Source organism: Dermacentor silvarum, chromosome 3 (genome assembly GCF_013339745.2).
Source record: "Dermacentor silvarum isolate Dsil-2018 chromosome 3, BIME_Dsil_1.4, whole genome shotgun sequence".
Classification (NCBI taxonomy): Eukaryota; Metazoa; Arthropoda; class Arachnida; order Ixodida; family Ixodidae; genus Dermacentor; species Dermacentor silvarum.
In genome coordinates, this window is record NC_051156.1 from 229,834,353 (window position 1) to 230,122,710 (window position 288,358).

At 46.5% G+C, this 288,358-nt stretch overlaps 2 protein-coding genes across 6 annotated transcripts; one reads left to right on the forward strand and one right to left on the reverse strand.

Moving 5' to 3' along the window:
• The first annotated feature begins 485 nt into the window (after nucleotides 1-485).
• LOC119446843 (tyrosine-protein phosphatase non-receptor type 11-like) lies at nucleotides 486-197,691 on the forward strand. 5 transcript variants are annotated; one of them, XR_007466205.1, is made up of 16 exons: nucleotides 487-675; nucleotides 21,845-21,976; nucleotides 28,215-28,409; nucleotides 30,724-30,886; nucleotides 41,676-41,903; nucleotides 47,610-47,706; nucleotides 47,770-47,849; nucleotides 51,782-51,934; nucleotides 64,770-64,901; nucleotides 81,821-81,972; nucleotides 99,617-99,684; nucleotides 131,089-131,240; nucleotides 158,031-158,218; nucleotides 173,851-173,971; nucleotides 190,015-196,417; nucleotides 196,478-197,691. XR_007466205.1 is itself a non-coding variant. In XM_037711407.2 (15 exons), the coding sequence occupies exons 1-14, from the start codon at nucleotides 662-664 to the stop codon at nucleotides 173,966-173,968; spliced, it is 1,872 nt and encodes a 623-aa protein (XP_037567335.1). In that variant the 5' UTR covers nucleotides 487-661; the 3' UTR covers nucleotides 173,969-173,971; nucleotides 190,015-197,691. The 5 variants fall into 5 exon arrangements, 3 of the variants coding, with proteins under 3 accessions (XP_037567336.1, XP_049520913.1, XP_037567335.1); XR_007466204.1 differs by having other exon boundaries at nucleotides 190,015-194,121; nucleotides 194,156-197,691; XM_037711407.2 differs by having other exon boundaries at nucleotides 190,015-197,691.
• A 38,485-nt stretch (nucleotides 197,692-236,176) lies between these two features.
• Nucleotides 236,177-245,317, reverse strand: LOC119446844 (phosphoserine phosphatase). Its single transcript, XM_037711410.2, has 6 exons — nucleotides 245,169-245,317; nucleotides 244,773-245,011; nucleotides 243,398-243,532; nucleotides 239,074-239,219; nucleotides 238,517-238,665; nucleotides 236,177-236,973 (listed from the first exon to the last, which is right to left on the reverse strand). The coding sequence occupies exons 1-6, from the start codon at nucleotides 245,202-245,204 to the stop codon at nucleotides 236,863-236,865; spliced, it is 816 nt and encodes a 271-aa protein (XP_037567338.1). The 5' UTR covers nucleotides 245,205-245,317; the 3' UTR covers nucleotides 236,177-236,862.
• Nucleotides 245,318-288,358: the final 43,041 nt, after the last annotated feature.

Genomic DNA, 288,358 nt, shown 5'->3' on the forward strand with positions numbered 1-288,358 from the left:
CATCAGTTTTCGCAATTTCATAAAAGCTTTGCGATGCATATTTGACGGCCGAACAAACACGTGAACAATCACTCCATCAGTGAGTTTTTTTTTTTTTTTTGTGTGTGGAGCGGCGCGAAATTTCCGCATAATATCAAACCTAGAAAGAATTCGTGTACTATTTTACGCGTTATTACATGCCAATACAATGAGTACACTTAAACAATTTTTACACACTAGCTGTTGTCTTCGTAAGAAATTGTCACATATGCTAGCAGCCCGCTACAGAAGAGCAGGCGCATACGTTCGAACATGGAGGAAGGAAAATGTATTCGAACGCCGCCCAGCCACCCGCCGAGTAGCAGACGAACAGGTTATAAAAGCGCTACCTATGGCCACCGGTTGAACGAAAGTGGGCGCAAGCTGCTCCCATAGAAGCCGGACATCTGTGCAGGTCTGTAGTTCCAGTAGGTCGTGGTTTCACCTCGGTTCGATCACTTTTTCGACACTAGGTGGCGGCAGCGGCGGGATCGGTCTCAGCAGCGCAGAAATGAACGCCATTAACTAGAAGGGGTGCTAATTCTGAATGATGTTACTTCTTATTGACCACATTGACCGCAAGCCGAGAATTACCGCCCATCCGTCAGAAAAGTGTGAATCGCTCTGATTGAGCAGCTCTGCCATGTCGGCGCGAAGGCAAGTACTGTGCGTTCAACCCTTCGCCGGCAGTTGCGTTCTCTCTTTTTCGTTTTAGAATAACTTGCGACGTGCGTTTTCATTCATGCTCACGGAGGTTGCGGGAAATCACTTTGAGGTCGCCCCTTTCTTTTTTTCTGCACTTGGATGCAGATATGTTTTGTCGTGCACGTAGCTTGTGTCAGCGGCAGCATGTTCATGACTGAACGCTGACGCGTTGTGAAGATAAGCATCCTCCCTCTGTTGCCGAGATTCTCTCGTTCTTCGTAACCAGCGGCGTGAGCCAACGATGTGGCCCACTTTTCGCTTTTGTACACAGACACGAGATGTGCGTGCAGAATGGGGTCGCGTTTATTAGCTACCATCTATTGGAACAAAGAGCGAATACGGCGTTCCCGATGCGTTCCCGAAAAAGCTTTAAAGCGAAAGTGTACAAACGGAGGGAAAATTGTTGAAGGACCATCCACCTTCGCGGTGCCGTAATGATTATAAAAAAATAAAACCAGAGGTTTCGTGTCTTGGCTCCGATTTGGTGGTGGTATAAAAGAGGCCTCCAGCAGGTGCTATCGCGTTGTCACTGGTACAGTCGCAGAATGTGCTCGAAACGTTTGCTTGCTGCTGTGAAGGGGATGCTTGACAGCGGGCACGTTTGCCGCGGAGGGGAGAGGCTGAATCTTCGGCTTGCACTGCTTTCATTCGAGCAACTTGACGCAGCAGCAGTGGTCAACTTTTCTGCACGTTCCTTTGGTTGCATCTTAATCGTAATGGTGGTGTCTCACTTTTCTTAGAAACACGTGGTGTTCCCACCTAGTTCTCGCCACTATGTTAAGGACAGAAACAACAAACATACACACATTAAATTGTGCACATTTTAGTGCTGTCCAGCATGTGCTAAACAAATGCACTGGGTAGACGACTTCTGCTCACTAATTTCCTGACATTAAATGAGGATGCATCGCCTTTCGGCCAGCTTACAATTTTTTTTTTTATTCAGAGCGATGTATTACTTGCCACAGTTTATGTAAGACTATTTGGCGTTCCCTTAAAACTACGTACGAGCTGTTGCATTACTTTGCTCCTTCAACATCTGGTGATGTGCTGTTCCTGTGTAGTTTCACTGCTGTCATGGTGTGGTGCCAGATACCTTTTCAGTTGTTTCTCATTTGCAAGTTGTACGTGTATCCGATAATTTGCTATCAGGGCCATGAAATGGTGTAGCACCTGTGATGCCATGAAGGTTGTCATTGATGTTTCTGCAGTGTGCTGGATTAGTGGAAGAGCATCCTTGTGAAATGGGCTGTTGAAGACTTCCAGTGTCATATTGACCCTCGCCACATGCTTGGCAATGTGTTGCGTCAGTCATTTTTGTTTTCAATGTGACCGTGCCCATTATCTTCGATCTGTTGGAATTGCTTTTGAGGTTCACTGGTCCATCTCAAGCTGGTAGCTCTCCCCTTGTGCCTAACCGTGAGTGCTGACATTGGTTACCTTCACGCACAGTTTTTAGACAACTTTGGCAAATGTAACACTCATGCAAATACAGTAACAATCATAAAGCTGATGGCATTCTTTTCCGATCTGATCTTTTGCTTCCACTGCCAACCTGTCAATCTTCATTCAATTGCTTACATTTAACACGAAGTATTTGCAGCAGTGTGGAAAGAAAAATGCATGTAGCTCTGCATTGTGCAGCAGCTGTAGCAATGCCACCCAGTGGCTGTAGCCCTCATGGTATCTGCCCCATGTCTCCGCAATTTGTACACTGTGTGGTTCTCAGTCGAGCCAGCTTGCCTTCCGTCTCCTGTGCGTGCTTGTGTTCTCATATTGGATCTAGCTGACATAACAGGCTTGACTACTGTCAATGTAGTCAATCCATTAAGGCCCAAGAAAGATCTAGCAGTTGCATTTTACTGATTGATAGTTGATACTCGGTGATCTCTTCACATTCTTTTTAACTATGATGGTGCACCTCATAAATAGGGCTCCGTGTTTTCGGTGTTTATTTTCTTGAAAATCGGCGGGTGTTTATCGGAGTTTATATTTCTGGCAGAAATTCGGCGTTTATCGGAGTTTATTTCCCGTAAATCCCAAATTCTCCGAAATTCGGAGTTTTGCATTGTTCTCAAAACCCGAAAATATTAGATGAATTCATATCTGAATACTAAAATATCAAAACACACAAAGCACATTTTATTTTTCCTAGAACGTTTGAATGGACAAAAACGTGTACGCACAAGCGAAATACTTGAACACAGAACACCTTTAATTTTGCGTATAACAACCTTGGCTTAAAGCTTATTGTAAAACATGCAAGCATACTTTGCGAGATTGCTGTCAGTGATTGAAGCACGCTCCTTTCTATTGACGACTCTCAGCTTTGAAAACACCCTTTCATGCTAGAAACAAGAAGCGCCAGAAGACGCAGCACACAGCGAGAAAGCACTGGCCACTCGACATTGTGAAGTCTCCAAAACGACAGGGGTTTAACAATGTTACGTATTTCATAGCACTGATAGTTCGCAAAATCACTTATGAGCTGGCTCAAGTCGTCTGTTTGAAGAAGCACTAATTGAAAAATAGGCGCATAGGTTTCGAACGCGCAGGGAAGCTCATGCTTCACATTTGGGTTCACAATTTGAACACAGTACCAAAACGATTCTTTGGTGTACTGGAGTTGATTGCACAGGTCCCTCTCAGATGTCTGTCTCCACTTTTCGGCGACAGCAGCGTAGTATTCGTTAAAGTCTGCAACAGTCGTTAAGCGTTCATTCTTGTCAAGGAGGTCCAACATATTTGTGACATCTGATGCGAATATCTCGGTTGGATCCCGCCATTGACTGATGAGTGCGTGCAAACGAACCCCCAGTATGGGATAAACTTGGTGTACCAGGGTACTCTCTGCCTCAAGTTCCTTTATTATTGAGATCACGGCACACGCATTGGTCTTCAGAAACCTCATCTTAACGAGCAAGTGGTGCACAGCTTCAGGCGATGAAACAAGAGTCCTGAGCTTCTCACAGTTCGTCCCCTTGTCTTCGTCGCTTCTCAAGAAAGACAAAATGGCGTGCCAGTAGTCCAAAATATCTTCTAGAGCTTCATAAAAAGAGAACCACCTCGACGGACATACGGTTTTCAGCGACTTGATGGTCATACCCATGGCCAAGCAAATCGGATTTTTTTGGATAAAACCGAAAACACTGAAGTCCTACTCATAAAGTACATTGGGCCTTTATTGAAGCAAAACCCGATGCAGGAGGTTCTCAAAGTTATATGCTATATTTCACAACTTTGTAAAACGAGAAGGCTTGCAGCAAAGAGTCAAACATAACTTTATGCAGGCCCACTTAGCTTTCTGGTAGCATAATTGGCGTTTTTGTGGGATTATTTCTTTGTTATGGTGGCGTTTTTACTATTCTAGCATGTGACTAACGGGGAAGGGTTTTAATGTTGCATTCCGAGACGCACATAGTGTTAATATTGTTATGCGCTATTCCCGCTCACGCATCTTGCCGAGCATGGAAGAATGCGCCAGAAAGATGGTGAAGACGACGATCAGAATAGTGCTCGTGTTGTTCTGCCATCTTGCCTGCAGCCGTCTCTCTCTGTATGTATTTTGTAAATATAATTTCCTACCTCTTTTGGCTGCTCTCATCCCTGTGGCATTTTGGTGGGAGGTGCTCGGTACCCACACAATACAACGGAGCTCCGCAGTGGCCGACACTTGGCTTTCTCCACGATGGCGGAAGAGGGGTCGGCGCCCACCGAGGCGGCTGCAACGACAACGGTCGTCTTGGCTCAGCTAAAAGACCCAGGCACATTCTGCCAGACTGACAACGTTGACATTGAGGACTGGCTACCCCTGTTCGAGTGTGCAAGTAAGAACAATCACTGGGATGAGACGATCATGTTGGCAAACATATTATTTTACCTCAAAGGAACAGCGAAGGTGTGGTTTGAGAATAACGAAGATGAAATTGGGAGCTGGGATGCATGCAAGGAAAATATTCGTTCCCTGTTCGGTAAGTCTGCAGGTAAAAATGCAGCAGCAAAGAAGGAGCTGGCATCTCAGGCGCAGACAGTGACAGTCATACCTGACGCATATAAATAACTTTATTGAAGACTGAGGGAGGAGAGCCGGGTTTTACCCCGACCCCCCTGCGGGCCGCTCCCACGTTGGGACAGGCAGGGAGTACCTGCCCGCGGCATCGTGGGCCCCTTGGATTGCATGAAGCTGATGGTGACGATCCGTGCTTTTGATGGCGGAATAAAAGCCTTCTCTTGAGTTGATTTTTGCCTTGAGTTCCTTGGGTATGTGGGGGGCAGTCCCACATCATGTGTTCAAATGCACACACACACCTGCGTGCCCAGACACACCAGTCTGCTTGCCCTTTGCTGCAAAGCCGACGACGGCATGTGTCTGAGAAAGTGTGGCCACGTGTTAAAGGGCATAGCAGATGATGCCTGCAAAGACTGCAACTCCGTCGATGCCATCATTCAAGAGTGCAAGCGCTTTGAGGCCGCCAAAAGTCGACGCATTGCCCATCATTTTGCTCGACTTCCGAACACGGCAGCAACGTGTTCGTGCGAAGACGTACCTGAGCCGTCAGCGCCGCTCACCGTAGAGCACGTGAAGATCACCCGACACGAACTTGACGCTGTGTCTACTGCTTCTATGTGCGGCTGTACCTGTGACCATAGCTCCCAGATGGTGCCACTAGTCCAAGCTATCGTTCATCAGGAACTCCAATGCTGGCCTTGACTCTGTGTGCGCCGCAGCTCCTTCGCAGCCGATCGACTGCCATCCCTCACTTTCGCACGCCCAAGGTCAAATGCTGCCATTCCGTACTCACAATCCAGCCAAGTGGAGGACTGCTGATGACCGTCCCATTTGCTTCAACTGCTGTCATATTGGACACATGGCCCGCCATTGTAACAGCTGGTGGTATTGATATCAAGTGCCCTATGGGTACAACCGTCACCCCGACATGGATCATGGCCGATTTCAGCCCTACCGTGGGCCTCCCCAAAACACCGGTCATGGCGCTCTCTCCATTACGTATTGTCGTTCACCATCCCCACGTGGTCAGCCAGTCCCGTTCGCCGTTGTCTCGTCGCCAATCATCTCGCTTACCCCAATTCCGCCGCCCTAAGTCGCCGATTGAACGACTCTCTTGGGGAAACTAGACGATGCAGCTCCCAGAGGTGATGCTGCATCGACGATTCGCCTGCCAAATCCTCTGACCACACTGCAGACCAAACGGAACCTGATAGACATTAAACTCGATGACACACATGTTGTTGCTCTAGTGAATACTGGGGCTGAGATATCAGTGATGAATTCGCAGCTTCGTCGCCGCCTTAAGAAGGTCCTAACACCACCCAAGTACCGCTCATTCGTGTCGCCGATAACGAAACGTTTCCCGTGCTAGGGATGTGCTCCGCTTGAATAAGTGTTGCTGACTGATTCCACAAGCGTACTACTTGCTGTGCTCGAGAAATGCTCCCATGAACTCATCTTCGGCATGGATTTTCTGTCTGCCCATTATGACCTTATTGACTGTGGAACCGGCTTGCTTCAGCTAGACCTACCATGCTACCATGACGCTCCTACTACACGCCAGCCGTGCTTGTGCTCAGTGGATTACGTTCGTCGACCTCCTCAAGCTGTTATATGAGGTGCTGCCCAAAAGTTTCAGGAATTCAGTCGTAAAAAATAATGCGTTCATCATAACGCCTAATCAGCACTGTCTCATTCAAAGTAGTCCCCTTGAGCATGTATACACCGATCCCAGCGTTTCTGCCATGATTCCATTCATTCGTGGAACTCTCCAGGCGATAGTGTGTTGAGGCTTGCCTGCGATTCCGACTGGATCTCTTCAACAGTGTGAAACCGACGTCCTTTCAGCCTCAACTTTGGGAACAAGAAAAAGTCGCAAGGGGCAAGGTCAGTCGAATAGGGTGGGTGCGGAAGTACTGTGATTTGTTTTGAAGTCAGGAACTGTCGAATGAGCGGGATGTGTAAGCGGGCGCATTGTGATGAAGAAGCCAGTTGTTCTTCCACTTCTCCGGACGTTTGCGACGAATGCTCTCTCTTAAGCGCCTCAAAACGTCACAGTAAAGCTCGCTATTCACGGTTTGTCCAGGAGGTACAAATTCCTTGTGGACAATTCCATGTACAGTGGAATCTCGATGATACGATCACGGCTAATACGAATTTCCGGATGGATACGAATTTTTCTGTGGTCCCGGCCGAGCCCCATTACTTTGCAACGGGCTAGAGAACGGTTGTTACGAATCGATTTTCGACCCGCGTCTGTTGATACGAATAAACGCCGCCCCACCGACGGCCGTGAAAGAGAACAGCGCGCAGTTATGCGCTTTCTCCCTTTCTCTTTTGGTGCGGAGGCGCGGACGCGGCGCCGGACAGCGTGGAGGCCGCGCGAAGAGTTAAAAGCGGTGGCACTTTTGGTGCTTTTGTGCTTTTCCCCACACAGGCGTGGGGAAGTGCGGCCGCCGCAGCGAGTGCAGGTTCGTGCGGTCTATCGCTTGAACGGAAACTGAGCAGCGTAAGCACAGCGCATACAAAGGTCAGAGCCGTGTGGAGATCGCTTTCAATATACGGTGTGCGCGACACCGACAGCCGGCACGGGCGCGAACGCAGAGTAGAATCCGCCCCCCCCCCCCTCCCTCCCTCCTGCGCTGCCTTCCCGCTTTACTCCTTTTTGCGAGGGAGGTTGCGTCGCCAGTTCCGCTTGCTCTGGGTTGCAAGATACGCATTTAGTGCCGCAGCACAGCGTTGCCCCCCCTCCCTCCCTCTTATACCCCACGGCCTTTCACGCGACGTAAGTCGCGTTTTCTCTACGCTGTGCGTTCGCCCTCCGCGAAGGCGCGCGTCCCCCGCGCGTTTTCACTCGCACATATGGCGCGCGGCGACGTATCGCCCTTGGACTGTTGTTCCACGTCTCATGCTCCTCCTCTGCATCGCCCTCGTTTATCTCCTCTTCCATCGGTGGGCGCACCTCGTTGAGAAGCGTGCTCGCTACCACACTTGTCGGCGAGATTTTCCCGCGGAAGCCGCATTATAACCGGTATTTCATCTCACGCGGCTGCAATGTAAGCGGTATGCGTATACATGGAGGTCTATGGGAGGGTAAACGGGAGTCGGAAAAGGCCGCATTTTAGCCAGTTCTGCACTATAAACGGTTGCGTTATAAGTGGTCTATACTGTAAATGCTTTTTACGTAGGTGTGCCTGAGTGAGTTAACGTCCGACTCTTTAATTTAGCTAGTTTCAATAGTGTTTCGATGATACGAATTTCGGCTAATACGAATATTTTTTGTGACCCCGTGAGATTCGTATCATCGAAATTCCACTGTAGGTAAAAAAGAACGATGAGCATGGACTTCACTTTGCCACGAACTTGACGCGCCTTTTTCGGCCGCGAAGAATTTGGCGACTTCCGTTGCGACGACTGCTATTTTGTTTCAGGATCGTAGCCATAAACCCATGTCTCATCCCTGGTTATTACACTCGAGAGGAATGTGAGATTGTCTCTGACTTGTTGCTTCAGTTCCGCACAGACAGAAACACGGTGCTTGTCACGCATTGGCACAAATTTTGCAGAAATGCGCCTCATGTTCAAAACATCCGGCAAAATTCGCTGAACTGTGCCGTACGATTGCCCTACAATGTCGCAGACATCCTTTATAGTTAGCCTGTGATTTCCAAAAATAGCCTTACGAACTTGGCTATTGTTTCTGGGATTGTGCTCGTTGACGGGCGTCCAGAACGTTAATCTCGTCGGCACACATTTGACCCTCTTGGAAGTGTTTATGCCATAAAAACATCCTACTTGGCTCATGGTGTCGAGTCCAAAAGCGTCCTCTAGCATACGATGAGTTTCTGTCGCAGTTTTGCCAAGTTTAACAACAAAACTTGATGCAAATCCTTTGCCCCTTGAAGTCTGCCATAATGGTTGCTAAGAAATGCGCCAAATCAGTGAAACATTGCGTTGCAAAACAACACTTTGCAAAACAGTACTCCTTCTTAGATGCAAGTTTTTGAGCACACTGATCCGCAAGGCATACTGCTAGCTATAGCTAGCGGTGGAAATATGTGCCACACTCAGTTTGTCCGTGCTTTTCAAATTCCCGGAACATTGAGTAGCACCTTGTATATGTGAACTTGCGGTCTTTTTCTCCCATTCCCGATGGAGATTACATCTTGACCCTGATCGGTGACGTCTTATTCGCCAAAAACATCGCTCTTCTCACACCCTTATTAGTTGAGTATAATTGAATGTCTCTACCCTTATTGAACTTTAGCTGGTGCACGCAACTTACCCCAGGCGGCATGACTCTAGCCCACATCTCTTCTATCGATGAGTGTGCCGTTTCTGCATTTGTCACTGACGCTTCTTTGTCCTCTTCCTCGCACAATCTCGTCGACGGTGATATTGACAAGATGATAGCGTCTGACCTCCTTCCTGCACAGACAGCCAATATGTGGCGCGTCTTGAAGTCCTACTGCGACATCTTTGACATTAACAACCGTCCTTTGGGACTGACATCTGTGGTCACTCATCAGATTAATACTGGGGACGCCAGCATATTAGACGATGTCCTTATTGCGTGTTCTATGCCGAGCGAGAAGTGATACAGTGTGAAGTTGACAAGATGCCCACCAAGGATGTCATTGAACCTTTATGCAGTCCATGGGCATCACCGGTCATCCTAGTCAAGAAGAAAGATGGCAGCTTGCGCTTATGCATAGACTACTGCCACTTTAACAAAGTAACGCGCAAGGACATCTACCCTCTGCCACGAATGGACGATGCTTTCGACTGTCTACACGACCCTGCCTACTTCTATCGGCCTGAGGTCAGTATACGAGCAGATATCCATCGATGATCAAGACCGTTAAAAGACCGCATTTGTTACGCCCGATGGACTTTACCAGTTTAAGGTAATGCCCTTTGGACTGTGTAATGCCCCAGCCACATTTGAAAGGATGATGGACTCCCTCCTTCGTAGATACAAATGGTCAACATGCCTGTGTTACCTTGACGATGTCATCGTGTTCTCACCGACATTTGAAAGCCACCTTGCCGGCTTGTCGGCAGTTCTTGAAGTTTTCAGGCGAGCAGGCCTTCAGCTCAACTCTGCCAAATGCCGTTCTGGCCGCCGCGAAATCACTGTGCTTGGCCACCTTGTGAGTGCTGAAGGCGTGCAACCTGACCCAGAAAAAATTCGTGTTGCCAACGACTTCCCTATGCCACGTTCCACTAAAGACGTGCGGAGCTTTGTCAGCTTGTGCTCCTATTTTCGATGTTTTGTCAAGAAATTCGCTGATGTTGCCCGTCCACTCACGCAAGTAATTTTCTTGGGATCCTGAACAGGCCACTGCGTTTCATACGCTCACGACTTTACTTACGTCACCACCCATCTTGTATAATTTTGACCCGTCGGCACCCACTGAACTTCGCACCGACGCCAGTGGACATGGCATCGGCACTGTTCTTGCCCAGCACCAACAAGGACGAGACTGCGTTATCGCTTATGCCAGTCGCCTTCTTTCCTCTTCAGAGTGCAAATTTTCGATAACTGAGCACGAGTGCCTCACACTAGTTTGGGCTGTCGGAAAGTTTCGACCATACTTGTTCGGCCGCACCTTTGCGGTCATCACAGACCACCATGCGCTTTGCTGGTTGTCTTCCCTCAAAGATCCGACTGGACGACTTGGTCAAGTGCGAGAGACATTGCAGTGAAGCCAGGAGCGCGTTTTATTTGTACGCGGCAAAAGCAGTACAAGCTGTTGGCCATTGTTCCAAGTGTGGTTGCCTTGCCGTTATTCTATGACACCATAATACTTTTACACCAGAGGGATCGGCTGACAAGGGAAATTATCGAGGCTTTTCATACCGCCAAATGCACTTAACACTTGTATCGACCAGCCATCGGTCATGCTGCACGAAGGCAAATTAATATTTTTGGAAGTCCACGATAAAAGCCTATAGCTCGGAATAAACAGACAACAATGTTTGTGTACTGTTTATTTTGTGTGTGTTACTGTTATGCAGTTTAATTTTCTGTTAACGCGGCGGTGCGAGGGGGTGCATACTTTTCTAAATAAACTTTGGTTGTGAGCTGCAGTGCTTGTGTGGTCCACTCTCCTCTTTGTGCTGTGTTCTTGTGTGCTGCCATCTTTTTCAGGATGACACATCACTCTTGGCTTACTGCAGCTATAGAACTGGTGACCTTTCCTTGCTCTCCTGAGATGAGGCGAACTGAAAGTGTGTAGCTGCCCTTGCTGCAACAGCAATACGCAGTTTGTGAATAATGTAATATAAAGGAGGTGGGAATGATGTCATTATTTTGTGTACATGTAGCGACTGAATAGTAAGGTTGAGATTACCGCTTGTGGTATGTTCGTTGTTGTGTGGCTATTTTCACCTCTTATTGTGGCTGTCTGGCCGAATGGGACCAGCATTGAGCCTCGGAGAAGTGATTGAAATAGATGGCTGTGCAGAAGTGAAGAAAAGCAAGTGTAGAGAAAGATGTGTAGGGATCAGAATGGGACCAGAGAGAGAGAAATTGCAGAGAGGGGGTCGGCCTGCACCTCTACACAGGGGAAAAGCAATGATGAGATAGGAGAAGGAGGTGCCTATATACACATCTCTAAAGCTGTGTGCATCTAGCCCAGTGGCTTGTTGAAAGGCTGCACTTGTACTCAAGGCTGTGTTATTTGCATCAGCCCAAGGACCCAAAGAAACTAATCTGATAGCTGTCTCTTATCATAAACATGCGCGATGGAAGAGACCAGTTTCTGTTATTCTGCAATGCATTGAGTGAGGAACAATGAGCTACAGAGAAGGGACATTTCAGTAAACAAAGAAAGCTATGCTTGCAGGGTTTGCCCGAAATGTAATGTCGGTGATTATATTTTGAAGCAACTATACGTTGCAGCACGCTAGGACCGGTTGGAATTGATGAAGGGGCAAGTTAGCTTACGTATGCGCGGTCGCTCTATCATCTGCTACCATCTTGAGAGTAAGGACAGGCTTTTCCATGAATCTCATTTTTATTTCCCGTGCAAGCCGCAATGCAGCGCTCATTGGAACAAAGGATTGCCTTCAATATCTGTGTGAAACTAAGTAAGTCGGCAGTGGAAATATTTCCTATGATGAAGATGGCCTTTGGGCAACAATTGTTTGTCGGAACGTCGTCTACCAGTGGTGCTTGAAAACTCCCATGAAAGGACATCATTTCGGGACAGTTTACAAAGTCAGAGGCTTGCACCAAGGCTCTAAAGGACATTCCGGAGGAGGCCTCACGTGACGCCTTTGATGCCTGGAAATCTCGCTGGAAGCGATGTATCGACACAGGAGGAGCCTATTTTGAAACCTTTTAATGTGTTGTACTGATCTGATCAATAAAGTTTTTTTATTCGACCCACTGACATTACTTTTCGGACATACCATGTATAATTGATTCCGTACATGTGTGTAGGATCCGTTAATTAACTCTATTTTGATACAAAATGTGAAGCATATATTGCTGAAAATGTAGCTAAAGAAAGCGTTTTCTAGTGGCACTTTTATTGTAGCTGCAGGGCTGCTCCTTAGATGGTTTGGTGATAGAAAAATGCTTCTTATGCCTTTGCCGGGAGTTTTGTCATGGTCTCACTGGTAGGGGGGGCGTGCAAATATTAAAACATTTCCAATAAAAAAAAACATGTTTTGCTACTCTGTATTCAATAATTCAGTTATTGAAAATTTGTTTTTCTTCATATATGTGGAATGAAAATACATTGGAGTCTACAGGGAGAAAGCCAGATGCAAGTGTTGACGGTCTTGAATGCTGCAGGAAAGCTGCCTTTGCAGTGTAGTGGCACCAGTCGCTGCGAAAATGCTGCAGTCTTTAATGCATTGCACTTAGGCCAACATATGAATTTAATTTCTTGATTCAGGCAGAGCAATTTATTATTTGCCATGCTTGATTTAAAGGGCCCCTGAAACAGTTACCAATTTTCTAATGCATAGGGTACGCTTAAGTGCGCCACAATTTAGTGAAGCATCTCGTATTAAGAAAGCTATAGACGATTACAAGTTACCCTCCTCCCTAGCCATACTTTTTCTCTTGAACTCTTTCGCTGAGTGGTTTGGGCTAAGCTCCACCTTCACTGGCCCTTCATCATGATGCGACGTCGTGACGTCTACTTCTGGTTGTCTTGGAGACGGCGAGACGGCGCGCAAAGCCTCTCCAACCTCTCCACTAGCTGCCTGGTCATCGATCCTCAGCGATAGCTATCCAAGCAGCGTGCCTGTCGCAGTGCCAAGCGTGTTTGGTATTTCGGTAAAAGCAGGCAAGCTAGACGTTATGATGGATAGGCAGAGGCATAAACTAAAGGCCCTCCATACCGCTGTGATGAAGGGGCTTTTGCGTGAGTGTGAGCGGCCTGCATGGTCCAGCAGAGCTTCACCAGCCAAATACAGAGATAATATTGCTGTAGCCAAGTGTAAAACATTCTAAACATTTAAAATAACATGTTCACAGTTACACTCCTGCCGTAAATTTACACCAGCAGCAAAGTAGCATCCACTTGGTTACTGCTATATTAGCTCTGCGTTTGTCTGGTTGCGCTCTGTGCCACCAGGTGGCTGCACTGTGCAGGCAGTTCACGTTTGTGCCTCCACTCATTTCGTAAAATGCCCAGTCCACCTGCGCTTGCATTTGCTAAGCTCTTTTGTGGTAGTAATCTTTCGGCGTGAAGTGACGGCCGCAAACGCGTAGGTGCTGGCGCCGTTTGGATACCGACAGTCCGTTCCGCTGCAGCCACTCAGCTCGTCTGCTGCCTTGCAGAGAGGCACAATGTCGTCGGTTGACATCTCGCCGATTGCTACGTTTGCAGCCCACAATGCAAGGGCGAACCATGGTGCTCGCGAAAAGAACGAGACCAAAACTTACTGCGCAGCTCTCGTCAACACTGAGCACGTTGTAGCACAAGCAGACGACACTTGCTGGTAGCACAAGCAGACACTTGCTGTGTGCCGGAATTGCTTGAGTGTTGTGATAAATTGTCCTTGTGCATTCTCTTCTATTGCCTTTTTTTTTTTAGAAACAAATAAACCAACATCTAAACTATTATGAACAACGTCTGTTCACCATAAAGTTAGAAAACTTATCAACGACACTTCATCGGATAGCTCGCCCTACTGAGGCCATATGGTCACCTTGCGTCACTTGGTCAGGGGCAGCTGAAAACTCCGAGTGGTGTGCTGCGATCGGTAGCGATGTACATTTTTAAAACCTTATAATAAATTACACGCTTCATGCGGAGCACTTAGATGTGTCAACGATCAGGACCTACCCTAACGAATCAGTACGTTTGTACAAGATTGTCAAAATTGTTTCAGGGTCCCTTTAGGGAGAGAAAAATGTAGCTGGGTAGGCCATGTAATTTGTTGGGCAGATACCAGGTGGTGCATTAGTTGGTGCCAATGGAAGGGAAGTGCAGGCGAGGACGGAAATTGTGTGGTGTGATGACATTGGGAAATTGCAGGCATAACTTGGAATCTGCTAGCCTTAGACATGGGTAATCGGCAATTACTGGGAGAGGACTTCATCCTGCATTGGACATAAAGAAAAAGCTGGTAATGATTCTCACGAACACACAGTAGAAAAGAATTGCATGTTTCGCTTAACGTCTGCAATGTTTTCCAAAGTTTTTCATTCATGCATTGCCTGCACATGTGGCTCAACCATGCAGTCATGTGTGTGAATGCATAGGGGCTTGAAATGGTGGCACCAGTGTGGTTTTCAACATGTTGGTAATACACTCTGCTCCACTTAAAATTTGTTTTCTTCAATTGCTTTGGTGGGAGACATGCATTATTGCTGATAAAATGCTTCCCAGCAAAGCAGTTGCATGTAGTAGGGGTGACAGACCTGTGGATCAACTGGAACAAACCCACACAGTGTAAAGTAGCCTTAGTGTTTTGTTTCCTTGGATAAATTTAAATGTGCACTGCGATGGTTTGTTCTGTACACAGCATTACTGCATGCTGATAAGACACATTTCGCTATATTTAAATTAAGGTCATCGCGTGCACCGATAGAATTCTATGGGGAATCCCAAAGGGTGTGTAACAAGGACAGCCTTCTTTGACATCCTGAACTCGTTTGATCGGGTAGTGGCATGACTGTGATGTGATGCCAAAAATGATGGGGTGATGATGGCACTTTGTTTACTGATTCTGAGGAAGGCTGACAATGCCTGCTGCACTGAAAAACATTGCAACAGACTTCACATGGCCAAAGGTATTTGACGACAGTCTATGCTGACCCTTCCATGACTATGCCCTCTTTCCAGTGGCGTCGTAACTTTTTTTTCACTAGGGGAGCGAAAAAAAAAAACCGCTACCAAAATATCATAATTTATACTCCTTGAGTGCCCAACATATAAACACAATCAACACACAGACATAAAGGCAATATTATATAGAAACGAGAGTTTGGTTTACTAACTGCAGCAAATAAAAACAGTGCTGTGCCTGAACTGTATGTTTTGTGCAATGTTTTGTCAAGTTTTGTTACCGATAGTCTATAGATTTCACCAGACTGTTCATGTACATTCATCATTTTGACGCCATTCTGTTTACCCACGGTAAATGAGGTTGTCAAAGCTAGAGGTGAAACATAAGAGAGCTGGCATTGAGAAATATATAAATCAACGACGTAGTACGCCTGTCGTTCAGGTAGCATTGGGAGCGACGGCAAACGAGAGTACTGATACGTGTACGAATGTACGTGTAGAAAAGAGGAAAGTAAACCAGTCCGCCAGCTTTTTACTTGTTCGCTCTTTGGCGGCTCCATAATCTACTTCAGTAGCGACAATAACCTATTCCAAGCTACAGCCAAAACATGGATTATGACACATCAGAAAATAAATTAAATTTCAGCCACATGGGACACTGCAAGCTAGGGGCAATATTGTTAATTTAAGCGCTGACTTCAAAAACGAAAATTGTCTCTTTCTTTCACCAACAAATTTCTGTTAAAGTAGAATAGCAGATATTTTGTGTGCAACCACGGAAATTTTCTGTAGAAGTGTTTGTAATTTTGCCCTTTGACTGGGGCAGCCATTGCTCCCCCTGTTCTGATGCACCCGACCCTCTCTGCCAAATACCCAAGTGTTTCATGGTTCCCTTAGGCATTACAGCTTCGCACAGTAAAAGAATATTGCACCATCGGCCTAGCCCTCTGTCCTCCCTCAGCTTTATAAATGCGATTAGCATGCTTAGCCTACTTCAGCGATTTGGAGCCTGTATATCTATATAGCAGTGGCGGTAATGCTGCTACAATTGCTCCATTCTGCTACATTCTATTATAGCTGTTGCATCCATGCTACAAGTGAGAGAAACTGCTCTAAAGCTGCTCCGAAACGAGCGGAGTCACGCAACCTTGGATGCCACGACAAATAGCAGTTCATGGCTAAGTGTGCTGCCCAGTTTTGTCAAAAGACTGATTGACGAAAGACTGGCAAAAGAAGACAGACAGGGTGATGCATGAAATGACAACTGGTTTATTTTAACGCGATAGCGTTAAGGGCCCCGTGTCGCAGGAAATCTGGCATTGGCGTGGATGTTGGCGTCCATGGCAGAAAAAAATCAGCCTGAATCAGCCCGACCACACAGGCCCTCCACATGGTGCAAGGTTTTGGTGAACAAAAATTGTATTTCTCAGTGAAATCTGTCAGAAAAAATAGTAAAGTATGACTTAACCACAACCTACAGACATGGTGGCGTCGAATTGTAATTTGAATGTATGAGAAAGCATAATTCTCTTACGAGGAAACTCGAACACAAACCCCTTTTCCAGCATTTCTACCTTACGAACAGGGCGCACTCAGGTAGTTTGTAAATGCTATCCAGATGGCGCTCGCATCCCCGGCATGTCAAATTAGACTTTGCCTGCCTAATGCGTTTTGGACAAGCGTGCGCGTCGGGGCAACACCCAGACAATTAATAAATAAAAAGTGCTAGGGCCTTCATTTTAATATAAGACGACTTATATTGCCCCTGGAAAAACATCTCAGCAGTGCATTACTGTTTAAAAGTGAAACCGACTTTAAGGGGATCAGTGTAAGCTTGGTCTTTGTAAGGTGGCTTTCCCACATTCTGTGTTGCAGTGAATGAAGCCCACTGAAAGAAAAATGCAATGCGAACGGGGCCCGATAACGCTCTCGCGTTCCACTCTTAAAGGCGAAGCTTAAGCGTCCTCCAATTTTTTTTCCCGGCATGGTCCTTGTGTACAGAATTTGAAAGACGATTTGCAGAAAACGGGGCCCACAAAATGGAAACAGATTAAAACCACACAGCTCACTTAACGTCAACATGTGTGCTGAAGTCACATGCACTTTTATGGTTTTATTTTATTTACAAATACTGCTGTCTCTATTTCGAGCCATAGCAGGAGTGGGTACAAGATTTTAGCCCAAAGAAGCGAAATGTGCATTTGTGGCTTTCAATAATGTAATTTTTTTTCATACATTCACTCATTCACTACTGACATTTACTTGAAGTGCCTCGTATAGCTCCCTTTCTGTCTTCAACTGTGTGATAACATTTGTGTCATAGAAGTGCGGTTTGTATGTTGCATAGTGCGTGGCTTAATTTCTGGGGTGTGATCTGATTGCCAACATAATTGCGTTCCCGTTTGGCCAATATAACTGCTGCCATAGGATAGCGGTATACAGTATACAACACATTGAAACAATCAACAAACTTGTTTTTGTCTCGCATCACAACGGTTGCTGTCCACCAGATCAGTTTTCTTCCTCACAGAGACATTTAAGTTTTGCCGGCACTCAAAAAACAACGGCTACTTTGTGTTTAGAAGCAATTTTCTTTAGTCTGTGGGAGATATTATGTACACAAGGCAAAAGTACTGGTCTGCTCTTATGCTCCCCATCTTTTGTGCGTTCTTCATTGTTCCTGGCGGTAATAGTTCGAAGGGCCTTTTCTGCTACTGAGCCGATCACTTTATCAGGGAAACTTCTCTTTAACCTGGCTCCCTACCCACACAGGCTCTTCTGAATGTTATGCCTGCAAAAGTTTTTAATAGATATGTGCATGCAGGAAAAGGCAACTGCTCTTTTAACAATTTTTGATTGTCCTGGATCAAATCTGAGCAGTTCTTTTTCTCCCCTTGGCTGATGCATCCAGCATGTACGGTGTTCGGTCATCGCAATTTCTAGGTCAAGGTACTGCATTGTGCCACATTTGGGCATTTCATATGTGAACCCCCAACCCTTCAAAGTGTTGTTGAAGCAAAGGCATAATTTCATCCAAGGGTACACTGCTGCCCTTATTCATCGGAGCAAAAAGCAAGTAATCGTCTACATACGGGAACGTTTCTGTCCGCTGTGGCCAGGAAAATACCGCTGAGGATTGGGGCAACCTGTGAGCCTTGTGTCCTCGTTTCTTGTGCAACGCTGCTATTCCAGGTTCATAGGTTCCCTTGTGCCATGTACAGATCAGACAGTACTGGTGCCATACACGAATATACACAAACACCTTCCTTTTGTAGAAATAGTGTTCCTTCATACTCTATAAAAAGGGAGTCCAAATACAAGTTAAGCAGGTCCAAAAAAAAGTCACTCACTCGAGTTCCTGCTTTTTCGATGAACTGTGCGCATCCAAAGCTGTTTATGCACTCCTCAGCGGCATTGAGCATGGCTTTCGGAGAGACTCTGAAGGTTATGTCCTTGACATCCACTGATACGCACCGAACTAGCACAGATTTTTGAAGGAATATGGTCACCTCCTCAGATCCTTGAATACGGAAAGGGTCGTCCACTGGTAATAGTGACAGTTGCCTTTGCAGGTGCCTTGCAATAAGCCCCTGCCACGCCCTTTACTTCTTAGTCTGTTTCCTTCTTTGTGTCTTCACGGTAAAGAATGGCTACGGTGGCTAGATGTGCTGACCGAGCGTAGTTCACCACTTCTATGACGCAAAAGTGGCGCTGCGGACGGTATAATGGCTGAGCTGTGTAGACGAGCAGCGTGGTTGATAGTATCGCTGCCTCTGCTCTAGCTTTGAAGTACGCATTATTCAATGCCGTTTTGAGCAGTCTAGGCGAAGTCAGAATGGGGATTTTGTTGCTGACGTCTAGTCAGAAGACACAATATGCTGAAGTTAATTTTCTAGCTTGGCGATTGGTCACATTTATTGGTATAAACGCGGCGCTCCAGCCCATTGCATTAATTACATAGATGCATTTTTTCATGCATAAAACAATACTGCAGTGGTTTTATATGGTATATGAAAACGTGTTTACGTGATATTTAGTAAGTTCTAATATTTCAATTTCGAGAAATCCAGCTATTGTGTTCATTGTTGCATCAGTTACAGTATTTAAATTGTTACGAGACGAATTGTGTTGGTAAATGCATATGGTTCACTGTTTGGTTGCAATAAAATAAAGCAATACCTCTTGACGTAGATTCATGAATATATTTAAAATGCAAGAAACGTTCTCGTAACTTGAGTCAGCAGACGCACCAACATAAATAGCCTAGCGCCAGCAAGGCCGCAACGTTGGTCCACCACATCACAACATTATTCACAGCACACGCCTCCGCTTCAGGTGATTCCTCTTCTCCCTGTTGCTTTCGCGTGCCATGTTCTTTCCCTTGACAAGAAAGTAAAGGCCTGTAATTGAATAGAACTTCACAACATCGTTTGTGATCTCTCTCTTGTGCCGCTTACAGCCGATCAAATTCGGAGGATTTAGCTGCAGAAAGGATGCAAATTCGGCGATACTGTTCCTTCGTAACTCATTTAAACTGAAGCACAGCTTGAAGGCGTCTTCGAGCAATGCTACCAGTTTTTTAGTGCTTCAGAAGGGAGCAACAGTCCTGACCTACTCATTCTGTTGAATTCAGTAATGTCCCTGAACCATCGGAGCACTTGGTTCTTTGCAGGAACTTCCTTGCTACATACTGCGCTATATATAATATCGGCCTAGAGCCACTTTTCTTTTCCCTGTAGCAGCGCAGTGGTGCTCGATGACGCAGGCGCTGAGCACCTCGTGTGCGGCTTGCAAATTTCCAATGTCGATTGAGGAGCTCATCGACGTACGCTTTTCGGTGTACCGCTTGCTCATTAACGTCGCCGATACTGAGCAAGCTACTGAGCAGCCCGGGGTGAACATTTCCGCTGTCTTTCTCACAAATTTAGAGCCCGACTTGCAGTTCGGAGTGAAGCAGTAAGTCTTCTTGGTGGTCTTCCTTGATGGAGCAATGCCGCCGCTAATCTCGCCGGTCATTTTTACGACCTGGAACATTGCACATCGCTTAGGAACTTGCGAGCAGTACGAGAGACCCGGAGCTCTTCACCTTTGAAACTGACACGAACAGACGACATACAACTATTCCAATACGGGCTTTATTTTTTATTTTTTGCTCGCCCTCAGCCCCCTGTAGCAGACGACGCGTGCTGCAGAACCGTTCTACTGACCGCAGCGCCAATTTTGCGTCATGACGCGGAAAAGCGGTGAACTACGCTCCAGTCGCACCGGTCGGCACACCTACCCATCTAGCCACCGTAGAATGGCTTTAGACACAGCTGCTTGCAGGACTTCACTTCCCTCTTGACTCTTTCTAGCCTCATCGAAAGGCACCTTTTGCAACGTGCGATATCGGTCATTCCAGCCTTCTGCCGCCATGATCCGTAACATCGACATTCTTGCTTATGGCTTCCAGGGCTTTTTTTCTTCAATACATCTTCGTCAGTAAGCACAAACGACCCAGTCTTATCAGATATCAGAAGCACCAATTTTTCTTCTTTAGAAACGTCGCTGTTTCTCGCATCTTCAGTTGCGTACTTCTAGGTTTTTGAGTGTTTATTCAGAGCCTCCACCGCTTCCAAGATGCATGCTTGTCTTGCTTCTTCTGGTACTCGCCTAATTTCTGCGTGAACCATCGAGAGCAGCGCAGCCGGGGTTGGTGAGGGCTTTACTGCAGATTTTGACCCTTTGCTGAGGGTTCACACAACATATTCTGGGATGTCGTGTCCAGACAGGTATATAACCGTCTTCTGGTCCACTGTTTCCTGTCTTCTCCTCTTTGGGAGGAACTTTTGGAAGTCCCAAGTCCTCTGAGCAGTCGTCTTTGCTACATTGCAGAAATACTTAGCAGCTTGGCGCGATGCTTTGTGCCTGAAGACTGCTTCGCAAGTCACGCCAATGTAAAGCCGAAACATTCTAATCTTCCTCCGGCTTTCCGAGCGTAGTATCTTACAAAGCCTTCTGGCGCTCTTGTCTGATAGCACCATGTTTCCAAGCATCGCTCATAGAACGGGCGTAGCAATGCCTTGAGCCTGGGCAAACATAAGGGTTGCGGGTTTGGACCCTTTCAGCAATCATGTTCATGAAAAAATTTATGCATGGTAATGGTGGAAAAGTATGAACGAAGAAGCCCGATGAACTCGAAATATATGCTAGTAAGGTTGCGACAGGAGCTAGTTGGTGCGATTTCATGGCTGAGTGCGCTGCCAAGTTTTGACGGAAGACGGACAGGGCGATGGGTAAACTGACAACTCTGTTATGTTCAGAGAAAGCGATACTTTCTCTGAACATTCCTTGATAGCTAACCTGAGTGAAGCAGAAGCCAGAGCAATGCATGTGTACTTTATATAGTTTTTTTTTATTCCTCCTTGATAAACTTGGTTCAGTTCAATTCAGTTTATTAAGGCCGTTCTGTTAGGGGTATTGCATGTTGCTGTTGTATTGAAATAAAAGTTCTACTAGCCATTGTAAAAACAAACGGACCACTTATAGATAGAACTTGGTGGGGAGTTGAGGCTGTGCTGAAGAAAAATGAGGCTGGAAAAGTAGTAGTGCATCCACACGTAACCCATTGCCTTGATTGTTGCCCTGAAAACAACTGTGGAAACCACGTGGGAAATGTTTTACGCAAATAATTTGATGTGTGATAAGGATCATTGATATGGAGTGCTTGCATATGGTTGTGTAACCTGCTTGAAAGGTGAAGTTTTATAATGGCTGTCTAACCTTTAAAAAAATTCAAGCCATCTGTAGTTAACTGCAGCACATGCTGGATGCCATAGTTGCTCACGGTGATTGTGGTGCCTGCCATGTTGTGCAGCCATGGGCGATGGTTCCATCCCAACCTGTCAGGCCTTGAAGCGGAGCAGATCCTCCTGGACCAAGGCTGTGATGGGAGCTTCCTCGCACGGCCCAGCAAGTCCAAGAAAGGAGACTTTACACTCTCTGTCAGGTGGTTAACTTTAACATATGTTAATTTACTTTCATGCAACTTTGAGAAATTAGGCGCGAAATGAGTGTGCCTCACTGCAAAGCTGCTGAGTGCATTTGCAGATGCTTGTAGCGCACAGCCTTGTCTGTGAAGTTTTCAGGGGGCACGTCTGGCTGATCACTGGCCATGAAGTAGCCAAGCTGGTTGAGTGGCCACCATATTGTCCATCACATTGTGCTGAGCACTCCGATTGCTGCCAACCACATTGCAACACACAGTTGCAAGCACCACTGCGATACTGCTGTGCCCCACTTTGATTTTTGCCACTGACTATGCAACTAAAAAGGAATGCTGGAATGCATGTTTCATGCGCAGTGCTTTCACCTATGGTAGATGGGGCCCATACGTAATGCATGTGGTTCAACCATAAAATAGTCACCTGGATTGATGGCCCCACTTGACCCTCTAGAACTAGGAAATGCATAAAACATGCATAGCCTTCAGGCACGCCTAGAAGTGCACAGATATGTTAGGGGAGGGAAAGCCATTGAAACAGCAGTGTGTCTCTTTTTATAAGCACACCCCTGCTGCCCAAATGAATGCCGTCGTTTCTTCAATGTGTGGAATCCGCGACGGTCAACAACTTACTTTGAGTCATTTAAATGCACGAGTGGCACCTCCAAGCATAGTTACACTCCACACTGGGTTTGCATTAAAGCCAAATGCTTGTTTCCTGTATTATAGAGACACGTATAGTTGGGAGTTCCAGTTCATGCTATTGTCACATTGTTGTAACCGCAAAAATAACACTTTGTCAAAAGCATGACTTCAAAACGTTAACGCTTTATTAGGCGAACCTGGGCCCAGCAAAACGGAGTGCCACTCAAAGCACAACGATAGTGGTGAGCACAGTTGGCGATTGTCAAAATCTCATTTGCGGGTCAAGCGCATTGTCTTTTTTGCATGACTCGTCAAAGGTTCCAGCATAATTGCTGGTGCCCGCATGCTTTCCAGAAAGTACTATACAATTAGTGTCGTGCATACAGTCTGATTACTGTAATGCGGTTTATTAACAACTCAGAAACGCGACCGTCTCAGTCGAGCGTCAGACACCGAGAGCGCGCGAGCCCCTCTTCATCGGCGGGCCGCTGATGATAGTGCGTCCATAGGGCGCGCCAGTCTTCTTCGCTACATTACGCAAAGTTCGGTGTGAACAGACACAACAGGTAGAATCAATGATAACATTCCAAGTTATGATAAGTTCCAAATTATGCAGGTGCGTCTTGCACTGAACTAGTTGTGCTGAACAACTTTAAGTTGTTAGCGGGTGAAATGCAGTCCATGGAAATAAAATAAATAAGTGCGTGTATCACTATTGTTCATTGTGAAACGGTGATGCCTTTGTAGGACTGACCATATGCTGTGGAGGTGTTTGCTGCTCATGTTGAGCGCAACTGACAGGAAATGTGGATGTCAGGCTAGTGATGCTGCTCGCACTGTGCACCTGCACTTGTGGTCTTTCTCGGGCATTACTCTTGTTGATTCTGCGAAGCACCTGGGACTTGGTAGTAATTCATGGCATTTAGCACTTTCTCCAACAGCTCAGAAAGCAAGACATTGATCCAATCTCTTTTGTGGTGCTCTTAAGAGCCAACTGGAGCAATAAATTGGACTTATGCGAATTGAGGCTTTGCGTAATCAGCATCCTCTGTTTTGCTGCATGGTACCAGTGAAGAACAAGTGTTAGACTAAGTGACTGAAGGGTAAAATTTACCATTCTGTTTCTCCTTGGTTGTTGTAAGCTTTTCCTTCAGCAAAGGAATTTCAATTCTCAAATGAGGAATGTTGCTGTAGTCAACATTGAGACAAGGCGTGTCTTTGCCAGGCCAGCTCACTTCCCCCATGGGGAGAATAAGGCCATCTTTGCCGAAAAAGCTTATTTGTTGCTTTTGGACACAGGTACTTGCATGCACCAAGTTCACAGTCAGGAATAAGGAAAGGTGTTTGCGGATAGGAATGGGAGTGAGTACATGTGAGCATGAGTCTAGTATGAAGTGCACACCACTGTGACTTGAAAGTAAGCGAGTGCGTTTGGTTTGGAGCAATGGTTGTTGAATTGCCTATAAGAAGTGCATGGTCACCAGCTGTGGTGCGTGCAGCGCAGCTCTTGAGCTGGTGGGAAGGATGTGTTCCAACCTGGCCAGGCAGCAGTGGTGGGGCACTTGCTGTCACAGCTTTTGACGACAGAGTAGCCAAGCAAATAAGGATCATTGATACCCCAGCTGGATTTAAACCAGGTGGGTTGAACTTGCAGTCAGACCACCCGAGTTGACTGCAAGTCCTTTGCCTTCCTGGGCACCGAGTAAAGGAGCAGCCCGACCACAATGGCGAAAAAAGGCCAACTGTGCTGCTGATCCTCTGTAGAGTTCAAAAAAAATCTTTTTTTTGAGAGATGCACTAAATCTTAGAAATGCCTTTTTGGTATTCAGCAGCAGGGGAGGGTAGAAAGCACTTTAGTTTTGTCTGTTAGATATGTCTGCTGGGTTGGTTGGGGAGACAGCTATGAAGGGGTTGTTAATGACGAGTTTCTTTCAAAATGAAAGTGATTGCTGAGTAGACTCTGGAAGCAATGGCATTTGTTGTAGAGGAATGCAACATTCTGGGGAGTAGAGCTCTGAATTCTTCTTCGTGGCTGCACGTGCTGTAGAGATGGGTTTGCACGAGGCTTACCCCTACGAGCGACGATCAGGAAAAGGCACGACACTCCTCCACTTCGCAGTGCACAACATCGCTATGGCAGGGTTCGTCAACTCTCCGACACGGCGCAGAGAACACTCCACAATGAAAATGTCAACAAGCACGGGCTTATTAAATAAACCCAAGGTACAACACAGTGCGACAGCCACAGTGCTTACAGGCAATCGCTCACTGCAAGCTGATCGAGTAAGTGCGCTTGCAGCGCTAGGGCTGAACGAAAAGTCACGGGACCAGCGGTGCCATGTAACCGACTCGTGGCAGGGCTGTGAGCGTCTTCTGTGGCCGCGGCTTTGAAGCTCTCGGCAGGAGAGAGCTCAGGTTCAGGAAGCGCCCGGGGGCTGCCACTCGGGTGGCTAATTCAGGCGTGTCCTGGTGACATGTGCTTGTGTGGTGAATCGACGCCGGTTGGGAGAAGGACGGTTTATGCAAAAAATAAGCTCTGACGCGCTAGCTGTGTCCGCCATGTTGCCACTGGGACGGTGGTTCCCAGAGATTGAACTAAGCACCATGATCCCCACAGTGCACAACCAAGTCATTCCTGATGAGTTTTTATCCATGAAATTGATGGACTTCCATGTTAACCATTTATGGGTAACACACCAGAAAAGTATTTTTTACTTGCTGAGTTTCAGTTATGAGTACACAGTTTCTGGCTAAATGTCCTAGTCCAACACTGAACGGCAGGCAGCAGTTGTAGGATTGGAACGGGAACGGAGGATGAGGAAGCTTGGCGCACGACTCGCTTTCTTTTGCACGCACGGTCAGAAGAATGCCTTGGCTGCAGTGGTATACTGCACAGGAAAGCAAATGCACTGTACACTTCCATTTCACTTTCAACAAAGAACTTTCTGCATTTGTTACACACGAAGCCATAGTTGGTTTGGGGAGAAGCTCACTTCCAGTGTACACTTCTCTTTTTCTTCTATGTTTATTCTCTGTACATTTTGCATATTGCAATAAAAAATACTGTATATACTCGACTAAGGGCTGCACTTATGTAAGAGCTGCACCCCCAACTTGGCAGCCCAAAATTGGAAAAATAAAGAAAGTTGTAATGGGGAAAACTGAAGAAAGCGTTGCATCTTGTGTTCGTGCTCTTGAATTCTGAACGCAGGGTGTGTGCAGTGAAAAGTTTTGACATTCCATCTAATATTCATGGAGAGGGCAGTTTACTGTATCATGCAGAGTGTGCTATCCCGAACCGAATCTGAGCAGCGGGGACAGTTGTGAGGGCAGCAGCTGTGTAGTGTGCTGTGTGAACGCGGCATAGAAATGGCAGTGTTCGCTCTTTTTGGACAAAGAAATCAAGAATATTGCACACGGGCAGAAAAATTGTTGCAACGGCCCACCCCTGTGTATGGCTGCACCTTGTCAAGACTGCGACAAAAAGGTGCTGCTCTTACACTGTGGGTAGACATTGCCTTCAGTTATTTGTATGTCTCATTCTGAATGGGTTAACTGGAATTTTCCTACTGAGGCCTCCTTTTGCCCCCTCCTCTGCCAAATCGCAATCTTTTCAAGAACTTACTAACTTAAATACACTGGCATCGTCAAAGAATTTCCCAGCAAGGGTGTGAAATGTCAAGCACAGTGGGATGCATTCCTATTATCACATAATTGCAGAATTTAGTTTAGATTGATCATAAAACACGGTCATAGGCAGCGCATGTTCATTTACTAGGTACATAGTTGGAAGCTTGTGTTTGCAAAGCAAGTTTAAAAACATTCGAGACAGACCTTGTATATATATCTCTGAATTTCTTTGTTGTTCCTGGCATGTTTAAGAGTTGCAGAAAGCTAGAAAATTACATTCTAAGCTTGCCAGAGGTTTGAGCTTGATCAAACAGAAGGGGTACAGAACCACACGAAGGCTCTTTTGCACATCTCTGGTCGGCATAGTACTCGCTTCCACATATCCACAATGGCTTTTAACCAGTTTGAGCAGGAGTCTGGGCAAGTTCTACTGCTACATGCAGGCATTTGGGGGACAAAGCTATCTAAGCCCCGAAGAGCCCAGCTGACAGGGTTCTGAATCACAGACGGTGCAATGGCGTGCCTGCACAAGGCTGTGGTGTGTATACTTTGGGGCAGGCTTGAGTCGTTGGGTGAGCTGTCCGGTGAGCTGTCGGGTTTTGCAATACAATTAAAGCTCGATATATTCAAGTCAGTAAAATAAGCAATTTGCTTCGTTACGTATATCGAAGTTTTGTTTTATTGAAATTTGACCTTTTATGCAAATAAGTACAGTCACCAATTGATTTCTCTTACACGAAAACGGGCTGCAAAATTTTCCAAATTATCGGGCAATCGAAAAAAAAAATTTGAATGAAAATACAATTCATTTGGTTGAATTTGGAAGTTGGTGACGAATCGTACAGTTTCATGCCACATCGACAATATCTTCATATCGGTGGTATGAGTTAAGCGAAGCCAGTCACACTTTCGCGTCCACTCCACCCCCACGGCTGATAGCATTACCTGCACTGGGATGACGATATCATGAAAATGCACCGGCAGCGGGGAGCGAATGCTTCGTCTGCCTCTCGTTTCAACGGGACTTCAAAACTTGAGAGTAAGCAACCTCTAAAGGCTCATTCACACTAGGCTGATACGACACCGATTTTGGTCTGCCGACTGCTGGCGACAGCAGTTTATGGGACGGAAAATGCTGTGACCAACGGTTTAAACGAAGGAAAACGCTGTCGCCAACAGTCGGCAGACCAAAATCGATGTCGTATCGGCCTAGTGTGGATGAGCCTTAATACTAAACGTGCCGGAAGGCAGCTTACATGAGCCCACTCGTACATTACGCGGCAGATTACCTCTAAGCAGGGTGCGTGGCTGCGTATGCCGCGCTCACACCCATGCACAGCCGCGGCCTAGACGCATGCCAGCTTATGTACCCTCTCGCGCGCACTTGATCACATTACTGCGAGCTCGCTCCCCTCCCCCTCTTTGATCGCGTGGGAAGGCGGCACTCGCGAAGCCGCCATCTGTCTTGTCTCACCCTCGCATGCTTTCACTCGCACCTTATGCTCACAGTGCGCGGGGCTCGATAGGATCTTATTCCACTTGGACTTTATACGCAACTTCGGCGGTCACTCTAGTCACGCGGCATGCGATTTGAGAGGTGCGTTCGGAAGCAGCCACTTGTAATTCAATCATTTGACCATCTGCGTCCGCAGAAGTTTCCATTTATTGTCTCGGTATTCCTTTGCGGCGGCAGTAAAATTTCGTTACATTGGAATTGCATACAAACACACTTCGTTGTATTGATGTTCTAAATACATGGTGTTCTATGGACAAAAGGTTATGAAAAGTTAAATACTTTTATCAAGAATTTCGTTATATTGAAGTTTGTTATATCGAGGTTATGTTGCAAGGAGGCAAGCCTGCCATGTGCCAGCACCTCGGAGTGTCAGTGCCGAGCCACTAATTGCCAACGCATATTCTCACGAAAAAAGCTGAAACATTAAAGGCTTGGCCCCATTGTTCTGTGCAGGAGGAATGGTGTGGTCACCCACATAAAGATTCGCAACACGGGTGACTACTATGACCTGTATGGTGGTGAGAACTTTGCCACCTTGGCTGAACTGGTCCAGTACTACATGGAGAACCAGGACCAACTCAAGGAACGCAATGGCGAAATAATTGAGCTCAAGTACCCTCTCATCTGTGCTGACCCAACCACTGAGAGGTGTGTGTGGTTGCTGTATGGCCCCTTGGTGTGCGAAATCCATAGGAAAGGCGTACCGATTGTTCTTGCACATTTCACTCACACTTGTTACTTTCGGTGTGCTACCTTTCTCTTGTGCCAACCATTTGCTGGAAAGTGCCCAACATTATTGCTCTGTAGTAGTGAAATATAAATTCAGCTTGCCTGCATGGATATGTTTCTGAACCTCCTTTGAACATTTTTTGTTTGCTCATTTTCATATCAAACAAGGTGGAACCATTGTGAAATTTGTTTACATGCTATGTTTAATTCTTTTGCCTTACCTTGTGCTTCCGCAGTGACAAATTTTGATCAAAATTTTCCTGCACTAGAGCAAGGACACGGTAAAAGCCCATTTTTTCCCACTCATAGAAGATGCCCAGGCACCATTACAACTCAGTGCTTTTATAATTTTGGTCAGATTAGGCATTTCAATTAGTCACCTGCCAAAATAGATTATCCAATTCACAGCTTCACTCGCACATCAAAGTGCTGTGAGAGATTTATAGCCTTTGAGGCTTTCCAAAAAGCATCTGCACACCTGCTAACTCTCAAATTTTTCCTATTGTTTACGAATTTAAGCTACTCCTACAATTTTACGAAAAGTGCGTCAAGTTTTACAAAAAACAAGTTCTGTTTGCAAAAAGGATGTGGTTTGGGTGGTGCAATGTTGTGAAAGAGAAAACAAAACCCCATGCAATACAGAAATTGTGATGATACCTGCACTTCCCTGTTGTGCCATTGCAAGACGCCATATAATACTACAAGCATAGCATAGCCTGGACCACAAGTTCGACCTTGTGGTCATAGTGTGGATATGAAGGAGGCTTTTGTAAACATTCATGCTTTGGTAAACAAACCAAACATTAATATTGAGGTTCAGCTGCTGGTAATGATGTGCGTGGTGCTGTTCATCGATTTGTGCACACGTAGCATACAAAATGACAGGCAGTGTGGTTTATCACTAAAGTATTTTGTTTTTTATGTTTACTGACAAATTTTGCCACCCGAATTGGGTTATTTCTGGTTTTCTGTAACCTAGGAGGCTTGCTTTAAAAAAAGTTCAGATGGAAGTTCTCACTTAATTTGACATGTTTGACTCTGGTTGCTTATGGCATGCATTTGATTTTCACAAGCCAGGTATCACATTGGAACCTGGAGAAAGCGGGCACTTTGCTGGGCATTTCAGCTTACTTGTGCCATGCCTTTAGATAAGTAGGTGTTGCGGTAAGGCAACCAGTTTAGTACTGTTAGCACTAGCAGCTTAAAGCATCTTTATTAATGAGACTACTTGCCTAACAGGGAGTATGTAAAGGTACTGAAAGTTGGTCGAGTTGGTAGCTATTCATTATGAAACTGCAGTGTACATGCAAGAAACAAGGACACAAGGCAAAGGTAACACACAAGCGCTGACTCGCAACTCAGTTTATTTTTGGAAGGAAGTTGCATATATACACACATGCGCACACGCACATACTCAGGCTGACTAAAGGGAACATGTGCAAGAGCATGCGGAATAACAATTAAGGTATTTAAGAAATAAGAAATATACACAGAGCTTCTACGTCTGTTAACAAAATCAGGTAGCACTCGAAAAGGCAAATTCCTTGTCAGTTAGTGCCACAGATGGCTCACTTACGCACATATCAGCAGGCTTTTTGATATGGAAGGCCTTGGTTATCTCGCGTGTTTGTTTGTTTTTACGAGTAAACAAAATCTGATACTTTTCTGATACCATGATTTTGTTTACTCGTAAAAATGCAATTTGTGGGAGCAAAGCACTTGCATTGCTCCCATAAATTGCATGGCCCTATCCCCGTTCTTTAAAAGAAATTATGAAAAAGTAGTATTGATTGAAAAAAACAAAACAAAATGCTATGGAGTGCTTCTCACTGCTCCATGCAACTTTATGTTGAAAACTTTGCATTTTATGTTGATATTTGTAGAGGCAGTAAATTGATATTGTGTTGTATTCATATCATTTTGTGATTGGCATTTGTTAATGGTGATAAAAGTCACTGCCTGAGGTGTGTATTTTATAATTTGTATTCACTGCATATTAACCAGCTCTGCAATGACCTTCGGGTCAACAGTACCTGAAAATAATTTGTTCAGCCGCTGACTAGGCCCACTAAAAAAAAAAAATCTGAATTGCTCAAGAGACTGTGAACAACTAAACAATGTTGGTTGCATTTGCGTTGCACTTGCCTTTTTTTTTATGATGACTGGCTTGAGTTATCTGCAACATGCCTCGTAGTGTTCTAAAATAACCATGTTAATGTGCATTCCTGTGCAGATGGTTTCATGGCCCACTAGTGGCCAAGGAAGCCGAGAAGCTCCTTCTGGAGAAAGGCAAAAATGGCAGCTTCTTGGTTCGTGAGAGTCGGAGCAAGCCAGGTGACTACGTTCTGTCTGTGCGTACCGAGGACAAGGTGACGCACTTCATTGTCCGCTGCCAGGTGAGGCTGCTGCCCATGACAGTGAGTGACTGATGTAGGTCTCGGGAGTCGTGGTCTGGCGTCACACAGAGGGTCGCTCTCTAGCCTACGCCTCGAAACGGGTAGCTGGCCTGCGCTACTGGAGCGTCGCACGGAGGCTTAGCGGGCCCATGCCGTCGTCCGAGCCGACTTGACGAGGGTTGCTTCCTTTGTGATGAGTACGAGGTCGAGAGGTAGGGAAAACGGAGCAGGGGGTTTATTTACATGGAAGAGGCAAACTTATTTACATAACAAGGTATACATGTACTGGCCGGAATATGGAGCACAGTACAGTGTAGCATGTCAGCGCTACTACATCTGAGCAGACTACATCGTTCTGGGAGAGCACAATCTAAATCTTTCTGGGAGAGCACTCTAGATGAGCCGCAAATGTCCGCTTAAAAGCCTCCTGGCCTCCCTAGATCTCTAGGCCTGGGAAACCTGCGGGCACACCTTCCTCCAACCGGAGCATCCAAAGTTGCCGAAGGCTCTGCCTTGAGGACGAGGGTGCACATAAACACTCCGGCGCCTTTGTTCCCCGAACACACTTGGAAAAGTAGCCTCGGGCGCACCCGGCTCACTGTCACATAGAGCGGAGGGGAGGCTCGTAGACGGGAGGTGTCACGCTTGACCCAATCTGGCGCGTCTCGGCTCCTAGGATGGCCCAGCAATTAGCTGCTTAGTCTGTCGAACAGCTATGGCGGCTAGCAGCGGTCATAACGAAACGACGTAGAACGCACTTTCCCAAGAGTTTCTCAGTCCCAGCGCCAAGGTTGGCGACGAAGTGGCATCCAGTAACCACGTATTTGTCGAAACGTTCTTGCCATGGTGTCGCTGCTGGTCTTTCTGGTGGGACGTATTTTTAGCTTAACGAAGCAATTCATCATAGGAAATCAGAAGTGGCTTGAAGTTCGCCATCCCCGCTGACTGATCGTAACACTGATGAACTTGCAGCAGGGCCTCTGACACTGCTACTATTCCATCGTTGGAGAGGGCACTATGGAGTGATATCAATGAGTATGCAGTGTCACGTTTTGATGAAACTGTTGCTGTGAACAGCTTGAAGCCTTCTGGCCTGGCCGTATAGCATGTTATTGTGAGAGCTTTGTCCTCATTTCCCCATACTGTCCTCCTTTTCTTCGCCTACTGGTCTACGCACCAGCTGCTCAATCCTGGAAGTAGGCTCTGTAGAGGTTCACACAGGCCAGGCAAGATGATGAAAGCCAAAGAAAGACTGAAGAAAATAAACTATACAAAATGACAGGAAGGATAAGAGCACTTTCACTCTGGCTTGAAATGCAAGCCGCCCTGATAAGAGGCTTGAGGGAACTTATAGGAGGTGGTAAGCACAGGTGCATTGTGAACGGACCACGCCATGCGAACGGACCACGCCATGCGAACGGTCCACGCCACTTGACCAAGAGCAGCTGCAGCGGCGAATCCAACGCTTTCTTGGCTCGGTTTCTCCATGGCTGCGCGTTTGTGTTTTGCACAGGAAACCATAGCGCCATCTGTTGGGTGCCGTGCCTAAGGCAAAATTACAGAGAGGGGCGCCACTAGCACGTCGCCGTGAGAGGATGGCTTCCCGTGACACGCCGCTAGGACTAGGAAAAGTCTGCGCGGCTATACTGCTTGCTCTTGCAATAACCAATGGGTCCACTCGCGAGAGCTCGGGCAATCTCAGTCGGCTTGGGCCTCCATAAGTCTGGCTCGGCATAGTATGACCAGGCATGAGCACTATGCACCGCTCTTCAGTTTAGAGTCCGCAAAGGATCAACACAAGGTATGTGCTCGCCATATGTGCGAAGGCGCCGTCCGCGAACTCAAGTTCGAGACCATACCAAAGGGGCTGGCGGATGAGTGGAAAACGTGTACGTACCCAGTGCTGTCCAGGACAGATCTCCCCACTTTTCTGACAGCGGTGAGGCACTGCTAGCAACTCTGCAACCCCCACTGCGAACCACCACGAGTGGAGCGCCACCGCCTTGTGAGTGGAAGAAGGGAGGCGTAGGGACAACAGAACCGGTGAATATCCACACAAAGGGACCAGGGCATACTCGCTCCCTACAGTACTGTGTGTAAAGCGTGTAATTCATTGCAAGGTTTTAAAAATGTGCATCGCTACCGATTGCAGCAGTGCTGCTCCCCTAGACGTTTCAGTCGCCCCCTCGTACTTAGCCCAATTGATGTCAGTTAGGCGGGCTATCCGATTGGCTACACGGGTTGCGTCATCGATAATATTTTCAGCTTTATGGTGAAAAAAATGTTCATGATACGGGTGCTGTTCCCGGGTACTGCGTTATCCTGGCTGTTACGTCGTTTTTGATCGGTCCCGGCATAGCTCCCATAGGATCTAATGCATTGGTAACCCCACTGTTGTCGCAACTCCGGGACCGTTACCACATCATGCGTTGCAAACTGCCACCCCGCGCTGGCCCAAACGGCCATGTTGACTTTTTATGTCGTTTGGCTTGGTGGCTTGACCAAAGTGCCGGGGGCGACACCTATGACATATTTTCGGTTTCCGCCAGCAAAAGCATGGCCTTTGAGATCCATATTTTCTATCTAAAGATGGTGTCTATGACGCGTTAGGGCCATAAAATTGGTTTTAGCGCATAGATGGTGCGTAAATGTTCCTCTGGCATCAACTGCGGGAGCAGTATCTTGAAAGCATTGGGAGTCTAGGCAGTGTAGGTGCGTCGGCGGCTTGTAGCTTTGTGCCAGCTGTGTGTTCTCGGCGCTTAATTTGCGTTGGTGATAGACGGCACAAAGGCCACATCGCTCGCTGCTGCTGCCGTGCTTCCTCACGCCAGCGTTTTGACTGCGAGTGTCCGCACTCGTTGAGTGTGATGTGTTCATGTTTGCCTGTACATGGTGACACAATGCTTATTAATATAGTTAATAAGTTTATATGGGCGATAAAGCTACTATCCTTACCTTTGTTTAGCTGTCTACTAATTTCGTATCGCAATCGATGCTTCGGCTTTTTGGCGAAACTGTAGCTTTTTTTTGAAATGTAAGAATTAAGATAAAATTGTGTGCAGTTCATCACTAGTACTCTCGTTTCTCAATTTTACCTGTTTCTCGGCTCTTGTGTTTCCCGGCTCTTACGTTTTTTTGTTTTTTTTTACGGTCTCGTGAAAAACGTATCAGTGGGGTTCTACTGTAGTTTGAATGTGGGTTAATTTGTTTTTATAAAGAAAAAGTAACAAAGAGAATACACAACAATTTATAACTACACTCAAGCACTTTCGACACTTTAAATGTCTGCTTGTGTGCCAACTTGCTCTGGGTTCACGCGAGCTGTGCGGTCGGTGTTGGTCGCGAGGTTTCTTTTCACAAGGACCATTTCATGCCCTTGTGTTGTGGGCTGCAAATCTAGTGATTGGCGATATGCCAAGCTGCGATGCATCAGTTTCTCTGCAAGGCAACATGCGAGCGGAGTGGGTGCAGTGCATCAGGCTGTCAGTATCCAATTGGCGGCAGGATCTAAGCATTTGCAGTCGTCACTTCATGCCGGAGGTGGACTGGGCATTTTGCCAGCTAGGCAGAGTCGCAAATGTGAGCGGCCTGCAATGTGCAGCCGCCTGTTGGCACACAGCCCAACCAGACAAACAAGGAGCTAATATAAGCATTAACCAAGTGTATTCTACTTTTCTGCTGGTGTATATCTTTGGCAGCAGTGTAATCGTGAACACATTATATTGTTAAATGTTTCAAATGTTTTGCACTTGGATACAGGAATATTAGCTCGGTGTTTGGCTGTATAAGCTCTGCACCACCAAGTAGCTGTACCATGCAGGCTGCTCAGCATAGAGTTAGTATACTAACTCTAGAGGAAAATCTGAGTGAAAAAACTGGCAGCCACAAAGAGTGTGCCATATTGCTATGGCTCATTTTTGTAATGCTAAATATATTCAAAGTATCATGCAAAAACAAGCATTAGCACGTAGCACATACATATGGACAACATGTAAAGTTCATTGCATATATTTTTCTTAAGATTGGATGGCTATTCAGAAAATCTTTATCTAAATTTCGCGGTGCGTGAAAGACGTTTTTGAAGGTGCCTTAACTAGATGGCGCCACCATACCGAAGGAGGCTTGGGTTCGCGTTTATTGTGTGTGTTGTCTGAAGCTCATCTCGGCGTCTGTGCCTGGACGGAGTAGCAACATGGTGATGCCCTTGTGGTTGCCGATTTAAATACATGGGCACTATGGGGAATTTTTCCTCTCGAGTTGTTCATATCTATCTCATGCTTACGCTAAAGCCCCTTTATCACAGCGGAAGTAGTATGGAGGGCCATTAGTTTACGCCTCCGACCATTCGTCAAAACGCTCAGCTAGCATGCGTTTACTGGAATGCCTGACATACTCGGCACGGCGACAGAACGCTTGCAACTCCTGCTGCTTAGATAGCTCTTGCTAGGGATCGACGGTCAGGTGGATAGGGGAGAGGCTTTGCACGCTGACACTGGAAGTAGACGACATGACGTCACATCACACAGAGCCAGTGAAGGCGAAGCTTAGCCCCTTATCTTAACCTCGGCAAATGTGTGCAGGAGAAAAAGCATGGCTAGGGTGGAGGATAACTTGTAATCGTCCGTAGCTATCTTAATATGAAATGCATCACTTAATTTGTGACGTGGATGTTTTGCTGGAGCTGTACCTTACACATCTACACAATTTGACCAAACCATTTCAGGGGCCCTTTAAGCTTGTGTGTAATTGGAAAGCAAAGAGCCTAAACTGCCAACGCTGTGCAGTTGGTGCAGTCAAGGTTGTATGCGACATCTGCACTTAGCGGAATCCCGGCGATGCGCAACACTCATTGAGCTGCCCGACGTGCATACATGAAATGCCGCCATATGCACCGCCGTCACAAAATTCAAGTACTATACTGAATCACAACGCTAAGCAAAAGTCTGTAAATAAATTTTCTGTGCTGCTGGCCACACTACTGGTATCGTAAAGAAGTGTTGAACTTGAGTTTTTACATGAAAATATTGCCATGCGTGTTTTACATATTCATTCCACAATCATCATCAGATCGGGCGCCCATTGCCACGCCTGTTTTGCATGTTCATTCCATAACAATCATCACATTGGGCGCCCATTTTCGGAATGGTTGTAAGTAGAAGACGAGGTGGAATATGTTGATTGTTGTGGCCGCTTCTGTAAAGGTGCCATTGGCTCCCAGTGGTCTTCTCTTGCCTTTCCTCTTGCGACAAACTGGTGGAGGTGCGGGGTAGACCTAGGCGACACCCTATACAAACTGGACCCAAAGCTGCAGACGTTACTAGCTTTCTCACCCCAAATCGCTCAAAGAAGCCGTCGCCTGTAAGGACTACCACTCAAGAAAAATGTCCACCACTATGGCAGGCTAGACGCAAGAGACCCTAACTGCTCCTGTCCCTTGGATTGCTTATGGGCCACACACACCATGATCTTTCCACGGCAACGCATTCGAGGACGTTAGATTGATTGGATGACTTCGAACGTGTTGCCAGCTTCAACGATTGGGACGACACCTAGAACATACGGTACATCTACTTCGCACTCGAAGATTCAGCACACATATCGTATGTGAAACACGAATCTTCTCTGACAAGTTGGCAACTGCTTCGCGAGACCTACAGCAGCGCTGAACTGAAAGAAGCCGAACAAGCCCTTGTGTCACGAAACCAGAGGCCAAACGAGAGCGTTGCTAAGTTTGTTGAAGAAATGTCTCGGCTGTTTCGGCGAGTGGATCCCTACATGTCCGAGACGACAAAAGTGCGCTTCTTGACGCGCGGAATCAAAGCGCAACTCTTTGCCGGCCTTGTGCGTTATCCTCCTGCCCCTGTAGCGGAATTCCTTCGTGAGGCAACAACCATGGAGTGGATGCTTCGGCAGCGGTCATCGCAATATGAGTGTCTCACAGCCACAGCCTGCTCCATCGCGACAGGAAACAAAAATGACTCTCACAGACCTCGTACCGCGCGTGGTGAGGGAAGAACTCCAAAAGGTGCAAGCTGCGGGACCCCAACCGAATGTGACTGCAATTATAGGTGTGGTTTGTGACGAGGTTCGGCAGGTTATGCAAGCTTTCGCACCCCCCTTGATCACTTATGCTGAAGCGGTGCGCGCGCCAGCACCAGTGCCAACTACAGTCCGTTTCTCGTCTCGGACGGGACAGACAGCACCGCGGTTTCCAAGCGCTGCAAGTCTGCATACGGCTATATACAGTGACCCACGACTGAACATGAGGAAGCCAAATGTTTGGCACACAGCCAACAATCGTCCACTGTGTTACTACTGTGGGGAAGCTGGTCATTTTTACCGTGACTGTACATTCCGCCAGATGGGTCTCCACTTCTTTCACCCGGACGCGCGTTGCCCGCGCCACAACGCGCGCCCTCAGGAAATCGAAGCATATCTTGCAGGACATCATCAAGTTGCGGCTCCACAACGACGGCAGTCTCGATCAGTCTCCCTAGGCGCTTTGCGCCCCCTAGCCGCAATACTTCGATTTCGTCGGCCGCATTGACTCCAGCCCATCTCGGGGAAACTTAAGAGCAGCGACCTGCGGGGGTAAGGCCGCTGTCCGTGAAACTGTCAAATTTCCTCCCTCGACACAGCTTGTGACAAAATAGCAACCTACAAGCGACCGATCGATTCCCAACATCCCACCTGATACCAAAGTTTCCGCTGTCATTATCGTTTCTGTTGATGACCATCCAGTCACTGCTCTTGTCGACACTGATGCTCTGTTCTCAGTGGTACTTTTGCAGCTGCACTGTGGAAGGTTACGACGCCTTGGGAAGGTCCGCAGTTGCACACAACCGCTTGTCGTCTTGTAACAGGGCGATGCACAGCCAGAATTCAAATCCGCAGTTCTACCTTTATTGGCTGTTTCATCGTACTGCCTCATTGTTCGCGGGAAATAATCTTGGGGATGGATTTCCTTCGGGAATATGAAGCCGTCATTAATCTGCGGGACCTACTCGTCATTCTCTAGCTAAAGTGCCATACCACTGGATGAATGCCCCCCAGAGCTAACAGTATTGTGCGTCGTTGATTGCACAGTTACACTACCACCACGTAAGCATGCTCATTGTTGAGTGCGAGTCCGATGAAAATGTCCCCGGAATCGCCGAAGGTTCCGAGCAGAGTATAACTCTGCTTCGCAAGAGATGTTGTTCAACTCTACTGCAAGGAAACGGCAACCATGCTCACAAATTTTAGTGGAGAGTTCCATCATTTGGTTCAGCACAGTGCTATACCGCACTTCGAACACCTCGACGCATCACAAGACTGTGCGTCTTCGACAGAACTGTCGGTGAGCAGTACCCATAATGCAAATGCCGTCAATGCCATTGATGTGAGCTGGCACCTGGCGCCAGTGCAGAAAGAGAGCCTCCTCAGCCTTCTGCACTTGTTCAAAGACTGTTTTGCTTCAACTTCCTGAGTAAAACAGACCCCACTCAAGAAACACCGCATCATCACTGAGTCGACTGTGAGACCCGTGCACCAACATGCCTACCGGGTTTCCCAGAGGGAGCATGATGCTATTCGTAGCCAAGTCCAGCAGATGCTCGAAGACGACATTTTACAACCTTCCACTAGTTCGTGGGCATCACCGGTTGTGTTGGTAAAAAAGAAAGGCGGCAGCGTACGGTTCTGCGTGGATTACTGCAAACTCAACAACACTACAAAAAAAAACGACGTTTATCCATTGCCGTGCTTCGAAGACTCCTTAGAGTGCCTCTGGCATGCTTGCTATTTTTTATCCATGGATTTGCGCAGGGGATACTGGCAGGATACTGGCAGATTGAAGTGGATGAGCGCAGCCGTGAAAAGACTGCCTTTATTACACTGGATGGCCTGTATGAGTTTAAGGTCCTCTCATTCTGGATGTGTTCTGCACCCACAACCTTTCAACGAATGATGGACACTGTCTCATCTGGCCTAAAGTGGCAATCTTGTCTCGTGTATTTAAATGACGTCGTAGTCTTCTCTACGACGTTTGAACAACACATGGAGCAACTTAAAACCGTCCTTCAGGCCATCCGTACCGCTGGTCTCTCCCTTAAAGGGACACTAAAGAGAAACCGGAAATTCAGCTTTAATGGTAGATTATCCTATCACGATCACAGCCATACCATTCTTACTGCGAACAGAGGTTTAATAAGCGAGAAAATAGCAAAAAACTGAAGGATAGGTACTGATGCCCCTTTAAATTTCCCGCACTGCACGTTCGTGACGTCGGAGATCACAAACGCAGCCCAGCCACGATTGGTCCGAGAGCGATTTATCGCTGTTAATAAAACGCAAAATGAAATACACCTTAAACGCACATAAACAGCATTTGCCAATTTTTTAAGCCGTTTCAAGCGTGGACGGACAAGTTTAGCGCAAAATTAAATAAGGAATAAGAAAAAATGGCGTGGCGCTACATGCGGTCGTGATAGTTTTGTAGTTTCGTTTTTGCTGCTTGCATCATCGCCCGCGCCTGTTCCGCTCTACAGTGTTGCAGTGTTTGGTTGCGTGTTGCGTGGCTCGAAAAACGTTGACTTCGCGGGAAACAGCCAGAAAATGCCTCGTTTATGTAGTGTTGAGGGCTGTATCAACGGCGCAAGGAGCTTGCTCAGGGGCAGCGGCAGTGTCGACCCGACAGTGTCCTTTCATGTGGTGCCGCACAATGAGCCTCGGCGTTCGCAATGGCTCAGTGATCTGCCAATGATAAAACGGCAAAAGAGCCGGAGAAACCGATGGTGTGCTCTCTGCATTTCTCGCCTTCAGATTATGTATACAATCCTGCCCTCAGAAAGTATCTTGGCGTGCCCCAGAGGCCAGTCCTTTCTCGAGCAACTGTCCCCATCAGTGTCGCCTTTATCGAATCCCATACTGATGCCCCTGCAGCAGCAAACTGGCGGCTCAGTGATTGCTGAACGTCATTAAAAAAAGACATGAAAAAACCACACCGAGTACACGCGCAACTTTCTACGCTTGTTCTGTCGGGAACATCATCGCCTGGCGGACCGGCCGCCTCGCCTTCCGTCGACGAAAACGAGGCTTGGCTGTCCGTCGGCGCGGCCGGCTGCTCACCGCCATCGTACGTGGAAACACCTACTGCGCGAGCACGGAGGATCATATCGTGCTCCATTTCACTGAAGTCGCTCAAATGCAGTCCTGCTTCCCTGGTGAGCTCTTTGTTGCAAGGTTCAGCATCAGCAACGGTATCCATCGCGGCCACAAATCACCTTAGCAAAAGTCGCAGCAAACGCAAATGCAGCGGCCATGCAGCCTATGATGGAGCGAGCGCCTCGGCCGTTTACGCAAGCGGTGACGTATCATGGCGCCCTCTGATTCGCTGACAGCAATGGAATCCGTGACGACACTGCTTCAATGCCGAATCTGGGGTGAGAGAAATTGAGGAAGAGATATATGGTCTTCGTTTACGAATTTCTCCGCTAATAACTCATATTTTTGCACCCAACAAAATCTACATGCATTCCTGAAGGTCCCTCTTCGAGTACAGCCAAAGCTGAGGACACACCATTGATGTAGAGCTGTGGAACTACCTGCATGACTTGTTCGACAGGGCTGTGCGAATGGTAGGGCCACAGCTGCGAACGCCAAGGGTTGTTGAGCTTGGGAGGTTGCCATTCTTTTTCAGCTGGCTGGTCCATGGCTATAGGCGAGGCTCGGTGGCTGGCCGTGCAGAGGCGGTTCATGTTGGTAAGCTTGTTCAGATGCCTGTAGTCGCCACTGTAAGGAATGCCGTAATGGTGGCGATGTGATTAATTACTTATCTCCACCTAGCGGATTTCCGCTGAACTATTACGTCATGGTGGCGATGTGGCATGCTGCCGTCCTTACATTTATTAGGGAAGGAAGGGTGAAGGCTGTGGGAATTATGAAGGTTCATATTTTTCGCGCCCTTAAGCGCTCCACTGAAGTGAAGAGAGCAGACGCCTTTTCCCCTCTTCCCGTTCGGGGAGCCAAACGGCTTTTCGCGCGGTGGCGCGACCCTCTTGGAAACCGGTTGCAAACGTAGTGATGACGTGTACGCGGAGCCTCGTGCTCATTGGACCGAGCCAAGAACAAGATGGGGCGGTCGAGATTGGCATGGCCGGCGAACACTGGTAAGAGGAGAAGACTGCGAGCCACGATGAAGGAAGGAGCTCAGGTAAACATCTTGTTCCCATCCTTTGTCGCGCCCTGCTTTTGTTCGACCACTATCGACCCCGGCAAACGTCGCGGTCGAACCTAGCCTGCTTCCACGCGAATCCCTTGGAGCAATAAAGGTTGTTGTGCTTGTTATTCTATCGTGTGTTGTCGTGTTTCTGCTTGCCCTGGTACCGCCGAAGCCCGGCCGTACGGCAAGCACAAGGGAGTCGACCGTCAAGCCTAAGCCCAAAGGCGGCGGCTTGAGAGAACCCGGAGACTACAAGGCGAAGTGAAGAGTAGAGGGGCGGCTGCTCTGGCCAGCCTGACTGAGAATGAGAATTCATGTATCTCATTGCTCGAGCCATATGCACACGTGTGGTGCTGATGATTATGGTGGATGAGGACTCTGGGTGATGAAGAGAAGCCTACGATATTGTTACGGAGTTGTATACCCATCATAATATAGATTGCTAATGGCATTAATGTCGACAATCATCGCCAAAGGATGGATGTTCCACCAATTTTTTTTAATAGTGAGTTTTGCACATGTGCTCCGTAATCTTCTGAAACAAATGCTCTTTGGCATTAAATAGCCCATGCTCTCTTTTGCTGACAGGAAGGGAAATTTGATGCCTGTGGTGGAGAGAAGTTTGACAGCCTCAGTGAACTGGTGGACTTCTATCGCAAGAACCCAATGGTGGAGACAACGGGCACTGTGGTGCATCTCAAGCAGCCGTTCAATGCGACCCGCATCAAGGCATCCACCATTGAGAACCGCGTCAAGCAGCTCTCCAAGGAGAATGGCCAGAACAGCGGCAAGGCTGGCTTCTGGGAGGAGTTTGAGGTGGGTGTGTTGCTGCTACAGAGGCAATGTACATGTCGCAGTACGAGTCTTAATGCTCGGGCTCCAAGCCTCATGAGGTCTTGTCGCATGGGATGCAGAGCGAATTCTGCACCACTGCAACAAAACCCAGGGCCCGTCTCTAGTGCGAGTGTTGAAGTCAGTCGATGCTGAAAGTATGTCAAGGTTGCACAGTCATTACGTTAGTATGTATCTTGCAGGTCAGTTCCATAAATGTGTGATTATTCATACATTTTGTGGCCTATCTGGGGTTGAAAAGTAAGTCGGTAATTGAGCGAGACCTTCTCGCTTGTAGGGTAAATTTGACTAAATGCATTTTGTTGCGTTAAAACAACTTTGGTACCCTGGCGATAATTTCAGGTGATGCGAACAGGGGCGGATCTAGGTTTTTTCTGAGGGGGGAGTCAGCTTCTGTCAGTGATGATGATTATGAAAGTAGTTTTTCTTATTTACTAAAATTCACCGTTTCTGCTCACGATAAACCCGCCTCTTATAGCTTGCTGTAGACTTTTAGCGAAGCCAGGTATCGGTTTCTCCAAACTTATAAGAAAAGAATGTTTCCCAACACAGCCATGTGCTTGTCGGCTGTGCCTTATAATTCATCTAAGTCTCAAAGTCTAGTTGGTTCATGTTCCTGAGTCTAAGACTCGGGAACAACATGTGAAGGTTTTTTTGTTTTTCCATAGACTCAATGCAAAAAAAAAAAGTCCGCTTAAGACGCCTCAGACGTACTCTTCGGTTAAGACGAATTTTCGGAGTGATCACCACCGCTACCGATCTGGAAGACTAGTGTGCCTCGATGCGCCGCGCCCCCGGGCGCGCGCATCGAGGCACCGTATCGGAGGCCTGCGGCGCACATTGTTGGTGGACAGAGGCGAAAACAAGAAGAGGAAACAAAAAAAAAAGAAAAAAAAAAAACGCTGGGCGATCGTAGCCCACCATTTTCCGTAAGTGCGCGCAAACTTTTTATCTTATTACAGTGAAACCTCGATGATACGATCACGGCTAATAAGAATTTCCGTATGATACGAATTTTTCTGTGGTCCCGGCCGAGCCCCATTACTTTGCAACGTGCTAGAAAACGGTTGTTACGAATCTATTTTCGACCCGCGTCGGTTGATACGAATAAATGCCGCCCCACCGACGGCCGCGAAAGAGAACAGCGCGCAGTCACGCGCTTTCTGCCTTTCTCTTTTGGTGCGGAGGCGCGGACGCGACGCCGGACAGCGCGGAGGCCGCGAATGAGCGCGAAGAGTTCGAAGCGGTGGCGCTTTTGTTGCTTTTGTGCTTTTCCGCGTGCCATCGGGCGGAGTGGCTGCCGTGCTTCGGGCCGCGTTCTTTTTTGCGCCATTTTGCCTAGTCGCAGCGAGCTATGTCTACCGAGATACGATCTCAGCTGATTCGCGCGGCCGTACGCCGAGGCGCAGGAGCCTCCGTTGGCACGTCTTTCGTCGGCTGCGTTATCGGTGCCGATGGCACAGGGCGATTGTGGGTTTCGCTGCTGGAGTCGCACGGTGCAAGGTTGCGCTCGTTCAGTCGGGTGCTCCTCCGCTTGTCCCGCTAATCGCCGTATTTTTCATGCCGTAGGAGCGCTTCCGTATTCCGAAGGCGTGCTTCGTCCAAAGTTTATTCGCCAACGAGCGACGATCCATCACTAACCTGGGAGTTCTCAGTAATCCGAATTCTGTGTGTCAAGTGAAGACGCTGGCGTGGTTTACGAAGCAGACAACTGCGGTTGCCATCTTGCCCCTGCCACAGCAACAACCAATGGAGAGACGCCTTTCAGCACAGGCAGCCAATCGGAGGCCTGCTTTTATCAGAGGGCCTGTGTGACTACCTATCGCAGACCCACGCTTCTTTGGTGTTTGTGCGTTTGTTACAAGTTGGCGACGACGGACGAATTGAGAAGCGGAACGGCGGAACTTTGAGCTTTCGAACGATACCAAGATGGCGGCGCTCGGTGGCGGGAAATACGAGATATGGCTCCGTGAACTGTGGTGATTTTGCGCGATTTAAAGCTGTTTTCTCATCCTGCGCACTGACGAATTAAACTTTTTCGGGCAATTTCAGTTTCAGCCAAACCATTTTGATGCAGCGTAGATTAGGCGTTGCAGATACCCAAACGCGTGGTTTTCAAAAATAGATTTTTCTTGCGATTTTCGCGATCTGATCCCCGCGTCCCCCCTTAATTTAGCTAGTTTTAATTGTGTTTCGATGATACGAATTTCGACTAATACGAATATTTTTAGTGACCCCGTGAGATTCGTATCATCGAGATTCCACTGTACTCATAATGATGATGAAATATTTTTTTTACGCATGTCTCGGACTTACGGCCGTCACTGCACGTTGCATAGCACAGCTTGCAACACTGACACCGCGTTGCAATGCCGATAACGCGTTCCAGCAGACCCGCTCTATGAATGCGTCCCTCTCTCTCTCTCTCACATCGCGCAAAACCTCTTCTTCACCTCGCAGAGCACGAGCGTGCGAACGCGCTAGCTGTGGACGAAGACGATGATGCTCGAACGCAATCATACGGTTCGAATAAATTCATGTTTTGCAAGTGTGGCTGTATAGCTGAGTGGTTACGACGCTCGTGTTGGGACTGTGGATACGCGGGCTCGAATCGCGCCTCGGCAAGAACGTTTACTTTTTTCTATTTCTTGATAGTTTCTTGATACGAACCACAAATTACGGCTGGCTTAAACAGCTTCGCTGTTAAAATAAAAAAAGTGGAGGAACTCTCCTGGCCAGTGCCGTTTCTCAGAGGGGGCATGTGACCTCGCGTCATCATACGGGTCCTACAGGCTATGACTTGTGAGGCAGGCGGAAGATGCCTGCTCGAACTGCATAGTGAACTTTTTCCAGCAGCACGAAAGCACGGAAGGATTTTTAAGGTCATTAGGTGAGATGACGTCATTTGTGGCTGCTCGCCAATTTGCACAGAAGCGACAAATATCCATCAATGACTGCCATCATCCGTCAATCCGATAAGATAAGAATCTATCAATCCGATAAGATGAACAAATTTTCATGGTCCCTTCAAATTCGTCTTAAGGGAGTTTACTGTACTTTATAAAGAGCTATCACTCGAGCTATGGTTGAATCATTGGAATCGACGAGCACAGTAAAAAATTTTGAAGCAGGCAAATCTTTATGAAACGAGAAGGCGAACAAAAGGTGGCAGCAGCATCAATATTGCTGATGTTTAGGGCATTTGTCTGATAAATCAATCCAATCACTTTCCTTCCAGCTGGAAGGAAAGTGGCGACTTTTAAATACGAATTACGCGAGCGACGATCCGAAGCACGGAAGCAGAAGGTAGCAGACGACGTAAAAGCACCACCCACAGTACTCGCTGCGCCTGCGCGACAATCGTTGCAGCCGCCGGCTGGCGGTGGCGCCGAGCAGACGCCACGCGCTCCGGTGTTCCCTTTAACAGTGGACCGATCTTTACGTCGCCAACAGCTGTACTCCGAGGTGAAAGACCCAGATATTCCCTCTCCTTTTGCTACTAACTCCTCTCCAAATAGATTTTTTATTAAGCGCATTTCTGCCATCGGTGTCGCCGTTGCCGTGAGGTTCCGTATAAAGTCCCACGGCGATAACATCGTCGCTGTGAGCCGTACGCTATGTGTGCGATTGAAATCGTATGAGGGGTGCCGGCAATCGCGGCCTAATGTAGTGAACGCGAGGGACGAAGGCAGGTCGGAAGCGTGCGGTTCGTCATGGGGCCGAGGCGACTGGGAGGGGGGGCGTGCGTTCTGCTCTGTTGGCTGCTGCTGACAGCGTGGCCGCACCCTATCTTGAAAGCGATCTGCGATGATGGCGAAGTGCGCGCCCGCGCGGTCCTCATATTCAAAGCGATCTGCGATGGGGACAATGTGCATGCGCCGAGTGCCGGTAACTTCGTATGCGCTTTGCTTTCGACATTTAGTTCGTGTTGAAGCGAGACGAGAGACAGCGCATTTTGCGAGCTGCTGCTGGCGCGCTTTCTCACCCCGGCGTTTTCACAGCGAGTTTCCGCGGTCATCGAACGAGATGTGTTGATGTTGACCTGTGCACGCGTAACACCGTGCTATACACGTTTTACAGCGACGCTGTATATGCCTAGGCGAAACGTCCATCCATGCCCAGGGGACGTTTCGCCTATGCATATACAGCGTCGCTTTAAAGCATGTAAGAAAAGTGATTGGATTGATTTATAATCAGATAAATGCCCTAAACGTCAGCAATATTGACGCTGCCGTCTTTTGTTCGCCTTCTCGTTTCATAAAGATTTGCCTGCTTCAAAATTTTTTACTGTGCTCGTTGATTCCAATGATTCAACCGTAGCTTGAGTGATAACTCTTCATAAAGTACAGTAAACTCCCTTAAGTAAGCGAATCTTTACAACTTTAAATGGCCAATTAAACTACTATCCTTGTTTCGTATAGCTCTCTACTAATTTTCTATCGCAATCGATCCTTCACCTTTCGGGCGAAACTGTGACTTTTTATTTTTTGCGCATGCGCGCTGGTTCCTGCGGAGGGCCGTCCTGGGTAGGGACAGACGTTTTGCCTAGGCATATACAGCGTCGCTGTAAAACATGTATAGCATACCTGATTAAATCAAGCAGGCTAGGTGACTATTTGTCACCGCCCCGTTTGCAATGAAATCATCATCATTATCACCTGAAGTTTCTCTGGCGTGATCGACAGACGGTGACGTTCTTCCTCGGACTCATGGTCCTGTGATGCATTCTCCGCTTTTGCACAGTCCCGCTTTCGCTGCCTGTGTTCACATTGTCTGTATTTACGTTGCTGCTGTCGACGCCTCTTCGCTTTGTTAGCTTTTTCCTCCGGCCTGAACGCGCTACGCCACACCCCTGGCTTTTTGAGGTAACGATAAGAGTCAACTAATGACACCCTGAGGGGGAACTAAGTTAATCAGGTCCGAAGGTGCTCGCACGGACATGGGCATGCTTGACACAAGAGACGTGGCCTCATTCGCTCGATGTCGCCGACGGGACGAGTAGGGCACGGCCGGCGTCAGGAGGTCCAAGTCGTTCATGAGAAAAAATAACTATGGCAACTTCGCGACACCACACCCCTACAGAAAACAGCTAACTTTAATTACTTTAATTACAGCTAACTTTAACAGCTACAGAGCCAGCTAGCTTTAATTCTACACGGCTGCTACCACTCATATTTGCGAAAAATACTTTTGACGAATGCTGGTGGCCGTATTTTTTGCAACAGGACCATCGCCCTGTCAGCGAGGGGTGATGCAGAAATCTGAGGGGGGAGGGGGGGTCAGGACATCCGGACATCCCCCTGATCCGCGCCTGGATGCGAATGTATCGTGCAGTGCTTTGATATTTTTAAAGAGGTTCTACTGTGTTGTAAATGAAAGAGATGGTCAAATTTGGTATGACAGAAAAATATGTGGTGGCCTTTGTGAACTGCCGTCGTAGAATGTTGAAAGGACAAACTGAATGAATACTTTTTTTTTGCACTGACAGGCGGTGTTGGCCTGTTCGTGTGAGATGATTGAATAAAATGGGTAAATCAACTAGGGTTAAAAATTTACCGTAGATTGACAGTGTCATTTGATAGGAAAGGCTATTGTTGTATGTTTATTAAGGCATTAACAATATTGCATTCATGGCAACTGTTAACAAGATTTTTGGTCATTTTTGAACAGCATTTGCAACAGCAGGAGTGCAAAAATCTCTACAGTAGGAAAGATGGACAGAGGCCTGAGAACCGGGCTAAGAACCGCTACAAGAACATACTGCCATGTAAGTGCACAGGTCTCCTTGGCTTTGCACTGGCTTTGCATGAATTCCTTTTCCCTCATGCAGTTGATGCAACAAGAGTGCACCTGCAAGATGTGGACCCTGACACCCCGTACTCAGACTACATCAATGCAAACTACATAAAGGTTGGTGCCCACAAGGAGCGTTATTGTGCGAATGCATTCTTGATGGCCTTTCCACTTTGTGCTACTTGCAGCAGAATGAAATGCTTGGCAATGCATAACCCTACACAGAAGACATTGGGAGTAAGAGCATGTGGGGTGCTTGCATACACTGCGAGTTCGAGCTTAGATGAAAAGCTGCAGTCCGGTGGCACCATCAAAATAATGAGTGAATGGCCACCAGTGAAAGCGACCTTTCAACTTTTGTTTTGCAGTTCAGTAGTACCTTGATCATACGTTTTGGAAATAAATGTGGGAAAATACACACTCGAACCTCGTTATAACGAAGTTCAGGGGGGAGGCGAAATAACTTGGTTATATTCATTATTTCGTTATATCAATTACAACCGTTTACTGCACTGTATGCCCAGTGGGATGCTAAGCATGCTAAGAAAAATACCACCTTGCAGCCCGTCATACCGTTTTGCGACCACTTATGCGACGAAAATCGAATGCAAGACAAATATTTGGCTCATTCAGAGCCTGTATTCTGTACTAGCCCTTGCCATGCTCCTTTGTTCTAGGCGTTGCAAGCAAAATAGTTCCTTTTCAGCGGTGGCGGCTGTGTTGATGCCATTTTCGCTGATTTCATGAGCATCGAAGAAACGACGCAGTAGGACAACCACGTCAAGTGCCTGTGACGACGTTGGCATGTTGAACGTGTGCGTATTGGAGCCCATGTCGTCTTAGTCGTCACTTGTGTCGGTTCATCTGGTGACATCTGCCATAGTACCGTCGTCGGTTGGTTGCTCTGTAGTCGCCGCATCAGCGTTGACGTAATCGCAGAACAATTCATCGGCTGCGACAACACCGGCATCGATGAGCGCCTTCCACAACACTTCAACTTCCTTAGCCACGTTTTCTTCTGCATCAGATTCAGCACTAGCGGAGTAACGCGCGCAGCAGAGTAACTTCGCACAAGGCATGCCGGAGGCTGTTGGCTATCGTGCTTGCAGAAACGCTCATACACAAGGCTTGCAGCATCTCATAGCCTTGTACTAGTTGATTTTCGTTTCGCACTGCAAACTCATATTAAGAAGTACGCGATCAATTAAGCTCTTGTGGTAGCCTGCCTTGAAGGACATAATGACGCCTTGGTCAAGAGGCTGTATAAGTGACATGCAGTTCGGTGGCAAATAACTAAGTTTAATGTTGCGTAGCGCAGCACTTGTGTGGTGGGCTGTGCAGTTGTCAAGAAGCAAACAGACCTTGTGTTTCTGCTTCTTGAGTTGGTCGTCCCAATTTTGCAGCCATACCGCAAAGATGTTGTGTGTCATCCATGCTTTTCGATTGGACATATACTGGACTTCCAGCTGTCGCTTCCCCTTAAAACATTGCGGCGATGAGCTGTACTAACAAGTGCAGGCACCTTTCAGAGTTGTCCATGTTCGCGCAAAGAAGAGCAGTAATTCTTTGTTTGCTGTGCTTCGCGCCATGGCACAGCTGACCTCTTAGGGCTAGAGTATTGTTTAGCAACATTTGAAAAAAGAGCCCAGTTTCATCAGCATTAAAAATATTCTTAACGGAGTACTTTTCCCGCAAGAGTCAAAATTTTCTTTCAGAGAGCAGAAAGCATATTTAGCGCCAGCGGACAAGGACAGGAGGAAGACAACACAATGAGCGAACTTCAAGAACTTTATTTCCATGAAACAGCTGCCTATTTAACTCATGCATAGTGGCGCCACATCATCCCGATTCAGCCATTCGAAAAGGCAGTCTCCTTATCTAACGAGGCGCCACTGTGCATGGGTTAAATGGGCAGCTGTTTCAAGGAAATAAATTTGTTGAAGTTAGCTCATTGTGTTGTCGTCTTCCTCATGTCCTTGTCTGCTGGCGCTAAATATGCTTTCAGTTTACCAACACGCCCAACATATGGAAATGCAAAATTTTCTTTCATCCATGCCCCTGCTGACTCCACATCGACAGATCAAGATTTGTCCACTACCGTTCCTCCAACGACGTCATGCCGTTCCTTAAAGCACTGCAGCCAGTCAGCACTGTCGATGAAACCGTCATACCTCATAATACAAGCAAAGTCTCTTGCCTTTCTTTGCAAAATGTCTCCACATACTGTCAGGTTCAAAGCTCTGGCATTTAAAAACCATTTGAATACATCATCCTCGACTGGTCTGAACGCAGCAGTTTGCTTCCTTTTACACCACAGGTCACATCATTGGTTATCACTTCCTGTCTGGCCAATATGGTGGACAACATGCTGGCCGCGATTCCAGAGTCTTGTACAACCTGAGACTTCTTCGTACTGGACTTGACAGCCTTTATAATCGCTTCCTTCTCTTCCAATGAGATAGTCCTGCGAAGCGCTTCCGCTTCCTAAATTCCTCATCCATAGTGTTGTGAAATTGGCGACGCGTCCGTACAAAGGCTGAGAGAGCACGGTGCTAGCAGTGCGCAGCGACCGAAGTTCGTTGTTGTTGAATAGTATGTGGCGCACAAGGCAGATGTGAATGCTACACACTGACTACTCCTCACCGACCGCCGACTGCGCAGTTGCTATTCAATGAGGGCTATCCGTCGCCTTGCCCCGCCTCCCCCGCTGCGTGAGTGAGTGAGGAGGTTGATCGTGTGATCACGAGGAGATTGAACGCGTGGCCGTGTGATCAAAAGCGTGTCCGATGCGGAAGTTTTGAACAGCCGTGCCGAACGAGTGTCGAACTCTGCGTAAAGCGATATACTTCGTGCACCACAGTCCGTTATTTTTTGTCTGGTAGACAAATATAGTTTGTTATTCATTGACAGGTAAATTTACTTTGTTACGAGGTTTTAAATGCATGGATCTGTACGGAGATTTCAGGGGGAGTTACATTTACTTCAGTATATCCAATATTTCGCTATATCCCGTTGCGTTATAATGAGGTTCAAGTGCACTAACTGGGAGAACGGACAATCCGAAATCACTTTGTAAGACTCGGCTGTATTTGACATTTAAGAAATACAAAGTTTTGCATAGATTGTTGCGCTACAAGACGCTTGTACCCCACCTCGAGCTGGTGGGGCCCGCGCAACCCAAGATGCACATTGTTTTCCTTTTGCATAGTGTTATAACATGGTGACAGGAAACCGAAGCGAAATCCAGCTGCTGAGTGGACGCCGCAATATGATGCCGTCAGAGCAAAACATGATTCTAACTTCGTGCCGCTATTCATGCCTATTAAACTGGGCAGTATGCTTCCGAGGCATTATGCCACTTGCACTGTGAAACAAGATAGGTGAAGATGCTTATCACAATAGGTTTGGCGGCGATAGCTGTGAACGCAGTGTGCGACGACCTGCAAGAAAAGTTGCTGGTATCGGAAGAGGTACGAGCAAATTTAACTGAGTGCATGCCAGCATTTTTATGTGATGCAAGCTGGTGTGTATTGCAGGGAAGCTGCTGAGGTGGGTGCCTACTGCTCTCGATTGTGCTTGCTTCGCGTCTTTTTTTGTTCACGTGGGATTTGGTGGCCGGAAAACGTATCATACAATCGCACTTTGGCAATGCACTGAACGTTGGTGCCGAAAAATCATGTTTTCAGGGAACGTATATTAACCGGTAAAAAGAAGCATGACTGCATTGGGTTATATATATATATTTTTTGTTCTCCATCGTGAATGTTGACGCTGGGAAGTCATACAGAACGGGGTTGTATCAATGTGATGCATACTGAACTTGAGATGGGCATGGATAAAATTGCCTGGCATTGGGTGGAGGTAGACAATACGTGCCAACATGCATGCACTAGGAGCTCCTGGTGCCACATTTAATTTTGAGAAAGTGGTACTAAGGTGAAGTAATACCCATGTTGTGCACAAGTCATTCTTTGTTTCACTCAGACCCCTGATGAATGACGTCTCTGCCTGGTGCTCACATTGTGACTATTGCAGTGCTCTTTCTGCAGGTAGATGACGATTCCATTTTTGATGGCCATAGCAAAGTGTACATAGCAACACAGGGCTGCCTACAGAACACCATTGGCGACTTCTGGTCCATGGTCTGGCAAGGAAACACCAGGGTTATTGTAATGACTACAAAGGAAGTTGAAAGGGGAAAGGTGAGTTTCCATTGAAGCGAGTCTGTAGATGTATCAAAAGGATGGCATGCCCGTGGGTGCATACCACAAGAAAAATTTATTAGTCGCTGGACTACTTGTCCTTGCTAGTGCTGCTGTCGTCATCGCTGCTGTGGTCCCACAGTACATCATTGTCCAGTGAAATCCTGCACTTCATGAACAACTGCATCATGACATCGTGTGCAATAGAGACCCATGCTGAAAGCACCCAGCCGCCATCGGGGAGACTCTTTTCACTCGCATGGTTGGCATAAGTTTGCGGCCTTCCGTCACCAGCCACTCGTAGTACTCGCGGCAAATGGTGAAATGTTGAACTTGCAACCCGTCATGCTGACAAGGGCCTTATATGCGTTTCATAATCGCCTGTTCTCTTTAGTCAGCTTCGCTGCAATAATAGCTCTGTGAAGCATATGAAGAGTGCAAAGGGGCACCGCCGTCTTTTTTCTTTCTGTGGATTGTTCACCGCGGCTCGTCTTGTATTTCCTCAACAAGCCTTCTGCCACAGAAACAAGCACATCTTTGGGATAACCAGCCGCAGTAAGCCGACTGGCTTGCTCGCTCAGGCTGACGGGTATCATGACAGGACATGATTTTTTCATGGAATTGGTGAAGCCCATGTTCACAATTGCCCGTTTGACAAGCTTCAAGTGGGAGGAAGAATACGAAAGGAGTGGTTTGTTAGCCCTAGGATGGTAATACCAGCTTATGTGGGTTTCTGCAAAAATTAACTTCAAATCTAAAAACTGCAATTTGTTGAGATTTAAAGTTAACACAGGGCCGCGCCATACGCAGCAGCCGCCGAAATGACCCCCCCTCCACTTCCCTCCTCCGGTGCCTTCCGCCCGACGGAAGACGGCCTGTTTTCTCTGCGCTTTCCTCTCTTGTGCGTGCGAGATTGAGCCACCATCGTCCGCCCTCGCACGCTCTCACTCGCACAATCAGTTTGTGGCACGCGGCAACGTTGTTATCGCCCTTGGACTTTCTGTGGAACATCACAGCGACGCCGAAGGCGACAGCGACTGCAGAAATGCGCCTGGAGTTTTCGTATACTTGCTATTGCAATAAAAGCTGATTAGAATAGCTCTATGCTATACCAGCCCAGGGTTGATTGTGGCTTTCTGGGTCTGCAGGGCCATCTGGTGACCCAGAAATTATGTTACCGCGACGATTGGACCGCATAATTTGAGAGCATTTTCAACTATTATTGTGAGTGCCAGCGCAGGAATGTATAGTGCGATCGTAGTGCCATCGATGTTTTCGGCTTTACAGGAACCCACTCTAATCTACCCACGCTATATCTACAAAGCACGCTTCTACTACGTGCTTCGTGTTGGTTTATTCTGTGTTTCGTCGTGGTGTCGAAGTGCGCTGCCATATTCCATTATTCCATGAAAATTCAGAATGGCCTGCTCCGAAGTGCTCAAAAACACAATTTTACTTGCTCCGAAAATCCTCCAAAATGACTTTGGGCAGTCCCACCCCTGGATAACCGCGCACCTCCTCAGCAGCTGCGCACCGAGGCGAAGGTGCAGAAAAAAAAAATGGTGAAATCGACAGTAATGCAGTTCCACTCAACGTGAAAGCTGGGGAAGTGCAGAGCAGTGATTCACCATTGTTTCCTATGTGTTTTCCTTGTGTTTATCTTCTTTTATGCTGTTTATCTTGTGTTTAGCTATTCTTTTCACGATGTTGGGATTAGCTTGCCTGCGCTAGAGAGCAACGTCAGCTTCTTGGGTGCGCACCGCTTGATGAGCCCTGCGTTGGCGCTTTCGCTCCAAGCATGCTTGCTGCTTGGCGTCCATGGCGGGAAGGAGCATCCCGGAGCGCGAGAACGGCTCTTTCAGCGCGCCCTTGTGGAATCTTTCTACTTGTGAGGCTGTGGCGCCCTCTCTTGACTATCATCAGGATTAGCTTGTTGTTTTCGATCGAGTTTTTATTAATTTGGGTTAATGAATGCATTAAATCATGATGTTTTCCTTGTTTTATATTTTATATTTATTTGGTTTAGTTTTATCCGTTTTTAGGGGAATTTTATGGGAATTTTAGTTCTTAACGTTGACCTTGTGTTGTGCATGACACCCACCAACGAGGGACGACATCCCCGGCCCCTAAAGTGCGGCGCACTTAAAAAATTTGTAGCCTTTCCTCTGTCGAGGAAATGGTAATAAGCGAAGCTTGTCGTGGTGTTTCTTCGGTGTTCCTCGGAACGAATTTCACTGACGAGAACCACGTTGTACTCGAACCACAACCGGTGCCACGCACTGCAGCTGGCTCCCAATTTCCGGTTGAGAAACTCGCGTTGAAACCTGGCCGTCGCGCCGGGGAAGTTGGCGCTAGCTTGCCGATGCGTGCAACACCTTTGTAGGATTCCTGGAGGGCTACACAACGCTGACATGTGGCTTCAGTATCGCGTTCCCTTAACTCGGGGTCGGCAGCTCTTCGCATGACGTTTGGCCTCTATCGCGCTCCCTCAACTCGGGGATGACGTTTCGCCTAGGCTTCGAAAGCCCTCACGCTAGAATCGGCATGTCGACGACGAGGCCTTTCCCGAGCACGTACATTCTGGATGGATTTCCATGAAATTTTTTCCTAAAAAATCTGTCCATTACATAAGACATTGAATGGCTCATACCCCCGTAAATGCGGCCTCTCAATTACGACGACAGAAGAGAAGTTAAATTCTATGCTGGAATGATTAGCTCCAACACAGCCAGCTGTGGAAGCAGATGACAACGACAAACGCGGGAGCAGTGGCACGAGCGCGTGCCGACCACCTGTGCATATAAAACCCCACTTGTAAGGAAGCGTATGATGAACCGACGGTGGCGTGGAGCAGAGGTAGAATACCTGGCTTCAAATCTGAAGGTCGTAAGTTCGAATACTACTCCAGTCCACTACATTTTCAGGCATGGAGTGGTGCCTGACACCGGCAAGAAAAAAAAATATATTGCCGAGAGCTGCTGGGGCTATACTAGTTCAGGTGCAACCAAACTGGGAAGGCCCACTAAGCTTCATCAAAGTCACTCCCTCACCAGAACAGGAATTGGCCTCCTTGGTGCAGTATTCGGCCACTACCCCCCTCATGACTCCGACAATTAACCCATGGCCCTCAGTCCCCAGCGGCTGTGGAGCACCTGACCAAGGTGGCGATCAGACCTGCTATGCGGCAGACGGTGCTAAGAATCTCTGGGTCCGGACAGGCCGCCAATGGAAACTGAACCTGGCAATGTTCAACATGCGTACCCTCTCGAGTGTGGCTAGCTTAGCAGGACTATTTGAAGAATTATCAGGCATTGCCTGTGATATTATTGACCTTAGTGAGGTTAGAAGAACTGTTGAGGCTTACACAGTGCTGACTAACGGCCACGTCCTCTGCTACAGAGGTATTCCAGATAAGAGAGAATCCGGGGTAGGATTTCTAGTCCATAACAACATAGCGGGCAACATTGACGAATTCTACAGCATTAATGAGAGGGTAGCAGTCGTCGTAATAAAGCTGAATAGGAGGTACAAAATGAAGGTAGTACAACCACTAGTTACGATGATGAAGAAATAGAACAGTTTTATGAAGATGTTGAATTAGCAATGAGAAAGGTGCAAACTCAGTTTACTGTAGTCATGGGCGACTTCAATACAAAAGTGGGGAAAAGGCTGGTTGGTGAGCAAGCAATTGGCAACTACGGCATCGATTCTAGGAATGCATGAGGTGAGATGTTAGTAGAATTCGCGGAAAGGAATAGGCTCCGAATAATGAATGCCTTCTTCAGGAAGTGCAGCAACACGAAGTGGACCTGGAAAAGCCCTAATAGAGAAACAAGGAATGGAATAGATTCCTTGTTTAGACTCTCTGCCGATCCAAGCATAGTGCAGGATGTTGAAGTGTTAGGTAAGGTAAAGTGCAGTGACCATAGGTTAGTGAGGTCTAGGATTTCTCTCAATTTGAAGAGAGAAAGAGTGAAATTAGTCAAGAGGAAACAGGCCAACCTAGACGTAGTAAGGTTAAAAGACCAATTCAGGCTGGTGCTCGCAAACAAATATGCAGGTTTAGAAAAGGAAGATAAAGACAACATAGAGGTAATGAATGAAACCGTAACTAGGTTGATCTCAGAAGCAGCAATTGAAGTGGGAGGTAAGGCACCAAGGCAACCAGTAGGTAAGCTCTCCCAAGAAACAAAGGACCTAATAAACAACAAAGCATGAAAGTGTCCAACTCGAGAGATCAGATAGAATTCGCTGAACTGTCAAAACTGATCAACAAGAAGAAAGTGAGGGATATGCGAAATTTTAATGTGGGGAAGATTGAGGAAGCCGTAAAATATGGATGCAGCATTAAATCAGTAAGAAGAAAGCTTTCATAGGACAAGGCAAGATGTGTGCACTGAAAGATAAGCATGGTAATATCATCAGCAATTTTGATGACATGGTAAAAGCAGCGGAAGAATTCTATACTGACCTGTACAGTGCCCAAAACAGCCAAGCTACTTTTATTCAAAATAGTGATGAACCGAATACAGAGGCTCCTTCTATAACTAGCGATGAAGTTGGGAGGGTCTTGAAAGACATAGCCAGGGGAAAAGCTGCTGGAGAAGATAGAATAACAGTAGATTTAATCAAAGATGGAGGAGATATCATGCTTGAAAAGCTTGCGGCCCTTTATACGCGATGTACCAGAGAGCTGGAAGAACGCCAACATTATACTAATCCATAAGAAGGGAGATGTTAAAGAATTGAAGAATTATAGACCCATTAGCTTGCTTTCAGTATTGTATAAAATATTCACCAATATAATTTCCAATAGAATCAGGGCAACACTTGACTTCAGCCAACCAAGAGAACAGGCTGGCTTCAGGAAGGGATATTCTACGATGGATCATATTCATGTCATCAATCAGGTAATCGAGAAATCTGCGGAGTACAATCAACCTCTCTATATGGCTGTCATAGATTATGAAAAGGCATTTGATTCAGTAGAGATACCAGCAGTAATAGAGGCATTGCATAATCAAGGAGTACATGAGGCATACGTGAATATCTTAGCAAATATCTACAAGGATTCGACAGCTACCTTGGTTCTCCACAAGAAAAGTAGAAAGTTACCTATCAAGAAAAGGGTAAGGCAAGGAGACAATCTCTCCAATGCTATTCACTGCATTCTTAGAAGAAGTATTCAAGCTCTTAGACTGGGAAAGCTTAGGAGTTAGGCTCTTAGACTGGGAAAGCTTAGGAGTTAGGATCAACGGCCAATATCTCAGCAACCACATGACATTGTCCTATTCAGCAACAATGGAGACGAATTACAGCAAATGATTGAGGACCTTAATCGAGAAAATTGGGAAATTGAGAATTGGGTTGAAGATTAATGTGCAAAAGACGAAGGTAATGTTCAGTTGCTTGGCAAGAGACCAAGAATTCATGATTGCCAGTCAGCCTCTAGAGTCTGTAAACGAGCAGGTCTATCTAGGTCAATTACTCGCAGGGGACCCTGATCACGAGAAATAAATTTATAGAAGAATAAAATTGGGCTGGAGTGCATACGGCAGGCATTACCAAATCCTGAGTGAGATTATCACTGTCGTTGAAAAGAAAAGTGTACAATCATTGCATTCTACCGGTGCTAATATATGGGGCAGAAACTTGGAGGTTAACAAAGAAGCTCGAGAACAAGTTGAGGACCGCACAAAGAGCGATGGAACGAAAAATCTTAGGACTAACGTTAAGAGACGGGAAGAGAGCGGTGTGGATCAGAGAACAAACGGGGATAGCCGATATTCTAGTTGACATTAAGCGGAAGAAATGGAGCTGGGCAGGCCATGTAATGCGTAGGATGGATAACTGGTGGACCATTAGGGTTACAGAATGGATACCAAGAGAAGGGAAGCGCAGTCGAGGTCGGCAGAAAACCAGATGGGGTGATGAAGTTAGGAAATTTGCAGGCTCAAGTTCGAATACACTAGCGCAAGACAGGGGTAATTGGAGATCGCAGGGAGAGGCCTTTGTCCTGCAGTGGACATAAAATATAGGCTGATGATGATGATGATGAACCGACAGTGGCTGAATTGGTTAGCGTGGTGGTCTCACAACCCGGAGGTTGGTGGTTCGAATCCGCAGCCCGAAGAGAAATTTTATTTTCGCGCGGCTTAAGAGTGAGGGTTTTTTGCGGTCACACCTTGTGTTGGGCGTTACACCCACCGATGAGAGATGACATCCTGGGCTCCTAAAGTGCTTCCCACTTAAATGAAAGCTGCAGTTGCTGGGAAGCCTGACGAACAGTCGGGGATCTTTGAATGGTATTGCGTTCTACTCTTAAAGGCGAAGCTTAAGCGTCCTCCAAATTTTTGGGTGAAATTAAGAGACACGTTATGGGTTATGTGTAGGCAAAATTCAAAGTGTTGGGTCATTCACAGCTTTAGCAATGAATTACATATGAAAGTGCTCCAAAGTGTTACGAGTGCGTTTTATGAATGGTGCAAAATTTAGCCTGCTGCCCTGAGATAGTACAATTTCCACCCCAGTCAAATTCAGCAAACAGGGGAACTCTATGGCACAGTTGTGTGCAAAGTTAAGTGCATTTGGCTGAAATACAGGCTTCCTGAAAAATTCATTTACGAAGTGGTCAAAAGCGCTCTATGGCATAACCACAAATGCTGGCATAACAAATTTATAGCAGAACCACAAATGCCAGCAAGATCAAACTTAAAAAATAAATAAATGAATAAATAAATGGGCAGATCACTATTGCAAATCTTGTGTGTGAAGGTAAAGGCATGTGTGTCAAATAAAGCTTTTGCTAAAAAAAATTTTGCAAGTGTTAGAAAGTGTCGCACTACCATAATCATCTAGGTTTCTCTATGTCCCGAGAGGATTCTGTGTTAGACAAAAATTATATTCACGAGAAGTGGTAGAAATCTTCAGTGCTATAGTCTTGAAATTTTCACATTTTTGCCTTATGAGTGCTACAAAAATTAGAAATCTTGATTTTTTTATTTTTCTGTGTTTTATATGAGGTTCACCCGGTGGTCCTTGGTGAACTACACGAGGCACCTTGTTTGTGTTTTGTGAAAACAAGTCACATTATGGGTAATGCGCAGGCAAAGTTAAAGGTGGGTCGGGTATGTACAGCCTTTGCAATAAATTGCATATGCAACTGCTCCAGTGCATTAAGCGTTTGGTGAACATACAGAATTTAGCCTGCTTCCCTGGCAGAACTACAACTAACACAGCAATCAAACTTAGTGAAAAGGAGGGAAGGTTATGGCAAGTCTGTGTGCGAAGTTAAATGCGCATGAAATAACATGGTACCTTTGCAAAATATTTCTGAAGCAAGAACTCGAAATTGTCGTACGGCTGTTATCAGCTATGCTTTACAGTGTTCCGAGATAAGTAAACTTTTGTGGAAATGGGGGTCATATCAAGTGCAGTGTTTGATGAAACTCTACCATTCCTTGCCTAATTACAACTGTTGCAAATAATTACTAAACCTTAATTATCTTTTTTGATTTATGCAAGGTTTTTAGTAGGTTGGGAGGCATTGCGTGCAAAGGGCCACAAGCTTTCCAATCATGATATCTCCTCCGTCTTTCAATAAATCGACTGTTATTCCATCTTCTCCAGCAGCTTTTCCCATTGTCATGTCTTGCAAGGCCCTTCTAACTTCATCGCTAGTTATAGAAGGAGCCCCTATATCCTGTTCATCACTACTTCGAATGAAAGTAGGTTGGCTGCTCTTCGTACTGTACAGGTCAGCGTAGAATACTTCTGCTGCTTTTACTATGTCATCGAAATTGTTTATGACATTACCCTGCTTATCTTTCAGTGCATACATTTTGCCTTGTCTTATGCCAAGTTCTCTTCTCACGGATTTCATGCTGTGTCCGTATTTTACGGCTTCCTTCAAGTGTACCAGAGAACTGGAAGAATGCCAACATTATACTAATCCATAAGAAGGGAGACGTTAGAGAACTGCAAAAAATTATAGGCCCGTTAGCTTGCTTTCAGTATTGTATAAAATATTCACCAAGGTAATTTCCAATAAAATTTGGAAGATGCTTGAGCTTCGCTTTTAAGAGTGGAACGCGATAGCATTCAAAGATCCCTGACAGCTACTCATGGTTCCCGACGACTGCAGCTTATGCAACCATTTTTTGACTGGCAAACACTGGCGGCGAATGCTATGCACGTAGGCGAGCTTTCTGGTGGAAACGCGGCCTCTTGCGTGGGCCGATCCTGGAGATAGTGCACAACCGCGACAAATAAATTACATAATTTTCAGGTTTCCGTATTTGTTTCGCACTTTTAATATTTCAGTCTGAGAAGATTTAACATAAAAGGCATGCGCTGTGGGTATTTTGTTTCATGACATTTGTTTGTGGATGGTCATTTTCAAAATTCCGAGGAATAGCTTTGTCAAGAATGCAAGACAAGGCATAAGCAACATTAATGATAGAATGGTGTGGCATACCTAAACGTGGTTGGGGATGATTTTCGTGGCTGCGGGCACCGACGCCTACGCCAGATTTTCTGCGACACGGGGCCCTAAATGCTGTCGCGTTAAAATCACAGCAACACTTGACTTCAATACACCAAGAGAACAGGCTGGCTTGAGGAACGGATATTCTACAACGGATCATATTGTCACATGCCTTGAGAGGGAACGAGCGACGGGACGTTTATTGAGGGTAGTGGGCTCCTGAAAAGCACGGAGCTGAGAGCTGGTTATCGAGCGGGCGGAGAAGCACAAGCCCTTCTTTCTTCTTGTCCATGCCTGCCTCTTAGCGCTGTACCCACTACTGCTGGTTGCATTTCCCCCCTTCCTTGGAAAGAGCATTGGCTCGATGCTCAAGAAGTGGTGTAAGAAAAGGAGGGGGAAAAAACATGGTCAAGGCAGATGCTCGTGCAAAGGACACAGTGGCAGCTACAGGAAAAACAAAAGCACAGCAGCTGTGAAGCGCTGGTAATCAAGGAATCGAGAAATCTGTGGAGTACAACAAACCTCTCTATATGGCTTTCTTAGATTATGAAGAGGCAGTTGATTTAGTAGAGATGCTACCAGCAGTAATAGAGGCATTGCGTAAGCAAATAGTTCAGGAGGCATACGCGAATATTTTGGAAAATTTGTACTAAGATTCCACAGCAACCAACCTTAGTTCTCAAGAAAAGTAGAAAGTTACCTATCAAGAAAGCGGTCAAGCAAGGAGACACAATCTCTCCAAGGCTATTCACTGCATGTTTAGAAGTATTCAAGCTCTTAGACTGGGAAGGCTTAGGAGTGAGGATCAATGGCAAATATCTCGGCAACCTTCGGCTTGCAGATGACATTGTCCTATTCAGCAACAATGGGGACGAATTACAGCAAATGATTGAGGACCTTAACAGAGAAAGTTTAAGAGTGGTGTTAAAGATTAATATGCAGAAGACAAAGGTAATGTTCAATAGTCTGGTAAGGGAACAAAAATTCAGGATCGCCAGTCAGCCTCTAGAGTATGTTTATCTAGGTCAATTACTCACAGGGGACCCTGATCAGGAGAAGGAAAATTACAGAAGAATAAATTGGGTTGGAGTGCATACGGCAGGCACTACGAAATCCTGACTGGGAGCTTACCACTGTCGTTGAAAAGAAAAGTGTACAATCATTGCATTCTACCTGTGCTAACATATTGGGCAGGAACTTGGAGGTTAACAAAGAAGCTCTAGAACAAGTTAAGGACTGCACAAAGAGCGATGGAATGAAAAATGTTAGGCCTAACATTAAGAGACAGGAAGGGAGCGATGTGGATCAAGAGAGCAAACTGGGATATGCAATATTCTGAGTGACATTAAGAGAAAAAAAAATGTAGCTGGGCAGGCCATGTAATGCGTAGGATGGATAACCGGTGGAGCATTAGAGTTACAGGATGGATACCAAGAGAAGGGAAGCGCAGTTGAGGACGGCAGAAAACTTGGTGGGGTGATTGAAGTTACGAAATTTGCAGATGCAAGTTGGAATCAGCTAGTGCAAGACAGGGGAGGGGGTACTTGGAGATCGCAGTGGACATAAATATATGCTGATCATGATGATGTAGTAGGTTTCCCGGGTGTCCTCAGTGAACTAAAAAAGGCACCTTATTTATATTTGTTAAATATTAGGGGCAGGTTATGGATAATGTGTAGACAGATTTCAAAGTGTGTGGACAAATTACAGCCCTAGCTGAAAATTACACATTTATGGAAGCTCATCATCATTATCAGCCTATATTTTCTGTCCACTGCAGGTCGAAGGCCTCTCCCTGCTATCTCCAATTACCCCTGTCTTGCGCTAGCATATTCCAACTTGCGCCTGCAAATTTCCTAACTTAATCACCCCATCTGGTTTTCTGCCGACCTCTGCCGACGAATATGGAAGCTATTCGCACCGTAATAAGTGTTTTTGTAACAATGCAGAATTTACCCTGTTGTAGCCCTGGGGGAACTTCTACAGGTCACCAAGATGACATTTTGTGAAAATGGGGAGAACATTAGGGCCAACGCTCTCGTGAAGTACAATGTGTGTAAATGAATTGCTGCTTTTATAAAATTCCTTAAAGGGGTCCTGAACCCCCCGGTTTTGGTACGAAAACATAGCCCGCGGATAGCATGCACTGCTGTGAACTTGTCAGCCAAATTTTGCAGTATTGCACGGTGCGTGGAGCTCTCAAGTGTATTGCGAAGTCACCTTTCTCTAAAATACTCTTTTCAACAGTAGCCCGATCCTCACTCTTTTCTGGACACTTTATTTCATAATATAGCGGATTCCGATACGCCGCTGCTTTTATCCAATAGCAGACAACAATGAAGGAGGGTGTTTAGATTAGTAAGCTTCTTTCTGTTGTTACTGTGTATATTTATTGACTTAGTTATTTAAATAGGCTGAAGGAAGTGCAAATTTGCTTTCGAATTTGAATAATTACTTTTTTCTGGAAGAAGCTGACTGTCGTTCGCTCACGCTCGGCTGCGGTCGCCCGCATACTTTCTTCCGGAAGAAGCTGGCTGTCGTCTGGTCATGCTCGGCTGCGGCCGCCCACGTAGGAATTAAACTTTGGCCAACCTGCTTATGGGTGTCGTAGCCATCAGGTCTCGCCAATTTCGATTTGTTTCGGACACTCAATTAGCCTCGAACCACGCGAAACCTAAGGTCATCGTGCGCTGACTCCTGGCCGCTCCTGGTTAGACGCCTTGGCAGACATCGCTACGTAATGAGCTTTTGATAGCGCTTCAAAATGTGCAAGTTGGATGTGGCTACTTTCCGTCATTAAAGCTGGTGAAGGACAAAGCCAGTCTTCACCATGTAGCACGGCCAGACTGGAGCATATGTGGGCGAGCATGCACATGCACGCTAGAGTTGTGTGCAGCTGTGGTCTGCTACGTAGCGTAGCTGCCGCAGCCTCCACGACGAATCCACTCGCTCAGCGCACTGCGGCTCGCTGAGGACAGCCACGTTAAACATTTGGTGTATCGTAGGTACCGAAATCAAAAATAGTGGCGTCTACATTAACATCCAAAATCAAATTTCAACTGCACGCCACCGTAACATTTAGAAGACATTTAGTTATGGCCTTCCCCACTCCGCCGTAGCCTTGGCAGTGCAAGTCATTGAAGGAGCGGAAGCACCGCGAATGGCGTGTTTGATTGCCAATAACTCTGCTTCTGCTGAACACATTAAAATACTTTTTGTGGTGAAGTATTTCTGAAGTAGCCTATTTTAACTTCATATGCATTTCTCCACTTCAATAAAAGTGTTTCAGGGCCCCTTTAACAAGTGCTCGAAAGCATGATGTGCGGGCAAGGTTTCAAGGAGACCAATCATATGGGGGCAACGTTGCATATGTGATTTATTTACAGGCAGCTGAAATTCTTATTGCAACTGCTTGAAAAAACAGCTTCGCTGGAAATTGAGTTCGGATTCTGCAAGGTTGCGCAAGTCTGCTGTCTTTCTTACATAAGAAATGTTAGTTATGTAGGGTTTAATGGCACAAAAGTGACTACGGCTATGATGCGCCAGCCACAATAAGAACCATTTTATATATACGTGCCTTGATGTCTCATCATGGCACATTTCTAAACAAAAATATTGCTCTTTCTGCTCGACTAGGTGGCCAAATCACCAGGCGATTGTGCTGGAACAGTCAGAATTATCCACACTGTAAGATGGGTGAAATTTCTGTAGTCGTACATTGAATATGTTGCTAATGGCGGTGCATCAAAGCTGTCCGAATACTTGAGCATGTCTGAATTATTGGTGTCAAATTATCGGTCAGTTACTCTATCTGTACTTACTAGAGAAAAATGCACTTTTTTAAATTAACAGATGGCTTGGAAATTTTGCCAATAAATATTTTTGTCTGCAGTTCACATGTTAAAAGAAACGTTACTACTAAATGAAATTTTCTTGAAGAATCACTGGATTCAATTGTACTTGAATCTTCGGAAAACTCTGGTATCAAAGGTTCATTTGTCATTTGGTAATTATTATTTGTCACCATGTTGTTTGCCTCGCCTTGTAAATTGCATTGTCTACCACAAAGTGATTTCTCAGAAACATCTACTTGTGTCTGAAACCATATGTAGACATCTTGTATGATTGGTCTATTCTGTTTGGCTGAAACCTGAAGGAAAGCAAATAAACCTAGAAGCTGAGGATAAAGGAAGCAATAGGGAGGTAAATGATCGGCAGCATGGATTAGGTATTGAATGAGTGATAGTCTCATTGAGATGAGGCCATGTAGTGTCTCATTTACCCAGTGCTTAGGTGTGGCTCGTCATGACTGGTTCAAGGGAGCTCCATCTCTGTTTCTGGATTTTGCAGCCCAAGTGTGTGCGGTACTGGCCAGATGAAGGTCAGATGAAAGAGTATGGGAAATACTGCCTGCAGCATATCGCCGAGTCATCCAATGCAGACTACACATTAAGAGAGTTTGCCATGTCAAAAAATGGTGAGGTGAGTTGTTTGTGGTGGTTTTTTTTAGCTTGAAAGGGCTGTGCGGCCGCTGAAATTGAATGACAGGTGTGGCTGCTTTGCAAGTACAGCATCCTTCCAGGAGGTATCTGGAGGCACGTACCATTCTTTCCTTTATTTGCTTACTGTCTGTGAAACCATGCACGCTTGTCTGCTTACTTTCACGTTCTGCTGCCCTTATACAGTGCAGCCCACTTTTAACGATATCAAGAAGAACGAAAACTTCATTCGTTGTAGCCGATTATAACTATACAGTAAAACCTCGTTAATTATGATTTCACCCGACCGAAAAAATTGATTGAATTAACCGAATGTTGAATTACCAAGGGTATCAAGAAAACAAGAAACAAATGCCTACTACGTCAAGAGGCTTTTATTTAATGAATGAATGAGCAAATCCTGTTTCTATTTTGCACAAAAGCAGTGCAGAAGCTGCAATTGTCGTCATCTCGTGGCTGATTAGCGCTCGCAGCGGTGCAGGTCTCACGACTTCCTTCACAGCATGGCCGCAGCATGCGTCTTCATTTGAGACATGCTTTTCATTACCGCACGCACATCCCGATTATTTTTTCGCCAGTGAGCTGGTCAGTGTCCATCGCGATGCAGCGGGTGCTGTTCATCCTCTACAGCTTTGCACTTAGTGAAAACGAAACTGCTGTTTATGGCAGCAACTGTGCACGAAATTGCAGCCACTATAGACGTGATCAGGGATGGCGACTTCGCAGTCATGAAGGCACACGGCCAATGCGGGGCTATGTGAGCCGTGGCCCAACCCGAGAATAAAGACTTTAAAAGCACAAATAGGCACGAAGCGTTCTGGCGTTACCGTCATTCACGTACGATTTCCACTGATGACTATGGCGACGTGCACCGTTTTGGTGGACACTGACTTGGAACCGATGTACGGCCAAATTCTGAATTCACGAGAGTTTCATTGCATACGCCTGCAGGAACCAATGTATGAGTCCGAATTATCCAGTTTTCCGAATTAACGAGGTTTTACTGTATCTGGACTGGCGTAAAAAAACGCTGCCTAACATACCTTTGTAGCTCCGAAACCAAATTTGCTACATGCGATAAAACATCAACGTTGAAGAAAGGCTGTGAAATAAAAATGTTGATTTACACCTCTAAACAGCGTGTTAAGCGTTAGGTGCGCTGAATCTGCAGTTGCTTAGCGGAAGTTACAAGTTCACAATCGCGGTGTGCATCGCATCCAGCTGCTGCAAAACACTGGCGGCTATACTTTAGCGTGCATGAAATCAATGAGTGACTTGATCGATGACATTGCACTTTGAATGAACATTGGTGTCGGTGTCAAAGACATCGCACTGTTAAAGATCACCGCATTGTCAATCTCGTCACTGCCGCTGCTGTCGTCGCCTTCGTTGCACAATGCCACCATCTGTCACGACAACGATCGCCCCATCAGAGATCTCTTTGCAGAACAAGGCAGCACTATCTGCGCACTGAAACTACTCCATTGAAGCACCACCTATTTCGTCGCCACTAGCGACATGCTAATGCAGTGTTGGTTTCAAATTGAGTGTTTCGCCCTGGCGCACAAAGCTCGCCATTTCCATTGATCTACATGGCCACTGGTTCTAGCTTTCATGATTGTGGCGCTCCCAGTTTTCATAATTGCTGATATCGTCGACTGCGCAAGCTCATACTTCTTTGAGTCTTGCAAAATTTGCAGCTTCATCTCAAGTGACAGCTTGTCGGCGCACCTACCGGTGCTTCCGCGGAGCATTTCTGCGCTCGCTGAGAATCTGTTCGCTGAGGGCCTTTCTCATCTTGCGTTTTTAAAAATTTTCTTACAATTTTTCTCTTTTTTCTCTCAGCAGCTGGCGCCATCTTGTAGCACGCTGCACCAACTTACGATGCTCTCCGTGGGTTTTGCAATCGGCATGCGGATGGGACGCGCTGTGTGGTAATGGCAGCTGATATGAACTCGCGTGGGAAACTTTCCGCCTCGTCTCGGTTAAGGGGAACTTAACAACGAAATTTCATGATTAATCTGCAGTCTGCATGGAAAATGCCTCCCGAAGGCAAAATTTTATCATTATATTTGATATGCTGTGAATACTACATTGTTATATGTTTTTTTTTTCCACCCTAATGCATAAGTTGGTACTCTTGAATCAACTCATTGTTATAACTGATATATTGTTATATGTGGTATCGTTATAAATAGACTGCACTGTAACTGCACAAGCAGCAAAGTACTCGTGTAGAGTCAAACCCTATATATATAAAATTATTATCTATATCGAGCACACAAGTGAATCTCTTGAAGATCCTGCGTTAAAGTATAGAAAGTCGTACGCTTGTATCAAACTTCCATTCACTACCTCATTCCATGTATCGAATGCTGCGACATGCCTCTTCGCAAAGGGCAGCACATGCCACAGATACAAAATGAGCAGGGTGCATGACTCAGTTTTGCTTGCTGTGCAGATGAATGGCTCATGCAAACTGCAGCCATCGCCCAGCTGCTTCAAGAAAGCAAAAAGCCTCCTGATCTGATATGCATTTCACAGGAAAGCGTGGCTGACATACATGCATGGGATGCTAAACTGGGGATGTCTGCGTTGCTGGGTTTTGTCTTGTAGTAGACAAAGGCATTCTGTGAACGGCATTTAAGGGTTTTGCAACTCAACCTAACAAAACTGCTGGGTTGACCAGTTGCCAATGTTGCAACTACACAAAGTAAGGTTTGTAGTTTTATCGCCCATATAAATTTCTGCAAACATTTGCTTACTAATTAAATGAGCGAACATAGTGTCATGCATTCATAGGCATACATGATCAGATCTCTCTTGATGACCATGAACACTTGCTGTCACAACGGTGGCATGAGGAAGATAGCAAAGGAAAGTAAATGCCTTCAAAGCATCTCCCAAACTTGAGATTACGGGACCTCCAGCACTTGGCATACAGAAAGACAATGCACATGTTAGCCACCGGCCATCTCGGCTTGAGACAGTTTTTGGCCCTTTTGGAGGCTACCTTCAGTGCCAAAACCACTGCTTGAAAAGCATTTGCCAACTTGGCTGAATTTTGGTGGGGACAGTAAAATCTCGTTAATATGTGCCCGCTTTTTGAGTAATTACGGTTTAAATATACAGTAAAACCTCGGTAATTCGAAGGTCGCCGGACCGCGAAAATTCTTCGAATTAAGCGGATTTTCGAATTAACCGAAATGAATAATAAAAAAAAGAAAACAAGCAAGAACTTGCCACAAAGAGAAATCACCTTCATTTTCCATGTCCGAGAAAAATTACTCAAAGTAATCACCGATGCGGGATTACTTGGCGCGCTGGTTCGCCGCCCCTAGTGCCATGCTCTCCAGCTGGCTCAAAGAACGTAGCATACAAATATCACCCGCACTGCACTCAACAAAGTTGCGGACGATGTTCACGGAATCAATAACTGCCGCGAAAGCGGGCGTGGTGGTGCTTGACTCCAAAAATTTGGACTTGCTGGATATTCCGGACTTCAAAAATGCGCCATCAGGGTTCCCATTAAGTTCATGCATTTTCGCACCAATTTTTCGGACGAATTGAGACCCCAAAGTTCGATTTTGCGGACTAAATCGCTCTTTCCGAGCCGCGCTACCCAATCTTGGAGGCCGCCATGTTGGATTTTGCACTGGCTTGAATTCCAGTGGCTCGCTGTATAGCCTCCAAGATTGGAACGCGCGCTATCAATAGAGAGCTCGCGCAATCTTCCAGTCTCGGAGGCCATGCCCGCTCTTCCTTGGCTGACAAAACGCTCCAGAGTACTGCACTTTTTCTTTTTTTCTTAGTAATATGCGCTCAGCACTATCGTTGTAACCATTTATTGTGGGATTTTTTTTATTGCGACAGCAATTATATGGACACTTCAAGCGGATTTTCGCCGTCAGCGTCGCCGCCCTGAGGATCCATACAAAGTCCAAGGGCGATAAAATCATCGCCGCGCGCCCGCCGTCTGTGCGAGTGACAGCGCGCGGGGGACGCGAACGCACGGCGAAGCGTAAACGCGACTTCCTCCCTCGTGCGAAACGCCGTGGGGGTATGGGAGGGGGGGGGGGGGGGCTACTCTTTCCGTGTACTCTTCTAACAACTGCGTACTTAGCGCCGGAGCGGTTTCTTGCGCGCACCGTATCTTGAAAGCGATCTCCAGACGGCTCTGACCTTTTGTATGCGCCGTGCTCACGCCGCTCAGTTTCCGTTGAAGCGATAGACCGCACGAACCTTCGCTCGCTGCGGGCTGCGGCGGCCGCGCTCGCTCGTGCGCGCTGACACCACGCGCGTTAATTCAGTGATTTTTTTTTTCTCTCTCAAGTTTCGGTTGCTATTTTGAACGTGGCGTGTACACTGAGCAGGTGTCTCGGAGACCCACGTCTCAGTGATCGGCGCTACCTCCTGTGCCTTCGCGAGAGCTAAGCGGTGCGAAGCTCGTTTCTTGGATCTCCATGGCGAACTCCGTTGGCGGAGATCGCCAACGCGGTGACGTTCGTGTCGACTGTACACGGCGACGACGTCATTGCTGCGCAAATCCAAGCAAGTCGATCCCCTCCAAGCGTAGTATGAGGCAGGGCATTATCAGAGATTTTTTTTTTAAGCCGCACTATATCTTTTTTTTTTTTGGCCGAACGAGTTTTCCGGACTACTTTTCAGTCCCCACGAGCTTGTAAAATCGGTTGGCGACTGTAAGGAGCGCCCTAACCTAACCGCTGCACGTTGCTACTAGCCGGAAACTTCGAATTATCCGAATAGAGCCGCGCGGGCCATTCAAATTATCCAGTAGAATTTGCATTGAGAATGACGGGACCGCTCAAATTCTTCGAATTAACCGAAATTTCGAATTAACCGAGTTCGAATTATCGAGGTTTTACTGTACAGTTAAACCTGGATATAACGAAACTGACAAATTCCCGAAAAACTTCGTTATAAAGAGGATTTCGTTATATGCAGGTTCGGCACGAAAATTCGAAAAATAAACGTTTACCGTATTTACTCGATTCTAACGCGCCCTCAATTGTAACGCGCACCCGTTCTCCGTTTTCGTCGAAGCACTCATCCTCGGAATGTCACACCAGGTACCGGATGCGTGGACGCGTGTCGTTTCGCACAAGCGCGAGGCATCGGAAACGAAGAGCGAGCGTCACGATGGCGTCGTAGCGTCATATAGTGTTACATTAGAACCTCGCTGTTACGTTCCCGGGGGCTGCGTTTTCCCGGCTGTTACGTCGTTTTCGACCGGTCCCGGCACAGCTCCCATAGAACTCAATGCATTGGTAACCCCGCTGTTGCGTCGCAACTGTGGGACCGTTCCCGCATCATACGTGGCGAACTGCCACCCCGCGCCGGCCCGGTCCTGATGCGCACTCTGTTTCTCTCTCGTCCGTAGCTCTGGTTTACCCGAATGATCCCCCGGTGCTTCGCCCACTCATCATCATTCACTTCGTGGATATGCGGTGATTTTTTTTTAGCACTTGTTGACGGAGTTCAGCAATAATATTTTGACATACTTTGGACTATAAAGACTTCGAAATTGGGATTTTCTTGTGATTTCTTGTTATTTTGAGACCCGCGTCCCCTCTTAATTAGTACATTCTTTAGTGCGTACCTGTTAGTGCGGACATTGTCCAAGTTCCCCACCAACTACATATTAATGAGGTTTTACTGTACAAGTTTTCCTTCGTGCAACATTATGTTGACCGAACAGTAAATCCATTTTGGCACGAGCACAGCATGACCAGAAGCGCTGAGAAACAATGTCATTCTTGGCATAAAGGCTGGAGCACTGCATGGACAACATGATTATGAGTTCCGAAAACAAGTGAAGCGTGTACTTGAATGCTTGAGAGATGACATCATCAGTCGTTGTAATAGCTTGCAACTCTTTCGTAGGCAGTGCGGAAAGTGTCCTGTTGGTCTAAGGCCAGGACGAGCGTGATGTCCTCCGACTCCGCTGCATGTCGCATGGGTATAGGTAAACGGCTTAATGCATCAGCATTGCACTACATTTTTTTACCCGGTCTATGCTGCAGCCAGTATTTGTACGCGCCCTGCGTTATAGCCCATCTCTGTGCACACGTGTGGCCATGGTAGGTGTTTGCTGGTCCACCCTTAGAAGACCCAGCAACGGGGGATGGTCTGTAATTAGAGTGAACTCTCTGTCAAGCCATGGAACTGCGTGATGACGTAAACCAGAGCCAACGCCTATCACTCAATCTGGGAGTAATTTTTCTCTGAAGCGGTCAGCATTCGCGACCTAAATCCTACTGGTCGATACTGCCCATCAATTCGATGACTAAGTGCAGCTCCTACGCCGTAGGGTGATGCATCACTTTCCAAGAATAGCTCCTTCATTGGATTGAAGTAGGTCAGTACTGGTGCAGCACACAAAGCTTCTTTAGCCTTCGCGAAAGCATCTTCCTGTATTGCGCCCCACAACCATCTGGTTGCTTTTTCTAGAAGTTGGTACAAAGGGGCCAGTAGTGTCGAAAGATTCAGTAAAAATTTGATGTAAAATGTCAGCATACCAGACATGATTGTAACTCGGAAACATTCTGAGGGGCTGGGGCCAGCCTGATGCTCTCGACGGTCTTCTCCGTTGGGTGCAATCCTGCTTGGTTGATTTGGTGGCCTAGATACGTCAGTGCGGCCGCGTTTATCCAGCACTTGACAGTGCGCAATTTAATGCCGTGTTCTTTAAATCTCTGCAACTCCGCTCGTAGGTTTGCGTTCGGCTGATCAGCAGTCTCTGCTATCAAGACGTCGTCCAGGTATGCTTTTACCCCCGGTATTTCTTACAATATTGACTCGATCGTTCTCTGGAGTATCACCGGTGCTTGTTGTAGGCGTCTCGCAAATCCGGAATACTGAATTGCTGTCCCCCACTCAAATTTGCAAAGATGTCCTCTAAGACAGGCAGAGGGTACCTTTCCAATTCACACACAGGGTTTAATGTCACTTAAGTCTCCACAAATGTGCACTGCGTCGGTGCCTTTCAGTACCGGTACTATCGGTGTAGCCCATTCCACATAATGGACTGGCGATATTATGCCGCTGTCCACTAGTCTATCAAGCTCAGCAGAAACCTTATCTGTTAGCGCAAAGGGAATCTTTCTTGCCTTGCAAAATCTTAGTGTTGCTGTGTCCTTGATGTACAGCCTAGCGGGCGGTCCCATAAAGAGTCTCAGGTCTTCCGTGAACACGTCAGCATATTCTTCCATTATGGCACTGGCACCTGCCGGTTCCCGCTGGCTTGTCCCGCTTGGTAGTGTCATCACGTGCAGGACCAGGGTCTCTTCTGCTGCAAGCTTTTGCAATAAGTCCTCGCCGCACAGGATGGGGCCTTCACTATCCAATACCGTCAGCAAGCAATCAACTTCCACCGACATGTAAGAAGCTTTCATTGCCAAAACGCCCAGTACTGGTAGTTTTCATAGATAGCACGAAAGCTTTAACTTTGCGCTTTGCAGCCAGGGCCAACGGCTGCGATGTGTTTCGTACGCTGCTCTCGGAACGAGACAAACAGGTGAGCCAGTATCAAGGTCCATCCGTATGGCGACGCCATCCAACGCGATAAACTTCCGAATGGGCGGTACCAAAGGCTCAGTCTCCGTGACTGACCAGATTTGCAACGTGCTGCTGCCGTCACTCTGCCTTGAGTTTTCTGCTTTTTGCGCTAGCATTCTGTTTGCACCCCTTGTTTGCACTGCTTGTGCTCGTACACATACAAGCCAAAGGCTCCTGCTGCCCACATTTGAAGCATCGGCGGCTTTTTAGAAAGCATATCAAAGCTTTGTGACCATGCTGGCCTTAGCACTTGCATTGTTGCGGCTGGTTCCTTTGCTCGTTCCTTGCGGTAGTTGGCGTGTACCATTGTCTAATCTTTAGGACATTCAGAGCATCATTCTGCTTATCTATCTGTTGCCAACTGTGTTCTACGGTTTCCGCAGCCAGGGCTAGGGCTTCTGCTTGTTTGAGTCTCCTTTTTCACCAATAGCTGCTTTTGCAAATTTTTCCGACGGACACTGCATACAATAAATACGATTGCAGTTCTGGACAATCCTCCTTATCTCGACAATGAATGTCTGCACGGACTCCTCTTTTTGTTGATTGCGATGGAAAAACTTAAAGCTCTCTGAGATTTCATTAGGCCTTGGGTCATAAAGCTCATTTAACGTACCTACAGCTTCCTTGTAGCTGAGCAAGTTCGGCTGAGGCGGTGCTGCTCTTCCACACAAGACTTCTATCGTCTTAGACCCCAGCGCTGCGACCAACAAATCTCTCTTCTTGGCGTCATCGGTGACTTCGCTTGCTTCATAATACGCCTCAACCTTTACCAGATAAGCGTGCCACTTATCTGTTTCTTGGTCGAAATCCAGTAGCCTATGTGCCATGGCTGTAGATGGGTTTGTCGCACAGCTGCTGCTTCTCGGCACTAGCGTCTTGTCGCTGTCTTCCGTGGGCAGCTGCGGGTTTCCTAGGTTTCTTGTCGCCACTGCTGCGTTGGTGGCGGTCACGCCGCCTCTGACGAGAAGTGGTTGGCGTGACCATGCAGAACAGCAGCGTTTATTTTCCGCAGCGAATATATACCAAAGACAAGAGTGAAAGGGCATGGGAAAAACGGAAGGGAGAGAATGGCGCATGTGCGGTCCACGCTCGCACTTATCACTGGGAGTGCGTGCGCTGTAACAGCAGCAGTGATATCTTTTTATAAATAAATTGTGTATAAACACACTTCATTATATTGAGGTTCAAAGTGCAGTCGCCGACGGATAAATCGGACACCGATTCTGCCACCATTATCTCCTCTGGCAACCTCAACGAGACCTGAAGTATGGCCTCGCTAGAGGGTAATCCCCGAGGCCTTGCCTTGATCGCAGCACTGTGCGTCAGAAATATAACTACAAATGCCGATATGGAAGCTTTGCCTGAATTGTGAGGTCGCATCACATCCTCTTCCGGCACCCCCGCACATGGCCCGCTCGTGCCATTCTGATTTAGTTTGCGTTCCAGACAGTGCACTGATGGCTCCAAGAATTCTTGCTCGTGAAGTTATCGACAAGTCGCGTCAAATGGCATGAACGGTGCCCTTGTAGTCGAACTCCAAATGACTCTTGAGTTGCAGTCTGAGTCAGCCTGATTCCACAACTGAAGAGCCTGAACTGCCTCTTACCACAACGACCTCAAATGCGGACATCACTGATCACCTGCTAGGCTACGGTGTGCCGATTCCTGCCGCCGTTACATGTGAAGACTTTGCAGATGTCGATAGTGTGGTGTTGTCGTGTGCCAAACAGAACAATGACGAAATAATTGAGCAAGTTCTCCCACCGTCAAACAGCGACTAACTTGGATGATGAGGATGATGATCAGCCTCCACATGCAGATCTGACTCGAGCCTTTGCAGTCCTTGAATCGGCGCACAGTGACAACACGAAACTGGCAGAAAATTTTGGAGGACGCTTAAGCTTCACCTTTAGAGTAGAACACGATAGCATTCGAAGATCCCTGAATGCTTGTCACGCTTCCCGGCCACAGCAACTTTCTTTTTTCTCCACCTTCGCCTCTGTGCGCTGCTGCCGTTTTACACTGCTGAGGAAGTGAACGTCATCTGGATGGTATTTTTGCAAGTAACCTTGGGCACGCTGCTTATGGTATGGTAGAAATGCTGTAAAAAGGGTTTGTGTTTAAGTTTTATCATAAAAGAATTATGTTTTCTCGTACATTCACATTGCAATTCGACGCTATCATGTCTGTAGGTTGTGATTAAGTCGTACTTTAAGATTTTTCTGACGAAGTTTACTTTGAGAAATTCAATTTTGTTCACTAATGCCTCTGCGCCACGTGGAGGGCCTGCGTGGTCTGGGTGGTTGGGGATAATTTTTTCAGCCACGGACGCTGACGTACCTACGCTGACGCCGGATTTTCTGCGACATGGGGCCTTAATGCTATTGCTTTAATGCAGGCGTACTTGGTTGCATGTAAGCTGAAGTGAGTGCAGCAACGAATCCACCACTTCTACCTTGCACAGGGGCCTTAAAACGTACATAAAATGATCTTTTTTCGATTCATTAGTTTTTGCGGGCATTCGATAGTTCGGACTTATTTATGTTCCCCGTGGACTCTCGTCGACTACACGTGGCATTCTATGGCCAAGAAGTCATAATTTTAATACTTTGTCATATTGAGAATTTCATTATAATAAAGTTTGTTATATTGAATTTTCACTGTACTTTTTTAGCACTATCAATAATTTGCCTTTCAGGTGAAACCGTGAATCTTTTGTATGTTACGATGAATACAGTCGAACCCACAATATTCAAGTGCCGTGAAAATTCCATTGTTATAACCGGGTTGCATGCCAAAAAAAAAGCGAAATAGGGGGATGGCCGAGCTGTTGGGAGAAAACTATTGGCAACTCCAGAATCCGCTACTTGAGCTGGGAACACTGTGCAAACAAACAAAGATGACTATGACATCCAGGTTCACGCTGGCTCTCGCTTGGTGCTATTGTCACTTTTCTCTTTTGTGGCATCGTATCGAGGTGTTTCACGGAAGCCGAAAGGGTCCTTGTTGCCGATCACCTTTTGATCTGTCTCAAGAATCTGAGCAACGAAATAGCGGAAATAGTTACGATGTGCATGCAAACATCCGGCCTGCTTAGTAGCCGCATCAGATTGATTTAAAGACAGCCTATCAAATGAGCCGGAGAATAAAAAAAAGAAGTGTTTGTGCTAGCGGGCCTCCGAAAATTGCAAGCACTTGTTGCGGAATTGCTACATTGCTAAAGGTACGATACTTGATTGTTTTCGACCTCCACTCCATAGGCAACTCCACACTGCAACTCGTGTTGCAGTAGTTCACATATAGCATCTCAAAATGTATAGGCAGTAGCATCTATGGTGCTTTCAGAAGCTATATATGAATTTCTGCACTGATAGAACGAGACTAAAGACTGTAAAGTTACCTTGTCAGTGTGCTTTGGTATAAAAACAAATGAGAGTTCCGTTTGTCAGTCGGGGTGCACTTTCTTTTCATATTTAGCTCACACGTCTGATAAGCTCGTCTGCGTCCAATGACTGGAGCTTGGTCGTGCTTGCAGTATGCTGTGTTGAGGTAGGGCCCAGGCTTGGGAACTCAGCAGATACTCCCCGCCCGTAGAAATTCTCAAATCCGGTGAAATGAGAAAAGTGAATAACAGCCAATCAGACCAAGTTGAGTTTCTTCTAACAGGTTTCCAAAATTTAGCAAGGGTTTTGTTTTGGCAAGGTCAGTTGTATTAGTGGAAATGCATGGCTTGGGTACGAATTTAACCAGTTGTAATGGAATTTAACCATGTCCACAGTGTCAGAAAGCAAACTAGAGATGCTGTGCGTAGGTTGAACGCTCCAAAGCTGGAACAAGCGCTGTTTGCAGTTGCTTCTAAATTTCTTGTGAGCAACTAAACTGACACCTCACCGCATTGTATGAGAAAACAGCATCTTCTGCTTGCACCGCTAAACTAAAGCATGCTATGAAAACAATATGTTGCCTCGTGGCATAACATGTGTCATGATCAACTTCAGACTTTCTGAGGCAGTTATTGTTCCTGTTATCGTGTCTACAGACATAAATACATTAGCGAGAGTTCCTGTTATCGTGTCTACAGACATAAATACATTAGCGAGAATATTCCTGCTGCTTAAAGCATTAGTAACACTAATGCTGGACTAGAAGACTATAAAAGAACAAAAACCAAATGAAGCTTAAGTGTACATTGCTACAATTTATCAAAGCACCTGCCTGAAGAAAGTATACTCCAGGATTAAAAACGCCAATAAGATATTTAATAACAAAAAGAAAACAATGGTCTACTTGCCAGGAATAAAGTGGACCCGAGCGAAGTGTTTCTAACAAACCGGTATAATATTAGTTACCTTTTCCCAGTGTGGAAGTTTCTTATCCAAGTCGCTCTCCGATGTGCATCGTCTGCTTCTTTCTAGAAACGATGAAATCATACATTGCAATCTTTCCACCGTGATGACATGCATAACAGAAGTCTTTCGGCATCCGTCTTCTTTCATTTTCGGACTTCTGTACGGCAGCATCACGATGATTTGAGAACTATGAGACGTTCGGCGCATGCCGTGATAAGACACCCTCTTTCTTTTCAAACCTGAAACTGGATCGGCTGTTTCTCGGTGCGGTCGCTAGGTCGCGAGCATTTACTTGGAGTTGCGAATAATGGCGGGGAGGCCAGTGCCTCACCCCACCACCTTCTTCTATCCAGTTGCTGATTGTGTTGACTCGTTTAACTGTTTAACTCTGCTTCCTGCGCTCCGATCACGTGTAACACGACGCGGCTGTCGCGTTCAAGAATGGCACTACTAAAACAACTGCAAAGAGGGGTGACGGGCGGCAAATGACATGTGAGCTCTGCCGAGGCATTGCTTTGGTGGCCCAAAAGGGGCCTTTTAAAGAATGTGAGATGGTTGCTGCGGCATCCTTGCAGCTTGGGAAATACAGTAGAAATGCTGGGGCAAGATCGCCACAAGCATCTCGCCACGTACTTCTCACTGGCTTGCACAAGAAACCCCCATGTCCATCAGCCTTGCTTGCTTTACACAAAGCTTGCCGACATCCTTCTCCAAGGCATCCAGGTGCTCCACGTAGTGCAGCGGAAGGTCCCTCACTTAAATGAAGCTCCGGAGGAACTCATCATTTGCAGGTCCTGCAGCCTGCCGTACTGCGTCATCGCCGCCGCTGTCGCTGTCACTGTCGTCGTGGCTATCTGATGCACGATCGCCTCATTGGTTAGAAGTTCTGATGTTCCTGATGCATCGTCCGCATGTAAAAACTCTTCGAGTCCTCGAGCATCCTTGTTGACTACAGATCAAAGTTCAGGCATCACTTCATCGGTGGGAGCTTCACAGGCTTCGTATAAGTCACTGCTGCCTCGGACAAAACACGCTTTGCTAAAGCAGTTCCACATTGTAGAAGCGCTTACTTCATACCGCACACCAAAGCTAAGCTGCATGGCCATCAATAGATATTCAATTGTGGTTGCTCCCTGGTTATCTGTGTGGCCATGTCCATCAACAAGGCTAACTTGTTCAGAATGCGGCGACGATACATGACCTTAAAATTGGCGATCACGCCGGCATCCATGGCCCACTTCTGCTTCGCCTCCACGTCAAGTGAAACTCCCTCACCGGTGACGGCTTTGTAAACAGTGCCGTGCCTCTCTTTGAAGCGCTGTACCCAGCCGTCATCCACGTTGTTGATGAGTAGGGCAAACTGCTTCACCTTTGTGGCCAGATTTTGCCCAGTGATGGGCAAGTTCATGGCATGGGCACCAAGAAACCACTCGTAGAGGGCCTCTTTCACCTCCTTAGAGGCACCTGGTCGAACGCGTTTACACCCGTTTTCTACCAAGAAGTTTTCTTTGTCAAACTTTTCTGCCGAGCGGATGATTGTCAATGCTGTCGGTTGCGATAGTCCGTACTTCTTCACCAAGTCGCACTTTCTTACCGTCATTGTAGTCCTTCACGATACTGCACCTTGTTTCCAAATCTATAGCAGTCCGCTATCCTTTCACCGGCAAAGTCGTTCATTGACGATGATCAGCGGGTGGGTCAGCCATCTTGCGTTTCGGCAGTGAGTCAAACGAGCTGGAGAAACCATGTGACCAGAAACGACGCAACCAACAAAGACTAGCTGAACTGAGGGGCGAGTGAGCAATCTGGGAGCAACTCTGTCAGATTGCAGGTGAGGTTGTTTCGTGATGTGTTTTGCTGGGTGGTGCGTGTTTGGAGGGGGTGGTAGAGCGACGGGAGAGTGGCGCGCAAGGCTGGCTATGCAGAGAAGGCTGGAAAGCAGGTTGTATTACATGAGTGCGCGGCAGTTGTTGGGGCGGCAGGCGAGGGTGCAGCGGCTTGAGTTTCTCTTTTTCAATGATTTTGCATTCCATTACCTTTTGGCATGGACACCCAGCAGTCAAACTTGTTCGTTATAACCAATAATGCGGCATGGGGGCATTGTAGTAAGCGGGTTATTTCATCATAGAAAACATACAAAAGTTGATGGTGCAGCAGCTTCTCATTGTTGTAACCGATATATTGTTGAAACCGGTATCGTTATAACTGGGTTCACTGTATTGTGATGATTATGATGCTGCAATTAAGACAGAGTTGTGACATGTACCAGTGCAGTCTGTTTATTAAGGAGCCTCATGTGCTCTCTATCTTTCATTACATACATGCCCAGTGGCACATGCCCACTGCAATGCCTCCTTTATTGAATGCATTTGGAAAAGCCAAGAATAAGTACTTGAGGTCATACACGACTGAGTTTCTGTGCTTTGTCACTTCGCATAGTCGTGACAAGTATGAACTATGTACCTCGTGCGCTGTTTCGCACGCAGGCAAAATTTTTTTTAGGGAGGGCCCCCCCCCCCTCTCTCACGCAGCGGTCAGCCGAATTTTCATGTTGCTAGGTTGGCAGGTATGCAAAGCTCGCATGTTTGTTAAGGTCTACATATATTAGGTATGGTCAAGGCACACTGTTTTAAGAGAGCTTTATGGCAAACTTTCTGTTGTAGGCTGAAAGAGTAGTGCAATCCATGACTAGCAGGAGATGGTCCTTGAAAAATGCCATTTCTCATGCAACTGCCACTTAAAAAGGCCGTGAACCACTTTTTATCGAAGTCGAAAAATGCATTTGAAGTTTAGTTTAACTTGTTCCTGACTATTTCAGAAATACTTTGCCGTAAAAAGTACTTCGATGTGCTCAGCAAAAGCGGAGTTATTGGTACCCCAAAGCAGTGCTTCCGCTCCTCTAATGACTTGCACTGCTTAGGCTATGGTGGAGCGGGGTGTGCCCACAACGCTTTGCCTACTGAACGTCACCATGGCACGCAGTTCAAATTTTATTTTGGATGTTCATGTAGAATCCACTACTCCTCATTTTGACGCCTACGACGCGCCAAATGTTTAAATGCCGTTGTCCTCGGCAAGCCGCAGTGCGCTTAGCCAGTAGACTTGTTGCAGCGGCCTTGGTATCTATGCTACGTAGCAGACCGCAGCTACATGCAACTGTAGTGCGTATGTGCAATGTTTGCTTTGTGCATGACAGGGCTTGAGTGCGTGCTTGCACTAATATGCTCCAATCTGGCTGTGCTACATGGTGTGGACCAGCTTTGTCCTTCACCAGCTTGACCGACGGATAATAGCCACATCCAGCTTGCGTATTTTGAAACGCTATCAATAGCTCACTACAAAGTGGTCTGCCAAGGCGTCTAACCAGGAGCAGCCAGGAATGAGCGTGCCCTAGCAAGCGTGCATGTGGTCTGAACCTAAGTTTTACGTGGTTCAAGGCTAGTTGAGTGTTCAAAACTAGTCGAAATTAGTGAGGCCTGACAGCTACGACACTGTTAAGTAGAGTGGCCAAAGTTTAATTCCTATGCGGGCAGCTGCAGCCGAGCCGTGAGCAGACGAGTCTGCTTTTCATAAAGTACGCAATTCTTATCGAAATTCGAAGGCAGATTTTAGCTCACCTCAGCTTGTTCTTAAGCTGTGTCAATGAATATACAGTTAAACCTGCTTATAACGAATTCCTGGATATAACGAAGTTTCTCTATTCTCCGCCGTTACTCCATAGAAGCACGTCTATTTGAGACCTCTACGTAATGAAGTGGCAGCGGGAGACCTCCTCGAAATACCGAATTTTCCCCACCGACAACCTAGAGATATCGCCCCAAATTTTGTCATTTTTGCGCGAGCAGCAACCGGAAGCACCTTCTCTGCCGCGACGGAATGCGAAGCAGTGGCGTCGCGCTTGGCGCGCTCAAATTCATGGCGACTGCGAGCGCACGTGTGCGTGCTTGTGAGCGTGCGCGAGGCGGGCCTGCATCCCTCGACCCGGCGATCTTGCCGCCACGGGCGTGACCTTTCCCCCTTCCTTCATTCAAAGCTGATCTTGCTGCAGCTGGCCTAGCCTGCCAAGCCGGCACTTTCCTTTTCCAGTTGATGTTGCCAAAGGAAAAAAAAGCATTTTTTTTTTCAACGCGCTGGCAGTGCCACTCTTTGGTTACTGCGCAAGTCTCTGCACTTCACTTCACTCACCTGACACTATACGACGCCATCGTGTCGCTCGCTCTTCGTTTCCGATGCCTCGCGCTTGTGCGAAACGACATGCGTCCACGCATCCAGTACCTGGTGTGACATTGCAAGGATGAGGGCTTTGACGAAAACGGAAAACGGGTGTGCGTTGAAATCGAGGGCGCGTTAGAATAGAGTAAATGCGGTAAGCGTTTCTTTTTTGAATTTTCGTGCCGAACCTGAATATAACGAAATCCTCTTTATAACGAAGCTTTTCGGGAATTTGTCAATTTCGTTATATCCAGGTTTAACTGTACACAGTAACAGTAGGATGAAGCGCACTGATCCAAACACCCTTCTTGATTGATGTCAGCTATTGGCCAATAGCAGCTGCATATGAGAGTCTGCTATATTGTGAAATAAGGTGTCCATAAAAGAGTGAGGAGCAGGCTTCTGTTGAAAAGAGAGCGTTTGAAAAAAAAAAGGTAACTTTGTGCTCTGCTTGCGAGCTCCATGCACCGTGCATGGCTGCAAAATTTGCCTGAGATGTTCACAGTAGCGTATGCTATCTGCGGACTGTGTTCTTTCACCAAGTTCGAAGGGTGGTTGAGAACTCCTTTGAACACTAGGCAGAGTGCCACTGTGCCACAGGAAGTGTGCTATTAGTAATCATATGGTGGGCGCATTTCCTGAGCGCTCTTGAAATGATGCCAATTCTATGGTCATTACCTAATCACTGTTGATTGTTTAGTGATGTCTGGAAACGCAATTCCAACAATTGAGTGCTTTATTAATGAGTGCAATTGTTGCGCAGTCCGAGACGAGGAGTGTCTTCCACTACCACTTCACTGCCTGGCCGGACCATGGAGTGCCGTCTGACCCTGGCTGTGTGCTGAACTTTCTCCATGATGTGAACCAGCGACAAGAATCCATGCCTGATGCTGGACCAATTGTGGTGCACTGCAGGTGGGCAGGATATGCACCATTCTCCGCAGAAGTTCGATAGACTGTAATGAACTGCATGATTTAGGCTTAGCACATTTATTTTCTTGGAAAAGGACAAAGTCAATCACTAAAGCATTCTTGCAAGGCTTTTTAAGCATTGACTTAATGGGGAAGGTTGGTTACCAATGAAGCTAAAATGTCGATACATCAGTGTGAAGCTTGGATTCGTAAGTGTTTTCACAGGTTTTTTAGGACGTTTTTGTGCAAGAGTTACAGTGGTGCATCAATTGCACTATTTAATACACAATTTTGCTACAATTCTACTTGTTTGTTCCTTGCTGCACCAACTTAAGTGCCACACGTCACCAGTTCTCGTGGCGCTCCCTCAGTCTGCTGTTGGGATTTTTGGTTGGTTGCATTTGCTCCATTCGCTGTTGCCCATGCAATCGCTGCTCCGTCTGTGCTGTCAATGTCGTGTGAATGCTAGCTGCGAGGAGATCCGATTCACGTCACATATCACATGACTGATTTGTCTGCGCTTATGTCCGGCGTGTGAATCCAGCTTTATCAGCATCGCCAAAGAATGGGGGAACAAAACTGCTGGCCAAAGATACGACGTGTACGAGTTGAGCATCTGTGAAAGGAGACTGTTTTTGCTAAGTTTCGTGCGTTGTATGCAGTTATTTCCACGGATTACACTCGCAGATATATTTTTTTCTTTCAGGGCTGTTGTAATTGGGGGTGCGGGTTAATAGCAGTGGTCTGTTATCTCTGGTAGTTGTTGCTTACCTGTGAAGTTCACCACGAGGCCTGCCACGGAGGGCTCTTGCCAAGGGGAGTGAAGCGACCTGGTTCGAAGTGCAGCAGTGGTAGCTTAGGTATATGCTGCTTTAGTGTTCGCAGACCAATTAATAATGACAGGTCAGTACTGCGAATTAGTTGTATTGTATGCTTCACATTATGGACTCTGTATCGGCCGCTATGATCCTGTTTGGACGGAAGTTAAGCACCGGTTCTCGCATTGTGTGCCTTGCCATTGGCTAGGGAATAAACGAAGCAAAGCTTGTCTTCCTCCCTAGTACCTAGGCGTGGTCTCCACATTTTTCTCTTGCAGCTCATACATGTGCACAAGGGTCGGGCAAAGGTGGCGCAGCTCTCATGTATCTGTGCCTTTGACAAAACTGAAATAAGGTTATCTGGAGTTGCCGCAGGCGTCTGGTCTCACATCATTACAGCCTCCATTACGGTGCATTCTAGTGCAATCATATAAGTGCACTCATGGCAGCGTGTTTGTGTTTTGTTGAAGACCGATGCCTTGCATGTAGTAGACTTCCTTGTTGTGTCGCTCAATTTTTCGGACTGATCCGCATGCGTGTAATGTCGTAAAGGTAGCTGCCGCAAATAATCTCACTGCCCCTCATTCTGTCGTTTGTGCCCACACTTTTGTTGTGAAGGCGATTCCTCAGCCTTTCGAATGAGTACGGCCCATACGGCTGCTGCGAAAAGTTTTGTTGACTTGGCACCAAACTGCAACATTTAGTCGCTAACTCCTGATAAAGTGGTGGTGGTTAGGCCTACCTTGCAGCGGAGCCATCACAGTAATGTAACCCTTAATATGCTTGTACTGTAGGCTACATTGGAGATCAAGCGTGAGGTGCACACAGGCCAGACTGACAGCCGCATACATCGAATGGAGTTTGGTTCGATGGGCAATAAGCCAGCTGGCATACTGCTGAGAACGTGTGTGTGCTGGTAGGAACGACATAAGTTCAGGTTTGGACATGAAGCCATAAAGATTGAAACTGATTTTAAGCAGCACAGCCTAATCTGGCACTGTTCACGGCGTAAAGGTCTCGTGAGCGCCAGCTGCATTTCACGACGATGTGCGAGTTTGCGCCTACTGGTCTTAAGCACGCTTTCCAATGCTGTGATGCTCTCAATGAACGAGGGCAATAAAAGTGCAGTGAAAGACACTTAAGTAATGCATGCATTCCATGCCGTAATTACTGGAAATGTGCTCGTTGCTCGCTTACTTGAGGTGAAAAAATGCTAGTGCGAGCGGGCTTGCCTGCGAGGACCGATGCGGGCAATGTTGCATCATCGTGCATATAGCACGACTTCGTGCAAAGTTGGACACTATAGCTCAACGTGCACTGCAAGATGCAGAGAGCATTGAAGCCCTACGTAGGCAGTCAAGTCCTCCTTGACTTATTGTGAAGCTCCTTGGAATCTCCAAAACTTTTTTAACCTTGTCTCTTCTCGCTGCAATGTTGCGCGATCACCAATTGTTTAATTATTGTTCAGCTTCCTTCGTGCTAGTAGCTTCGGCGCTACTAGCGTCAGATGAGAAGTGCAAACGTGCACCCGCCTACGAAATGTTGGTGACTGAAAACGACGGGTGTAGATGCTGTTCCGTGTAGACACAGTGGCGCTGCCGCGCCTTCGTGCTCGCGGCCAACCACTCTGAGCAACAACGAACAGAAATGGCATGAAACACGCAGCAGGTGAAGCCGCGGCGGCCTTTGTAGACGTGGCGCAGTGGACTTCACTTGGGATGCACACTGCAGACAGATCGTGCACGCTGAAGCTTCTACAATGAGTATCACGGTGTTGCAGAAAGCAGTGATGTGATGGCTGCTCCAAACTGCTCCAAAAGGCGAATCCTGCTACATTTTCGATAATGTGCTCCAAAGCTGCTCCAAAAAGTGTTTTCTGCTACTTTAAAGAACAGACTTATCTAACAAGCGACATTATTTATCACATGCACTCATCATGTGTTGTGGGGATCGAGGTGCCTTCCCGTGCCTCGCGCGTGGCGCTTAGCTCGATCCCCAGGAAACGCCGCCGTAACGGCAACATGGCGGACACGGCTAGCGCGCCGGACTTACTTTCCCACGCAAACCGTGCTTCTTCCCCCCGGAATTGGACTTGCCCCGCGAGACACGTCACCGGGACTGTTTGGCCTCCCGCGTGGCAGCCCCCGGGCACCCTCTCCACCCGAGCTCTCGTCCGCTGAGCGCTTCCTCGCCGCGGTAGAGGCACACAGGCTCGCAACGAGGTGGTTACATGAGACCTTTGTTCTCGCGACTCCTCGTTATCGCGCTTGGTGGACCGCTACCCGGTTAGCCCTAGCGCAGCGGGCGCGCGTACTCGATCGGTCTTGCGGCGAGCCTTGGCCCGTAAGCGCCGTGACTGTAGCACTGAGCTGTACCTTGGGTGAATAAACCCGTGTTGGTTGGCGATCTGACTCCGGAGCCTTCTCTGCGCCGTGTCGGAGAGTCGACGAACCCTGCCGTAGCGCCTTTGTGCGTTGCGGAGTTTAGGAGCGTCGTGCCCTTTCCTGACCGTCGCTCGTAGGGTAAGCCTTGTGCAAACCCATCTCCACATAACTGGCGCCCAACGTGGTTTCGGCATGGCATCAGAGCAGGCCCCTTCGCGGCCCTCGTTCCTGCCTGACCCCCTGGCTGCAGACTTATCGTCCTTCGGAGCGAACGACACCGATAGCACGAGGTAGGTTCGCCTTCGCGACCCTATGCTTTCGGCCACCGGGAGCGATCCCTTCCTTGGAGCGCCCTAGGTGATGTCGACAGCTCGGATGTGTACGCTAGTCCCATATAGCCACGCCAGTTACGGGTTTTATCAACTGTTTGAGACGCGCGGGGAGCAGGTGCCTACTAGCCCCTCCGGCGTGCTGTCTCCGCTCGCTGGCCTTTGTCCCGAGCTCAGTTGTGCCCAACGTGCCGCATCGGAGCCACCCCGCTTAGATGCTCGCACGAATATGCTCGCCGGCCTCCCTTTGTCCCGAGCGTCGTTCGCTGCGCCATGTGCCGCATCGGAGCCACCCTGCTTAGATGCTCCCACGAATACGCTCGCCGGCCTCCCTTTGTCCCGAGCGTCGTTCGCTGCGCCATGTGCCGCATCGGAGTCACCCTGCTTAGATGCTCGCACGAATACGCTCGCCGGCCTCCCTTTGTCCCGAGCGTCGTTCACTGCGCCATGTGCCGCATCGGAGCCACCCTGCTTAGATGCGCGCACGCATACGCTCGCTGGCCCACCGTTTTCCTGAGCGCATTTCTCGGACGGATACGCCGCGGTGCAGCCTTCCCGCTACGCCGTAGGCGCGAGCTCGCTCGCTGGCCTGCCTTAGTCCCGAGCGCAGTTCGGTGTCCCGTGCGCCGCAGCTGAGCCTCCCTGCCTCGCTGTTGGTGCAAATTGCTCGCTGGCCTCTCCTTGTCCCGAGCGCAGCTGGGAAGCAATGTCGAGCGCGAGCCACCCCGCTCAGCCGACAAAGTCGCCGCGTTTTCCGCCTGCCGCTTGTCTCACGCGCATCCGAGCGACATTTTCGACGTGCGTGAGTCACCCCGCTCCACTGTCGATCCGTCTGCCGGTCATGTGAGGCCTCATGCGCCTGTCGGAGCGGCAGCCCAGCTCTTCTCTTTGCCGTTTACTGGCCCCATGCGGTCGGTCGTGCATTGAGCGGACCACCTGTCCGTTGGTCCTTTTTGCTCTCCAGAAGTTGGCGTTAGCGTACGTGCTGTTTGCCGTGGAGACGTACAATCCGGCTTAAGCGCTTGTGCGAGCCATCGGGCCGCCTCGTGCGCTGGACGTTGACATGGCAGTGATACCTTGTTCTGCGCTACCGGAAAGGGAGTTCAAACGTGGTGGCGGACGCCTTGTCGCGAGCCCCCGTTTCGGCGTTTGATCCTTTGGTCCGCCACTCCCGTGAGCATTCGCACCAAGTAGAAGCCGGAGCCTCAGTCTCCAATGGCTCAAAAGGCACGAACCTCATGCACTTAGTAGAGACCGGAGCCTGTGTCTCCAATGGCTCGAAAGGCGCGACCCCCGACGGCGAAGCGATCCTCGGATTGCCAGCCCCGGGAGAGGACGTTTACCTGGTGGATCCCGTTACCTCATCGGGTATTGTCTTCAGCAGGCAAGAGCTGCTAAAGGCTCAGCAGAGCGATCCATTTTGTAAATAGCAATCGTTGACGGGCTCAAAGAGCCGAGCTCCCAAGAGGAGCGGGGCGGCAAAGCCGCCGGGCGCACCCGGACAGCTGGTATTGCTGTTGGCGCCGAGTGCCACGCAGCTTGTATTGTTGCGGGCACGTGGGATCCGTATCTGCTTAAGCAGAACGACCCGTTTTGTAAATAGAAATCGTTGACAGGCTCCAAGAGCCGAGCTCCCAAGAGGAGTGGGGCGGCCAAGCCGCCGGGCGTACCCGGACAGCTAGTATTGCTGCGGGCACGTTGGATACGTATCTGCTTTACGCCGATAAAGCTCTCCTGCGCTATATCCTATCTGAGGAGGCTCCCCAGGAGTCTTTCAAGGTGGTGATACCCCGCAGTCTAAGGAAAGCCACCCTGAGCTATTTCCACGACTCGCGGGTGGCCGGACATGCGAGTGGCCTTAAGACTTTCCAAAAGTTGTGCCGCTCTGCTACCTGGCCAAGCATGAAGCGTGACACTCTTCACTACGCCCGCTCATGCCGCGTGTGCCAATGTGTGAAGCCTCGCGCGGGCAAACCCTCCGGGCTCATGCAGCCAATCGACAGCCAGCTACCCTGGCAAGTCGCGGCCTGTGACATTATGGGACCCTTTCCCAGAAGCCGGCGAGGCTACGTTTTTCTCCTGGCTGTCACAGATCACTTCACGAAATGGGTTGAACTTTTTCCCCTTCGGAAGTTAACGGCACGCGCAATTTGGGACAAGTTGACCGAGGTCTTTAGCCGCTTTGGCTTTCCGGCGGAGCTGATAACGGACAACGCGTCCTACTTCACGGCCAAGGTGTTCGTGGATGCGTGTGCCGCCTTTGGCATTAAGCACCGCAAGACAACCACGTATCACCCACAGGCCAAACCAACAGAGCGGATTAACCGGAACCTCAAGCCCTTGCTCGCGGCCTTTGCCGAGCAACATAGGGATTGGGATGTCTGTCTTAACGAGATGGGCTTCTCCTTGCGGTCCACGGTGAACCATTCGACTGGGCACACGCCCGCTTTCCTCAACTTCGGGAGAGAGCTGCCAAACCCCATGGACCGCGTTCGGCGGACCGGCAGCAGGGCGTGCGCCACGAAAGCCGGCCTTTCCGGCTATGCGGCGGAACTGCGCTCACGGATGGACGCGGCCCTTGACCTGGCCCGTTCCAACCTGGCAAAAGCGCGAACTGGACAAAAAGCCCAGTACGACCGGTCACATAGGGACGTGCACTGTGGTGTCGGCGATCTCGTCCTCAGACGCAACCATGTCTTGAGTGACGCCGCCAAAGGCATCTCTGCCTCCCTGTCGGCCAAATGGTTGGGCCCGTACCGAGTGGAGACCAAAATGTCCCCTCTGGTATACAAGCTGGCTGAGTCCCAAGGAAGACCAGTCGGCGGTCCAGTTCACGTCTCGGACCTCAAACCACGTCGTTGCCCGTAGCAACGACTGGGGAGAGGGGGAGGCGGTCAACGAACCGCAGGCAAACCGTGATACGGCTGGCCCCAGGCCACGCCACCGGTACAACCTACGGAAACCCACCTAGGCAGGTTTTCTCCCACCAGCTGGTAGCCGGACTTTATTCCATACCACGCCGATGAACGGAGAGACACAGCTACGGTGCGAAGGCGCACGTTGAAGTGGTGACAGACCCTTTTGGGCCTAATATACCCTCTCGTGCTCACCCGCCTCCTGGCGCGCCTAGTCAGCTTTCTCCCCCTACCAGGTAGCTGGACTTCATTCCCTACCATGCCGGTGAATGGAGAAATGTAGCTACGGTGCAAGGGCGCACATCGAAGCGGTGACAGGCCCATGTGGCCTAATATACCCTCTTATGTGTTGCCCAAGCCTCAGCCTGGCAAACGCCCCTTTTTAGGCTGTCAGCCAGGCGGGCAACTTCCTTGGCACGCCGGCTATGCCGGGGGGCGTTCCTGTCCTTCACCTTGTGTCGTCCAGTCGGCTCCCTGCGCCTGGCTCCACTGTGCCACCAGTCTTGCTGACCACGAAGCCGGCTGTCCCTGGTCTTACCATGCCAGCCTGTTGCTGACCTCAAGGCCTGCTGCTCCTGGTCCTTCCGCCATGAATGACTCCTGCCTCTGGGGGCCACGAACCCGTGCCAGCCTTGCCTAGGCTGCCGCTAATTGTGGCTGGTCCCCAATCAGGCGCTGACCTCTGGCCGGGGAGGGTCACTCTGGCTGCTGCTGCTGACCTGGCTGCCGGTCATCCCGGCCGGCTGTTCCTGCTAGCGTGCAATTCGGGGAGCCCAGTGACTTCTGTGGTGGCGGCTGCGCCAAAATGGCAGCCACGCCTCGCGCGTTCCTGGCTGCTCCAGTCCGGCGGACCTCGAGTGTTGCTGGCTGAACCATGGTGCTGCCCTGCCCCGTCCTGCCTGGGCTGCTGACTTTTCCACCTGGCAGGGGGTCCTTCCAGTGTGCGGAACTTTGGTGGCCAAGGCAAACCCCTGGCTTGGTGTCAAGAGAAGCGACGTCTTCGCCTTTCGGACTGCTGGCGCCCCTTTCACCCTGTCGTGGTCCTGAGGAAGACGACGACACCCTCTTGGACTTTGCCCCGTTGGCTTAGCCCTCTTTGGCTGAGTCAACCTTGCCACTTGGCCTCGGTCAGCCACTTAGGAGGCTGGCCTCGGTCTTTAGGAGGGGGGAATGTGGGGATCGAGGTGCCTTCCCGCGCCTCGTCCCCCAGCTCGCGCGTGGCGCTTAGCTCGATCCCCGGGAACCGCCGCCGTAACGGCAACATGGCGGACACGGCTAGCGCGCCGGACTTACTTTCCCGCGCAAACCGTGCTTCCCCCCCGGAATTGGACTTGCCCCGCGAGACACGTCACCGGGACGCGCCCTGTTTGGCCTCCCGCGCGGCGGCCCCCGGGCACCCTCACCACCCGAGCTCTCGTCCGCTGAGCGCTTCCTCGCCGCGGTAGAGGCACACAGGCTCGCAACGAGGTGGTTACATGAGACCTTTGTTCTCTCGACTCCTCGTTATCGCGCTTGGTGGACCGCTACCCGGTTAGCCCTAGCGCAGCGGGCGCGCGTACTCGATCGGTCTTGCGGAGAGCCTTGCCCCGTAAGCGCCGTGACTGTAGCACTGAGCTGTACCTTGGGTGAATAAACCCGTGTTGGTTGGCGATCTGACTCCGGAGCCTTCTCTGTGCCGTGTCGGAGAGTCGACGAACCCTGCCGTAGCGCCTTTGTGCGTTGCGGAGTTTAGGAGCGTCATGCCCTTTCCTGACCGTGGCTCGTAGGGTAAGCCTTGTGCAAACCCATCTCCACAGTGTGCACATGGAGGAAGTAAAACATGGGTGCAAGAGTCGGGCTACTACGTGCCTAGAATGTGCTGTCTCCCGCCATTGCTGAAACGCCGCTTAGAAGGTGAGAGCACACAACTTTCTTAATAACGCTTTATGGAAAAGCGTTCTGATACAGTAAAGCCTTTTTGCGATGCGACTTTCTTGTGGTTTCGTCAAGTAGGTAAATGACAACGGGGGCAACTTGTCGCACGTGCTACTGAGCTTGTTTCTCTTCCTTGCACTGCTGCCATTTTGCTCTTTTCTGCTGGTGTAGCTTAGCAAGCGAGCATTGCATACTCCTAAAGCTCTTCCATAGTCGAGTTCCCCTAATTCCCATCTCCATGTGCACTTCTACAGCTCCCGCCATTTTATCGCTCAGCCTCCTGCAAACTGGGAAGCTAAAGCAGAGATTAGAGTGGTTTGTGGTCATACTATCATCGTGATGCTGTAGTGGTTGTATTATCGTCATCCCAGCTTCATCATCTAATTTTCGTCACACCATCGTCTTCATACAGTTGTCATTTCATTGCCATGATGCTGTTGTCATCACACCGCCATCGTCATTACTTTGTCATCATGCATGGGATTCGCATGTTTTAGTGCCACAACTTTATGTTGAGCTAAATGTGCTCGTTTCCCGTTAAATTTGGCTTGCTCCTTCTGTAAGCTCTCTTGCTTCTCTCAAAGGCAATTTTTGCATTCGGAGTAAGCATTGAGATGCTCCAAAACGCACTTTTGGTTGCTCCAAGAAGCTGCTCAAAAATGGCCTCGGCCAATCACATCACTGAGAAAGCGTTGGTGAACGTTGCTTTTTTAAATCAGCCGGTTCTCCCAGTGATTTAATCTATCAATAATGTGATAACGTGCTTGGAAACTGACAATTTCTCGACCCTAAGGTTTTTTAATTAATAATCCTAGTAACATAATATACAGGGTGTTTCAGCGAACACTTTCAAAATTTATTTTATGTTGCCTGTGGCAGATAGCCCAAATCTAGTTAATGAGCTGGTCTACTCGAAGAGGCGGACATTACTTGCACAAAAAATTGAAATGCATAATTGACAAATTAACAAAAATTCACTAATTAAGTTTTTAACTAATTACCTGACGACCCATATTGCAATTTACCACTTGTATCCGTGGAGTTCGCAAGGCGGGTCCACTTAGAATTAATTCTCAGGATGACACCAGTTTCGAGATATTAATTCCCGAACTTTGCAGAGAAATGCATTGGCGTTCCAGTTAATTTTGTGCTTCAATGCATAAAGCGACGTTTTGTTAAGAACTTAACTGGAACGCCATTGCATTTCTCCGCAATGTTCAGGAATTAATATCTCGAAACTGGTGTCATCCCGAGAATTCGTTCCAAGTGGATCCGCCTGGTGAACTCCACGGTTACAATTTGTAAATTGCGATATGGGCCATCAGGTAATTAGTTAAAAACTTAATTAGCGAATTTCTGTTCATTATTCGATTACGCACTTCAATTTCTTGTGCAAGTTATGTCCGCCTCTTCGAGTAGACCAGCTCATGAACTAGGATTGTGCTATCTGCCACAGGCAACCTTTAAGAATTTTTGAAAGTGTCCGCTGAAACTCCCTGTATATATATTGTTTTGGGAAAACAGTAAATACTGTCTTTGCTTAGTCGTACATGCTAATAAAGGATTAATATTGTAATGAGGAAGAAGAAACATATGTGCTTGATCGTGAACATATCCAAAAGATATTCGTTTCAAACGTGGTTCATTTTGCAATGGGGGGCGTTAGTCACCATATAGTTCTTACAACCAATCTGTATCCGGCGAGTGAGTGAGTGAGTGAACTTTATTGGGTCCACAATAGACGCGAGTAAACTCGACGTCACCTGGCTACCTGTATCCGGCGAAATAAAGAAATAAAACAATCAAATAAACAAGGAATAAACGACGCATCTGAAGTCACGCTGCAAACGTAAATCCGTGCGAAAAGTCCGTTTTAAGCGACAGTAACTATTGAGTGTTATTGAAGACCTCTCTGGTGTACGGCACTACGACGCCAAACTCTTTCTGAAAAGTAAGAGATGTAAAAATACAGCTTGAATGCTCGTGACGCCTGCCGGCTATACGTACTTTCAAGTACGGCGAAGAAGTGAAATGAGCTCAGACTACCCCTGCTGCCGCCTTACGAAAAGCGGCGGCAACTCGAGAGCCGTCACGTCATGCGCGGTGCATAGGCGGAGCGGCGTCATTTGGCCACCTCTCCTATTCTACCACCATGGTTTCGGGACGCCAATTAGAGCCGCGCGTGTCCCCACCTACCCCGCGCCTCAGCGTCGGCCTTAGATAACCTGCGCCTTGCCGGTGGAGGGTGCAGGAGTTGAAAAGGGAGGAGGAGGAGTACGGGCTAGGAGAAATAGGTTACGCCAGCGAGGAATTTACCCAAATACCTACCCCAACCATCACTACCCCTATCACTACCAGTACCCGGACTAATATCCTAATACGTGTTATCGTTGTAATCAAACAGCAGATCAATTCCACATTATGTGGTCGTGTCCAGCGGAAGATCATACGAATCATAAAATAAGTAATACTGAGTAGTGGGAGGCCATGTTTCTCAGCTCCGACGCTGACCTGCAGGCCAAGGTCATCAAGAGAGCTGAAGAAGATGCCTAGGCCCAGGGGCTCGTGGCCGCCTAACCACAAGGTCACCCGTCAATGCCTTGTTTTTCAATGAAGTCTTTGTTCACTCACTCACACTTTTTGTCAACATGGAGGATGTCCAGAGGGGTCTGGACAAATCATTATTTGTGGCATATGCAATTAAGTATTTGCTTTGCATCTACAATGTAACCGGGACATGCTTACATGGTGCATGTAGGCACTTCTGAGTGCCTAATTTGTTCACACTTGTGAGGGGACTGTACAACATGCACATACAGTTCAAACCCGCAAAAGCAATATCAGCAGGACAGCAGACAGGGAATGGGCTGCAAAACGAACTTTCATTGGCCTACTTTGGTGAGCCCTACTCGAGGCTATGAAACTGCATTGCCAGTGTCGCAAAGTGTGCCTAATGCATTGCCGAAAAGTTTCAGGGGTGTGATTACTTTTAAAAGATTTCGCATAACTCTTCACAGGCCGCGTCGACGTCTACGGGTGACAGTGTTGATGCAATCTCTATTGGGAGATTTCGCCCTACTGGATGCATTTGGCATCTACGAACAATGTTTCTCCAGTGCACACTGTCGCCTGTAGATGGCAACGCGTGCGGTGCGGACTTTTGCGAAATCTCGCAAAGGTGATCATATTCCTGGAAGCAGTTGACCAAGGATACGTCCCTCTTAAGCAAATCTACATTCGGCGATGCTGAGTCCGAATGCAATGTGTTAGTAGTACTGAAACCAGCATTTCTGAAGCAGGGGATGCATATTTTAGGGGCGAAGCTCCTTATAGCGGCACCCGTTCGTCCCCGTCGTAGTAGGTAGCCACGTCTAGTTTTATGAATTGCTCAATAGATGGCGTTGTGTGTCCGTATATGTATGTATACCCATATATACATATATATGTATACGTATAGTATAACCGGAAGCCGACTTCCGCTTCCGGTTCCACTTCCGCTTCCGGTTCCGCTTCCGGTTCCACTTCCGGTTCCACTTCCGGTTCCGCTTCCGGTTCCGGAAGCCAGCTTCCGGAGAACGCTTCCGGCGTTTTATGGGGAAAAAAAAAATCCGAAAGTTGTGTCCGTAGCGCGGAATCGAACCAGGGACCCCTCGCTTCCGAACGCGCGGCGCTAACCACTACGCCACGAAGCGCACATAGACACACGCACCACGATGGCAATAAATACCCAACATTAACGAAAGGCCGCGTTTCTAGCGCGTTTCTAATGCGTTTGTGCTAGCGCGTTACGGCCTGTGTAAGAAGCTGGTGTAAGACGCTGTGGCCTCTCCGCCTTACCTTCAACGCGTTTCGAACGTGCTGCCCAAGCCGGTGGCAAGTCAAGTTCAAGTCGAGGAGCGTTTATGAATACGGGGGGTATACTCTCTCAGCAGTCATGTGATGGCGTCGGCAAACGCGGTGCACGTTCTGGCATGTGTAAATGGCTGCGTAAGACGCTGTGGCCGCTCCCCCTTACTAGAGAGTACTGCACGTTTCTAACGCGTTTGTGCTAGCGTCCCCTTAAGCGGGAGATCCGATGATTCCCTCCGGAGCTTCGCCCACTCATCATCATTCACCCCGTGAATATGCTGTGATTTTTTTTAAACAATCACTGCCCGGGTCACAATGTGGCCCCAATTCTCAACCACGGCCGGAGGCATGGCAGCACATGCTGTAGCCTCCATTACAAAATCCATAAACAAGTTCATGTCTGACAAACATGGATTTGTTTGTTTCATCTGCACTTAAATTGTTTTCTTACCGAGCCACTAATTACGCATGGGGCATAATACGCAAAGCCGTTGTTGGTCATAGATGCTCTCTGATGTCATTTGCCAGTAGAGGTCATTTGCTATGTTAGCGATGTGGCCATGCCATTGGAACACTGTGCGATTTGAAACCGGCAGACAAAAAACAAGATGGCAGCCATGACATGTTTCCGGCCCCAGTGATGGATTTTGGTGCTTTACTGTTTTGTGAACAAAAATATGCAGATCCAACATACATGTTCAAATATACGGTATTTTTCTATGTATAACCCGCCACCATGTATAACCTGCACCCCCACTTACAACAGCCCCCCCCCCCCCCCCTTTCCCTTGGAAGAAAAAAAAAATCGGAATGTATAACCCACAGAAATAATTGCATGCAATAATGCTCATATCTTAGCAATAACAGTCTCCATTCGTAGATACACGACTCGTCCATGTCGTATCTTGAGCCAGCTACTCTGTTCCCCTCCTCTTCAGCGATGCTAATAATCTTCAGCTTCTAGATGGCCGTTGAAAGCTCATTGTGATCTGAGTTCTAATTTGCTAGCGCAGCATGGGCACTCGTTACTAAATACTGAATGCAAAATGGAGACCTATAAAGACGAGGAGAATGGATGACCACGACGGAGGGGAGAAGGTGGATTTCCTTAGGACAGAGGTTCTCACGCATGTTGGTCCCAGGGAACCCTGCTAACCTTCATCAACTGCCAAAAAAACCTCCTCCTCTCCCCCCCCCCCCCCCCAATTAAAGATACTTGGCGTAGCATGCAACATGTTTGAAGCCAATGGTGGTGGTAGATAGGCTATTTTGATGGCAACGTGCAACGCACGGGGTGCAAACTGGGTGCAATCGTCGTGAGCCAAGACAAGACAGCATCGCAACCAAGGAATGCCGAGAAATAATGAGTTTTCAGTGCATATCGCACGGGGAGACGTATAACCTTTCATCACAAGACGTCTCAGAATTTGTGCCGACTCTACTTTGCGTACTGTAAAACCTCGTTAATTCGGATTTCACGGGACCGAAAAAAAAATGACCGAATTTGAATTAACCGAATGTTGAATTATCGCGAGTATAAAGAAAACAAACAAATGCCTACTATGTCAACCCGCTTTTATTTGCTGAATGAATCGACACAAACTGTTTCTATTTTGCACAAAAGCAGTGCGGAAACTACAATTCTCTTCATCTTATCGGATTAGTGCTCGCAGCGGCGAAGGCCTGCGACTTCCTTAGCAGCGCGGCCGTGACGCGCGCCTTCACCTGAAGCACACATGCTTTTCACTACCACGCACACATTATTTTTAAATGCGTAAACATTTCTGTGCTTTCCCAACGAGAAAACTGCCTGTGCGTCCGTCCGTCCCTCACGTAAGACGAGCGCGCAGCAGCGAGCAACTTCACCTTCGTGCCGCCTGGCGCTTCAACGCAAATGAAGCGACGAAAAAACAGCGCGCGGAGTTATCAGCAGTCGACACTCCCTGTCCGTTTCGCAGATTGCTTTCGAGATATGGTTCGTGCCGCCGCCGGAGTCCTTTGATCACGGTTTATAATGGTTCGGCACGGATGGACAAGGAGCTAAAGAGCGATAACGGCTTACGATGATCGGAACCTCATCATCGCATGTGGTGTACGTGCCGCAACCGCTGCAGACGAAACCGTGGTGGGTATCGACGCGATCATGGATGACGACTTCGCAGTTATGAAGGCACGTGGCCAGTTGCCAACGCGGTGTTATGCGCGGCGATAATTGCAATAATAAAACCTTTAAAGGCACAATTAGGCACAAAGCGTTTCGGCGTTGCTATCACGTACGATTACCGCTGATGACTTTGGCGAGCGCGGAACCAGGGAATATTTATCCGTGGCTCGCGGAAACCCCAAGGAGGGGCCTGCGGAACCCGTGGGTTCCACGGAACGCACTTTGAAAACCCATGCCTTAGGAGATAACAAAACTTTGAATCATGGAGAACCTTGCCTGGAGGTGTGGCGTCACGGTGGGCACTGCCGTGAAGCCTTATCTCAAGGTGGAATTCGCATTTAACTCTCACCCCGACTTTACTGTTAAATTAAAAAAATTTTGTGCAGGTTATATGCGCAAAAAATACAGTATGTGAAGCGAAGCTTTAGAATTGGGAAAGTAAATGCTTTACAACTAGTGCCGATATGTGCAATTTTGCTTGTTTTCATGCTATGCAACCTGTAATCTTATAAAATCTTTGTTTATCCGCGACAAAGGCAAAAATTTTGTCATGTCTTGGCACTAAGTCGCTCGTGAGCTGTGCTGAAGTGCATGCATCAAAGCACACGAATGCATAGACACGGTGACGTCGCAAGGACGAAGGGGAAGTATGATGCTTCTCGAGGGAAGATTGGTGGGGACAGGTGTTTGTATGCACAGAAAAGTATGACACGTATTGAGCATCATTTAGGGATTCTGTACCTCTTGTGCCATAGTGGGAAAAGCTCATTCTTGAGGATTGGACAACCACCCAGGGATACACGTCTAGAGGCTAAATCAAGCAAAGTAAAACAAATCAAGGAATGTGTTAAATATAATTCACCATTCCAGTAACTGATTGGTGTGCTTTAGAGATGCTTGTGAGCTGACATTTTATGTTCAGGTTTTATGTAACAAGTTATTTTGTTATGCAGGGCAGAGGTGGGCACACTTGGTCAGCGTACAAGGCCACTTTGCGAGTACTTTCATATAACCTTTGTGTATACAGTTAAGCCTGCTTACAACGAACCTCCATATAACGAATTCCTGGATATAACGGAAGTTTTTCTATTCCCCGCCGTTGCTCCATAGAAGCACATGTATTTAAGACCTCTACGTAACGAAGTGGCAGCGAGAGACCCCCTCGAAATAACGAATTTTCCCTGCCGACAACTTCAGATTTCGTGCCACATTTTGTCATTTCTGCGCGAGCAGCAACCGGAAGCACCTTCTCCCCTGCAACGGAATGCGAACTGGCGGCGGCGCGTTTGAATTCATGGTGACTGCAAGGCGAGAGTGAGCGCACGTGTGCGGGCTTGTGAGCGTGCGTGAGGCGGGCCTGCATCCCTCGACCCGGCGATCTTGCCGTCACGGGCGTGACCTTTCCCCCTCCCTTCATTCAAACCTGATCCCACTGCTTGCTGCAGCTGGCCTAGCCCGCCAAGCCGGCACTTTCCTTTTCCAGTCTATGTTGCTGCTAAAAAACTTTTTTATTTTTTTCAACGCACTGGCAGTGCCACTCTTTGGTTACTGCGCAAGTCTCTGCGCTTCACTTCACTAACCTGCCACTAGGTGACACTATACGACGCTACGACGCCATTGTGTCACTCGCTCTTCGTTTCCGACGCCTCGCGCTTGTGTGAAATGACACGCGTCCGTGCATCCAGTACGTGTGCTTAGGCATTAGTCTACCAATATAGTTAAACAGCGAATGTTTACAAGTTTATACGGCCAATAAAACTACTATCCTTACTTCGTATAGCTGTCTGCTAATTTGCTGTCGCAATCGATGCTTCACCTTTCGGCCGAAACTGGGACTTTTTTGTTCATCGCAACTTTAGTGTATTGGGAGTAAATCTTGAGTGATAGTTGTATTTCTGTATGAAAGCATGAGGTGTGCGGTACTGTAAAGGATTTTTTTTTTGTCTCTTTTGGTCACGGAAAGCGAATGCGCATTAGAATCGAGTAAATACGGTAAGCATTTCTTTTTCGAATTTTCGCCGAACTTGCATATAACAAAATCCTCTTTTTAACAAAGTTTTTCAGGAATTTGTCAATTTTGTTATATCCACGTTTAACAGTATATATGTACTTACACGGTGTCCACATGAAACCTCCCCAATTTCTAAATGAAAAAAAAAATTATGACACATTGATACCTGGAGTTTATGGCATCATTTTAAACAACTAAAAAAAGCCTTTTAAAAAGTAATACTAATCCTTAATTAGTAATAATAACTATAATATTAAAATATTCATCCTTAATTATTAAGCCTTAATCGTCTTAACGTGTGGTGGTTTCCGTAGAAATTCACGTGAAAAATTTCATTGGACAGCAACGGGTGACTTTGTTTCCGCGTACCACGTATAACAAACACCTCAGGAGACAGCCCACACATTGGGCTCTCTCCTGAGGTGTTGTCATTTTTGGTATTTATTCAGCACCTGAAACAAAACAAGAGGAATCGTTTAGAAAAAGAAAATCAACAAAAATCTTTTTGAATTGCTTTACATGATGCTTCAAACTGCAGGTTTCTATGTATCATTGTTTTATTTGTTTTTTAATTGGAGAGGTTTCATGGGGACACCCATTGTACATATGTTATCTACGAGTATGTCCAGTGAGGATACAGCCACACAAAAGCCGCGAAAGTAGGCAAAGGAAGTTTCACTTTAAAATTGCTTTGACGGTGTTTTATGCAATTCAAGGGGGGAGAAAATGCATCACTGCACATTTTGTACTCTGTTAGCATTACAAGGGTAGATTATATGTGTTCTAATGTTCTGACAAATTTCATTATGTGGGGTTGCAGTTTTGCGACGTTTTGTTGTCATAAAATGTCATTAAACACCGACCATGCTGAATCACGGTATGTTTGAATTAACTGTCACAAACACTTATGTGTTCGAATTACTGAGCATTTTCACACATTGAAATAAACATAATTTTGACAGGACCGCAGAATCAATTTGAATAAACTACAAGTTCAAATTAAGCGGATTACAATTAACAAGATTCCACTATATTTTTTGCGGGAGAGTATTTCGTTGTCCCGGGCTTTCGTAATTGCAGAGTTCAACGGTACTCACTTTTTATCTCTGTAGCTTAAGTTGGCATTTAGCATATTAAAAAATATTTGTTGACTTTAATGTTGGTTTCATTAAGGTGCAAAAATAAGCTGAAACTGGCAGTGTTGAAGTTGTTAGATTTGATGACTAAATTTGCTGTTTCGATAATTTATAATTTATGTTGCAGTGCTGGGATTGGCCGTACGGGCACATTTATTGTCATCGACATGATCGTGGACCTAATCAAGAAACAAGGTGAGGTGCTCAGAAAGGGTCCCATTTATTCAGCAAAATGCCTTTATGTGGGAATGGTCAGCTGCTGCTGCTGTGTGTATGCCCAGGGGCTTGCAGAGGTAGGCTGCCTTTGTTGAGCATTGCCAGTGTCTGTCAGATACCCATCAATTTTCAGGCACAGAAGAATGTCAATGATTAGTGGCACGTGACAGACCTGAAAAACCAAATGTGTGCACCTGAGTAACACTTGTTGACACTGCTCCATTGCAGGTTCGAGTAGCATTGTTAATCCTTTAACCCCAAGCTGTACTCGTCATGGGAGGTTGTACCAATATCGCCAATGACGGATTGCACATCAGACTCGTTCAGCCCGATATTGGGCTGCTCCCACTGCCAAGTTATGGTCAGTAATTGGCTTTGGTTTCAATTTTCAGCACTACAGGGCTGTCCGGAAAAAAAAATTGTGTTGTGCACCTTTACCATATGTTTTGCCTGGAGATGCTGATTTAAAAATGGTGGCGGTGGTGTCTCTAGAAAAAGAGCTCATTCTAGGAGTAGTTCCGAGAGCAATGTTGCTGAGGGCCTGGAGTTTGTCTCACAGAGTGACTCTGTCTTTGTTTGCGAGTGCGTTTAGGTGACGCTGAGAGTGATGATGATGTGGTGGGTAATGCTTTTGAGTGGCAGCGCGTGAACACCCAAAACCCGTCGCCTGCATGGTTTCCCTGTTGTTCAGTGCCCGGGATCATTTATGGTTATTCTATTGGTTATTCTATTATATGGCATGCATTGGGGGAAAGGGCAGCTTTTTTATTCCTGTGGTAATTCTAACCAGAAACCAATCAAGTAATATATTTTCAGAATCAGAATGACAGAAAATATAAGTACATTAAAAAAAATGTAGGAAACTTTGGTGTTTTTCAGGAAATAATTTGGGGGTTAAAGGGTTGAAGTGGCCTTTCACCCCAAATTGGGCATGTTGTTTTTATTCCACGTTTGTGTACTAACACGTCTTCGTAATGAAACATTTGTTTTATTTCTAAGCTGTACAAAACGTGGTGTTTGCCGGTTGGCAACTCGCAATAGAATGTTCAGGCTCCAGAAAGCATCGGCCAAGGGGAAGCCGCTCCCTGCTTTGGAGTAACGTGATACGCCGCCTGTGCTGGTCGGCAAGGCTCCCACTCCCATGCAACAGGCAGGCCCCAACTGGGTAGTGCATCTTCTTGGACCCAGGATGGTGTTGTTTGGTTCTTTTTGTTTGAACTCCTCATTTATATATATCGCTAACCATAGGACTTCTTGATGCCTCCAGCATAAGGGACCTGGTGGGGCCGTCTGCAGGCGTTTATTGCGAAATCACGGACCCGAGCAGATAAGGGTTGGACCCTCCTATATTTAACCATGCACTGCTTAATCGTGTCCGGAGGAAAAGGGGACCCTGTGGGTTGAGCCAATGCCAGGTGTTTGGACCTTTAAAGCCCCTCGGTGGAGGCGACACACCCCTTTGGCCTTGGCTTCATGTAGACGGCACCCCCGGGCTGCCTGAGGGGAATGGGTAGTTGCCTTTTTCCTCTCCAAGCTTCGCCTTTCTCTCTCACTTTCACTCTCTCCTGTCTGCCGATTTTCCAGGCAACGAGGGCTAACCTTGTGTGACATAACCAATCCTAGGTTATTCTTTCTTTTCTTTATTCATATACAATACCTACAGCGCCCTCCAGGGCATTATTGTAGGGGGGAACATCAGAAAGAAATAACAAGAGACGTATACAATAAGTTAGCAAATGATCCAGTATATAAAGCATCTACCTATGCACTATGGGAGTAAAAAGCAAAAACAAAAACTATTATACAGAGATGAACAGGCATGTCACGCACACACAAAATAAGAACATCTCAATATAGTGATCTGGGCTAACATCGTTGGGAATAATCAACAAAGTGTGTAAAACATACAAGGACAAGCAATATTGAACTCATATTAACACGTGGTTCTGTAACACCGTTAGAAAAGATGTGGGAGGGGCAGTAGCAATTAGCGGTAAACCGTTCCAGTCATGCACTGTTCGTGGAAAAAAGCTATATTTGAATGTGTTTATTCGGCTACTGTATTCGCCTGCCTTTAGTGGGTGGCCAGTGCAGGCGGAAATGTAGCTGGGCTCTTTTATGTACTTCTCTTTTTGAATGCCAGTGTTATTGTTAAGAACATTATAAAAGAAAGAGTGAGATATTTTCACCTGTTTTTAAGTAAAAGCCATCCCAACTTCTCGTTATTGGGTTATAGTGGGAATGTACCATTGGCGTATGCAGATTAGAATATTTCTAATCTTGCGATGTCCCCTAGTTGGACTCCAAAGTGGGCGGCAGACATTCCTGCCGAATATAGCAATAGAAATTGTGGCTTCGTTTCCCTGATTGCTGCCTGAAGAGGGCGAGCACCGATGAAATATTAAACTTTTTCATGAACCCAAAAGAAACATTTCCCAAGTACCACGTAATACACAGCCAACATGAAGCCAAGACTGTCCATACAATATCTGCATTTGTTGTCGCAAAATGTTTTACAGAATCAGTCGGCTCAACATACAAAGTAACTTTAGATGGGAAGCTGCGACCTTCTTGTGGAAGTGCGTGACAAGGTAAAATACAACAGTATCAAAACTCGTTGCGTTTGGGGACATTCCTGTGTCAGTGGGCCCGCACAGGTAAACAAATATTGCGCGCGGTGTCATCTCATGACGACCTCTTTGAACTTAGTGAAAGTGATCTGTTAGATGGATGGCAAGACCAGAGTGTGGTAAAGGTCCAAAGAATTAAGATAAGGCACGACAATAAAGAAATTCCAACCAAGCATATAATCAGTACCATTGGAAATAGCGACCTCCCCGAGTCAATCGAAACTGGACATTGTAAGCTCCATGTAGGACTGTGCAATCCCAATCCGCGCTGATGCCTCAAGCGTCAGCGCTTTGGGCATGGGTCTCAATGCTGCCGAAGGCGCGCTTCTTGTGCAAAATGTGCATCTAATGACCATTCCTCAGACATTTGCACTTCTGCAGCCCATTGTGTCAACTATGATGGAGACCACGCCGCCTATTTGGCATTGTGCCCATCATGGAAGAAAGAGAAATAAATTATAGAACTCTAGGTGAAACTAAACGTTTCCTTTCAAGAAGCGTGCAAACGTTTTTCTGTCCATCACAATCAGTCCAATCCGTCCTACACTGATTGACGTGCCGAGGGGCAGCGCCACATCCATTGGCGGTCGCCCTAGTCTCATGGAGTGTGGCAGCAGTTACGCCATCAGCCCCCCTGGCAGGATCAGCCACTGCTGTTCCACCCGCTGCCACGAAGGGCCAGCAGACTTCCAGGCCGGCAGGACCAATCACCACTGCCTGTGCAGATAGGCTCGAAAACCACTCGAGTATGCCCGCTCTGCAGGGAGCATCCAGCACCTCTGAAGAGGTGATGGACACTACCACAAGTACTCCATCATCTCCAGCGCCTAAGGAATGGTGCACCTCCCTGGTGTGCGCTACCAATAAAGAAAAATCCCATATCACGAGGCCCATATCTCGTGATCTAAGTTAATCTATCTCTTAGACAAACAGCACAAAACATGTCTATTGTAGATACACAGATATTACAGTGGAATGTCAGAGGCTTTCTCCACAATTTTGATGACGTTAAGAAACTCTTACGTAAGTTTAATCAAAGGATGCTGTGTGTTCAAGAAACGCACCTCAATCCTTCACGTGCAAAATTTCGCTGGCAATATGCCATTTACCACAAAGACCACAGTGACGCGCTCGGCCCGTCAGGCAGTGTGGCCATAATAGTAGATAAGGGCGTCACCTGGCAGCATTTACAGCTGCAAACACCCATTGGGGCAGTTGCAATCAGAGCGGTGCTGTTTGATAAGCAAGTCGTAATTAGTTCTTCATGCGTCCCTCCCACCTGTAAACTTTCCAGAACAGAATGCTAGAGCTTTATCGCATAACTTCCCAAGCCTTAAATTGTAGTAAGAGATTTAAATGCACAAAACACCCTTTGGGGGAGATTCTTGTTGTGATGCGAGTGGGCACTTAGTAGAAAACTTCCTGTTCTCCACATGCTTACTAAATAACAAAGATTCCACATTCTTCAGTGTGGCAAGCAGAACATTCTCCCTAAACAGAATGCACAGCGTTGGCCTGTGTTTCTTTTTCTTGTGCTCGCGTCTCTAATTGCTGGAACCCCCCTATACTATCATTTAAACATTGTCATCTATAGATATAAGCATTGCATCAAGTACACTCATGCTGTACCTGGAGTGGAACGTGATTAAGAATCCATATGAGAGTGACCATTTCCCCGTTGTCATAAAATAAAACAAAAGGGGATGAGTGCTCTCCGCATGTGCCCCTGTGGAAAGTCGACTGTGCTGATGGAAACGACTGACAGAGAGCTAACATATTTGACCTGGGATCCTGTACCTGTCGATAATGCAGTGGCATATTTGACGCCGTTTATAGTTGATGTGGCGTCAATACGTGCCCCCAAACAAATGGATTGCTCTCTAAACGACCTGTTCCCTGGTGGAACGATGAGTGTAAGGACGCACGCAGAAATAACATTTGGCTTGGAGTCACCTTTGCAACTCTCCAATTACAGAGAACTTGATCATCCAAGAAAATAGTCTGATGGTAGAAGAATGCATTGCCATGCCAAAAGTGAAAGCCAACAAATATATGTATTGGGCATAAACTATTATGCAGACGAAACAAAATCTTGGAACAAAGTTAATGAATAAAAAGGCCAGCTAACTCATCCTCTTCTGTTAGTAAACCTCAGGCAGGTACTCTGGAAGACCAGGCCAATTTTCTAGGGTCCGACTTTGAGCATATTTCCAGTTCATCCCATTATCCAGATACATTCCTTTATTTATTTATTTATTTATTTATTTATTTATTTATTTATTTATTTATTTATTTATTTATTTATTTATTTATTTATTTATTTATTTATACTGTCAGGGCTTACAAGAAGCATTATAGAGGAAAGGGGCTTTAGTACATCAGTACATATAAAAAAAAATACAAGGAGAAGTGAAGAACATACTTATATCGGTAAGAAAATGGAGCAACTACAGGTAAATGAGCATAGTAGTAACAAAGCAGAAAACACTTTAAAATCAAGTAACAAGAAGAGAAAAGTAACACAGAATTAAAAACAAAGAAACGACGGCAATATGGGGTAGTGACGCAGTTTTGATGTAGGTTTATAATGCGCTTGTTAGTGTTGTACGTGTGAAAACGGTCTGCGTCTGTGATAGCGACTAGTGATGCAGGCAGCCGGTTCCACTTGTGACATGTTCTCAGCAAGAATGAGTACGAGTAGGTGACTGTGCTCTGCAAAGGTACATGAACTTTAAAGCGATGATCAACAAGTGGGGAGATATAAGATGCTGGTGTAATGTACCGGGACTTGAGCTCGTAGTTATGATTTTGTGAAAGAGGGAGAGATGAGATAATTTTCATCAGGAAGAAAGAAGGTAGAATGCCAAGTGCAAGTTTCATGTTAGTGACGCTAGCAGTACAGGGACTATTGTTAAGAATGAATCGGACCGATCGATTTTGCACACTTTCAGGGATGTTTATTAGAGTAGCATAGCCAGGGTCCCATATCAAGCATGCGTATTCGAGGTTAGGGCTGACATAAGTGATGTAGATTTGTCGTTTTAGTTTCACTGGAGCTAAAGGAATGTTACTTCTGTGATTTCCAAGCATGCGGTTAGCTTTCGACGTAATGTATTCGATGTGTCTTTTCCATGAAAGATTGCTAGTAATATGAACACCGAGGTATTTGTAAAAAACTTCTTTGTCAAGGGGAGTATTATTAAGCATGTAAGCGGGGCAAGCTGATTGATTACGAGAAATTCTTATTGTTTTGCATTTAGAAGTGTTAGTTCCATTAGCCAAAGCGTGCACCATGCAGTAGTGTTAAGGAGATCATGCTGGAGTGTTAACGTATAGTTACTACTTTCAATCTTGAGCTATATATTTATATAACACAATCGTCAGCAAATAGGCAAATGGAACTTGCGATTTAGGTTAGGAAGATCATTGATGTAAATAAAGAAAAGTAAGGGGCGGAGTGTTAAAACAGAACCTTGAGGTGTACCCCTGGACCGACCGGTACTTCAGGAGAGTCATTATCATTAGTGCTCAGATATTATGTACGATTAGAAATTCTCAAATCCAGTTGAAGACCAAGGGATGAGTGTTTAGCTGGCCAAGGTTTAGTTGGAGTAATCATAGGCGTATTTACCGGGTGGGGGGGGGGGGGCAAAGCATGCCATTTGCCCCCCCCCCCCCCCCACACACACACTTTTGAAGGCGGACACTTTCGGCTGCACGCTGGAAAGTCCAACAAAACTACAGCGGAAGCTAAATTTTCTGTCTTAATAGAGTGACAACCTAAGTTATGCTTTTATTTACTATATCTCTCCTGCTTGGGCAGCCAGGATTGTCTTTTGTGCCTCCTTGGGGTGCGCTGTAACGGTCGACGCGCGGGATTCGCCATATGTGCTCATGCTGCGGAGAAGGCCTGGTTCTGGGCAATACTCGTCCCTCACAAATGCCAGCTTGCACTGCTTGCATCATGCCCACTTTTTTGGGACCGCTATATCTGTATATGTAAACACAATCGGCTTGCTATATTAAACCTGCGGGCGAGGGGAAGTCCGGATAAAGTATAATTATCCACGCCCAACGACTGGTGTGCCTTACGGCATGAACTGGTTGGATTATCAAATGCTGGAACTGTTCAATATCCGTCCAGAGATGGCCGACATAGCATTGCAGTCTTAGTATCTTATCACCATCAAAAATTTAATCAAACCTCTTACAGGTACAACTGTCGAATTTCATTGTGTAATCATGGCTTATCATACATACGTTTGTTAAAATGACCTAGCTTGTTTGAACGTGCAGATCCATTTAAATACCAATAGAACACTGACCTGAATTTTTTTTAAAGACATGTGTCACTTCTGACTTTGTCGATTCCATTTTCAGGCAGCTTATAAATAAGAGCTACACTATTACTTGTTTCCTGGCAGGAGCAAAAACAGCAGATATTTTACATTTTGAAGAAATGAGGGACACTTTTTGGTAATGTGTACCGAAAATTACAACTGTGTAGGTTATTTGTGTGCTCTGAAAGCAGTTATTGAATACTCTCTTTCTCCCAATTTTTATGCGTTAAACACTGTATTTAGTTATTTTCCCCCGGTATCTTCGATAAACTATGCGGGGAAGGGTGTTTATATTTTTTCAAAGTGCGAAGTAATGTTTGGAGTGACGAGAAATAAATGTTTATTCTGTGTAGGTTCATTACAGCCTTTGTAGAAAGTTACTCATTGATGCATTCCAGTATGTCATACGGCTGATAATCGAAATGTTTAGTCCTGGACTCCCAACACAACAGCACAAGATACGGACTTGAAATTACGTTAAAATAGCAAGAATTTTTAGCGCAATCTGTTGCGACATTTTCACTTTCCTGTTTCAAATGCAAGTATTGCAGATTACTAAACCCTCATTTTCCCTGTTTTTTTTCGTGCATCATACGAGATTCGGAGTTTGTTTCTCCAGTGTCCTCGGTGAGCTAAGCAAGGCATCTTATATCTCGGTAAAAATAGGGGCATGGCTTTGGTAATGTGTAGGCAATGTCCCAAATGGGTGGGTTAAATCCGCCTTCTCCCATAGCAAGTGGTCCATAGCGTTATTAGTCTGTTTCGATGTAAAACTTATACGTCTGCGCTGGCATAATTACAACTACAACTGAGGTCAAATTTTGCAGACAAAAGGGGACCAATATGTGAAGATGTGCGATGGTAAATGGGTATTGATCAAATACAGCTTTAAGAAATTGTAAGCAAGTATTCGAAAGTATTGCGCTGCTGTTGTTATCTAGGTTTCCCAATGTTCCAAGAAAAGTCAGCGTTTCAGATATTTTATGCTTTGAAGGAATAGACAGCATTACAAGTGCAATGTCTCGCGTAGTTTTAAAGTTTATGGCTTATTTAGAAGCGTTACAAATAAATATTGAACCCTGATCTTATTCTTTTTACTTTTTCATGTGTGATATATTAAGTATGGTATAATTGTAAATGCTGGGGCGAAGTAAGATGTGTGGTGATGAATTACTGTCTTTTTAAAAATTCCCCACAAGAAGTGCTCCAGAACATTACACGCGGGGAAAACTTCAAACGGAAGTCATATGAAGGCAACTCTTTAAAGTATGCGATATAGTTAGGGAAAGTTAGTAAACTGAACATTTTATTACGATGGTTCAAAAGAAACAGTTTTGGTGGAAATTGGGTTGCAATTCTCCAATGTCGCACACATCTACTGTCTTCTTTTCTAGTGAATATTGCAAGTCATTGATGCAGATAGCACATCGTTGTGTATAACCTCGACAATGCTATTGTCTAAGCTAGGGATACATTTATAACACCAAGTACAATGATTTTTTTAAATATTAAAATTGTCTGTAGCAAATGCGCATTTTTTATGTGCGCTGTACTGCTGCTACTGGGCGGGGCCTCTGTCAGGCACTCATTGCCTTTCTTTTCCAGCATCATTTGCAAGAAATAAATGCAAATTATTTTTCGCACCTCTGTGGTTCACTATGTGCGATTCATAAGTAGGTACAGTCGAATCTCCTTAATTCGAACTTCTGGTTTATTCGAACTGATGCTGTGGTCCTGTCAAAGTTATGTGTATTCCTATGGGCGAAAACGCCCTGTAATTCGAATGCGAAAGCATTTGCGACGGTTAATTCGAACATATGGCACACCGACAATGCCCTCCACAGCGCGCCAAATTACGCGGCGCTCTGACCGGAATTTATCTGACACCGCCATAGAGCAAAAGCTTAGAAGAGACCCCTCAACGCCGCACGGCGAAAAAGAAAAAAGAAAATAAATGTGGCGGAAATTTCACTCTCAAATGACAAGGTCGCTGTTTGTCCGTTGCACCGGAACACGTGTGTGCGTGCGTCTCAGCCAACGCTGTGTCTGTAGTGCAGAAGGAAGCAGCGGCGGAGGCCCAGTCCGGCCAACTTCCCGATAACTGCAGAACACGAAACTTCAGGGAGCGGGCTAAGCTGGCGCCAGGCCGGCGGGTGGGGGAGCTACGAGGGAGTTGAAAGGGAGGGCGAGGGGAGCCACCGAAGCCACTGCCACCGAAGCGACGGCGATTGCCAAGGCCAAATCCGCTTTCCTGCCGCCCTCCTCCCTCACCTTCGACGGCACACGTCGCCGTGCCTGCGCCGCCTGCTCCCTGAAGTTTCATTTTCTGCCGTTATGGGGAAGCTAGCGTTGGCCGGCGTGGGCAGTTTCGTGGCCCTCACTCGTTACGTGCTTGCGCGCCACATTTCACGACTCACATCGTTCGTACATCGTGCTATGGTGCACGAATACTACAAAAATAAGTCTTTCTTTTAATTCGAACAAATTTTCGGGCCCCTTCTAGTTTGAATTATCGAAATTCGACTGTATATGTCTGTTAAATACAAAAATCTTTTACTTAATGTAATAGCAATTCGCAATATATATATATATGCCTTTCGCCCTGTGCAACGTGCCTGCAACGTTCGAACGGTTCATGGACACTATACTGCGTGGCTTGAAATAGGAAGTGTGCATGTGCTACATGGACGACATTGTGATCTTCGGACGAACATTTAGTGAGCATAACAAGCGTCTGTAGTTGGTGCTGAACTGCTTGGAGAAGGCTGGCCTGGTCCTCAATTCTAAGAAGTGTCTTTTTGGGGAGCGACAAGCTCTTGTGCTGGGACATCAGGGCGATAAAGAAGGCATCCGACCAGATCCACAAAAGGCTGCGGCTATAGAGGCATTTAGGGAACCTCACAGTGTCAAGCACTTGCGAAGTTCTTTAGGCTTATGCTCCTATTTTCGCCGATTCATTCCCGGATTTGCTGACGTGGCCCATCCTCTCACGCGCCTTCTCCAGAAAGGCGTTCCTTTTGAGTAGACCACAGAGTGCGACTCATCGTTTCGTCAATTAAAGTTCCTTGACGTTGCAGCCTATTCTTCGCCACTTCGATCCCTCAGCACCAACAGAGGTTCACACCGATGCGAGTGGTGTTGGCATTGGTGAAAGTGAGCATGTGATCTCGTACGCTAGCCGTTCCTTGAGTCGCTCCGAGTGCAATTATACAGTTACCAAGCAAAAGTGCTTGGCGGTCATCTTCGTGGTGCAACGGTTTCGTTCATACCTCTACGGGCGCCCCTTCACAGTGGTCACGGATGATCATTCACTGTGCTGGTTCGTGAATCTGCGGGACCCAGTAGCGCACCCAGGATCTCTGCCAGGGGGGGGTTGACAGTTTGCCAATACCATCTAAAAAGCACTAATTTCGATTTCTTCACGGGAAATTGTCAAAAAAGATGCGCTTTTTGCGAGTGTGCAGACGATTGCGCGTCTTACATCTTAGTTGTAGCACTCAAATGCGTAAGGAAAGAAAGGGGTAAACAAAAGGGGGGGTTAAGTCGGCCTCAGGGGGGGGGGGGGTTACAACCCCCAAATCCCCCCCCGTCGGTGCGCCACTGGCGGGACCCTTCTGGTCGACTTGCGCGTTGGGCTCTCCGCCTACAGGAGTACAATTTGTTGTTTCCTACTATAGTGGTCGACGACACGCTGATGCTGACTGCCTTTCTCGGATGCCACTGCCGACGACTGAATGCGACGCTGACAACTTCGACCAATACATCGCTTTTGTATCTCCGGAATTTCCTGATAGGGTACCTTAATATCCGAACAGCAGAAGGACAAGAGCTTGCAGCCACTCTTCGCGGCCGCTCACGAGCCTTTAGAACATAGCCGTTTTCGCCTATGTGACAGGCGTCCTGTACAAGAAGAGCTACTCGACCACTACTCGACCACGTCGCCAGTTGCACCGAATTCCAGCGTTACAAACGACCTACAAACACAACACATGGTCGACTTCCGCCAGTTCCGCCTTCCAGCGTCCCTTTTGAACAAGTTTGCATAGATCTCCTGGGCCCTTTCCCGCGATCCTCCAATGGCAATCGTTGGGTTATTGTGTGTGTAGACCACCTCACCCGTTATTGTGAGACGGCAGCGCTGACATCGGTAACAACAGCAGAAGTTTCTCTTTTCTTGTTATATTCCGTTTTTCTCCGACATGGGCCTCCTCTCATTATAATTAGCGATCGTGGGAGACAATTTACTGCAGACGTTGTCAAAGAGACCCTTCATCTGTTTTCATCTAGCTTCCGCCATTCGACGCCATGCCATCCACAAACTAATAGTCTGGTTGAACGTACAAACGGAACGCTTGCCAACATGCTGTCGATGTGTGTCGATTCTGCACATAAGAACTCGGACAGTATCCTACCTTTTGTCACCTATGCCTTCAACACCACGAGGCACGAGACCACCAGTTACTCACCGTTCTTCCTTCTTTATGCTCGTCCGCCTCGTTACACTCTCGACATCATGTTTCCCTACTTCGCTCATGACAGTGACTCTATTACCAAAGTCCTCTGTCGAGCAGAAGAAGCGCGATGCCTTGGCCTCGCAGGACCGGTCAAAAATCCGTTACGACGGTCGTCGCCTACATGTATATTTCGATCCTGGTGACCTTATGTGGCTCTGGACGCCTTTACGAAAGCGCTGCTTGTGCCAGAAGTTCTTAGCCCAGTATGTTGGGCCCTACGTTATACTTTAACGCCTCAGCGAGCTCAACTATCGCATTACACACCTCACGAACACTGGACGACACTCGGCCAAAACCGAAGTCACGCACATTGCCTGCCTGAAGCCTTGCAATCCACGAACGACTGACTGACTTGCCCGGCGTGCTTCGTCTGCCAACGGGGAAATGTCACGAGCTCTCGTAACAGAGGACAGAAAGAGCGTGAATGACCACGGGGACTATAAGTAGAGAAAGTAGACTACGTTCGGCTGGCTGCTTTTGTACCAGGCCCGAAACACGCCAGCCGTTCCGATTTATCTGCCCTGCATCGTTAAATAAACGCTTCGCACGTAACATTATATATTATGGCGGAACTTTGTTGACTCGAAATTAGTATGTATATACTAATACTTTTTGCAGACCATGTACCGCTGCTGTGAAATGGTTTGAATTATGACAAAGTCAGCAAGCTTGGCAAGCTTACGCTTATCGAAAGTTTAATTTTCAGAAGTCAGTCAGCCTGGATTTCTTAGGCTTCACGGCAAGCAAAGGCATTACGCGAGTCTCACAGTCCGTTAGAAGAACCATCGCAGTGTCATTGTCATGGGCTCTCATAACTTTTCTGATGAGGTCAAAAGGATCCATTACTTTCAAAGCAGTCACCGGAGTCAGTGTGTCTTCCGGATTGTCATTTCCCCCAGACGACAAGACGTTGGGATCATGCAGACAACAGCGGCTGCTGCCTACGGCACGGCCAAGGTATATGCAAGGTCGATCCACATAGGTCACGAAGCTTCGGGCGAAAAGCGGTTCAGAACCAATTGTCACCGACATCAGCAAGGGTGGTTATGGGAAGCAGTGATTGAAGCGCGACTATGTTTGGTGGGAATCAACACTGGGAAAGAAAAAAGCATTTTTCAATTGAAGTGAGACGCAATTAGATTCATTCAACGAAAATAAAATTCCTGATCAATTTTATATACGCATGGCGAAAGGTACAACTCTATTTTACTTGATCATTGTTAATAAATACCTTTTTTCAGCACCCACCATGAGAGCACCCATCGATAGCGGCGGGCGTGGCAATGCAATGCAGCTCTTGGACCAGTGCATGGAAAGGCGCACCCATAAAGTTCACCTGTTAAATACGCCCCCCTCACATGTTGTGTTGTTTTGCATGTTGACATTTGTCTGAATTAGGTGATGCGGGTACTTTTATTGTTTCTTCCCCTGTGTTGCGACCATCAGATACTTGTTTACTTTAGCTGTTTTCGTGTGACAGCGCTGGCCGACGGGCTTGGCGTCCCACGAAATAAATGACGAGCACTCTATGCAATCTACGCCTAAAGCGTTCGTTGGCCTCCAAAGAAAGTATGTTCTGTGCAGCGATGCGATTTTGACACCCGTACGGCTGACCTTTTCCTGCATCACTTTCCGCGCTGAAAGCTCGGAACGCCCATCAATTCGAATAGTGGGGCATTTGAATATACAGCTCTAATGGCAGGCCTCCGAAAACAAATTTCGCACCTATGAGAACAAAATGACGTCACTTCTGTTTTTAACGGATATGATGTCAAATTATTTTTTGTTCCGCCGGAAGTGTTCCCTCCTCACACAGATGGCACTAAACCCCATGAACCGCCGATAAGCCGCCATGTTTTGAATGTATGGGCTTCTATGGAAGCTTCGCTATCAGGTGTATTTACCTTGGTACAGTACAACCTCGTTCATACGTTTTCAAAAAATAAGCGAAAAATAAACGTACAAACCGGGAAAATGTACGATCCGAATCCAGTAAAAATTGAAGCTGACAAGCCCATATTGAGGTGCAAGGGCAGAAAACATTTATTTCTTGCAAAACATAGTTACAGTCGAATGTCGTTAATTCGAACTGAAGCTGTGGTTCCGTCAAAGTTAGGTGTATTCCAATGGGCGAGAACGCTCGGTAATTCGAACTTGAAAGCATTTGCAACGGTTAATTCGAACATTACCGCGCACCAACAATGCTCTCAGCAGCTCTGCAGCACACCAAGGCCTTCCATCTCGGCCTGATACGTGCCGCCTATGCCTGCCGGTTTTGCTTCGCCCAGCCATGGCGTCTCCACCCTATCCCTTCTTTCGCTCCCACTTACCCCTCCCCGTTGGCGCTGAGCCGTGCTCCCTCAAGGGCTGCAGAAGATAGCGCCAACCTTTCCCTTTCCCTCAAGAACCACTTACCTACCTACCTACTTAGCGCTTCACAAGCACGTGAGAGCGGCCTTTTTGCACACCCAAATGATAATTTTTCGCTGCAGAACGTATCATACGACTGCAGTTTTCCGCAATGCTGAACGTTGCTGCCGTATAATCGTATTTTCCAGGAACGTATTTACCGGAACGTATTAACATGTTCCTCTATGGTGTTATACTTATTTTTCGCGATTGCGAACGTAGGAGCCGAGAAATCGTATTAAGCGGGAACGTATCAGCGAGGTTCTACTGTATATGTACGCATAGTAGTGAAGGTGCCATAGAAGCCCATATGTCCTGCAATGGTGGCTTGTGGAGGCACGGCAATGCCATCTATATTTCGTGGGGCCAACTTCTCGGCGGAAAAACTACATCTGCTGTTCGAGGCTTCGCATATCGCATATAGACCTTTTCATCGGGCGAGGAGGAAAGGGCACGCGACGAGCCTTTCCTCCTCTCTGGCTTGTGCGAGCCGGTGCGGCACGGCTTGAATGTGTTGCCAGTCGCGCACTGCGGAACGATTCGGAGGTGTTTTAGCTAGTTCTGAGTGCAATTTATGGTATGTGAGTTCTTACGAGGTCGTCGGACAACCACTGTGTAGCCTTTACGCACAGCAGTAGCTACGTATCTGGAAATTTCTCTTGGATGTGCAAAAATGCGACACACATTGCACATCTCTTGGATGCACGTGTGTGTATATGTTGTGAACTATGTTGGATGTATCGGTTTTCACTCGACGAAGAGTTGTTGTGAAACATTTCCATCAGCCACCGGCATCGTTCTCACACATTTGAAGTCTAGTAGACTTCAAATCACTGTGTCTACGTTAGCCTCCTGCAAGAGGCCGAAGGCTTTGCTCAACACAGTGCGCACAGCGGTTGGCAAACCAACATGATACACACAATTGCTTTGTGCTTAGATTGGCATTGCCTTTCTTGCCCTTTAAGGCAAAATATACAAAGGGGATCGCATAAAGAGAATCCAACAGCTTTTTGTAAGTACTATTATGAGCAATATGAAAGGGAACACAGGAACGCGTGGCAAACAGCCTCGAAACAGACTCGAAGCGATATGCGGATGGCGCTGTGAAAACAAAGGGGGAAAGGAGGGCGCTCTTCCACTAACTGTTGTCACTCCCATCACGCTGGCATTTCTACAAAGCAGCAGCTTACGTCATTTCGCTTATAATATGGTACCGTCCGACAGCCGATAAGACGGTAATTGTCGCAGTGACTTACACCGATTCATTTTCTTTTCTTTCATTCATTCTTTTTTTCTTCGCGCAACCGCTTGATAGTACTCTGAGACCAAGCTTGCCCTGTATTTCAAACCGCTCCTTTATTTGAATCGACGCACCCAGTTGTCAGGGACGTAATATCTGACAGTGTTATCACTGTCTGCTGGCGATGTGAAGTTCCGCACTTTGCAGAAGCACGGCGCGAGTGCGAACAGTATTGTTAGAACAGCGTCCTCCTTTCCACTTTGTTTCCGACGGCGGCCACTGCGTATCACCCATAGCTGGGTCTGAGGGTGTTTTCTACGCGTACCTGTGTTCCCTTTCATATTGCTTATAATAGTACACAATCTCCGTAACATGGGAGAATGCGTCGTAAATGACTGAACTTAGGAGACTGAAAAAAAAAAAAAAAAGAGTTCATATGTCCTTCTTTTGCGGCAAAATAAAACAGAACACGGGATAACGATGCAGTAAGACTCCGCATGGTCGTGCTGCATGCTTAGACCACTTGGACCATACGCTATATAGAACAAACAGATCTATAACACAGCATTTAGTACTGTCTCGGGTGCTCGCACAGTTTGCAGCTGGTCGTTCGACCACTCGAAAAGTGTGATTGACACTGTACGGTATGCGGTTATTATTAACCAAACTATTTTATTTGTAGGCGGAAACCTTGCCCAGCAAACAAGGCAATTGCCCATTGTATCTACACATAACATCTTGAACGCTTGTTAAAGTAAACAGCATAATGGTACCCTTACTGTTAGGATCGTCAAATGTTTCATAACTACTCATTGCAGCTAAACCAGAGCTTGGAATTACAGTGCTGAGAATGCTGCAGTAAGGTAACATTCGTAAAACGAATTTTCAGAAATACCTAACTGATATCCGAGGCTGATTGCAAGCTCAAACAAACGCGCGCACCTCACGCTGGGTGCTCCGTCCGCCCTAACACCAGCAGTTACGCCAGCCGCTTAATTACTTCAGATTTAAATTCTTTCATTACGCCTCACAGGACCGTTCCCCACGTAGAAGATGCCATTTCATGCTAAATAGACGGCGCGAGTGAGAAAAAATCCACCAGAAACTGCCGCCGAGTGTATATGACAGCATACAACACGGTCGTTTGCCCAAGCCAGCATGCCAACTGCCCATAGATGGCGCCACGGCCTTCGCAATGGCGGCACCCATGAAAAAACGGTCTATATGACATCGCATATACTGAGCACACAACAATGCAAATGAAGGGTAGTGAGAACATTCGCCACAACACCGCGTCACAGTCTAACGTGAGTACACCCATCTATATTTCTAGACCTCATTCTATAACGGCACACATTACACTGGTGAGCCTTGAGAGCTTTGCATGAATTCAGAGCAATGGTTTACCCACATTTTGAACGAAGTCTATCCATGTGTCATTAGTACCAACGCACATCTGTTAAATTGATGTTAAAATAATATCAACATTACATTGAAATGATTCAGAAAAACCACACTTTAATCTTCACTAACACAGCACGCGTGCTACCTGTAGGTTTTCTCTGGTACTGAAGTCATAGCCAAAACATAAGATTTAGTGAAAAGGCAGTTCAAAATTAAAGTTACTGATCAAATCTTTTAAGGCTAACACTATATATATATATATATATATATATATCGGAACTCTTCAATGACGCACACTAAACAAACTGGTTTATTGTGGGCGAACTTGTTCCCAGAAACTCGAGACTAAAACATATTCACACAATTCGCAAGCAGAGTTCACCGGATCCTGTTCCACAGTCAACCATGTCCCTAGAACGAACACACGCGCAGTCGCGTGCACGTGTACGAGAGACGCACTTGTCTTTCCATGTGCAAGGCATTGCTGGTGCTCTTCTAATGGCGGTGCGATGAGACGCTTGGAAGGAAACCTCACAAAAGTGTTTGTAACTGGCATGTGGAGGGATCTCTGTGGCAATATAGCCATTACTTTTTATGGCTATGCACAAGAGTGTTTGGATGACATTACAATGTTAAATGCAGTAATACAATCTCGACATATCTCAGCACGCATCGCCACGAGCAAACTTCAGAAAGGCTGCACAGTTTTGCATTCATAGCTATTCGTGGATGGACGCAAACAGCCTGCGACTTCACATTTTCCTATTGCAATGGAATTCTCTGTACTTTTCCAAATTTTTCCATTGGAGACGTATTGGATGCATAATTTTTAACTAGTGTTTTGCCCCACGAGATGTAGTCACACTTCAATCGCACGACCATAATTTATGTCGCTGCTTATTGGCTTGGAACCGTATTTCAGCCTCGCCTTCACGACCATGTGAATTAACCTTGGCGCGTCCACGCGAGCGCCGTATGTTGTAAGCCATCTGCAACATGCACAAAGTGCGTCCATACGGGCCTTATCTTCAAAGCGATTTGGGACGTGAACAAAGTGCGACTTGTGCCGGTAGAGTCGTGTGCGCTGTGCTTTCGATGTTCGCATTGACGCGAGAGGCGGCACGAAGGTCAATTCGCTTGCTGCTGCTGCCGCGCCTCCTCTCTCCAGCGTTCTGACAGTGAGTTTCCGCAGTCATCGAGCGAGATGTGTTCATGTTTACCTGTGCGCGCGTGACACCGTGCTTGGTAATTTAGTTAGTAAGCGAATGTTGACAAGTTTATACAGTCGATAGAACTACTGTCCTTAGTTCGTATAGCTGTTCAGTCCCAGTTTTGTTCTCAAAGTTTGTTGAAGCGGAAATACCGAATAAAACACCTGCGTTATGGAGATACTTTTTTTGTATTACTTTCTATGGGCAGCTGACGGGGAATCGGAAAATCTTCATTGTGACGGAAGTTTTGTTGTAGTGGCGTTCGTTGTAGTGGGGTTCGACTGTACATGTAGTCAAGCTTCGTTGCGCTCAATTCCAGTAGGGAAAACATTTGCTTATGAGGCAAGCTTTCATTTAGTACAGCGCTAGAAAGATAGGACTGTGATCTGTGCCAAACTGCCAAAAATGCACATGCACCACAGAAGCAAAAGCGTGAGTGCACCGCATGCATAGACATATTTTTTAAAGATCCCTTTTGCGCATTTTATCTTTAGGTGAAATGAATCTAGCACTGCCGAGGTCGAGCGTCATGGTTATTTGGTTCTTACAAGACATTGTGATGAACAAGAAGTAAGGAAATTTCTTGTATAGTAATGATTCTTGTGCATACTTTTTTTTCTAAATTAGCGTTTATCCATCTGCATTCCCTATATATTAGCCTGGTATGAAGGCATTTTTGCCATTGATATGTTGAATTCAAGAGAAAGTCCGAGTTCTGTGGGCAGAGACCTTTCTGGGTCTTCTTGAGTGTTTCTGAGTGAGCCCGGCCGAGTAGTATTTTCATGAGTGAGTCCGAGTGAGCCCAGCTGAGTATTATTTATTTATTTATTTATTTACACAATACTGCAGGCAGCAATGCTGCCCAAGCAGGAGAGGGTTTACAAAAGAACATTATTTAGTAGTTTTTCAAATGAAACATAAGATGTGCATTCAACAACAAATTCCGGTAAATGATTCCATTCTTCGCTCGTAAGTGGAAAAAATGATTTCTGAAAGATATTAGTGCGGGCAAAGTACGACTGGACTACTTTAGAATGAAAAATACGTGCCGACCTGTGTGGAGCAGGGGTAATATATGTGGCATTTGCTAAACCAGTTTGATTATGAAACAATGAGTAAAAAAATTTCAGCCTGGCGATTTTACGGCGCACATGGAGCGGATCCAGTCCAAGTTCGCCTAACATACCAGAAACTGACGACGAAGTTTTGTAGTCAGAGCAAATAAACCGTGCAGCCAGGCGCTGAATTCTTTCAAGTTTATCAATTTCCTTATTATAGTATGGGTCCCACACTATGGAAGCATACTCTAGGACTGGGCGAACGAGGGAAAGATAAGCTTGCAGCTTGACAGATGAAGGTGACTTCTTTAGCTTTCTACGTAGAAAGCAAAGTTTTTTGAATGCTTTGTTGCATATGATGTCAATATGGGTGTCCCATTTGAGGTTACTGTTAATTGTTATGCCTAAGTATTTCACAGAGGTAATAGATTCGAGGTTCCGATTGCCAATGTGGTAAGTATAAAGTAGCGGTTTTCGTTTCAATGTTATTGTCATTGACACTGTTTTGGAAAAGTTTATTTGCATTCCTCTGTCGTCGCACCAGTCCGCGAGTTTACAAAGATTACGGTTAAGTGTATCCTGGCATGAAGAACTCCTGACAGAAGAATAAATGACACAATCATCAGCAAACAATTTCACCTTGACATTAGGATCCACATTTTTAGCAATATCATTTACATAGATAAGAAACAGCAGGGGTCCCAGCACTGACCCCTGTGGTACACCGGATAAGACAGGCAGGCTATTAGATTTCACACCATCAATTTCCACAAACTGAACACGATTTTCTAAGTAAACCTGAATCCAATGAACTATGTTTTCTGGTAGTCCGAGTGAATTAAGAATTTCAATTAAATTTGCATGTGGCACACGGTCAAATGCCTTTGACAAGTCTAGAAATATTGCGTCAATCTGCAGGCGGTCATCTATGGCACTGGCAAAGTCGTGTACGATAGATAACAATTGAGTTGAGGTTGAGAACTTCCTACGAAAGCCATGCTGAAAATCTACAAAAAAGTTATTCGCTTCCAAGTGGTTGGATATGTGATTAGCGATAATATGCTCCAAGAGCTTACAACATGTGCTTATGAGGGATATAGGTCTGTAGTTGTTAGGAATAAGATTATCACCTGATTTAAACACCGGTATTACTTTGGCCGTGAGCCAGTCTTTTGGTACTGAGCTCTGTTTAAGGGATGCATTAAAAATAATGTATAAGAATTCAGAAGTCAGTTCGGAGTAGCGACGAAGAAAGTTGTTAGGCAAACCATCCGCTCCAGGCGATTTTTTTACGTCAATATCAAGCAGCATGGAAAGAATGCCTTCGCGACTAATTGAAATGTCAGGAATTGATTGAGATGCAGATGGTGTATTTGATTTATCATGGGCGCTGAGAACTGAAGGTATAGTGAATGCTTTATAAAATGTGTCATTTAATTCATTGACGATATCATTAAGATTAGAATTCACGCTATTGTTTATTCTTAGCTGCTGAACACTTCGATTAGAGTCGGACAAGAAACGCCAAAACTTGTCTGGGGAGTTTTTTAAGAATGTAATCATAGTCTGGTTATGGAATTTGTCACGGGCGTTACGTAGTTTGATGAGTAAAGCATCTCTTAAGGAGCGGAGTTCGGTATTCTGAGCTAGCTTATACTTGCGTTTGCGCTTTATTCTACGTTTGAGATGAATGATTTCACGGGTGATCCAAGGGTTATGACGTTTAGTTTTCTTTCTACGCTTTGGTACGAATTTATCAATACAATACTTAACAACAGAGTTAAACTTGTCCCAGAGAGGCGTGACGTCGTCATCGCGTTTCAATTCATCAAGGGAAAGATGTAAGCAATCCAAGATGGATTCGTCATCAGCCGATGAAAAATCCAAAAAGGACTGCGTGATAGGTGTAACTTGGAAGCATTTATGTATTTCCAAGTCCACATGTACAAGCTTGTGGTCAGCTATACCTTCAGTCAGGATAACAATAGGATTTTCCGACAAGCCTTTCATAAATACAAGATCAAGAATCGATTGGGTCATGTTTGTGACACGTGTGGGATGTAGTACAACCTGTTTAAGATCATGAGAGAACATAGAATCAAGAAGGACGTGTGCACTGTCAGCATCTTGAGAGCCAGAGATTGATAGCTGTTCCCAATCAACACTAGGTAGATTGAAGTCACCGGCCATCAAAAATTTATGATTAGGTCGGAGCATGCGCTCTAGGTAGACGGCAAGAGATTCCACGAATGACACTGGGCTTTTGGGAGGCCTGTACACGACACCGACTAAAATTGGAAACTCATGATATTTAACTTCACACCAGATGCTTTCGTGCTGGGGTATGTTTGGAAGCTGGACACAATTTATTTCCCTTTTTACGATCAAGGCAACGCCCCCTCCTCGCCCAGTGCGGTCGCGTCTAATTATCTTGTGGGATGGGGGAATTATTTCGGAATCATTTATCTCTGGTGTCAGCCAAGTTTCTGTGACTGCCAAAATGTGTGGGTCATAGAGGATGAGGATATCTTCTAATTCGTTTGACTTATTGGCAAGACTTCTTGCATTAAGCAAGGATAAAACGGAGCGTATCTCTTTGCAATCAAGGACCAGCTCTAGGCAAGTTGGTCCGATGTAGCATAACAGGCTGCGAGGTGGCCTCATCCCAAACGTAAAGGGTATCATCTACCCGAAGCCGCTCATAGTCAAGGGAAACTTTATGGCCTTTGGCTTTAAACTGTTTGCCATGTTGCCATAGTTTAGAACGTTTCTTTAAAGTAGCCGCACAAAAGTCGTGGCTAATAGAAATAGTTGAGCCTTTCAGTTTGAATGAATTATGAAGGACACGCAATTTCTCATTGTAATCAAAGAAGTTCATTATGACTGGTCTAGGTTTATCAGGCCGTTTTTTTCCTATTCGATGCACCCTTTCAACGGTACTGACCGATAATCCCAGCTTTACGCGGATTAGGTCTTCAGTAATTGCGTGCTTTAAGCTGATAGGACTCTCGCGATCAGACTCAGGAAGGCCAAAAACAACTAAATTGCGGCGCCGACTTCTGTCTTCGAAATCGTCTAATTTCTTTTGTTGCGCAGTGATCACTTTCTTTAGAGAAGTAACCTCAGTTTTCAATTGGCTGATTGCTTCGGTATGCTGCGCGAGCACTTTTAGCGTATCATTTAGTTCCGTGAAACGGGCGCTCATCGATTTTTCGAGAGCAAAATGCGACGTAGCTAGTTTATCAATAGATGCTTGTAAGGATGAGGACATATCGGAAAGAAGAAGCTTAATCTCATCCCTAGAAGGTCCGGGATTTCGTTCAATATCACCAGCAAGCAACAGCAAAAGCACACCCCATGCGTCATCAAGTAAAGAAAGGCACTGTTCAGGGCACGGCAGTATGATAATACACCTATTATCACTACGAAAGCAGCGATAGGAATAATAAGAACGAACCTGTACAAAGAACATAAGGCGGTTCATGGCTGCATCTGCGGTGGTCCCGCCGTGCCCTCTGAAGGTGTGCTTGAGTTGCCCAGGTATTTGTACTGTGAGCGGTGGCGCTGAAGGTCGGGGCTGATGAGCGGATTGCGTCACCAAGCCTCGGTTGATATCAGCAGCCACGTGGTCGACGAGAAGAATTCTGTCATCGGAACTGCAGGATGAATTGAGCGATGGTGCGCACAGGATTGAAGTGGACAGCGTGACCTGTACAAAGAACATAAGGCGGTTCATGGCTGCATCTGCGGTGGTCCCGCCGTGCCCTCTGAAGGTGTGCTTGAGTTGCCCAGGTATTTGTACTGTGAGCGCTGGCGCTGAAGGTCGGGGCTGATGAGCGGATTGCGTCACCAAGCCTCGGTTGATATCAGCAGCCACGTGGTCGACGAGAAGAATTCTGTCATCGGAACTGCAGGATGAATTGAGCGATGGTGCGCACAGGATTGAAGTGGACAGCGTGACCTGTACAAAGAACATAAGGCGGTTCATGGCTGCATCTGCGGTGGTCCCGCCGTGCCCTCTGAAGGTGTGCTTGAGTTGCCCAGGTATTTGTACTGTGAGCGGTGGCGCTGAAGGTCGGGGCTGATGAGCGGATTGCGTCACCAAGCCTCGGTTGATATCAGCAGCCACGTGGTCGACGAGAAGAATTCTGTCATCGGAACTGCAGGATGAATTGAGCGATGGTGCGCACAGGATTGAAGTGGACAGCGTGACCTGTACAAAGAACATAAGGCGGTTCATGGCTGCATCTGCGGTGGTCCCGCCGTGCCCTCAAGCTCACCAGTATAGATCGCAAGCTCACCAGTATAGATCTGGTGAGCTTGCATCCGAGTGAGCCTGGCTGTGTATAGTTCTGATGAGCTTGAGTCCAAGTGATCCCGGCTGAGTAGAATTTTGGATGGTAGCGTTTTCAGCGTGAGGGAGGGTGGATAATTTTTTTATGGACGAGTCCGGGTGAGCCTGGCTGGTGTAGAATTTTCCTCAATCTTCCAAGTGAACCTGACCGATTATAGTTCTGGTGAGTCTGAGTGAAGCCGGCTGAGTAGAATTTTGGTGAGGTCTCGGACCAAGTGAAGCCCCCCAGACTAAGTGAGCCCAGCTGAGTATAGGTCTGGTGAGTTTGAATCCGAGTGAGCTCTAAGCTAAAATATAATTTGTAAGTGAGTCTAAGTGAGCTCCGTTGATTTTGCCTACCTATGGTCAAGTGCCTAAATGCGAAGCAGTGTGCATACCTGCCAACTCTCCCTAATTGTTGTCGCATCTCCCAATTGTACGGACGCGGCCTCAAATCTCTCGAAAAGTAGCCGTCACCGCGTTTTTTTTTTTTTTTTTTTTTTACGCCCTGGATTTTCCGGATTGGCTCATCTCAGGCTGGGTCGTGCATTTTTAGCAATCCAGTCGTTATATGACCGTGAGTGCGTTAGGCTTCAATTGGCTTTGTCAGGTTGTCGAGTGAAGTGCGAATGCCGAACTACTCTTTGTTTCCCCCCGAGTTTACCGTATTTCCCGGTTTATAACTTGCACCTTTGTATAAGATGCACCACCCTCAAAACGGCAGTTTAAAAAAACGTATATAAGTCGCACCGGTGTATAAGATGTACCTGTTTGTTTGGTAAGCGATCTAAAGAAAATTACAGTGACGTTTCACTCCTTGAATATTTCCACTGCAGGCGCATTTCTGCCGTCGTGGTTGCCGTGATGTTCCGTATAAAGTCCAAGGGCGATAACATTGTCCCTGCGTGCCGTATGCTGTATGTGCGAGTGAAAGCGTCCGACAATGAGCTGAATCGCGCACAAAGGACGAAAGTGGGAAGGCAGCGCAGGGGAGGGAGGTGGGGGCTTGTACTCTGGTAGCAACTGCGTAATTTGTGCAGCGGCGCATGCCTTATCTTGACAGCGATCTGCAAATGCGATGAATTCGGGGTTGTCCGACTTGCAGTCGGCCTGCCGCCACTTGCGTTGCTGCTCCGTTCTTCTCGCACGGCACTCGGGAACCCGATCACGAGAAGAACGTACCTGGCACCTCGATAGCGGGCACAGAGCTCGTAGCAATTAAGTCAACCAGCGCGCTTCGCGTGGCCATAACATAGAATCCGATTTTGACGGCAGCTTTTCCGGAAAAAGAACTTGCATAAGTCGCACCGCTCCAAGTCGCTCCAATTCCACGCAACGTTCATCCCGAACACAACGTGGGTCGGAGACGAGCTAGGGCCAAAGCTCGCCTGGACAAGGCTCGGGAACACACTCAGGATTGCTGTTTTGTTGATGCTGCCCGGTACCCCGACGGGACGGCGTTCATAGCAGTGGGCATCGATCACGATGGGAAAATCTCGAACGCTGTGACTGTTCGAACGAAGTCGGCCGAGGTGGCGGAGCAGGTGGCCATAGCCCTGACCCTGCTGGACGACAGAAGGACCACGATCTACAACGACTTGCGGACGGCTGTCCAAGCTTTCGCCAAGGGCACTGTTTCGGAGGAGGTTCTGCGCATTCTGCGAGACAAGGACATCAGGTCGCACACGATCATCTGGTTCCCCGCGCACGTGGGGCAGATCGAGGGCGCCCCGCCCAACCTCAACGAGTCGGCCCACTGAGCTGCGCGAGGAGTCGTTGACCCCGTAGCTACTGGGTGGTGCGGCGCTGAGGTTATGGACAATCAGGACCCTCCCTCCTCATATAACGAACTTACCAAACATTTTAACATGGGACGAAGACGATATCCTCCGCCACATAGGAAACTAGGCTGACCACAGGCGTTAACACTCAGATTATTCCAGGTCGGGGCATACCCTAACTCCGCACTGTTACACAGAATCTATCCAGAGATATAATTGATTAGTGTTTGCGAGCTATGCTCAGACTTAGCTGACTTGGAACATATGTTCTGGTGGTGCCCCGCGTTACGCAACGCCGACGATGTGGGATCAAATCCCGGCTGCATCGGCCGCATTTCAGTGGAAGCGAAATGCGAACAAACGCTTGTGTGCTTGCGTTGTAGTGCACGTTAAAGAACCCCAGGTGGTCAAAATTAATCCGGAGCCCTCTACTACAGCGTGCCTCATAATCGGAACTGGTTTTGCACGTAAAACCCAATAAAGAAGAAGATGAGAACATTGTTTTGTATTAATTGTGATAATGGCTGTTAATTATTCGAAAAGTATTCAATATTCAATTTGATTCGCTTCTAACACTTTTCGATTCTTATTCGTACACCCCTAGAAATTGTGTTACCACGTCTATTGGACCGCATAATTTGAGAACATTTCCCGCTATCATCATAAGCATTAGCGCAGGAATACGTACTTTGATCGTAGTTCCACAAATGTTTTCGGGTTTACAGGAAAACATGCGCCATGCCGCCGCTCGACCCACTCTCTATATATGCTTTAGTACGCTCTAGTCGGTTTCCGTGTGGTTCAGCTTGAGATATGGGGTGGCGTACAGAATGCGGCTAAGTGTAAAAGCATGTATAACTTTCATGTTGACTGCTTCGTCTAAACCCGTGTGCAGGGAAGATTTGCGGTGTAGAAGCTGCAACACTGATTGCGTGGAGGTCTTGAGTGTTTTAAGGGTATGGTCATTGCGTCCGGAATCCTGCAGGTAGAGGCCAAGGATGCGCAGAGTGGGAGTGAGGGGGATAGGGGATCCGTGTAAAGTGATTTGGATGGGCGAGTTAGCAGCAGATTTTGGTCTAATTAGGAGGTGTGCTGACTCAGAGGGGGAACACTCAAGCCCAATAGATAATGCGTGAGCGCAGATGGTGTTGGCTGCTAATTGTAGAGTTTACTCAATTTCCCCGTCAGAGCCATGAGTGGTCCATGTGGTAATATCATCAGCATGCAGGGTATGCTTTAGGTGTGGGATGACATTGAGTTTCTGGGCTAAGGGGATGAGAGCAATGCTAAATAGAAGTGGGGAGAGAACCGTGCCTTGAGGGGTTCCGAACTCGCCAATTGTATAAGGGGGTGTGCAGAGCTGATCAATGTGCAAGGAGGCAGTGCGGCTAGAGAGGAAGGCGCGAACGTAGTTGTAGGTTTTAGGGCCTACGTATAGTGCCTGCAGTTCCTGTAAGATGGCAGCGTGTCGAATTCTGTCAAATGCCTTAGTGAGGTCAACTGCCAGGATAGCTTTAGTAAGATGGGGGATGGTATCATCAAGCACGTTGTGCGTAATTTGGAGTAGGGCATCCTGCGCAGATAGATGCGCACGAAAGCCCACCATACTGTGGGGGAAAAGGTGATTCTCGTCCATGTACGTTGTTAGTCGGGCAAGGATTATGTGTTGAAGGCCTTGCCGAGACAGGATGTAAGAGAAATGGGGTGGATGTTCTCAAGGGTGATGGGCTTGTGGGGTTTTGGGATAAATATGACTTTTCCATGCTTCCAGGAGGCAGGGAGGGTACCTGCTTCCCAGCACTGGTTAAAGCAAGTGACTAGGTGAGATATGGAGGCATCATCAAGATTTCGGATGGCAGCATCGTAATTTGATCTTCCCCGGGTGCAGTATTGCGCAATTTCAAAAGGGCTGCGCGAAATTCTTATTCTGTAATAGGGGCGTCAAGCTGTGGTTGGAGTAAGCCCGTGTACTCGGGATGTTTTCAAGGAAGACTTGAGGTGGTATAAGTGCATTTCACCTGCGCGAGGAAGGCGCCGGTGTCCTGCCGATGGTTATGTGTGAGGCGGTGAATGCTAAGACGCGTCTGAGTTTTAGATTGCGTGAGATCTAGCATGTGGTGTAATAGGTGCCAAGTGCGGGTTGTGGAGAGATTGCAGCAGAGGCCGTCACAAACCTGAGCCCAGTTAGCTTTGCAGAGAGTGGCACTATGGTGTTCTATTTGGGATTGAAGCTGGGTGAGCTTGAGTTTTAGTTTCCTGTTGTGCTTTTGAGTTTTCCAATTTTGCGTTATATTTTCTTGAGCTTCAAAGAGGTGGGCCAGCTTACTGTCGATAACAGGGTTGTCCGGAGTAGTATTGAGCGTTTGGGTATGTTGGCGAATGTCCTTCTGTAACTGAGTAGTCCAGGTGTCTAGGTCGAAGGGGGCCTGTGCTGGCTGCGCTTTTCTAAATTTACGTTGCTGGTCCCAGTTAATGTGCCTAGTGGTAAATCTTCGCTCAGGTCGGCGATAGTTTACTGCTATGCAAATTAGGTGATGGTCGCTACCTAGTGTGGCTTGCGTTCTTTCCCACTGTAGATGGGCCAAGTTTCTACTAAGCGTGAGGTCTGGGCTAGTATCGGCAGTAACGCTGTTACCAACCCACGTAGGTAGGCTGAAATCATTAAAGATGGTTAGGTGGAGCACCAGCGTTTCATTGTATAAAACTGTGCCTCTGTGGTTGGTGCGTCGATAGCCCCAGTCCACGTGAGCGCAATTAAAATCGCCGGCAACCAGGATGGGGTTTGATCCGGCTATTTGGGTTACGGATTTGAGGAGTGGACGGGAGTAGGTGAATAGGCTGTCGCGGGAGAAGATAGCAGTTAAGAATGAACAGGGGAGAATGTGCAGGGGTGGGGGGTAAAATTTCGGTGAAGGTGTGAGCCATAGGGGAGGTAATGTCATGCACCGCGTAATGCAAGGAGTTAGACGTATGTAACCACCCGAGGAAAATCAGTGGAGTCCGAGGGGATAACAGCGTATCCTGGCAGTTGCCTGCAAACATTGGCGTCCTGGATAGCAATAGTGTCTGGTGGAGACAAAGAATTGGCGATAATCTGTTGCAGAGGGTCACGCTTTCGCCGAAAGCCCCTGCAATTTCATTGAATAATTTGTAAAAAATTATGGCCCCTCAGATGAGCCATGCTGAAGGGTGGCAGGACGAAGGAGAGGTGTGGAAGGTGGGACTGCCAGAGGAGAGGCCGTTGAGAGTCCAGGTATAAGGTGAGCTAAATGCTCCTCTACTTTGGTCATGATGCTAGATATGACCCTATCCATTATACGGGTAATGGTAGCTTCAATCATAGTCTGGCACTGTGCAGTGACCTGCGCAGTAATGCGCTCTGTGAATTTGGCTTCTAGGTTTTGGGCGAGATCCTGAAATTTGGCTTCGAGGTCTATAGGTTGGGCTGAGCTCTCATCAGGCCTCCTCTTTTTCTGAGGAGGTTGGTCGGACGGGGTGGATGAAGAAGATGGGGGTGGTGGAGTGGGGGTAGAGCAGGGGTGGATGTAGAGAGGGCTGCCCTGAGCTGCTTTACCTCTTCCCGCAGAGCCTTCACTTCCGGGTCCTGGGAGGTCGTGATGTTTGTCTTGGCAGCCTTGGAAGCCCGTGTAGAGGTAGACGGGAGGGTCGTGCTAAGCGGGGGAAAGTCCTTCTTGGTAGGGCACTTTGTCTTCTGAGGCGGTGGGCTGCGTCTTTTCGCGGTGGCATTTCTTGCCTTACACGAGCCGGTGCTCGTGAGATGCTGCCCCCCACAGAGATTGCAGATCTGGATGCAGGAGGGAAGATCTTGCGGTTCATGCTTGTCCCCGCACCGCGGGCAGAGACCACTCTTGGGGTGGGGGAACACGTCATATCTGTGGCCCAGTCGACGACAGTTTGTGCACGCGTCTGGACTTCCTTGTACGGCGTGCATCTATACACTACACTCATGTAACGTATGGTGTGAGGGACTGGCCCGTGCGCAAATGTGATCAATATGGAGAGGGTCCTACCCATTCTGTGGGCTGCGATGATATCAGCTTCCGGGTTGCGGGTCTGGAGGTCCCGTAGCATCTGTTCCGGTGTTTCTGCCCAGTAGGCTTGCGAGATGACTCCGCGCGCAGCAGCGGGCGGCGGTGCGATGTAGGCGGCAACAGGGTAGCTGGTCTCTTGGAGGACCACTTCCTTGAGTTGGACTAGGTGAAGGGCCATTGACTCATGAGGTGTAGCGACTGTGAAAGTGTTGTTCGTAGGGTGGATCCGGAGGTGAAACTCTCCCAGGTCCCGGTCAGCGGCCGTGACTTGTAGAGCTTGCATGAGTGGCTGCGCCATGGCTCTGTTCAAAGCGAGGCCTCCTCTTGGTCGGAAAACTACCCTTACAGTGTCGGGAGGGAGTGAAGCAAGTTGCTGACTTCACAGTGCGACTGTGTGCGTCACGCGCAGCTGTTGTTGTTGAGCGCGGTATGTCGGCTTGAAGGTCGCAGGGGTAGCGTCGGCTAGAGTACCGACGGCGGACGCGGGAGACTTAGCTCGAACAGAAGCTCCATGAGGAGGTACAACCAGCGTTTCTGGGCTTGGTTTTCCACCCTTGTATGCACGGAGTATCGTGGTCCACTCACTCGCTCTGAACGTTGTCTCTTCACCCTGCGATTGCACATCCATGGCTGTTGGGGATGGGTGCCCGTCCGGTGATAGGCCTAGCCTCTAGCGAGGCAAGACCCAGTGCGGCGGCTGGCAAGGATCAGACTTTCCAACGTCGATACGGTCCGAAAAAAGGTTGAAATGCAACAGTGGCTGTAACAGTTGAAAGGTACTCACCTTTAGGAAGCGTTTGGCATATGAGGTGAGGCACTAGGGCGTGTGGTTCGCACGAAAAGAAGATTTCGCCCGGAGCCGATGCGGGGCATGTCTTGCTTCTCGAACGCGACACACGTTCCCCCTCCTTGTCCTCGTTTACAATGGATGTGTGTGTCGCCGGTGCAGCTTAGCAAACCTCAGTTTCGGGTGATATTGTACACGGTGACTGGGTGGATGATGTGAAGCTTTAGCCACAGCTTCAGAGAACATGCAAAAGTGCTTTCCGAGCTGATGACGCTACGGCCAAACGGCGAAAGCAGCGTATATGCTGCTAATATAATATATATTGTTCTAAAAGCGGGGCTAAATATGTATCCCAAGCTATCCAAACTTCCCGCTCATGAATTGAATCAGGATTAGCGTGTTTCACTCTTCGTTCTTTATTTGGCAATTATTTTGAAACAGTGGCTTGTGATGTTTCTGACTCAGTAAAGTTCCTTGGTACGGTCACTATCTGATTATTTTCTGCCTAATCGCTCAAGGGTGTGCTCAATTCCGATAGATTTGTTCTTGCTGCGCACAAGGCTTGAAACGTAGCTGTTCTGCAACACCTTGTAGCAAAGACGTATTATCGCTAACTCGATTACTATTGTGGACCATCACGAAACATTCAGCTTCGACCATGCGTGCGCTATCGGTGTAGTACCATCATTTATTGTGTGTATATAGTGCGCATATATTCAAGTGTGTGCCTGTTCACTTGACACGTTGGCAAAAGAGTGGCCGTAAGTTTCCGTGCCAGTCTGTGTAGATGTGTGTAGATACTGTGCGCGAAACGTACTATGACAGGAAGCGGCGGTACTCCCTTTGTCATTGTTTAACGAGCGGCACTCACTCTTGCCAACGTTCCGGGGTTCCTTTCTTTGAAGGCTAGCGATACAACGCTGGCGGATGAGCAAATTTTTGTATCCTCGAGGAAAGCCGTACATCTCGGAAGTTCCTGAAACATGTACGGACAGTTGCATCAGCGGTCCGCGAACTTGGCCACACATATTCATTGCATTCATTAATATGCCAGTCACTATTTTTGCAGCGAACTTATGCACATGTCTTCAATCCACATGATTCAATCCAGCATGATTTGAGCACTGTGCGTTAGCGAAAACTCAGTTGCATTTCCGACAGCTGATCGCACAGAAGCAAGGACGGTAATGGTTTCGTATTCGTGCGCGGTTGCTGAGGCAACATTCGGTGCGCCGCCGAAAATTTCTCTAGAACCAACTGCTCTGCGAAAAGGGTCCATAGTGCTGTGAGGGTGGGTGCAACATGGGAAAGTCACCTTGGTCATGCACTTACACCAGTGCAATTGACCACAGGTAGTGACACTGCTTGGAGCCCTAGTGTACGACAGAGGACCTACCAGTGTGCTTCATTTTTGTCAAACGCTTTTCTGCGTTTTCTCTTTAGCCACTGAGTGCGGTGTTGTGAGAGCTTGTGTGCTAAGCTGCACATGGCGAGGTTGTAATACCCACCAAGAATCGGAGCAGAGTTGGGATTGAAGTGTTGCTGCTGTATTTTTGATGGTGTTCAGGCTGATTGGGCACTCACGTGGGTTGTCACTGCAAGCGTTTTTTCTCCTTATTTGCAGGGCTGAGTTGTGAGATTGACATCCAGCGGACAATTCAGATGGTGCGCATGCAGAGGTCTGGCATGGTGCAGACTGAGGCCCAGTACAAGTTTGTGTACTTGGCTGTGGAACACTACATTGAGACACTGCAGCAGCGAATGCAGGCTGAACAGGTACTGCTGCTTTCGTGAGGTTCAGTTCTGTGGCTGCATTTTGCATAGTGGCGGAACACATGTACCGTGCTTTGGGTGCACATTAAAGAAGCCCAGGTGGCCAAAATTGATCCGGAGCCTTCCACTGCATCTCACATGGCCCCATTGCATCGCTTTGGGACATCAAAGGGGCCCTGCAACAGTTTTAAAGCTTTCTTTGGCTCTTTCATCTATTTTTGTGCTCAGTGGTTGGGCGCTGCCAATGCAAAGGGTGCATGCTCCTCATGCAGCAAAGTTGCGAGGCAAGTTCAGTGACCCTGAATCTAATGCGCACCCAACAAGCTTAAACTATGAAAATAAAAGTGCACCTGAATGTAACACGCCGCCGATTCATTTAAAGTCGATATATCATGCCCCCCTGTTCACAATCAGAAAAAATAAGACGGGCAGAATTTACCTGCAAAGACGGATGTTAGTTTTAAATAAGCTTTTTTAATGAAAGTGGTGCATTGGTGTCGACATTTTCGCTTAATTGGCCACAGAAACATAGCACACAAGTGGTGTTCTAGAGTCATCACTTTTAGAGATACTGTTAAACCTCGCTATAATGATGTAGGTATATATGGCAATTTGCTTCGTTATATCAAAAGTTCGTTATAATAAAATTAGATCTTTTATGCAAATAAGTACAGTCGCCGGTAGTCTTCTTTCACATGGAAGAGCAGCAAGATTTTCTGAGTTACCGGGCAATCGGAAAAGGCAAATTTGAATAAGAAAAAAATTCATTTTGTTAAAATTGAGAGTGTGCGATAAAAGACATGGTTTCATGCCATTTCAAAGATATCTTCTCTGGCGGTACGAAGCAAAGCCAGCCATGCTTTCGCATCCACTCTGCCCCTTCGGCTAATAGTGTCGCCTGCAGTGGGGCGACGCTATCTTGAAATGTGCCGGCAGCTATAGTGAATGTGTGTTCTGCCTCTCGCTCACTATTAACGCATCTCTGAAAGTCAAGATTACGCAACCTCCAGTATTAAATGGGCATGATGCCACACTCTCTGGTTACGCCCACTTATTGGACATGCAGCAGGTTACCTCTAAAACAGGGTGCACGGGCTGCGTATGCACTTTGCTGAGCTGACAGCCATGCGAAGCCAGGCTGCACTAGAAAGACATGCGTGGCAACCTGCCCCCCCCCCCCCCCCCCCCCCCGCATGCTTGATCACGTTACCGCGAGTGCACTCCCTTTCCAATTTCCTTTTGCTCGCATGGGAGACAGCGCTTATCAAGCCAACATCATTCTCAGCTCACCCTCGCATGCTTTCACTCGTACCCAAAGCAAACTGCATGCGGTGCACGATAGGATCTTTTGCACCTGGACTTTATATGGAACATGACGCTTTAATGGTCGCTCTTGGTCGCGCGATGTGCAATTTGAGAGGGGCATTTACAGGTTGCCGCTTGTAATTAACCATTTGATCATCTGCATCCTCAAAAGTGTTTGTTTATTGTCTTGGTATCCCTTCGTAGTGCCAGTGAAGTTTCTTTATATTGAAATCTTGTACAAACACACTTCGTTATACTGAGGTTTTAAATATAGTCGAACCCCCTTATAACAATATTTAAGTGCCACAAAAATTCCATTGTTATAACCGATGATTGTTCTAACCAGGGGGTTGCATAAAAAAAATCAAAATAGGGGGATGGCAAAGCTGTTGAGAGAAAACCATAATGGAGGGGAGGCCAGTGCCCCTCCCCACCACCCTCCTCCGTCCAGCTGCTCATTGTGTTAACTTGTTTAACTGTTTAACTCTGCTTCCTGTGCGCTCCGATAGTGTGTGACATGCCGCGGCTGTTGGCATTCAAGAATGGCATTGCTATAACAACTTTAAAGCGGGGTCATGGGCGGGAAGTGACGTATGCGGTCTCTGCCTTGGCAACTCTTTGGTGGCATCAAGAGGGGCTTTTTAAAAAATGCTGTGGCAGCCTCTCGGCCTCTCAGCAAGATCGCCACAAGCATCTGGCTTGCACGAGAAGCTTAAGAGAAGTCCGTAAGCTTAGCTTGATTTACGCGAAGCTTCCTGACCTCCTTCTCTCACGAATGTCCCTCACAAAGCCCGAGAGGGACTGAATCATCTGCAGGGCCTCCTGCGAGGAGAATGTTAAGGCAGCCCGCTCTACCACGTCATCACTCCTGCCGTCGCCGTCACTATCTGATGCAAGCACGTTTGCGCCGATCACTACATAGGTTAGAAGCACTTCATTTCCAAATCTATAGCAATGTGCCGTCTGTTCATTGGCCTCGTGCATTGCCGATGATCCACAGGCGGATCAGCCATCTTTCGTTCCAACGGCGAGTCAAACGAGGCTGAGAAACCACGTGGCTCGAAACAACTTATACCAGTATCACACGGTGCACTTTTAATCGCGATCAAGCCCGATCAGGATCGAAATTTTCGACTACGATTGGCTCCCTCGCACAGCTTGCACAAAGGCGTCAATTACGACCGAGAAATTTAATCCAGATCAGGCTTAATCGCGATCAAAAATGCGCCATGCAACACCCGCATTAATCTGTCGGCAGAACTGCGCAGTATGAGCCGTATGAGCAGCCAACGAGCAATCGCAGCCAGCGCTATCAGCGCAGTTGGTGCGGCATAAAGCTATTGGCACAGCCCATTCGTGTTCAAAGGGATGGAAGGGTGACGGGAGAGAGACGCGTGAGGTTGGCGATGCGGAGAAGGCTGGGAAACAGCACAGGGCAGCATGCAGCGGCTCGAATTATTTTTCTTTTCAAGGATTTCGCATTCCATTCTCTTTAAGCGCGGACACCCAGTAGCCAGACTTCATCGTTATAACCGATAATGCGGCACAGTGCATTGTAGTAAGCGGGTTATTTCACTCTAGAAAACATACAAAAGTCGACGATGCAGGTTGTCAAAATTAATCCGGAGCCCTCCACTACCGCGTGCCTCATAATCAGAACTGGTTTTGGCACGTAAAACCCCAGAAAGAAAAAGCAGCAGCTTCTCACTGTTATAACTGATATAGTATTGTTAAATGCGGTATCGTTGTAAGCAGGTTTTACTCTACATGGTGTGCTATGGATGAGAAGTTATAAAAAGTTAAATACTTCGATATATCGAGAATTTTGTTATATTGGAGTTCGTTATAACGAGGTTTAACTGTACCACTTTCATGAGACTCTGCAATGGACTTGTATGTGTCCGACAGCGTTCCTGGCACTGTGCACAGCTTGGCACTGCACCAATCACGTTGGGGCCAATGATGTGTCCGGTGCTCAGTTGCACGAATCTCGCGAAAGTGATAGAAGGGGTATAGTAGAAAAGGGTAGTCCAAAAGTTATTGGCCGAAAATGCTGTTGAAGATAAAAGTTGAGCACAAAATGAACTGACGGCAACCTTCACAAAATTGTGCTCTGTCACCATTTTGTGATGGTGATGACGGTGCGTCTGATGGCTCTGACAGCAGGCTGTCGCCAAAGCTGCAAATGCAGGTTTGGTTTCGTATCCGATAGTGACATGCAGCAAAATTTTCGGACCGGTATTACAGATTACAGCTCCTGGAAACCAAGTGCTGTCCACTTATACTACCATTACAGATGTGCTTGTTAATGGCGTTGAAAGCCTGTATCATGTACTATAGTGGTAGAGTTGTCTGCTACACTGTGCGGCGCATAGAAGCCGACGAGAAAGAGGTTTCGAGGAGTGTGTGTGGCACGCTGAATTTGGTGTATGGGCACAAAAAGACAAAAAGAAATGAAACCCTGAAGACGAGCTGACATATTGTCTCTTCGTCTCAAGGCTTGTTCGTCCCCGGCGACGGCGCCTGCTCTTTCCTTCGAAAAGGCTCTCGCCTTTACCAATGGCTCTGTTCTGTGCAGATTCACACAATGAAACAACAATTGCACGAAAAGAGATGCCGCTACCGGGCGGAAGGCCGAAAGATCTTCTACCTGGACGAGACATGGGTGACGGCGGGACACACTCGGTCGATCGTTTGGACAGACACCGTGGTGCAGAAGCGTGGATGCCTGTTCGCTCGAGCAAATGGCCTGACGACGGGTTTAAAACAACCTTCTGGGAAAGGTCAGCGCCTGATCGTGACGCACATCAGCAGCGAGGATGGTTTCGTCGACGGCCGCTTGGATGTATTCCAAGGCCAAAAGACAGGCGACTACCACGAGGAAATGGACGGCAATCGCTTTGAAGGCTGGTTCAATGACGTTGTGCAGAAGTTGCCAGCTAGTAGCGTCATTGTTTTAGACAATGCACCTTACCATAGCCGGCGAGAAGAGAAATTGCCGACGACGGCCTGGAAGAAGGAAAAGATACACGAGTGGCTCACAAGCAAGAGCATCACCTACGATGAAAGGATGATAAAGAAGCAGCTGCTTGAGCTGGTGGCATCTGTAAAGTCACGCTTTCTGAGCTACATCGTAGACAACACAGCTGTAAGGGCCAGTTGCATTGTACTCAGGCTCCCGCCGCACCACTACGAATTTAATCCCATTGAGCTTGTGTGGGCCAAGGTCAAAAATGGCATCGCTGCGGTCAACAGAGACTTCAAGCTGTCCAAGGTCGACGTCATGGCTTACAAAAACATTAAAACAGCTTGAAAATAAAAAGAAACGCCTATTCCGGATCGCAAAGCTTAGAGGTCGTCCAAATGCATGGGAGAAATATTACGAAGCAGATAAAAACTACCTTTCTGCTCTGCATCAAGCAAAGCACTCATTTTACCACTTAGAATTGCCCAAGCTACTAAAAACTAATCCCAAACAGTTTTGGAAAACACTAAAAGCCGACGAACCGCGAGAAATCGTACTCACCAGTGATGTGAATGAAGCGATTAGTGACGTGGATTGTGCCAACTTGTTCAACACCACGTTCGCTACAGTATTTTCCGATGAACTGACCGCACCCTCCCGTTTACCTTTACTTCACTTTGATTACGGCATGTCAGCGATCACTTTCTGTGAAAATGGAATTTCATTCATAATAGAAAATATTAAATTGTCATGCTCAGCTGGAATGGACGAAATTAATTCCAAATTCTTGAAAAACACCAAACACAATGTCTCACTTTATCTCACCCTAATTTTTTCACAGTCACTTTCTTCAGGAGTCATTCCAGACGACTGGAGGACAGGGAAGGTCGTTCCGGTCTTCAAGTCAGGTAGCAGAAATTTCCCACTTATTTACCGCCCTATATCTCTAACAAGCGTCCCCTGTAAAATCATGGAGCATGTGATCTACTCCCACATAATTAATTTCCTTGACAGCAATCACTTTTTTCATCCTTCACAACATGGCTTCCGCAGGGGGTTGTCATGTGAAACACAGCTTACCGTTTTTCTACATGACATCCACACTAACCTGGATGGTAACGTACAGACTGACGCGATCTTTCTTGATTATGCGAAAGCGTTTGATAAAGTTCCTCACCAACGATTGCTTGCGAAGCTCTCCCAGCTAAATTTACATCCTATTGTCTTAACATGGATTACAGAATTTCTTACTAATCGATCGCAATATGTTGTTATTGTAGTGGGGAATATGCATGTAGGCGCCGTGGGCATTGCCATCGCTTCGGCGCGAGACCCGAGCACGAGCTACGGATGCCAACAGCTAGGACTGTGCCTAAAAAGCCACTTGCGATCCCTCGGACGAGTCTCAATAAATCCCCCTTTCATTTGGTGGAGGTGCTGGGTAACCTCGAAACCTGGAACTCCGAAGCCGGACGCTACCCACTGCTACGACCATGCCTGACGACACCGCCCAGGAAGATACACCTCAGCCTCCAGCGGTCATCGTTTCTGGTGTGTTGCGCCAGCGTGATCCTGCCGTCTTTAGCGGCACCGATGATCATGACGTGGAGGATTGGTTGTCATCGTACGAGCTGGTAAGCCGGCACAATAAGTGGGACGACGCCACCAAGTTGCATAACGTGTTGTTTTACCTTGCCGGCGTCGTGAACCTGTGGTTCCGAAACCACGAACACGATTTCACCACATGGACTGCATTCAAGAGCAGTTTTGCAGAAGTGTTCGGGCGTCCCGCTGTGCGCAAGCTTCACGCTGAACAACGCCTACGTGGGCGCGCGCAACTTCACGGTGAAACGTTCACCAGCTATATCGAAGATGTCATTGACCTGTGTAGGCGGGTGAATTCGTCAATGGCAGAACAGGACAAGATAAAACACATTATGAAAGGCATTGATGAGGACGCCTTTCAAATGTTGTTAGCGAAGGATCCGCGTACCGTGACTGACGTCATCAACTTCTGCCAAAGTTTTGATGAGCTACGGAAACAACGCATCCTAGCTCGACGCCCACCTCCCACGGAAGATTCGCTAGCAGCATTGGTTATTGGCGACAACCAGACAACTTTGCTGACTCAGATAAAAGAATTTGTGCGGGAGGAGGTTGCGCGACAGCTCTCCATTTTGCCGACCACGGAGAAGCCTTCTCACTCTTTGGCTCCAGCGATCCGGCAGATGGTTCAAGAGCAAGTGACCGAAGCTCTTCCATCTTCCGTCTCAGCCGGCTCCCGTGGCCGCACCTCTGACGTATGCTGAGGCGGCTGCACGGGCTCCTCGCCTACCGGTGTTCTCTCCTCCGCCTTCAGCGCCTCGCCCGCCGCTGTTCTCTCCTGCGCCTTTGCCTCGGCAGCCGGCGGCTCACGTCTTCGGTGCACAACAGCAGGATACAAATCCTTGGCGCACTGCTGATAACCGCCCCATATGCTACGCCTGCGGCACCCCGGGACATGTAGCGCGCTTCTGCCGCCGGCGTTTCCCGGCCTTCATGGGCACCACGCGAGCCCCCAACTACGGATTCCGACCATTTCGTATGCCACAACAGCCGCCACCGGAAGTCTACGTTGCCGATGACGTACCAGCTCCGGAGTACCAGCCCTTTGGTGCTCGTCGCTCGCCTTCCCCACGCCGCCGCTCCCTCTCACCTATGCGTCGTCGGCCCAGCGCCAGTACTGAGGCGGAAAACTGATTTCCGCAGTTCCTGAGGCACGAACTGCGTCGTCGTCGGAAAATCGAAGTCCTCGCTTCTCCCCCGCTAACGTTATTGAAGTGTCAGTGGATGGCATCAAATCCTTTGCGCTCGTGGATACAGGTGCCGCCATATCCGTGATTAGTGAAAAGCTTTGTCGTTTATTACGTAAAGTGACCATGACGCCTTCGGTAATATCGCTTCGAACAGCCACCGCTCAACAAGTTCAGCCCATCGCTATGTGCACTGCCAGGGTGCTGATTCGAGACATTTTGTACTCTATTGAATTCTTTGTGCTAACCTGTTGCTCCCACGATGTGATTCTCGGCTGGGATTTTCTGTCGTGCCATCATGCCGTCATTGACTGTGCACGTGCTGAGGTTCAGTTCTCCGTTCTATGCGATTTGCCAACTCACGACTTGCAAGTTCCTGATGTTAGCAGGATCTGTGTAGCTTCAGATACTGACCTTCCTCCACACAGTGCTGTATTTGTCCCTCTTTCATGCACATCGCTTGCCGACACGACGGTCTTGTTCAAACCCGCTGCCATCTTCAGTCGCCGCCACCCTATATCGTTGCCTTTCGCCCTCCTCACGGTTCACCATGGTGCTGCGGAAATACTGGTTTCTAACCCAAATTCGCACGTTTTGGCTTTGCGCTGTGGCGAGACTATTGGCACCATCCAGACTGTGGACGATGACGTTATTGTGTCTTTCCCTGCTGCCGACGACCAGGCTACAACTAACGTAACAGCACTGACGCCCCATGTGCCATCTGACCGGATCTCACCAGATGTTTTTTGTCGCTCTATTGCCGATGACCTCGACCCGACACAACGTGAGCACCTACTTAACCTTTTAACTGACTTTCACGCCTCTTTTGACTTGAACCAAGCGTCATTAGGCCGCACAAGTACCGTTTCTCACCACATTGATACGGGGCGACACGCACCATTACGCCAGCGACCGTACCGCGTGTCATCCACCGAGCGTCGTGTCATTACTGAGCAAGTTGCGGACATGCTTGAACGTGGCGTTATCAGACCTTCATGTAGTCCTTGGTCGTCTCCCGTGGTACTGGTTAAGAAAAAAGATGGCTCGATTCGTTTCTGTGTGGACTATCGTCGCCTTAACAAGATTACACGAAAATATGTCTACCCTCTACCGCGTATAGATGACGCCCTGGATTGTCTACATGGTGCCGAATTCTTTTCTTCTTTGGACTTGCGATCGGGTTATTGGCAAGTCCCGATGGATGAGTCCGACCGCTCGAAGACAGCTTTCATTACGCCTGACGGCCTGTATGAATTTACGGTGATGCCATTCGGCCTATGCAATGCACCTGCGACATTCGAAAGAATGATGGACAATCTTTTGCGAGACCTCAAATGGAAGACGTGTTTGTGTTACTTAGACGACGTAGTAGTTTTCTCCCCTGATTTCACCACTCACCTCACTCGTCTACGCGAAGTTCTGACTTGCCTTGCCACCGCCGGCCTTCAACTTAACTTGAAAAAGTGCCGCTTCGCAGCCCGCCAGTTGACCATACTTGGTCACGTCGTTTCCAAAGACGGCGTCCGCCCCGACCCTGACAAGCTCCGTGCTGTCGCAGAATTTCCGCGGCCGACTTCAGTGAAAGAGCTCAGAAGTTTTGTCGGTCTCTGCTCTTATTTTCGTCGCTTTGTGCGCAATTTCGCCTGCATCGTCGCACCTCTGACGAAGCTCCTGGCTGGGCCTGGTGACCTTCGTGATTGGACTCCGGCATGTGAACAAGCCTTCATCACTCTGCGTCGTCTACTTACCTCACCGCCCATTCTCCGTCACTACGACCCGAGTGCTCCGACCGAAGTTCACACGGACGCCAGCGGCGTTGGTCTTGGAGCCGTCCTTGCGCAACGCAAGCCTGGCTTCCCGGAATATGTGGTTGCCTACGCTAGTCGTGCCCTCACCAAGGCAGAAACCAATTATTCTGTAACAGAAAAAGAGTGTTTGGCTATAGTTTGGGCTTTAAGCAAATTTCGCCCTTACTTGTATGGCCATCCCTTTGACGTTGTGACAGACCACCACGCGCTGTGCTGGCTTGCGTCACTGAAAGACCCGTCGGGGCGTCTTGGACGTTGGGCTCTTCGACTCCAGGAATATGACATTCGCATCATCTATCGCTCCGGGCGTCAACATTCTGACGCGGATGCCCTCTCCCGGTCACCCATGCGATCCGACGACACGCAACCCGCATCCACGGACTGCCCGGTTGCTGCGCTTACTGTTTCTGACATGCCTTCTGAACAGAGAAAGGATCCGTGGATTGCGTCTCTCATTGACATTCTAACTACTTCTTCAACGGATACATGCCCTCGAGCCCTTCGCCGCCAAGCCACCCATTTTGTGCTGCGGAACGCCATCTTGTACCGCCGGAACTATCAGCCAGACGGTCGCAAATGGCTGCTCGTCATCCCTCGCCATTTGCGTTCCGACATATGCACTTATTTCCACGCCAACCCACAACAAGCACATGCTGGCGTCCTGAAAACGTACGAGCAGCTCCGCCAGCGGTACTACTGGAGAGGCATGTATTCTTATGTGCGCAAATACATTCGGTCATGTGCAGCCTGTCAGCGACACAAGACAACTCCTCATACGACAGGCCCACTGCAACCTTTACCGTGTCCTGCACGTCCTTTTGACCGAGTCGGGATCGACCTTTATGGGCCCCTTCCATGCACTGCTCACGGAAATCGTTGGATAATTGTCGCAGTAGACCACCTAACAAGATACGCCGAAACTGCTGCTCTTGTTTCGGCTGCTGCTCGCGATGTCGCAGCGTTCCTCTTACGGCATTTCATTTTACGGCACGGCGCACCGCGAGAGCTGCTCAGCAACCGAGGCCGCGTCTTCTTGTCGGACGTTATTAATGAGCTACTGGCAGCGTGCCGCACTATTCACCGCACCACTACGGCGTATCACCCACAGACTAATGGTCTAACGGAACGGTTCAACCGCACTCTTGGTGACATGCTCACAATGTACGTTGCGTCGGATCATTCCAATTGGGACGACGTCCTCCCTTTTGTGACTTACGCGTACAATACCGCCACTCAGGCTACCACAGGCTTCTCACCATTTTTTGTTCTTTATGGACGTGAACCATCATCTAACCTTGACACCGTACTTCCGTATCACCCGGACGCCTCTGAATTCACCCCGCTTTCAGAAGTTGCTCGACATGCTGAAGAGTGCCGTCAACTGGCTCGCTCATTCACGTCGGATACCCAAGGCATCCAAAAAGATCGCCGCGACCACGATCAGCCAACACAGTCCTTCGCCGTGGATTCTCACGTTTGGCTTCGGCTGCCATTCCAATCTCCAGGCCTTAGCCCAAAGCTTGCTCCAAAATATCAGGGTCCGTACCGGATCGTCGAATGTACATCGCCTGTCAACTACGTGGTCGAACCGATGACACCGTCTTCGGACAAGCGCCGCCGTGGCCGCGAGACTGTTCACATCAGCCGCCTGAAGCCGTACCACGACCCCCTCATCGTGTCATCACCTTAGGTTGCCAGGATGGCTCACCTTTGCAGCGGGGGCAATTGTAGTGGGGAATATGCATGTAGGCGCCGTGGGCATTGCCATCGCTTCGGCGCGAGACCCGAGCTCGAGCTATGGATGCCAACAGCTAGGACTGTGCCTAAAAAGCCACTTGCGATCCCTCGGACGAGTCTCAATAAATCCCCCTTTCATTATAAATAACCACCTCTCCACTCCGGTTTCAGTAACGTCAGGCGTCCCCCAGGGATCGGTCCTTGGCCCGCTCCTATTCCTAATCTATATCAACGACTTACCTTTGCATGTATCCTGTAATATACGCATGTTCGCCGATGACTGTGTTATCTACCGCGCCGTAATAATAAACACTCCGGATCAGCTAACCCTACAAAGTGACCTTGCTAACATTTCAGAATGGTGTACCACTTGATTAATGACATTAAACGTTAACAAATGCAAAAGCATGTCGTTCACCCGCAGCCATAACCCTCGGAGGTTTGCGTACACAATTAATAATTTGGTTCTAGAATCAACTAACACTTATAAATACCTCGGTGTCACTGTGTCAAACGATCTGATTTGGCGTACGCATGTGCATAACATCATTTCAGCTTCTAACAAAACTTTAGGTTTTTTAAAACGTCATTTGCGGAACGCTCCAAATCACATAAGATTACTTGCTTATACATCACTTGTGCGACCGAAACTTGATTATGCCTCCGCAGTCTGGAATCCGCATCAAGCATATCTCATCGATGCTCTTGAAGCTGTACAAAACCGCGCCGCTCGATTCATCCATTCTTCATATTCATATGACATCAGCGTCACGTCACTGAAATTACTATCTGGGCTTCCAGACCTCGCTTTACGTCGGCGCATCGCTTCCCTCTGTCTTTACCACAAATTCTTTTACAGTCCTACCCTTCACCAAGCACCTTATATCACGTCCGCATCGCGCATATCATACCGAACCAGCCACTCGAAACAGGTTTCACGACCATGTTCACCAACATCAACATTTTTAGCGTCGTTTTTTCTCCGCATGGCGGCAGACTGGAACGGCCTCCCTCGTGCCATTGTCGAAATAATCTGCCCATCCGTATTTTTACAAGAGGTCACTGACCATCTGCAACTACGTTGTACTTGAATTTTCATTATATATGTTGTTTGTATTTACATGCGTGTATGTATATGTACATATATAAGCGTTAATATGTGTATACATGTGTGCATGTACTTGAATATGTATATGTGTACACATTTGTGTGTGCATATGTTACTTGAACAAGTGTAAAGTCAAATGTTGTACCCACCCCTTAGTGTAATACCCCTGAAGTCAGGGGTCTTTAAGGTAAATAAACTGAACTGAACTGAACATCTTGAGGGAGAAAATCAAGCAGTTAACGGCGGAAGACTGGAGGAAGAGTATTCAGCATGTGATGGACTTGGAGGCAAAGTTCAGACTTGACATGTCTGGGAGTGAGCACATTCAACCCATCATCATCCAGCTGGGTGAAGATGACACTGAAGAAAGCGACTCTGACTGCGAGCTGTGTGGCATTGAGCCACTCGGCGAAGCATAAAGGCTTCTTATTAACGAAAGAACAGCCCTTATTAGGGCTACCATAATTTTGCCGGTGGGTTCGCAACAGCCAACCATCCATTCCGTGACCTCTCAAATAAATAATCAGTTCCATTTATGGCATATTCCTTATAATCGAAGCTCAATTCTGATAAACAACGTCCTGCAAACATTGTTCGCGATTTAAGAAGTGACATAGAAACACATTTAAATGCTGGCATATCTGAATTGAAACACCATTGTTAACCCCGATTATCGTTGGCGGGCTCAAAATGTTCATTCTGGCAGCCACCCTTGGGTTTGACGTGCCTCGTAGTGAAATAGCAGTAGTCAGAGCACGCTTTATGGTTCTGTTAGCAGGCTGCACTGGAAGTCACAGTCATGTCATAGCGAGTGCTGGTGAAATAGCAGCTCACAAGACGAAACTGACAGCCACTGTCAGCAGCTTGCATGCCAAAGCACATTCATGTGGTTGCATTGTTTATTTTGTTATCTGGCTCACACAAGTAATGCGAATAAGAGAACGAATATAAAACTTCATTAGCTTAGTGAGGCCCAAAATGGTCATTCAGGCAGCCACCGTCCAGTTTGACGCGCCCCATAATGAAAAAGCAGTAGTCGGAGCACGCTTTATGGCTCCGTTAGCAGTCTGCACTGAAAATTGAAGTGTTGTCATAGCCAATTTTCAATTTATTAATCTGACTGGAGCAAGTAATGCGAATGCAGGCACAATTATTAACGTGATTAACTTTGCTAGCATTTTTTTGTCATATTTACGTACCGGAAGAATGCTCAGTAAAGTTAACGTGCTTTAGTGAGTCACTTTGTTCATTACAAGCCGTAGGCAAAGTGACGGACAGATTCAGACAGTGATATTGGGGAAGTAATAAATGGTGAAAGTTGCAAAAGCTCTCACAGCACTGCTTTGCTGGACTCCATTCACTAGAAAACTGCATTTGTAATGATGAAAGCGTCAAGACAGGAAATGATACCCCACTGCACAATGTTATGTGTACCACCACATGTGACGGGCAGCAAAACCATCTGTTTATTAAGACTGAATGCAACAACATAGCAAGATGCTCTTTCACAATATGGCACCTTTTCATGTGCACTTCTGGCAAGCTACCGTATGCACTGATGCATAAACACATTAACAGGGGTAAGAGACGAAGTAACTGTGCAAGCCACGTGATGCTTTTAACATTTTGTATCTGTCAATGTTTCTGTTGGCACAGCTGATCGAACTTTCTTTGGTGCAAGTTGGTTAATCACGTTGCGGCAACAGTACAAGAAGCAAGGTCAGAATAGTAGGAGAAAACAAAGCAAGGTGGCAGACTGAGGAGGCAAGGTAGACAAGAGAGAATGGCTTTAATGACATCGAAGAGGCCAGCGCTGCTATTCACAGGACTTGGTGCTTTGAATGAGACGAGTTAATGGAACTGTAAAGAAAGTCGTGGCTGCAGCATGCTTACAAGAACAAATGCAAAAATAAAAGGATAGAAATAGGAATAAATACATACACGCACGGAAGAACTCACATATTCACACACATGAACACAAACGCGAGCGCAAAAACTAAGATCTAAAATACAAAAAAGGGCAAAATAACAAATATACACAAACACACAAGAAAACACGCACACACATTTAACGCAGACACGAGTAGAACTATTAGGAGTCAGTTCACAAGCAGCTGTGCCTACTTTGTCGTACTTTTTTTTAATGTACATATTGGCTCTGTTGCCTTCGCTGTCATAGGGATTTTTTAGTAGCGACAAAGCGCAAAGCTGTGTTGTGGGAAAGCAAGTCGAGCGCTGGCAGCACAGCTTATGCGCGATTGTGTCACAGCAGGCTTTCTACAGCTGGCGCGTGCAGTGAGCGAAGAGTTCTAAGCCACACAGCGACGCGAATTCATGCCAAAGCTCCCTTGTAACGGCACCAGTGTATCAGTCATAATTTTATATTAGCATTGAGGCTGACATTAAGGAAAGAAACACTGCTTCCAAACGCCTGACCGTTAACAATCCAATGACATTCGCTCAAGCAGCGCGTGTTAGTCACTGATTGTTAGAATTGGTGGAAAGCAATCAATCGACGGTGCTACACAACACTCGAACGACGCTGCTAGACGCTCGGCTATCTTATCACTGCTGCCAACGATTGGTCGTTTGCACGCTGAGCTGGCAGCAATGAATCTTTGCATTGGAGCTTGCTTTCACAAATCTTTTCTGTTGAGAAACTCGCAGGTTGGTTTTATCCGCGCACGCTTTTCTCACTTATCCTGATAAATGTTTTGCTCCATCACTTCACCACGTCCGACGAGAAACGCAGGGGCACAGTACACACACCCGCCGCTCACAGTAGGTACTTTGGCGTACTCTCCTCGTCGTAATTTCACTTAGGAGCAAAACAAAGCACCACGGAACAAACACGCACGATATTTGTTTGCAGCCGTATGTCGCCGCGGGATCCTGTTTCCACACGAAGCGCAGCGCAGCGTCACCGATGTTCGCTGCAGTCTTTCTTCGCCGGCTCACGGCTCAGAACAAATGCACGCGGCACAAATTGTGCATCGTAAGCTCACAATAATATTTCCGGCATGACAGACGACCACAAACAATTCAAATTCACTCTGACGAAGGGAGATGCACAGAGCTGACGCAACTCGGCCCAGTTCAAAGCGAGGGCGGCCATGTTAGGCATGTTCTCCGTCGGCGGGGACACCGGCCGTCCGGCTCATGACGTCACCTGAAGTGCGTGCCTTTGGTGGAGGCACGTGTGCATCCGCCTTTGAGGGGCAAATGCCGCTGCCTTCTAAAGTTGTATCCGACTATAAATGTCCTCACTGCAACATCTACAACATTTAAACGTCGTTATAACAAAGTCTGTAAAATCAGCAATTTGCTTCGTTATATCGAAATTTCGTTATATTGAAAATCATACTTGAAAGTTTTTTATCATTGGCTTTATTCAACGAAAGCATAACAAAAACATGGACGTTTCGCCACCTATGCAGAGCACGCAAAGAGCACGCGAGAGCATAGCCAAAAGGCCGGCTTCCTTTGTGTGCTTACCATACATCCGTGGTGTATCAGTCGCAGTGCGCTGGGCTTTGCGGCCGTTGGCCCATGTGCAGTAACCCGTCATTATAACAAAGACAGCGGGACCGCGAAAAAATTCATTATAAGCAGTTTTTCGATATAAGCGACGACTCGTGAAAAGCTAATGCAGTCTGTAACGTGCGTGACGTGTGTCTGGTAAAGATCGAGGCAACTACACAATGGCAGGAACAAAAAGCAATCGAGGGTTTATTGGCACGCTGTTATATAGGCAAACGCACGCGTGATATCAGTGCTGCCCTAATAAAGTAGCGCAGACAGCGCATGCCTGATACGTAACGACAGTTTTTACTTGATTAAAGGCCGTGTCGTAACCAAGCTGCTGCGGTGGCTTACTGGTGCGACCTGATCTTCTTGGGACTAGCGTCGGTATAGGAGGAGATGGCACATGGTGTGCTGCAGTTGGTGCTGGGCCATCGGCGGACGACACTTGAGCATGTGGGTGTGTAGGCTGGCATGGTGTAACATCAACAGAGCTACTTGCACTAGAGTCAGCGGACATGCTCTCGGGCGAACCGCAGTCATAATATTATCACTCTGGTCTGCTGTCAACTGTTCGCGGGTCTGAAGGAGATGCTGTCTGTTACGTCTAAAAACCCGCCCACCTTCTGTTTCCACGTCGTGGGACCTCGGAGACGTTCTACCCATCACATTACCTTTCGGGGACCATGTTGCGTCCCTAAGCCTTACGATCGACCCTTTATCCAAGGGCGATAAAAGCTTTCCGCCGATGTTCTGACGATGCTTTTTGACTAATGTAGGCTGCACGTCGCCAAAGTCTGGTACGTTCAACCTGAGACGCCTGCCTTGACGAAGTTCTCCAGGTGATCGGCCGTCCACAAGCGGTGTAGAGCGGTAGGCCAACAAGCCTAGCCAAAAGGTTCGCGCGAGTCTTCACTTTTCTTCAGGAGGTGTTTCACGATCTGTACCCCTTTCCCTGTCAGACCGTTGGACTGTGGGAAATGCGGACTTGATGTGACATGAGCGAAGTCATATTTTCTTGCGGAATTCTGCAAATTCATAACTTGAAAACTGCGGCCCGCTGTCAGTGCACACCTCCAGAGGTACGCCATACCTGGCAAACATAGCGCTAAGTGCGGAAATTGTTGTTCTTGCAGTGGTGTCCTGGAGCTTCTGGACTTCCAGGAAGTTTGAAAGCGTGTCAAACGCTACGACATACGAACTTCCCCAAAAGAAAAATTGTCTACACCAACTCGAACCCATGCACATAATGGGATTGGGCGCATGAGTAACGGTTCTTTCGGTTGCTTGTATGAAAACTTCCGACAAGTAGAGCAACTCTGAATCAGCAGGGATATGTCGCTGCTGAGCCCAGGCCAGAAAAGCAAACATTGTGCTCTTTCTTTGCATTTCTGCAATCCTAGGTGCCCAGTATGAATTCGGCCTAGGATTTCACGTCGCATGCTTTTTGGTAGGACCACTTTATTCCTTTCAACAATATACCGTCCACGACGGAAAGCTCTGACGAAAGCGGCTTTAGTTCACCCTGAAGGCTCTCACCGCTTGACAAGCTGGAGATGACAGTGCTCAAGTAACCGTCACGCGCAGTTTCTTGCAACAGCTTCTGTCGCGTAGCGTCCGTGACCAAATAGCCCAGGACTTGCACTGCGTGCACTTCCACGTCGTCAGCGGCGCCAGTGATGTCCTCGTGACTAGCCGGAGACGATCTTGACAGCATGTCAGCCAAGACGAGGTGTTTTCCTGGTAGGTACTGCAAAACGAAATCGTATTTCAGAAGTCTTAAAAAAAACCTCTGAAGGCAAGGAGGCATGTCGCAGATCCGTTCAGCAGCAATAGATAGGAGCGGTTTATGGTCAGTCTGAATAAAAACTTTGTGCCCGTACACGAAGTGGTGAAACTTCTCACAGCCGAACGAAATGCTGAGAGTCTGCTTTTCAATCTGCGCAACGCTGCTCAGCTTGTGTTAGCGCACGGGATGCATATGGCCACTGGGCGCCACCATCGTGACACTGCAAGAGCGCTGCACCCATGCCATCTTGTGATGCATCACGTTATTTTGGACTGCCTTTGGGGATCAAAGATGGCGAGTATGGTTGTCGTGGTTAGAACTTGAGTGATACCTCTTCACTCTTTTTTGTGGTTTTCAGTCCACTCAAACACCGAGTGTGCTTTGATAAGTGCTCGGAGAAGTGCAGTCTGCTCGGAACGCCGTGGCATGTACTTTGCAAAGTAGTTGATTACACTGAGCATGCGCTGAACATCACATTTGTTTTTGGGTTCGGGCGTTTCAAGCAAGCTTTTTATAAGTTTTGGGTCCGGCGAGATGCCGTCACGTCCAATGATATCGCCCAGGAATTGTATTTCCGTAACACCAAACTGGCATTTTTTTTTCGTTGAACGTTAAGCCGGCTTTTTTGGCCGCTTTCATGACCGCAACCAGTCTCTGGTCATGCTCCTGTTTTTTTGTTTGCTCCCCATACTAAAATATTGTCAATGTACACATGTACACCAGGAAGACCCTCAAATACTTGAGTCATCGTCCTTTGAAAACTTCAGGCGCTGAGGTGATGCCGAAGGGCAATCGGAGGTAACGGTACCTGCCAAAAGGGGTAGCAAAAGTGCCTATTTTCGACGTCTGCCCATCAAGTGTGATCTGGTGGAAGCCGGAGTTTGCGTCCAAGCAACTAAATACAGTTGCGCCGACCAATTCCCCTTCCATATCCTCGCGCCTTGGGACCTGGAAGTGTTCTCTTTTTATGTGCTCTTTAATTTTCCGGGGGTCCATGCAAGTTCTAATTCTACCGTCCTTTTTCTTGACGGTAACCAAAGGGCTTACCCAGTCCACGGGGTCGTTCTCTTTTACGATGATGGCCTCTCGCTCCAGTCTTCGCAGCTCTTCCTGAAGAGGGCCCCGCAGGGACAGGTGAATAAGCTGCGCTGGTTGAACGACAGGAACCGCTGGTGGTTGCAAGACAATGCTGTATGGTTGCTTCAAGCAGCCTAATCCTTGGAAGAGGTGCTGGAAGTTCATCACTGCTTCGTAGTCTGTTTAGGCGCTTACAGTGGCCACTGTGCGTTGGAAAAGGCCTAAGGCTTCACTCAATCAATCAATCAAAGCAACTTTATTTCGCAACTTTACAAGGCGAAAAAAGTGGCCGAAGAAAAGCTGCTACACTGCAGCTTGACGGCTCCAGCCACCCATCAGCAATGGAGACGAAACACATTTAGCACTTCTAAACCTTCATAAAAAGCATTGTACCAGACATACAATGAATCCAAGATTACATTACAATGAAACACGCCTCTCTAAGGACATGTAGGAAGTAAAAATGAAATGGAAAGGCTGAGTACTCATAATATACATACATAATACAATGCTTCATACTTCGTTTCTTTCACTGGCTTTACTCAACAATAAAATATAACAAAAACATAGACGTTTCGCCACCTATGCGGGTGGCATCGTCAGTACACAAATGGCAACAAATGGGGAATACATCCTATTTATGTATGATACTGCCGTAAACATCCGGCAGGGGGCCACGGTTAGAATTGCATGCAGATTGATTGCGACGGATAAACCATGATTGCACAAATTTTCTTCGGGCCCCATCGGTGTTCCCGTGCTAACGTGGCTACATTATCAAAATCGAACATGTGTCCTTTTGTTAAACAATGATCCACCAGTTCTGTCTTTGCACGTGTGGCATGCGTGGCTTTCGTAGCGTCCCTTAAGTGTTCCTTGAGTCGAGTGCAACGTCGCCGCCCCGTCTCGCCAATGTAGCTAGCACCACAGTCGAAACGTCTGTTTTTGTTATATTTTGTTGTTGAGTAAAGCCAGTGAAAAAACCAAGTATGAGTTCCCCTGGCTTTTGGAACATTTTTTCACATAATCCAATGGTTAGACACACACACAAAAAAAGATTTTTTTTAGTATTATTTTTATTGCGTGAATAAACTTGTCTTTCTTCGTTAACGTTGTGATGTCAATATTCAGTGTGTCATAGTGATTTAATATCGTTGGCAATGTATGCCGAATGCTCTGTCGGCCGTACTGTGTGTGCGAAAAACGAACGTGCCATGGTGGTTGATACCAAAAAGGATATGTTGTCGGGACGTGCTGAAGTTGTGCAATATCGAGAAAAGCATCTAATTTGCCCTGAACTGCTTTATTATATGAACGCAGTAGAGTGTAAGTGTACACATCTCGAACTTTAAGGATTTTATGTTTTTCAAAAAGAGGCCGGTGTGTTCTAAATAGGAGCACTTGATACCGTGTGGACTACCCTTTTTTCTACTAAAACGAGTTTGTGTAGGTTCTCAGCTGTAGTGTTACCCCAAACTAGCACACAATAACACAAATAAGAACTAAACAGGGAATCATAAAGCAATCTTCTAATTGCTACCGGGAGATGTTGTCGGCACCTATTCATTATGCCCACTGTTTTGCTTAATTTAAGGCAATAATGACTGAATGTGCTGGTTCCAGGACATATGTTCATTAAATATAATGCCAAGTGTTTTTACACATTTTTCAATCAAAACATTGAACGGGCCAAGCATATGGGAATCACGTACCTTAACCAATGTTCCTAATGCACGAAACAACACACACTTTGTTTTCGATTCATTCAGTGTCAAGCAATTTGTCTTGCACCATTCGTTTGCACTAGAACAAAACGCATCTGCCTCGACAGTAACGTGCACTAGATCTTTTCCTGCAAAAACACTGAGCAATCATCTGCGTAGATAATAAATTTGCAAGTTTTATTTATTATATCATTGATATAAAAGAGGAAAAGGATAGGTCCCAAAATACTTCCTTGTGGCACCCCTGATACCATCTTTATCATGCACGATTTGTATCTGCCTATTTCAGTATATTGTGATCGACCCGTGAGGTATGAATGAATTAATTCCACCGCTACTCCTCTAAATCCATAGAGTTTCATTTTACCTAATAAAATGGTGATTTACACGGTCAAAAGCTTTACTGAAATCCAAGTATAGTCCGAGTGTCATCGATTTATTTTCCATGTTCCCTAAAATAATTTCTTTTTGCAGCAAAAGAGCACTCTGTGGAACGACATTTCCTAAACCCAAATTGATGACTTGTTATAAGGTTATGCTTGCTACAGAAACTGTCAATTCGTGCATTAATCACCTTTTCAAGCCCTTCCAAGTAAACGGGTAAAATTGAGACTGGACAATAGTTAGAAAAAGTGTTTTTATCCCCACCTTTATGGATTACTGATTACCTTAGCTACCTGCATGTTATTTTGAAAAATGCCAGTAGAAATTACGAGATTAAACATATGCGAAGTGACAGGTGCGATCTCATTTAACACATACTTAATGGGCTTAATTTGTAAGTCATCGGCATCTTGACTATGGCTGTTCTTAAGGCCTTCGAAAACCCTTATAACTTCTGCGATCGAAGTAGGCTGAAAGAAGAAAGAATGCGGAGTTCTAGGGTTACATGCAGCAGATACCGAAGTGTGCGCTGTGTTGCCTATGTGTGCAAAAAAGTCATTAAAGCGGTTCGCAAGTTCCTCTCCTTTAAATATGGTATTATCAGTGACAAGGTGATCAATACAGTTTGACATGGGCTTTCGGTTTAAGATTGTGTTTAATTTCTTCCAAAGAACATCACTGTGATGCAGGCAATCATTATCAAAAATATGTCTCTAGTATTCTTCCTTCAACTTCCTAATTGCCTTGCTAAGCTGATTTCTAAATGACTTAAATTCTATAAACTTCCTGTGGTCACGAGACTGAAGAAACACCTGAAACATTTTGTTTTTGATTTTAATCATTTTCAGCAGGTGTCGAGTAACCCAAGGTTTCCTTGATTTTTTACTATTACGAAAAGCTTTCATTGGCAAAGAGGCATAATAGCACTGTTTGAAAAGACCTAGGAATTTATCATAGGACGCATTTGCATCTGTAATCGCCAATACTTTGCTCCAGTCAACATGCCTGACGTTCTCGAGGAAATTTTGTAACATGAATGTTGAAATATTGCGATACTCTATTTCTGTAGCTTCTTGTTTCTCGATTGGCTGCAGTCTCTTCCATCATTAATACAATGGGCAAATGATCGCTCAAATCGGAGCTTAGAGCTTTGGAGATAATTTTTTCGGCATGAGAGTTGGTGATAAATATGTCTAGTAGAGATGTGCACAAAGTCGTAATTCGTGTTGGAGATGCTATTTCATTCCGAAAATCATGGCATTGTAAAATCGGTAGTAAATCTATAGCAGGTCCGGAGTCACTTAAGATATCAATATTGAAATCACCACCTAGTGTTAGCGTGTATCCATTTTCATTTGCATGTAAAAACAAATTGCTAAGGAAAATAAGAATTGCTGCAATACTGCCATTTGGTGGTCTATACACAACGTCAAACATGTTTTTACCTTTTCTAATGCACAAAATTTCATAGTCTAAAGTAGTTGTAGTAAAATCGTTCAATAATTGGAAACCTGGAAGATTTATCTGCAATGACACACCACCGCCACGTCTGTCCCGGCGATTTAAATAGAAATGGCTATAACCCGGGAGCACAAAATGCTCAGAATCCTCGCTCTACCATGTCTCGGTAAACATCAGCACATCAAAATGAGTACCACAGGAATCCAAGAGAAGCAGTAGTTCATCCCGTTTTGGCAATTCAGACCTTGCACCTAAGTGGAAAAGTTTTAACCATTTTCTTGCCTTCTTGATTCTTATGATATGCGCAAGTTCTTCTGGGGAAATGCTGTTATCAGCCATGACCCACTAGAGTGCTGACGTCTGCATACCTAGGCGTAAAAGCCTCACTCAAGTGTCTGTGCTAATAATCTTATCAATGTCGCTGTCACACTGAATCGACAGTACGGGAGACGTGTTGGTGCGGCGCGCGAAAATGGACCCAGTTTTTGTCCACACGTACTTCCATGTGCAAGCTCGCTTTCGCGAGATGCTTATTTATGAAGATGGGCGAGTCCTCTCACGCACCTTGCGCTTCTTGGGAAGATGAAGTCAAGCCCAAAGTTGTATTGGTTAGTCTTTTCTTTCGGGATTTTTCCAGCACCTGGTCACGCTTATCGCGTCTTTGAAACTGCACGATTAGGTTTGTTTGTTTGTCGTATTTTGTGGGTACTCTGTGGCACATATCAATGTCAGTATGAGATATGGGCACACCTATAGCATCGCCTATCTTTTTCAGGATGTCAGGAAGGCTTTCATGTGGTTTCTGCAGAACCCCTTTGATTTCCAAGTTTTTGTTTCGCGAGTATTGTTCTGCTTTTACAAGACTCATTTGACATTCAAACAGGCCCTGTTGAAGCAAGAGTCGTTGCCGAAGCGTTTAATTTTCTTTCTTCAAGGAGCTGTTTTCAGCAACTGTAGCTGCTGCCTGATGGTTGGCGTCTTCGAAGCTTTTGCTGATAAATTCCATGCTTTGTTTCATTTCTGCCAACTTGGCACGTACACTGCATTCCTCCGTATGCATGCTCCTATCGATTGCTTCCTTAAATGACTTCAATTCGAATTTAAGCTTGTCCTTGAGATCCTGAAAAAGCTTCACGAACTCTTTCGTCATACTGAATCAGAGGGGCAAATCCAGAAGCAAAACAACAATCATGCAGTCTTATTTTAGGCAGCAGTGACAGCTGAATAGCACGAATGGCACTCGCTTCCAGTCCTAGTATGGCTTGACTGCCGTGTTTGATGACAAAGAACTGGACTGTGGCGGAAGTATTTCCTACCATCACCTCCTGCGACGTTGCTTTGAAGTGTGTTGTGACGCCTTCGTTGTAGGCCCGTAATACTGAGGTGGCAGCAGTCAATGGTCCCGCTGCACGCATTTTCCGGTACGCCGAAAACGGCAGCAAGCTGGCCTGTGACCCGGTGTCTACCTTGAGGGAGACCATCTTGCCCTTGACCTAAGCTTCCACTATGTATTTGGCATTTCTGTTCCCAAAACCAACTTCTAGGATGTCGAAGTTATCGTCAAAGTCGTTTCTCGACGGCACACCGCAAAATGATTGGGAAAATGGCATATGTTACATTTCTTTCCGTATGCAGGACACTGCCTTGGTCTGTGCCGTCGGTCGCACTTTGTGCAGTGGTACTGCTTGTTGCCATCTTGGGCGTTTCTGCTTTTTGGTACAGTTGCGGGCCCCGCAGTAGCATCAATGTGGCTGTCTGTGGCCCTCCAGACCTCGTTTAGTTGCGCCACAGATTCGGCAACCTTGCAAAATTCTTCCGCCTTCACTAACATCAACTGTTGTTCCCGAAGCATTTTTTCGTGCAACTTTGAGCTATTCGTACCGAACACTCTTTGATCCCGGATCATTTGAATCATGCTGTTCCCCAAAGTTGCACTGCACAGCTTGCTTTCTTAGGTCTCGAAGAAATTTTTTGAACGGTTCCCCATTTGCCTGCTTCCTTGAGCGAAGCAGATATCGCTCATGCACTTCGTTGCTTACCTCAGAGCAGTAAGACGCGAACTTTTCAACGATTGTTGCGTAGTCTTCCTTGGATTCTTGTGCTTTAAACTTGAACCTGTTGAACACGTCAAGTGCTTCGTCACCAGCCACACTCAGAAGGAGCGGCGCTTTTGCACCTTCAGTGCGGGGTTGCTCCTTCGTTGTGGTCGCCACTATGAACAGGTCAAACTTCTGTTTGAAGCGCTTCCATTGCTCAGAGAGATTGCTTCTGACACCGTGTAACGTGCGCGACGTGTGTCTGGTAAGATCGAGGCAACTACACAATGGCAGGAACAAGAAGCAATCGAGGGTTTATTGGCACACTTTTATATAGGCAAACGCACGTGTGTTATCGGTGCTGCCCTGATAAGGCAGCGCAGACAGCGTATGCCCGATACACAGTCGAGCTTTAATTGTGCCACAACTGTGAGGAAGTCAAAATACAATGTATTCAGTGAAGCAAAATTTTATTCAGGTACAAAAAAGGCAGTGAGCTTTGGCAGTCTCAAGTTCTTGCCAGGCGCAAGCAACCCCTGCTCTAATTTGACCAAGCATTGCACGAGGCCGTGGTCGCCACCCATGCATTCAACCTTATTTTGCAGCCAGCATAGGTACTCCCGTGTCTGCACCACAGTTGGCACTTCACGTGGCCCTTCGTTTGCCGGCTCTTCATCCACATCAGGGCCTCCTACAATCTACATCCAATTATCCAGGGCCAATTATCTCTGCATCCGTCGCTCGGGCGACCACAGGGGCAGCAGCGTCAGCCAATGCAAATGTCTCAAAGTCGCCTTCTACCTCTTGGCCAGCAATTTTATGAACAGCCTCGTACAGATTGCTGCAAGCCCAGTCATCGTGAGGCTGGTCATAGTCAGGGTCGCTGACGACGGCACGGGAAACGCCAGCGTGCACAAAGCAGTTGGCGACCTTCGAAGGTGCGAGTTCTTTCCATGAAAAGGACAGCAAATGGATTGCATCAAGCAAATCAATGTTGTACCTCTTGCTGGCATCATACGCTGTGAGCATGCGCTGCAGAATAGTCTTGCGGTACAGCTTCCAGTTGGTCTGAGTGGTGATGGCGACTGTTGCAATGGCGGGCTTGGCATTGGCTTCACATGTAGCAGAAGAAAGACGATCGGAGTCATGGAGACTAAGAAGCACGAAGGGCACCCGTTGGTGGAAGATTGTGCTCGGGAGGGCAGGCTGAAAGACGGCAGCAAGGTGGTGAGCAGTTGACATGAAGGCGAGTGAGAAGAGTGACTAGCGTCCAAACGGCTTGCAGACTGGAAAGCGAATGAGGAGGGGCAAGGCAGTGGCCGCTTTTATAGGGGGAGTGCGGAGATCACAGAAGACTACAAGAGTATCGCGCTGGAAAGTGTCGCAAATGCCATGGCTCGAGTCTGAGGTAGTGTTTGTTTTGCTCAAACAACGATAAGCTGCTCATTGGGGGTACGCAGCATGATCGTGAAAACTGAACGGTTTTGCAGTGGCGGCTTTGCATGATCACTGGGATTTTTATTCCCAAAGTGTGCAGCCGTGAAGTTTGCAAAACGAGAGTTTTTCGGCGCACCGTTGTCGACAAAACTTTGCTTTTTCTACTATTCGAGTGTCGATGTTCGCGCACCGTCGTGTCTGCGCCATCAGCAAATGCCTAGGAACAAAATGCAATGATCCTACCACGCATTTAGACAGTTCGTCTAAAGTCGGATGGCGCGAATCGAGCATGACCGGCTCAAGAAAATCGCCGGGGAAACAGCAGCTTGCATTGACTCACCATATCGACAGCCTGACTCGTCGCTGGCGACGCTCGGATTTTTCGTATTTTCGGAAAATTATCGATCGATTTGCACAGTGTGGCCGTTGCTATATTGGACAAACGGGGAGATGCATAAACGATCGCCTGCACGAGCATGCTGCTTCACTAAACGGTAACCCGTACAGTCATCTGGCTGCCCACTGTAACATGTGTGGTTGAAGCCCAATCTTTGAAGAGTTCAAAATAATTAGAAGATATCGTGAACAGCGCACGCGGGAAATCTTCGAGACTTTTTGGCATATTCACTAGTGGCGACGCATGCGTCAGTTCTGCGTCCCTCACGCTGTCAGCCAAAGAACTGGATTATCTTCGTGGCTAACGCTTATCCTTCTTTTGATTTCTTTCTTTGTTTTGTGTAACCTTCAATGATGTATGCCGCTTCTGGAAATAAAGCATTTGGTTGTTAGTCAGCGCCCTGTCCTGTGTCATGCTGTTTCTGTACTTTCCTTGATAGCTGCTTTTAGAGATCTTTTTGATCTCTGAGCATTTTTGAAAATGTACTCCGAGCATTATGTGGGTACCTTGACAACGTCATGAGCTAGTAATGAGACGATAATTCCACAATAACACTTCAAACAACCAAAATAACCAACGTGTGTGTCACCTCTCCCACAGCGGCTGGTGGCCGCAAGCAGGAAAAGCATGCTGTGCGCAAAACGTGGGCCCGTGGGAGAGGGAGATCCGAGGAGAATTGAGGAGTGTCACAACTTTCCAAGATCAAGGAGCTTTAATTGCAGCGTTATCATTGGTGACGTCGTAACAACTAATGCAAGCATTGGATTTATTTTGGACAGAACTGAGGGGCAAGTAATGTCCACAGACGTGGTATTACGCTTTTATTGTCTTCTTGTGAATGTTATTCTGCCCACAAAGCATTGAAGGTTGCAGGTCAAACACATAATTTCATTTAATTCTAAATAATATTGTTTAATGAGTGTGTTGTTACGCTTTTATTTCCTCCGTGGAAACATGTTATTCGCTACACACATGGCTATTGTTTCTTTTTATACATACTGTCCCACCCTCCTCCCTGCGGTAATGCTTTCGCAGTGCTGCAGATTTTTCATATAAACCAAGTTTTAAAGATTAAATTCAACTAACCTTAATGCAAAATTGTACTTCTGTGTGAAATATCAGCATAGATCAGCCAGTAGTTTAGCAGGAAGAGTTATGTATACCTGACGAAGTTATTGATGCAACACTCAGTGCAACTTGCCATGTGCGATGGAAAGTAAGGCCCAAAACTAATGCCTTTGTGTACTGCAGAAGAGCATCATGCTGGGCCGGGAGTACACCAACATCAAGTATTCTGGGGAGCTGCCAGCAGCAGTTGAGAGCGCAACACATGGCCGGGGCACTCTTCCTGTTACCAGCAGTCCGGCCCCACTGGACAGCAGCTGCAAGAAGCCCGCTGTGCTTCCCCGCTCGTTTCTCACGGACAGTAGTGTCCCCAAGTGAGTGGTTTCTGCACTCATCTGTATGTCGCAGAACATTGTGGGGCATTTGAGGTATAGGTCAGGCCAAGCTCAAGTGCTCTAAGCTTCCGAGATGAGTACTTTTGAAAGTGAGAAAATGATGTAAACAAGGGATGAGATTGGCACCACTTCTGGGATGCACCAGATCCCATGACATCCCACTCATAAACGATAAATGGTAGTCAACAGCTAACAGTGGAAAGTTGCATTATGGTCAGTCTTGTGTATCCTTTTCCACAGGATAGCTCACTAGGGCCACTGCCCTACCAGAATACCAGAGTGTGTGCCCAGGCTGCAGAATTCATCAGCTTTTTTTTTTTCTGATCTCGAGGTCCATAAGTTTTTGCTGCTGACTGCTTATACAGTAGCATGAGCAGATAAGGATGAAAGCAATGATGAGACAAAACTGTCCTGCAATTGTGTTACTAGTGGAATGTGTTGTGTTGGCACTGTGTGTATGTCACGCGGTGATTATTACTTGTGTTTGCAAACTACTACACCAATTTATACTCAGAACAGCTGAAAAGAAGAATTAATATATTTTCCGGTGTATAAGTCGCGTCTTTATTTTTTTAAATGATTTTTTCGTTGCTGTGTCTTATACGCCGGTGCAACATGTACTATTTTTTTCCCAGGAAAACTGTCATTAAAATCGGAGTGGAGGCTATGGCCATGCGAAGCACGCTGGGTTGACTTAATTGCTACAGGTTCTGTGCGCGCTATCGAGGTACCGGATTCTTATCGTGATCGAGTTCCCAAGCTCTCTGCAAGGACGGAGGAGCAATGCAAGCGGTGGCGGGCTGATCGCGAATCAACTGACTCTGAAGTCGTCGCATCTGCAGATCGCTTTCGAGATATGGCACACACCGATGTGCAAACTACGCAGTTGCTACCAGAGTACAAGCCACCCCTTCTCCTTCCTGCGCTGCCTTCCCGCTTTCCTCCCTTGTGAGGGATCCGGCTCACCATCGCACACTTTCACTCGCACATAAAGCATACAGCGCGCGGAGGCAATGTAATTGTCCTTGGACTTTGTTCGGAACATCACGGCAACCACTACCGCAGAAATGCGCCTGGAGTGTCCATATTCTTGCTACCGCAATTATGTAGGAATGACACCCATACACTTGCACGTGACCTGCGTTCACAGAGTGAAACGTCACTAATATTTTTAAAATCGCATACTGAACGAACAGGTGCGTCTTATACACTGGGGTGACTTGTATACGTTTTTTTGTCGGAAAAACTGCCGTTTTGAGGCGGGTGCGACTCATAGCCCTGAACATACGGTATGCAGACCCCATGTACTGTGGGAATCAATGTAAGCGAAGCTTTCTGTGCTGTTTGCGTTGACTGATGTTATTTGGCAGTGATGTTGACAGCATACAACAGTCATGAGTTGATGTTAAATGTTCCTTCGTGTGCACCACTTGTGCTTGTATACGTAGTGAACAGAACACGTAGCAAAACGTGTTTTCTCGAGGCGTTGTTGTGTGCCATTGTTTGTAGCCTGTGAGGAGGTTAGCACTGTTATTGCAGCACACAGCGCATCGCATCGTCACTGTAGTGTTGATTTGCTGGGCGGCTGCTTGCGTATGGTCGTCCTGACGTTGTGGTGCTTTAAATACGGTGGCTCTTGGCCTGCTGGAAGCGCTGGCACTCCTCGATCATGGCATCGACGGTAGCACAGTTTCTGGACATGAGGAGACAGAACGCGTAGTCCGCTATCCACTTCAGGATGTGGCCAACCTTGTCAGACTCTGGCATGTCACTGTCAGCTTTATGGCACAGCGCCAGCACTTCCTGTATGTACGACAGGTATGACACCATAGGCGTTTGGGCCCGAGTTGACAGCTGTTGCTTCGCCACGATTTTTCGACTGGAGGCCTTAGCGAACAGGTCACGGAGCTTTTGTTAAAATGTATCCCAGCTGCCAAGGTCGGCCTCATGATTGTCATACCAAAACTTCGTCGTTCCACTAAGATAAAATACCACATTGGCCAGCATGACTGTCAGGTCCCTGTGATTGTGATCGCTCACCCATTCCTCAACGTCGATGCCTCGGTCCTGTTGAATTTTTCAGGGTCTCGAAGGTGGGCTAACACAATTGTGGTCCTCGGCACAGAAGCAGATTCCGGTTGGTGTGCCATGGTGGTTGCACCGCAGCACCGACTGCTGCAGAGCTCTGTTGTCTGGCGAGAATACCCCGCACCTCCACCAATGTGTGACGGTGCGTCAGATATATGAAAATAGAAGCACGGTATATAAACAGACTATTTATAGAGATGTTCACGATGGCTGAACACGCTCAACGTCCCGGTGATTGGCGTCGTCTTCATTAATCAAAGGAGGTGGCTCATAACAATACGATCTCATTACGTACGATTTCCCGGTAACAATGTCTGTGATCGAGAACACAAAAAGTGACCCAATACAGTTGTGCTTCTTTTTTACCGGTTCATACATTCCCAGTAAACACAATCTTTCAGCACCAAGATTCAGTACGTTGCCAAACTGCAATCGTATTGTCACGCGCTAAGGCAAGCGCAAGCAACAGTATGAGCAGCCAGACACGAAGAATGCCAGACACGAAGGAACAGTTCTCCAGCTGGCGTGGGATCTTTGACTTCGTCGTCTTCTCCGTTCTTGCTGGGCACCCAATGATGATTGTTTGTGGGCTCAAAACACCAGGTCGCATTATTCCCCCTCCCAATGAAGCATCGACTCGATGCTAAACACAAGACGTACACGGAAAGTACACAAATTATGTAAGACACACACACAAAAAAAATGTAAACGTGCTAGCCCACATACGGTCAAGCACACGAGGCAAAAAAATGCGTTCTGTGGTCGGGGAAAAGGAAATCGCTTCGCAGTTCTTCGGAGGACGACGCGACTACAGCAAAAAGAAAAGTTTGTTCACCAGTACACTATATGAACATCACCGTGTAAAATACGGCTTGAGGCGGACGACATGTACAATCTCTGCACGTGGTAATCGGCGCTTAGACGATGGCAGGTCTCCGTCGTCAGGAATCACTTCATAGTTCACGTCGCTGACACGCCTTAGCACTGTGTACGGTTCGAAGTACTTGCTCAGGAGTTTCTCGCTGAGGCCTCGCCGTCTAATGGGGGTCCAAACCCAAACTTTGTCACCGGGCTCATAGGTAACTTGTCGATGGTGGAGATTGTACCTTATTGCATCTGTACACTGCTGCTGTCTTATGTGCACACGGGCCAGTTGACGTGCTTCCTCGGCGCGCTGAATGTACTCCTCGACGTCAAGAGCTAACTGGTCGAGCTGATCGACGTCGTCATACGGAATCATGGCGTCGAGCATAGTTTGAACATCTCGACCATAAACGAGGCGAAACGGCGTGAATCGTGTAGTTCCCTACGTGGCAGTGTTGTACGCAAAGGTTACTTACGGCAGAATTTCGTCCCATGTTTTGTGCTACACATCCACGTACATAGATATCATGTCTGCCAGTGTTTTGTTTAGTCTTTCGGTCAAGCCGTTAGTCTGAGGGTGGTATGCAGTGGCCTTTCGACGACTCGTGTAACTCAACTTGAAGATGTCGTCCAGGAGCTTCGCCGTAAATGCCGTCCCTCGGTCAGTGATGATGAATGACGGTGCGCCATGCTGAAGCACAATGTGATGCATAAAGAACTGGGCAACCTCAGATGCTGTCCCGCGTGGTAGTGCCTTCGTCTCAGCGTAACGCGTCAAGTAATCGATTGCGACAATGATCCACTTATTGCCGGAGAAAAACAAGGGAAATGGTCCAAGAAGGTCCATTCCAACTTGATCAAATGGCGTACGCGGAGGGTCGATAGGTTGGAGAAGGCCTGCAGGCTTGAAGGGGGGTGACTTGCGCCGCTGGCATTCACGACATCCTTTGACGTAGCGTTTGACGCAAGCAGTCAGTCTAGGCCAGTAGTACAGTTGTCGTACCCTGTCCAGAGTCCTTGAGTAGCCCAAGTGACCAGATGTCGGCTCGTCGTGCAGGGTAATAGAATGTCGTCGCTAAGGGCTTGAGGCACTACTAGAAGATGTGGTTTGTCGCCAGCACCTGTGTTTCTTTTGTATAAGATGCCCTCTCGTAGGCAAAATGACGACAACCGTCGCGAAATAGAGCGAGGAATGGATGCGATGCCGCCTTCTAAGTGATCGATGATGGGCCTTAACTCGTCCGATCGCTGTTTAGCGAGCAGATCCGGCCCGCTGAGGGCTCCCAGAAAGGCGCTGTCATCTTCCTCGTCAGGATTCTGGGATCCAACAGGTGCTCGTGATAGCGTGTCAGCATCTTCATGTTTTCTGCCTGACTTGTATACGATGGTGATGTTAAATTCCTGGAGTCGCAGACTCCAACGTGCTAATCGTCCAGAAGGGTCTCGGAGGTTGGCCAACCAGCACAAAGCGTGATGATCGGTCACAACTTTAAATGGCTGCCCGTAGAGATACGGCCTAAACTTTGTAGTAGCCCAAATGACCGCGAGGCACTCCTTCTCTGTGGTGGAATAATTGTACTCGGCGCGTGACAGAGTGCGGCTCGCATAGGCTATAACTCGTTCAGTCCCGTCTTGCCTTTGCACCAGGATAGCTCCGAGACCGATATTGCTGGCGTCAGTGCGTACTTCTGTGTCAGCGTCCTCATCGAAATGACCGAGCACGGGAGGAGAAGACAATCGACGTTGTAGCTCGGCTAAGGCGGTCTGTTGTTCATCAGTCCATAGGAATGGCGCGTCGTCACGCGTAAGGCAGAATAGCGGCTCTGTAATCTTCGAAAAATTTTCAATGAAGCGTCGATAATATGCGCACAAGCCCAAAAATCGTCTGACACTTTTCTTGTCTGTTGGAGCTGGAAAAGCAGCTACGGCAGCAGTCTTCTCGGGATCGGGCCGAACACCTGCCGCGCTCACGACGTGACCGAGAAACTTCAGTTCCTCGTAACCAAAATGGCATTTCTCTGGCTTGAGGGTAAAGTCAGCCGATCGAATGGCTTCGAGTACATTCCGAAGGCGTTGAAGGTGCTCGTCAAAAGTTTCCGAAAAGACAACGACATCATTGAGATAGACGAGGCAGCTTTTCCATTTGAGGTCAGCGAGAACGGTATCCATCATTCGCTGGAATGTGGCTGGAGCAGAACAGAGGCCGAAAGGGAGTACTCTAAATTCGTAAAGGCCGTCCGGAGTCACAAAGGCAGTTTTCTCGCGGTCCCGCTCATCTACTTCAATTTGCCAGTAGCCACTTTTCCGATCGATAGAGGAGAAATACTCCGCGCGCCTCTGCCTGTCCAGAGAATCGTCGACACGAGGCAAAGGGTACACGTCTTTCTTTGTGACGTTGTTTAGCTTCCGGTAGTCAACACAAAACCGAAGCGTGCCATCTTTCTTTTTAACGAGCACGACTGGCGATGACCAGGGGCTGCATGAAGGCTGTATTACGCCGTCTTAAAGCATTTCCTTCACCTGCGTTTGAATGGCATGTCGTTCGGTCGGGGAAACACGATAAGGCTGTTGCCGTATGGGGTGCGCGTCGTCATAGGTGATGATACGGTGTTTCGTAATCGCCGTTTGATGTATCTTCGACGACTGTGCAAAGCAAGAGTGAAACTCGAGCAACAGCTCGCGCAGGGGTTGTTTGTTGTCTTCAGGAAGCGTTGGGCTAATGTCGACGTTGCGTAGAGGTGCTTCAGCAGTGCCCATTGCCTCGGAAACAAAACATTGAGTGACATCGGCGATGGGTCGGCGTAGGCGATGGCAGTACCGGGGAAAAGGTGGCGGTGTTCGTAGCTGAAGTTCGTGACCGTGTAAGAGTCTGTCACATGCCACTTGAACCACGACACTTGCACGCGGTGGTAACGTGACAGCGTCGTGGGTAGGCGCTCGAGGGTGGAAGGTGTTGGTCGTCGCTGCGGCGCTCTTTGTCGAAAAAGTGACGAGGCATTTTCGAATGTCGATGATAGCTCCATGCTCCCTAAGAAAGGCCATGCCGATGATTAGGTCTCGAGAACACTGAGGGAGAATGCTCAAGCTGGCAACAAACGTGGACCCGCGAATCTCTATTCGTGCCGTGCACATGCCGAGTGGTGTGACGATGTGCCCGCCAGCTGTACGAACTGGCGTTCGATTCCAAGGCGTCGTCACTTTCTTTAGTAGGGTGGCCAGTATTTCGCTGATTATTGAATAATCTGCTCCAGTGTCCACTAAAGCAGTCAATTCACGACCGTCGAGAAATACAGGAATGTCCAAGGAAATTTTTCTTCCGTAATCAGCAGGTACTGTCGTGGTCGATGTATCGTCGGTTCGCGTACGCGTCAGCAGGGGTCCTTGAGCAGGTCCAGACTGAGCGGCCTCGCCCCCGAAGGCCGCTGTGGTTAGTTTTCCCGGCGTGGGCTGGGTGACCGACCCTGCACCACGCTCGAATACGTACGGCGAGTCGGAGAAAATCGCCGCGGCGAAGGGGATCGTGACTGGTGTCGAGCTGATGAGGATCCGCGCTGCTGGGCAACGTATTCTTCAATTGCAGGAGGACGCTGGCCGAACCTAGGTCACTGCGAGTTTGCTGGGAATCCGCGTAGTCCGAGCTCTCGATATGAGCACTGTCGGTAGACATGCCCAGCTTCGCCACAGTGAAAGCAAAGGGGACGACGATCAGGCGCCCGCCACACGTCTGATTTTCTTGGGGCCTGTCGCTTGTCATGGTAATACGATGCCGCCTGGTCGGGCTGTAGTATGGCAGGGACCGCGGTGCGAAACGGGGATTAAGGTGGGGCGGGTTGCCGCAAAGCTTGCGAATACGACATACGGGGGCTGTCAGGTCTTTGCGGTTGAGATTCTGTGTTGAAGGGTGGTTCTCTTAGCGCATGCTGGACTTCGTCACGGACAACGCTGGACAAAGAGCTGAGCGTCGGCCGTGAAGGTATCGACAGCTTCTGGAGTTCTTCGCGGATTACAGAACGGATGAGCTCTCGAAAGAAATCGCCTTGGCCCCCGAGAGCTCCGAAGAAGTCCGTAGGTGAGGCAGCGTTCACTTGGCATTCGTGTGATGGTGCCCGCTGCCGAAGAGTCTGTTCCATGGTGACGGCCTCAGAAAGAAATTCTGACACAGTCTTGGGAGGACTGCGCACGAGACCGCCGAACAGCTGCTCTTTCACTCCGCGCATCAGGTACCGCACCTTCTTTTCTTCCCACATGCTGGGGTCGGCTCGTCGAAAGAGACGCGTCGTGTCCTCGACATACATTGCGACACCTTCGTTCGGCATTTGTATACGGGACTGGAGATCACGCTCAGCTCGTTCTCGGCGATCAGGGCTCGCATACGTCTCAAAAAGACGGCGTTTGAATTCTTCCCATGAAGTTAGGGTATCTGCACGGTTCTCATACCAAACACGTGCGCCATCGTTGAGGCTGAAATATACGTTTTTCAGTTTGTCTGCATCGTGCCACTTGTTGAACGAGGCAACATGTTCATAGTGCACCAGCCAATCTTCAACATCCTCATGCATGGCACCGTGGAAGGGATTCGGCGTTCGCGGATGGATTAGCGTACAATGAATCGGCTTACTGCCTTCCATACTGGTCGGAGCTGCCATTGTCTCTGGGAGGAGTCCAAACTCAGGGGCTTGTCCACGGATCCTTCTGCTGGCGCGGTGTACAGGCGTAACCACCGGTACGGGACTGGAGCTCCTGCTGCTCGGAGGGGTTTGGTGCATAGATTAGATTACCCAGCACCTCCACCAGTTTGTCACGTGCTAAGGCAAGCGCAAGCAACAGTATGACCAGCCAGACACGAAGAATGCCAGACACGAAGGAACGGTTGACTCCAGCTGGCGCGGGATCTTTGACTTCGTCGTCTTCTCCGTTCTTGCTGGGCACCCAATGATGATTGTTTGCGGGCTCAAAACACCAGGTGGCATTAGTATGATACGTTTTCCATCCGCTAGATCTCTTGTGAACACGAAAAGGTACAAGATGCACGCGCGATCGAGGACAGTAGCCGTGCACTGCAGCAGCTTCCCCGCTATACTCGCTTGCCCGTCTTACGTGATAATGCCACCGTGCACTCAGTTTGCTATTGTGGTAGCAATAAAAATCTCCTCATCGGTCGCCGACAACCCTGTTGTGGTAAGCATCTTCACCTATCTGTTTCACAGTGCATGAGGCGTAGTGCCATTGGAAGCGTGCTGCCCGCCTTTAACAGGTGATAACCCAAACGCTTCTTCTTTCCCTGCTGCAGGCAGCGTAAAGTGAGTGTCATGTTTTGCTCTGGCAGCATCAGCCTGCATCCCTCACAAGCTGGATTTTGTTTCGGTTTCCCGTCGCCGTGTTAAAACACTACTCAATAGGAAGGCGGCAATGTGTGTCTCGGGACGCTTCGCCACCACTAGCCCGACGTGTCAGCGTTTGTACCGCAACTATTCGCACAAAGTGTAAAAACTTTCTGCCAAAATAGAAGCTGCTTACCGAGGCCCAAATAAAAGCTCCAGACCCAGGCCGAATTCGAGGATTGCAAACGTAAGCTTGCGCTGCTAAAATGACAATGCGTGTCTCTGGCCCCACCTGCTCAGCCTTCGTCTGCGCCTCGTGCTACAACAATTTGCGCAACGTGTCGCATTATGTAGATGTAAACTACGGTTGAGTCTGTCAAATTTTTAGTGACATTTTCCCAGTTGGTGTATTATTTCTCACATTTTTTTCCAAATTATATGAACGAGGTTCTACTGTAATTGCTGTTGCAATAAAATCCCTCTCTGATTGGGCTGTGGATGGCCTACTAACACATGTGCCTTGCCCCTATGTACATTGTTCGCGTGTTTCCACTCGTTAAATGTGAGGAGACTTATCCTGTGTAATTGTGGAAGCAGTACAAATGGATAGCCATTGCAACAAATTTACAGTCAGGAAACTAGGGATAGTGGAGGTTGCTACGGAGTTTCAACTGGGGTGTTGTGATTGCAACAAGATACAGTCAACGTCCGATTTCTTGGCCTCCCTAGGGGTTGCGAAAACCTCCACAATATTGTACAGTCCGAAAAAAATCAAAAAGTGCCCTTTGCTGCCCCTAAAGGCCACAGGCACGTCCAAAATATCTCGGAAGGCTATTAGGTGTAACGGTGCTCGTAGCATTGTCGTATTGTGTAGTAGTGCCACGGTGGCTATAGCTGCCAGCGGATTGGCGTACAAGAGCGGTGGTTTGGCACTGCGAAATAATGAAAAAGACAGTGGTAGTGGCTTAAATAATGCCATTTCGAGCCTGCAGTGATAGCAAAATGTCTGAAAGATCGAATGGCGAAGAGTTTCAGCGTCCGAAATTTGAGACATCCTTATACATTGGCTCTATGGGATTTGTGCCGGCGCCACGAAAGTGTCTGAATTATTTCGCATGTCCGAAAAATTGGTCGTTCACTGTATGTTAGCTGGGTCGTGGTATTGTTGCCGCTGAGTGTGTCTGCTGACGCGCCCGTAAGGTATCGTGATTGCATGGAGATTGCAGCAGGTTACACAAAAAAGCATTGCTGACATGAGCGAAGGTTCCCTTGCCTCCCCCTTTGCTGCCGTCTTGCCAATTGTACAACCTTTTCCAGTGGGTATGTGCAACAGGGCATGCAGCACTGGGTAATGTGCCCACAAAGGGTGTGGACCATGGGATCAGAGCACGCATTGAGCTACAACTAAGTGAAGTGAAAACATCTCAGTCAACATCAAATCAAGCCTGGCTTGTTACCGATTCCCATATGTGCATGGGGCCCGCCAATTATTATTTATTTATTTTTTCACAATGCAGCGATTCAAGAACTTATCAACTGATGATTCAAAGGCCTTGGTGATTACGAGGTGTCTTCTAAGGAAAATAACAGTGATGAAGGGGCTATGTTGCATGATGAATGCTAGTTATTCTAAACAAATAAATAATTAGCATACATAACTATTTTTATTTTAATTTCCAGATTTATATATTGCTTTATGTTTATCAGCATATCGCCAATAAGTAGCATTTGAATTTATAGCCTACTAATATGTTACTTGAATTTGTTACACTGTAGAAAAATGCCCAGCACCCTTAGGGACAAAGGAAGGCGAGAAAGACGGGACAAGTGCTACTAACAACTTTGAACGTTTATTGAAAAATTTCGCTGCAGCAGGATAATGCGCCCAAGACGCTCCGAAACCAGCAGCAAAAGGAGTAGGCGCAAAAAACAGGGCCATACGACAAAGATTGCATGCAGCGCGTGCACAATCTCATCATGAAACATGATAATTGGGAAGCATGTGTACACTGTCCAATAAGCACACATGCACAAGAAGCATAACAAACAAAACAGATGTGAATGAACCAGCTTAGCTGTGCTTACCTATGAATTGTGCGTCTGTCTAAAAGTGCCACCAAATCCACGCTAGCGCACATATTGGGTTCAGAACTTTCTGTTCCAAAAGCCCACATTTTAATATTGTTTTCACACAGTGTTACTGCTTTCCAGACCGCTTTCTATTAACACTGCTTTCCCAAGCAGTGGTAATAGATTGGTGTCAACAGATAGCAGTGTCATTAAAAGCATTGAATGCACTAATACAGTTAAACCTGCTTATAATGAACCTCCATATAACGAATTCCTGGGTATAACAAAAGTTTTTCTATTCCCCGCCATTACTCCATAAAAGCACATGTATTTGATACCTCTACGTAATGAAGTGGCACCAGGAGACCCCCTCGAAATAACGAATTTTCTCCACTGACAACCTAGAGATTTCGCCCCAAATTTTGTCATTTTTGCGCGAGCAGCAACCGGAAGCACCTTCTCCGCTATGAAGGAATGCGAAGCGGCGGTGTCGCGCTTGGCTCGCTCGAATTCACGGCGACTGCGAGGCGAAAGTGAGCGCACATGTACGTGCGTGCGAATGTGCGCGAGGCAGCCCTGCATCCCTTGACCCGGCGATCTTGCCGCCGCGGGCGTGACCTCTCCCCCTCCCTTTATTCAAACTTGGTCCCCCGCTTGCTGCAGCTGGCCTAGCCCGCCAAGCCGGCTCTCTTCTTTTCCTGTTGATGTTGCCGAAGAAAAAAAAAAACCTTTTTTTTTAAACGCACTGGCAGCGCCGCTCTTTGGTGACTGTGCAAGTCTCTGCGTTTCACTTCACTAACTTGACACTAAGTGACACTACAGGGCCGTTTATAATCCGACGTAACGCGAGCACACGCACGCTAAGTCACATCTATAGTCAAGCGCACCGGCGCAGCCAACGTAACCGGCGGCTTCTGACACGCCCGGCGCTGAAATGGCTCCTGACCCATTCGCGCATTGGTCGCGCCGACTGCGCCGACCCACAATGCCATTTCGCGTGAACAAATAAAGGCGCCCACGCCGCTTAGCCGACGGTTGCAGACAGCCATTCGAAGCGGCGCTCGGGCTTGGGATCCTTGTGCGCTTGCTCTGAAGATAACAGCCGACGGCGCGCGCGTCGGAGTATAGAGAAGATGGCGTTTCAGCTGGCACAGCGCAACCAGCCTAGCGTGATTGGCCATAAACAACGCTGGCCCGCGCGCCAATAACGTCGGACTATAAACGGGCTTTGTAAGCGGTAAAATACGCCATTGGTAAGCGGTAAAAATCGAGTAAATACGGTAAGCGTTTCTTTTTCAAATGTTTGTGCCGAACCTGCATATAACGAAATCCGCTTTATATAACGAAGTTTTTCGGGAATTTGTCAATTTCGTTATACGTATCCAGGTTTAACTGGAGTATGTACTGTATTGATATGCTTTTACTTTGTGATGACCCTATTTCATATTTTACACAAAATCTGTGTGCATATTTCAGTTTTATTTCATTCAGGCAAATCATACGCACTTTCAGCCTGTTTGAGAATTCACAAGAAACTGCTCGGAAACAGAGAGGGCCTTTGCACTCCTGAGATTAAACCCGCTTTTCTAAAGAGAGTGCATCTTGACCTTGGTCGGCAACATGTACAGTAAAACCTCGTTAACTCGACCTTCATTAATTCGGAAAATTGGATAATTTGGACTCATTCTCTGGTCCCGGCAGGTGTATGCATTATTTAATGGCATCAAACTCTCGTTAATTCTGACGTATTTGGCTGCACACTGGTTAATTCGGATAACTCGCAGGGGTGCGGTAAGCGCAGAGTGCTGCAAATGTGCGATGCAAGAGCAAATGTGGCGCTAACGTCCAACCAAAACGAAGGGACCAAGTCCGCGTTGCCGTAGTCATCAGTGGAAATCATACAGGAACAACAAGAATGCCAGAACGCTTCGGGGCTGTTTACGTTTATAGCCTTTATTCTTGCATTTACCACCGTGCATGGCACCGCAAGCCTACACAACTGCAATAGTTGGCACCTATGATTGTGTCGATAGCAATCACTGTTTATCTGTAGCAGTAGTTTCATTTTAACTTGGTGTGCGCATTGGCCACGTGCCTTAAGAACAGTGTGGTCGCCATCCACAATCGCGTCGATGGCACCAACGATTTTGACCGCAGCAGTTGTGAAGAGTAATTTTGTTTTACATAGAATGCAATGCAATGGAAGCTGTCGAGGATGAAGAGCGATTCTACCACAGCCCACACAGTGGCACTAAACTCACCGGCTAAATCACAATGGACGTACAATCTGTTGCCGACCAGCTCACTGGCAAAAAAACAAAAAAATTATTAGGATGTGCGTGCAGTGCGAAAAGCAAGTCTGCTCAGATGAAGACACGGGTCTTGCGCTGCAGCCACACTGTGAAGTACGTTGCGAGGTCCATCGTGGCTGCAAGCACTAACCAGTTGTAAGATGACGAGAATTGCAGCTTCTGTACTGATACTGTGCGAAATGGATGCAAGGGTTGTGGATTTACCCAGTAAATAAAGGCGGATTGGTGTAGTAAGCATTTATTTTTTTAATACCCTGGATAATTCGACATTTGGTTTGTTGGGATATTTTCCTCGGTCCCGTGAAATCTGAATTGTAGTGAGCTGTGTTTATTTGACGAGAAGCTGCCTTCCAAGTCGCCCAGCTCTGTGCGCACACTACCACTTTTGCCTCATCATTCTTTCCACGCTCAGCCTTGGACTGGAATGGCCTTCCACACGACATTGCTGCAATCACCTGTGCATCCACATTTTTTAACTGTATAACTACCATATTTAACTGCGAACAAACGTGTACTTAAACATCCTTTCCTTGTGTATTTATTTACTTTATACTTGTTACCCACCCCTTATGTAATACCCACAATCCTGGGGGCCTTTAAGGTAGTAAAGGGAAGCAAAGTGAAGATTTGTGCTAGCAGACTGGATTCATCTTTTGTGTCCAACTGGAAGATGATACCCTGGAATGAGTATGCTAGATGGGTGACAAAGGGGCTATGAAAGACAAAGTCAGCCGCCTAGACAGAATAAGAATGTTAATGTGCATGGCGATTGAAAGCCTTGTTCTCAAATAACTCGCATGCCCAGTATTCTGTAGCATAAACGCTCGCGTAATTTGTGGCCATGTAGCATATGTTAATTAAGCCTTGCGATTGTGGGGCACTGCACTTGGCAAAGATAAAACGCGAAAGCACAACAAGTGTCCAGCTGAAGCTCAGTTATGGAGTACACAAGGACCTGGCATGAAGCACAACAGGAAATAATTTTGTATTGGGGGTGAGCTCCACCACTGGAAAAGCTGGCGCCACTGTTGGCGTGGTATGAGGAATCACGGGGACACAGCGGCCACGTCGTCTGAAGCACCAAAGTGAGCTGAAAGTTGTGCTACGGTTCTGATTAAGGGGGATGTTTTCCCGCTTCGGGTGTCTGCTTGATAACACTTGAAAGCACTGTAATAGGTACAATGGCTGCCTTTGAAGGCGTACGCGTGTCAGCCTTCACACGTACTCGCAGGCCAAGAAGCTGCATGTAGCTCGGATTGCGAAACTTAGAACTGGCAAGCAGCCATAGACTACAAACTCGGGAGTGTTGAGGCTGCAATGTCCGGTGAGGAGTAGAAAGCGCGCACTGAGAAGCTCGCCTGCACGCGCTGCCCGGTTAATGTCCTGAAGATTTGGTCTATGAACTTCTTGATGCTAGATACTGGCAAGTTCACCAGAATGGAAAGGGAACAGTAAGAAGCACATTAAAAAAAAGGGCATGGCATATGCTCATGTTTGTGTTAGCACCAAACAATGAATGTACTTGATTAAGAAAAAGAAGCAGCGGGAAATTCCTCGCTGAGAATACCGATCAACTTACAGTGCGAGGCAGATTGAGAAATACTGATATTGAAAAGTCCAAGAATTGAGAAGAAAAAAATTATTGAATTGTCACGATGGCACATCACAAGTCGATTTAGGTGTTGAAGTTCCTAGTTATAACGAAATTATTTTTGAACAGCTCTGATAGCGTCCACACAACAATGGTTGCTTGTGTAACATCAAATCTTTATATGCTGCGGCCTAAAGCTCGTGGCACGATGCGAAAACGCGCTCGTAATGAAAGCGAACCGTTGTGTGCGGACATGCAAGCAGATGTGCAGTCGGCCGCTGCGAACCCATTTGGTTACACAGACAGCCACTATAAGGACATATTTCCCATAGTCTGCTCTTACCTTTCACGCTTACCTTTCACGCTTACCTTTCACGCAAGAAGCTGGTTCGGGGGACTCCTTCACGTTGACCGCGCGCCATGTGCGTTCACTGTACGTATTCGGTAAAGAGATAGCGCCTGTAAACTATTCTGCGCTTTCCATTTGCTCTAGATTATTATTTTGACAGTAAGAAACATCCTTCGTTTGAGGAGTACTTACAGAAATGGCCAGGAGGCTCCCGCGTGGTTTTTCTTTATTGCGTGCCAACAGCCAAACCTGTGAGGAGCGCGCCGCATTATCCCTCATATTACGCAAGTGAGACGCTTCCGACAGATGGTGACTCCGTAAGTCCTCGCCCCCAATATAAAGCAGTGCCATAAAAAAAAAAAACAGCTCTGACAGACAGAATGACACTTGCCAGCTCTGGTGGTGGTCATTGTTTCTAGCTGTCCATCCTGTTTTTTTTATGTGTATATCAAAGCGAAGCACTACCAACTTACCCAAGTCGCAGATTTATTGCAGAAAGCTTTGCAGGTTCTTTCTAGTCTTAATTTGTGTCATGCACATCTCCGCATCCATGCGATAATTCTGTGAAACAGCGGGCGTCAATAGTCAACTCATCACAGTAAAAATTTCGTTAATTCAGATACAGCGCACTACATGCTGTTCAAGTTTGATATTAAACAGCCAGATATGAAAGCAGCTCTTATGAGGCCGAAGGGGGTCGCATAGCAGATAACAAGAAAAGAACGAAGCTGTGCGTCAGTCTGATTGAAAAAACGCGCTGCGCATTGCATGGCTTCATAAGTGTTGCAAACTTAAATTGATTGCTTTCGTTTGATGCCGACGTGTCTCGAGCAGTTCTCATGCTACGCAGTTGTTGCGCTACAATGTGTTGTTTCAGTTGTGGTTGAGTTTAAAAATAAAACAATGCATATTTGGTGATGTGTCAGCAGCAATAGTATAAAGGAAACACTTTCGCTGTTTTTATCATCCTCATTTGAATAAGATGTCACTTGTGCCTTTTTTTTTTTTCCTTGAAGGCCACCAACAGAAATGCCCCGGCAGATGTACGAGAACATTCCGCTTCAAGAGAGGAAGTCGCCTGTGGGACCACCCCCAGCTTTCGCGCCACCACCACCGCCACCAAAAAAGTCGTGACAGGTAAATTTATATTTCAAGTAAATATGACACACGCTATCCTTGGGTATCTCGTGTGGTTCTTGGCACTGGTAGTGCTAGTGCAGTGCATTGCATGCACTTTTGAATTGAGCACTGAGACGCAGGCTGTGTCGTGTCCAAACACTGATGCACGTGGCTGCTTTTTTGGTTCAGCAGGAAGCTCTCACTTCTAAAAACACTTTCACAGCACTGGGTCATGAACGTACAGTGGAACCTCGATTATACGTCCCCCGGTTATGCGACGACCCGCATTTTACAACGAATTGGTTTGGTCCCGGCAAAACCCCCACAGAAATAATGTATTAAAAACCTTTATTATACGACGCAATTTTACGCCAACCCCGCCTCGTACGACGCCTTTGTCGGTACCGTCTGAGAAAAAAAAAAAAAAGAAACAAAGCCCTAAGCAGACGCAGGCTGACGCGTGAGCACACTGCAGCCGGCTGATAACGGGTGTGCTGTACCGTATTCACCCGAATGTAATGTGACCGCGATTGTAACGCGAGGAGCGACTTTCCAGTCATATGAGATAATAAAAATAAAACTGCGAATGTAACGCGAGATGAACGGAAAAAGAAATTGTACCTTTATTCAAGGAATCGCAATTTGGAAACTTGTTCTCTTCGCTCATCATCATCCCCCGCAGGGGCGTCTGCGCAAGCAGGTGTTTGGTGAGTTGCGCCACCACGTACCCGAGCACACGAGGGTTGGACCCTCCCGCGTCTAACAATGCGCGGCTTAGCCGTGTCCGGGGAAAAGAGGATCTTGGGGGGTGAGCCGAAGCCGGGTGCTTGGACCTTCATGGCCCCTCGGTGGAGGCAACACAGCTCTTTGGCCTCTTTGGCCTCCGCTTCACGTAGACGGCACCCTCGGACTGACCCACCCGGGGGAAATCGGTAGTTGCCTTTTTCTGTCCTTCTCTTCGATCTTCGTCTTTCCCTCTCACTTTCTCCCTTTCCTGTCCTCTACTTATTTCTGTATCACTTCTGATTTTCCAGGCAGCGAGGGTTAACCTTGTGTGACATAACCAACCTAAGTTATTCATATTGGGTTATAGTGGGCATGTACCGCTGGCGTGATCAGAACTGAATATTTCATGTCCTGTCGCGTCCCCTAGTTGGGCTCCGTGGTGGGTGGCTAGCAATTTTCCTGCACTCCCTGATCGCTCCCTTAAGAAGGGGCGCACCGATGAAACTTTCAAGTTCTTTTTGCAACAGAAAGAAACATTTCCCAGGTATCACGTCATACATAGTGAGCACGTAACAAAGACTGTCCGAATGATATCCCCGTTCATTGTATCAAAATGCTTGACAGACACCATAGGCCCTGGCTATAAAATAACAAAGATGGCAAGCGGCGACCTCCTGCTGGAGGTGCGTGACAAGCTGCAACACCCCAAATTGACAAACCTTGCTGCATTCGGGGACATTCCCATTTCTGTGAGTCCACATACTGTCCGTGGTGTCGTTTCGGAAATCGACCTGCTTGAACTAACTGAAACTGAACTGCTGGAGGGATGGAAAGACGAAAACGTTGTAAATGTACAAAGGATTAAACTAAGACGTGACGACAAGGAAATCCCAACTAAGCACTTGATTATCACCTTTGGAACCAGCAACCTGCCTGAATACATCGAAACTGGATACTGTAGAGTTCGCGTACGACCGTACATCCCAAATCCGCGCCGATGCTTCAAGTGTCAGCGGTTTGGGCATGGATCTCAGAGCTGCTGTGGGCGCTCTACCTGTGCAAAATGTGCCTCAAATGACCACATCTCTGACGTCTGCACTTCTGATACACACTGTGTTAACTGTGATGGAGACCATCCGGCTTATTCGCGATCGTGTTTGTCATGGAAAAAGAAAAGGAAGTAATCGAACTAAAGGTCAAATTGAATATCTCTTTCCAAGAAGCATGCAGACGTTTTTTCATGACTCACAACCCATCGAAACCATCCTACGTTGATGTGACGCGGCGGGGGGCAGCGTCACTTCCTTCGGCGGCCGTCCGAGTCACACTTAGTGTGCCGGCAGTCAAGCCGTCAGCCCCCTCGGCGGTAGCAGCCAACACTGTTCCGCCACCCAGCAAAATGAGCGAGCAGTCCTCCGTGCCTGCGGGCTCTACGACACCTAGGGCCTCTGCTCGGTCAGAGAAGCCCGAAACACCCGCGAGCGTACGCCGCGAGCGGGCATCCAGCACCTCGGCAGAGGTGATGGATACATCACCAAGTCCACCGGTGTCCCAGACGCCGAAGGATCGGCGCAGCTCTCAAGAGCGCGCCAAGAAAGACAAAACCCTAATCACGGGGCCCGGAAAGGGCCTTGTGGGCTAACATATATCCTCTCTTAAACACACAGCACAAAACACCTTCACTATGGATACACAAATACTATATTGGAATTTCAGGGGTCTTCTCCACAATCTCGATGACGTTAAAGAACTCTTACATAAACATAATCCAAAGTTGCTGTGTGTTCAAGAGACACACCTGAAACACACACAAACTTTCTTCGTCAGTACGCCATCTTCCAAAAAGGCCGTGACGAGGCTAACGCCTCATGCGGCGGTGTAGCAATCGTTGCAGACAAGTCTGTAGCTTGTTATCATGTAGCCTTACAAACACCCCTTGAGGCAGTGTCAGTTAGGGTAATTCTCTTCAATAGGTTGGTAACTGTTTGTTCCATATATATTCCTCCAAGCTATCACCTCATAAAAACAGATTTCTATAACCTCATTGAGCAACTTACGGAACCCTACCTACTTGTGGGTGATTTTAATGCCCACAACACAATGTGGGGAGACTCGTGATGTGACGCGAGAGGTCGACTCATCGAAAATTACCTTCTGACCTCTGGTGCCTGCCTTTTTAATAAGAAGGAGCCGACATATTACAACGCCCAACATGATTCATATTCATCGATAGATCTTGCAGTTGGATCAGCTTCTCTTCTTCCTGACCTTGAATGGAAAGTTATTAACAATCCTTTTGGAAGCGACCACTTCCCTGTAACTTTAAGCTTAATAATGCAGCATGATAACCCTCCCAACATTCCTCGATGGAAATTAGCATCGGCTGACTGGGAGCATTTTAAAACATCAACTTATTTACCACGAGATTTTATAAACTATTTTAGTATCGATGATGCTGTCGCATATTTTACCACTTTTATTATTGATGCTGCTGAAAAGTGTATCCCACAAACGAATGGTGGTCCACATAAAAGATGTGTTCCCTGGTGGAACGAACACTGTAGACAGGCGCGAAAAAGGCAAAATAAGGCATGGGGCATATTGTGTAGATCTCCAAATGCTGAAAATCTCATTCAATTTAAACACATTAAATCGCAGGGAAGGCGGACATGACATCAGGCAAAGAGAGAAAGCTGGGTGAGGTTTCTCTAGGGTATAAATTCCTACACACAGGAGGCAAAAGTATGGAATGGCCTAAGAAAGCTAAAGGGGCAACAAATTCACCCTTTGCCTCTGGTGAATGACCAAGGGCATGCCTTGCAGGACCAGGCAGACTGTCTTGGGGAGCACTTTGAGCATGTGTCAAGCTCAATCCATTATTCGAAATCCTTCCTTAAACACAAACAGTTAGAAGACTGTAAGCCATTTGTACGCAAATGCCGACAGAACGAACCGTATAACTGTCCCTTCAGTATTGCCGAGTTGAGAGCTGCCTTGATTGCATGTAAGAGCTCTGCACCGGGACCTGACAGACTCATGTATGACATGATTAAGAACGTGTACACTGATACACAACTAACACTACTGGCACTTTTCAAGACTATTTAGGCAGCCGGATATCTTCCATCCGCATGGAAAGAAGCAATTGTGGTCCCTGTATTGAAGCAGGGTAAAGATCCTTCCTTGGTGGCAAATTACCGTCCCATAGCTCTCACAAGTTGCCTGTGCAAGCTATTTGAAAAAATGATAAATCGACGCCTCATACATTTCCTTGAACTGAACAAAATGCTTGATCCCTATCAGTGTGGCTTTAGAGAAGGGCGATCCACAACTGATCATCTTGTGCGCATTGAAGGAAATATTCGGGACGCATTTATACATAAACAATTTTTCCTATCGATATTCCTCGATATGGAGAAGGCGTACGATACAATGTGGCGTTACGGAATCTTGAGAGACTTGTCGCGAATGGGCATCCATGTCAGTATGCTAAGCCTAATAGAAAGCTATTTGTCTAATCGTACCTTCCGTGTCAAAATCGGCAATGTATTGTCACGTTCATTTATACAGGAAACTGGTGTACCCCAGGGAGGCGTGCTCAGCTGCACACTCTTTGTCGTTAAGATGAACACACTCCGTGCCTCATTACCACCGGTAATTTTTTATTCCGTCTACGTGGACGGCATACAAATAGGCTTCAAGTCCTGTAACCTCGCAATGTGCGAGAGACAGGTACAGCAGGGCTTGAACAAGGTATCCAAGTGGGCAGACAAAAACGGGTTTAAAGTTAACCCCCACAAAACTCCTTGTGTTCTTTTCACGAGAAAGAAAGGCCTGATACCAGATCCCTGTGTAGAACTGTATGGACAGCAAATACCTGTGAACAAAGAACACAAGTTTTTAGGCATCATACTTGACTTTAAGCTAACTTTCATTCCCCACATAAAATATCTCAAAGCAAAATGCCTAAAAACAATGAACCTAATGAAGATTTTATCTCACACGACATGGGGCAGCGATAGGAAATGTTTAATGAACCTTTACAAGAGTCTCATTCGATCGCGACTGGATTATGGTGCTGTAATATATCAGCTCTGCTGCCCCAAGCGCGCTAAAGATGCTAGATCCCATTCACCATCTTAGGTATCCGCCTGGCCACCGGCGCTTTCAGAACAAGCCCTATTGAAAGCTTATACGTAGAATCGAATGAATGGTCACTCCATCTGCAGAGATCATACATCAGCTTCACGTATTTCCTCAAAGTCCACTCTAATCATGAACATCCATGTTATAAAATCGTTAACGATTTGTCATGTACTACACTTTTTCATAGCCGACCCTCTATGAGACGTCCATTCTCACTGCGTGTGAGAGCACTTAGCGAAGAAATGGATGTCCCACTTCTCAAGCATTGTGTAATGCCTCCAGGTAAGCTGTTACCGCCCTGGGAGTGGCAGGTGATAGAATGTGATGTATCCTTTGTAGAGGTCACAAAGCACGCTCCTGAACTCGAAATCGCAATGCATTTCCATGAACTCCAATCGAAATACTCTTGCTCTGAATTCTAGACCGACGCGTCAAAGACACATGCTGGCGTGTCTTACATGGCTATCGGCCCATCTCTCTCTGAATCAGACGTATTGAAACCTTACACAAGTATCTTTACTGCAGAAGCTTATGCAGTAGCATAAGCTTCTGCAGTACTGTCTGCTGTTAAACAGATGAAGAGATTAAAACTACAGAGGGCAATAATATTCACGGACTCCTTAAGTGTCGTAAGGGCACTAATGTCTTTAAGGAAACGCAAAAATCCTGTTTTTATTGAACTTTACTCATATTTGTGCAATATTTACTCATCTGGTAGACATGTGACAATATGCTGGGTTCCTGGTCATAGATCCATCGAAGGTAATGTGCTAGCAGACCAAATGGCCACATCAATTACATCTCAAGCTACTAATCTTAGCAGTACTATTGCCGCCACAGATCTCGAGCTTTTGTTGCGAACGAAACTGCGAAGCCACTGGCAACACATGTGGGACACTGAAACAAATAATAAGCTCCACTTGATTAAGCCACGGTTAGGTTTCTGGCCCTAAACTGTGAAAACACGAAGAACAGATGTCCTCTTGTGTCGTCTCAGAATAGGGCACACATATAGTGCTCACGATTTTCTGTTGACATGTAACGTGCCTCCAACCTGTGGTCGATGTGATGATAGGCTGACCGTCCTCCATGTCCTCCTGGAGTGTCGGGAAGCCGAAAAAGAGAGAAGGAAACATTTTCCTCTTGCATACCGCTATTGTGTCCCACTTCATCCCTCTATGTTTCTTGGTAAATAACCACTTTTTAACACAAAAGCAGTCCTCGCTTTCTTGAACGATGTTGTCCTACATGTTATAAGCCCAATAAATTCATAGCGCATCCTCTCTCCAGAGGATGCCGCTGTGACAGTAATTCAGTATGGCACGTGGCTCCAGGCCCTTGTGGTTCAAGCGCTCTGTTTAGGCAGTAGTGCTTTTGCCCCAATTACTGCATCTGACATATTCTGCACATAGCAGCACTTATTCGCAATGCATATTTCATGCTCATACAACACGCCATTAGTCATTTCCATAATCTTATTACATGTAGATTTTATGTACTTTACAGTGACTTTTTTTTTAGGCCCCCTTATAGCCACGTCATATCCACCACTCGTAATTCATCGCTCTAATTCGAACTCATTAACATTGGCCTGGTGCTCTTTGGCCATTATTGGCCCTTGCGCCATTAAACCCCATACATCATCATCACTCATCATCATCGTCTGATAAGGAGGCGGGGCTTTCATTGAACGGTATCTCGGGCGATAACTTTCGTGTATAGCTTCACTTTCACGAAATTTCGCGGGACTCGGCACTGAAAACGTCCCCACCAAGTGTTTCTGGCGCTGTCCTAAGTACGCTATCAGCGCCAAGAGCACTGTCAGCCGTATACTTCGAGGGGTTCAGTGCCAGGATGAGCAGAGTCTCGCAAATCCGAAACTATCTCCAGAAGTAGTCACCCGAAAATCAAGTCATCTTCCGTGCCGTCGAGCTTGTTTGAAATTTAAGTACTTCTTCAAAGACTGCACAACATTTCATTCGGAGTCAGTACCAGGCCACTTCAGGTTCCACAGAGCATTTCCGACTGGCCTCACACTTAAAGGGGGCCTGTCGCTGGTCCTGCGATCCACAATTCATCGACGTCGAGACACCAAGCTGCGGCAGACTTTCCCAGCTCCTGGGCCATCAAAATTGCTCGTCTCTCGAAGCGGCCGCCGTACCGAATGCGCTGCGTCGCAATAACATCGCGAATGAACGGAGTCGAACCGCAAAAGGCCGTAGGGTATTGCGGCATCGTAACCAGGCACAAGCACAGCGAAAAAAGCGTCAATTCCTATCAAAAACAAGTTCCGACTTCGGTCGACTTGTATATAGATTGAATCGAGACGTAAAGTTACATGTTGCCAACGTAGCGCTAGAAATCTCAAGGTTTAGAGCATTTGCTTTAAAATGGCCAATTTTGCTGTTAATCGACTGTAACGCGAGGGTTGAGTTCCAGCAACTAAAATCATGAAAAATATGCGCGTTACATCAATAAACACGGTAATTTCTTTATAATTTAATCTACCTTCCTTGGAGCAGTGCAGGTTTGGGCTGCGGGCTTATTTAGGCGGTTTGTACCCGTTTTTTGGGCAAGAGTGAGCATCACTGCCTATATTCTTAGTTTTTCAATTATACGACGGTTTTGCGTGGCCCCTGAAAGTCGTATAATCGGGGTTCCACTGTAATTGCTGTCTGACGCCACAGATAATCTAACAAGTCCAATGGGAGCTGGACTCCCGTGGTAGTGCTTGCAGTGAACTCCAATGAGCCAGACACTATTCTGGTTGTGGTGACAAAGAGGCAAGGCATCGCTAAAGACATGGGCAAAATGAAGGCACACGATACCTTTGTGTTGACGCTTTGAAATGTTGTAAGCCGTCACGCCAAAAATTACCTTTAAAACGCATAGAACCCTACCTGATACAGCCTGCTCTTTTTGTGGTGGCAGTTGAGAAAGAAGGCGGTTTCGCAGTTTCTTCACATGAAAGTTTCAACGAAAAGGCAAAAAATGCTATGAAAAGAAATTTCTTTGACTACGGTCAAAGCAAAAGCAATAGGATTTTTTAAAAGAATGAATCTGGAAGGTGTCTTGAAAGGCATTAAAAAAAGCATGAATCATTGTCTGGAAGAATTTTTAGTGCAAAGGCTCGCAAAGAAGAGTAATAATAAGGATTATTACCCTAATTTCTTAAAGCGACACTTGGCAGAGCGCTGTCGCCTTGAATTTGCTTGAAAAATTTAACCTAATTGAAATTCAGGACTCTTTCCTCAAACTGTTCGGAACAGGTTTTATATTTTGTAACAGCTCTGGGGAATGATGGTTCTGCAGATGTGAAAGACTCCCTGCCACAGTCAGAACTACTAACTCTTATTGACAGCTGTATTAAATAGTATAGTGCCGTTTCGTTTAGCATAGAAGTGGCTACAGCCATGGAAAGGTTTTTTTATAATTGCTTAGATTTTGTTTGTCATCAACATGTATTCAAGAAAATGTCATGCTGTAATTGCAGAAACAAGCAGTTTATGTAGGTTCTTGCACAGCAATCTGTCTTTAGCCAAGCTTGACAGGGACCTACTTCAGCGTCTTGACAGGACAATAGTCAGAAAAATATTTAGCTACGTTGATGATTTCTTAGTTTTTATTGACTGTACATGCGACTGCGCTGACAGTTATTCTACTTTCATTTTTACTAATATTTGAGACTGTCCTAACCCACTAGAAGGGACCTTTGAAGTGAAGGGAGGATTAGATTTCTTGATAATAATTTTGTGCTCACCGATAACAAATATGCTGGTGTTACAAACCTAGGACAAATAAGCCACTCTCACCACTTCATGCCGCACATACCAAACTTGCTAAGAGTGGAATAGCAAAGATGTGCCTGAGCGAAGCGCTGCCGAAGTTGTGCCAGTGTCGGATGCACAATAACTTAGCACGACAAGTCTTGCGCTTAGCAGTGCTGGATACCTTAGCCACGTGCTCGTGTCAGTCATGGAAGCATTCAGAGAAAGCACAGGAAAAGGTTCTGAGCAAGTGGCTGGTACAAGCACCACTATTAACGAGAAGGATATTGCCGTCATCCCTAAACGTACATGGGTTCTCCCACAAGCTAATAAATATTGCACGAAATAGTAACATAAAACTTGTTTTTCCGGTGCCTAACACTTTAGGAAGCCTGTGCAGGAAGACAAGGCCAGAAGGCATCACTAACACTGTATGTGAAAAAAAAAGGCACAAAAACAAATTCATTGAATGTGCCACGTCTGTAGTATATTGCATTCCCCTCACATGTGGTAAGAACTACATTGGTCAAACCGGGAAATGCGTAAATGATAGTTTACGTGGCAGCTGACGGTTTCCTTGCCCTCCATTGTCGGAGATGCGACTAGTATCAACCGAGATTGAAAGAGGCTGTTATGAGCAGAAGCAAGTGCAAAAGGACACGCTTGGTTATGGAAAGAAAAAACAGCAGCATTTGGTGATGCATGCATCAGTAATCCATCCATTTCATTATCAACAAAAGAGCTAGAATATCTTTGTGCAAGCTGAATGCATTCCTTCTGTTTTCAACTTTTAAACTTCAGTGTGGCTTCTAAAGTGTCTGCTTGTGATTGCTCCGGTATTGGTTATGTTGACTATACAATGTACACATGTCCTATGACGTTCTGAGTGATATAAGCACGGCTATAGAAATTGAAATAAACCTATTGTTATAAGTTAGCGCTTTGTGTTGTCTGATGTGCCATTCTGTTTGTCCGGTCATTCTGCCTGTGCTACAACAAAGCAGCTGCCGTACCAACAAGCCCATAGAGCCACCCTCATTGACTGTGTTGCGGTGCGCCGTGAGTGGCTACAGGTGACCATTTGGCCATGTTGTAATCGCAATTCAGATTTGGTTGTATTGCTTAAACTTGTGTTGTATTGAAGCCGAGCTTAAAAATTATGCGGATCCCACGCACTGTGGGAATCGATGTAAGTAAAGCGTTCTGTGTTGTTTTCTTTGATTGAAGATAATTAGCTGTGATGTTGACAGTGAATGTTTAATTTCTTCAACATTTAGGTCTAATACGAGAGTGGCGAGTTCATGTTAAACGTCACCTTGCGTGCGCCACGGCTGTTTGTCTGCCTAGCATGCAGAACACACAGTGAGACATGTTTGCTTGAGGTATTGTGCACCATTGTTCGTAACCTCTGAGAGGGTTGAGCATTTGTCATTGCCTCACATGGCACATCGCTTCGTGGCAGGGCCAGTATTTTGTAGCGATGCCCTTCCGGTAATAATGCCTTTTCTCGCTTATCGCGCTTTGTCAGTGGTAGGAGCGACGGTCCGCTCGCGTTATCAACGGGATCAGCCGGCTGTGAGCGGTGGATGATAAGAATAGAGTAGAACAAGTCATAATGCATTGCTACAAAATCGCGGCCCAGAAGTGTTAAAGTTTAATTTAAATATGGGGCTGTATGTGCCAAAACTACAATCGGATTACGAGGCACGCCGTAGTGGCGAACTCCCGATTAATTATGACCGCCTGGAGTTCTCTAATGAGCACCCAAATCTTTCCACTTCAGCGTCTGTATTTCGCTTTCATCGAAATGCGGCTGTTGTGGTAGGGATCGAACCTACTATCCCGAGCTATGCCATAGCCACAGATCTACTGCTGCGGGCACAGATGTGTGATGAGCAGTAATTTGGCTTGATTATATGTTTATTTAGTGTCATTGTTTATTCACGCATTCTTTGCAGAAGTCCTTGTAAGCACTCGTCTCCAAAACATTCCTTGCTTTCCTATAATTACTCCACTTGTGTCAACTTAACTTGTTTCAAAGACTTTACTGACTCACCTGAATAATAAATGTGTAGCAGAAATATCGAGATCAGACAATGTGCGCTGGAAAGTTTAGCATAACGTTAATTTTTCTTATCCCTACGCTACGTGCCTCTCACCATTGTGTAAAAAGGATATGACATTGCAGCTCGAGCTTATTTTGTCGACACTATATCTTTGCCGAGCACTTTTTAGGTTTCTTGTTTTAATCTAGCCGATATCCGAGGTGTGTGTACGGGGTGTGTTAAAAAATCAACCAAACTTTTGCTATAACATCTTTATTACTTATTGTACAACATATTAAAGGGCCCCTAAACCACCTCAGATATTTTTTGAACATTTCAAGTAAACACGCACATCGAGTTCAAAATGCCGTCACGATCAACGATGCCAAACGCTGCAGCGCTACGCGCCGTGGGCGCTCCACAAAATAAAAAAAACAATGCTGTCCTCCTCTCGTGGCCTTTCCGGTATCCCCAGCGGTCTTCACGATGTCAGCAGGGTGCATCTGGTGATGTCTACGGTGGTGACAATGCGCATTGGTCGAACAAGAACCTACGACTTAGTTTGTCTGCTAGCAGGTACGCGCGCTCCCTGCTCTTCCTCGTCGTGTTGCTCGCTTGTGTGCCCTTGCGAATCGGTAATTACAGCCCGCAACGCAAGTGCCAAATCGTTCGCGTTCCAACACAGTCATGCTTAGCGGTCTGATTAGCTGCACGAACAGAGTGCGACAGTGTTGGCCATTCTAGACGAGCGCGCAACACAGGGTCTATAGCGGCACGCTTCGCATGAACACGGGCCGGCACCGCAGCAACAGCAGGTAGCCGAGAAGCGCCGAGTCCACGTCCCCGTTACCGGCACTGTAACTCGCCGCATGCCGTTTGCCATTCGCGAGCCGCCGTTCAACAGCGGTTTTGCTCGTGAACAATGAGATTTCCTTGCCGTACGTAGAGTGCATGAGACCAGGACCCATTTGTGCGGTAGCCTCACCGCCACCGCCGCCGATCGTTCGACGGCGCAGATATCGTCGCTAGGCCTTTTCCGGCTCACTTCAAAGCTAAAACGGACGGCGCTTCGGAATGAATTACAGACGCTCACAAGCCGCAATATTTTCTTACCGTTGTTATCGCTCTTCCCAATAATTGTACACGAAGAAGAAAACACTCGTATGTTAGCGGCGCCGTCGGCTGCTATGCGAGCACAGCCGATCCGGTCGTCTCCCGTCGGTAGCCGTGCACGGCAGCTGAGCTCGACAAGTATCGGAGCTCTCGAGTTCATGTTTAACATTTGACAGTGAATATTGTTCTTTAATGTTTGACAGTGGATATTGTTCTTTAACGTTTGACAGTGGATATCGTTCTTTAACGTTTGACAGTGGATATCGGATACCACGAAATTCGTGATGAGGTCTGAAGGAATGTATAATACAATCGAACAAATATTCATATTCGCACAGCTAAGCTTCCTGGCTTTATTTCATTGCCTGTATGTGTGCTATTATAAATGAGATGGATGTTTATTTGTGTCGAGTTGTGTGCATTTGCAATATGAATCAACAACCTCTTTTGCCGATAGACATAAACTTGTTTTTCTGCAAAAAAAAAACTATTTCTTACATTGTTCGATGATCTATCATTAACTGTATGATCTATGATAAGAGTCGCAGCTTGTAGCATGCAAAGTAATAGTTTGGTTCTTGATGGTCGTATACGTGTATATGAATGTAATAGGGTAATTCTTAGGTTGCACGCGTAAACCAGCAATGTGCCAAGCTTCTGCAGTAAACAGTAGCATTAAAGGGACACTAAAATGGAAAATAATTTCATTACCCTTCCACAATACCGAAAACACTACTCTTACCACGAGGAGCCGCTTGGTAAGCTAGAAAGAAATGAAAAACACACAAGGCAAGAGGCGACGCCACCTTGAAGTTCCCGCACAAGCTCACCGTGACATCATAGATTTTGACAGCGTCTTCTAGGTCCCAGTTAATTCTTTAGTGGTGAAGATTGACTAAATTGTGTTCTAAGGAGCCCAAGACTGAATATGGCAAGTTTCGCAAACTTTTAGGCAGAAGAGGCAGCCATAGCGCTGGCTCTTACTATCCCCTCAACCGCCACTGTCATCAGCGATCTAAATCAGCCGTGTACGACTATGGAGCCGGGTGTATCGGCAGACTGGCTGGAATCATCGCACGCAAATCAGTACTTCAATCAGAAGTTACACTCGTTTGGGCTCCTGCACACGAGGGCCTGCCAGGCAACAAAGCCGCCCATGCCTGTGCTCGAGGTTTCACGAACCGGACACAGACAACACAAGGGGAGGCTGAGGCCGGCGCCTCGCGTGATAGACTGATTACATATCACGACATCTGCCAACACTACACGTCATCTCGACGCACTTTACCCCCTCTCACTCGTCCCCACTCGAGGGAATTGGAAATCTTATGGAGACAACTGCAGACACACGCCATCACTACTCCGTCACTCCTGAATAAACTATACCCTGATCAATTTCTCGATCCCGCCTGCTATTGTTACGCAGCCCCTTATGCTAACTATAACCACATACTTCTAGAATGCCCCGCCTTAAGAGTGTGTTGCTGTGGGGGGCTGCCCTAGGCAGCTCCGAGCCTGGTCTGCTGGACGACGTCCTGCGCTGGGCCGTGGAGGTGATGGGGCTCTACCACGATTAGATGTCTCTGTCGCCTCCCACCCCCGTAGATCCTGCAGGGTTTTAATCCTGACAAACAAAGTTGTTCATTCATTCATTACTGAGCCAACGTGGCCCAAATACGAACAATTACTTTAGAAGTTGTGACGCCACACAGAAGTATTGATGTTAGGGTTTTCGCACGAAATTTAAAAAAAAAATTTACTTTGAGCTTCATTTTCTCTTCTAATAATTTACCTATTGCAGTGTAATTTACGACAGCAGAGTTTTCGAACAATGCATTATCTGTCTAAGTTGATTTATTGTTTTGCTTTAGTGTCCCTTTAAATAAAACATGGCACTGCATCACAGCGCTCACAAGGCATATAGCGTAGCGCAAGGTGCTTTTTCTTTTCTGGAGTACCTTCAGGAGCCAAGTTCTTGCTTGTCACAAGGAAGTGCAGGCGAGCAATGGACTAGCTTGATGACGGTCAGCGTAAATTGAAGTTTGTGCTGTTCACAAGCAACCAGTCCTAAAGGCTTAAACTGGAAAAAGGAAGAAAATCTGCCAGCTGCAGTGCATGCAGCAGTCATTTTCTTACAAACTGCAGCCGCTGCACTTGAAATTAAATTTTATTCTGCTATGTGGCTGTTGATATTTGTCATCGTACTTGCCAAAACGTCTTCAAGCTTCTCACACAGAATCATTTTGTTGTCCATCTTTCAGCAGGTTCACTTCCTCCTTGTGTCCAAATACTCATTACTCACTTGTTCAACATGCATCATTTTCATTCATTCCAATTTGCTTGAAGTGTGTGCAAATTTGGCTCACTGTCTCTTCAGGATTATTTTAGCGACCGGCATCCAGTCGAAGCCTTGCTTGTTTTTTCTGCGGGAGTTCTTCAGCTGGAACGTTGCGTAGCATCGAAGGAACAATGTCACTCATTAGCCGCAGATGCGCCTTCAGAATCTGCATAATTCGCTCAATGAAATGAAAGCAACCCAAGAAAAACAAAGGCTCTCTGGCTGGCTCTGGCAGCCCGTGGGTAGCCAGAAGTGGAAAATCGAAGAGGGCCACTGTTTGCTGAAACCGCGACAGCTATCGACGCGATCATGGACGGCAACCTTGCGGCCCTGAAGGCGAGCAGCCGACGCATGCACCTAGTCAAAATGAAACTACCATTTGCCGCAACAACTGCAGACAAAACCGTGTTCTCTATCGATGTGATTATGAATGACGACTGCGCAGTTACGAAGGCACGCAGCTGACGTGTGTACCGAGTCGGAACGAAGTATTGTTTCATATTCTTAAATTTTTGCGCGCAAAGTATTGTTTGCTGCTACTGCTGCGTACGAAACCGCAGTTGCTATCGACGTGATTATGAATGGTGACTACGCAGTTATGAAAGCATGCAGCCAACGCGCGTACTGAGTAGGAGTGAAATTATCGTTTGCTGCAGCCGCTGCAAAGGTGGCCATTATCAACGCGATCATGGATGGCAACCTTGCAGTTCTGAAGATACGCAGCTGACGTGCGCACCGAGTCAAAATGAAACTGTACACAGTTTGCCACAACCTCTGTGGACGAAACCGTAGTGGCCATCGGCACCATCATCGATGGCGACAAATGGACTTGGTTATGAAATCACGTGGCCACCGCAGTGTTATTCGTGGCGATATAAGCACAAGAATAAAGTAATGGAACGGAAAATAGGGCTGTTTGGTTTACACTAAGCATGGTCTTAAGTAGCATTGACCTGACGAAACACAAACGAATAAGGGAGGCACACACCAAGTGCTATATGTAGTGCTTGGTCTCCAGTCTTTTGTTCTGTCAAGTTAGTGCGACTTAAGGCCATGCAAGAATAAAGGCTTTAAAGGCACAAATAGGCACAACGTGTTCTGGCGTTGCTGTCATTTACATAGATTTTCCGCTGATGACATTCGCGATACGGAAGATGTGGACTACTCTTTTGCGTCGCACAGTCGCGGCTCTCCACGCTCACCGAGCTGTGAAAGGTGTCCAGATGTGCGACCAAATACGTCTGAATTTATGAAAATTTATGAGAGTTTGGTTGCAATAAATAATGCATATGCCTACCGGGACCAGAGGATGAGTCCGAATTAATGAGGGTTGAATTAGTGATGTTTTACTGTATGTGTGTTTGGCTCCCACATGTGGCGAGGTGTCTACTCGTGCACTTTCATTTCCGTTTTCCTTATTCCTACATTCGAATTAAAAATGACAGTTCATTTCCCCTATGCTCTCCCCGACTTCATGATAGAATATGGCAGCGCACTTCTACAGGACGACGGAACATAGAATGAACAAACACAGCTCTTGTGTTTGTTCATTCTGTGTTCATTCTGTGTTTTTGATAGGGGCGAAATGCGAAAACACCCGTGTACTTAGATTTAGGCGCACGTTAAAGAACCCCAGGTGGTCCAAATTTCCAGAGTCCCCCACTACGGCATGCTTCATAATCAGATCGTGGTTTTTGCACGTAAAATAACATAATTTAATTCAGTTATTTTTTTTTTTTTCATTCTGTGTTACGCCGTCATTTTGAAGTGCACTGCCATATTCCATCATGACTAACCTGTCTGTTTGTAATGAACAAAAAATTTAGCCTCTCAGTTCCCTGACGCTCTTAATAAAAAGACGCTGCTTGTATAAACATATTTCAATGCCTTTAGAAATGTAATGAAAACGTATTTGTTTCTTTCCAGCATTTAATTCCGTAGATGCGGCCGCAAGGAGCTCCCAGCTAGCATGGACGACACTAGTCTTAAATGGTTTCTCTCTCCCCCTTTGTGTCTCTCCTGTCCGCTAGCATGTCTTCCGTATAAGGTGTTCAAGTCTCTGTTGTCCCTCTCTCACTTTCTAGATGTCTTGTACACAAGGCCTCTGCTTCGTGTGCAAACTGATGTGATAGTGCAACAACTGCTTCCGTGTGTGCTGCTCACCTTTGCTTTGTGTGATACACTCCTCATCTGTATGGATAAGTACAAATCAATATTGATGCTTTTTACTTTTGGAAGCCTCCTGACTTCTGTCTAATGCCTATCCGATATGTGTGCACCATGGAAAGCTATTGCTGTTGAACTCGTTAGTGACAATGGAAGCCACTGCAGTAGCAGAGAGCCCTGGAGCAACTCGGTGGCAATTATTTCACATTTGAATGCAGCTTGTGTTCAGTGCAGATGGGCTCCACTAAGCTTGACAGTGACCACAAAGGCCACACGTGTCAGGCCGGATTTACACCGCCGTGAAACCTCGCATCTCGTCGTGGCTCATGAGGCAGCACTTCCTCACCCGTTTCTCCTGAAAAATGACATGCCAGTGACTCTGATCAATGCTCTTTAAGGGCCCCTCACCAGGCATTTTGGTTATATGCTGGAAGTTGTGTGCCCTTTGGGGAGCATTCTACCTCAAGAATTTTTCAAATTGGTTCATTAATAGCCAAGATCAAAATATTTCAGTGCCGCGAACCCATGATTTCAGGAGGCGAGTGTCACCGCCACCCTCTTCACTTTCTAGCCTCCGCAAGCAAAATTCCTTCCCTGTATTCTCCCATACCGAACCTGGAGGATCACGTGACGCATGTCATGGGCACCGCCTTTTTTTCTCGCTTTCTTGTTGCGCGTCAGACTTCTACTGACGATCCTCACACGCGAGCTGTTGCATTTGTCTTGTTTTGCGCAGCGCACAATTTTGCGTGCACACCCGACTAGCGGTATACGTCAGCGCTACACGAACACTGGTAAGCACAAGCGGATCACAGAGCATGATCGTGTGCTGGAACACGGTAGAAAATGACAGTTTCGTTGTGAGCGTGCGGGACTGCACAACGTGGGAACAATCAGACGAAACGGAAGTACATCTCTCTTGCTGCAGTGCAAAGTACAACAATGACATGTAGACATTCGGTTTTATTATTTCTCGAAAGTTTAATTTGTCTATTGAAGCAACAGATTAAACAAATTACTGATGTTGCCTTGAATAATTCTTGAAGTCGCATGTCACTACGAGCGACGTCACAGCATTGTGATCTACGTGGGCGCATTAGTGGGATATATGTTGACTCTCCGGCTGGGAGCGCGGCGCCCGCAAAGAGAAGGGCGTTTGCTTTGAAATGTAAGCTCTTTCCACGGCACGTAGCGAGGTCATACTTAGCAGACACGATCATTAGTGCGCATTGTCTGCACTGCACTTGTCAGCTCAAAATGGCCAGACCTGGCGAGGGGCCCTCAGTGGTATTTCATTTTTGAGGTGAAGCCAGCAAAGAAACGCCATCTCGTGATGGATGCTGGTGCGGCAATGGTAACGGGACAGGCGTTTGATGGCGGCTGTGTGAATCGGGCTTCAATCAGGTTAATGCATAACTGGTGCAATTGTGGCCCTCTTTTAAGAATATTGTCTTCTCAAATTATTTCCAGTGGGGGCCAGTCTTGAAGCTTTGTGAGCAAGCAACAAATGACTTGGAAAAGGTCTACACAGAATTGACAGCTGTTACAAGATGCATGAAAGCTGTTTGCATTTCAGTTCATCTGTGATTGGGAAGTTTTATCAAGCTGCACTGCAATGTGATTAACATATAATTATCGGGTGCGTTAAAGGGGACCTCCAGTACAGACACTGAATAGTATTAGGGAAAGCTGCATCATGTCTCGTTTGGTGTCGAACTTTTCAAGTAATTATATAACCTGTAGTGCGAATGACATGTGAGGAATTTGCTCTGCTGATTGAAATGAAATGCTGGCACTGGAATTCCATGTCCACTAGAAAATGTTTTCAGAATGGCTAGAAAAGTTTGCGTTTTCACATCACAAAACTCTATATTGTGTTTGCATGAATGCAACATGACCATTTACTATTGATGCAGGTTTGGATTCTTGAGCTGATGATTTTCAAAGAAGCAGTAGTATTGAAATTTTGATGTGACCTAGCACTGTGCACAGCTACTTAAAAAAGTGTAAACTAGTGGTTGTGCAAAATTATAGTCGGGTACACCTTAACAAGGCAGGAGAGGCCCCACCCAGATGTGTCCGAAGCGCAGCAACCGACTGCCTCCACGACTAAAGAAATAGTCCCTCTGATGTGACTCGGCCCAGTTTGAAGCGTGGGCTGCCATATTCTTCGGCAGCGGCGACACCGGCCGTCCGGCTATGACGTCAGTCCATAGTGCGCGCCCATTAAGTGGAGGCTTCTGTGTGCATCTGCCTTTGAGGGGCAAATGCCGCTGCCTTCTTAAGTTGTACCCGACTATAGTGTCCATTTTGTTTCGTAGCTTCTCATTGCTACCTGGATGACCACTGCTCATGTTGCATGCCAGCAGAGAAGTCCACTCTTCAGGAGTGGCATTACTTTAAAGATAGCTTGTCTCCATAAACTTTTTGGTGGTTAGCATAGCCGGGGGTAAGGACGCTGCTGATTGCACAAATGAATATGGCTGTGCGCTTTGTAGAATACCCAGCAGCATGCCATTTTATGATGGTGGGAATGGGGCAGTCCCACTTGTACGGATGTTCAAATGATGGTGCTGATGGATGACTACACTTACTGGTTCTCTAGCACAGTTATTGTCCCAGGGACATTTTCATATTGCATTCCAGAATTGAGTCTCACTGAGGTAGCCCCATTTTCTGATGACATATGATTTTAAAACGGCCACACAGTGTGTTACTGAAATGAATTGTAACAATAGCGGACATGCACATAGCATTGGAAACATGGGGGACAATTTGCACTGCTAACAATTCAAGTGACATCACAACTATGGTTTCGAACGGAACCCAAAGCGATATTCTTTGAATGTGCCCGAACCTGAACCATAGCTGAACCAAAAGAAAATAACAGTTACAGTTTCATGCCGAACCGGTGAAAGCATACAGGGTGCTCACTGGCATATATGTCATTTATGGGTGCTCAATCGATGAGTGACTCTTTGAAATAATTATTTCTTCAGTCGGCACACCCCACTAGCTGATTGTTATGACTCTCGATTTGCATTGTGTGCAAGAATGCAGATGGACCTAAGCAGAGACGCTTGCACTTCCAAACTCGGCAATGCTAGTTCTGTCCCACGGGCAAAACTGTTTCAGGGGCTCCGCAGAATCACCGTTTCTGTTGAAGCTCTCAATTTGGCAGTTATAGGTCAGCTTGCTACTATTACTAGATAAAACCGTAAAACTCGCATGCCGGGATACACGGAGAGCAAAAATGACGAGATGGGAAAATAGGAAAACCAACGATGTGGCTTCTTGTATCAATAACATTTCCGTTTCTAATATGAATGCAGTCACCATCTTAGTGCGCAGCAGCAACAGCGCTTAACGGTGCGGTTATTGTGCTTTTTGTTGCATGCCATGGTTCAACATTCATTTGGTGCTTCCAAGCAGATTACTGCGCTCTTTGATTTTTCAAATCTTTCCTGGAGCGCAATGTGTGTGATTTGGACTCCACATTTAATCAGTACAAGACTGCGCAAGAAAGAATGTCATGATATTTCGCACCAACTGTTCATCATTCAGAAACATCAATGTCCTCACTTGCTTTTATTTTTTAAATAGAAAACTCAACGAGATGTCAATTGCTAGCTTCTTTCTTTTCTATACTACACAGCCTACAAACTAGAAGTGTGGAGTTGTAATTTATGTTATACAATGTGACTGTCATGCTCTCTGCCACAAAGAAAAAGTGTAAAAGAAAGAAAATGGATACAGTATAGAACAACGCCGCCACTGTTCGCGTTGTGAGCATCTCAATGCCTGGATCTATGCTGCATCCTCAAGGCAAGTTCTTGTACTATAACAGTGGCAACAACAGTTCTTGAAGTATACAGGGAAAAAGACTGGTGCAAAAACAGAGATGCCCACAAACAGCCATCAAATAAGCATGTCTCCTCTTAGGCAGCCTATGAATTTGCTGCCTCAATTTAGACAAAGCAATTGAATATTTGACCCATCTCAACGCATTTGCATTCTGTCAAAATGATGTGCGATGCTGTAGTATTGCCTTTAGACTCTTGCAACGAGCACTACACTCTACTAAATGCATCCGGGACATGCCCTTCCCCCTTTTCATTACTTTTATTGTTATTGTGCACCAGATGTGTCTGTATTGTATCACATCTAGTGTACACGTATCAAATGTAAACAAGCCTTTTGTTGCCGAACAGACTCCATGAAACTTTTCGTTTCAGTTTTCTTTTTTTTTTAGAAATTGTGAGTATACGATATCCAATTGTTTTTCTCAAATATTCATATTCGATTAGAAAATTTCGCTATTTGAACGCCCTGATGAATTTCTACTGTGGCCATGGGCCAGGGAGCCCATTTCTTCCACCCCCTGACAAAACCTGCTTGTGCACCGTGCGGCCACATTAATATAGTACTTTCTAGCTTGTCGACATCATAGGGCAAGATAATATTTACTGTGCCGAACCGATTCGCAAACCAGTTTGCCAATCGTTCCAAAATTTTATTTCTTTGAACCTAACTGGAACGAAATCTGAGCGTGTTGAACCCGAGCTCGAACCAAATCGCTATTTTTTAAGTTTGACACCCTGATCACAGCCACCAAAGGCTCTTGCACCAAGTGTTGCTCCTTTTAGCAAACGTAGTGTTCTGATGTTGGAAGCTGGGCTAGTATTGCAGCACCTTAGAACCTACAAAAGAAGACTGGGCAGTGCTGTCGCTGGAAATGCCCCGTAAGCACAGTGGTGAGATGATTGTGACGCTGTCTATACTGCAGGGCAAGCCAAAGTGCCGGAAGCATAGCCTGCTTTTTATTGAGGCTTGTCCACGAGGGTTAGCACACATCCAGTTTCACTCAACCTGGGGTATTGAATCTTAGATTTGTAGTCGCAAAGCTTTTTCAATAACTAGAGCTGCTTGACCTTGACAAGTGGTCATAAACTTGCAGTCGGGGCTTTACAGTATAGGTGGTGTTCAAAACATGTCCATAATGCGCTTCTGTCACAAAAGCATGGCGTTCGAGGTTACTCTTAGAAATGCAATGTTGTAGAAAGCCACCTCTGTTAGCAGTTGCTGTAGCTTGCCTTTCTGCCATGCAAAGTACTTCTGCTGACACTGACCTTAGGACACCACTTACAAACCGGTGCTTTGTTCACATTTGTTGATGTATTGCATGTACAATAAGACACCAGTGACAGAAATTTATGAAATATGCCGCCTCATACTCGGTCTACATTTGTTGAATGTTGGGCTTTCGCAGAGCACTAGTATGCACGTGTATTGCGTGCATTTGAATTAGAAATATTTTAGGAGGACTTGTTTAGGACCTATAGTACTTGGTGCCAACTTCAATGTTCAATACAAACTATGCCCACAACACCCTCTGCTGTTCCAAAACAATTCATGAGGGCCACCAGTACTCTAGTTTGCTTCTGCCATGGCATCACGTGAATGAGCGAATATAGTTGGCTGGTGTACTTGCCACTGCATTATTGGGTTGTCATAAACTATAGTTGGTGCATAGTCAGTAAAGCACGACTGCAGGCACTATGCGAGAAAGGGGGCACAGTCTGTCTCCTCATACGCAATAGTTAATTTATTGAATTGATGCTCCTCGGTTTTTGTCATCTTCCTTTCCTGTAACAGCTAGGTGCTCATTATGGGTGCCCTCAGATGAGGGTAGTGTGTAGTGTCTGTAGTTATGCATTATTGTAAGTGAACTTGTTCATAGTGTAATGTGGCATGTTATTTCCTGTTGACCACATGCTGCTACCCTTGACCTGCCCTGTAGATGACTGTTTTCTGAGAAACATGCTTACTATGGTTGTCTGCTGGTTTAGTGGGGTATTCACGCCCACTTACGAAAACGGACTACACAAAATACTGAAAACACATAACTTACCTGCCAATACCTGCTGCACAGTTACACTATTTGTTTGGTTTAGTTGCTTCTTTAGGGTTTCCTATAAATGGTGTGGGCACTATTCATTTGCTCAGACCTTGTATCCAAAGCACTAACACTTGCTGTGTAATGCAACCAGTACAGTATTTGCCTTGTGACTATTTTGTTGTTGAATTTTCTATAGGATGAAATGCAGTTTGTTGTATGATAGTTCCATTACAACCAACACAAGCGCACAACTGACTTTTCAGGGTGAGTGACAGCAACACAGTGATGTGAGTAGTATTTGTGAACTTGGTCTCTTTGTTCCAGTGGCTATTACTCTTTGATTGACTGAGTGGCATACTGTTCCAAAAGGCTGATTTTCACCGAATGCTAGAACCTGTGTTCGTCAACAGGCTGTGGAAAGGCTGAATGGCTTCTTTGTTAGCGCATAAAAATTGTGCTTCATTGACCATCTTATTCTCAGTATCCATGTTAGGAGTGGTACAGTCTGGAACAGATCATGTCAGATCTCCAAAAAGTTTCCCTTATCATAGACACTGATTGTACCTATATGTATGACCACGGAGTATTCAGTCAGTAACAATAATGTACAGAGCCTGTATATATGTTGTTTGCAGTATGAAAGCATGAGCTCAGTTTGGTTTGAGGTGTCCATATAAGAAGCTGCTTTCAAGCATAAATGGGACATGCTGTCAGCCCATTTCATGTTTGTTCATCTTAGTGAGCTTGATTCATTGTTCTGTTGCTATAAACTGTAACAGTCAATGAGAAAACAAACCAAATGGGGCCCCACATGGTTTTTTGTTCTTGTTCCTAGGAGCACTGCGTGGTGTTGTCTTGGCACCAGCTTGCTTTGTACTCAGCAAAAATAGGGTGTTTGCCTTGAAGACTCTGCAGTGCATTGTTCGTCACCAGTGCAGCTGTACAGCATTTTGTTTAATGGTAGCACAGCTCTGGTGTGCACTACATGTTCTCGTGGATGCGTTGTCTATAGAAGTGCATTGTTGAGCCTCGTACAAGCAGCTTTTAGCAAGTAGTGCCCTTTTAATGTTCACGGTGCTTCCCTCTTGTTGGGCTGTTGAGAGCGAAAGCTGTTTGCCGTCCAGTTTGTTTGGCCATGGCTTATCTGCAACACAATAAAAAACATAAAAGGCCAGCTGCATCTCGAGCCATTCCTGATGACCAGGACATACGGCATCACCATGAATACCTTCCAACTATCCCAATCATGTTGAGCTACTGTGCTTGTGGGTCATGCTGTTTACGTGCTTTCTTGCTTCCCCAGTTCAGCATGTCATGTTCTCTTGCCATCATTTGTGCAGTACTTGGGATGGCCTAGTGCCCTGGACATGAACTGAAAACTTTTACTGCGCCATTGAGGGAAGACCTATCAGTGGCTTAAACATGATGTTACACAAATTTTGTATGCCAGTTTTTTGTTCAGAACATGCTGTGATTGAGCATGGTGAAAAGGACAGTATCTGAATGTATGTACCACAAATATATTCTGTCAAATAGAACACAGTGTGTGCTTTGTCTTAATCCTATGTGAGTACCCCTGCTTATAGTGTGCGCTTTTGTATTTCAGTGTGCCCATAAGTTTGTCAAATGAAGAATCACTCAGAAGTTTTGAGTAATTAGACATTCCTGAAAGAAGCATTGGCAAATGTGCATCATCATTCATGTACCTTTGACTTTAACACTGCAGGGTTGGCCCTGCATTATGAGTTGTTCGAGCAACTTGAAGCTACCCTTTCTCTGTGCATCCACCGTGGACACGGTTAGCGTAGACTCTGTTGTTGCTCACCAAGGATACACTAGTGGCCAGATAAGAGCAGTCTAACCTCGATTTATGAAGTTACGTCCGATACGAAAATAAGTTAAATGTCGATATAACGAACTTCTTTAAACGAAATCCTTGATAACAAACTTTTGAAACAACTCTGCTGATTGAAATGAGAAATGTTTTTCTCATTAAACGTGAATTTATATTTTGAATTCATATACCACCTGACCTATTAGTGTACGCTAACATTGGTGTAGGCGGTTCTTGCTCTTTTTAGTATTGAAATATAGCACACTTTTTTCCGCTATAAGCTTTTCCTAACTTGCGATGTGCAGATAGGCCTTCGTTTTCGGTGAGATGGCGTGGCTCGTCTATCGACAGAATCAACACCTAAAAAAACTATGCCTGGAATGTGAGCCGCGAACTCGCTGCCTTACCCTCGGATTTTTCTCTCGCCCTCCGGTTAAAGCCCCTATACATAGTTTGCACGTGACGTCATATCCGCCGCCTGCCCCGACCGTCCGCCATCGCTAGGCACCTCGCTACTAGCCGCTGGCCCGCTGCGTTTGTGTTCGGCGTTCGTTTCTACGTGTTAGCGCCGCGTGTTTGCTATCGTGAAAGCTTTGCGATGGCAAAAGTCAGGAGCCCTGAATTTTGCCCTTTCTACATGGACGAGCTTGTAGGGCCGACGCGGGTTCGCTACAAAGAAAAGGTCGGAATGTGCGACGGCGTGGACCCATACTACCTGCACGTTGGCGTGGATACCACAGCCGGCCACGACGTACGTGGATATTATTATCTTGTCCCGTCCACGAGCTACGTCACGTTGAACGAAATAAAGGCTTACAAATCGCTGAAGGCGCACAATTCACGAGCGGTTGGGTGAGGAAGGTGGCAGCGAAGCGCCTGGTCCACGGAGCAAGAAACCTTTAGGAGTGGAAACTCCGCCAGTTGCGGCGACCAGATAATGTCACAAGCCCGCGGAGCCACTATCATGCTGGCGGCACCTGGCGACTGAGAAAGAAATTACCGCCGTCTTGGTTGCCAAGGCAACCGGTCACATGTGTTTCTCTCGTTCGCGGCCGCGCGCGTTGCTCCCGTTTGGGCGCGCGCCTCACAACTTCTACTGAGGGCACTCACGCATCCCACCTGCATTCCATCTTAGGCTAGAAATTTCCGAACAAGAGTACACTGCACGTATCAGCGCTGTTAGTATTACGGCCCTCGAACAGACACCGACAAGAACAGTTACTGTTTGACTTAAAGGCCCACAAAAACAACGCTACGGCGTGCACGCTGAAGCGAACGCCGAACGCCTGTGTCGTCTACTTTGAGCGCGGGAGACGCGGGCGCCGCCGAAGAGAACGCGCCCGAGCGGCACCGCCGATCCGCCGGGCTGCTGCTCTTTTTTTTTCGCTGCTGCTTGCATGACGTGCCGCAAGGCGCCGCCACTGCATGCGCCCCCGTCGGCGCATAATAATGTGACGTTATCTGGTCGCACGCGAGCGCCCGCGCTGACGGGAGTTTCTACTCCTAAATAATCTTCCTCCGTGGCCTGGTCTTACCATCGTCCTCGGCGAGGTGAGTCAATGAAAGCATATGTTTCTTGGCGCGCGGCAGAGAAAACTATCTCAGTATTTTTTGTGCTGCTTCATTCAGGGAAAGCTTTCTTGCCACAATGGTTCACCTATATGCACTTTTTCCCCAAGCTTCAAAACGTGTGTACGTTTCTTTTGCGAGTTTTGGTTTAGAGTTCGGTGCATGTCCGTGCATGTGAATTTTGTTGCGTTAAATAGAAGTACCCCACTATATTGAAAGCATGCAGACATTCAAATATTGCTTAGCATATCGCTAAGCGAAGCACACATACCAAGAAATGACGATGCGAAGCAGTTTGTAGGCCGTTAAAGAAATAAAATTGGGGTTTTCCGTGCTAAAATCACGATCTAATTGTGAAACACGCGGTAGTGGAGGGTTCCGGGATAATTTTGACCACCCATAGTTCTTTAACGTGCACTACAACACAAGTACACGGGCGTTTTTCAGAGCGGTAAAGGCGACTAAGCGTGTGGGAGCGGGCGGTCACCAACCAGTACGGGGCTTTCGCTGCCGCCCTTTTACGATCATGCGTGATGTTCAGTGTTTTGGCGTGTTATATACTTGCCCGAAACAAAGTGACGACACGCACGTTGTTCAGGTCCTTCCGATTTTCTGGGAAAGCCACAGGCACCGACGTTTCTCCGACAGCATTCTTGTGCGTTCGCACTGCCATGTTATTACGTTTGGTGTGGACCTACGCCCGGTTCTGCGTAGCTCGGCTTTGCGGCACTGGTACTTCTTGTGCGGCAACCGAAAATCGCGCAGATTGGCATGATCACGACGCGAGATGGAACTTCGGATCAACAACGCGTCAGCGCGCGCAGCCTGCCCCAGCACGCTTCCGCAGGCCCGCAGGTGCCTAAAGATGGCGGACAGGCTCGCGGACCGGTGCGGAAGTGACGCACGTGCAAACTATGTATATATAAAAAGTAGCGCCATCCACTTCCCTCCTCCTCCGTTCCACTATCGCGCTCGGCGCGACCAGCGTGATCGAGGCGCGATATCGACAGTGGCGCCGCCTGCGTCGGGCCTGCCGTGGCAGACGACAGCTAACGCGCTACCAGAGGAAATCCGAGGAAAACTTCGATCGCGCCCTGCGGAGACGTTTTTGAGGCGCGATTTTGCTTCGTCAGTCAGTAACTGATCTTAATAATGCCGTTTTGGAAGTAGCAACGCGACGATGCGAGACGGCGCAAATATCTAGTGTGCAGCAAGCGTTTGTGCACGCCGGATGGTAATCAAAAAAAGCCTTTTGCCCTCGCCTTGTCGGTTGCGGCAACTTAAGGCGCAGCAGCATGCCATCACAACGAAGTTCTTGTCCCTAACACGTTTGATCCGTTTGTGCGTACAGCCCTTTCGTCGCACAGGCCCGAGAATGGCAGTCGGAGCGCGCTGGAAAGAAAAAAATATACAAAAGCGCGACGCGAACTTCCACGTGACACGGATTGGCCAATGGGGGAGCGGAGGAGGCTGGGGCGACAGGAGGTGGCTAAGAGAGGGCGAGGAGGAAGCGCCGGGGTGAGCGCGGTGGCGGCAAGATCTAAGAATGGCGCTACTTTTATAAATATAGGGGTTTTACCTATATTTATAGGTAAATCCCCACAACGCTCCCCACAGGCGCTCCCCGCAGGCGCTCCCCACAGGCGCAACTTTTATAAATATAGGGGTTTTACCTATATTTATAGGTAAATCCCCACAACGCTCCCCTTCTCCGGTATAGTGGGGAGCGCCTCTGGCGGTCGCTCCTTGTAAACATGCTGGCGCGCGGCCGCCGTGAGCCGAGCGGCTGGCTTGTCGCGAGCAGACGACACCTCGCCGACCGTGCGTTCTCACCGCTGCTATATGCAGACGACGACACTCAAGTGGTTTCTTTATCGCTGTTGTGAGATCATACGAGTTACCTTACGGGGCTTTTTTTTTTATTGCGATAGCAATTATATGGACACTTCCACCGGATTTCTGCCGTCGTCGTCGCCGTGAGGTTCCGTATAGATAAAACCTTCGCCGCGCGCCGTATGCCCGAGCGGAAACGTGCGGGCACGCACGCTGTCACGGAGAGTGAACGCACTCAATCTCCCACGCGCAAGCAAGGAAGCGGGAAGCGAGCGCCAGAGGGAGGGGGGGGGGGGGGCGCACTTCTACTCTGCCAACAACCGCGCGCGTCGCTCGCCCGCACCGTCTCTTATCTCCACACGGCTCTCACCTTTATGCGCCGTGCATTCGCCGCTTAGTTTGCGTTGAAGCGATAGACCGCACGTACCTTCGCCCGCTGCGGCGTATATGCGCTTGCTGCCAGCGTTTTGACAGTCGTTGTGTGCAGTCATTCAGTGTGATCTATTCATGTTTGTTTGCTCGCGCTCACACCACAGTTAGTAATAGTCGGGCCACATTTTCCAACGCACGCTACACATGCAATGCTGCCCGGATCGGCAGTGCAGCGCTACAGGTGTGTCCCTTCGCACGCGCTGCCCACGGTAGAGTGACCTAGAATATACCCACGGGAAGCGCTTCTCATCAACATGATGATGATGATTTATTGGCATCCCCTTTGAAACGGGGCGGCGACAAATAGTTACCTAGCCTGCTTGATTTAATCAGGTATACTATACATGTTCTTTATCTAGCATTTTTGTATACCTCTCATTATTTTTTCTTTTTCAAAAATTTACCTTGTACCGCTGCCTATGATTTTAAGAGATCAGGTCGTATCCATCTTTTCCCTGCTTTTTTTTCACCAGTACTCTAATCGTCTCTTGCTGATCTCTACGGCTGATCTGTTTATGTTTCTTTCCACTTTAAACCCAAGCGCTTCTGGGAGTTGCACGTTACCTACGGTTCTCGCTGGGTGGATCCCGTCGCATTCCATTAGGATGTGCTGAGTGGTCTCTGGATCTTTACTGCAGCATACACATGTCTCATCTAGTTGCAAATATTTGTTCCGATATGTTTTCGTCCTTAGGCAACCGGCTCGAGCCTCAAATAGCAAGGCACTGCCCTTTGTGTTATCGTACACATTTTCTCTTCTAATTTCTTTCTTCTCATTCTTGTAAATCTCCATTGTCCTTTTCGTTTCCATTCTTTGCATCCAATTCACGGTCTCTATTTCTCTCACTTTCTCTCTGATGACCCTTGGTTGTCTATTTACAGTTTCGACTTGGTTGCCAACTTCCTTGAGCTCTTCCTCCATTCTGTGTCCACGCTTTTCATGTAGAGATACTTGTGCACTTTAGCCGCCCATTTATTTTCATCCATGTTCCTGAGCCTTTCTTCAAAACTAATTTTGCTTTGTGCTTCTCTGACTTCAAAAGAGGCCCAACCCATGTCACCATGCACTGCCTCATTTGTCGTATTACCGTGTGCTCCCAAAGCCAACCGGCCTACTGATCTTTGGTCAACTTCCAAACCCGCCAATATATCCGATTTTAAGCATATAATGGCATTTGCGAATGTTAGCGCTGGCACCATTACTCCTTTTCAGATTCCACGCACTACCTCATACTTATTGTGGCCCCACAGTGCTCTGTGCTTCATTATTGCTGCATTCTGCTTCCTCTTTATTTTCAGATTATCTTGGTGGTTGCTTGAGTAATTCTTTCCTTCGTTTATGTGTACGCCGAGGTACTTATATTGCTTCACTATGGGTATTACTTGCTGTTGAATTGACACCACGAAGTTACTCGTGTGTTCATTAAAGATCATAATCCCTGATTTCTCTGTGCTAAACTTAAGCCCTAGATTTTTCGCTGCGTTCCCACAGATATTCGCAAGTATCTGTAAATCATTTTTATTGTCCGCTAGTAGCACAATGTCGTCTGCGTACATCAGTCCAGGGACCTTCTGTTGCACCATTTGTCCATTACGCATGTAGGATAAATCGAAACCTAATTCACTGTTTTCCAGTCGTCTTTCTATACCCTTGACGTAAAGCGTGAACAACAATGGTGACAGAGGGCATCCTTGCTTCAATCCTTGAATTCCCACCATTTCATTTCCTTTTCGGCCTTCCCATGCCACTTGTACTTGGTTGTCTCGATATATCTCCCTCAGCAGCTCCACGAAATCGTCATCTATGCCTTCGTATTGAAGAATATCCCACAACAATTCCCTGTCTACGTTGTCATAAGCTCATTTAATATCTAGAAATGCTATCCATAAAGGTCTTTTCTGAGCTACTGAAATCTCTATGCACTGAGTTAGTACAAACATAATGTCTTCTAAGCATCTGCCTGGCCTGAACCCATTCTGTAGTTCCCCCAATACACCGTTTTCCTCCACCCACTTCGACAGTTCTAATTTTATGGCTTGCATTGCCATTCTATATATCACCGACGTTACTGTAACTGGCCTGTACGAGCTCGTCTTATCCTTATCTCCTTTGCCTTTGTAGATGAGATTCATCTTGCTTTCGCGCCATCCAACGGGAATATTCTTTGTTCTAATCACTTGCTCTATGGCATTAGTCAGCAGTGCCTTGCTTTTTGGACCGAGGTTTTTGATTAGCTGTATTGGGATTTCATCGGGTCCTGCTGCCGTGTTGTTAGGGACATTTCCTGCTGCCTTTTTCCAATAAAAGCTTTTTATGCTGAATTTTGATCTCTCAGGCCTCTCTGTTGTTGCTGGATCTGTTGTCTGAACTACGCTTTTTCTCGTACCGAAGTTATGCCTGATAACGTCTGTCAACACCACCGTTTCACCATCAACACCACCGTTTCACACGTGCCTTCTCGTGGTCATCGAGTCTCTCTTCATGTCGGTCTACTTACCCCGCAGCACACCTGCTTACTTAATCAGCTCATGTTTACTAAAATTCATATTGCTACCAAAGCCGCTCACCTTACTTCGTATGACGTTGCTGTGTTGCTATCGCATTCATTGCTTCGCCCTTAGGGCGAAACTGTGACATTTTTTTTTTTTCTTTTCGCGCATGCGCAGTTTAGGGAACATGGCGAGCGTGAAGTTCGTCTGGAGGAGGGACTTTTACTTTTTTTTAGAGGCTGCTCAGATTGAAAAAATTCTGCTTACAAATATCCACGTGCTTTTTGAAGTAACCTCTGCAGGTGTAAACACTACCGAGGGTGGGCTTTTCGTTGCGCCATAAAACACTGGCTCCTTAAAAATCGGTTATCAGTCCCTTTAATGAAGCGGGTTTATCCGCGATTGCAAATATAATGAAATTTGGCTGCTGCCGCAAATGGAAACGACTGCGGGCGCCAGTAGTCAAACGGTTAAATCACATTTGTGAATGCATCTTTTAAATCGCGCGACCGCCGAAGTGTAGTTATCGCGTAATTTAGCTGGCCTCCGAGATGCGCCGTCAGATCTCGGAGGCCATCGCTAGGAAACGCGGAATTCAGCCATAATAGAACAGAGCGCTTACGAGCTGCAATATATATGAGATGATGCGAAGAATTTGAAAGAGGGTAATGGTGCCAGGGCTAACGGTCGGAAGTGCAATTCTGTGCTTAAAATCGGAGAGCTTGGGGTTGCAAGACCGTAGTCCACTGTTTGGCATTAGGGGTTCATGGTAAAACCACAAATACAGTGCAGGGTGCAATGGATTGGGCCTGCTTTGATATCGGAGAAGTGCTGAGCAAGAATAATTTTGAAGAAAGGTTCAGAAACATGGATGAAAAGAAATGGGCGCCTAAACTGTAAAAATATTTGTCTCAAAAGCGTGGGCAGGTAATTTTTATTTATTTATTTATTTATTTATTTACACAATACTCCAGGCCAGTAATTTGGCCCTAGCAGGAGGGGCTACAAAGGATACATACAATGTAACGAAGATAAACAACAACAAAAATCAAGAGAACACAAAGATCGTAACAATGTTCAACCATCGAAACTTACAATGTGAGACTCGAGTTCATTCATAAAATCGACGGATTCAAAAACCTTTCGGGGCAGAGAATTCCATTCAGACACCGTTCGTGGGAAAAAAGAGTACTTGTGTGCATCGGTTCTAGCGAAAATTGGCGATAAAGAGTATTCATGGCTATGTCTAGTTGTCCTTGTAGTTAAAGGTTTTATACAATTGGGAAGTATTAACTTAGTTTTCCCTGCAAGACAATTTTGAAGAAAAGCAAGACGACTGATTTTACGGCGAGCCTCGAGATTCGGCACATGGTACTTCTGCATCAATAAGGATGGCGAATCGTGCCTTCTATATCTCCCAAAAATAAATATGATTGCCTTTCTTTAGACTCTTTCGAGTTGCATAACATCTTTCTTATAATGAGGATCCCAAACTTCGGCAGAATAGTCTAGTTTTGACCAAATACATGTATTGTAAGCTAACATTTTGGTACTAACTGGAGCATGTTTGTTTTCTTTTAAGGAACCATAGCTTCCGCAGGGCGGATGAAGCAATGTCCAATATATGCTCTGACCAAGCAAGCTTATTAGGGTCACGCCTAAGTACTTATATTGGGAAACTTCTAATACAGGCTGGTTAAGGAGTTGATACGAAAAAGAACTAGGACATTGTTTCTTTGTGACACGTAAAAGTACAGTTTTCTCCGAATTCAATGCAATACCCCAACGCATACACCAATCATCGATTGCCAAAATAATTTTTTGCAACAAGAAATGATCATTTGTGAATGATATTTTCCTAAAAACAGCACAATTGTCAGGAAACATTCTTATGGATACATCATGAGGCACTACGTCCACCAAATCATTAACATAAAGGAGAAACAACAGCGGACCTAAAACACTCCCTTGGGAACGCCCGAGGTAATAGACAGCACTCTAGTTGTCTCTGGTTGTCTATTTAGACAACCAGGAGGCATCAAGAATAAAGTCTGAGAAAAGGGCGTTAAATTTGACGCAAAGAATGAAAAAAAAAAAAAGCCATGGAAATTTACAAATGGGGGAAGAAAGAAATCTGGAGGGGAAGAGCTGTACAATAACACAAAGGGCAGGCTGCTTTTTGAGGCCCGTGCTGGCTGTCTGAGAACAAAAAAAAAAAAAAAATGCCGAAGCAAAAACTATGCAGAAGCCATCGACAATGTAAGCGAATAGCAGTGAGCGAGCAACATTGCCACCGCCTGCCGTCCATATCTACAACTCGCTCGTCGAATGAAAAACTTTACGCAGCGTCTCCTGCGCCGCGCGGCACTCCAGGCGAGTCCACACAGAATCGGCTCCTGCAACGCACGGAAGTGACGTTACTTTATTAAATTACAGTAAAAACAATCGAAATATATCAAATCTTACTAGACAATGCGTTTAACTTACATCGATATGAAATAAAGTTGTCTTATGCTTTAATTAATATACTCATTTTGATTAAGGACATCATCGCAAAATGTTTTCAACCATACTGTCATGGGTTCCTGTATAATAATAGTTAGCATTCAGTATTACAAGACAGGAAAATATTATATTACCTATCAGATGCTAGCACTAGACCTCAAAGGAGCCTTCGACGTCTCTCACGCCGCAATACTGGAAGAACTCGAACTCGCGGATTGTGGTGAGCGCACATACAGTTACATAAGGGCGTTCCTTTCCAACCCCGAGGCGAGCAGTCACCGTATACGGTGTATTAGAATTTTGTCCCTAAGTAGGAGGAACGCATCTTGACAGGATAAATCCGTGCGAAATCTTATCATGGAGTCCGGGAACCAGCTCCGCTCTTCCAGGTATCGCTGCAGTCTGCTGTGGATCGATACCGTCCGGAGTGTCTCGGTCGAGGGATTCTTTTTAACAGCGAATCTGTTTAAGTCAGCCGTAATTTGCGGTTCGTGTCAAGAAAACAAAAAGTAAACTTCCTTGCCGAGGGGGGATTCGAACTCGCGTGTACCCACAGTCCCAAGGCGAGCGTCGTAACCACTAGACTATACAGCCACTTTTTTTTTCTTTCTTGGTATTTATTACTTTAACATGTAATCCAATAAAACACTCACCAATTGTGCATAGTCACAGGATGGCGGGGTAATGATTCACACACAGAAAAACAGAAGAGGCACTGTTCCGCTTTAAAAGGGTGGTAAGGCTAAGCACCTCACCAAAATGGGGTACCAGTCCGGTTGAACATCAAGTTCATCATAAATATGTTTTAGATGCACAGTCATCTGGATGAAATGTACCCTTGTAGGTACAACCGGTTCGGCGTTGCGGTCCATCATTCGCGCCTTCCACAAACTGTGCATTCCCATGAGAAAAAACATGTCGAAAGGTACATTGTCATCAGAGGTCGCCAGCAGGTATCGCACTGTATGGGAGTTGATTTCAAAGTCTTTCTTTAGAGTCCGTTGGAGGATATCCCAAAATGGAGTGGCATCCTTGCAGCCAATAAAACAGTGTTCAATTGTCCCTGGCACGTCACAAAGATGACAATTAACAGAGGACCCAAATATACCCTTTTTCTGTAGCCATGTTTTTACCAGTAACGTTTCACTATGAAGTTTATAAAAGAATGTTTTGCAGCATCGGGATATATACATTTTACGAACCCGCTTTTGTACATCGTGGCCTGGCCATTCAATGTATAGTGATCGGTAAAATGGAGGCGGAAATAGCATGAACAGTAAATCATTGTATAATATCTTACGTGACATGGAGTACAAGTATTCAGTGGACAACCGAATTGTCAGGAAACGAACCGCCAAGTAAACCTCTTGCGTGAACCCCAACAAGCATAAACGCGAAGAAAAATTTGAACAAACAACTAAATCGGGCAAAGCGTCAACAAGTGTTACTTGTAAGAATGACCGAATTATAGGATGCGAATCATTGCGAAAAAAGAAACGAGACACTATTTGCCACACGTAAAGATGCACTAAGCCGAGCTCACCCTCACTAACTGGTCTAAAAACATTGTCTCGTCTCATGGGCTCAAAAGTGGAGGACCATATGAAAGTTGCAAAAATTTGGTGAAAGCGTTGGATGTAGAGCCTGGCACAGTGAATAACTTGCAATACGTCGTAAATTTTCGTTGCCAAAAACTTATTGCAGGCTTCAGCCTTGCTGAAAATAGAAAGTCGGTATGGAACTAATGCTTGAGCGTAACTTTGCAAGGCCAAAACCCGTTCTTTCCAATAGTGTGCGCTTAATTTTTATACGTCTAGAGGCACGCCAAGATAGGTTGGCGAACATCAGTCCATTTAGTGCCTGCAAACTGTTCTGGCTTATAACACCAGGAGCCGAACCATAAGCCTAAGCTTTTCGAGGAGTTCATTTGTGCTCCTGATACACTGCCAGATTTGTCTATTGTAGCTATAACCTTTTCAACACTGGGCTTATCTGTGCAAAAAAAAAAAAAAAAAACGCTAGATCATCTGCGTAAGCTAACACCTTATCATTACCCAGTATGTTGAAGCCATGGATGGAACTTGACTGAATTACGCTTAAGCATAGTGGTTCCAGGTAAAGGGCGAAGAGTAGTGGGGACATCGGGTATCCTTGCGTTACCGAAGAGCAGATAGCAACGGGTTTGGAGAGATGACCATTAATAACTAAACGAGTAGAACAATGGGTGTAGCAAAGCCTAACGCTTTTAAGCACAATGGAGCCAACATTGGCATGTTCCAGAAGAGAAAATAAATAGGAATGACTGACTCGATCGAAAGCTTTAGCAAGGTCTACTTGGAGCATTGCAAGCTGCTCAGTGCAACCGTAACAGTACTCAAGAAGTGTACGGGCAATATGTATGTTGGTCTGAATTGATCGACCTGTAATTCAGCACGTCTGATGGGAACCAATGAGAATCGACATCGCAAATTGTAATCTATTAAATAAAACTCTTGCAAAAATTTTATAAGCAACGTTTGACAACGTGATTGGTCTGTAGCTTTCAACAGAACGCATTTTTCCTTATCTGAGCTTATTGGGATTAAAACTGTGGTTTTTGCAAAAAGATTGCGGAAGGGCGTCCACTTCTAAACTTGTAATAAATATATCCAATAATATGGAACTGATAATTCCTTTGAACGCTTTGTGAAATTTGCTTGAAAGTCCATCAGGGCCGGGGCCGGGGGTTTTCGATAAAGGCAGCTGATCAATAGCTAGCTCAATTTCTTGGATGGTAACAGTACAACTGATGAATGCACACTACTCATTCTGTAAAGGTTTTATTAGAGACACAAAACTCTAAGACTTTTGCATCATGATCTTCGGGAAGTGCACTAAACAAAGCATTGTAGTAACTTTCAAACTGTGAAATTATGTCATTCGTATTTGTTACAAGACTACCTTTGGAGTATATTTCCGAAATTATTTTGAAATATGTGACGTCGCTCATCAAGTAAAGCTTGTGCTGACTGTTCAGAGTGCAAAGCGTGGCTGTTTCGAGATCGAACTCGTGCACCTCGGTAACGCAGTGCGTCATACTTTTGTAACTCACATTTAATATTTTCTGTCTTCAATGTAAGTGCATGGACATTTCGCATTCCATCTCGTAAATGCTACTTAGGCTCTTGAGAAGCATTTTTTCTATAAAATGATTTCACCGACCCAATTTCTATAGCCACTGTGCGAACCTCTTGCTTAAAGAGTTCCCAAGCAGCAAATAAGGGCAAGTCTGTAGAAAAACAAGTTGTTAGGGCCATACGCACACAATTAATAAATTCCTGATCATTTAGGAGCTCAGAGTTAAGTTTCTAGAGTGCCCACTGTGGTCGGAAATTGGTTACAGATTTCTCACCAATCTTTGCGATAACCATACAATGATCAGAGAATGAAACTGGGATAGTACTACAAGACAGTCCTCGGGAGAGGAGTGATGAAGAGACATTAATTCGATCAAGGCGGGGGTAAGAGTGACCTTTAATTCGTGTATAAGAGCAAGAACCCTGTCCCGACGCTCCTATATCTATGAGCCCTGCATTGTCTATCACTTTAGACAAAACTTCACCACACCTGTCTCGCTGAATGGTAATCCCGCTTCGATCACTCGGATCACATACACAATTGAAATCTCCCATTAACACGATGTAGCGTTCACAGTCCAGTAGATTACACATAGTATCAAATAAAAGAATTCGTTTGGCAGCGTCATTAAATGCGTAGAGGTTAACCATTCGCCATGGGACACCCTGCAACACAAAATCGCAGTACATGTATCGGCCTTCAGCATCCACATGGTAACGGATAAACCCAGGGTGTGTGAAACGCAGACATTATACTCAGACAGAAAAAGTCGCAAGGCCCTTTCTGTTTCGTCATCACTCTCAATCTTCGTCTCCTGCACGGCGACAAAGTTGAGGCGATGCCCAGATAAAAGCCGGTGAAGCTGTGCCTGTTTCTGCAAAGACCTAAGGCCCCGTACATTCAAAGTTGCAAAGAGAAGTTTATGTGTCAGCGCCATGGTGACTAACCACTATACGGACCTAATGATCTATGTGGTCGGTCCTTGAGGGCAACGGTGAGGCTCCCTCCGAACCCCCACCAGGCCTCCTGGACCGTGATCGTCGGCACTCTCCTGAGTCTTTCGATGTCTTGCGGCGAAGTGCTTTTCTTGTGGTACTGGTCGTGTCGCTGTTGTGGGGTCTCACACAGTGGCGTAGCCAGAAATTTTTTTCGGGGGGGGCTCAAGTTGCAACGCGGCCTCCTCCTTATAAAAGTTGTCGAGGCATCAAATACATGAATAATAACTGCATTGCCATTGCCAATGCCATTGTATATTAGGTGCTGAAAACGAATTATTTAACGCTACGCACAGTCAAGACAAGTAAATTATGTGTTTGTTTCATAAAAGAATAGCTTCGTATGTCCCAAAAATTGTGGCAGTAATAGCTGATATCAATGCTTCCGCGTTTTTTTTGGTCTATCTAATAAGCAAAGAAAATATCGCGTGAACTTTAGAACTATATCAGTTCGAAACCAGCAAAGCAGTGCATGCAGCTGGTATGAAAAACGTAAAGGCCATAAAATGAACAAGTTGACAAATATTTTGATGAATCTTTGTCATTTAACAACCTCGTTTACATTTTTGTACATATGCAACGGTCAGGGAAAAACCTCAATGACGCTGTCCTTCGTTGCAACGGATTGCGCCGCAGCAGATGTTGCCGCTCGTATATTGTAATTGCAGCGAAATTATAGTTGCAACAATGAGTACATATAAAGAGCAGAAGTTCCGCAAAATATACATTAGAAATGCGAAGATAGAATGGAATATACAAATGGCAAGATAAACGGCAAGAAAGTGTCGCGTGAAACCAAGTTCACTGCTTGTACACACAAAACCTCGCAACAAAATATTTAAATATGCGTATAAGTCTGCAATAAATCTACGTATCTAAGGAAACGTCATTGTATATAATGCGTCAAACAAAACAAATAAACATGTTGCGCAGTCACAGATAGTAGACTTCACGCATACGAGTATAAAGACAGACGATCCCAACCTTTAATAATAAAATTCTGATTCTGATTCTGATCCAGACAAGAACAAAACTATGATCTCAGAAATTGTGATATGCATTTGGGCCATGCTGCGATCGCGACAGCACCATGTGGCTAGAATAAGAGAAAAAGAATGCAGAAATCAATACGAAACACGTATTTTAACTGCCTGCACAGCGGCAACAATTATTCTGCACCCAAAGTCAAAGAAGGCTATTGCTTCGTTTAAAAAAAGAAGTAAATCCATGTAGCTAAAAGGGATAAAAAGGACAACCGAAAGCCACAGATGATGCGGCAAGTTGATTTACCCAACATCCGAGTGCGTTTTTGGGAAACGCCGCGTGTGCCGGGCTTTCAAAGAGCAAGGTTTGTTAAAATTGGTTATTGATGTCCCCGTAATTTTTGTATTCCCAGGATAATTTTGATTATCATGCTAACTGTTACAACAAACGGTGAAAATTTCTGTGGTTTTAAAAGGTAATGAACAGTCATACGTTTTCATAATTACGATCTTATATAGGAACGTGAAGGAACAGATATTTTTACAGGCATTGATTTTTGCTGCTTCGCTATCTAAATGATAAACATTACTCGGCGGGGAGGTTTAGTGAAGCGTTCAGTAACTTCGGACACGTTGATGGCGACGTCTCTGTCGGCGTATAGAAGCGCCAGGCCGCCAGCATAACCATGCGTTCCTCATTGTAAAGCGCAAGTGTTTTTTTAGTAATCTCATGTTTGAAAATCTCTCTGCGCTGGCAGTGGCACTGGAAGGGCGACTAGAATATGCAGCAGTTTGTAGAGCACTGCACGGGCTGATTTTTTCAGCCCGGACCCGGCCCGGGCCCGTTTTTACGTGTGGCTGCCCACCCGAGCCCGAACAAAACTTTCATGTCGAGACCCGGGCCCGGCCCGGGCCCGGAAATAATGTACGTTACCCACCCGGCCCGGCCCGCCACCCCTTTACCTCAGGCCCGAACCCGGCCCGATACCGAAAAATACATGTTTGTCAGAGTTGAGACGCCCGAGAATAACTCGCTGCACGTTACACGCACACCACCAGAAAGCCCGAGCCCGGCCCGGGCCCGGGTCAAAAAGCACACGCCGTGCCCGAGCTCGGCCCGAGCCCGGCTCGAGCCCGTGAAAAAACTGCTCTACCCGGCCCGGCCCGGCGCGCGGCCCACGGGCCGGGCCGGGCCCGGGCTTTCGGGTAAGCCCGAGCCCGTGCAGTGCTCTAGTTTGTACACATGTACATATAACCTGCAGTCTCCATGAGAGAGGGCATCTATTCCTGTGCTGAAACCTAAAAACACTTCGATATCGTTTTCTCAGCACCACGCTCGACAAGGTAGACAGCCGTCCTCTTACGGAAGCCACAATTCTTGGTCCCTGGTCCCAGCCGACGTCGGAACGAACTGCTTTAAAAGCGCTATTACGCTTTTTAAAAGAAACAGGACTTAGTGAAAAACTATAGAATGTGCGGACTGATACGTTTCTTTTAGTTTTCTTTTTAATCTTCTTTTGTTTTCTAATATTTTCTGCCCTTACCCCATCCCCCTGTGCAGAGTAGCCAATCGGACACTTAACCTGATTAACCTCTCTGCCTTTCACCTCTTATTTTCCTTCCTTCCTTCCTTCGATATCGTTGACATCCTTGTTTACGTACCTTGCACAAACAGTGAGCTGTTCGATTCCAGCAATATCCGTCGTTTCGTCAGCAAGTACGGAGAAGCAGCCTGCAGCGTTCACTTTTGCATCTAGGCTTTCTTTGATAATTTCACCACACATTTCTATAATTTGGTTTTGTACGTCTGGTTTAAATACGAGGCATTACTGGGGCAACGTTCCAAATGGTTCTTCAGATGTGTATCTCCACAATCAGCTCGCATGCGAAGAAGCGTTCTGGAAATACCAGTATTTTCAGCGGGGGCTTTACTTAAATCCATAGAACCAGTGTCCCTATCGCCACGGAGAGCAAGACCTTGCCGCCCGCAAAAAAGAACTGTCTCAAATTAAATAGGCCGTTGAGTTTCTTCTGTTTTCTCTTATTTTACTTTGCCTGCCCTGGTCCAGCTTATCGATCACATTGGACGCGCTTTCTGAAAATGTTTGGAGAAAATTATCAGATGCCAGCTGACAGTCACGGTGATATTTAATATTTTCCTGTGCGTGCAAGATTGCGAGCGCGTGCTTCCATTTCTGGAGCGGCTTAGACACGCGCGTTCGAGTGCGTGCATGTTGGCCCAAGTTTATAAAAACATTAAACCCAGAAAGTTCCAGAATTAAAAATCAGAAGCACGCCTTTGGAAATGTCAGTGCGCTTTCGCGTCAAAAGTGTATGAGAACTTTATACTCATCAAGTTTCGGAATTAAAATCTATGCGCTCCGTAGATTCCGGCGCCGCTGCGAGATGCCGCGACGCGCCCGCTCGCTATCGAAAATCCCTTGAAACTTTGTGCTCGGCTGGGGCTCCTTACGTTATGTGACTCCAGGTGCATGGGCGTTTCCACGAAATCCAGCCTGAGTTCGCAATTTTTGCGCCGAAATGTCTTTTCGAGTGTCAAAAAGACATTGTAGACAAAATCCACAATAATTTCCGGCGCCGGTGGTTGTTTTGGTCGGCGATGCATGACAGCACGAAAAAATTTCGGGGGGGGGGGGGGGCTGAAGCCCCATCAGCCCCCCCCCCCCCCCTGGCTACGCGCCTGGTCTCACATGTGCTCTTGGGACAAAGGAACGACACATAGTAGTGCAAACAATCAAAAGGGCATTTATTGCACCTTTCATACACTAATACATACTAGCCGAATTACAACCAATTGAACATTCACACGGGCGCGCTACAAATCAAGGAAGTCCGACTCACCGCGACCCGATAGCGAGCGAATACGTTCGCCCCATGCTATGACACCATCGCTTAGTCGTTCACGTGTACAGTCACGCGAACGGTGGCGCGCTCGAACGATCCGTGTTCGTCCATACCGGTGTCCCGCTCTAAGCCTCGCGCGACGGTCGCGCGAAGCGTTCGTGCGTGTTGGTCGCCGATCCCCAGCCAAAGAGAGAGCGCCTCCGACCTTTTTCCCCCAAGTGACCCCGCCGTTCGGTGGCGCCAGCATCGCGACACTAGCGCCATCTCTCGCAACGCGCCGCAACCACCGCCGGGCTTAGCCACGCAGAGAAGCCGGACTACAGGAGACATGCGGGGAAAACAACATCATGGGACGCGTGAGAATCGCGCATCCCCACATCCCCCCAACCTTAAATCACTATACATACGCCGGCGAAACATGTCACAAGGCCTATCAACGCGCGCGTCGCGAACAAAAGCTAGTACATGCGACAGTGGCGCCGCCGAGTAAATGTCCACGCGTTATCAGCAACGTGCGAGCCGATATTGACTCTGGGGTTCACCGCTGGCGTCCGTTGGTCACAGCACCACGTCTGCAGATTCGATGGCACGACTCCAGCCCAGGACTCCGGAAACGGCGACGCAGAAGTCGGCACGAGCAAGCGTCGCTCGCGCCCTGCTGACGAGAGCCGCAGTAGCCGTTGGTGACTGCCGGCTCTTTTCCCAGCCGCCGAGGGTTGCGAGCCGGACATTGGCGGCCGCCGAAGTCGCTGCGCCGAATTGACCACAGGCATCTCCAAAGCCTGGGGTAGCTCGATTGTAGTCCGGGGCAGCAGCGCTGACAATGTGCAGGTGACAGCAAACCAGGGGTGACTCCGCTCACGCTGCGTACACTCAACGCACTCGACAAACACTAAAGTAGTGCAAGGGAGAGAAATTCGGCATACGCATCGCCCACGTGGTACGATGTTCAATTCGGCTAGCAAAAATTTCGGGTGGCATTTCAGATGCTAAGTTCACGTGAACAAAGCTTGTTTTTTTTTTTTTTTTTTGAGTCGAACGAGTAATTTCAATTCGTGCGAGGCGAACTAATGAGGGAAGAAAGGTGCGACATCTCAACACCACGGTCCCCCAGGTTGTGTCCCTCAACGTGCGACAGGCGGCTTTGTTAAGCCTTAGGCCTAATGCGTCGCTACTTTGACAACAACCGGCATCCAAAAAAAAAAAAAAAAAGAAACAACACCCAAAATGGGGACAAGAACAGGCAGCCGCGAGGAGACGTTAGCTCTGTGAGGTGGTCCTACTCCGCTCGGTGCACACAGCATCCGAGTTGACGGTGCCCACCGTCCCAGACGGTGTCGGAGCGCCCGGTGCCAGGCCGCAATACCAGTCAGCCCGTAGCGGCACCCGTGGCCCGCGGCCACCCGGCTCCCTGAGCCTCGACTTCCTAAGTCAAAGATATAGAAGAAGCTATGTACATAAGAAATTCTGACCACCCACGAGGCTTCCGTACTCACTCGCTTCAGGCTTGCCAATGCTCCGCAGGCGCTAGGCCTCGCTCTCCCAGGATGCAGACCACGTGGCTCTCGTACCGACGAGTGTAGTTCAAAACACTCGCGAAAAGGCTAAGCATGTCGAAAAGTTCAAACACGCTACAGCAACCGTCGCCTCGCTCAAGAAAGCACACCGCCGACACTAGCGATCAAAATCCACGCTAGGACTACGCTTCGGTTGAAACATCTCGAACCGAGCAAAGCTGTTAAAATTATCGTCCGATGCCCCAAGAGCCCCACGTTGGGCGCCAGATGTGGGGTCTCACATGTGCTCTTGGGACAAAGGAACGACACATAGTAGTGCAAACAATCAAAAGGGCATTTATTGCACCTTTCATACACTAATACATACTAGCCGAATTACAAACAATTGAACATTCACACGAGCGCGCGACAAATCAAGGAAGTCTGACTGACCGCGACCCGATAGCGAGCGAATACGTTCGCCGCATGCTATGACACCATCGCCTAGTCGTTCACGTGTACAGTCACGCGAACGGTGGCGCGCTCGAACGATCCGTGTTCGTCCATACCGGTGTCCCGCTCTAAGCCTCGCGCGACGGTCGCGCGAAGCGTTCGTGCGTGTTGGTCGCCGATCCCCAGCCAAAGAGAGAGCGCCAGAATAAAGAACCAACTTATAGAGAAGGGAAACTGTACCTTCCACGGTGGTACGAAAATAAGAAGCGGCAGCGCATGGAACTTACTTAGGCGTAAGACAGATGGCGCTGCTCAAACAGGAAGCGGAAATGTTTTTTTTTTAGCAAAATTCAATATGGCCGCTTTTTACCGGTCGCGTACGCTGGTACGCGCCGAGCTCGCCCGGTTGGCGTTGCGGCACGCCTCATTGCCTTGGCTGCCGCGTAGTTTTCGCGTTCTAATTGCCAGGAGACCAAAGAGCCTCTACTGACGCCCATAAAAAGCCACAAGTGAGTGAACGGAACGTGAGACTTTATTGGCAGAATACAAGCAGTGCACCTTCTCGTACAAGAGCAGAAATAAAAATTGCATGTCGAGATACGCTGGAATCATTAAGGCGAGCTCGTAAACGGCTCACTTTCGTCGTCGCACATGGCGGACTGGTAACGAGCGACAACCAGCAATGTAAGCAGATTAGACAGTGTCCCACCTGTTTGCACCGACAGTCGCCGTTGAAGATGAGCAAATTGCATTGCGAAGCAATCGGGTGACGCTGGCATCTGCTGCCGCAGCCAGCACAGCGACATGGACTACCCGGAAATTTAACGTGACCTCCGTTCCAACCTGCACGTTTCTTTTTTGTTATTTCGGCCGCGAATGTGTAGATCACACTTGGTGCCCCTCTATCTTTCAATATGGACATGGTCGGTTTCGTGGGCATCACCTTCGGCAGCCTTTTTGCGGGCCTTTCAACTTCACACACATCGGACCATGTAAGCATGTATGCTGGTCTAGGATTACCGCACAAAAAAAAAAAACGAGACGAAGAAAGGGATAACACAAAGCTGTACTGACAACTGTTTATTTAATGAAACGAACGCCGAAGTTATATAGATCAGACACACGTGTGCACCCGAAAAGCAACGAGAAATCCAACAAAAACACAGAGCGACCTTCAAGAGGGGTGCGATACAAATGCTAAGATAAACGCTTGTAGACTACAGAGGCACCTAACACGTGTGTGTAACGTAGAAAAATACAAAAGTTCCTTCTGGGTAACAGCAACTGACTGAAAACTAACGCAATCACCATCCTTCAAGCGTCGCATGGCTACTGCCTCTACAACCTCTTTTCAGCTGGCCATTTTTTCTGCCGATAATCTGCTGTTACCCAGAAAGAACTTTTGTTTCTTTCCACGTGATACACACGTGTTAGGTGCCTCACTAGTCTATCAGCGTGTATCTTAGCATTTGTATCGCACCCCTCTTGAAGGTCGCTGTGTGTTATTATTGGTTTTCTCGTTGCTTTTCGGGTGCACACGTGTGTCTGATCTGTATGAGCTCGGTAATCATTTCATTAGATAAACAGTCATCAGTACCGCTTCGTGTTGTCTCTTTTTCTGGCGTGTTATTTGCGGTAACTTCCCAAATCATGAATCACCAACTGGCCTACACCCACACTCTTCTAAATGCTGGTCTACGTTCACGCCAAATCGCGGCCGAGGAAGGCCACATGCACAATTTGCCCACGGCTGCAGCAGGAAAGGACAGAACGGGGCGCACCAATCACGGAGCATGTAAATTGGGAGTCTATGTCATTGTGCGGACTGCAGGAGCGAATGCTTACCACGAGAGACTGCTTCCCAATGCAGCTGACCAGGCCGCCACATCCAAGAAACGTAACACGGCAACCATAACCAAGTCAGATAACAGTGAAATGAGACGCTGCAATCAATGACCGCATAAGGTCCACACAATACATTATACATTGGTGAAGATCCATACGGCAACAGTGAGCATTCATGTACATGGGTCGCTTAGGGCACATTCAGGTGTCCGACTATAGGCATAGTGCTGGCCTCCGTCACACATGGTGGTCTGGTAATGAGCGACAACAAGCAGCGCAAACAGATTGGGCGGCATGTCCCACCTATTTGCACCGACAGTCACTGTTGAATATTAGCAACTTGCATTGCGAAGCAATCAGGTGACGCAGGCATCTACTGCCGCAGTCAACACAGCAACATGGACCACCCAGTATTTTACCATTACCTCCTTTCCAGGCTGCACGTTTCTTTTCTTTAGAGGGCCGCTAATGTATGGCTCACACTTGGTGCCCCAATTTGTCTCAGTATGGACAAGTCGGTTTTGTGGGCATCACCTTCGGCAGCCACTTTTGTGGGCCACTCCACCCAGGTGGCTATCAACTTCATACACCTCAGATCATGTAAGGACGTATGCTGGTCTATGTTCATGCCAAATTGCAGCTGACGAAGGCCACAAGCAAAATTTGCACATGGCTACAGCAGGAAAGGACAGAACGCGGAGCACCAATCACGGTGCGTGTAAATTGGGAGTCTATGTTGCTGTGCGAACTACAGGAGCAGCTGCTTACCTCGAGAGACTGCTTCCCAATGCAACTTACCAGGTCCCCACATTCGAGAGACGTAACACGGCGACCACGACCAAGTGGGACAGCAGCGAAACCAGACTCTGTAATCAATCACTTCAGTGTAGCTTGTGCTACACTGAAGGTTATCGAACAAGGCAAGGCTACACCCAGGCTGTCGAGCAAGAAGAGCAATGCTGAATGAGACTAGGAATTAAATATGGCAATCAGAAAGCTTGCATTCATGAAAGAAGCCACTCGGCTCTGCAAGCACTGAAGGCCAAAAACATTAAGAAAAGTTGAATGCTACATAGCACACGGTGCAACGGTTAATGCAAGACGCATGCTGATGCTGCATCGGCTATTTCTGGAGAGGAATTGCACATGGCAACATGCACTAAGAAATACTGCTACAGATATGGTATGCTACTAGACAGTGAATGGTATTAAGTATGAGCAAAGAATCGGTTGACCTTTATTTTGGATAAGAGTGGGGAATGAAAAAGCTTGCATGTATAGAAAAAAATGTATACTTGGCGCAAATGGAATTTGACATGACCAGAAAGCTGATTAAGGAAGGGCATACTGATGGAAGGAACTCTTTTGGCCAGCGTCGTCCGTGCTTGTTCAATGGTTGCAGGTGCATCTCAACATGAAGAATTTCTAGAAAGTCTTTGTTGAGGTACCTGGATGACTCGGTCAATATCCGTGCTGGTGGAATGATGGCTGAGGCTCTTTTCAGTCTTGACACAGTCATCCGTAGACTTGATATTTCATCCAAATACTTCTGCGTCCGCTTCTTTGTGGTGTAAAATCCTTGTAAATTTGGCTCCAGCCCCTTCCTGTCAGGGTAGATGGGGGCTTCTGTGATGAGGACCATGGTGTGCTTGGTGCAGATTCTGTTGGGACACAACAGTAACACATGAGATACAGCACAGATTAGCCAAACTCATGTAGTGTTTTCTTTTATGTTTGAACCAATTATGCTGAACCGTAAATGTGGAAAAACGTTCATATCATCTCCTACAAACAAATGACATGTATATACCAATACAGCCATAATACCAATACCAATGCAGCCAATACAGTATATATTAAGCATATTTATTTCTGAACTTGGTGTTTACCTTGTAGTAACAGCCAAAGTCCACACAATGGCCTTGTTGTAGCAGGAAGTAGCTTGTCTTTGGTGTGTGGAGTGTGTTGCTTTACACTGGTGCCATCCTCTTTACTGCATGCCTGGAACAGAAATTTTGATTGCATCAGAAATTAAAAAAACACAATTTTGCAATATGAAATGCAAGAAGGTGAGACATATATATTGTAATTGTTTTAGACTGCAGAACACATGCAAATGTACACTGTTTGTTCTAGGGTGCTTCATCAGCATGTTAATTAAATATTGGTACTGTCCATAAAATTTGTCTGCTTAAATACAATGCATGTCAACACCTTAAGTATTATTAGGATCACAAATGAGAACATTTTTGCGCCCATTTATACGCTAGAAGAGATCACACTGCTGGTTTCACAAGCAAATGCAAGACAAACACGAAGCTATTAGAACTGCTGCATTGTTTTACTGCACGAACGTGATGCACCACTTCATTAGTGCAAAAATAAATGTCCTAGGGTAAATCAAACGGAACAGCAAGAACACTTGGAACCAACAAGTACGAAATATGGGTAAATGACCATGCTTGCAACTGTTTAATACATTAAATTCAGTACTTTCACTTCAATTTACCAAAGGGTATCCGGTTTTGTGGACGACAGAAGTTGCGATATCGCTCTCTTTTTTTTCGTGATTGTGTTTGCTAACGACGGCCTCGCAACTAAATATTTATTTCGGAAACAGCAACGGAGGGTCCTGACTGCCCATATGTAATGCAGAATCTAGTTCGTCAACTTGTCTCCGCCTGTAAGTTAACGAGACGAATATTACATAACGATTCAAGCAGCAGCGATGCTAAACGACTTACCGGTATTGCCATCCTCAGTCGCAGCAGAATCCGGCTCCGGTTTCGATGCATACACTGTTCCGCATGGCTCACGATCAAAACCTAGCTTTCTGGCTTACATCTCCGCTCGTAAACCCGTCACTTCACCCCAAGTTAAATAACGAGAGGTGTCGAAGCGCAATAAACTGGTTTTAGCACAAAATAAGCAACCACCATAAGTGTACGAACCAATGAATCCGTGCTTGCCGTGTACGCGAAAATACCGGTAAAAATTTTAAATTCAGGCCAGAGGTCACGTGAGAGATCGATGATGCTGAGCGTTATTTTGCGTTTACAACGCCAAAAAAAAGAACAGAGTTAGTGCTCAATAGTACAATCTCTAATTAAGAATAATAATTCTGTAACCTTTGTCAATTAACAAAAAACGCTTCGATAAGCGCGGGAGAAAGTTTGTAGGTTAAAACTGCGCTTATTACGGCGCCTCTAGCGGGAGCTACTGAACTCACTTAGGCATTTTTCGAGGGGATGTACTACGGTGGCTAGAAGGGGGAGGTGAGAGCAACGGCGGCGGCGGAGTGTTGCAAGCAATCATGACAGCAGCGGCGGCGCTGCAGACGACAGCAAGATCGCTCCCCGGGCGCGGAGGCACGGCAGTTGGTGCCGCGGGTTTCGAAACGGGCGTTTCTGCTCGCAATTAGCGCTCGCATATTTGACATAACTAGCATTAAGGTAATGCATACCGTACCTTGTTAATAGAGGAGACAATAAATGACTAGTAGACATCCTCTGATGGACTCGCTGTGGTTGCTTTGTGGTTATCGTGTTGGGCTCCTAAGCACGGGGACGTGGGATCGAATCCCGGCCATGGCGGCCGCATTTTGATGGGGGTGAAATGCGAAAACACCCGTGTACTTAGATTTAGGTGCACGTTAAAAAACTCCAGCTGGTCCAAATTTTCCGGAGTCCCCCACTACGGCGTGCCTCATAATCAGATCGTGGCTTTGGCGCGTAAAACGCCATAATTTTTATCCTCTGGTGAGTGGTCCAGTGTTAAAGGTGCATTCTCTTCAGGCATGTCACAGCCGGCACAAAGATTTTTTTGTTGGTCTTGGTCGCACGCGTTCTACGTGCTTTCCCGAATCGTCGGGAGTGAACAAAAATTATTTCAGCTAACGGGAAGTATATTACGCTAGTGGTGTGGGTAAAGAAAGCTGCACCGATTTCTAGGCTCGGAGCGAAGAGCTCCTAGGTCATATTACTGCAACGCACTGCATCTTCCTGCTCGTCAAATTTGTTAATACCAATATATGATGCTTTATAAATCATTTTATATAGGAGTTAAGTAAACAACCCTAATTTAGTTGCCAATGCGATGAACTAGACTGGTGGTGACCATGAAGAATACTCAAAAGAACGACAGACAGCACTTGATTCAAGGATTCAATATACGGGGTGTCCCAAATAACATGCAACAAGATTTTAAAATACGCAAATGCCCCGTAGCTGGGCAGAACCAACGCAGTGTTGTTTGCCATCGCTTGTACATACTCAGATTATTTTTGCATTCCGTGTACTTGCATAATTAGTCCTAAGTAATTATTCAACTTCTTAAATATTATAATTAGATAAAAAGTATCTACGAGAAAATTGTAGAGCAACTTGAAAAATTACCGATACAGCTTTCGGTTGCTCAATACGTGCTGCATAAAAGTGTTTTCCGATGGTGAAAGAATTAAGCCAGTGAATACACGCAAAGTGCCTCGAGCGGCCAGTCGCGCGCCAATTTTGCGCGTATTCGCGGGCTTCGTTCACGCTGCGAAAAACACTTTTATGTAACACATATTGAGCAACAGAAAGCTGTATCGGGAATTTTTCATATTGCTCTACAATTTTCTCATTGATACTTTTCATCTAATTATAATATTTGAATAATTAGGCCGATTCAAAAAATAATCTGAGTATCTAGAAAGGACGTCAAAGAACATTGCCTTGGTTCTGCCCAGTTAGGGGGAATTTGCATATTTTTAAAAATCTTGTTGCATGATAGTTGGGACACCATGTATATGATTCAACTGGGGTTTGAAGTGCAGGCAGATCTTCGAAGTCCTGTCTAAGGCCTTGGCTGCACGGGGCACGGCCCGCTGCCACGCTTTAAATGCCTCATCGTCATCAGACACCTAGAAAAGGGGTGTTCTTTTCTGCTTTTCTAGCGGAAAAATAGCCTGTTGTGCAGCCCGGCGCAAAACGGTGTGTCTGTCGTCTCATGCGACTTGCCATGGCTTCTTACGGCATGGAAATGTGTAGAAATATTGCCACCACAAGGAGGCACAGCTCCACAGCGTGAATGCGAACAGAAGCGAGCGTGGAGCAAAAAATAAGCGATCAGAACCATGCGAACCAAGCGCACACGCTAGCTCCGACAGCAGCCTAACTACAGCGAAGGCATCTTAGTGTCGACGCGCGCGCCACCACTCGGCATCATGAATCACTGCAACACGGGCCGCGCTCTCCGACGGCTGCGTTGCTCCCACCTCCCCCTTCTAGCCACCGTAGGATGTACTATGCTTGTTTTGTTAGCAGCGATTTTTTCGCCCTCTGTGGCCATTTGGTGAACTCGCGAGTTTCCGGGGCCGAGCGCCTCCGACCTTTTTCCGCCGTTCGGTGGCGCCAGCATCGCGACACTAGCGCAGCATCGCGACACTAGCGCCATCTCTCGCAACGCGCCGCAACCACCGCCGGGCTTAGCCACACAGAGAAGCCGGACTACAGGAGACATGCGGGGAAAACAACATCAGGGGACGCGTGAGAATCGCGCATCCCCACACTGTCCGTGCTTGTTTCTAATGTGTTTGTCACATGGCGCTTCGGAATTGATGTATCCGCGTTACTTCGTCTGTCCTCTATCAGCACAGGGCGCGTGCCGAGAAGCTTGGGTGTAGCAGATTCATTATCGGCTGCCTCTTTAGCTTGCTGGGCAGGAACTGGCTGTATGATTATGGGCGCCTCATTGCACTGTTGCTTGGACTGATCATCTGTCACTTTGCTACCTTCCTTGTCCTTGGGCAGTTCTGCGATGACATTGTATTTAACATCTATAGACGAGACTTGCTGGCACAACTGGTCTCCACGGCAGATGGAACATCTCCGGTCGCATCGAGGACCTCCGTGGCATCCATTATGTGTTCTTGCAAGCATTCATCAGGAGGTCGTGTCCAATGTCATAACTTGTCGGCGTATGTTACCACACATTCTTCAGCTGTGTGGCCAAAGCGCCGGCAGTCTTCACAACGTGGGGTTCTGCAGTTGCGACGTATGTGGCCAACCTTGTTACAGCGGAGACAAAGCAGGGGTCTGCCTGGAATCAGTACCACAGACAGTTAGGAGATGTGGAACGTCACCCACACCTACTCCGTCAGCAAGAGACAACACTACATCACGATTTAGACTACGCATTTCTTCCATCTCCAATACTCTCCAGCTTTCTGCTGATATAGATTTCACTTTCCCGTAAGCCTGGAGTGAATCTCGAATGTAGGCATCTTCCAAACACTAGGTAGCCATAAAAGCTTCATTTTTACTTCCGTGGGCTCAGGGTCCATGACGATGCAGCGTCTTCCTTTCACTGATAAATCCCCGCACTGACTAGATTTAATGTTGTCATTGCTGACTTGCACGTCACCATACACACGTGCGGCATCTGAAATTGGCCAATGGAACTTATTTCCTTTAGGTCAATAACATTCCGAAGGGCGTCTCTGAAGTCTTGGGCTCTGTACGGTCGACCAGCTAAGTCAGCATGCAGGAAAACGGAATCCACAACCAGCTTACCGGTAAGAAGGCGAGGTAGCACAATACGGTAGTCATTGCTGCTGGCTGAAGCCTGAGCAGCACCTCGGCCAGGGGCCGATAAATCCTTTGGAGCGGAGAACATGAAAAACGCGACCGTTCGGAACGCCGTCTTCTTTCTCCAGGCTCTAGACTATACAGCCACGCTTGCAGATGCCAGTCGGTTATTTATTTATCTTTTACCCACAGCGCCGATGTGGCATTACGTAATTGGGGGGGGGGGGGGGGGGGATGATACATATAACACATAAATGCAGGGATATGGCAACAGAGACAACAAAATTAGAAAAACAGCATCGTCATCAACGATATAACCGAAAAGCATAACATACATCGACGCAGTACACAGGTGTGTTTTAAAACCCAAGGTGTGTTATATAAAGCAAAAGAAAACATAAACGCAGTACACATGTAAACGCAGAAATGCGGGTACATAACTTATACAACGGGTATTTCACGCAGGAACAAATGATAAGCACAAACTGGTTACACTCTGAAACACGTACATGAAGCATGACAGATGCACGCAGATAACAGCTTCGAATCTAACGATGAAATGACGTGACCTGACTCAAGGCGGAATAGAATACTTCATTTGATGCGACAGCCGTAATAGCAGACGGCAAACGGTTCCACTGGCAAATGGTTTTCGGGGAAAAAAAAGTGTTGCTTTGTCAGGGACTCCGGAACGTTTTTGGGAGTGGGGGGCAAGTATTGTCGTCTTTGTATGTTGTGTTTATTATTTCTCCTCAATATTTGTCAATTCTTGTTTATTTACATTTTACTATTTTAATAATTAGTGTAATTTTAATGACATCAATTATTAATGTTTTAATTCATTTTAGTCTTATTAAATTTTACATATTTCCATCCTCGCTCATTCTACATTGGTATACACTTTAAAAATGGTTGGGAATTTCAGAAGTACTGAAAACCTGCGCAGACCGCGCGTATGGCAAAACGGGGTAGAAATCTGCGAAAAATCATTTTTAATATTTCTTCATTCGCTTCCACAGTTAAGCAAATGTGAACTGACTCAAGTACACAAATGTGATAAGAAAGTAGGCACTAGGTACAAAGCTATTATGGCATAGTGACAAGTTTCGTGGCCGGCATGACAAGAGGGCGTTGGTCAGGAGAGGTTGTCGAAGGAGGCCGAAGGTCGCTGTTCGTTCTGCCGTTCTAGACACGAACTCTTTCATAACGGTATCCAAATGCAGTTCCACAGCTCTCTTCTTCTGCACGTGGAGGAGTAGAAGGTGTACGTGTCAGCCTCCTCCGCGTCATTCGATTGCACAAAATGTTTTTACTCGCCTCAGAGCACTGACAGATCGCTCTCCTGAAGCAGCTGACGCAGGCACAGAAAACACAAGTTGCAGGTACCGGACAACCTGGTCCATCATCTTACGCATATCTGCAAACTTTCCCTGCAGAATTTGTAAAAACTGAAGGACGCTTAAGCTTCGCCTTTAAGAGCGGAGCGCGATATAGCGTTATCGGGCTCCGTTCGCATCACATTTTTATGAGTAGGCTTCACTGCAACACAACGTGGGAAAGCCACCTTACAAAAACCAAGCTTACACTGATCCCCTTAAACTAGGCTTCACTTTTAAACACAAATGCATTGCTGGGAAGACATTTTTACAGGAGCAATGTAAGCAGTCATATCAAAATGTGAAGGCCCTACACTCTATTAACAGTTGCACCCTTTGGGGCGTATTTTTGCCACAGAACAATAATCGTCATCTGGGGCGCGATCTTGTACGCGTTCCAAAATGGAACAGAGGCGTTCCGTTCCATTTTGGAACGCGTACAAGATCGTGCGCCTGACTTGCGTGGCTTTCCTTTCTTTAACGCTGTGCGCCCGGCACTTCTCGGTCACGAACGACAAGAGCGTTATCAGCGTGACACAGCGTTCTTGACAGGAAAGTAGCAAGTGCAGAGTTTTCAAGATAGGAAACGCAAGCAAGACAGATGACGATTATTGTTGTGTGGCAAAAATGCACCCCAAAGGGTGCAACTGTTCTTAGAGTGTAGAACCTTTTTTATTATTATTTTATTAATTGTTTGCTGTTACCCCGAGGCGCGCGCGTGTCCAAGATTTAGAAAGGCTCGGTTTTCAACATTCCCCTCAATGTTGCGTAGAACCAAAGTACAGCGAAACACGACGCTTAAGCTTCACTTTTATAGGAGTGGAACGCGATAGCACTCGTACATCCCTGGCTGCTTATCAGGCTTTTTTCTCGTATATTAAAATTACAATCCGACGCTATCCCGCCTGTAGATTGTGGTTAAGTCGTACTTTACGATTTTTCTGACGGATTTTACTTTGAGAAATTCAATTTTTGTTCACTAACGCCTTGCGCCACGTGGAGGGCCTGTGTGGTCGGGGTGATTATTTCCGCCAGACGTCGATGCCTAATGCCGACGCCTGATTTTCTGCGACACGGGGCCCCTTAAGGCGGCGGTCCCACTCCGGCGGCACGAGCCCCTCGTTTTCAGTACTTTTGGAGCAACCGTGGCGGCTCTTCTACTTAAGATATGAAGTTGTCGTATAAACCATAAAAAGCTTAATTCTTGTAGATTCCAACTATATATAATATAAAGAAATTTATTGGTGTGATTTATAAATAAATGTTCAAGAACAAGCATGAGATACATGGTTTTTGCGAACTGTGTCTCAGTTGTGACCATATTTAGAAGAAACTACCGCACTTACTGCATTGCGGCTTGCTCTGTACCTTTAGGACATATTTATCTAGTTCCTAGACGTAGCAAATTAATTTTTAATTTTTACTTTTTGGATAATTTGCTCTTGAAAATTGCCAAATATTGCAATCTTCTGTTGTAAACAGCCCGGCAACTACATGCTCAAGGAAGCTAAATTTTGGATAAAGTAGAGTTCAAGGAATTTCCATTTAGGACACAAAATTTCATTTATGTAACTTTATTAGTTTTAAAGCGCAGCTTCGCAGCTTTATTACCTTCCCGCAAAACTGGGCAAAAATAAAACCAGAATTCTAAATATTGCTTATTTTCGGCCGCATTATTAGGAAAACTAATAAAGTTACACGAATGAAATTTTGCCTCCTAAATGGAAATACCTTGATCTCGACTTTATCCAAAATTTAACTTCCTTGAGCATGTAGTTGCCGGGCTGTTTACAACAGAAGATTGCAATATTTGGCAATTTTCAAGAGCAAATTATCCAAAAAGTAAAAATTAAAAATTAATTTGCTACGTCTAGGAACTAGATAAATATGTCCTAAAGGTACAGAGCAAGCCGCAATGCAGTAAGTGCGGTAGTTTCTTCTAAATATGGTCACAACTGAGACACAGTTCGCAAAAACCATGTATCTCATGCTTGTTCTTGAGCATTTATTTCTAAATCACATCAATCAATTTCCTTACATTATATATAGTTGGAATCTGCAAGAATTAAGCTTTTTATGGTATATACCACAACTTTATATCCTAAGTAAAAGAGCCGCCACGGTTACTCCAAAAGTACTGAAAACGGGGGGCTCGTGCTGCCAGAGTGGGACCACCGCCTTAACGCTATTGCGTTAAGATGCGTTCACTTGCGGCCGGGCCCTCGTCACGCAGGAGTGGAGAAGCACGTGTTGTGCTGAAAGCCCGCTGATGTCAAAATCTGCAGCGTGTGCTCCTAAAATCTCATTTAGCTCTCGTCAAGATACACAAATCTTATTTATGCCGACAAATACGCGTTTTAGAAGCAGTCACAATTTTTTGAGCGGGACTATTTCTTTAGTCGCGGAGGAATTGGCTGCTGTGCTTCGGTCAACTGGGCGGGGCCTCCTCCTGTCTTCTAAAGTTGTACCCGACTATAGATAAGTGTTGACAAGGTAAGTAAAATGATATTGGGTCTTCCCGGATCATAATGGGCAATGTATGCCGTTTCTAGCAAGATCACTGAAGCTAAGCAACATTTCGTTGGATAGTTGACATCGGAAGGAGACAAACCATCTGGATTGTAATATGACGTAATTTCAGCTTCTAGAGACTATTTAAAATGTGCTAGTGCTTCCCCATCAAGTAAAAGACAGCGACAGAATATGCACAGGACCAAACGACGAGTAACGAGACAGACAAAGGGCGCCCTGTGTCTGTCTCGTTACTCGTCGTTTGGTCCTGTGCATATTCTGGCGCTGTCTTTTACTTGATGATGAAGAACCAACTAGCCCAAAAATACGTCCTTACTAGTGCTTCCCCTAGCTCACAATAGATTAGGAGTTGAACTAAAGTTTAGAGAGGTCAAGTCCGTTGTATTTTATATAGTATGTATATATTTACAGTCACCATGTTTATTGCTCATTTGTTTCTTCACTTTTTTTCCACAACGGAAAGACTTGGTAACTTTATGCAATACATTCTGTGTTGAAATAACCTACGTCGTGTTCAGATTTCACGTCCTCTGCACTTTATACTAAGTATATGTACACTCACTATCATTTGTAAATACTGTAAAACAATTTAGGGCTTAATTAGCTAAATACGAGCGGCTAGAAAAGGTCACGCCTTAGTTCGCCAGTAGAAGTTTAAAGCATTTAAAAACGTTTTCAAGACATCCTCAAAACGTCCAGCAGAACGTATTTGTAGCCGTTTTTCAAAACGTTCCCAAAATGTCTTGCAAGACGTCTTCTAACCGTCTTTAAGACGTCTACCAGACGTCTTGCAAGACGTCTGATATCTCAAATTTGGCGGTGCATTAGACGGTCTTGGAGACGGCTACAAAACGTTTTAAGACGTCCGACAACATCTTGGTAAGATGTCAAGTTCTTAATATCTTGCCAAAACGTCTCCAAGACGTCTTGTGAACGGTTAAAATGGTTTTCAAGACGTCTTGCTTATCTTGTCAAGACGTCTTGAAGACGGCTTCTAGACCAATGTGTGTTCAGTGGGAAAGAGCCTCTGCTGCTTCTTTTGCTCCTGCAGCGCGGTAAACTGGGCATTGAAGCATCCTCGCTAATTCCTCACATGGGCCAAACAGGGCTATAGAAAGGTTGATACCCAATAAAGTTTCGAACTTCTTTAATACTTATTTTATGGCTGTCTTGCTGGTGCCACTGAGAGAGCTTTGAACTTCTACCAGTTCCTGCAAAGTCGCCTGCACCCTTTCATAGTTCTCGACGAACCTGTCCATTGATTTTACTTTTACTGCCCACCTCGTTGGACACAGTGGTAGCAGTGGAGTGTTCGGCCTGGAACAATCCTGCTCACCGGCATCATTACCAGGAGGAAGTACAACGCTCGAATAAACAGTCTTCCTGTTCTTCGATTCGAGGATCGCATTGGAAACATCCTTTACAAAGTTCAGAGCGTCGCCGACGACATCGCAGTTCCTTGCGACCTGGTACCCTGGTGTTTGATTATTTCAGGTTTGTATTCTGTGGTGTTTGTAAATTTTCGTGTGAGGAGTAGTCTTTCCTTTCCTGTTAGGGCACAGTCTATGAGCATGGTCATCGATCTTTTGTGCAGGTTTTTCGTATTCGCAAAAGTTGTGGCCAGTTTGGTTGGATTTTAAGAGGAGGTTTGGATATCTACAGTGTCCGGTGATTTCCTGGCTTTTGTAATATTTTGTAGGGAATTGCGGTGGCATGAGGGAAATGTTTCTTATCCATTCATGTGTTGTTGGTCCCTCTCCATGTGTAAATCAATATTCCGCCAATTTTTTGTGCATCTGTTCGCGTAGTTGTGATTTAATGAAGAGTTTGCTTACTGGTATGTTAAGTGGCGTGCCCTAATTTGTGGTTTCTTAACCGGCCATCGTGCCACCGTTGTACGTCCAGTTGATCATCGGCCTTCTTTGGACCACACAACCACCAGTTTGAAAATTTAACTACATGTAGCTCTTTTTAAAAACTAGATTTCAGCGAAAACGGTCGTAAAGTGTGTGTGTGTGGGGGGGGGGGGGGGGGGGCTGTCCACTCTGGAAAAATGTTGGAGGGGGCGGCCGCCCCCCCCCCCCCCCCCTGCACCTCCGGTTCGAGTGTCCTTGCGCGCTCTGAAATTTCGCGATCGTCAAAGGAGAACGCAAAAATGTCCGGCTCCGGAAACGGCGCGCGCGCTTCGGGAGATTGAAGATATCGCGATTCGGCTGCCACTGCGGCTGATCGATACATCGAATAGTGAAGGTAAATATACCTGGTAGCGAAGCTTCCATAGAAGCCCATACGTTCAAAACATGGCGGTTCATAGAGTCACTGTATAGGCTCCCTTTAGGGAGCCTATACAGTAACTCTAGCGGTTCATGAGGCTTAGCGCCATCTGTGTGAGCATGAGGCGGGAACACTTCCGGCGGAAGAGAAAATAATGCGACGCCATATCCGTTGAAAGCAGAAATGACGTCATTTTGTTTTTGAAGGCGCAAAATTTGTTTTCGGAGGCCTTCTATTGGAGCTGTAAATTCAAATGCCCCGCCATTCGACTTGGTGCGCGTTCCGAGCTTTCAGCGCGGAAAGCGATGCAGGAAAAGGTCACCCGTACAGGTGTCGAAATCGCATCCCTACACAGAACATACTTTTTTCGAGGCCGATGAATGCTTTAGGCATAGAGTGATCGGCCTTTCGTCGGACGCCAAGCCCCCGGCAAAGCGCTGGCGCACGAAAACAACCAAAGTAAATAATTATCTGGCGGTCGTAAATGACTAGTTTTGACTGAACAGGTTAAAAAACAATGAAACTACCTGCGTCACCAAATTCAGACAAACGTCGACAAGCAAAACCACACAACATATGAGGGGGGCGTATTGCAACAGCTGAACTTTACGAGCGCGCCTTTCTGTACACTTCAAGAGCTGCATTGCATTGCAAGTGATAGCGACGTCATCTACCGCCGCTATCGGTGGGCGCTCTTATGGTGGTTGCTGAAAAAAGATATTTATTGATAATGATCAAGTAAAATAGATTTGTCTTTTCCTTTCTCGCCATGCGTCTATAAAATTGATTAGGAATTTAATTTTCGTAGAATGAATCTAACTGTGTGTCGCTTTAATTAAAACCGCTTTTTTTCTTTCACAGTGTTTTTAGGAGGTTAAAAAAATTGCTGGAGTGGCAGTCCCCGCAGTTTCTTACCAGCACAGGTGAAGCCACAGTTTGCCTATACTTCTACTCTGAAAGAGGGCCGTGACAGCTGAAATCTGCTAGCAGCTCACGTTCTTTTGGTCAGTTATTGCAAATGCTAGACTAAATTGAAATTAAAAGCTCGAACCTTTCGCTTAAAATATTACCTTTGGCTGTGTATTAATCTCATGATGTGCCATAAAATTCGAAAATAACTTAAGGCTTTCTTCTGAAACCAGTGATAGAAAGGAAGACGTCCAACGATATCTGGACGGCGAAATTATATCCACCTAAAAACAGCACGGAGTCGGAAGAAAGTGCTTCGTATATTTCCCGCTATTTCCTAACGTTATTGTTTGCCTATGGTAAGATGGCGGCGGTCCGGCTTCACTTTTAAGACGGCAGCTCCACTCCAGCATTTTTATTTAACCTCCTTGAACCGCAATGCCGGTTAACCGACGCCTTCGTTCGCAACAGCCTTGGCGTCTGTCTGCCAATTAAGCGGCGAGACTCAACTGCTTCACACACTCGAATTCCTTCACGAACCTCGGCGCGCGTTTGCCACGCCGAGTATGTGCGCATATTCCGAAACCCCCGCAGCAGACGAAACCGAAGCCACCGAAGCGAGCCGAGTAAAATCTACCGCTTGCCTATCACGTGAGGGCCTATTTCCCATCATCCCATTCCTCTAAATTTTTTTATGACTAGGCTTCAAGATTGTCACGTGACGCTCCCTCCTAGTTTTTTTTCCTTCCTCCATGCTTGAACCACCCTTGCTGATGTCGGTGACAATTCGTTCTAAACCGCTTTTCGCCTGAAGATTCGCGACCTACTTGGATCGACCTTCGTTGGCATAGAGTTAATAAACTGACTCTATGTTAACTCTATGGACCTTGGAATAGCAGAGTCGGAGGACGCCGACTTTTTTTGTCGGCCTTTTGAGTCTAACAGCGACGACGACGTAAACCAGCCCGGAACAACGGCGACCGCAGCCCGGTACGCTCCACTGCAGTGCTTGCAGTTAAATCTGTACAGCGAAACACCTGTTCAATGATTATTTTTTTTCTTTTTTTTTTTTGGGGGGGGGGGGGGGGGATAGTGCCTAATAGACGGCAATACATTTTGTACATCTCTTAATTTTCGTAACATTTTTTTTTCGTAGTAGGTACAAGCGTGTCATTAAATCTTTGTTCAGTATTATCGCACAATCTTGGTTTTAACAATTTATATATTTTTTATGACATACATCTCGTTAATAAAACATTTATGCGTGAAAAGTACATTCATTTTGCTTTCTGTTTATGTATTACATTAAAGATTGCCGACCGCATAGCTTTCCACAAAAAGCTCACACAGCATTTTTCATAACTGCGTTTTCAATTCTCCCTAGCCTCCGTTGTCTCAGCCCATGTGCAGAAAATGCCAACCAAGTGCGATTTTGCCTGTGATGTTGTTCTTGTTTATTTTTCAAGCTGGCATTCTTTTTTTTGCCGATTGTCATGCTAGACACCGCACTGCGTATGTCTTTCACGAATGTAGTTTTTTTTTTCCAAGTTTTTCTTTTTCCATAAAGCAATAGCATCCACAAACGTACAGCCCCACTTATTCAATGCCCATGGGCCTTTAAGGTGAAATAAATGATAAATGAAAAACTGAAATTGCAAATTTGGCAGATTCTTTGCAGAACACCATTTCACTGCTGTCAGTGCTCACATGTCTGTTCTTAGCTCCAAGCACTTGGTGGTTTACTTACTTCACATGTACTAGTTAAGGCCTCTCTGTCAGCTACCTACATGTTTAGCTTTTTCTTTGACACTGACAAGGGACACCAAGTAGCTGGCCAAAACTGGAAGAAGTTAGTCTACATTTGGTGGTATTCTTGAAGCGACAGGAAAGCAGCTCAGTGAAATCATTGGCATTTATATAGTCTATTCCTGTTAATGCGACCCTTGCAGGACACCAAGATTTGGTCAAGTTATTCGAAACTGTCGAATTAGGTAATGGTGGCAAAATAAATGAATTCTTTTTTTTATTGCGTGAAGAGTCTGTAATGCCATCTTACTTCTTGCTCTTCAAGTGCGAGGCAAGAAGTGCAGACATGTTTAATTGCTTCCTCAGCGTGACAACACAAAACAAGCAGCAACAAATGGCTTCATGGGCGAAAGGAGAGTCGGCCACTAAAAAATAAAATTACAATTTTAATAGAACGCCTAGGGAAGCAGTAGCACCATCTCCTGAATCTCTTGTATACTTAAGCACACATAAGGAGGCACCAGTGGAAGTCAGATTTACCGAAGCGGCATGATTTCAAGTTCGAACTAACGAGTTTTCCTTCCATAGGCAAGGTATGGCTTTTTGCTGGGGCTTTCCAGTGCGTTTAAATTAAGTGAAAAGTCAAAATTTCCTGAGGACGAATTAACAAGTCAACTGTATATCCACGGTGTAACAACAGTAACATTACTATACATGTATATATTCCCGTCTTGTAAACTCTATAACTCAGCCTCAAATCTGGAAATAAATCTAAAGTGAGACTCAACAAGCACTTTTTCTTGATACTTAGGCAAGTGCATAGAAGTACCCCCCCCCCCCCCCCCCTGCAAGAACTGAGCACTATCACAGATATTTAATTTCATACGACTGACTTGTAACTTGCATTGTGCATATGTTGTCAGAGTACCAGCCACAGAACAGTTAAAAAGATTAGGCTTGTGGTTAGGTTATATGGCTCTACAGATGCAGTTCAGGCAAGAATGTGAAGTTTTAAAACACACTTCTTTTGTCTGAGCGAGAGCTGGACTTAAGAGATTAATTGCAATAGAAATTGTGTGCAGTGCTTCTTAGCCACATAAATCCATTGGAGAGCTTCAGTACTGCCATGTGCTAGAAAGGACACGTATCCAAGATCAGTGGTTAAATGCACAATGTTTGTAATAGGATGCTGAACTTGGTGGGAATAACATGGGCTGTGAATAGTACAGCCCGGCTACATCCTTTTGAGACCACTCAAGAGTACTCAAAAATGCAGTGCAGATATCTCCTTCCTTAAAGGTTGCTGTTTCGTGAAGTATCCTGCTTGAGCTGCAGGCTTTAAACGAGCATCAAACGTTCATTCTTGATTCCTGCCAGCATATCTTTCCTCCTACACTCTTGAATTACTTATAGCCAGATTAGCACTTGAGATCATCTTGCCACGTCAGAAAACTTCCAGCGAAAACCTGTCTGATCAATCAGGTCTGGCAGCTCATCCATGCTTGTTCTGTCCAGGTTCACCACTTTGCTCGTGTGTTGGGCAATTTGCAAGCAATCACCACAGGCAGATGAGAATGTATTGAGGTGAAACGTGCCAAGAACCAAGTCCACCTTGTGGAGATGTTGGCGTGTGCCCCCAGAAGTGTGTAATAAATATCTGAAGCTCATAAATAATTACCTAAGTGACCTCTGTAAAGACATAAGCATCAATGAAAGATTGAGCTTGTCAATCCTTGCAGGTCCTTAGAGTTGATGCTGCCCTTGATACAACTCATTCTGCTGCATTCCTGGCAGTGGCAATAAGTGAACTTGGATTTAGTCACCAAAAATATGCTCAGCCAAAATCTAGCATCCAGCCAAACTACGAGCAAGACTGCATCTGCATGTAGCTACGACCACCACCAACAATGCCATCCTGTGCCGTTCACCCCAGTCGACCATATTCCGGTACACACTAATGTGTTGCCAACATGCATTCAAGCACAAGTTTTTACTCATCCCTCGCTCAGCACATTGTCTCATAAAAATGGCACTAGAGTTGTTTCCACAATCTCCTCCTGCAATGCACAATCAGATTACAGGCTCGTTGCAAGCAGATGTAAAGAGCACATGCTTCTGAGCACTCTTGGGTGCCACAACAGACTGCAAAAGGAAGGTCCCGAGATGCTTTGACATCAACCATCAGTCAAAAAAAAATAAATAATTGCAAGCCATTGGGAGTGCCAATTTTATTTGGCATAAAGGGCCGACAACTCCAGTTATTTGACTAAAATCGCACGACAAGATCAGGACGTGGTTTTGAGGTTGAAACTGCACGTCCAGAACAAACCGACAAGCAACTTTTTGCTTCAGGTACCATTTCCATAAAATATAAAACAGGGCCATCGAAGCCCTGCAACGAAATTGTCCTCAATTGCCGTGTTTTTAAAACAAATCTATGTGTATAAAAATAAAAGGTGCACTCGCTTGTGTTAGAACAGATCTCTCCTTGCTGTCACAGTAAGTGATTTTAAGAGAAGCACTAGAAAAACATTTTTCGGCTAAGCTGCATTTCTTCACAGTGTGTGCAAAATTCATTCGAGCAATACGATTATACTATTTGAGAGCTCAGCATTTGGACCGTCACTGTCACTCCTTTGAAGAGCATGAACAGATATGTTTGTAACACCTTTGCAACTTCCCATCCAATCACAATTTTAGAATGAATCATGACTGGTAGCAAAAAGGTGTTCCTGACCAACAATCGCAAGACAGCTGCAAAATGAAGCTCAGCCTTGATGTGTCCCCCCTTGTTTCAATAAGAGCGGAACTATTAAGAACAGCTTACAAGGACAATAAAATACTGTACAAAAATAAATATGCGGCTCAACAAAGAAAAGTGGTGTCGTGTCAGTTCCTATTCAGCTCTTGCACTAGCTCATCAAAGCTGTAGACAAACCACGAAGCTGCCTTCTTGACTTTTTCACGCACTTGGTTTCCACCGTATCCAACGAATGCGTCCTGAAAACAAAAGGGGAGAGCACAGAAGGCGTCAGCATGCCAACTTGAACGGCTCAACCAGTGCATGCAACCTACAGTGCGCGAGATGACAAATGCATGCTGAGGTCAGGCAACATGCCTGTATGCCAAGGTGTCGCCCATGAGCACAGCCCCACCAAGATTTGTGCACCACAGTACAGTGTTGTATTTATAAGCTGCTCAAAAAACAAAAAACAAAAAAAAAAACAAGCCTAGTTGAGGTTTCATATCTAGAATACAAGTATATACATGCAATTCATCATAGCATGCCATCAAAAGAGAGATACATACTCCTGGACAACTTTCTGGGGCAACGATGGTAAAGTTATGGAGTCAATGCCCGCACAAGTATGAGCGCTCCAGAAAAAAAAAAAGAAGAAAGAAGTGCCACATTTGGATTCGTGTTACTTTACAGCTGGAGAAGAGAAAAGCATTTCCTTTAAAACAGCGAAATAAACAATATACCCACAGAGAGTTAAATTTTATTTATTGTTCTGCTTTTTCGCTTCCACATTTGCACAAATGTGGAGCCAGTACCCATGCCGATTCCTAGTAACTGTTCCAAGAAACCAAAAGTACTGTCAAATTCTGCTGGACTATTTTGCATGTGCAGAAGCCCTGTAGCTTCGCCTTCACTGCCACACAAACTTGTCCGCGAGTATACAGTATAACTCTCATTGTTCTTAGGGGACTATGGAAAAAGAATGTATGACATGGGAAACAGCAGCACTACTAGCGAGACAATTATAGGTACTCTCACACAAAACCTTATTTGATGGTGAATTGAAAACCCACTCTGTAAAGTTGATTATTAACTGCCTGGCAGTTGAAATGAACTATACACACTTTTCTATCTGGCACTGTTTGATAATAACACCAGCAGCTTTTGGGTACTCGTAGCTAAGCTTCCATGCCGTTTTATAGACCACAATCTCGTTTAGAGGGAGTGCACAACCTTTGTCTGTTGGCACAGCCTGTGCTGGTCTGCGAGTTCGATGACACAGCAGCTGATGACAAAGCCAATGACGAGCAAACACTGCCGGCAAACATGCGATAAGGACTGGCTCAGCATTATCGTGGTTGTTCTGTCCTCCTTTCAGTCAATTCCTGCAGTCCTCGGCAAAAGATGGCCAGCCCCTAGAGGTGCTGCAGATTCCGGTCTATATATAGTAATAAAGCAACTGCACAAAGTGTTCATAGTCGCAAGAAAGCATCCGCAAATGACCGATGACGTCGCATTGGCTTGGTGCCGTCAGTTTTCGGCCATAACAACCAGAAGGAGAAACATAAATAAAAAGGAAGCTCGTACACATGACCCTATGGAAATCAGACTGGACTGTTACTTTAGAGAGGAAGAGCCAGGAATGTAACAAGCAGGAAGATATCACTCAAATTCTACAGTATTTGAATTAGCTGCCAACACTGCGAGGCATTCTGTACTAGTTCTGCACATATGCACCGATGGACTGCTGCTTATGGGGTGTCAAACATTGCCTATGCTATACAGTCTCTCAGAAGCACCTACCGCAGGAGGGCAAGCTGCCAGATCCGTTGCCCCATCACCGACCATGACAACTCGCTGGTAGCCATATTTCTGCTTTAGAAAGGACACCACCCGAGCTTTGCCATCTTGATGAGATGTTGGCTGCTTCTCATCATAGCCGGCATACTCGCCTGGAATGAAGTGAGCAACCCTGTACAATGAAGTGAGCAGCCCAGAGGTGGAAACACAATGCTCACAACTAGCAAATAAAGATTATTATTATTATTATTATTAGAACACATCAGTTTAAATGAAATCTGCAATAAAGGGCACCAGGCCAATGTCTGAAACTCAATTCTCGTCCATTTAAAGTTGTTTAACCTGCTGCATTAACCCACATATAGAAAGCATGAACAAACATTATCAACTATTATGAAGCACCATTGATGCTTTTTTTCTTCAAATCAAAACTTTCCAATCAATTTATCAGGTTGCAAATTTATTCGAGAAAGTGCAATTTTCAGCACTACTTTACTTGGAAGCAGCAACTTGTTTATGAGAGCATTGCAATGCTGCATGCTGTGCCATCAAGTGCGTACCATTAAAGTAGAACTTTATTTGATTGGCAAAAATGTTCTTGCGAGGAATGCCAATCTCGTCTGCCACTCCCTCGATGATGGATCGGAAACCCCCAGAGACCAGATAAACGGCGACTCCACGAGATTGCAATTGTGCCACCAGCTCCCTGCAAAATGAAATGAACAATGTCACACTTGTCACAGAGCAGCACACTTCTACCCACGATGGCAAAGATCCTGCGCCCCTTTAGAACAAACACCTAGTACTAGCTACGCAATTATACGTTTAGCACTTGTGCAGCTGGTCAGCGATGCTTGGGTGAATTAAAAAACATCTTGTAGAAATTAACACTTTTAATAAAGTAAAACTGTTCGTCATCTGCATTTAATGTTTTAGCATATATTATAGGATAAAAAAAACTGTAGCAGACGAAATCATGTTTCCAGTAATGCAAGTTTAAAAATTATGAAATACTACAAAAGCATTTGGAAACCTCGATTTTTGTCAGCAGTTGAAAAATTAAGTACTATAAAAATATACTTGCAGAACAGTAGATACCAAAGGAAATCCAGAATATATGTTTCAAAGATAAATGTTACCAGAACACTTTTTTTTTTTTAAGAACAAGCTTATCTGCAGCTAAACGTTCACTGCAATAAAAAGATGCTGGACTTTTCGGTAACCATGCCATGCAGTGAAAAAGTTTCTCTATGTTGCCAGACAAAGGTAAACTGCACATTTCTGGCTAAACACATTTGTATGTTGCGTGACCTTGCACTGTGTGCAACACTGGTTGCAGTTGTGCCTCTTCTCAGGTTGGTAACGTCTTAGTGTTCCCCACAACATCTACATGAACTATGGCCTTCTGTCAAGTTGTGGTGCCCCTGTCAGTACATCCAACATACTTGCTTGAAACAGATGAAATCAACAGGTCCAATTTATCGACGCCAAGCATCCCAACACATTCCGAAAGTCTTGTTGGGAGATATCCGATGGTAGTGTGTGCAGTGGTCGTCGTCACGTGCACTATGCACCCGTCTTTCTACATCTCAATCACCTGGCATCCCGATCACAAATCAGACGATGCAATTTCATCTTCCTGGTGCTCTGATCATAAAGATCTAATGTTGATCCATTGTAATTACAATCCGCATGCTTCCTTTTCAGGCAAGGCAAAGAGCATCGGGACCATTTTATCCATTATGTACACTAATGTTAATGCAAAGTTGTGTAACAAATTTCATCGTGGAAACAAAATTAAACCGAATTGTGAAAGCCCATTGCTTGTAAAAAAAAAAAAATTATTCTGGGATTTCATGAGCCAAAAGCACAATCTGAGGCATTGGGGGAAATTTGTCCACCTACTTAATCAGCACCTCTGGGGCCGTATTCTGAAACGTTCGCCTAGGCGAAATTTCTTTTTTCGCTTTCAGGCGTGCGCCGATTGGCTGTTTTAGCAAAATTGGTTGAGCTGATTGGGTGGTTGAGCCCGACGTCATTCAATTTTGATCAACCAGCCAATCAGCGCGCACGCTGATTTCGCCTAGGCGAACGTTTCAGAATACGGCCCCTGTTGTGGCCAGGTTTGAACCTCAGCAGTGCAATGCCATAGCCACTAAACCACCACGGCGGTTTGAGCTAACTACTATACTAGACGCAGTAATGTGTCTTCCAAACTGTTTTCACATGCGGTAATTGGCACTTTTAAATAATTCATCACCAGTAATAGATCTGAACAGGCATGAAAGAGTTAAGATGCCTGTACACTCTTGAGAAATGTTGGTCTGTCAAATTGAACAGCTGCTGAAATGGAGCGATGATCGATCTTTCGGTAGTTTTGCAGAGCATGCAATGAGAAATGTAGCCTAACAACTGGAATGGAACTGAAAAATGGTGAATGTAAGATAGCCACACGATTGCTCTCTCTTCTCTGCCTTGGGTTTTTTTGCGACAGGTTGCACTTGTGGGGGTCAATTAGGATGTGGCATCTGGTGTGATGCTTCATTGGTTCAACGCGTAACATTCACTGGATATCCCCGAAGGTAATCCATCCAGGATACTATCCCCACACAGTGAATAGAGCGACGGCAGGAAAGAAGAGTAACACAGGGCAATTCAGCAGTGGAACTCTTTGCCCGATTCAATTGTTCAAATAAAATCAGTTAATGCATTCTTGGAAGCAATACATTGCCTTATGTACCCTGATGTTCTGTACTAATATTCTTATATAACAAGTCAAAACGTGCTCTGTAATTATATTGTTAATGTGTTTCATATCAGCAGTGCTGCTTCATTTAATTTTTTTTATTTTTTGTGCATTGGTCAAGTGCACTAATGCACTTCTTTGTTTATGCATGTTAAATCCACTCCTGTAATAGCCCGTCATATGGGCTGACAGCATCAATAAATAAATAATAAAATAATAACACCATGCCTTTTTGGTTGCACGTGCCTTTGACCAAAAGAACACATTTTGAAGCAAGACACAGAAGCTCTCGGAGCATTTCGTTTGACTTAGCATCAGGGCATTGTAGCTGAACGTTGTAATAAGGTGGCAATGCACTGGGCGACAGTAATGCAGCCACTGTGAAAAGCAAAGTCCTGCCCAGAGCAAACATTAAACAATAGCTCCCTGCAGGTTTGGATTACTTGAAGCAAAATTCTGGCCATAAGCAATGTGACTCAGAAAAATTGGTTGCGAGAGCTGAATCAAACAAGTATTGACTCTATAAGCCGACATACGTAGAAAGTGCGCGCATTTCCCCCCCCCCTCCTTGCACAAGCTGCAAAACTGTGCCTCAACCAGGTGGGAATGCACTTCCAGAGAGCAAAATATTTGCCCAACACTCAAATCGGAGCAATTCCACTGCACATGTAGCTTAGCTATGGAATTATTGCAGAGATGCAATTTTTCAGATTTGAAAAAAAAAAAAAAAAAGTAAGTTTGATGTTCAACAATTTTGAGCCACATAAATGAAAAAAAAAAAAAAGCCTTTGTCAGGATATAATACTCAAAACTAACAACTACGATTTTCTCCGAGAGAGTCACACGCAGCAGGATCATTCCACACTAAGTTAACCAGCGTTTTTTTCTCCCATAATTATGGCAGTGCGAAACAGCATAAAAATGCTCAATTCCATAAAAAAATTATTTTTGCGATTATCTATGGCTTATCCCTGTTCCCAGGTAAAAAAGTAAACTTCTTTTTTTTTTTTGCAAAATTAAGTAATACACGCTTGGAGTTAAAGATGTTCCCAGCATCTCAAGTAGTCTATGTGCAAAATTCACCGGTTTCAGGGTTGGAAAGATCGCTACAGCAATCGGCCTAAAAGTTCTAAATACAAAATACAAACAAAAACACAATAAATCCTAAATTAATACCCCGGCTAAATGCTGGCAAAATTTTAAAAATCTTACTGTTTAAACACGAGAAGTATTTTTTAAATTTCCCTCTAAACAATTTCTCACCACAAGTGAGCTAGCTGGAGGATCAGTTGGAGGGTCTTTGCATAGGGGACACTTTAACTGTACGGCACAACCTAATCATGTTTGCCTGCATTGTTTGGGTGATGGCCTAGCAAGATCTGTGTGTGTATTTGTCGCTGTCATACCGCTACAGCATCACTCTTGAACAGCAATTTTGCATAAGGGCGTTTAGCAAACGGCACTGTACCGACTGCTGCATAAATAAGAGCACCAAATATACATGACTATTCCTGCTAAACCACTTGCTTGTTTGTGGTCAAGTTTTGCTCAGAGGTAGCATTTTGCACAGAGTTTAGTATAAATATCATGTTTGTGGGCATTACTTGCCAGTTTCACCTGCAATTTGTTTCTACGCTAGAAAAAGCTAAAATATTTGAAACAATTTAATGTTATGGTCAGATCGACGCCTTGAGATGCTAGAAACATCTGTATAACTCCACAACTATTATGTTTAGTTTTGTAAAAAAAAAAAATTTCACTTGGGAATGGGGATAAGCCATATCATTAGCACTCCACTAAAAGAAGGCAATGTTTTTTTTTTTTTTTCAGAAATAAGCAGTTTATGTGCTGTTGTGCACTGCGATAAATATGCGACAATTTTTTCAGCTACATTAGAAGAAGTCCAAGAAACGTTGGATCACTTAGCGTGGAATGACGCAGCTGTGTCCACCACTTACTAAATGAGCTTCAGCATAAATGTCTTATGCTTATCATTTTGACACCATTACATAGCCACTGCAGGATAGCATATTGCCCACACTTTGGCTGCTGCTCAATCAACTAAGAATAATGGAATTTTGAATGTGAAAGAAAAATGATAATTAGGGAGCTGCAGTTTATACCGAAAGTGCACTCACTCAATGCCAACAGACAGCCGTGGTGGGTTCTGCTCGATGTATTCCTGAAGCATGCGTGCTGTCGGCTGAATGAGTTCTAGGCGCAGCTCCAGTGCCTCCTTGAATGTCATGCCCCCACGCATAGCCTTGTTTGTTCTGCGCACAGAAAATAGATGTAGGGCAAGGATGTGCTGCTGTGAACACCATTCTGCAATGCACAGTCATACTTGCTCTATGTATGCATTTATGTACCATACGATTTACTATGGCACATACAATACCTGTGCAATATGTTTCCAAGTATCTGCTTGACTGCCACGTTTGTGACAATGCTTACAGCACACGCCCAAGGAAAAAGCGATTCGGTAAGAAGAGTTGGAAGCATGCTTGTCCTTACTTTTGTACATTTGTGTACATTCTTGCTGCTAGAAAAAGTGCAGTTGACAGCACCCAATGAAATTTCACTTGCATTTGCAGGTGGCTATGTTGATGACTATGCAAGTTAGTTTTCATGCATTCAGTGTTTTCTCTGCATTACGCTGTCGCTTGATTGTGCAGACATTTTACTTATGCAAACACAGCTAAGCAATTACATTCCTTGCTGCAGTACCACTGGCAACAAACTGTGCTAAAGTGGTCAAAGGACTGAGGGCATATTCATTCGATTCATGGTAAACTCCCGATTTTATTCATATCGTACATTACACATTCACAAAATGCAATATCCAGCGAGCCTGCTGAAGCGTTACTGCTTTAGCACACAAAACTCGTCGGGCGGACCACTCATCCTGAACAAGTGAAAACACATTTACATTAGGTCATGCCAGCCTTTCGGCAAAGGAAAACTTTGGTTCAACTGCTTGCCAGCCTAGAGAGAGTACTAGCCCACGCAGGGTAGATTACAGCGCAGCATTGATAATTATTTCAACCAGATATTTTCAAAACGCCGTACACACTTGCACGTTGCTCAACAAGTACTTTCTTCAAGTCCCCTATTCTGTCTAAACAAAAGCTGTAAATGCTGAATCAATTCAAGTGCAACGTCGCGAGTCCTTGAATTCTCAGTCTGTCCAGTTAGGCTCCGACCCGTCATAAAAATTAAAATCGAGCTGCAAAAATTATTGCAGAACTGGGTCGAAAACCTGGCGGCGCCTACATATACATTTCGACACGCGCGTTGCCTGCGGGCGATAAGAGGCACTTATCTCGGAACATTTCTGCCGATTCACGGCCCGACCGCTGTTCGGCGGCGCATACGTCATCCTAGCGCAGCGCCAGCAGATGGTGCGCGCGCGGGAACGTCTGCAGCTGCGTGCGCCTTTGTACGATACAGTTTTGGATAGGATAAAGGCAGCGCATGAATATTTAAAGTCGAGTAAACGTCAAATGTACTTACAATTCAGCAACTTCCTTGTCCCTGCCTGAAAACCGGGCAAGTTCGTCGATGGCTTCGTCCATACACACCGTCGAATCGACGTCGAAGCAGACACAATCGGCGGCTCTCCACATGGCACGTGTTTGGCTCTCGGTTAGGTTGCTCTCAGTCACCGATCCGGGCATGGTGCTAATACCTGGTGCACTGTTCAGCTTGGCGCCGACTCGAGACCACAGCTGCCGCCGTTGAAGCTGGCCCGCCTGAGGAGAGGACAGCCTGCTCAGCTGTTGCGGCGTGGGAGGGAAGCTAGCAGACGATGCTGGCGAGCAGACGATCTCGTGATCAATGCCTTTGGCGTAGCGTGTATACTGTTAAGGTTTCGACTGCAGATGCGTCAGAGGGAGTGACAGTACTCACACGGATGGCCAGGAATCTCGAGAAGAGGTTGAGCATGAGGACAGGGTAGTGTAAAATAGACTTCGAGCGGCCAATCAGGGCCCGTCGTGCGCAGGGAGGCGGCAGGCCAGCCACTCTCCGCGCTCGGTTCCCCCTGGCGGCGGCGACCAGCGTTCATCAGGTGACATATATATATATATATATATATATTTTGTTTTTTTTTTTTTTTTGCTCCTGCCATACTGTGCGTTTATGTGTGCCGCCCAGCTGGGAACTTTCCACTACTCCTTTTCGCACTGCTTGATCGTCTTGCTGTGTTTGACCTCGTCACTGGTCCTTGCGGTCATTTGTTTCTTACTCTGGCATGTCTGCGGCGCCGCGGGGTACGTACGTAGATCGTTGCCTGGCTCGCTGGCCGCCCTTGGTAACACGGCGTCCCTAGGTTCAAGGGCACGAGTCAGCCGTTTTGTTTACCCGGCACTTGTTGCGGAAAGGAACGGCAAACAGGTGTTCATTACGTAGCACCCCGTAACAAGCCACCGCCTACGGTTCGTCATCGGCGCTGTCTTTCGTTGCGTCGAGCGCGATTTTTGGCCTGTTGCCTTGGCGCTGGCGTGAGAGGCCTTTCAATTACTCATGAGCAACAGATATGTTTCCTGCGACTGCGCCGTTTTCTTTAATTTGTTTATCGACGTTCTCAGCGACTTTCGAATGTCCTTTATTTAGAGATCAGAGAGACTCGGCTTTCGCCTTCGTTCCACAACCAGCCGACTTCCGGTTTACGTGAAACACGTGCTCAGCACGTGAACACTGCTCCTTCTCTCGGGGCTGCTGCTATCGCTCTTTCGTTGCCATTACGTAGGCGCACCGCCTCCAAAGCACGCAGGCTTCTAGATGAAAGCCCTTGGTTTCTTTGTCAGTGATGTTTTTCGAGAACCCGTATCTGCAAAATTCCTCGCGCTTTTTCACACTCTACCAGCATGTCTTGGCGGGAAAGATAGAACGACGAACATCTGCAGATTCGGCGTGTAGTTGGAAAATCAGTTTCGTTGTACGATAGATAGGACGTGTTCGTATAAATGAAACAAAGAATAATTTGGGTCGCAAATGACTACTGCGAAAGAGTTCTTTTTCCCGCCTATGTGGGCGATAGCGGGTGCGACGTGTCGTTTTGCGACAAAGCACAGCTGCTCTGGAGAAGAAAGTGCCTGAATTTGTTATCTGACAAAAATGCTCTAATCAGGGGCAGAGATTCTGTCAGCTTTGAAGTGCTGCCATGGACGTCTCGTGATATGGGCCGCTGTTTAGCTGAATGGAAGAAATCTTTTTTTTTTTTTTTTTTTTTAGCTGCTCTTTAGGTCGAGTGTTAAAACAGCGGAAGTAAAGCATTCATTTCTACTTCCCGTTCTTTCGGTCTCGTTGGCATCTTGCGTAGTACACCAAATGAAACATCACCCAATTTGATATATCTACAGCGTTATTAAACACTGTGACTAGCAGCCACCACACGTTCAACGGCCATTGTACGTATTAACTCGCTCCTAGGGTGCCTGACGTGTCGCCGCCCATTTTGCGACAAAGCACAGCTGCTCTGGAGAAGAAAGTGCCTGAATTTGTTATCTGACAAAAATGCTCTAATCTTGAGACGTATTCTGCGAGTGAGTTGCCGCTGCGCCGAAGGGGCAGCTTTCCCTTCAAAAAGAAACGATCGTGGTCACTGTATGGCTACGTTCTCGGGTCTGTGTTCACAGAAGTCTTCATATACAGTGGTAATAATAATTTTGCAGTACATTTTCTCCAGCCTTTGAAGTGCTGCCAGTGGTGCTGAAGCGGCTTTTGTTCAAGCCTCGAACTACTATATTTTACTTGGAAATGTGCTGCTGAAGGCCCTCTGTAACTAGCGTGCATTTCACATTGTTGTACCACATTGAATTGAAGCGTGATATGGGCCGCTGTTTAGCTGAATGGAAGAAATCTTTGAAGGAGTTTTTTTTTTTTTTTTTTTAGCTGCTCTTTAGCTCCTAGCCAGGGCACTGGCCTGACTGAAAAACCTTTCTGCCATCGAACGGCAAAAACAGGGAAATCCCGAAAGCACAATTATTCCGTTCTTCAAATGGGGCCTCGATCATGGTTCGACTGAAAAATAGTTTTAGGTTGAAGTTGCTAAAGCAAGAGAAAATCGGCAGAACTAGATCTAGTTTACTAGACAATGTTCGAGTGGGCCGAACGGCGCTCTCCCGCTGAGGCGCCGTGTGTGGAAAAATTGTGCGAGGGCTCTGCGAGCGAACTGAATTTGCCTCGATGCGCTAACTAAATTGGGGCGGAGACGCTCTTTATTCTATATGGAGACGCGCTCCGCGGCATATCCAACGTACTTTCGCTGCGGGCGCCGAGGCCGATTGCGCATAGTACGCTCTTAAAAAAGTGTTTTATTTCAACTGCAAAATAAACATTATTGTTGAAAGTCCGTGCTGTGTCTGCGTTCTTTTTTTTTTTTTTTTTTTTTTTGCGCCTCTCCTGTCTTCGTCGGTTCCGCGCTGTAGCCTTCTACGATGTACAACCAACAAGCCCTACTCGATACTCTGCCCACCCGTCGTGGTTGCTCAGTGGCTATGGTGTTGGGCTGCTGAGTACGAGGTCGCGGGACCGAATCCCGGCCACGGCGGCCGCATTTCGATGGGGGCGAAATGCGAAAACACCCGTGTACTTAGATTTAGGTGCACGTTAAAGAACCCCAGGTGGTCCAAATTTCCGGAGTCCCACTACGGCGTGCCTCATAATCAGATCGTGGTTTTGGCACGTAAACCCCCATAATTAATTTTTTGTATACTCTGCTCAATAAACTTTTCATGTGTTACTGTTATTGAAGGTAACTATTTTAGGGATATGTATAATCAATAGCGATATTTGTTGTGCATCAAAGAGAGTAATGTTCAAGACGATTTTCAACTCAATGTACTGCAAGCACAAACATCGTCACGCGCCATGAATGCTTGTATACTTTGCGTAAAAAAACACGCGTCAAGCAATAACTGATATCATGAGAAGTTGCCTGTTGGTAATTTCAGAGAGGATTCACGGATTATTAAAACAAGGCTATTGCGGCAATAACTTTTACATAACAAATGAGTAAATGGTAGGCCAGTAGTAGCTATCTATTCATTTCAATCTAGAAAAAGATATATTTGTTTACCTATTTTTTATGTTTGTTTACCTTGTGGGGATGCGCAACTCTCATGCATCCCCGATGTTGTTTTCCCCGCATGGCTCCCGTCTCCTGTAATCCGGCTTCGCCGCGTGGCGTTACGGCGGCAGCGTATTACGAGAGATGGCGCTAGTGTTAAGGTCCCTGTAGGCCATAATGAAACCCAGGGCGCTATGTACGAGGTGCTCCGGGGTATGTGGAAAGGTGTAATGGTTCTAGGGCTTACATTTGGAAATGCGGTTGTTTGCTTGAAGTCAGGAGTACTATCAGGACTCGATGGCAACCAAAGGCCAGTGGGACGCCTCACGTTAGGCGCCCACGGGAAGACTACTAATCAATCGATCAATTTTTATTTGGCATTCATTACAGCATCTGCACATAACAAATGCGAGGACAAGAACAAAAAGCTGCTAAGTAGCAGCTTGACAAGGTTCTTGCCCCTATCCTTGGCAGCCAAAAACAGAAACACATATAAATACATCACATAAGTACACAAGTTTTCGTTTGCATGTATACCAATTTGGTATAACTAAAGTAAATACAAGACCAGAATATTAGAGTGCAAAGAAAAAATATACATAAAACAATTATGTCAGTTACGAAATACGCACATAGTGGTAACAAAAGGCAACAAAATAGAAACAACGTGATAATTTTGCACGAAGAAAGCAGCAAAAATACAAAATTTACTATAATAAAAAATACATCAACTCTTTTTATAATTAAGTGCAGGTTTGATATGCATTACAAGGATTGTCGTATACGTAGTAAAGGGTGATTTTATTATATGCAAACCTCATAACTACGCAAGATTACAAAAAATGTAAAGAAGAAAACTCAAAAGGTTCAAAAACAAGCACACCACAGGCAATCAGTCATGCTACCAAAAAACACATGTTATTGTTTCGAAAGCAGGTGTTCCATAACATATTGCATTAATGCACTCCTTGAAGTTTTTTCTATGTCAATGCCATCTCTTTGAATTTTATTGAGCAAGCTTGGTACGCAATGTGATAATCTACTGAACCCATATGTGGTACGTGAAAAAGGCAACAGCCATTTTGCTTTTTCTCTAATGTTGTACGAGATAACTATGGGCGCAGTAAGATTACATAACTGCAAAAATGTACGATTGTTACATCGGAAATATTTTTGGCATTTTAGAGCAAGGTTAAGATTATAAAAATGTTTCAAGGGGCAAATTTTAAGGGTGGTAAACAGCTCTCGAGTATGGGCATCATACTGGACATTTGCTATATGGCGAACTGCTTGCTCTCTTCTGGAGCACAGTCAACTTCTGTAAATTGGCTTTTGTAGTATTACCCCATACTAAGTGACAATAGGTTAAGTGAGGGGAAAATAGGGTATTATAAATCATTTGTTTTACGTTGCGCGGTAAAATATATCGTAGTCTACAGAGCACTCCGCAAGCTTTAGCTAAACGTGTAGCGATAAGGTCTACGTGATCATTCCAAGTCAGATGATCACTAAAAACAACTCCCAAGGTTTTAACATTTGACGCGAGTTCTATACTATCAGTTTCAAGCTGTATTCTAAACTCTTCATTGATATGCCGTTGTGGCGGGGTGAAAAGGATAGCTTTAGTCTTTGTAGTATTCAGTTTTAGCGAGTTAACTGTGCTCCATTCAGCTAATTGTTTTAGGGATGTATTGCAAATGACTGAGAGGTTGCTTATATCGCGTGATCTGAAAAAAATGCTTGTGTCATCTGCGTAAACTATGAAGTGGGCATCTTTAGAAATATTTATTATATCATTGATGTAGATATTGAACAGTATCGGCCCTAGTATGCTACCTTGTGGTACTCCCTGAGCTATTTCTCTTTCATCAGATTGTTCTGACGTGATGGCAACGCATTGTTTTCTGTGCTTTAGGTACGAAATTAATAAATCAAGAGGCGCACCTCGAAATCCGTAATGTTCTAGTTTTGTAAATAAATTTCGGTGATTAAGTCTATCGAACGCTTTAGAATAGTCAATAAAGACACCTAATATAAATTCCTTGTTTTCAAAACTGTTCAATATTAGCTCCTTTTGTGCTAGTAAAGCCAACTCCGTTGACATTCCTTCACGGAAGCCGAACTGTTGCGTCATTATGATTGAGTGTTTATCACAGAAAGACGTTATTCTTTTGCAAATAATTTTTTCCAATCCTTTTGGAGATTTTGGATAATTGGAGAACACATTTTTATCACCAGCTTTGAATATGACACTAACTTTCGCACGCTGCATTTCTTGAGGGAAGATTCCAGTAGATATTGAAAGGTGGGTAAGTGCAGGTGATAAGATGTCAAGCACAAACTTTATTGGCCTAGCCCATTTATGTCACGTGCTTTGCTATTTTTCAAGGACATAAAAGTAGAAAAGACTTCATCTGAAGTTGTTGGCGCAAAGAAAACTGTATGTGCATTGCGCGGACCTAGAGTTACGGCCACATTGTGATCGCTTTTTTCCAAACTAGTAAAATAATGGTTAAATTTATTTGCAAGTTCTGCGCCATTTATAGTCCTGTTATTTTGAATTAGCTCGAGCTCAGCAGTCTGGGAATTATTGAGATGTAATAATTTGTTAATTTCGCGCCATAGTCTGTCACTCCGATTTCTTATTTGACTGAAAAGGTTTTCAAAATAATGTTTTTTTTTTAGCATTTCTCAAAAACTTTGTTACCTGGTTGCGGTATTTCTTAAACATTGTAAAATCAGTTGGATCCCTTGTTTTTAGAAACTTATTGTATAATGAATTCTTTTTGCTTATCATGACAACGCATTCATTAGTAAGCCATGGTTTACGAATTTTAGAACATTTTTTAATGGTTTTAAACTTAAAACACTTCTCATATACATTTTGCAAGATGCGTGTTTTATGCTCTGTCAGGCTGGGCGCATTGAAACACAGGTGCCCAATCTACGTTTGAGATTTCATTACGGAACGAGTGTTTTGCAGTTTATTTCTTGCACAAGAAATGTCTCGGCGTGACGAGCACCCTTAGAATCTGCACCGAACCGACAGATGATCTCCCATATCAGCCACAATGGTACCCGATCTTGTGTCTACGTTAGCACAGTTTGTTATAAAAAGGTCAAGAAGGCTACCGGAAGTGTTGCTAAGACGCGTGGGGGTTGTTATCACATTTCTACAATAAAATGATTCAAGAAGTAGTTGCAGATCACGCGCGTATTTAGTATTTTGCAAAAGGTTAACGTTGAAATCCCCACCGATCGCGAGATATAGGTCATTATGCAGACGAAACTTAGCAGTCTGTCAAGGCATGCGTCCATATTCCCATTTGGCGGGCGGTACATCACAACGAAAACATATTTTTTGCATTGCACGCTTAAGACTTCATAGTCTGGCGTTATAAGGGAGAATTCTGGTAGCATCGTGCATGACAATTCATTCGAGACCAACTGCAACACGCCCCCACCGCGACGTGTAGCCCTGTTTAAAAATAAAGTTTGATAACCGGGCACACGAAGTACCTCGTCATCATATTTGTACCAAGTTTCTGATAACATTATGACATCAAATTTATAAGGAAACCCATCAAAAAACAAAGTCAACTCGTCGTATTTATTTCTCGCGGACTGCGCATTGCAGTGCAAGAATTTGAGATAATCGCCATGGTTTGCAATGTCTATGTTACTAAGCATAGTTTTCACAAAATATCTGAGAAACTGTGGCGACGACAGCAATGCGATTAGCGAGTAGATGTTGTGTCAAACATTTTTTCCAAGTCAGCTTCACATGCAATCCGCACAATGCGGGATGTTTCCGTTTGACGTGCGAAAACTTTGCCACCTTTAGCCCACGCGAAGCGCCAGTTCAATTCCCTTTTCTTTGCAATGGTCATCCCGAGAAGTTTCTTCAACCGCGGACACAGGTGCTCATTAACATAGACAGACTGTTTTTTTTTTTTTTTTTTTTTTTTTGTGTGTGTGTGTGTGTGTGTGTGTGTAACCGATGTCTGATGTAGTGAACCTACTTTTTCTTGCCTTTTCAATGATAGCATCTCGCTTAGCACGGTTGTTGAAAACGACCACAATGTTCGGGTCAGAATCAGCACCCCGCACAGGCAACCGGTGGCAAATTTCAATATCATCTTTCCTTATTGGTTCACCAATTACATCGCCCACTTTGCCAAGTATACCTTCGAGGTTCTCGTTTGATTCCCGTGGAATCCCCTTGATCTCAATGTTCTTATTTCTAGAATATTGTTCTTGTGCTGTAACACGTACTTAGGACGTTTTCTTGGACTTTCTTCTTGAGTGCCTCAATTTCTTGCAAGAGCATTTCCTGCGTTGCTCTGAGGGACGCATTTTCATTTTTTAGTTCAGTGCACTCTTTTTTCATAGATTCAAACTCTTTGTTGAAGAAATCCATACTAATTTTCATCTCTCTCATTTCTTTACGAAGATCACGTTTAAGCGTATCCCGCAGGGGCGTCTGCGTCAGCAGGCGTTTGGTGTGTTGCGACACCACGGACCCGAGCACACGAGGGTCGGACCCTCCCGCGTCTAACCGTGCGCGGCTTAGCCGTGTCCGGGGAAAAGAGGATCCTGGGGGTTGAGCCAATGCTGAGTGCTTGGACCTTTATGGCCCCTTGGCGGAGGCAACACACCCCTTTGGCCTCGGCTTCACGTAGACGGCACCCCCGGACTGACCCACCCGGGGGAAATCGGTAATTGCCTTTTCCTGTCTCTCTCTCTCTCTCCCTCCAACCTTCGTCTTTCTCTCTCACTTTCCATCTCTGCTGTCTTCTCTTCACTTCGTTTTACTTCCAATTTTCCAGGCAGCAAGGGTTAACCTGGTGTAGTTTATCCATCCTTGGGTCTATTATATTAGGTTATAGTGACTATGTACAGCTGGCGTCTGCATCTACTTCGGGTCTTGTAGCGTCCCCTTGTTGGGCTCGGTGGTGCGCGGCTGGCATAGTTACCGAAATCATTGTTAGCTTATTTCTTTTTCTTCATTCCCCCGACTCCCTGATCGCTCTCACAAACGAGGGCGCACCGAAGATATTTTTGAATTCCATGGCAACAAGTTGCAAATCTTCCCCCGATTTCATGTGATCCATTCTGATAAACCCGAAAAGACGGTGAGAATGATCTCACCCTTTCTTGTTTCGAAAAGTCTGACGAAAGCTCTTGGAGCAGGCTACAAAGCATCGAAAATGGCTAGCGGCGACCTCCTTTTGGAACTCCGCGATGTGAAACAGCACGAAAAGCTTCCTAACCTAGTGTCATTCGGGGAGATCCCAGTGACAATATCCCCGCACCGAACTATGAACACCAGCCGTGGTGTTGTCTCCGACGATGATGGAACTGACAGAAGCTGAACTGTTGGAAGGCTGGAGCGAGCAAAACGTGATCACTGTTAAACGAATCATGCTAAGACGGGACGGCAAAGAGATCAAAACCAAACATATAATACTTACTTTTGGCTCAAGCATCCTGCCCGAGACAATCGAGACAGGCTATGTAAAGCTACGGGTCAGACTCTATGTACCAAATCCTCTTCGTTGCTTCAAGTGCCAGCGTTTCGGCCACAGTTCCCAGAACTGCAGAGGCCGACAGACATGTGCTAAATGTAGTTCCGGTGACCATGCCTCTGAAACATGCGAAAACATTCCACACTGTGTCAACTGTGATGGCGAGCACGCCGCATACTCGCGGTCGTGCCCGTCCTGGAAAAAAGAAAAGGAAATTGTAACGATTAAAGTAAAGGAAAATCTAACGTTCAAGGAGGCACGCAGGCGGGTATCCTACCTGCCAAAGAACACCTTTGCCGAAGTGGCGCGTCAGGGGGCAGCGTCGCAACGGCTTCCGGCGGCTGTCCGGCCCGCACACAGTGAGTTGGCAGTGACGCCATCCCCCCCCCCCCCCCCCCCCCCCCCGGCGGCTGCAGCTAGCGCTGCTCCGCCAACTCACAAAAAGGGGCCATCGACCTCCGGGCTGGTGGCCTCAAGGGCCTCGTCCCTCGAAACGAGGCCTTCGCGTCATAACCAACCGCTCGCAAGAGCGCGTGTCCAGCGCCTCGCAAGAGGCGATGGACACAACTGGCCAGACGGCGCCTCAAGCGCCAAAGGAGCCGCGAGAATCTCGCGATCGCTCCAAAAAAGAAAAAGCCCGCATCACAGGGCCCGACAAGGGCTCTGTATGTCAAGTTAGTCTCTTTAACACACAGCACAAAAACACTTTCAGCATGAATACACAAATAATACAATGGAACGTCAGAGGACTCCTACACAACCTCGATGACGTCAAAGAAATCCTACACAGGTTTAATCCTAAGGTGCTGTGTGTTCAAGAGACACACCTCAAATCCACACAATCCAACTTTCTCCGGCAATACGCCATTTTCCGGAAAGACCGAGACGACGCTCTTGCGTCGTCCGGTGGTGTAGCAATAGTTGTAGACCAGTCTGTAGCTTGTCAACATGTACCCCTTCAGACGGCCCTTGAGGCAGTATCAATTCGGGCAATTCTTTTTAATAAATTGGTCACTGTATGCTCTATATACATACCCCCAAACTATATTCTCGGAAAAACTGATTTTTACAACCTCATTGACCAGCTTCCCGAACCTTACGTTCTCGTGGGAGATTACAACGCTCACAACACGTTGTGGGGAGACTCGCGATGCGACGCGAGAGGTCGACTCATAGAAAATTTTCTTCTGACCTCTGGTGCCTGCCTTTTTAATAAGAAGGAGCCGACCTACTATAACGCCCCACACGATTCGTACTCATCGATAGATCTAGCAATTGGATCTGCTTCTCTTATGCCTGACGTTGAATGGAATGTCATTAACAATCCTTTTGGAAGTGACCACTTCCCCGTAACTTTAAACTTAACAACACAGCATGATAACCCTCCCAATATTCCTCGATGGAAATTAGCATCGGCTGACTGGGAGCATTTTAAAGAATCAACTTTTTTACCACGAGATTTTATAAACAACTTTAGTATCGACGATGCAGTTGCACATTTTACCGCTTTTATTATTAATGCTGCTGAAAAGTGTATCCCACAAACGAATGGTGGTTCACTTAAAAGACGTGTTCCCTGGTGGAACAAAGACTGCAGAGAGGCGCGATAGAGACAGAATAAGGCATGGGGCATATTGCGTAGATCGCCAAATGCAGAAAGTCTTATTCAATTTAAACTCATTAAATCGCAGGGAAGGCGGACATGACATCAGGCAAAGAGAGAAAGCTGGGTGAGGTTTCTATCGGGTATAAATTCATACACACAGGAGGCAAAAGTGTGGAAGCTAAAGGGGCAACAAATCCATCCGTTGCCTCTGGTGAATGACCAAGGCAATACCTTGCAGGACCAGGCAGACTGTCTTGGGGAGCACTTTGAGCGTGTTTCAAGCTCAATCCTTTATTCACACCCCTTTATTACATATAAACAGAGAGAAGAATGTAAGCCACTCGTACGCAAATGTCGACAGAACGAACCATATAACCTTCCTTTCAGTATTGCCGAGGTGAGAGCTGCCTTGATCGCATGTAAGAGCTCTGCACCGGGACCCGACAGAGTCATGTATGACATGATTAAGAACGTACACCCTGATACACAACTGACACTACTCGCACTTTTCAACACTATTTGGGCTGCCGGATACCTTCCGTCCGCATGGAAAGAAGCGATTGTGGTCCCTGTATTGAAGCAAGGTAATGATCCTACCTCGGCGGCAAGTTACCGTCCCATAGCTCTCACAAGTTGCGTATGTAAGCTATTTGAAAAAATGGTTAATCGACGACTCATACATTTACTTGAACTGAACAAAATGCTTGATCCCTATCAGTGTGGCTTTAGAGAAGGGCGATCCACAACTGATCACCTTGTGCGCATTGAAGGAAATATCCGAGACGCATTTGTACATAAACAGTTTTTCTTATGGGTATTCCTCGATATGGAGAAGGCGTACGACACAACATGGTGTTACGGAATCCTGAGAGACTTGTCGCGAATGGGCATCCATGGCAATATGCTAAGCATAATAGAAAGCTATTTGTCTAAGCGTACCTTCCGTGTCAGAATCGGCAGTGCATTGTCACGTCCATTTATACAAGAAACTGGTGTACCCCAAGGAGGAGTGCTCAGCTGCACACTCTTCATCGTTAAGATGAACACACTCCGGGCCTCATTACCACCGGCTGTTTTTTATTCCGTCTACGTAGACGACATACAAGTAGGCTTCAAGTCATGTAACGTCGCAGTGTGCGAGAGACAGGTACAGCAGGGCTTGAACAAGGTGTCCAAGTGGGCAGACGAAAACGGATTCAAAGTGAACCCCCACAAAAGTTCTTGTGTTCTTTTCACCAGGAAGAAAGGGCTTGTTCCAGATCCCACAATCAAAATGTATGGACAACAAATACCTGTGAACAAAGAGCACAAGTTCCTAGGCATCATACTTGATTCTAAACTTACTTTCATTCCGCATATAAAATATCTCAAGATGAAATGTCTAAAAACAATGAACTTACTGAAAATTTTATCTCACACATCCTGGGGTAGCGACAGGAAGTGTTTAATGAATCTCTACAAGAGTCTAATTTCATCACGACTGGATTATGGTAGCGTGGTATATCACTCTGCCGCCGCTAGTGCGCTGAAGATGCTGGACCCCGTCCACCATCTAGGTATCCGCCTGGCCACTGGAGCTTTCAGAACAAGCCCCATTGAAAGTTTATACGTCGAATCAAATGAGTGGTCACTCCACCTGCAGAGAACATACACCAGCCTCACATATTTCCTTAAAGTCCACTCTAATCATCAGCATCCATGTTTTAATACCGTTAACGATATGACGTGTACTACACTTTTCCGTAATCGTCCCTCTGTAAGACAGCCTTTCTCACTGCGTGTCAGGGAGCTTAGCGAAGAAATGGATATCCCACTCCTCGAACATCGGTTAATGCCTTCAGCCAAGCTGTTACCACCTTGGGAGTGGCAGGTAGTATAGCATGTGATATATCATTTGTAGAGGTTACAAAGCACGCTTCAGAGATTGAAATACGAATACATTTTCTAGAATTACAGTCCAAGTACTCGTGCACAGAATTTTATACAGACGCTTCTAAATCACATGCCGGAGTATCTTATGCAGCCGTCGGTCCGTCCTTCTCGGAATCCGGCGTACTCCACCCAGAAACAAGTATCTTTACGGCTGAGGCCTACGCAATATTGTCAGCCGTAAAGCATATAAGGAAATCAAAACATCAAAAATCTATTATATTTACAGACTCTCAAAGCGTAGTAAAAGCCTTGAAGTCACCCTGTAAACAGAAAAACCCTGTTCTCATTGAGCTCTATTCTGTTCTTTGTAGAGCATACGCAACTAACCAGCATGTCATTATATGCTGGGTGCCTGGGCATAGAGGCATCGAGGGTAATGTTCTTGCCGACCAAATGGCCACATCAGTCACATCACCCGCTATTATCCCTACAGCTGCTGTTCCTGCAACAGATTTGAAACCTTTCTTGCGAAAGAAACTGCGAAGCTACTGGCAACGCTTGTGGGACGCAGAAACAAGTAATAAGCTTCATTTGATTAAGCCACAGTTGGGTTACTGGCCTTCCGTAACGAAAACCCGGCGAACTGATATCCTATTCTGTCGTCTCAGAATAGGACACACGTACGGCACCCACAATTTTCTATTGAATTGTCATGATCCTCCAACCTGTGGTAGATGTGGCGACAGGCTCACCGTCCTCCACGTCCTCCTGGAGTGTCGGGAAGCCGAAAGAGAAAGAAAGAAACATTTTCCTCTAGCATATCGCTATTGTGTCCCTCTACATCCCGCTATGTTTCTTGGTAAAGAACCGATTTTTAACACCAAAGCAGTACTCGCATTCTTGAATGATGTTGTGCTACATGTTACTGGCCCAATAAGCTCGTAGCGCATCCTCTCTCCAGAGGATGTTGCTGTGATAGTTTTTTATAGCACATGCCTCCAGGCCCTTGTGTCTCAAGGGCTCTGTTTAGGCACTTGTGCTTCTGGCCAATTCTTGCATCTGTAATATTTTTTGTAAGTCATATCATTCTTTTGCAATGTTATTGTTCATGTCTATAGTACACATCATTAGTCATTGCCATAATCTTATTACGTATAGATTTTTACGCACTTTACAGCGACTGTTTTTAGGCCCCTTTACAGCCATGCCACATCTAATGTTCATGTAATTGACTATTCATATACCACTAACAAATCATTACCATCGTCCTGGCGCTCTTTGGCCACATCTGGCCCTTGCGCCAAAAAACCACAATATTCATTCATTCATTTAAACGTATCAAGTTCTCCAGTCATCGTCAAGGTTGGTTAACAACTCGTAACAACAGTAACAATGGCAGCGGAGGCAGCAGGATACAAATTGAAATAGTGACTAAGAATCCGGAAGGTTCAAACCTGAACAAACAAGTGGAAGCGTTAAGGGTCCGTTCTGTAGGCTGCCCCGGCTGCGTATTTCTATTTGCGCCCCCGTACAGCACTCGACCGCTGGCGCCGCGCTGCGCCGCTTGCGCATACCACGTTTCTAGCCGCCGCCGTTGGAACGGAGGAGGCGTTGACGGAGAACACGCTGGGTTGGGGGTGATTAGCCTGCTGTTAGGAGATCGGTGGTATTCCTAAATAAACGCATCACTGTTTTGATGATCCAAATATAATCTCACTATCAGGGAGGGAGCAGTCTACCTGACTGGAGCATTTTTTTTATTTGGGGTGTTGCTACGCTGCGCTCCGCAACACCCCAACGACCGCCGCTTCGCGTCGGCGCCCGGCACCACGGCTTCCGCCGTGGCGATGGGCGCCGAAGCGATAAAGTCGGCGATGCTGCCGACTTTATGATTGCGTTCGAGCGCCCTCGGCGAAAGCAACCACCTAACGCGGGGTTGCTACGGCCGTCCCATTCGACGCGCGCCCCATTGAAAACATGTAATTGAGGAAGTTGCCCCGCGCGCCGTGAGGCGGCGCTGTGCTCCCACCCCTGTCAAAAAAACTGTCAATCAAATATTTGGACTGCAGGAGGGGTGCAAACCAGGAAACAGCGGTTAAGAAAAAGGTTAAGGAAACAGAGAGGGGTCTGTGGAAAACAGGGATGCAGACGAAATCAGCACTGGGCACATACCGAACTTTCAAGCAAGAAATTGCCAAAGAAAATATCTACGATAATTCTAGGGGAAGCTCTTTGTTGTTTGAAGCCAGGACGGGAGTATTGCGGACTAAGATGTACCGAGTCAAGTACCAAGGTATAGACACGTTGTGCTGTGCGTGTGGAGAAGAAGAGGAAACGGCTGAACACCTCATACTTTTCTGTAAGGGGCTTAACCCTACAGTGCAAGGCAACGGGGCTGATTTTTTCAAAGCATTGGGGTTTAGGGACAGTGAAGGCAAAATAGACTTTAAGCGGGTAGAAATAACCAAACAGAGGTTATCTGATTGGTGGATAAAATTAAGGCAGGGGTGAAATTTCACCCACCACAAAGTACAAATTATGTTAATAGCCATGGCTAGGTGGCGTATGCCACCGCCCGATTTAAAGGGTTCAGCCTCATCCATCCATCCATCCATCCATCTTAGGGTTCCTCGATGCGTGCGCCCCCCTCCGCCGCCGTGGAGGGTGGAGTCATTCTGTGAAGGGGTGAATGCCGCCTTTCGAGTGGCGGCCGCCATTGCGCTCCCCACGCATCGTCGCGGCTGGTTGAGTGAGACACGTGTGCGGCGTCTTCTAGCGCAAAATGCCCGGGTGTTGCGTGCCACAGTGCACAAACCATTCGCGAAATGGCTGGAAGATGTTCCGAAAGATCCGAAGAGGCGACTCCTGTGGCTGTTAAAGATCAGGCGCGACAAGTGGCAACCCACGGACCGTTCCTGTTTGTGCAGCGTATACGTTATTGCCTTTCTGTGTTTGGGGAGTTAAAGCTGTGTGACACTGGCACTTTTGATCGCGATCGAGCCTTATCCGGATCGAATTTCTCGATCGTGATCAATTCCCTTGCGCAAGCTGCAGAAGGAACCCAATCATTGTTGAGAAATCAGATCCCGATCGGGCTTAATCGTAATCACCAGTGCACCGTGTGCAATAGTTCATTTGCACGCTATTTCCCGTAGCGTTTGTCCGTCTTGTAGTCTTGATATCTGGCATGTAAACGTGCGTGTTTAACTCGTTCGTTTCTGGATAGCACAAAATGCGTTGTTCTTAAACGCTTGTTGTGCATGAGCTGCAAGTGCGTAAAGTGCTGCGCCTACGTTGTGCGCTTTTAAATGCGAAGCATTTCTTAGCGCACTTCGGCGACTTTGAGCATATATCTATCTATCTATTTATCTATCTATCTAGCCGCCTATGACTTTGTGCTCTCCTGGCCGTTTGGTTAATGGGATGAATACGAAAATTGGTAGGCCACAACATGACTGCATGACGAACATAAATGACAGGTCATAAGATAAAATCAAAGAATGAATGTCATGAGCGGCATGATTTACGTGCCACGGTCTTGGTACTCTTGCGGACGTTTCGCTAGCTTGATATATACCAAAATTAGTATGGCGAGACAACAATGTCTGACGACCATGGGTGACACGTTCTAAGAACATGAAAATCGTGACATGCATTTCGCGCCAGCTCGAAGCCGCGAGAATCAGTGGGAGTGGAAGCAAGACATGCGCTGCAGTTAATTTGCAGTGAGTTGTAGCGCTTGTTCTTGAAAAAGTTCTCAACCAAATAAACAATCTACGGCATGAGAAATCGCTATGTATTGAATGCATTTTGTTTCCTCTACGTTGAGAAGCCGTGTGGCCGCTTTATTTTAAAGATATCGATGACCGGCCGCTTTATAACAATCACCGGTTTACGCAATATTGCTGCGGAAAACATGTTCAAGAAGATTTCATAGTCAATGTCTGCATGAGAGTCATGATTTAGTGCCACAAAAGCCATATGTAGAGAACCAAATCATCTGACATGTATTCAACAATTTTTACCCATCTGCACATTTACAGGACGGTAAACGAAATAAAAAAATTGAGAATACCCTGCGTTGCAGTATGCAGTCCGTAAATGGGGTAGCTGATGACTGATTCGAAAACACGAATGTTTTTTTACAATTTTGTTGAAGGCAGAAAACACAGACACAACGAAATGCGATGGGACTCGTGTGGGTGTGCGTGCGTGCGTGCGTGCGTGCGTGTGTGTGTGTGTGTGTGTGTGTGTGTGTGTGTGTGTGTGTGTGTGTGTGTGTGTGTGTGTGTGTGTGTGTGCGTGCGTGCGTGCGTGTGTGTGTGTGTGTGTGTGTGTGTGTGTGTGTTTCGCACGTTTAACCAATATATAGCCCAACAAGACGCTATCTTAAGGTGTTTATGCAGCTGGTTTGGATGGTAGCCTTCCGCTGCCAGCGAGACCGGCTGCACATTCCGCTCTAAAAATAAAGATTACAAAACGTAAATCGGGGACCTTCACGCTGCCGATGCGAAAACTTTGTGTTCTCGTCATATCGTTAAGGTACCACACGTTTTACATAACGAACTCTACGTGCAGCTGCACAAAGTACCGCTTGCTGCCTATTCTGGCTATAGGCTGCCTGCGGAGAGGGCATCGTAATGGCGGACGCCGTAGCAGAAGACGCGGTTGTCTCCACCCTCCACGGCGGCGCAGGGGGGCGCACGCATCGAGGAACCCTAACCCCTCTGCTGACGGCGTCGCGGCCGTGGAGATGCTTGGAGAGATGCGCATTTGACATCGTGCACGTGGTGAAGATAGGTTGATTGTTGGCCCAAAGTGGACTGACAGTTGCAAGAAACTGCACGAGAATCAAGGCACGTGGTGATAGATTCTTAAGCCGGCACACAGCGAGGGTGTTTCTTTGTGAACGATAGAGATAGTACGATAGAGATGCAGCTAACACATAGGCAGGGTGTTTACGCGACTTTGTGTGGAGCATTGCATGCGCCTTGAGACGTATTCTGGCGAGTGAATTGCCGCTGTGCCGAAGCGCTTCCCCTGACCACGCTCGTCATTCTTTTCTTGCGCTCGCTGTTCCCTTCAAAAAGAAACGTATTTCATCATCGTGGTCACTGTATGGCTACGTTCTCGGGTCGAGCGCTGTGTTCACAGAAGTCTTCATATACAGAAATCACGGTGGTAATAATAATTTTGCAGTACATTTTCTCCAGCCTGACGTACCGGCCGAATTAATTATTCGGGGCCCTTGCATGCGCGTCGCATTTACATTGTGAAGTTCCCACAATACATCAGTGGTGCTGAAACGGCTTTTCCTTCAAGCCTCGAACTACTATATGTTACTTGGAAGTGTTGCTGCTGAAGGCCCTGTGTAACTAGCATACATGCTTTCATATGCATTTCACATTGTTGTACCACATTGAATTGAGGCAAAGTGATTTGTTTTTATAATCTCGCCTGAAATTCTGCGTGTAATTTACTGTATTTTTCAAAAACATGCGGTACTGCTGCGTGCCGTGCTGCAAGTCGAGCACCAAAAAAAAAAGCTTGGTCTAAGTTTTCACGCATTTCCAGTGGAGGTAACTGGAGCAGTGGAGCTTTAATTTGTCCTCACTTAGAGAGCTGCCCTCTTTTTGCTTGCCAGGCAAACGAAAAGCATGCATCAGCGATTTCTTCATGAATTGCAAGCAAATTTATAAAGCCGCTACTCTCAAATATTGCCGCAGTCGTTACGGACACAGCGGCTTACCGCAAAAAACTAATGAGTAAGCCACTGAGCCGAAAAGTTCTCCGCGTTTGAAGGAGTACTGCGAGTGCACAAGCGCTGTGTGTTTGCTATCGTAAATAAATTGTAGGTATTGTGAATGTGTTATGCTGGTAATTTCGCCATGAATACATACATGGCATTCAATTATTTACTGATGGCTCAGAAAGTTGCTGAAAAATGCCTGTCCGTGGCTGTCGACTCAGATAAGCTAGCTTGATACTTCGTGCAGGAAGACGCGCGATGAGTTCGCTTATTTGAAGTACACGCTTATTTAACACAATAAACAGCGCATTCGCATGTACAGATGCAAGACTGCCGCGACTTCAGCTCTCCATTTAAAAGCACCGAGTCATATCTCTCGCTTTCCAAGGCGTATTTTGACAGTCAATTGGTCAAGCTGGGGAAAATGCAAGTCAAACGAAAGTTTGCGGGTTGCGGATTCGCGAAAAAAAAAAAAAATCTTGGCTGCCTCGTCAGTCAGCTGGCATTCCTTCTAGCAGATAGAGCTCGAATATAGAGCAGATAGAGCTCTCGCGTGCAGGCTTTCCATTGGCATGCTGCGCTTGAGCGCGCGGAAATGATTTTCCCGCAAAACTTTTGCTTACGAGTGTACGCGTTTCGGGCAGCATCATCCTGACAGAGGCCGGAGTGCAAAGAAGAAAAAAAAATGCGGCAAGGGACATCGGTGCTTTTGTGTGCCTTTTTGTTCGGCACAACTTCTCGCGGTTTCTTATAAAGCGATATTTTCATTATAGCGTGAATTGTAGCGCAAATCGTCTCGCGCGCAGCCGTAGCAAGGGAGTTGGGGGTTAGAGTCACTGGAAAAATTTTAGAGTATCGCATTTGTTTTCCGCGCGCCGCCGCCTGCCGAGGCCACCGGTGATTGGGGCGCTCGTGTCACGTGACCTTTTGCCGCCATATTTCTTCCAAGCCCTTTCAGTTGGCACGTCGAACCCGTAGCGTACGCACCGCGCACGGAGAGAACTTCGCCGTTTCGTTCAACGCTTGCGTTGCGCTTGCGAACACAGGCGTCAGAAATAACCCATCATCATGCCTGGTTGCTGCGCCTTTGGGTGTAGCAACCGAACGGAGTCCGGGAAGGCATTTTTCTCTATTCCGTGCGGGAAGGACGACGGTGAACGACGTTCTGCGTGGCTCCACAGAATTGGCCGCAAAAACTTCGCGCCCTCGAAGAACACCCGCTTGTGCGTGGTAAGTTTCTGGAATAACTAGTTTGCTGGGCAGTTATTGCTTTCAAGTGACTGTACTTGCGTGTGACCGCTAAACTTTACCTGTCCAGTTCACGCTCATCGCTCTGGGTGCGGCTATTGAACACTATGTACCTAGCACACGTGGTTTTGAGTGAGCTGTTCTGTTCGCGTGGCTCGCTTTGTTTCACGCTATTGAAAATCGCCCAGTACCTATCTTTCAAGTAAGCTCTCTCCGGTTCGCGCGGCCCGCTCTGCTTTGCGCTATTGTTTTCCAGTAAACTGTTCGGTTCGCGCGGCTCGCTTTGTTTTGCGCTATTGAAAATCGCCCAGTACCTATGTTTCAAGTAAGCTCCTCTACATAGTGCTGTTGAAAACATCGCAGTACGAACTTTCTAGCAAGCTCTCCACTGTTTCATTCGGTTTGCGCGCCGCGTTTGAAGAAAACGTACATACATGTCCAGCAAGCTGCAGTGCTTGATTCGCGCGGCTCGATGGAAACAACATGCATTTCAAGTGAGCGTGTTGTGCTACAGAGTAAAAGGAGGCGGTTCCCACGAATAACGTGTTTTGAACAAGCACCAGGTCTATACAGAAAATGTTGCTTCAAAAATGCCTTCTATAGATTTCCTGACTGTTTTTTGCGACTACTTACACTTTAGATATTTTAAGCACTGTCACAGGGTAGGGTTATTAACATTCCTATTTTTCTTTGTTTGCTCCATGGACAAACTATAGGACCATTTCATTCCTGGTGATTTTGAGAAACCAAGAGTCGGATCGGAAGACCGGTATGCTGTTGTGATGTTTGACGAAATAAATTGTTGTTGTGACTGTCGTGAAATAAATATGTTGCTTGCCTCCACATCTTACTTTGTGACTGCATTCTGTTCTGAAAATACGAATTTTGCTGACAGCATGAAGCAATTCGGGGACAAATGGTATGGTGTCCCTTATACAGGGAGGCTGTAAAATAGTAATTTTTATTGCAAACCTGCTACAGCATGATTACGAATGCATGTCAACTGGCACAGCACCTCTATAAACAGCCTCATACATCTTTTTATGCCGTGAGTGCAGTGACAAGAACATCATTTAAAAAATAGAAGTGCTCAATGTTACAATTCCGTTTCAGAAACTTAGTTTTTACCGTGTCTTCGCAACTTTTTTTTTTCGAAAATGTATGTTTGTGTTCTCCAGAACACAGTAACAGATTGGAAATAAGTGCACTGAAAGGTTGACGTTATCAAAGGTACAAAAAAAAAAAAACATTCATACACATTCTTTATAGCCGTATGCGGATACCTGCTTGAGTTTCGCGTGAATTAAAAGCTGTTAGCCAGTCGTTTACAACGATACCTTCAGAGAGCTTATTTCAGAAATCGACGAGAACATTACAAGCACGCATTCGCAAACACGCCAGTAGCCGCACGACGCGAAGTTTGCTTGCAGAGGCTGCTGGCGTTTTATCACTGACACGTGACAGGCAACTTTATAAATCTACATAAAAATTACTGCTTACACTTCGCTCCGATTATACAGATAAACAAGCGCAGCAGTAAGCTGTGTACATTTGCTTGCTTTTGTACTTCGAAAGGACGCGAACGAGCACTATGAAGGCAACCTGAACACCCACTGCACATTCCATCGGCTGTCAAGCTGCGTTTTTAGCGCAAACACAACCTCAAGGCCCAGTTTTCATGTAAAAGACGTTTCAAGCACATTCACTGGGCGCATACAAGTATGTTTGCAGCAGCTCTGCACATAGCACTTGACGCAAGACGAAGTCCAAAAGCGACACGTAGAGCATCGGAACCATCGCCGCACATTTTATAAGTTCCGTCGCTTACCGCGCAGTACGTTCATTTCCGTCGATATCTTGACACTTGTGGCATCCACTTGAAGAAAAACACAAAAATAATCCAGTTTCGCGAAACGGGACTCGAAATCTAGGGGGGAAATCCGTCAGTTAAGTCAACGCTACTCAATGCACGCTGGCACCGCTACAGCGCGTCGGCGGTCTGGAAGGAACATGGCCGCCGCCACCCAATGTTGCCGGCATGCCGCGTACCTTTGCGGTACTCTGTTTTTCCAGTGATTCCATTGGGGGTGGGAGGCGCGCGCCGCGGTGCGGCGAAAGCAGCGGCCACGCCCCTTTCCGCAATTACACCCTCTCCGTCCGAATGGGACGGCCGGAGCAACCCGGCCGCGCGCGTCGATCCAGGCGGCCGTGCACCTAAAAACGCGATACGCGCGAGCGGCGCAGCGTGGCGCCAGCGGTCGAGCGCTGTACGGGGGCGCAAATAGTAGACAGTTTTAGTTTAGCGTTAGCGTAATAGCGGGGTTACGGGAAATAATAGCGTTACCGTTCCGCAAACGAACTTTGCAGAAAGAGAGTTTTAGTATAGCGTGATAGCGTACGTAGTTTACGTGCGGGACGCTATTCCATTACGCTTTGAATTTCGCATACACAGGGCACCTAATTCTATGTGTGTGTGCGTCCGGAAAGTGCGATAGGCAGCGCAATGGAAGCCAGGAGCGCGTTGTATTTTCACTTCACATGTCCGTCGATCTGCAACGAAACAGACAAGCGGTACAAGCTGTCTACCATAGCCTCCGAAATCCTCCCATCTCAGAGGCCATATGGCGTCGTGGCGCCTATCTCCCGACTTTAGCTACAGATGGCGCTCGCATCTCAGAAAAAATTTCTCTCGTTAGGCTTAGGCGTGTTCGAATTGAGAACCGATCACGAAAATTCCTCAAGATTAGCCATAACACTCTCTCGGCGAAGCGGCATGAGACTAAGCAAAAGCCGTTTACGCAGTCATTTGCTACGAACGAAGTGAATTCTACAAAAACAACGCCAAATTCAGTTCGAAGCGGGCGGCCGGGACCGCCGCCATGTTTTACGTACAATACGTACACCACGCTAACACGGTAACGTTAGACAGTAGACAGTTTTAGTTTAGCGTGGTTACCGGAATAGCGGGCGTACCGGAATAGCGGGATTGAAGTGCGCATGCGCAGAACGCTAACCGACCCATACCGTTTACCGTGCGCACGCTATTTCTCAGAGTTAACAGACAGTTTTAGTTACACGTACGTGGAGACTTCACGTACGCAAACGTGAACAGTCTACGTACCTTACGTGCACGCCATCTGAAACGCTTTTAGCTACACGTACGCGACGCACCACGTAGCCACATCTATCGGGAAATATGAACACTGCGGTAGCCAATTCAATTCAAGATGAGTATTTCAGCCAAGATAGTGTTGTGCATTGATGCGTGCCGGTCATCGTCTCCCCAATGCCCGGAAGTGTGTTGTGCAAGCGTTATCTGCTTTCATCGTTGACATGGAATGAAATAGATGACCAGTCATCCTGTCGCCGTGTTTCCATGCCAGCCATCTGCACGTGCTCAGTACGCTATCGCTTGTTCGTGGTCTCGCGAAACCCCCGCGCGAATCTGTCTACGTGCGCAAGAAACGCACGCAAAAAATCGAATCTCACGTACGTCCGTGAGACCAGCGCGCGGCCGCTACGTTCTGCGCATGCGCACTGCTAACACGTAGAAGCTCTACGTACGCAAAGCCTCTACGTGCGTGTAACTAGACAGTTTTAGTTTAGCGTTAGCGTAATAGCGGGGTTACGGGAAATAGCGTTACCGTTCCGCAAACGAACTTTGCAGAAAGAGAGTTTTAGTATAGCGTGATAGCGTAGTTTACGTGCGGGACGCTATTCCATTACGCTTTGAATTTCGCATACACAGGGCACATAATTCTATGTGTGTGTGCGTCCGGAAAGTGCGATAGGCAGCGCAATGGAAGCCAGGAGCGCGTTGTATTTTTACTTCACATGTCCGTCGATCTGCAACGAAACAGACAAGCAGTACAAGCTGTACCATAGCCTCCGACATCCTCCCATCTCAGAGGCCATATGCCGTCGTCGCGCCTATCTTCCGACTTTAGCGACAGATGGCGCTCGCATCTCAGAAAAAAATTTCTCTCGTTAGGCTTAGGCGCGTTCGAAACGAGAAGCGATCTCGAAAATTCCTCAAGATTAGCCATAACACTCTCTCGGCGAAGCGGCATGAGACTAAGCAAAAGCCGTTTACGCAGTCATTTGCTACGAACGAAGTGAATTCTACAAAAACAACGCCAAATTCAGTTCGAAGCGGGCGACCGGGACCGCCGTGCGCACTTCGATCCCGCTATTCCGGTACGCCCGCTATTCCGGTAACCACGCTAAACTAAAACTGTCTACTAAAACTAGACAGTTTTAGTTTAGCGTTAGCGTAATAGCGGGGTTACGGGAAATAGCGTTACCGTTCCGCAAACGAACTTTGCAGAAAGAGAGTTTTAGTATAGCGTGATAGCGTAGTTTACGTGCGGGACGCTATTCCATTACGCTTTGAATTTCGCATACACAGGGCACCTAATTCTATGTGTGTGTGCGTCCGGAAAGTGCGATATGCAGCGGAATGGAAGCAGGAGCGCGTTGTATTTTTACTTCACATGTCCGTCGATCTGCAACGAAACAGACAAGCAGTACAAGCTGTCTACCATAGCCTCTAAAATCCTCCCATCTCAGAGGCCATATGCCGTCGTCGCGCCTATCTCCCGACTTTAGCGACAGATGGCGCTCGCATCTCAGAAAAAATTTCTCTCGTTAGGCTTAGGCGCGTTCGAAACGAGAAGCGATCTCGAAAATTCCTTAAGATTAGCCATAACACTCTCTCGGCGAAGCGGCATTAGACTAAGCATAAGCCGTTTACGCAGTCATTTGCTACGAACGAAGTGAATTCTACAAAAACAACGCCAAATTCAGTTCGAAGCGGGCGACCGCGACCGCCGCCATGTTTTACGTACACTACGTACACCACGCTAACACGGTAACGTTAGACAGTAGACAGTTTTAGTTTAGCGTGGTTACCGGAATAGCGGGCGTACCGGAATAGCGGGATCGAAGTGCGCATGCGCAGAACGCTAACCGACCCATACCGTTTACCGTGCGCACGCTATTTCTCAGAGTTAACGTTACCGTGTTAGCGTGGTGTACGTAGTGTACGTAAAACATGGCGGCGGTCGCGGTCGCCCGCTTCGAACTGAATTTGGCGTTGTTTTTGTAGAATTCACTTCGTTCGTAGCAAATGACTGCGTAAACGGCTTATGCTTAGTCTAATGCCGCTTCGCCGAGAGAGTGTTATGGCTAATCTTAAGGAATTTTCGAGATCGCTTCTCGTTTCGAACGCGCCTAAGCCTAACGAGAGAAATTTTTTCTGAGATGCGAGCGCCATCTGTCGCTAAAGTCGGGAGATAGGCGCGACGACGGCATATGGCCTCTGAGATGGGAGCATTTCGGAGGCTATGGTAGACAGCTTGTACTGCTTGTCTGTTTCGTTGCAGATCGACGGACATGTGAAGTAAAAATACAACGCGCTCCTGGCTTCCATTGCGCTGCCTATCGCACTTTCCCGACGCACACACACATAGAATTAGGTGCCCTGTGTATGCGAAATTCAAAGCGCAATGGAATAGCGTCCCGCACGTAAACTACGCTATCACGCTAAACTAAAACTCTCTTTCTGCAAAGTTCGTTTGCGGAACGGTAACGCTATTTCCCGTAACCCCGCTATTACGCTAACCCTAAACTAAAACTGTCTAGTTTTAGTCTAGCGTTTTTACGCTCCGCTTAGCCGCTGAGCGGAGCGGAAGCACGAATGCGCATGCGTCCTCCGCTTAGCCGTAAGCGGGCTAGCGGAGCGAGCATGGAGGAAGGAAACAAAACAGGAGAGGCCCTGACGTCACTTTTTTGAAGCCGGAAGTGCAGCCATGTTGGTGTGCCACCTCTCTTTGCGCCTCCAATCAGGGGTTCTGCAGCTCGCCGGAGCAGATGGGCGCGAACTTTGAACTTGCATTGTTACGAGCGGCCGGAAGTGTGTGCTGCCGACGCGCGTCAAAACAAAGCTTACGACACTTCTGTAGCAGGTTTAGTGAAGCAGACGCGCTCCTGTGTTTTTCCGTGGCACGTTGAAGAAGACGACGAAGACCCGCGCCGTGATTGCTTGAGTGTATCTATTGCTGGCCGACACTCACACTCACAGACCCAAAACACAGCTTTCAAGCTTACGCACCACACTCCAAAGTCAGCTTTTCTCGCGAACAAAAGGTGCTGCGGGAAAGACACCGGCGGAAAAATCTTATCTCACTTTTCAGAGACCGAGAGCAGCAGCGAAGCTTCAGGAGCGCGGTTGTCATGGCAACGTTGACATTTGGGGTACCCATCCCAGTGCTCCTTTGCGAAAAACAGCACGTGACTTCCGCCACATCTTCTCCAATACGCTCATGCTGGCCAGGGCCTCTCCTGGGGTTTCCTTCCTCCATGGGAGCGAGAAACACGGTCCGCTTACAAGCTGCCTAAGCGGAGCTACAGTGAACTAGAAGTATATTTCTAGTGCACTGCAGCGGAGCGGGGAGCGTTGCTGCCGTCTTTCGCTAGCGAGGGTGGGCGATGCACGCGCCCTTTCTCGCGCGTGCATCGAAGCGCCTTGCATCGAGGCTACAGTGTACTAGAAGGGTACACTGTATCGAGGCACCACTCGTGCGAGCGCGAGTAACTTGTGTAATACACCTCCAACTGGTTATTTAAGGAAATAAAGTGAACAGCACAGCTAACAAAAACGTCGCGAGCGCATTGGTAGAGTGACCTAGAATATGGGAGAGTGTCCAAAGCGCGGCGCGAATACATGGGAGGAGCGAGGGCCTTTTTGTGTGAACTCCCGCGCCGCGGCGCTGCTGTACCGGACCCGTAGTAGTATATATACAACCTTATAGTAGTTAACAGGGAAAATAAGTGTCATGGACAGGTAACGTGGCAATGCGGAAACAGGCAGTCATGTATCGACTACGCCTTAGTCTCAGAAATGGTCTACGAACGACTGGAAGAAATGATAATAGACGAAAATGGAATAAATAGCCTGGGAAGCGATCATAGACGTTTAGCATTAAAGTTTGGGAGAGATACCAGCGCAGAACATGAACCAATAGCCTCAGAGTTTTTAAAAATGAATGACGAGCAAATAACAGAGATCGCAAACAACATAGAGAAGAAAATTGAGGCTTTTCCTACAGCAGTCTGGGAATATAAGGAACTGGTGGAGGTTATGCAGCATGAAATAAGGCGGACACGGCAATACAATTGTTGGATTGGAAAGAGGAAACCACGTAAGTGGTGGAACAAGGAAATTAAACAAGCTATAGAAGAGCGTAAAGAGGCATCTAGGGTTCATCGAGAAGCCAAAAAGTTGGGATTACAAGAAGAAGAGGTGCTCCTTAGATGGAATACATACAGAGAAAAGAAAAGGGTTGCGAGTGAGCTCGTGCAAGAGAAAATTAAATGCGCAAGTGAACGTTGGGTGCATAACATTCACAAAAGAGACAAAGGCGCCCCAAAAAGATTCTGGAACCATATAAAAGCCCTCGGAGCTCCAACTAGAAACTCGCAAACGGCTATAAGGGATGAAGACGGTAACATCTATGAAGGCGATGATGCGCTGCGGTACATCACAGACGTTATCAGGCATAACTTCGGTACGAGAAAAAGTGTAGTTCAGAGAACAGATCCAGCAACAACAGAGAGGCTTGAGAGATCAAAATTCAGCATAGAAAGCTTCTATTGGAAAAAGGCAGCAGAAAATGTCCCTAACAACACGGCAGCAGGACCCGATGAAATCCCAATACAGCTAATCAAAAACCTCGGTCCAAAAAGCAAGGCACTGCTGACTAATGCCATAGAGCAAGTGATTAGAACAAAGAATATTCCCGTTGGATGGCGTGAAAGCAAGATGAATCTCATCTACAAAGGCAAAGGAGATAAGGATAAGACGAGCTCGTACAGGCCAGTTACAGTAACGTCGGTGATATATAGAATGGCAATGCAAGCCATAAAATTAGAACTGTCGAAGTGGGTGGAGGAAAACGGTGTATTGGGGGAACTACAGAATGGGTTCAGGCCAGGCAGACGCTTAGAAGACAATATGTTTGTACTAACTCAGTGCATAGAGATTTCAGTAGCTCAGAAAAGACCTTTATGGGTAGCATTTCTAGATATTAAAGGAGCTTATGACAACGTAGACAGGGAATTGTTGTGGGATATTCTTCAATACGAAGGCATAGATGACGATTTCGTGGAGCTGCTGAGGGAGATATATCGAGACAACCAAGTACAAGTGGCATGGGAAGGTCGAAAAGGAAATAAATGGTGGGAATTCACCAAGGATTGAAGCAAGGATGCCCTCTGTCACCATTGTTGTTCACGCTTTACGTCAAGGGCATAGAAAGACGACTGGAAAACAGCGAATTAGGTTTTGATTTATCCTACATGCGTAATGGACAAATGGTGCAACAGAAGATCCCTGGATTGATGTACGCAGACGACATTGTGCTACTAGCGGACAATAAAAAAGATTTACAGATACTTGCGAATATCTGTGGGAACGCAGCGACAAATCTAGGCCTTAAGTTTAGCACAGAGAAATCAGGGATTATGATCTTTAATGAACACACGAGTAACTTCGTGGTGTCAATTCAACAGCAAGTAATACCCATAGTGAATCAATATAAGTACCTCGGCGTACACATAAACGAAGGAAAGAATTACTCAAGCAACCACCAAGATAATCTGAAAATAAAGGGGAAGCGGAATGCAGCATTAATGAAACACAGAGCACTGTGGGGCCACAATAAGTATGAGGTGGTGCGTGGAATCTGGAAAGGAGTAATGGTGCCAGCGCTAACATTCGCAAATGCCATTATATGCTTAAAATCGGATATATTGGCGGGTTTAGAAGTTAACCAAAGATCAGTAGGCCGGTTGGCTTTGGGAGCACACGGTAATACGACAAATGAGGCAGTGCATGGAGACATGGGTTGGGCCTCTTTTGAAGTCAGAGAAGCACAAAGCAAAATTAGTTTTGAAGAAAGGCTCAGGAACATGGATGAAAATAAATGGGCGGCTAAAGTGCACAAGTATCTCTACATGAAAAGCGTGGACACAGAATGGAGGAAGAGGTCAAGGAAGTTGGCAACCAAGTACAGGATAATCGAAACTGTAAATAGACAACCAGGGGTCATCAGAAAGAAAGTGAGAGAAATAGAGACCGTGAATTGGATGCAAAGAATGGAAACGAAAAGGACAATGGAGATTTACAAGAATGAGAAGAAAGAAATTAGAAGGGAAAATCTGTACGATAACACAAAGGGCAGTGCCTTGCTATTTGAGGCTCGAGCCGGTTGCCTAAGGACGAAAACATATCGGAACAAATATTCGGAACTAGATGAGACATGTGTATGCTGCAGTAAAGATCCAGAGACCACTCAGCACATCCTAATGGAATGCGACGGGATCCACCCAGCGAGAACCGTAGGTAACGTGCAACTCCCAGAAGCGCTTGGGTTTAAAGTGGAAGGAAACATAAACAGATCAGCCGTAGAGATCAGCAAGAGACGATTAGAGTACTGGTGGAAAAAAAGCAGGGAAAAGATGGATACGACCTGATCTCTTAAAATCATAGGCAGCGGTACAAGCTAAATTTTTGAAAAAGGTATACAAAAATGCGAGATAAAGAACATGTGTAGTATACCTGATTAAATCAAGCAGGCTAGGTGACTATTTGTCGCCACCCCGTTTCAAAGGGGATGCCAATAAATCATCATCATCATCGTGGGCTTTCTCCGCTGCGGAAGCCGCGCCAAGGCGGCGGGCGTCTGCTACGAGCCTGATATTTTGGTTGCTATTAGCCAACATCGCAATAATTTGGGATATATTAAGTACCACGTCACCGAAACGTAATACCGCAGTGACTCACCGCACTGAGAACGCGTTTGCTGGCTGTGAATACGGGTATTTTGTATATTTCCTTCTAACTCGCTTGGTCCGCGCCTACGCGGCTGTTTGAGTAACGCATTCCGTGCGCTTACTTCATTTAGTTATGCGTGAATGAACAACGTGAACGTGCTGCAGAAGAAAATAAGCTGGAAATCGCGATGACAACCAGGGGAACGTGGAAGATATGGTTAGCTCATGCTAACGCTTTTACACCCTATCGTTCCCTTTCTTTTATTTCGTGCATTCGGTTTGTTTTATAAGACTGCCTCCCGCGCTCTGCTGTTTCTTTATTAAGGCGAAATCCTTAACAGGCTCTTGGGAAGCGTAATGTGTCAGTCGGTGGGGCCGCGGTACCAAAAATAAATACAAACCGCGCAAGTCTCGCGTCTCGTTCACTTGGTATATATTCCAAAGTATAGCGTGGAAAGGCACAAATGTGTGACTAAGATGACTGATGGGTCATGGCATTAGTAACTTGACATACTTGCATTCACGTCGCGATTAACGACAACAATATCACGTGTGGTGCAAACCCGCATTTTTCGGCCAGAAATCCCTCTGATCGTGTGGGTGTGACGATAAGAACGTGTTGAATGCCAATCTCGATCCCAGCGTGTCGAACTTGCTCATATATCATGAAGAACTAAATAAATAAATAAATAAATAAATAAATAAATAAATAAATAAATAAATAAATAAATAATAATAAATAAATAAATAAATAAATAAATAAATAAATAAATAAACTAAGAGCACAGGTAAAGGGTAATAATAGTAATGATAATTTCTGGGGTTTTACATCTATAAACCAAAATATGGCTATGAGAAACGCCGTATTGGAGGGCTCCGGTAATTTCGACAGCCTGGGGTTCTTTAACGTGCACCTATAACTATGTACACAGGTGTTTTATGCATTTCACCTCCATCAAAATGTAACCCGGCGTGGCCGCGAATCGAACCCGCGTCCTTTAGTTTAGCAGTCCAACCTACCAAAACCACTAAGCTACCACGGCGTGTAGGTAAAGGGTACGTGAGGAATTTACGCGGCAAAAAACAAGGCAAACCAAAATAAATGAAACGCTAACAGTGCAACACTGTGTACGTACATCTCATTTCATAATTACGAGCGAACGTCAGAAACCGAACATGACGCTTTACGGATGTGCAACTCGTCTTTCGTCTTCCTGTGTTGCAAGAGCGCAAACACTAAGCGAATTTTAACATGAAAGTAACTTTAGGAATATTTATTGCGTATGCTCGCTGGTTCGTACACAGCTTACTGATAAATACATATGGTTCGTACATACTTACTGATAAATATTTACATACTTGTAGTTACGTAATGAAAGAGGCAACTAATCACCAGAACATAAACTTCTCATGTTTTACTGATTGAAGGTAACTATTTTAGGGATATGTAGAATCAATAGCGATATTTGTAGTGCATCAAAGATTACAATATTCAAGACGATTTTCCACTCAATATAATGCAAGCACAAACATCATCACGCGCCATGAATGCTTGTTAATTTATGTAAAAAATCACACGTTAAGCAATAACTATTATATATCATGAGAAATTATGTTGGTAATTTCAGAGAGGATTCACGGATTAATAAAACAAGGATATTGCTGCAATAACGTTTGCATAAGAAATGAGTGAATAACTAGGCCAGTAGTAGCTATCTATTCATTTCAATGTATAGAAAAATATATATTTGTTCACCTTTTTTATGTTTATTAACCTATTGGCTGGAATGGCTTTTCTTTCGAATGTCTGAATTTGAAAGCAGCTTCGCTCACGCTGAACCTTAAGGTACATCGTACGCGAAGTTTGTATTGAAGAGTTAGCGTACAGCAAGAATTGTTCGTGTACGCTATCTTTGAAGCGAAATAGGCCAACAATTGCGGCGTTAGGGCCGTCCCCGCTCCTTCTCTTGTTTCCCTTACACCTTCTCATGGCGCTCTGTTCATAATAAAGTATTGTCGAGGCTAAAAAAATTATGAATAAATACATATGCATATGACTTTTAACCACTACTGACCATGAGCGAAATGCGCGTAGTGGTGAGTGAAGCGGTCACTGCACGCACGTAAGTGTTTCACTTGACTGCGCGAGTAATTTACTTTTTTCGTTACTCTTATTCTTGCAAGCATGGTGCTATTGCCCGCGTACCTATGCGAATAACGTTTCTTTTTTTACGTGCTTTCCTTGCACGGGCTCATTTAGCGCTTTTCTACGCACGCACAGTTACCGTAATACCGTTCCTCAACTCTAGCACCGGAGCTAGGCCGCGCTGATGAGTTTGATACGTTAGTTTTTGCATTATCTTTCTGCCTAAGCACAAAGAAACGCTCAAAGATGGGTAAGCTCCATGCTGCACCACACTGTTGAAGTTAGAGTTTAAGTGCTTTGCGTGAAAAACGAACGCAAAAAACTACAGCGCGTAGCAGACGACCCTCGCTTCCCGCGCGCTTCGCGAGCGCGAAAAGCCCACGGGTCCGGAGCAGCAGCGGCGCGGCGCGGCAGTTCACAGAAAAAGGCCCTCGCCGGAGCCGGCGCTTTGGACCATAGCCTCCTATATACTTTCTGTTTGGACACTCTCCCATATTCTAGGTCACTCTAGCATTGGCGTCAGAAAGGATTGGATTGGATTCGAAATGCAACCTCGCTGGCTATCACGTGGCTACAGTGTACTAGAAGAGTCACGTGGCGTTCAACAAGTCGACGTTTCATTTTCCACTCGATAAAATGGACCGCTAACGCATTACAAGCACCCGTATAGATACTTAATGAACAAATAAGTTATATATATTCGTCTTACTTTGTAAAAGTGACAAAACGTTCTTTTTGATTTTGTTTCACTACGCTGAATTTGGCCAGAGGGCGCTGCCACTACGAAAGGTCCGCTCCGCTACGCTAGTTTTAGTTTAGCGTTTTTACGCTCCGCTTAGCCGCTGAGCGGAGCGGAAGCACGAATGCGCATGCGTCCTCCGCTTAGCCGTAAGCGGGCTAGCGGAGCGAGAAACACGGTCCGCTTACAAGCTGCCTAAGCGGAGCGCGGAGCGTTGCTGCCGTCTTCCGCTAGCGAGTGTGGTCGATGCACGCGCCCTCTCTCGCGCGTACATCGAAGCACCTTGCATCGAGGTACTAGTCGCGCGAGCGCGAATAACTTGTGTAATACACCTCCAACTGATTGTTTAAGGAAATTAAGTGAACAGCACAGCTAACAAAAACGTCGCCAGCGCATTGGCGTTAGAAAGGATTGGATTGGATTCGAAATGCAACCTCGCTGGCTATCACGTGGCGTTCACTAAGTCGACGCTTCCTTGCCAACTCGATAAAATGGACCGGCAACGCATTACAAGCACCCGTCTAATACTACATGAACAAATAATTTATATATAGATATTCGCCTTACTTTGTAAAAGTGACAAAACGGTTTTTGATTTTGTTTCACTACGCTGAATTTGGCCAGAGGGCGCTGCAACAACGAAAGGTCTAGAGTCACTGGAAAAACAGAGTACCGCAAAGGTACGCGGCATGCCGGCAACATTGGGTGGCGGCGGCCATGTTCCTTCCAGACCGCCGACGCGTTGTAGCGGTGCCAGCGTGCATTGAGTAGCGTTGACTTAACTGGCGGATTTCCCCCCTAGATTTCGAGTCCCGTTTCACGAAACTGGATTATTTTTGTGTTTTTCTTCTAATGGATGCCACAAGTGACATCAGGATATCGACGGAAATGAACGTACTGCGCGGTAAGCGACGGAACGTATAAAATGTGCGGCGATGGTTCCGATGCTCTACGTGTCGCTTTTGGACTTCGTCTTGCGTCAAGTGCTATGTGCAGAGCTGCTGCAAACATACTTGTATGCGCCCAGTGAATTCGCTTGAAACGTCTTTTACATGAAAACTGGGCCCTGAGGTTGTGTTTGCGCTAAAAACGCAGCTTGACAGCCGATGGAATATGCAGTGGGTGTTCAGGTTGCCTTCATAGTGCTCGTTCGCGTCCTTTCGAAGTACAAAAGCAAGCAAATGTAAACAGCTTACTGCTGCGCTTGTTTATCTGTATAATCGGAGCAAAGTGTAAGCAGTAATTTTTATGTAGATTTATAAAGTTGCCTGTCACGTATCAGTGATAAAACGCCAGCAGCCTCTGCAAGCAAACTTCGCGTCTTGCGGCTACTGGCGTGTTTGCGAATGCGTGCTTGTAATGTTCTCGTCGATTTGTGAAATAAGCTCTCTGAAGGTAACGTTGTAAACGACTGGTTAACAGCTTTTAATGCGTGCTTGTAATGTTCTCGTCGATTTGTGAAATAAGCTCTCTGAAGGTAACGTTGTAAACGACTGGTTAACAGCTTTTAATTCACGCGAAACTCAAGCAGGTATCCGCATACGGCTATAAAGAATGTGTGCGAATGTTTTTTTTTTTTTTATACCTTTGATAATGTCAACCTTTTAGCGCACTTATTTCCAATCTGTTACTGTGTTCTGGAGTATTGTGTTGACATTGCCAGTACTAAACAGTGGTGCGGTTTTCCTATATTTATTTTCGATCATGCTCCTTTTATTGTATACCCTTTATGTGAATCGGATCATTAACACAAAAAGAAGTTTTCGAAAAAAAAAGTTGCGAAGACACGGTAAAAACTAGGTTTCTGAAACGGAATTGTAACATTGAGCACTTCTATGTTTTAAATGATGTTCTTGTCGCTGCACTCACGGCATAAAAATATGTATGAGGCTGTTTATAGAGGTGCTGTGCCAGTTGACAAGCATTCGTAATCATGCTGTAGCAGGTTTGCAATAAAAATTACTATTTTACAGCCTCCCTGTATAAGGGACACCATACCATTTGTCCCCGAATTGCTTCATGCTGCCAGCAAAATTCCCATTTTCAGAACAGCATTGTTGTCAAAACTCAACAAAATATATTCCTCACACAAGGCAGTTACACACAAACTTGCACACTTAGGCTAGACACAACACAATACAAATCAGATGGGTATTAACAATCACAGAAAATAACGACAAGCACAAGAGTCCAACACGTAAAGTACAAAATAAATAGGAACACTAAGTGTCCAATCGTATTCACCGTGCTGGTTGGTCTTGGAGTCAGACGATCTCGGCGTAACTTGGGAGCAAATCTCGAAGAAGGAGCTTCTTCCGGAAATGCAGACGCTCGACGAACTCGTTGACTAGCTTGCCGGGGAATCCCCTTCTTCCGCAGACGCTTGGTCTTCACGTTACATCACTTCACGGTGCGGACTCAACTCTTGAATTCCTCACTGGACTCCTGGATTCCTAACTGACAATGCTCGCACGACGTTTATATAGACGTCGACGGTCCTTCTCGAACATTCGATCGGAGTTGTGATTCCGTAGCACGGCCAAAGCTTGGGAAGCTTCTACTCTTTTCTCGTACCTTCTACCGCTGCTTTCGGAACATTCTCGAGGGGGGGGGGGGGGGTGATGATGACTCATGCTGTTCACGCACGCTCACGCTGTTGTTATCTCTCTCGGCTCGCCGGGTGAGAAGGAGTCTCGGCGCGCGCGTGTGCTCTCTCTCTCTCTCCGGTTAACGTCGCTTCGTCGAACCTCGTTCCAGACGTTTCGGCGCCGTTGTTAGCGTGGTTGCTTGAGCATATTTCACAACAGTCACAACAACAATTTATTTCGTCAAGCATGACAACAGCATACCGTCTTCCGATTCGACTCTTGGTTTCTCAAAATCATCAGGAATGAAACGGTCCTATAGTTTGTCCATGGAGAAAACAAAGAAAAATAGGAATGTTAATAAACCTACCCTGTGACAGTGCTTAAAATATCTAAAGTGTAAGTAGTCGCAAAAAAAAAAAAAAAGAGTTAGGAAATCTATAGAAGACATTTTGAAGCAACATTTTCTGTGTAGACCTGGTGCTTGTTTAAAACACGTTATTCATGGGAACCGCCTCCTTTTACTTTGTAGCACAACATGCTCACTTGAAATGCATGTTTGTTGTTTCCATCGAGCCGCGCGAATCAAGCACTGCAGCTTGCTTGACATTTATGTACGTTTTCTTCAAACGCGGCGCGCAAACCGAATGAAACAGTGGAGAGCTTGCTAGAAAGTTCGTAGTGCGACGTTTTCAACAGCACTAAGTGACTTGAAACATAGGTACTGGGCAATTTTCAATAGCGCAAAACAAAGCGAGCCGCGCGAACCGAACAGTTTACTGGAAACAATAGCGCAAAGCAGAGCGGGCCTCGCGAACCGGAGACCTTACTTGAAAGATAGGTACTGGGCGATTTTCAATAGTATGAAACAAAGCGAGCCACGCGAACAGAACAGCTCACTCAAAACCACGTGTGCTAGCTACATAGTGTTCAATAGCCGCACCCAGAGCGATGAGCGTGAACTGGACAGGTAAAGTTTAGCGGTCACACGCAAGTACAGTCACTTGAAAGCAATAACTGTCCAGCAAACTAGTTATTCAAGAAACTTACCTCGCACAAGCGGGTGTTCTTCGAGGGCGCGAAGTTTTTGCGGCCAATTCTGTGGAGCCACGCAGAACGTCGTTCACCGTCGTCCTTCCAGCACGGAATAGAGAAAAATGCCTTCCCGGACTCCGTTCGGTTGCTACACCCGAAGGCGCAGCAACCAGGCATGATGATGGGTTATTTCTGACGCCTGTGTTCGCAAGCGCAACGCAAGCGTTGAACGAAACGGCGAAGTGCTCTCCGTGCGCGGTGCGTGCGCTACGGGTTCGACGTGCCAACTGAAAGGGCTTGGAAGAAATATGGCGGCAAAAGGTCGCGTGACACGAGCGCCCCAATCACCGGTGGCCGCGGCAGGAGGCGGCGCGCGGAAAACAAATGCGTTACTCTAAAATTTTTCCAGTGACTCTAGAAAGGTCCGCTCCGCTACACTACACGCATAACTAAAACGTGAAAATCGCCCGCCGCTCCGCTGCGGCTTAGCGGGGCAGCTCGGAGCGGAGCGGACCGTAAAGACGCTCAACTTGATAGCGTGCGCACGGTAAACGGTATGGGTCGGTTAGCGTTCTGCGCACGCGCACTTCGATCCCGCTATTCCGGTACGCCCGCTATTCCGGTAACAACGCTGAACTAAAACTGTCTAGTAATACGCTGCCCGGCATCCCGAGGGAGCCTCGTGGAGCGGGTGGCAGCCCTATCCAACGGAGTCCCGGAAGAATCCCGGCCGCGGCGGCCGCATTTTAATGGAGGCGAAATGCAAAAACGCCCGTGTGCTTGCGTTGTAGTGCACCTTAAAGAACCCCAGGCGGTCAAAATTAATCCGGAGCCCTCCACTACGGCGTGCCTCATAATCAGAACTGGTTTTGGCACGTAAAACCCCAGAAAGGAGAAGGAGTCCCGGAATAGAGACCTGCCCGACCCAGCAATAACTAATGCAACATATAATTTTTCAATAAATGTTTTATTAATTCATTCATTAAAGGCGAAGCTTTTAGCTCGGCGACTTCTTTAGAATACATGGAAAAGGACTCAACGGAGACGGATAAAGCCGTTCCTCCATTTTATTGAACTTCTCCTTTCTCTTCTTCTCCTCCGGTACCCGCGCTACTTCGACTTCGTCTTGACGGCACTCCACATTCTCCGTGGCCTCTGACTCTATCCCTCCTGGGATGGTACGGGATGATGTTCCCAACGGAGCTAACTTCGATCGTCTTCGCCGGAGTCTCGTAGTACACTGACTTGAGGATTTCTTGCTGGCTTGCCATTTTGGTGACCATGTATGGATCATTAAATTAGCACTTGGAGCCGCTCTGTCCTTGACCAGTATGAAACTTCCAGGTTCAACCACAGGCAACTTGCGATAGTGGCTATTGTCAAAGTTTCTCTTCATTCCAAATTTATATTTCATTTGCTGTTCGGCTGTCTTGGGGGTCTCTAGAAGAATAACGCGGCCGGCGATTCCTAACTGATGATCTGCAGGAAGCCAAGGACTTGTTCCATTTGCAGAAAAGTATGGACTGCAGCCCAACCCCTCCGTGTATACGTGTTATTGTGGTGAGTCACTGCAGCTTCCAAGGCACATTTCTATTCGCCAGGGAAGGAAGGGTATAAATCTAAATACTTCTTGAGGTCGCGAATTAACCTTTCTGCGAGTGCGTTGCCTTCCGGATGGTACGGAGTCGAAAAGCTTAGAGTGATGCCTCTCTGTTCGGCCCATCTTCTGAGCTTTTAGCTACGGAAAGCAGGTCCACTATCAGATACCAATACTTTGGTTGTCTTGAAGATGACGCGTTCCATTATGGTGATTAGAGAGTTGACATCCTCCTTTTCACATTTAGCTGCTGCCATTCTTGTACATTCTTCAATGGCGACAAAGAACGCCTGCGTCCTCCGCATGCCTTCCCCCTTCTTTTTGACTTCAGCGAAGTCGAGGTGGACAACTTCAAAGGGTATGCTCGAATACGTGGGAATGATCATTACGTTTCATCTAGGTTTGTTTTTGGCTTTAGCCATTTGACACAGGTGGCAAGTTCGGACATATTCATGTACCTCTTCTTTCATACTTTCCCAGGTAAAGCGCTGGTTTATCCTCCTGAACGTCTTTGAGAATCAGTCATGCCCACCCGATTCGGCGCTGTCATGGTAAAGTCGCAAGATTCTTGGCCGGCATGTCTCTGGCATGTAAAACTTCTCGCCCTGTGGTCGAATTTCCTCTGTTCCCTCCCAGATGTCGATGGCGCACACTTTTTCCGTATTTGCTGCTGATGTAATATGCAGCCTCGATAATGCATCAGCTTCTGGTAGCTTGTCCCCTGGTCTGTGGGTCACTTCAAATGGGAATTGCTGCAGTTCGTTGATCCACCTCGCAATTCTGCCTTTGGGTTGCGAGAGATTGAGAAGATAGGTAAGTGCTTTGTTGTCCGTAAACAGTTTGAACTGTCGACCTTCAAGATTCGTTCGGAAATACCTTACAGCCATTACCACTGCAAGTGCTTCCTTTTCCTTAGTAGCGTAGTTTTCTTGCGCTTTCGTAAATGTGTATGAGTAATAACCCACAACCTTGAGTTGGCGCGCTGGTGGATGTGAGTCATCCCGTTGGTAGAGGACAGCCCCGGTTCCATAAAGTGATGCGTCTGTGCAGAGCTCGAAAGGTTTTTCGAAGTCCGGAAGTATCAAGACCGGATCTGAAGATATGATGTTGACAAGTGCTTGATATGTTTGTTCGCAATGTTCACTCCAAACAAACGGTGCACCTTTCTGTGTAAGAGATGTCAATCATGGTGGCGTAGTGTGGTATGAAGGCTCGAAAGTGTCCAGACAGACCTAGAAAAACTCGCAATGAATGCAAATCGTACGGCCGAGGCAATGCTTTTATCCTCTCGACAGACTCTGCTTTGGTGCTTTTCGTGAGGCCGTCAAACACTCTGCCCAGAAATACCACAGACCGCTTGAAGAACTCACTTTTTCTGACATTGATCTTCAACTTGGCTTTACTCAGTGCTTCCAAAACCTGTGATAAAATGCTTTGCGTGATGGTCCTCTGTTTTAGAGTACACAATTATGTCGTCCACGTAGACATTGCAAAATTGTTCAGTAAAAGCAGGTAGAACATTGTTCATAATTTTTTGAAACCAGGCGCCCGAGTTCTTCCAGCCAAATGGGAGCCTGTTGTATTCGTACACATCGAAAGGTGTAACAAATGCTGTAAACGTATTGTATTCTTCTTGTTGAGGAACTTGCCAATAACCTTTGCAGAGATCGATTCGCGAAAACCACTCACATCCTCCAGTTTAATTAATTATGTCATCGATCCATGGTATAGGAAATGGAAACAAGTCTGTCTGTCGGCTTATCAATCGGTAGTCCGTGCCCAACCTGAAAGTACCGTCCTCCATAGGCACAATTGTTATAGGTGATGCAAACGGGGATGTCGAGGGCCTGATGATGTTAGCATGTAGCATTTGTTGCAGTTCGTTTTTGAGCCATACTTTCTTCTCGTGAGATAGCGGATAGGGCTTCTTGCGGACTACATTTGTGTCTCGCAGCTTGAATGGAACTTCCAGGAAAGAAGTCGCAGGAGGGTAGGCTCCAACGCAGGTGAGCTCAGGATACGTTGTCAGTATCTCATCTGCCTTTCTCACCGTCCTAATGCGTTTCTTGTGCCAAGCAGTTTTGTTCTAAAGTTGTGGTATAGTGCCTAGAAATATAAGTATATTCTAGGCACTATAGTTGTGGGAAACCTCGGGTCCCATGACCGCCGCACGCGCAGCGAACGTCGCGTCAGGCGCATGCGCGCCAAGGAGAGTTGGGAGAGGGGAAACTTTCCTTCCGCGGGCGGCGCACGGGAATGGATGGATGGATGAGGCTGAACCCTTTAAACCGGGCGGTGGTACACGCCACCTAGCCATGACTATTAACATATTTTGTACTTTGTGGTGGGTGAAATTTCACCCCTGCCTTGATTTTATCCACCAATCAGATAACCTCTGTTTGGTTATTTCTACCCGCTTAAAGTCTATTTTGCCTTCACTGTCCCTAAACCCTAATGCTTTGAAAAAATCAGCCCCGTTGCTTTGCACTGTAGAGTTAAGCCCTTTACAGAAAAGTATGAGGTGTTCAGCCGTTTCCTCTTCTCCACACGCACAGCACAACGTGTCTATACCTTGGTACTTGACTCGGTACATCTTAGTCCGTTAGCGCTATCAGCGCCACCGGGTGGGTCACGTGAGGTCCCGCTGACATCGCCCGGGTCGCGTATTTACAATTGCTAGTAGGTACAGCGTTTGACCGCTGGCGCCACGCTGCGCCGCTCGCGCGTACCATGTTTGTAGCCGCCGCCGTTAGAACGGAGGAGGCGTTGACGGAGAAAACGCTGGGCTGGTGGTGACTAGCCTGCTGTTGGGATCGGTGGTATTATAAACGCATCACTGTTTTGATGATCCAAATATAATCTCACTATCAGGGAGGGAGCAGTCTACCTGACTGGAGCAGTACTTTTTTATTTGGGGTGTTGCTACGCTGCGCTCCGCAACACCCCAACGACCGCCGCTTCGCGTCGGCGCCCGGCACCACGGCTGCCGCCGTGGCGCCGGGGTTCAAGCGACCGCGCTGGCAAACAGTGAGAGAAAAAAAAGGGAAAAGCGTGATACTAAAAGAAAAAAAGTGTAGCCATAGCGGGTTTCGAACCCGCGTACGCAAGATCCCGAAGCGAGCGCCGTAACCACTCAGCCATACAGCCACTTTTTCTTTCTTTATTTCCGGACATTCGGCAAAAACAATAATACAAACTACTGCATCAGCTGACAATATTCACTTTCCCACCGCTGATGTTTCACTTGCGGTTGAGATTACAAAACTTTCATTTTGACAAGAGCATCCATCAAGAACAATAGTTCATCTTCATAACCTAATTTCTTAAACACTTCACGAAGTTTACTCACATTTTCAGTAAAGTAAGAGTTTACTGTTCTCGGATTAATGTCACAATTCCTTACAGCCATGCGGTTTCTCCAGATGCTGTGAAGGCCGAGGAGAAAGAACGTGTCATAAGGTATACTGTCGTGCCCTGTAGTTAAGTATCGAATACCATGGGGTGTTAACGGTAATTCTTTTTTAATAGTTCTTTGCATAATGTCCCAGAAGAAGACTGCACTCCAACAATCTAGAAACACATGTTCTATAGATTCTGGTTTCTTGCAAATTAAACAGTTAGTACCCCATGGTAAATAATGCCCTTTTTCTTCTAGCCATGTTTTTACAGGCAAGGTATTAGTATGTAGTTTAAAAAAGAACGTTTTCACTCCCCCTGGAACCATCATTCGTTTCACACGTTTTAACACATCTTTTCCTTGGCCTTCACGGTACAATAATCGATACAATGGTTCTGGGAACATAATGTCTATTAAATCAGCGCTTATACGCTTACGTGTTACAGTAGCCAAATATTCAGTAGAAAAGTTGTGGTTTAAAAATCTAAACGCCACGACCACTTCACGTAGAAATTTACTCGTTGCGTAACACCCACCCTCCCTCATCGAGACAACAAAGTTAGGTAAAGCATTGCTCAATCGAACTTGAATAACTGTTCGCAAGAAAGGATTTGTGGTGTCTCGCAAGAACAAGAATCTAGAAACCAGTTGCTTTAAGAATAAGTTTGGTAATGACAAGCCTCCCTGACCTAACTTGCGAAACAAGTTGTTTCTGCTTGTTCTTTCATATTCTGACTGCCACACAAACACAGCGAATGCTCTATGAAATTTCTTAAAATTGAATCGGGAACAGCTCAGGACTTGCATGAGATACCACAGCTTGCTCACTAAGAAGATTCTGCAAATTGCTGCACGTGCAAATATTGAGAGGTCACGCCCGGCCCACTTGTCAGTTTGAGCTTTCAATTCCTGCACCTTTCCATTCCACAAATCTTTGGTGTCTCGCTGAGTGCCTAACGGTACACCCAGGTAAATCCCACGTGTGAGCGTCCACTGCATACCTTCAAAAACACGTGGCGTTGTCTGCCACTGGCCATGCCACAAACCGACACATTTATTCAGGTTTATATTACTGCCTGTCATGTCACAAAACTCACGCATAATTTTCATAGAAGTTCGAACACTCTCCTTATCAGTGCAGAAAACAACGACATCATCAGCGTAAGCTAATAAACGCACTTCACATCCTTCTAGGCTGAAACCACGCACATCCGGACTATCAATAATTTTTTTACATAGAGCCTCTAGGTATAACGCGAACAAAAGAGGTGACAGGGGGCACCCCTGACGCACAGATGAGCGCACTTCAATCCTTTCAGTTAGCTCATGGTTGATAATGAGGTTAGTTGTGCAATTGTTATATGCCATTTTAACTCCCTCTGTTATCAATGATCCAACACCTACATAATCAAGAATTGAAAATAGGAGATCGTGACATACTCTGTCAAATGCCTTTTCTAAATCAATTTGTAACATAGCGACTTTCCTAAAATCAGCGTCACACGTTTCCAGTATGCTACGAGCCACATGAATATTAGTAAATATCGACCTCCCTCTTATCCCGCAGGTCTGATGCGGTCCTACTAAATCACCAATAACCCCTTGTAGTCTCCGAGCAAATATCTTCATTAAAATTTTATAATCTACGTTTGTCAGCGTAATTGGTCTGTAGCCTGTGATTTTGTTAAGTTTATTCGCGTCATCGCTTTTTGGTATCAAGATTGTGTACGCCCTTTTAAAGGACGGTGGCAGACGACCTGCTTGATACGCCTCCTTAAAAACATGCTCTAATACGATGGCTATCTGCGCGCAGAAGGCTTTGTAAAAAACTGCAGTTAAGCCGTCAGGTCCTGGCGATTTTCCAGCGTTAAGGTCTTCTATGGCCATTTGAATTTCCTTTGCTGTGATATCTACTGATAATCTTTCTGTTTCTTCGGCGTCTAATCTAGGAAGGGGAGTTAGAAAATGGCTCTCATACCCAGGCTTGTTCGGTATTCTACAATTGAATAGCTCTCTATAATGTTCCTTAAATGCATAATTGATTTCTTCTGCATCTCTACATATTTTGCCTTTGTATTCAATCTCAACTATTTCGTTCCTCCTCGCATACTTTTTCTCAGCTCCCAAAGCACGCTTTGTTGGCATTTCATCGGCCAAGATCTTTTCCGTTCGTGCGCGAACAAGCGCACCACGGTATTTTTCCGTGTCGATAGCCTCAAGTTTACACTTCGTTCTTCTTATTTCTTCCATAAAGGTGCCTGGCGCCGCAGTTTTAGCATCCAGCAATTCCTGTAGCATTTTTTTCAGGTTATTTTCTTCTTGACGCTCTTCAAAACGCATTTCTACTGCTCGCTCTATGGCATTCATTTTTACGCCTTCTTTAAACCTCTCCCATCGCTCACACCATCCTCTTTCATAGCTACTGTTTGCTTTGGCCATTTCTGTTCGTACGCTTTTTAGAAATTGTTCGTCCTTTAAGAGTTTCGCGTTTAATTTCCATGTTTCCCACTTCATTCTAGGTCTTACGGTGATCTTCTTCCCTATCGTGAAGGCTACTAAACAATGGTCGCTAAATGCTATATTCAGCACCTTGTAATCATCACACAGTGTGGCAATTTCTAGCGAAAGGTACGCTCTGTCTAACCTTGCATGGCTATTGCCTTGAAAATGAGTATAATGCCGATTATTACC

Coding starts and splice junctions, on each gene's coding strand:
- LOC119446843 (XM_037711407.2), top strand. Junction 28,410..30,723: donor GCTGACCCAACCACTGAGAG/GTGTGTGTGGTT, acceptor ATTCCTGTGCAG/ATGGTTTCATGGCCCACTAG. Junction 131,241..158,030: donor AGCGAATGCAGGCTGAACAG/GTACTGCTGCTT, acceptor TGTGTACTGCAG/AAGAGCATCATGCTGGGCCG.
- LOC119446844 (XM_037711410.2), bottom strand. CDS start 245,204: ATGCTCAACCTCTTCTCGAGATTCCTGGCCATCCGT. Junction 245,012..245,168: donor CGAGATTCCTGGCCATCCGT/GTGAGTACTGTC, acceptor TCCTCTCCTCAG/GCGGGCCAGCTTCAACGGCG. Junction 243,533..244,772: donor GACAAGGAAGTTGCTGAATT/GTAAGTACATTT, acceptor TTCTGTGCGCAG/AACAAACAAGGCTATGCGTG.